Source organism: Nelusetta ayraudi, unplaced genomic scaffold, assembly GCF_046127955.1.
Source record: "Nelusetta ayraudi isolate G7.1 ecotype Tasmania unplaced genomic scaffold, CSIRO-AGI_Nayr_v1 ptg000135l, whole genome shotgun sequence".
Classification (NCBI taxonomy): Eukaryota; Metazoa; Chordata; class Actinopteri; order Tetraodontiformes; family Monacanthidae; genus Nelusetta; species Nelusetta ayraudi.
This window is the reverse complement of record NW_027466185.1, coordinates 11728781-12000592: the sequence shown is the minus strand read 5'-3', so window position 1 is coordinate 12000592 and position 271812 is coordinate 11728781. Positions and strand designations below refer to the sequence as shown.

General features: G+C 43.9%; 35 protein-coding genes, 1 long non-coding RNA gene and 3 other non-coding genes across 62 annotated transcripts in view; 21 read left to right on the top strand and 18 right to left on the bottom strand.

Annotated features, from left to right (window-relative positions):
- The window catches only part of osbpl10a (oxysterol binding protein-like 10a), a 51025-nt gene extending 45699 nt beyond the window's left edge, over window positions 1-5326 (bottom strand). Inside the window, exon 1 of one of the 3 annotated variants that reach the window (XM_076051495.1) lies at window positions 4537-5326. In XM_076051495.1, coding sequence (XP_075907610.1) covers window positions 4537-4826 — 290 coding nt within the window. In that variant the 5' untranslated portion in view covers window positions 4827-5326. The remainder of the gene's footprint in view (window positions 1-4536) is intronic. The other 2 variants (XM_076051496.1, XM_076051494.1) reach the window with 2 other exon arrangements.
- Window positions 5327-11711: 6385 nt separating this feature from the next.
- tmem42b (transmembrane protein 42b) lies at window positions 11712-15071 on the top strand. The gene is made up of 3 exons (XM_076051729.1): window positions 11712-12049; window positions 13173-13319; window positions 13423-15071. Exons 1-3 carry the CDS (start codon window positions 11873-11875, stop codon window positions 13564-13566), a joined length of 468 nt encoding a protein of 155 aa, XP_075907844.1. The 5' UTR covers window positions 11712-11872; the 3' UTR covers window positions 13567-15071.
- A 465-nt stretch (window positions 15072-15536) lies between these two features.
- zdhhc3b (zDHHC palmitoyltransferase 3b) lies at window positions 15537-22790 on the bottom strand. 2 transcript variants are annotated; one of them, XM_076051726.1, is made up of 7 exons: window positions 22393-22790; window positions 20041-20381; window positions 19833-19957; window positions 19178-19274; window positions 18847-18928; window positions 18561-18691; window positions 15537-17794 (listed from the first exon to the last, which is right to left on the bottom strand). In XM_076051726.1, the coding sequence occupies exons 2-7, from the start codon at window positions 20341-20343 to the stop codon at window positions 17636-17638; spliced, it is 897 nt and encodes a 298-aa protein (XP_075907841.1). In that variant the 5' UTR covers window positions 20344-20381; window positions 22393-22790; the 3' UTR covers window positions 15537-17635. The 2 variants fall into 2 exon arrangements, with proteins under 2 accessions (XP_075907841.1, XP_075907842.1); XM_076051727.1 differs by lacking the exon at window positions 22393-22790 and adding an exon at window positions 21301-21507.
- Window positions 22791-23539: 749 nt separating this feature from the next.
- Window positions 23540-25884, top strand: exosc7 (exosome component 7). The gene is made up of 8 exons (XM_076011711.1): window positions 23540-23657; window positions 23820-23921; window positions 24191-24285; window positions 24728-24893; window positions 25032-25102; window positions 25182-25305; window positions 25402-25557; window positions 25710-25884. The coding sequence occupies exons 1-8, from the start codon at window positions 23601-23603 to the stop codon at window positions 25812-25814; spliced, it is 876 nt and encodes a 291-aa protein (XP_075867826.1). The 5' UTR covers window positions 23540-23600; the 3' UTR covers window positions 25815-25884.
- Window positions 25885-26687: 803 nt separating this feature from the next.
- Window positions 26688-28144, top strand: clec3bb (C-type lectin domain family 3, member Bb). Its single transcript, XM_076051694.1, has 3 exons — window positions 26688-26948; window positions 27082-27186; window positions 27738-28144. Exons 1-3 carry the CDS (start codon window positions 26855-26857, stop codon window positions 28142-28144), a joined length of 606 nt encoding a protein of 201 aa, XP_075907809.1. The 5' UTR covers window positions 26688-26854.
- Window positions 27706-39525, bottom strand: cdcp1b (CUB domain containing protein 1b). Its single transcript, XM_076051693.1, has 13 exons — window positions 38785-39525; window positions 36415-36633; window positions 35967-36308; window positions 35387-35602; window positions 34704-35051; window positions 33851-34060; window positions 33377-33736; window positions 32867-33223; window positions 32337-32534; window positions 31860-32216; window positions 30984-31340; window positions 30813-30894; window positions 27706-30299 (listed from the first exon to the last, which is right to left on the bottom strand). The coding sequence occupies exons 1-13, from the start codon at window positions 38846-38848 to the stop codon at window positions 29804-29806; spliced, it is 3606 nt and encodes a 1201-aa protein (XP_075907808.1). The 5' UTR covers window positions 38849-39525; the 3' UTR covers window positions 27706-29803.
- Window positions 39526-41154: 1629 nt separating this feature from the next.
- nrm (nurim) lies at window positions 41155-44813 on the top strand. Its single transcript, XM_076051695.1, has 4 exons — window positions 41155-41424; window positions 43167-43360; window positions 43465-43641; window positions 43865-44813. The coding sequence occupies exons 1-4, from the start codon at window positions 41274-41276 to the stop codon at window positions 44165-44167; spliced, it is 825 nt and encodes a 274-aa protein (XP_075907810.1). The 5' UTR covers window positions 41155-41273; the 3' UTR covers window positions 44168-44813.
- Window positions 42718-42790, top strand: trnak-cuu (transfer RNA lysine (anticodon CUU)). The gene has a single exon. It is a non-coding gene; the product is annotated as a tRNA-Lys (tRNA).
- A 269-nt stretch (window positions 44814-45082) lies between the features above and the next one.
- Window positions 45083-55236, top strand: ppp1r18 (protein phosphatase 1, regulatory subunit 18). The gene is made up of 4 exons (XM_076011252.1): window positions 45083-45469; window positions 45762-49776; window positions 53065-53269; window positions 54330-55236. The coding sequence occupies exons 2-4, from the start codon at window positions 45829-45831 to the stop codon at window positions 54347-54349; spliced, it is 4173 nt and encodes a 1390-aa protein (XP_075867367.1). The 5' UTR covers window positions 45083-45469; window positions 45762-45828; the 3' UTR covers window positions 54350-55236.
- A 673-nt stretch (window positions 55237-55909) lies between these two features.
- On the top strand, window positions 55910-63856 carry cratb (carnitine O-acetyltransferase b). Of its 2 annotated transcripts, XM_076051499.1 has the most exons (16): window positions 55910-56032; window positions 56142-56402; window positions 56706-56936; window positions 57337-57455; window positions 57537-57590; window positions 58161-58326; window positions 59105-59279; window positions 59470-59560; window positions 59910-59997; window positions 60143-60243; window positions 60463-60582; window positions 61092-61214; window positions 61656-61791; window positions 61873-61935; window positions 62015-62152; window positions 63001-63856. In XM_076051499.1, the coding sequence occupies exons 2-16, from the start codon at window positions 56352-56354 to the stop codon at window positions 63202-63204; spliced, it is 1860 nt and encodes a 619-aa protein (XP_075907614.1). In that variant the 5' UTR covers window positions 55910-56032; window positions 56142-56351; the 3' UTR covers window positions 63205-63856. The 2 variants fall into 2 exon arrangements, with proteins under 2 accessions (XP_075907614.1, XP_075907612.1); XM_076051497.1 differs by having other exon boundaries at window positions 55990-56402.
- A 321-nt stretch (window positions 63857-64177) lies between these two features.
- On the top strand, window positions 64178-69295 carry ppt2b (palmitoyl-protein thioesterase 2b). The gene is made up of 8 exons (XM_076011258.1): window positions 64178-64671; window positions 65723-65876; window positions 66181-66276; window positions 66597-66704; window positions 66777-66860; window positions 67096-67180; window positions 67396-67450; window positions 67613-69295. The coding sequence occupies exons 1-8, from the start codon at window positions 64474-64476 to the stop codon at window positions 67754-67756; spliced, it is 924 nt and encodes a 307-aa protein (XP_075867373.1). The 5' UTR covers window positions 64178-64473; the 3' UTR covers window positions 67757-69295.
- An 850-nt stretch (window positions 69296-70145) lies between these two features.
- rps5 (ribosomal protein S5) lies at window positions 70146-72544 on the top strand. Its single transcript, XM_076051505.1, has 6 exons — window positions 70146-70290; window positions 70925-71028; window positions 71294-71503; window positions 71781-71909; window positions 72255-72353; window positions 72432-72544. Coding segments are annotated over exons 1-6 (612 nt in total). The 5' UTR covers window positions 70146-70289; the 3' UTR covers window positions 72501-72544.
- LOC142878609 (small nucleolar RNA SNORA3/SNORA45 family) lies at window positions 71085-71218 on the top strand. The gene has a single exon (XR_012924865.1). It is a non-coding gene; the product is annotated as a small nucleolar RNA SNORA3/SNORA45 family (small nucleolar RNA).
- LOC142878607 (small nucleolar RNA SNORA3/SNORA45 family) lies at window positions 72050-72182 on the top strand. The gene has a single exon (XR_012924864.1). It is a non-coding gene; the product is annotated as a small nucleolar RNA SNORA3/SNORA45 family (small nucleolar RNA).
- Window positions 72545-72594: 50 nt separating the features above from the next.
- Window positions 72595-82831, bottom strand: ddah2 (DDAH family member 2, ADMA-independent). Of its 4 annotated transcripts, none has more exons than XM_076051501.1 (6): window positions 82699-82831; window positions 76213-76656; window positions 75168-75356; window positions 74337-74456; window positions 73879-74028; window positions 72595-73221 (listed from the first exon to the last, which is right to left on the bottom strand). In XM_076051501.1, exons 2-6 carry the CDS (start codon window positions 76510-76512, stop codon window positions 73102-73104), a joined length of 879 nt encoding a protein of 292 aa, XP_075907616.1. In that variant the 5' UTR covers window positions 76513-76656; window positions 82699-82831; the 3' UTR covers window positions 72595-73101. The 4 variants fall into 4 exon arrangements, with proteins under 4 accessions (XP_075907616.1, XP_075907617.1, XP_075907615.1 ...); XM_076051502.1 differs by lacking the exon at window positions 82699-82831 and adding an exon at window positions 80028-80135; XM_076051500.1 differs by lacking the exon at window positions 82699-82831 and adding an exon at window positions 77509-77882.
- lypc (ly6 domain containing, pigment cell) lies at window positions 80859-82788 on the top strand. Its single transcript, XM_076051508.1, has 3 exons — window positions 80859-81083; window positions 81804-81923; window positions 82577-82788. Exons 1-3 carry the CDS (start codon window positions 81032-81034, stop codon window positions 82786-82788), a joined length of 384 nt encoding a protein of 127 aa, XP_075907623.1. The 5' UTR covers window positions 80859-81031.
- A 571-nt stretch (window positions 82832-83402) lies between the features above and the next one.
- Window positions 83403-89105, bottom strand: clic1 (chloride intracellular channel 1). Its single transcript, XM_076051504.1, has 7 exons — window positions 88943-89105; window positions 88674-88736; window positions 87037-87146; window positions 86751-86876; window positions 86508-86614; window positions 85941-86122; window positions 83403-85824 (listed from the first exon to the last, which is right to left on the bottom strand). The coding sequence occupies exons 2-7, from the start codon at window positions 88713-88715 to the stop codon at window positions 85663-85665; spliced, it is 729 nt and encodes a 242-aa protein (XP_075907619.1). The 5' UTR covers window positions 88716-88736; window positions 88943-89105; the 3' UTR covers window positions 83403-85662.
- Window positions 89106-98742: 9637 nt separating this feature from the next.
- LOC142905111 (uncharacterized) lies at window positions 98743-104969 on the bottom strand. The gene is made up of 6 exons (XM_076051616.1): window positions 104809-104969; window positions 103988-104098; window positions 103390-103618; window positions 101360-101535; window positions 100302-100412; window positions 98743-98980 (listed from the first exon to the last, which is right to left on the bottom strand). The coding sequence occupies exons 1-6, from the start codon at window positions 104858-104860 to the stop codon at window positions 98760-98762; spliced, it is 900 nt and encodes a 299-aa protein (XP_075907731.1). The 5' UTR covers window positions 104861-104969; the 3' UTR covers window positions 98743-98759.
- A 1559-nt stretch (window positions 104970-106528) lies between these two features.
- Window positions 106529-112661, bottom strand: LOC142905039 (prostate stem cell antigen-like). The gene is made up of 3 exons (XM_076051506.1): window positions 112529-112661; window positions 107343-107453; window positions 106529-107052 (listed from the first exon to the last, which is right to left on the bottom strand). The coding sequence occupies exons 1-3, from the start codon at window positions 112578-112580 to the stop codon at window positions 106829-106831; spliced, it is 387 nt and encodes a 128-aa protein (XP_075907621.1). The 5' UTR covers window positions 112581-112661; the 3' UTR covers window positions 106529-106828.
- A 6179-nt stretch (window positions 112662-118840) lies between these two features.
- csnk2b (casein kinase 2, beta polypeptide) lies at window positions 118841-123515 on the bottom strand. 2 transcript variants are annotated; one of them, XM_076012013.1, is made up of 7 exons: window positions 123392-123515; window positions 122708-122787; window positions 122394-122496; window positions 121981-122096; window positions 121690-121765; window positions 120540-120729; window positions 118841-120391 (listed from the first exon to the last, which is right to left on the bottom strand). In XM_076012013.1, exons 2-7 carry the CDS (start codon window positions 122777-122779, stop codon window positions 120301-120303), a joined length of 648 nt encoding a protein of 215 aa, XP_075868128.1. In that variant the 5' UTR covers window positions 122780-122787; window positions 123392-123515; the 3' UTR covers window positions 118841-120300. The 2 variants fall into 2 exon arrangements, with proteins under 2 accessions (XP_075868128.1, XP_075868127.1); XM_076012012.1 differs by having other exon boundaries at window positions 123334-123489.
- A 2427-nt stretch (window positions 123516-125942) lies between these two features.
- Window positions 125943-140405, bottom strand: prrc2a (proline-rich coiled-coil 2A). Of its 5 annotated transcripts, none has more exons than XM_076011964.1 (18): window positions 140321-140405; window positions 135775-135926; window positions 134630-134807; window positions 134442-134538; window positions 134250-134331; window positions 134022-134165; window positions 133642-133883; window positions 133355-133443; window positions 133117-133265; window positions 132849-132951; window positions 132563-132752; window positions 132307-132399; window positions 131540-132065; window positions 131062-131318; window positions 130632-130950; window positions 130230-130452; window positions 127156-129956; window positions 125943-127119 (listed from the first exon to the last, which is right to left on the bottom strand). In XM_076011964.1, the coding sequence occupies exons 2-18, from the start codon at window positions 135887-135889 to the stop codon at window positions 126800-126802; spliced, it is 5928 nt and encodes a 1975-aa protein (XP_075868079.1). In that variant the 5' UTR covers window positions 135890-135926; window positions 140321-140405; the 3' UTR covers window positions 125943-126799. The 5 variants fall into 5 exon arrangements, with proteins under 5 accessions (XP_075868079.1, XP_075868078.1, XP_075868077.1 ...); XM_076011963.1 differs by lacking the exon at window positions 140321-140405 and adding an exon at window positions 140039-140194; XM_076011962.1 differs by lacking the exon at window positions 140321-140405 and adding an exon at window positions 139829-139987.
- Window positions 140406-140439: 34 nt separating this feature from the next.
- neu1 (neuraminidase 1) lies at window positions 140440-144555 on the bottom strand. 2 transcript variants are annotated; one of them, XM_076011995.1, is made up of 7 exons: window positions 144323-144555; window positions 143980-144169; window positions 143291-143556; window positions 143025-143207; window positions 142352-142604; window positions 141346-141583; window positions 140440-141248 (listed from the first exon to the last, which is right to left on the bottom strand). In XM_076011995.1, exons 1-6 carry the CDS (start codon window positions 144404-144406, stop codon window positions 141363-141365), a joined length of 1197 nt encoding a protein of 398 aa, XP_075868110.1. In that variant the 5' UTR covers window positions 144407-144555; the 3' UTR covers window positions 140440-141248; window positions 141346-141362. The 2 variants fall into 2 exon arrangements, with proteins under 2 accessions (XP_075868110.1, XP_075868111.1); XM_076011996.1 differs by having other exon boundaries at window positions 142352-142571; window positions 144323-144552.
- An 823-nt stretch (window positions 144556-145378) lies between these two features.
- Window positions 145379-151926, top strand: tmem268 (transmembrane protein 268). Of its 3 annotated transcripts, XM_076011998.1 has the most exons (10): window positions 145379-145837; window positions 146247-146503; window positions 147263-147383; window positions 148562-148656; window positions 148735-148842; window positions 149462-149614; window positions 149717-149827; window positions 150248-150337; window positions 150446-150670; window positions 150943-151926. In XM_076011998.1, exons 2-10 carry the CDS (start codon window positions 146429-146431, stop codon window positions 151108-151110), a joined length of 1146 nt encoding a protein of 381 aa, XP_075868113.1. In that variant the 5' UTR covers window positions 145379-145837; window positions 146247-146428; the 3' UTR covers window positions 151111-151926. The 3 variants fall into 3 exon arrangements, with proteins under 3 accessions (XP_075868113.1, XP_075868115.1, XP_075868114.1); XM_076012000.1 differs by lacking the exon at window positions 146247-146503 and having other exon boundaries at window positions 145380-145671; XM_076011999.1 differs by lacking the exon at window positions 146247-146503 and having other exon boundaries at window positions 145385-145837.
- Window positions 151927-151971: 45 nt separating this feature from the next.
- prrt1 (proline-rich transmembrane protein 1) lies at window positions 151972-163486 on the bottom strand. The gene is made up of 4 exons (XM_076012007.1): window positions 163094-163486; window positions 159419-159756; window positions 157560-157751; window positions 151972-155672 (listed from the first exon to the last, which is right to left on the bottom strand). Exons 1-4 carry the CDS (start codon window positions 163110-163112, stop codon window positions 155496-155498), a joined length of 726 nt encoding a protein of 241 aa, XP_075868122.1. The 5' UTR covers window positions 163113-163486; the 3' UTR covers window positions 151972-155495.
- A 438-nt stretch (window positions 163487-163924) lies between these two features.
- Window positions 163925-175714, bottom strand: skic2 (SKI2 subunit of superkiller complex). Its single transcript, XM_076011975.1, has 29 exons — window positions 175566-175714; window positions 175131-175249; window positions 174786-174907; window positions 174543-174660; window positions 174308-174422; window positions 174140-174214; window positions 173993-174046; window positions 173751-173914; window positions 173442-173600; window positions 173108-173253; window positions 172762-172908; window positions 172249-172333; window positions 172055-172161; window positions 171814-171960; window positions 171636-171735; window positions 171325-171537; window positions 170840-170950; window positions 170643-170754; window positions 170419-170537; window positions 169864-169995; window positions 169597-169734; window positions 168911-169015; window positions 168606-168753; window positions 168399-168525; window positions 167203-167413; window positions 166240-166350; window positions 165250-165468; window positions 164720-164860; window positions 163925-164331 (listed from the first exon to the last, which is right to left on the bottom strand). The coding sequence occupies exons 1-29, from the start codon at window positions 175576-175578 to the stop codon at window positions 164131-164133; spliced, it is 3759 nt and encodes a 1252-aa protein (XP_075868090.1). The 5' UTR covers window positions 175579-175714; the 3' UTR covers window positions 163925-164130.
- nelfe (negative elongation factor complex member E) lies at window positions 175645-178429 on the top strand. Of its 2 annotated transcripts, none has more exons than XM_076012001.1 (11): window positions 175645-175748; window positions 176145-176230; window positions 176380-176449; window positions 176559-176704; window positions 176790-176864; window positions 176977-177014; window positions 177124-177431; window positions 177563-177707; window positions 177804-177858; window positions 177947-178049; window positions 178150-178429. In XM_076012001.1, the coding sequence occupies exons 2-11, from the start codon at window positions 176156-176158 to the stop codon at window positions 178221-178223; spliced, it is 1089 nt and encodes a 362-aa protein (XP_075868116.1). In that variant the 5' UTR covers window positions 175645-175748; window positions 176145-176155; the 3' UTR covers window positions 178224-178429. The 2 variants fall into 2 exon arrangements, with proteins under 2 accessions (XP_075868116.1, XP_075868117.1); XM_076012002.1 differs by lacking the exon at window positions 175645-175748 and adding an exon at window positions 175817-176015.
- A 187-nt stretch (window positions 178430-178616) lies between these two features.
- On the bottom strand, window positions 178617-184237 carry LOC142877382 (uncharacterized). Of its 2 annotated transcripts, none has more exons than XM_076011982.1 (5): window positions 183938-184237; window positions 181965-182245; window positions 181684-181878; window positions 181234-181449; window positions 178617-180593 (listed from the first exon to the last, which is right to left on the bottom strand). In XM_076011982.1, exons 1-5 carry the CDS (start codon window positions 184170-184172, stop codon window positions 179493-179495), a joined length of 2028 nt encoding a protein of 675 aa, XP_075868097.1. In that variant the 5' UTR covers window positions 184173-184237; the 3' UTR covers window positions 178617-179492. The 2 variants fall into 2 exon arrangements, with proteins under 2 accessions (XP_075868097.1, XP_075868098.1); XM_076011983.1 differs by having other exon boundaries at window positions 181965-182168; window positions 183938-184231.
- Window positions 184238-184669: 432 nt separating this feature from the next.
- ehmt2 (euchromatic histone-lysine N-methyltransferase 2) lies at window positions 184670-198165 on the top strand. 6 transcript variants are annotated; one of them, XM_076011969.1, is made up of 28 exons: window positions 184731-185039; window positions 185118-185424; window positions 185513-185607; window positions 187204-187276; window positions 187361-187513; window positions 187774-188021; window positions 189344-189407; window positions 189508-189590; window positions 189903-190023; window positions 190912-190995; window positions 191314-191450; window positions 191564-191707; window positions 191793-192139; window positions 192220-192465; window positions 192914-192996; window positions 193196-193302; window positions 193385-193507; window positions 193595-193696; window positions 193784-193888; window positions 194754-194908; window positions 195010-195177; window positions 195264-195408; window positions 195513-195590; window positions 195758-195873; window positions 196668-196754; window positions 196845-196923; window positions 197021-197196; window positions 197309-198165. In XM_076011969.1, the coding sequence occupies exons 1-28, from the start codon at window positions 184950-184952 to the stop codon at window positions 197487-197489; spliced, it is 3897 nt and encodes a 1298-aa protein (XP_075868084.1). In that variant the 5' UTR covers window positions 184731-184949; the 3' UTR covers window positions 197490-198165. The 6 variants fall into 6 exon arrangements, with proteins under 6 accessions (XP_075868085.1, XP_075868083.1, XP_075868084.1 ...); XM_076011970.1 differs by lacking the exon at window positions 184731-185039 and adding an exon at window positions 184670-184715 and having other exon boundaries at window positions 185296-185424; window positions 193595-193888; XM_076011968.1 differs by having other exon boundaries at window positions 184730-185039; window positions 193595-193888.
- Window positions 198166-198771: 606 nt separating this feature from the next.
- On the top strand, window positions 198772-210286 carry slc44a4 (solute carrier family 44 member 4). Its single transcript, XM_076011981.1, has 22 exons — window positions 198772-198999; window positions 202996-203044; window positions 203241-203314; window positions 204135-204213; window positions 204319-204418; window positions 204537-204650; window positions 204731-204791; window positions 204938-205049; window positions 205510-205593; window positions 205798-205910; window positions 206095-206217; window positions 206340-206439; window positions 206522-206614; window positions 206763-206862; window positions 207332-207591; window positions 208339-208433; window positions 208561-208664; window positions 208831-208904; window positions 209048-209118; window positions 209422-209516; window positions 209624-209708; window positions 209809-210286. Exons 1-22 carry the CDS (start codon window positions 198960-198962, stop codon window positions 209916-209918), a joined length of 2136 nt encoding a protein of 711 aa, XP_075868096.1. The 5' UTR covers window positions 198772-198959; the 3' UTR covers window positions 209919-210286.
- A 1638-nt stretch (window positions 210287-211924) lies between these two features.
- Window positions 211925-219275, bottom strand: rnf5 (ring finger protein 5). Its single transcript, XM_076012008.1, has 6 exons — window positions 218908-219275; window positions 216186-216204; window positions 214080-214192; window positions 213926-213983; window positions 213673-213784; window positions 211925-212326 (listed from the first exon to the last, which is right to left on the bottom strand). The coding sequence occupies exons 1-6, from the start codon at window positions 219126-219128 to the stop codon at window positions 212208-212210; spliced, it is 642 nt and encodes a 213-aa protein (XP_075868123.1). The 5' UTR covers window positions 219129-219275; the 3' UTR covers window positions 211925-212207.
- A 339-nt stretch (window positions 219276-219614) lies between these two features.
- utp23 (UTP23 small subunit processome component) lies at window positions 219615-221337 on the top strand. The gene is made up of 3 exons (XM_076012006.1): window positions 219615-220022; window positions 220106-220280; window positions 220627-221337. The coding sequence occupies exons 1-3, from the start codon at window positions 219835-219837 to the stop codon at window positions 221014-221016; spliced, it is 753 nt and encodes a 250-aa protein (XP_075868121.1). The 5' UTR covers window positions 219615-219834; the 3' UTR covers window positions 221017-221337.
- Window positions 221338-222372: 1035 nt separating this feature from the next.
- On the bottom strand, window positions 222373-227616 carry rad21b (RAD21 cohesin complex component b). Its single transcript, XM_076011984.1, has 14 exons — window positions 227456-227616; window positions 226084-226279; window positions 225782-225911; window positions 225596-225695; window positions 225409-225515; window positions 225108-225317; window positions 224898-225020; window positions 224254-224382; window positions 223946-224169; window positions 223696-223852; window positions 223287-223432; window positions 222977-223162; window positions 222819-222902; window positions 222373-222609 (listed from the first exon to the last, which is right to left on the bottom strand). The coding sequence occupies exons 2-14, from the start codon at window positions 226225-226227 to the stop codon at window positions 222418-222420; spliced, it is 1932 nt and encodes a 643-aa protein (XP_075868099.1). The 5' UTR covers window positions 226228-226279; window positions 227456-227616; the 3' UTR covers window positions 222373-222417.
- LOC142877404 (uncharacterized) lies at window positions 224499-225835 on the top strand. Its single transcript, XR_012923840.1, has 2 exons — window positions 224499-224969; window positions 225098-225835. It is a non-coding gene; the product is annotated as an uncharacterized LOC142877404 (long non-coding RNA).
- Window positions 227617-229356: 1740 nt separating the features above from the next.
- Window positions 229357-230234, top strand: aard (alanine and arginine rich domain containing protein). Its single transcript, XM_076012010.1, has 2 exons — window positions 229357-229857; window positions 229974-230234. Exons 1-2 carry the CDS (start codon window positions 229633-229635, stop codon window positions 230109-230111), a joined length of 363 nt encoding a protein of 120 aa, XP_075868125.1. The 5' UTR covers window positions 229357-229632; the 3' UTR covers window positions 230112-230234.
- Window positions 230235-230659: 425 nt separating this feature from the next.
- LOC142877400 (uncharacterized) lies at window positions 230660-233687 on the bottom strand. The gene is made up of 2 exons (XM_076012009.1): window positions 233338-233687; window positions 230660-231413 (listed from the first exon to the last, which is right to left on the bottom strand). Exons 1-2 carry the CDS (start codon window positions 233524-233526, stop codon window positions 231129-231131), a joined length of 474 nt encoding a protein of 157 aa, XP_075868124.1. The 5' UTR covers window positions 233527-233687; the 3' UTR covers window positions 230660-231128.
- A 1689-nt stretch (window positions 233688-235376) lies between these two features.
- On the top strand, window positions 235377-240684 carry slc30a8 (solute carrier family 30 member 8). 2 transcript variants are annotated; one of them, XM_076011993.1, is made up of 9 exons: window positions 235377-235771; window positions 236925-237094; window positions 237510-237656; window positions 237822-237975; window positions 238521-238684; window positions 238765-238877; window positions 238970-239075; window positions 239171-239305; window positions 239915-240684. In XM_076011993.1, exons 1-9 carry the CDS (start codon window positions 235701-235703, stop codon window positions 240058-240060), a joined length of 1206 nt encoding a protein of 401 aa, XP_075868108.1. In that variant the 5' UTR covers window positions 235377-235700; the 3' UTR covers window positions 240061-240684. The 2 variants fall into 2 exon arrangements, with proteins under 2 accessions (XP_075868108.1, XP_075868109.1); XM_076011994.1 differs by lacking the exon at window positions 235377-235771 and adding an exon at window positions 235859-236168.
- Window positions 240685-241020: 336 nt separating this feature from the next.
- LOC142877402 (transcription and mRNA export factor ENY2) lies at window positions 241021-242176 on the bottom strand. Its single transcript, XM_076012011.1, has 4 exons — window positions 241969-242176; window positions 241805-241875; window positions 241618-241692; window positions 241021-241300 (listed from the first exon to the last, which is right to left on the bottom strand). Exons 1-4 carry the CDS (start codon window positions 242034-242036, stop codon window positions 241224-241226), a joined length of 291 nt encoding a protein of 96 aa, XP_075868126.1. The 5' UTR covers window positions 242037-242176; the 3' UTR covers window positions 241021-241223.
- Window positions 242177-242740: 564 nt separating this feature from the next.
- Window positions 242741-259642, top strand: nudcd1 (NudC domain containing 1). Its single transcript, XM_076011985.1, has 10 exons — window positions 242741-242944; window positions 243587-243741; window positions 244938-245123; window positions 245499-245682; window positions 246124-246312; window positions 249509-249716; window positions 252195-252339; window positions 253303-253428; window positions 257173-257332; window positions 259209-259642. The coding sequence occupies exons 1-10, from the start codon at window positions 242830-242832 to the stop codon at window positions 259493-259495; spliced, it is 1755 nt and encodes a 584-aa protein (XP_075868100.1). The 5' UTR covers window positions 242741-242829; the 3' UTR covers window positions 259496-259642.
- Window positions 259643-265301: 5659 nt separating this feature from the next.
- On the bottom strand, window positions 265302-269036 carry LOC142877389 (thyrotropin-releasing hormone receptor-like). Its single transcript, XM_076011992.1, has 2 exons — window positions 268209-269036; window positions 265302-267422 (listed from the first exon to the last, which is right to left on the bottom strand). Exons 1-2 carry the CDS (start codon window positions 269001-269003, stop codon window positions 267006-267008), a joined length of 1212 nt encoding a protein of 403 aa, XP_075868107.1. The 5' UTR covers window positions 269004-269036; the 3' UTR covers window positions 265302-267005.
- Window positions 269037-271812: the final 2776 nt, after the last annotated feature.

The window sequence follows — 271812 nt, the reverse complement described above, 5'->3', positions numbered from 1 at the left end:
CAGCCGTGCATGGATCCCGTCTGACCCAACGGCGATATCATCCAATCACTGCATGCACATTAAACACAGTGCATGTGTGTGAGAGAGAGAGAAAGAGTGCGGATGCCACGACAACGTGATTGTTTGGTGTGTAGCCCCGAGGCTGTTAAAGCTGACCTATTAATCCTGAAATAGATTCTGCAGGAAACCATTTTTAGTGCAGCATTAAGCTGATGAATATTTATACAGTACATCACCGTCTGTGAGAGTGTGTGAGCGACTCCGAGAGCTGGTAGGACCGTTTGACTGGTCACATATTGTGAAAAATCACTTTTTTGACTCTGGTCTCTTCTAACAAACTCCCCAGAAATTAGGAAAAAATGTTTTTTGTTGCACCACTTTTCAGAAATTATATGAAATCCTTCCTTTATGATGTCACAAAGGGCACCGGTGCTGCCCGGAGATGGTAGCTACGTTTCCATTACCTCTAGAATTGCACAAAACCTACATTGCAAAAATGTCACTTTTTTCACATTTACACGTCAGCGGACATGACGTACGGGGTCACATTATCAGTTCACCTCAAGTGAAAATGGCGCATTATGTTTGGCCGGAGGAGACTGAATATTCTTTAAGAGTAATCAAAAGGAAAAATATAACAACGATTCTTGACAGCAAACAACAATGAAACGCAGATTAATTCCAAAATGTTATGTGACGAGATTTAACGAGAATTACAGCTTATTATACGCTTCACAACGTAAAATGGAAACACCTGCAAATGGCAATTATACTTTGGTCACAAGTTGAGACAGAAATATCACTTTTATTTTGGGAAAAACTGCCATGGAAACGCAGCAAATGAGAACACTCTCTGTCAAGTTTTGGATCCGCCCTCAAAAACGACCTGTGTTTGCTTAATTCTATACTGCAATAAATTTGAGCAAATTTCAAATGTGTTTTGTGTGTGCAAGTTGGAAAAAAGTGTTATCAAACAAACCAAGACGCATTTATTTAGAAATATTTAGGACATTGGCTGTAATTGAAATAAAGCTATTTGAGGTTGGGTTTGCTATGTATTGACTATCGCAACACACACACTGCTGTGAAAAACAACAATAAATTCATCCAACTCATCTTAGAACCCATGTTTATATTTCAGAAAAATTCTACCATCATCCGCCAGTCGTGGTGGGAGATTCAAGGAACGCTCGGTCTCTCTGTGTGTGCACGGCTCAGCGTGCGCTTGTGCACATATAGCAACAGATCAAAATGACACATTAGAGACAGACACACAAACACGGCACCTACACAACATAAGGGCACTTCACGCTGACACACGGCCACCCACGCAGTGGCAGAATTAGATCCACTCAGGTCTGTTTCCCACCACAGCGCCACCTGCCACACACACACACACACACACACACACACACACACACACACACACACACACACACACACACACACACACACACACACACACACACACACTGCGTTTAACTGGTATTACATGCTGGAATGCGACTCCCTCCAGGTGCACGGCATCACCCTCGACATGCGCCCACACACAGACACACACACACACACACACACACACACACACACACACACACACACACACACGCACACACACACACACACACGCACACACACACGCACACACGCACGCACACACGCACACACGCACGCACACGCTGCGGGCGCTTGAAGACATTAACTTTGAGTCACCGCTGGACACAATCGAAGAAAGAGTGTGTTGACCTGTAATTGGCTCGGGAGAGGCTCTTCGTCAGGAGCCGAGGAACCTTTTGATTGAAACCCTTTTCGTACTTGCAGAAAAACACGGAATGTCGAGGCTTTGCTCGACTCCACCAAAATTTCATGGAAAAACGACAAGAGTTCTTAAGAAAAACGACTCAAACATCTTGCGCTGACTCCCTTTCACATCTACGTACACGTTAGTCACACACAACAAAGCAGAACAGTCTGATCGGATTAGTCCTTTAATAAATCTGGGTCTATCGGATCTGAGCGGGTCGAAAAGAATACCTCCCGCCCACATGCCGGTGACATTTGCAGCATGTTTTAATTAGAGCTCACACATTGGCGCCTTCGCAGTCACCTCAAACTGGAACCTTTGAGGCTCACTCGAGGTCTGCGAGCCCAAAAAAAACACCGGGCTGTCGTCATTTAGGCACTTTGGAGCAAAAAGAGGAAGAAAACTGAACCAAAACGAGTGAAATCCTCCTCGCGTGTTCTGTAAATTCTTGTAAGTATCCAGTATAAAAAAGCATGTTTGGAACGCCATGATCTAAAGCAAAGCAGCTGCATCACTGAGCCTGAAATCTCCCCTCCAGCAAAAAAGCTCCAATCTCAGGCACTTTCAGTCGGTTTTAGCACTGAAACGACCGACTAGTTTCCATGCAGGTGGAAGAGACTGGTACAAGTTAAAGTCCCAGTGATTGTCACACCCCGAAAGATGCAAAAGGGAGCGGTGGGCAGCATTGGGAATCATTGGGTGATCTAACCCCCCAATTCCAACCCTGAATACTGAGTGCCAAGCAGGGAGGGAGGGAGGGAGGGAGGGTATGACCGGGCCGGGGATCAAACCCACAACCTACCGTTCTCAGAGCAGACACTCTTCCACTAGACCACTGAGCTGGCCCTTAGAAACCACAGAAGCAGACAAAAAGAACAGATGCCACTGTGACTTTACTTCTCCAGTTGAATCAGGGCCTGATGTCGGCTTTTCTCATAGTTTGTAGCTTTCTTTGTCAAGAGTTTGGTTAAATATCGCAACAGGGCAGCGATACTGTGCAACCCAACTCGACGGGCAGTTACAAAAAAAAATTTGAATTGACCCACTTTGAACAGTTTACCAAACGCCTCTCTCGCTCCTCTCTCTGGATGGGTCTCCCCTCTCCAAGCGTTTTCGAGGAGCTCCTCTGCACATGAATAAGAGCAATGAATCCTGACACAAATTCTCAGAATGTTCCATCAGGTTCCAGCACCACCTTTTCCTTGAAAAAACATGTATTTTTTTTTAAAGCAAGCAACACGGTCATTACAGCATGAGGATGAGCCTACACAACCAGCTACGCCTGCGGGCGCCACGTCAGATGCGGCGCATCATCCCTCGGGGGAGGGAGAGCAGCTAACCCCCCCCACCACCACCACAGCCCTCCTCCCCCCGCTGCCGTGCGCTGGCTTCCAGCCCAGATCTTCCCCCCCGCTCCCACCCCAGCCACCCCAGTCTCTACTCTGCAGCGCCACTGCAGCGACAATGGGACACTGTCGGTTTGTGTTCTCTGCATTTTGTTGCATTGTGCAATTGTGTTGTAAGAGAAAAAAAAAAAACAGCAGCGAGATTCCAAAAAAGAAAAAGTTTCACAAAGAATTTGCAGTAAGAGGTTGAGCAATAACCAGATGAGTGTGTTTTTTTGAGGGGGTCTGGACTTCAAAACGCCACGGCTTTTCACGGAAAACGCCTCTCTATCGGCACGAGGCCGAGCCTGAGTTGAGCAAATCAGACAGGGTGGCGGGCCGAGCCATGAATGCTGCATGAAGAACAGGCACACAATAACGCAGCGCTGTGATGTGCAGCTGAGATGCTCTTCGTCGTGAGAGGAACCACAGCGAATCAACATGTTCGTTGAAATCCTCCAAATAAGTCGGTGGCAAAGCCGCACCGACAATGTTACACACGTTTAGGTTCAGCCACGTGAGCTACAAGTCTTTATTTTTTTCAACTATAGCTTTATTTCATTAATATTAAAGCTTCAGATGGGCTTTGAATTTATCCACTGACTGAAAGAGGGAACTGTGGAGAAGTTCTCCGGTCCTACTTGACCCTTAACTCGTCTTCTTAAGGATTAACAGCGTTGGTTGGAAATAAAACAGAACACTGAAGGACTTCCAGAAGTTTGGAACGCTTTTATATGTCATAATAGCATACAGTATATCAAATAGTTCATGGCGCAATGACTGCAAGAGACTGAGGTCAGTTCTGAACTGACAGCACAGGAGTTTCTTAAAAGCGAGTTGACACAGTGACAAGCAAGTAAATAAATGATCTACAAAAGTGAATTCCCCTCTCTTGCTCTGACAACTTAAAAAAAATCTTGGTTGGCATCAATTAAAATAGAAATCTGAACTTTTCTCACTTGTCTAAAAAGAAGGACAGCCTGTGATAAATCACACTGTACAGATAAATCTTTGTTGCTTTTGCCTCTTTAGCTCGAGGGGATCACCGCCATGTGAGATATTTGTGTTGTGTCAGACGCGCAGACGTCTGTTAATTATTTCCCCTGTGTGGAGGCGCCCCTCCAGCTTTATCATGTGAGCCATTCAGTCAGCCAACAAATATGTGTGCAAGCTTTGGATTTACCCACCACCATCACTCCCCTCCTCCTCCTGCCCTCTAAACGGTGACGTGGTGCTAAAAGTGCAACGTGGACGGGGCCAAATAACAACAGCAAGCCAGCGGACACATGCATGTTCATCACAGGTCACGCACCCCATCCCACCCACCTGACCCTCCCCCTGACTCCTCACCTGTTCTGCCAGCCCTGGATCAGGTTGGTGTATTTGCTCAGCACTCCTTCCAGCTGCTTCTTGCGCGCCTGCTGCTGCTGCTGCTGCTGCTGCAAATTCACGCTGTTCCCAATATGCACAGCTCCCCGACCGACTCCAGCTCCGGCCGCGCCGCCCAGGGAGCCCGAGCCGGGGCTGTGCGAGCTGCTCCTGGCTGCGGGCTTCCTCGACGCGGAGCCTGGAGCGCGATCGGACAGGGACGAGTTGCTCCGGTGGGTCCCGGGATGCGGGCTGCACACTGACTTGTCCATCTTGGAACACGGGACGATGGAGCGGCGGCGGCAGCGGCGGCGGCGGCGAGGAGGGGAGCAGGAGGAGGAGGAGGAGGAAGAAGAAGAAGAGGAGGAAGAGCTGCGGAGGAGGAAGAGGAGGGGACGGAGATGGGAGCCAAAGCAGCGGCTTTAATTCAGCGGCTCGTGCGTGGCGTCGCGTGACCTCCGGGCTTCTTGGACGCGTCGCTCGGCGCGTGAGGACGCGGACATAATTCCCCGCGTGGCGTCCGCGCTACCCCGTAGCCTCGCGACCCTCTAAGGTGAGGGAGAGAGGGAGAGCGAGCGTGCGTGCGTGCGTGCGTGTCCCGGGCTGTGCGTGGCACTGTTGAAGGTGGTGGTGCTGCTGCTGCTGCTGGCGGTGGTGGTGGTGGGAGGAGGGGGGACTCCTATCAGTCCAGCGTCCCTTCCTGCTAAGGGGAGCCACTGCTCGCCCGGACAGACACGCCCACCACCACGAAGACCCGCCCCCCGGAAGTTACAGCCCCGCTTTATCAAAAAAAAAAAAAAAAAAAAAAAACATTCGCTGTGGGTTTTAAAGGCATCAGCATAAAAAAAAATGAAAAAACAAAGTGCGTGGATGACTCACACCGAGGAGGACCGACCGAGAGGTTCTCATTGAATGCGGGCCAGCGATGTTACGTAACACATTTCCTGTTATCCTCGAAGGAAAAACCGTCTTGTGACTCTGTGAGATTAATCATGCGACCCCTTTAAAAGAAGGGACTCTGGCCCTATTTGTTGGAGCCAGGTTTACTGTAAACGCGATGAGAGAGGACCGTGATAAGGCTGCAGCTCCACTGACTGTGGAATCTGCAACATTTGTTGGCAGCTTTTAGAAGAATCAAACAACATGTGGGTGTCAAACAGACTTGGACGTCAAGATTGTTGTTCAAGGGAAGGATAAGCAGGCATGGGGAGACGCTGAGAAACACACAGGTCAGATGGAGGGGATGCATTAATGAGAGTGATGCAGACTATTAGGACGAGGCAGTCTTGTTGTGCAGGGGGGGAATGGAGGCCCGCCTCAGTGAATCTCTGCACGCTGATCAGCTGAGGCAGCCATAGAGAGCAGATCAATACTGGCCAGTACAGAGAAAGAGAGAGAGCGAGAAAGGAAGAGTCTGACTGACTGTCGGTGGTTTGTTAAAAAGCCTCTGCTTGGAGTCACACTCAGGTCAGCTGCATTTCTATATTAGAGAGTGGGCCTGCCTAACTGGACAGCTGTGCTAATGACTTCCCATTTATAAATGCTATCAATTACTGAAACAACTATTATCATGACTTCATTAAAAAAAAAAAAAAAAAAAATCAAGCGTCAGCCCAATACACATTGCGGCAGCTACTGTCCAGCCACAATATGGACAACGGGCGATACGCTTTTTCCACAATACTTTAAAGGTTAAAAAAAAAATGCAAACCTGGCAACTCTTAATCTCCTTAGCAAAGAAAAATCACAGCAACAAGAATTCGTGCAAATGATTTGACAGAGGCAGTGTGGTGTGGGTAGGTTCGCTGGTACTTTCTTTCACATTAAAAATCAAACCTTGAACATATTGCCATGTCTGTCCTAGCTTCTCTCTCAATCTTTCATACTTCCCCTTCCGCCGTCATTCACACAGACGTCGGGCCCAGTGCCCATCACAACGGAGGAGAAGGACCTCTTTATTTCCACACCCCAGCGCTCAAATATTGAGAGAGAGAGAGAGAGAGCGAGAGAGAGAGAGAAAGAGAAAGAGAAAGACAGAGTTGTTTCTGGGTGCTGCGATCTGCTGCTTTTCTCTTCTCCAGCTACACACTGACATTGCACCAATCTGCTCTATTACGGCCCTGCATCGGTTCAGACAGATTTATGACGGCGGTGACTGGCAGAACTGAGGCCTCATCATCCCTGACTGCCCGCCGGCTCTCTCAAAAGAACTCCTTACGGCCAGGATAAAATACCTGCTTTTCGAAAACACGCGCTCTTGGTTCTTAAAACCATAAGTCAAGCTTCCTGCAAACCTGTTGAGGCCTTAAAGCCGACCCTTTTGAACGGGCAGATGGTGCTTCTGAACATCTGGCCAGTCCTTATTTTGAATATTTATCAATATCCAATGATGCGTTCATCACATATCCGAGATTTTGAAATCCCAAGAAACACAATTTAAGACCTGGTTGAAAAGTCCTTCACCATGTGGCTGGTTTATGCCTGTTAAAATCAACTAAACACAGCATCAACACTGTGATGCTTATTATTTAGTGACGGCGTCAAAAGGCATGGGATGTTGAGGTCGCCCATGACACACAGACTTGCCTCACATCTGTCTAGAATTGTCAGTCGTCCCTTAAAATACAGAATTGTCCCATATTTGACGATGAAATGTTGCGTCCCGTTTTGAATGGATATGGGACGGGGTTTGTCCCGTATTTCTGACTTGTCTTGAACGTAACTTTATTTTTTGACGCAAACTCACCTTCGTTTCCATAGAGCCCATAAAACCTGCAACCCATTCACAACAACTGCATACTGGCAGCGTAGCTTGCGTAGAGTAGGCTATGAATCGGGATCGCTTGTTCTTTTCGGCAGCAAAAGAAAATGGCTGAGGCTCCTCTCGTTTATGAGGAGTGAGCTCCAGATCACTCTCATCTTTGAGCAGTCCTGTTCAGAGTTTCACTGCAATGTTTTGAATGACAAACAGCTACTCAGTGCTACAAGAAGTGAGAAGCAATGCACCTGAAAGAGGAAGTACCGTAGTGAAAAGAGAGAGCTGTTATCCTAGGTATGCTGTTCATGGAGGAGAGATGATGTGGCGATGAGAAGGAGGAATGTTTTACTGTTAAATTTGAATTATTTGCAGACCCAGAATTTTAGAGTTTTTGCTTTTATGAATAAACAGGCAGACTTTTAAAAAAAAAAATGAAACAAAGTCATGTGTGCTTATTCGCACACATGTTACATATTATTACCTTATTTCTAATGTCTATTGGTAACAAAGCAGTTCAAACTATGTGAAAAATATACCTTTTTGAAACGTTATTTGAAGTTATGATTTACCACTACTGGTGCGCCACTGGCCTGTGATGGTCATGGCCCCGAGGGCTGCGGGACACCTCCTTTATTTTTCTGAATGAAAGTTGGCAACTCTATATCTGTTGAACAACTGATAAAACAGGAATGATGCGACATCAGTTGCCCTGACCGACGCAGAAAAGAATCCCTTCTGACGCAGAGTCCTGCGCCTGCGCTCACGCTTCCATCTCCACCATGACGATGTCGCCGCCGTGAGAGGTCCTTGATTCTGAAAAGCTGACTGACATGAGGCGAGAATGAAGGTATGTGTTTGTTGATACAATGCATCAGGGTATCAAGCTGCTGCTGAGTCACTCCGCAGCTTGAAAGGTTGTCAGGGGGGAACCACAAAGCAGCAGGGAACGCTTTGGTTTTTCTAGCATGTAGCTGCTCAGAATACTTGTTTAGGTTAAAAAAAAAAAAAAAAACTGTCCCACCCCCCCATATCTTCCATGCACGTCTCCTCTTCTCAAACACACATAAACACGCCTGCCTGACCTCGGCTTGTCCCAGTGTTCCTCCTTTGCCTTTACAGCTGGTTGAGATTAGCATTTCACCTGGTCTAACATTTCCTGGCAACCCACAGCGAGCGGGATTATCTGCAGTCAGTTTGTTTTGGGAACATTTTTCTGCCCACCCCACCACCACCACCCCCTCCCCCACCCTCTACGGCCCTCCAACCCGGCTCCACAGAATGCCTCTCACCCACAGCCCTGCTCCGCTTTAATGTAATCCAAGAAATCTAATGAAGCAAATGGAGAGTAACCGTGTTCCCCTTCCTTGTGTTATCTCCGAGAGAGTTCAGTCGATAACACTCGGTGCATGCATTACTTATGTTTCCCAAACAGCGGCAACCCAAACCCAAAAAGTACTTAATGGACTGGAAGAGAGCAGGCGAACCTTGTTGCTTTAAAAGGTTAGCCAAGTCTGTGTGTGTGTGTGTGTGTGTGTGTGTGTGTGTGTGTGTGTGTGTGTGTGTGTGTGTGTGTGTGTGTGTGTACTTTGACTATCTGCCAAGGTGAAGTCATGCATATTCAGAAGCCCAAGCAGAGGCTCGAACCAATGACAGACACACATCTGGGTTTTATAAAAAAAAATGTATATATTTTAGTGCAGTTGGATCAGTACAGAAGTTATAACTTAGCTGTATTTATAATGGCTCATATATGTTTATGTCCCAATAAACTGGAGCTTAGAGTTCAAGGCAATTTCGGTTTAACTGCTGCACTAGAAAACAGTCATTTTCAAATTGATCATTTTTCGTTCAGTCAATTAAAAAAGTAACATGAAAGTTAATAAATAAATAAATAAATAAATATTTGCAAATTGCAATTTTTTTCCGACCATTCATGCCATGAAAAGAGAAATTAGCGGCTAAAACACACCTTTCAAATCAAGAGATCTAATTTAGCTTAACTTTGTGACACAATTCCCCAGCAGGTATTTGACAGTTGAGTTAAAGGTCAGAGTTAATTTTTTTCTACTAATGAACCCTACATGTGGAAAAAGACATTTTTTTTCCATCTCATTAAATCACTTTGAAAGGGCCCGGCGAGTCGGTGCGTGGACGAGCACACAGGAAGGCGTTGACATTCAAAAAGTGGCTCTGAGGCTCTCTGCAGACTCAATTATCTCCAGGATGAACAGGAAGACAGGGACGCCAATTTGCACATTAACTTGACACTTTGTTTGTCACACTGGTTTGGAGAAAGCGGCTAATGGCCCCACTTTATTTCATACTTTGTCTCTCAAACGCGACACTCACCAATGATGAGGACGTGAGAATGCAGCAGACTGAGGGTCGCCTTTTTTCTAACACGTTTAAGTTTGATAAGACAAGGGGCCCACAGTGACGGAAACGAGTTTGTCATCCCTGTGCATATAATCCCTCCGAGACAGGAAAACATTCACGGCACCTTGAGGACAGTCTCAGCTCTCGCTCCAAAGGTTACATGCAGCTGCTTCTCCACACTGACAAATAAATAATTCAAAAAAGAATCATACCGGCATCTAATTTAAGTCACACAACAACAGACAGGAGATGTGAGAAGTGTGTTCCAAGGCAGTGGATGGGTGGCATCCTGCAGGTTCTTCTGGGTTAGTTTCTCAAAAGTGCTTTAGTGACCCCTACTGGCAGAACCTTGTTTTGGGCGAGCACGTGGCCTGGTTTAGAAGATGAGATCACCGCAATCGCATGATGTGATTTGTGGATGCGGCGCACAGAAATCAGGGCAGTGCTGCCTTGAAAAAGAAATCAGAGCAGTGCGACCTACGTCTGAATAAAAGATTTTTAAAAAAAATTATTCACTACCTTTCAAATTCAAACACCTAATTCAACCATTCTGTGGATATTCTTACACTATACAATTATTTTGTATACACTGGTATCAGAGCACAGTTGCAAAGTCTTATCTAATGATAAAATATTAATTTAATGCAATAATGATGATTAGCAAATGATAAAAATGTTGTACTGTTAGTATTATTTGGGTAACTGAAGATTATAATCCAATGTGACAGAGATGATTTTCTCCTGTCGGACAGGCAATTTCCTGCTTGTAAAGTGGATCACAATTCGGCTTTCAGGAGAAAATTCCTGCTCTGATGGACTGAATTGTCGTCCCTGAGGACAATCACAAATATTTTAGACTAATGAAGTCATTATCCCGGCACATACATCCATAACGATGACTCCACTTTCGACCCCTAATGAGGAGCATAACCATGTCTTGTTCAGGCCCTCGTGTCTGTGGCAGCCTCATCTCTGAAGAAAAGGGCATTAAGGAACAAGACAAGGAAGGTGGGTCATGTAATTGGGAGGTGTGTGTGTGTGTGTGTGTGTGTGTGTGTGTGTGTGTGTGTGTGTGTGTGTGTGTGTGTGCATGTGTGTGTGTGTGTGTGTGTGGAAACCACACATGCATGGCCTCTGCCCATCCATTCCACTTAGAGCCTCTGCTGCAGTATTTTCACGTAATGAGCCTTTATTATGCAGCTCATCAACATGCTGAAAAGACGGCGGTCCACCCAGAGCGGTCTGGATCAACCAGAAGGCCGTGCTCTGCTCTGTGCTCATACTCATTAGATTAGCATTGACAGTCCTCTACTCCACCCAGGACTAACAACACAGGTGAATACCAAACTGTCTATTAACGCTTACACTAATCACTCATCGCCTCATTAAATGAAATATCACACCCAAAATCCTGTCTGCGACTCCAGTTTGCTAACACTGACTTGCTACTTTATTAAAACTATAAATTAAGAATTTGCTTTGAATTTTGAATTAGAAAACAAATAAATAATAATAAAATTAAAAAAAAACCTTGGGGATGTCGCAGTACAAAATTTTGTATATGAATTCATTAACAAATAATTATGTGTATATTACACAATGTGTGTGTGTGTGTGTGTGTGTGTGTGTGTGTGTGTGTGTGTGTGTGTGTGTGTGTGTGTGTGTGTCATACTAAAATGAAACATGAAAACCAAAACAGTCATGTACAAGGATGTAATGGTGCCATATAACAGAAGCCATTTGACAACTTTATTGTCTACTCAAACACACAACTGCTTCGTGACTAAACACGTCATCATTGACGACTGATTGAAGCTGTGTTTTGTTGCTCTCTAACGCCTCCCACAGGGACGAGGACGCGTCCAAAATCGGGAGGTTTCCTTCGAGCAGGAAGGTGTAACTGCTGAAAACTACAAATACCAGACTGCTGCGCTTCTTTTTGTGCAACCGCTCACCCGCTCCGGGTGGACCATGCGGTTGTGTGTCTGCCACCAGGCGGCCGTCAGTGGGAAGTGCGTGTAGGGGGCGAGGGGGCAAATAAAAAAGAGAAGGCGAGACGGTCACACAGTGGAGCGGCTCATCCCGGAGTGGAGGCAGAAGCGGCGGGCTGAGGCAGGCGAGCCGGCAGGCAGACATGTAGAGGCGGACCCGGGGAGCTATGTCCCTCGGCTGGCGTCGCACAACATGTTCCCGGGAGTTTTCTATGCACTGCTGGCGGGTTTCCTCGGCGCCGTGGCGTCGTCGACGGCCAAGCTGTCGCTGGGCGCCGACTACCTGAAGGGAGTGTGCGAGACCGGACTCAGGACGTGGGGCGAGCAGCGCAAATTCAGACAGGCGGACGAAACGACCGCCTGCGACCGGGTGAGGCACCAAGTGAAGCGGCGTGAATTATTCAGTTGCGAGTGAATAATGCAGCGCGACTGTCACCGCTGCTGCTGCTGGTGGTGCTGTGGGAACTTGGGGCAGGATTCTCCCACCCCACCCCCCTCTCTCTCCTCAGCACCAGTACCGTCGGCGCGTGCGGCAGCTGTGCGCTCGTGCTGCGTCCGCGTGCTCAGTGACATTGCGGCTCGTTCATTTTCGCAGCATCTCTCGCGTTTTTTTTCTCTCGCGCTTGTCATTGCGTTTAAAAGTTCTTCTTCTTTAAGACGATAACAGCGTCATGGAGGTGAAACGTGAGAAGGAGAGTTGATGGGGGGGGAGGTCAGCTTTCATGCGTGACCTTCACATTCTCATGACGCGCGCACGTCAAGCGGTGATGTCAGACTCACCAGCAAGCATCTGTCTCGCGGTGAACACGTCACAAAGAGCTGTCCTGGGTGCCTTGGAGTATTGATTTTTGCGTATACATGCAAATCACTGGCTCTTAACCTTCATCACGACGCTCGACTGTGAAGCTATAGAAGCAACTTCGCCCTCTGTTTATTGCTCAGTGTGAGCTTCTTGCTGAAATTGATGCTGTGCAAAATAGCGAGGCAGTGCCCTTTGTGACATCAGGAAGGGTGGATGAATACTGCATGTTTGTTTTTTTGTTTTTGTTTTTGTTTTTGTTGGGTTTTTTAAAAAGAAAAAGTGGATTAAAGCAGAGCAAGCTAAGTAGCTAATAGATGGACTTTGAGTTCCGGGTGGGTAAACTTTTTGACTGATGGGGCCACAATGGCTTCTAAAATTTGACAGAGGAGCAGGAGCAGATGGTTGGCGTGCCACTTCATAGGAGGAAAATATATATTATGGGATATGTAGAAAACACGTGCTTTAATGTCAATTGAAAATGAACAAAAGAAAAGTGTGTCTTTGAAGCCCCACGGTATTTAGCTTTTTCTTGAAATGACTCCGAAAACACTGAAAAGACAATGAAATACAGCTATTTTATGTCTTACTTACTAATAATATAATTTCTTCAAGTTTGGCCAGCCAGCATATGGCCCCCGGACCATAGTTTGTCCACACCTGTGAGATATGTGTATTTCTGATGTCTTTTTAGCTCCATATTCCTCTGAGGCTGCTGTGTGGCGGGCTGCTCTTTACCTGCAATGCTGTGATGTGGACCTTCCTCGCCAAAGCGCTCAGGTACTCCTCTTCCTCCACCTGGACCACTGTGACCACCACCGCCTCCAACTTCATATCTTCCGTAAGTGACCGACCGGAAGGTCACCCCTCGTCCTTTTGCTCGAACCGACGGCAGTGCAATTGAACTGCAGCCTCTAAAATGTGTTTTTCTCTTCTCTCTGCAGGCTTTTCTCGGGCAGCTTATCTTCGGCGAGGCACAGATAACGCTGTGGTGGGTCGGGATCTCGCTGACCCTCTCCGGCCTTCTGGTGCTACAGCGGGTGTCGCCGCAGGATGGCCATCAGGACGCGGCCGTCAAGAATGAATGATACGCCCGGTCTCCACTAACTCGGCTCTGACCCAGCTTCGCAAAAAAAATTGAGAATTGGAAAAAAAAGATGTGTAAAATATTTCTTATTTTTAGAACTATTGAATCAAAACTGAGATAATGTGCAGAAAACTCAGCATGTATTCTGGGAAGGTCTTCTGTGGCGCAGCTTCCTGGTTTAAAATCCAGAGGAGATGCTGGCAATGGGCCAGTTTCACTGTGGCAGAGCTGCAGAGCCAGGCTGGTGGAGACAAGCTGACGGACGCCTGCACCCAGCTTCCAAGAAACTTCAATTACTTTCAGTCTGCGGGATGAAAATGAAGCAAAAATGACATTAGCTTTAGGCCGCGACAGCACAAGGAATCATGAGCGAACAGAACACAGGTGAAGGGAGGCAGAGACTCGAGGCTATAAGCAATAATTTGACATTTTGAGGGGAACTCTTAGGCGAGCTTTCTCGTTAAATGATTCCAGTTTTGGTATTCAGCAAGAGAGAAAACTGTGTGACTCTTTGTCTCTTAGCAACAAAAGTGCTTTCCCCAAACTGTTAAACTCTAGACAGACAGTGAATAGCATGCATATAGTTTTAAGAACAAGACTGATTTGCTTTTATCGGCGAGCAGTGGAAGACGTGCATGATGTCACCGTCAGCCCGCTCACATCGTGCATTAACGTGTGGCAGCCGTCAGACCGCCAAAGCTTTTTCCCCCCCCTTAAGTAACGACGACACTCACTGTAAACACCCGATGTTGCATTACACACGCATGTTCAAGGAGATGTTACAAAAAAAACAAGTACCAGTACCAGTAATGACTGCTAATGTAGCGCTGAAAGGCTATCATCCTCGTTTGCCTTGTTTTCCTCGCAGCTCAAGCGTGGCACGTTCCCAACATGCAGCTGCTCGTCGATCTTCAGAGCAAAACGCGTGCACGTTCCCACCGAGGTGAGGCCCGAGCTCGGTTCTATTTTCTCGCACCAAAGCGTCCCGTTCGGCTCCGTGGCGGCGTCCCCGTCAGCTGCTCAGCTTGGTTAAGCTCCTCATTTTTGTGGCCTGATCTGCTTCAACGTCTTTTCTTTGCCTGGTTGAGCTGAACGTGCCCCTGCGTTTCTCATCCTCACATTATTCAGTTGCACATGGTGAAGATCAAGTCCGTCACCCTACTTTGTATTAAAGGCTCCCTCTCACATCCCCCCCGGGGGCTGTTGGCGTGAGCGGGGTAACGTTGCAACTTCCTTTGAATGTCATAACACTGTGATGTGCGTTTCCAGTCAGTGTAAATCAGTCGAGCTGATGTGCAACTCGCCGATGTGACACCAGAAGTAGTAGAAGAACATCTGCATAGCAGGAAGAAGCCCAACGGTAGCCTGAACACCTGCCAGCACCGTCCACGCCCCCACCCCCACCCCCGACTGCGGCCCTGCAGGTTTCCCCATCATGTGACTTACACGCATCCCTGTTAATGTGACCACGTTGAGAATGTGTGATTACACTCTTTGCATCTTGAAGGATGACTGCGTCTTGTTTTTTGCACTTTGTTTTCTAATGGATGTCTTGAAAAAAAAATTAGAGTCCTTGTTGTTGTTCACGGTAGCCTATGGAAAATCTGCGAGTGCTGGTTTATTAGTTTTCCCAAAGTCGATGTGAAGCTGGAGGTAGAAGCTGAAAGACTTCACAAAGAGTGTTTCCTTGGGTAAATAGTTTTAAAAAGCCAACGTAAAATGAACCTATGAAACTATACAAAGTAATGGCAAGAGACATTTGTTACTGCTAAAATGACTCAAATTGAAAAAAAAGAATCCATCAATCCCGACAGGTTGTTAAGAAACACTCTGTGCTCAGATGTTTGAAGTTCATTAAAGATTCCCTGCACATTTGTAAAACTATGAAGTTAACAAAGACCATCTTAAAGGATGACAACTTTGTCTCACAACAAATCTTTTTGAATTATGAAATAAATCTCACATCATAAATATGAGCTCCATCTCTCTCATTTATTGCTCAGAATTCAACACGTGTTTGCTGGTGTGACGCCATCTGAGACCGTGCCAAGAGAACAGATGGTGGTGAACAACATAAAGCAGATGCAATAGTTATGTGAATATATTAAATATATACATTTAAAAAATTATGTTTTACGTTCCAAAATGTCTGCATACTGCAATGTATAGAATCAAAAAAAGAAACATGGAGTTACACACACATACATATTGTTTTATTTCATTTCCCTTTCACAAAATACTACAGTCAAAAAGTAACTATGGGCCCTTGGTTAGAACAAGTATTCATACATGCCCACAAAGAACAAAATTAATCAACGCAAGAAATAAAGAGAAGAAAGCTGGTGTACTGCACGTGGTTAAAGTGGACTGACGGCTCCCACCCACAACAAATTCAACCTCATCAGCTGCTGTCACTCCTGCTTTTGGCTCACTTTAAATTGGCAACATGCAAGAACCAATGTCCGTTTATCACCCCCATGACCATGATTTACACTTACAGTAAGGATTTACAACACATTTTCAGGCAAAGGCATCTCTTAGAGTTAAATGCTTTGGAGTTGACTAGATCCTGGCTGCCAAAAGTCTTCTAATCACCTAAAATGAAATGTGCACTTTTCAGCGAAAGCATCAGCTTTCGCCTCAGTAAACACGAGTCTGTATTTTAGTCGTCTCATCCTTTCTAAAGGAGTTACAATCTGGGACAAAGCGCATTTTCCCCAGGAGAAGTGGTGAGACTGTGAGAATTACACCAGAGTCCGCCAGCGCAGCTCAGCAGTTGATGTATTGCTCGGTTCCCTGACTGTCCATCTGAGCTGGTGACCGTGACTGGAATGGTTTTTCATGAACACAGTTGATTTCTTCAAAACAAAACAAAAAACAAACAGACGCAGGGCTGATTCGCAGCAGTTAGCAGCCTCTACATGTTGGGATCCAGCATTCATGGCCCTCCACAGGAGATGAGGTAAACACAAAAAGAAGATCAGCTTTTAAAAAAAAAGAAAAAGAAAAAGTGTCACCTGACATAATGTTCCCATATTATGACAGATTCAATTCAGCAACTTTTTATTTCCCTTCCTATATTCTGTGTCTCCAGCCTGGCAGAGATGTTGACACAACATGAGAAAAAAATCACCCATTTCTTCTCCTGTTACGGACCACCGTTGTGGGAGCTGGCCCTTTGTGATGTCACAGAGGGTGCTGACACCTGCAGGAGGCTGAAAACAAAGTGCTGATTACGGTGTGTTTTTTCGGATAGTTATTAATACGAGGCTGATAAAATATTGCCTCCTTAAATCAGCCTCCATAATGTCTCTGAAAAAAAGAGCTATAATTCACAATTTAAAAAAAACAAACAAATGGAAAACATCTTTCTAACATCTTTCTTTGAGGTTTGCTGATAAAATCTCCCAGTTTGACTTTTCATGTTTGTTCAGTAGCTGCTCCAGAGAGAAACTACTGCAGCGCTTCTGCCTGGCATCAGGGGAGGATAAGACCACTACTGTTTTATCTCTGCGCTCCCGCTTGACTGTCACATTAAGGCGAAGTAACAAAAAGAAGTGGAGGGAGACGCCACTCGAGCACTGGTCTAAGGCAGATCAGCTGTGGTGCTCAGTTGACGGAGGAAGCATCATGACTGCGACGACAGTTTACAGTGAAGACTAACCTGGAGCGACATTCCAGACTTGGGGATGAGAGTTCACATTGTTTAGTTTCAGGTGTGGAAATGATCGGACGTACAGCAGGAACGGAAGAAAAATAATCAGCGTGGAGGAAGCAGTGCTCAGTCTGTGGCCGTCGTCCATCAAGTGCTTCTTTTTCTTTTGAAGTTTTAGGTGCTTTAGTAGTGCAACAGTTTCATCAGCACCACAGAGGGAAACGGTAGGAGGAAAAGAAGATAGTTTGACAAGTAATCATAATCATAATAATAATCGCAGAGAAAATCAAGGCCTTAAACTGAAACACCCTGAAATAACACGAGGTGAAAGATTCAAAGAGAAATGAAAGTGGAAAGTCAAGAGAGAGTTCAGGTTCCGGCCAATGGGGGGGCAGATTCAGCGGCAACCAGTCGTCTACACAATGTACTGGTAGAGGTCTGCCTTGCCGTGGTCGGGGGTTGTGAAGGGGCTGAGCCAGGCTATGGAGAAGGGATGGCCGAACACCACTTTCAAGTTCATCCACTTGGACTTCTTGGCCCACCTCCTCTCCTCCTTCTTCAGCTGCTCGATGCCCTGAGAGGACCAGGGGGAAACAAACAGGGTGAGAGGAGGGTGGATCGCCGTTTGGTTTGGTTTTCAAGACCATCAACTCTCCTGCGAGGCTCAGCACAAAGATGACTGCGGTGAAACATCAGGAAATAATGGCTCATGTTGCGGCTTAAGTTGCAGATACCTTGTTTTAGATGCAACTTGATCAAATGACATTCTTTTTTTATGCAATGGCGCTAAAGAGTAAAGCTAAAAGACACACTGGATGGTGTAGGCCAGGGTGGGCAAATGTTTTGACTGGTGGGGCCACAGTGGGTTCTAAAATGTGACGGATGGGCCGGAGCAGGAGAACAGGAATGGTGTGTTTTGGTGACCCACCTCATAGGGAGAAAAAAAATGTATAATGGGATATATAGAAAACATGTGCTTTAATATCAATTGAAAAAGAACAAGAGCAAAGTTACAACAAAATATCTGTGTATGAAGCCCCGGTGTATATACTGTAGCTCTTTATTGAAATGACTCTTAAAACACTGAGAGAATTGATGAAATACAGCTATTTTATTACTTACTTACTAATAATATAATTTCTTCAAGTTCGGCGGGCCGGATTAAAAAGCTTAACGGGCTGCACATGGCCCCCGGGCCGTAGTTTGCCCATGCCTGGTGTAGGCAGAGGAAGTTCTACTTCTGCTTCTAGTTTCAGACATGTTCCACGTGTGTTTTCTCCTTGTGTCACTTTTTTAAGCACAGAACGGACACTTATTAAAGGGCTGTTCCCTCAACTCACCGTCTCGTCCGAGCAGATGGAATGGACCTGAGTCCCGAACATGACGGCCGTGAAGATAAGAAAGAGGAGACCCTCGAAGCAAAGGAGAATGAGGAGGATGACGGTCGCTGGCGGAGAGAAGTTACTGCACTCTGGAAGGACAAGGAGAGAATCGTTCAGCCCACAACAGGTGACTAAATAGCAATGGCAAGTTCTCAAGAGGCAGCAAGGATCAACTGTATCCTCCAAACATATTTTTAGGAACAAGTCTGACAGCAGAACTGTCCGTCGCCCGCACGCTACTCACTTGTCCAGTCTTCCTCGAAGCAGTAAATAAAATGGAAGGCCGCCATGGCTAGAGCATGGAAGGATATCAGTGCAATATACATCTGGAGGGGGAAATACATTTGAGAAAGATCATTGACAATGATCAAAACATCAACGGCGCTGTATTATGACAGGAGATTGTAAGTGAGACTATCTGAATAAATACAACTAAATACCATTATCATAGATATCACATATCAGAGAGATACTACGATTATCATAAATAACAGTTGAGACACTCAACAGGCTCAATTTCAATTTCAAACTTCTCTATTCAGTAAACCTGCACACAAAAAAAAATCAGCACTCACCGTGAAGAGCACAAAGTACTTCTGGTTGTTTTCTCCGACACAGTTGTTCACCCAGGGACAGTGATGATCCATCTTTTTGATGCAGCGTTTGCACACACTGCAGACACGCACGCATACACACAGACATAATGACAACAACACAGTTAGAGGCAAACAGGCCAGTGTACTCTCAGGTACGTTGAAGTCGACATTATTGATTGACGGAGCGGAGAGTCGGAATAACCGACGGCATTGTTTATGAGCTGATGCGCCGCGTGAAAAATAGCATAATTACAGGTCAGCGGGCAAAATAGGGTTGCACAGGGTGTCATCAGTGACGCCCACCGGGGTGACTCATAATACTCAGAAGAAACAGATCAGTTTATTCAAACCAGTACCATTTTTAGCCCCCTGAGAGAGAGAGACGAAGAATGATTCACTGGCTTGATAATTCAATTAGTCAGCAGTGTTTTTTGTGCTTCTCATGCCTGGAGATCCCAGCGAGCCTCAGCAGGTCGCCCCACAGGGAGTTCCCTGTGACGAGCGTGCCAGGAGAGGTTTGGCTACTCTAGTCTAAACAGACGCATGAGGAGTGCAGTGCAGGAACACACAGACGCACACACAAGTCCTCTCTGCGCTGCAAAGTCTCCCTATAGTGGAGAGTGGCACGCTCTACCTGCAGTGGTGAGCTCTGTCGGGTTTGATGCTGCAGCACTTGGGACACTTGTACACCACCTGTCCTGGTTTCAGCTGCAGGCTCTCGATGAATTCTTTGGTGGCATTCCCTTTGGGTACGGCTCCCTGTGGGAGACACAAGAGACGTGAGAAGATAAAGAGGAGGAAGGAGGAAGATTTAACAATGTCTTCACGGCCGCGACACCGACCGGGTCTGTGCACATGGCTTTGGCGTGCGAGGCGAGGGCGAGGAACGCCAGCCCGTTGAAGACGAGCCCGTTGAAAAGGCTGTACATGATGCTTTTGGCCGGCAGCAGCATGACGAACACCACCACGAACTCGGCGTAGAAGACCAGGAACCAGGTGATGGCGCCGCACACGATTCCGCAGCCGTCGCGGATGAACCACATGGTGTTGGCGCCGCCGTGGGGGGGCGGGGGGGCGCAGTGCTCGGGCTTCAGGTAGCCGGGCTGCCGCTCGATGTCCCTGGTGCGCTGCGCCGTGCTCTTCATCCTACAGGGCCCGTGGCTCCGACAGCATGCTGCAGGGACTGGCGGGAGGAAGTGAGAGCGGAAAGGAGTCAGGAAGCAAGTTATTAAGGCACTTCCAGAGAAGTTGCTCACGGCTTGATTTGGGATGGCTTCAATTTCCTGTTTGTTTCTGGACGGGATTTTATCAAACTTTGACAGCAATGAAAAAAGCAGAGAAACACACCAAACTCAGGTAGCAGGCAGGCCAAATTCATGTTGCCTTGGTGAAAATACAGTAAACAGTTTGTGGTGGAGTTGACCTGTTTACAAAGGCACTGCAGCAGATAGAGCAACCCTGCTGCGCAGCCTCCTGGACCTCTGCAGCGCCGCTGTCACAGCACAGCGGGAGTCGGGCGCTACGAGGAGTCTGACTGTTGTGCAGGATTTGCTGCACCAGTTAAGCCTCAATCTGAGTGTTGACCTTCAGTGGAGGTCAACCCCAGACCGAGAGCATCCCTGTTCTGGAAAAGCTGGTTTGGGTGATGGTGGGATGTGGGACACTGGTGCATCAGAGAGGAAGAAACTGGTCTGGACACGCAGAAATCTCTTTCTGCTTACACCTGATAACCTGCCGCTTTTATAAATGATAACGTGATTCACATGCAACAGCTGCAAGCCTATTGCACGATCATGATACAGTGAGAACACTTCCTCTGTCAAAATCCTGTGATCTCTGATTTCTTTTGTAATGAAAAAGGGAGACAACTTTAGTATGAACGATTGCATTACAATTGGTTCAGTACACAAGATAAGAAGACGTATTTAAGCAACCCTAACCCTTTTATTTTTCCAAACTACAACACCAAACACCACACACCAAAATGTTTTTGGGGCCTTTTAATGAACTACACCTGTTTCACTATTTAGAAACTGTGTGCTAAAACACACAGCTCTGAAAAGTAGCCCTTGGTGGTGTCACAAAGGGTAGTGAGGCCTTACCCAGGTAAGTGACAACACCTCCAGCCAGACGTTTTGTTTATTGTGTTAGTCCACCTCGAAAGTCTGACAAAGCATTTGTTTTGGAAAGAGGATGTAAACAGAGGGCTAAAATGTGCAGCTTTGTGAGGTTCCAATAGAGGTTTTTGGATGATTCATCACATGGAGCAGCTTCAATGGAGTCTGAATGGATTGAAATATAGATAAATATGGTTATACATGGGAAATTTGAAAGATACAATACAATCTGTACCCATAAATATAATAAGACAACCTGTGGAAATTATGCAATGCCAGGAACACGCAAAAAAATGCAATGCAATGCCAGGTACACACACACACACACACACACACACACACACACACACACACACACACACACACACACACACACACACACACACACACACAAAAACCTTTACCATGCCGTTTGATCCAAAAAGGGCACTGCATTAATATACCACCCTTCGGACCACACAGGCTTTGGAACACTGAGTGTACAAACAGGTTTTGGGTCAATATTTCCTCCCCTCCAGTTAATGGCTTTCTCTGGGACGTCCTTCCTGGTTTCAGCAGGACGATAATGACACATTCGGCTAATTTCAACGAGTCTCTTAGGTAACTCAGAGGCAGCCACTAGCCAGTATTGTCCTGTCGTTCAAGGAAAATATTATGTTGTTTTGTTTTGTTTTGTTTTTGGCTGAGTGCCCCACAGTCAACACACTTTATCACAAAGAAAAGAATTAATCACATATCTGAGTCCCTTTTGAATGCACCCTCACGTAAAAAGTGATACAATAAGTGGATGGCAGGTACTGAAGTCTCTCCCAGTCGATTGGAATGGATGGAGACATCTGTCCCTGTGCAGACATCCAGGAAATCTTAATTCTCACATAAATTACTAAACCGGCTTCTTGGGAAGAGTAAATATGAGTAAATATGGGAATGTATTGTCAGGGCTATTACTAACGTCCAGGCAGCTCCACCATAGTTTCGACCAGGAAGTAACTGGCAGTTGGGATTGACGAGTGTGTCTTTAAATTGCATTTTCTTTTTCCTACACATTTCACGCGCATCCGTTTCATATATTCCTACCCCGCAGCGTCCAGTCTGTCCAGTGAAATGTTCAGCGGTTCCTTTGATGGGCTTTCGTGCCCCTGGAGCTCCAAAACAAGCCAAAAGGCGAGTGTGTTCCCTCCGCCGCTCCGCCCGTTGGCGAGATCCGAGCTAACTGCTCTGCTGGGCGGACTGCCTCCCTCCTCTGGTCCGCGGCTCCGCTGCCGCCGCCGCCGCCGCCGCCCAGGATTCAATGAGGGGTTATAATTCGTCTCGTTCTATGCGAAGTAACGCTTATAAACAATGCCACTCAAAAAAGTCAGTTTTCTAATTGTGTTGGCCTTCTCTGTAAATAGGTACCCTAGCCTTTGCGGCCAGTTCAGGGAACATAACGTTAGCGCAATCAAGGAAGTCCGATACTCCCAATCCCGGGACATCTAAACCCTGAGTTCGGTCTGGCAGGAATCACTTTCTCACATTGCGTTCAGGCGCTCTGTTATTGACAACGCCGATGGAGGCTTTGTCAATAACATTTTTATTTATTTATTTATTTATTTATTTTTAATTAAGAATTTCCTGTTTAGACAGTTTTCGACATTAGATATCCAAGAGCACATTTTCTTAAGCATTCGGATAATCATTCATTCATTCATTCATTCATTCATTCATTCATTCCAGGTGTTCTTTTTTAAAAACGAGTCTAGGAAAGTCTTGCTGACTGTAAAATGCATTAGAGACAAAAGTGAATATAATCTGAATAGCGCAAAGCAGAGTGGCGATGTTAGTATTATACATGCGTTGCCTTTTCAATGAAAACGTTAATTCTATTTACTCAGTTTGAAGATGTAGTACCAAGTGCCTGGAAATCTAATCACAGGGGGGAAAAAATACACACATTGAATAGGATCGTCTGTGATTGCTGCAGTGAAATATTACAGAATATTACAGAATGTATAATTTATCATACACAGAGATGTACATCACGATGAAATGTAAACATTAATCACGCAAAAGTTAGGAAAAAACACGATAATGTTGTATTATTGTACTGATTTTAATTTTTAGAGCGATACTGCGAGTGTGGATTGAACGTTTCTTCGGTTTCGTTCTCTCGGCTTGTGTGTACCTTGTGGTCAAAATAGTCCAGTTTTATTTTTTTGTGTGTTTTAAAAATAAAATATTCCTTGTCTACCTTTGATGACGTCAAAAATGAGCGCCGCGCGCACGCCTTCAGTGGTCTTCCCAACATGGCAACGGTGCAAGTCAGTGAGGCAGAAAAAGTGTACATCTTACACGGTGTACGGGTAAGTTTTATCTGATGTGCTAATCTAAACACATCTCAGTGTAAATGTTTAGTAATACAATGACATGGTGGTGTTTGAAGACAGAAATTAGCTTCGTCCATTCGCGTATGTTAACCGTGAAACCGTGTTGGTGTTGTTGACATGTCGCTTCCTGCTTTTCAGGATGATTTGCGGGTGGATGGGAGAGGCTGTGAGGATTACAGGCACATGGAAATAGAGACAGATGTGGTGTCCAACACAGACGGATCGTCCAAAGTCACACTGGTAACGCCAGCTGGGTGCAACTGAAGTTTGCTTGTTGCTTGTTGATTCGGGTTCTTTTGAAATTAAGACATCAATCAAACATCCCTTTGGTGTTTCATTAGTTAAAATTGAGTTATGGTCCTTTTTGAACTATATACTCTGTCAAGAAGTGGGACAATAAGAATGTAAATCTGAACGTTGGTCAACCTAATCCTATGGTGAATAATTCATGTAATTTTTTTGCATTGATCTTTAATCTTTTCACATAATTTACCTTGTTTCTCTTACAGGGGCACACAGTGGTCCTAGTTGGGATTAAAACTGAAATAGGAAAGCCAAGGCCCACAGTGCCAGATGAAGGCTACTTGGAGTTCTTTGTAGACTGGTATGTAAAATAATTAACTGACCTGGGGGGGAGGAGATTTCACAAACCAAGATTAGCTTGAACAAAAAAGGGTACATCTACTGTTTGAGCTGCTAGTTTTAATGGTCCAGTTCCACATTCTGAATAGATGTATGGTGGAGTCGTACTCACAAGTGGACTTGCTCTTTATGTAAATACAACAGCTTAGAACAAGCAAATTAATCTTAAATTATCTCCAGTAAATTTGTCTAACTTGAAAATACATCTACATTTTGCCTCTGTTTTATGGTGGGAAAATCATAAATTCTACATCCACTACCTTTTCATGGATATGCTGCCACTAGGAGGTAGTGTTGTATCACGTAGTCTATTGACTGTGAAACATCCTCCAGGCCTGGTTGCAGGATGACCTCACACAGGTTTCATTGCTTTTTTAATCCCCCCCCCACACTCACACTCCTAGCTCAGCCAATGCAACCCCTGAGTTTGAGGGCAGAGGAGGTGAAGAGCTGGGAATGGAGCTGAGCAACACTCTCTACAAAGTCTTTAACAACAAACACAGTGTGGACCTGAAGGGCCTGTGCATCAGTGCAGGAGAGCACTGCTGGGTGCTCTATGTGGATGTGCTGGTGAGTTGAAACCTGCAGTTATGTCTGTCGCCTCTTAGAAATTCAGTTATTTCATTTACACCTCCTCCGGTGACTGGTCAGAACCCTAAAATCAACGTATTGCATTTAAAGTCAAACCTGTCTGATTCGTTTCCGCAGCTCCTGCAGTGTGACGGCAACTTGTATGATGCCATCTCAGTGGCCATCAAGGCCGCTCTTTTTAACACAAAGTAAGTAAACTGTTTTGTTGCATTTCGAAGATGTTACAGTCAGTGAAATTCATTCTGATGGGAGTGTCTTCGCGGTTAGGATTCCCAGAGTTCATATATCAGCCGACGAGGAAGGAGGGAAGGAAATCGAACTGTCAGACGACCCGTATGACTGTTTGAGACTCGACGTGGAGAATGTTCCCTGTATAGTGACGCTGTGCAAGGTGAGATCATGGTATCAGACTTTTCCGCAAGACAAGAGAGTGCCGTGCACACTCGGCTTTGGTTGACCTCCTCACTTCTGCCCTTATGTTCTGCAGGTGGGACACCGGCACATAGTGGACGCGACCCTGCAGGAGAAGGCGTGCTCTGTGGCGAGCCTCATCATGTCCGTCACACACAAGGGCACTATCACCTGCACACGGAAGGTCGGCGGAGGCAGTCTGGACCCAGAGAGCATCTTCGAGATGACCGAGGTGAGTATGGATCCCTGGCCTCCTCCTCAACCAACCCATTCTTTAATTTACCTGCTGGTAGATTTGCAGTGCAAACTCTCTGACGTTCCTCAGTATCATATCATAGTTTATGAACAAGGTCTGTAAGTACAATGCATTTCTGTCGTTTCCAGGCAGGTAAACGGGTCGGAAAGGCTCTTCACGCTCCACTCATGAAGCTGCTGCAGCAGGAGGAGAATTTGGGAAAGAAGAAACAGAAAGTCGGCTTCCTCAGTTAAAATCAGTGACTGTGTCTGCACTGTATTTGTATATGTATACAGCATTTTCTAATAAAACTGTTCACATGCAGTTGCATGTTGGTCTCGTTGTTACATAAGGTTTAGAGATTGTATGGATTAAAAAAAATGCATGCACACATAAATATATTCTTTGAAGTCCAGCAACATATTGGTTCAGAAAACAGAAGCAAACTGCTCATTGCATATGATATAATCCAGACATTTAAATGGACATCAGTTGAAAGCGGAAATAATAGAAAAATAGTATCTGCACAGTATGTAAATATGTATTAATTAAATAAGCCTCACATTATTGTCCCAGTGATTTAACATTGGTACGGAGTTGCTAAGGAACGTCCAGGCTGCTTTCTTGTTTTGCCACGTGGAAGATGAGAAACTGTGTAAACCACTAAGTCCAGATGTGACCCTGGACCGTATCCACACTTCCCTACTGTGGTGTGAGTGTGTGTACTGCCAGAGAGATGACAAGCCCCAAACAAGCTCCTTCACACAGAACTAACAGTCATTGCATGTTTAGAGAGTAGCTACAACACATTTAGAATAGATAAATATTGTAAACCATAAGGAAATGCTAAAGAAGTGTATAAAGATTTTTTTTTTCTGTGTCCCAATGCTACATAATACACACGGGAATATGATTATTGTTCCATCAACTAAAATCCTGGGCAACTGCTTCAGAACTAAGCTCATCTTTTTTGGGGGTGTTTTATACAAATGTGCAATAGGAGAATCCAATGGTTTATTTAGATGAAGAAAATTCTGCAGCTGCTCCTGCTGCCTGCCAGTCTAGACCTGCTTTTCCAAGCCATTCAGACTGCTCCTCCACATGTGGAACCACAGAGGAAACTCTTAAGGCCAGCCTCTTATTCCTGCCAGTGACTTTGGATCGGTGTTTGGGATTTTATTTGTCCCCTCCTCCAGTTTGCAAAGATGAGAGGGAGGGTGTGGACAGAGAGAGAGGGAGACAGATAAATTGGAAGCATCCAAGAGTGCAGCAGCCTTATGCAACAGATCAAAACATGGGGTTCAAAGGAGTGTGCGTGCTGCTGGGAGTTCTGCTTCTGGTCAACACCTCGTTTCAGCAGCAAGGGAGGAGGAAGCCACTGAAAAAAGGTACAGTACAACACGTCTGGATCACAATCTAGGGGAAAAGGGTGGGGGGAATACCCTCAAAGCAGAATTTACCATTTGTACCTAAAACTGTTTGTCATAGCAGAGTTGACGGTCTTCTTTCTGATGATTTTAGAAGCAGCTCCTGCGAAGGATGCCGCCGTTGAGCAGCTGCAGAAACAGATCGACAACATTGTGCAGGAGCTCAACCTGCTGAAGGAGCAACAAGCCCTGCAGACGGGTGAGTTTCCATCACAACTTCCATTCATAAAGGAGTCAATGCAATATTTTTTCCAATATTGCGGCCCAACATTTCAACTTCCGTTCCAACCTGAAAAGCAAAACCAGTCAAAGCAAAATAAATAGATGAAATGTAAATGTTTTAATCTGTGTTGTTTAATGTGTATGACTGCGAACTGGAATACTGATGTACTACATCAAATGATGTGAGCAGTGCATTTATTAAACTAACCTCAGGGTCGTTGTCTTGAGTTACAAATTAAGAAACATTTTTTTCAAGAGCAAGAACAGTCAAGTTTGTTTCAACAGTGATTAAAAAAAAAAAAAAAAAAAAAAAAAACACAGATGTGTTTCCCCAATTATATAATAGCAAATTATTAAGAAAAAAAGCTAATTACTGACAAACTGAAACTCAATGCCCTTTTAAAATTTAACTCAAGCTTATCCAGATTTGAACATGACAAACCTGTCAACATGAGCTGCGTCGTTTACAATTCAAGTCAGATTCAACACGCAAGAGTCCCAAAAGAATCCCATTATTCTCCTCCCCAGTCTGTCTGAAAGGCACCAAGATCAACGGCAAGTGCTACCTGGCCGATCCCGCCCGGAAGCGCTACCACGCGGCCAGCGAGGACTGCAACAACATGGGCGGCGCCCTCGGCACGCCCGCGTCCAGCGACGAGAACGAGCGGCTCGCCGACTACATCCGCCAGAGCATCGGGCCGGACGAGCAGGTCTGGCTGGGCGTCAACGACATGGCAACGGAGGGCTCCTGGGTGGACCAGAGCGGCCTGGCCATCGCGTACAAAAACTGGGACGCGTCCGGCAGAGCGCCTCCTCAGCCCGACGGAGGCGCCTCGCAGAACTGCGCCGTCCTGTCCGGAGCCTCCGGGGGGAAGTGGCTGGACGAGAACTGCCGAGAGGAGAAGCCCTCCGTCTGCCAGTTCAACATAGTTTGATCTCGGTTCACGCCGTGACTCAATTAGTAGCGCTTGGGTTAAGGTTAGCAGTTAGCCGCTTTCGCTCTCGCCGCTGACGTGCCACGTCGCCGGCAGTTCTTGGGAGGGGAGAGAGTTTTAAAGCCAGTGGTTCTCAGCTGGGTCAGAATCAGGACTGACGTTCTCGTCTTAGGGGTCAGCTCAGATTTAAAGCAGTTATTCCTGAATGAAGAGTGTGTCATTTGCGGCATTCCTCGTGGCCACATGAAACGCCTGGAGGAACACTAGAGAAGTTGGAGAGCATCTCAAACAATGTCCAAAGAGTCCAAAATGTCTTTTATACAACATCTTGGGGTTAAAAGAAAAAACAATTTACAACCACAAAAAGGAAGCAACTATTTCTTTTCCCCAAAGCTCTGACAAACAGCAAACTAATACACAGGTTGGGAATCACTGGTTTAAACTCAAAAATCCTGATACAACTATTGTATTTCAATCACTCAGTTCTTGTATTAGCATAAAAGCAATTATTCTGCCGCGTCATTTAGAGAGACGAGAGGTGATTTTTGCTGGTTTTGTAATCTTTACAACATCTGGCAGGATGCAACCTGATAGTGACCATTAATAAAAAGCAAAAAAAAAGAAAAAGAAAAAAGGCTGCACCATCATTTCTTCAACTAAAGCTTTCTAAAGGTTGAAAAATAAACACCACATAAATCCAGACTTTACATTTATCACACGTGTCCCCGACCCCATGACTCTGGCTTTCACAGCTTTCAGCAACAACAAAAAAAACTTTTCCGTGGTAAACGTTGGCTTCGGCTCTGAAGTCTTCCACACATTTTGCAATTTTTTTTCTTAAATAGTGGGAGATTCTGTGGTCTAAAGTGTCTTCCACACCCTTAATGAAACAAATGACCGATTGTAAGAGGCTGGAATTAAATGTGATGGCACCGTTTACCTCAAGGAACTTCTCCACCCGACGTTTTCCTGGAATTTATTGCAAAATACAGTTAAAAAGAAAAGACAACTTGAACAGCTTAAAAAGACACTAAGAAAACAAGTACTTGACGTACTTCCTCTGCCTCATACAAAGCAAAAATGAAAAAAAGAAAAGGTTGAACCTTTTCTTTGGAGTTCTTGATTGTTGAAAGAAATTACTGTAGCTTAACACACAGGCTTGAACCAGGGGGAACAGGTAGCCAAGCCACGTGAAGGAGTCTAGCAAACTGACCAATATAAATCAGCATAAATTAAAATGATTTTTTTTCCAATGTAGTGATTTTAAATCCTTCCAGTTAATTAACTGGTTTACTCGATGAGCCATGAGCCAACAAGTCTTAATAAATAAAACCGATGAATTGTGCGTCTTTTTCACGCAGCCAGGCTGCCACTTCCACTGGTTCACAGCCTTTATTCTGTCCTATGCCATCCAGTGACTTACTTTCCTTACTTCCCTGGACAACATGACTCTACCTCCCCATAAAAGCCCCCTTAAAGCTAAGAATCACTAAAACAAAAATCTCTCAAGGTTTTTTTTTTTTCTTAGAAGTAACCGAGCTCTGACAAACACCGTGAACATACAATCACAGCCGTATCAAAGTCGGGTTTTCCCTGAGTGAGACCAAAGCGCCGCGACGACGCCCTTGTAACAGCAGCTCCAATGCGGACGCGGCACCATCACTCCTCGACTATGGGCGGCTGCTCGTCCGTGTACATGGCAGAGAGGCGGATGTTGTTTATATCCCCCGTGCTCTTGAAGGTGTACAGCTCGTTGTCCACCATCCTGCTGTCCTCGAAGCCGATGCTGTCCTGCCGGTCGATGGGAGTGCGGGGGCGGGCCGGGTGGAAGGACTGGGACGGGTCCAGGAAGGCGTTGTAGTGGTCCGTCTCCGGCTTGCCGTCCGGCTCCACGATGACGGGCAGTTGGCCGTCGGTGCGGCCCGTAAACGTCTGGTAGGAGTCCACCTGCGTCCCGTTGAAACGGTCCTGAATGGAGTCGGAGTAGCTGGACTCTCTCAGCAGGTGGCCGTACACCATGGTCTCGTCAATGGAGTCGTAGACGTGGGACTCGTTGTCCGACCGCGTCTTCGTGAAATTAATGTCGGGACGGAAGACGTTGCCCTTGCCCATGTAGATGGAGACCTGCTTGTCCTTGCGGGATTTGTTCCTCCTCCTGTTGGACAGGGCAGGTGCAAACCATGATACACCCGGCTTCAATCAAGGCAAACAGAGAAATGTCAAAGTGCTTCACTCCACTGTGGAGGAGGCAGCGTATTGTAGCATTCAAATTTAACATTGGTAGAAGAACATTTACAAATATATACACTACCAGTCAAAGGTTTGGACACACCCTAGGAATTTAATGTATTTTCTTTCATTCTCATGACTATTGACATTGCAGTTTCTCACTGAGGGCATCAAAACTACGTCTGAACAGACATGGAATCATGTAGGAAACAACAGAAGTGTAAAATAACTTCAAAACAGCCGCCTTTCATTAAAAGCATATTTAAAGTTGTCTTCAGTATCTATCTGCAGTGTAGAAAGTTGGAAAGATAAAAAAAAAAAAAAAAACTGCATGAGAAGGTGTGCCCAAACTTTTGACTGATAGTGTTTATAAGAATAGAAAGACTATTAGGGTGCAACAGGAATGTTGTAAACACGGGCCTTCCACAGGTGCACTCACTTTGTGACGATGCATACAACAGCCAGTATTATGAGCAAAAGCAACACAGCTCCTGCTATTCCGAGGGCGATAGCCAAGAGATCTGCACAGACAAACAGAACTTTGATGTGAACCAATTTTTTTCTTTTTTTGTTCGGTGCAGCTGCAGCAAAGATCAGTCGCGGTGCTCACTTGATTTCTTCTGCAGGGAAATTTTGGCGACTGCGCCGAACTGTCCTTCCTCAGGGATGCAGTTGGACATGTTGAGGTAGAAGCTCTGAGGCACATCCAGCCTGTCTTCGGCCTTCTCGTCCTCCCGTCGGCTCAAGATCTCCTCCTCCTGGCCCAGCATCTTCACTTTGATGGAGGTGTGCCTGTCTTTGCACTTGGGCTGGCTGATGTTGACGAACTGCAGGGCCGCCTGGTACTGGCTCGGTAAAGTCACTATCCAGGAGACAGTGGAGAAGGACGCCATGCCCTCAGGCCAGTTGGGAGTGGCCATCAGAGCAGGGGAAGACGCTCTTGGAGTGACGCTGTAAATAAAGGTTTCTAAAAAAAGAAAAAAGAGGGATCAGGGTACTGATGAGCGTCAGTAATCTGTGAAAGAGCTAATGGTGCAATGGTGCCCTCTTGTGGGATTTAATTGTTATGCTGTTGTGTAGTTAGTTATTAATGCTTTTTGGATCCTTTTAAAACACCAATGATCTGACTAATTTATTACTTGATTAGTCTGAAATTTTGGAATACCTCAAAGGAATAAACTAATAATAATTGACTCAAATTCTTTTCTTTGAAACCAACAGGACCACACTAATACTGTAGTATACCATCATTCTAAAGTTAATAATGTGCCAGAATGTTGAAATGTGATTTTAAATCAGTAAAAACAGTTTAAAAACAGTAATTCACTAGTTTTCAGTTAATTTGCTGTTTGTTTGTGAATGTTGAATTTTAGACTGATTGTCAGATAAAACAATAAGAATTTCACCCTGTTCTAAGTAAATGATGTACTACGTTCGTCAATCTCCTGAAAATTCAAAAAAAAATAAAAAGAGAAAACTGTTTCACCTGGGATCTCCTCACTGAAGCTGACGTTGAGAAACGGCCCCCTGGACTTGCTGAAGTCGCTCACCGTGGCCGTCACAGAGAGGTTGGTGTGCGCCTGGATTTTCTGGATGGCTCCGTGAAAGCAGAACTGTCCGACAGGAGGGCCGCCTCTCTCGGCCACGTGCAGGGAAATGGACTGGTTGCACTCCTGGCCAGGCAGAGACTGTTGCAGGCTCCCGGTGGGGGACGTCAGGTCCAGGGTGCCGTCCTGAGGGATGCTGAGGTGCCAGGTGAAGTTGTGAAGGGGCATCGGGAGGCAGGCGTCGAGTTTGGGCACAGTGAGAAGGCTCGGTGTGCATGACGTCATGTTTTGACAACCTGTAATTAATGAGTAAGTGTAAAAATGCAACTTTGCAATAAAGAAGGGTTGGTCCGCAACCATATACTGATCATAACAGAGAAATGTGAGTTTTTTGTCATAAACAGCAAGCATCTTACTGATAACTTTACTGGCCGTCAGGCGCAGGTCTTCATTGGGACAGTCGAGGAAGGAGAGGCTGGCTTTGGTTCCTGCTGCCACTTCTATCGTCTTTTCCTCCACTGACTCAACGCTCATTTCACAGTAGGGGTCGGAACCCACCTTCTCGATCAGCAGAGACACCCCTTTGTGTTTGGTCAGATCAACTGTGCAAACGACTGCCAGGAGACAAAAAAATGATGTCGTTTAATAATAGTGGATTAATTCAAAGAAGAGATTAAATCTTTGTATTCATTTATTTAGAGTCTTGTTTGATTATATTTGGCCAAAACTAAACACAGAAATTAGCTCAGATGACCTATAATGAAACTGAGAATTTAAACATGAGGTTTGAACTCAGGCAGGAGCCTACAACTATAAAATATTTTCAAAACTTTAACAACCTTGTAAATGTCCTATTAGATGCATACAAACGACTGACTGAACAGAATCTACAACTTTATGGTATAGCCGACTCCCACTCTTGTTTCTTCGTCTTTCAGCTCTGTACCTGGATGGCCGCTCCTCATGACCGACACCTTGTATTTCAAGGTGAGGCCTGGAAGTGTTGTGTTGGTTTTGCAGTTCTTCAGCACCACGTTGAAGTTGCCCTGCTGATGCTGCAGCTGGCGACCCGTCAGAGACAATTTGGTGGCCTTCTTGCCTTCTTTGTGGTACACCTCCACCTCCTTACTGAGGCACTCTGGGGCCGTGTGATCGACAAAGTGCATCGAGTAGTTGTGCATGCCTGGCACTGTGAAGTCCCACTGCATCTGCTCATCATCAGGGAAATCACTGGGATAGTTGGCCGTGATGAACTCGGTCTCCGTTTGTCCCCGCGGCAGGGTGACCTTCACAATGGCCAACGCTGGGGGAACACAAGGAGAAGAAACCGTGGTTTAAAATGTGCAAACATAAATCATTAATGATAGGTCATATTCTTGCTTTTTTTTATTTGGGAGTGGCTTATCAATAGAAAAGACTGAATAAAAGAGAAAGTATGGTGTGACTTTTAGCTTACTGGAGGTCACCTCCGGCCCCACTTTGAATTTGAAGGCGACAGGGTCCATCGCTGTGTTCCCCGGAACTTTAAGAGACAGACGGCCCTTGTAGCGAGCCATGATGGAGGTCACGGTTCCTCCTTTACAGAAGGTGGCGACAGTTGCCGGACCAGTCCGCAGATAAACAATAACAGAGTATGTATGGCCATTCGGACAGGTCTCCTCGTTGGGAATCTGTTGCATTCCCATTTCTGGCAAGTCCAACTGGAAGGCCCGACTGGAGTCAACTTTCAGGTCCCACGTGAAGGTCCGATTGAAGTCTGAGAAGAGGGGGGACTCGGCCTGGACAATGTCAGTGGAGCATGAGGGATCTGAGCAGTCTGGAAATTATAGAAAGAGGATTTAGGCACTTGCTTCATCTAACTATATTTTGCATTTGTATGATATACATTTCTTTCTTAAATATACTGTATATATATTTTTAAGCTCTGTACCAAGTTCCCTGTTGATCTCCACACTGAAGACATCCTGAGGCTTGGGACAGCCGAACTCAACTGAGCTGGGGTCACTGAGCCTCAGCTGTCTGGTGCTGCATTGCCGTTTGGAGTCAACAGTCTTACACACACTACAGTCCGGCTCAGGAGTTGTGCTAGTGATGACGATATGGGTGTTTGGATCGGGAGTCACCTCCATCCTTTTGCTGCCTGGATTAAAAAAAAATGCAGTGCATCATTAGAATGCTTAGCAAAATCACTTTTGCACATTTTCTTGGAGGTAAAGCAAAAGGGTAAACGATTTAGAAAGATAAAATATTTTGTTCTCAGTTAAAAGTAATTTTTTGGTGCTTTTAAAATTAGCATGCTAAGCCAGATGGTCCTAAGATGGTCATAGAACATACTGTGCAATTTCTTCCCGAGTACAATAGCAGTCAGTTATTCATGTAACATTTAAAAACAAAAACAAATGAAAAGGCGGAAACCTGGCAAGCCACAACCAGATCGAGTGAACATGTGTGTGCAGCTGTTCTCTGCACAGCAACTGGTAATGTGTTTGTGCCTCCCCTCACAGCTTTTTGAAAAACTATCGGGGATGGAAAGTCTTCCAAGATCCAGACAGCAACCACCGACGCAGGATGTTTTAAAATGATCTTAAAATCTTTGAAAGTCATGCAAGTGACATTACGTGCACATTTCTTTATGAATTCAACAAGATTTTCTTCTTTTTTTTAGGGAGACAAAAGAAAGCTGGCTTCAAGACCTAGGTTTAGCTAATAACTTTGAGAGCATTCCTGATGTTTTTATTCTATGTTAATTATGTGTACAGTACAGACGAAGAAGAGAGGTTTACCTCTTGGTGCTGCCTTCACAGTGAAAGCCGTTGCCTCCGGTTCCCCGTCTTTTGGCACTTCTGTTGTCACAGTTGTCACACCGAGCAGATCCAATTGAGGAAGTGCTCCACTCTTGCAGTAGCTGTTGGTTTTAACTATCCCTTCACTTTTAGTTGTGGTAACTGTGTACTGCTGGTCATCTTGGCATTTTTCTACTCCAGACATTAACTTTAGTCCACTTGGGAAGACTAGACTTAACACGGTCCTCTCTGGTACAACAATATCCCAGGTTAGGGACCGTTGAAAGCCTTTGAAGAGTTCAGGATCAACTCCTGCTGCAGCAGGAGTGCACAAGCTGTCTGTGCACTCTGAGAGACAAAGAAGAAGAAAAATCATCAAATCATCGAAATCATAACGATAAGCACATATTTTGAACCGTGTCAATATGTCCTAAAAGAACTAATCTAAATGAAAAAAGTCCAAAAATCGACAATAAATATTTAATTTGGGTTTTTCCAAAAACCAACTTGAATAATGAATAATTTAACTATATCTATTGTGACAATTTTTATTACTGTTTCAATCATTTATACTAACTAAAAGAAACGTGTTTTTTTCCAAAATAGTTACCAATGCCAACATTTAATTTAATTGACAGTGTGATTGTTGACAGTAAACACCAAATCTCAATTGTGGTTCTTACCTATTGTCTTCTTTATCTTTACAGTGTACACATTCTCAGGTTTTGGGCAACCAAACTCCAGTGAGAGGTTTTCACTGCTGGTCAGCGTTTTCTCCGTTGGGCTGCAGTTGGGTGTTGATCCGTCAACAGAGCACACTTCACATTCTGGTTCCCCTGGAACACGACTAATGGCCACAGTTGTGCTGGAATCAACACTTACAACCATTGTCCGGCCCTCTAAATTGAATATATAAAGCAGAGGGAAACAGAGGGTGTGACAGGATGACACAAACTCTTGGTAACTACTTCTGCGAGTTCATTTGTCAAATAATACTTTAGCTAGATAAAGTCAGCACAGCCGTGTTAATGTTTACTGTATAGTTTATGGGGGGGGGCAACATATTGTGGTCAAATTTTGGTAAATGACCACTAACTACTTGAGTGAGAAGTATTAGCTTTGCATTGCAAACACATCTTTTTACTGGCATAAAGCCTAATTTGTGGGGATCTTTCTGAAATATACATTATCACTTCCAGAAGTGCATTTCCAAACTAATAAATTCTTCTCATTCAACACACACACGTGTTACTAAAAACTTACTTAACGGTCCAGCGGAGGTCTGGAACAACACTGATGAGACTTCAGCCTTTGGTTGGACTTGCAGAGTCACCACAGCTTGGTCGGCCAGGTCCAACCGAGTCAAAGAGCCCCCCTTACAATACCGAGTCCCGCCGCCGCCTTCTGCCTCAGAATAGGCCACTGAATAGTGCATTCCACCGGGACACTGTTGTGACGTCTCCACCAGTCCTTCCCCGAGGATGTCCAGAGCCACGACTATCTTCTTGGGTGCCTTCAGCTCCCAGGTGAAGGTTCTGGAGAAGTCAGTGAGGAAGGAGGTTTGAGCTTCCACGGTTGTCGGGCTGCAGGCATCGTTGGTGCATTCTGGTTGGAGTCCAAAAACACACAAAGATTATTATTAGTTCCTTAAGATTATTAGGTCCCCCGCTTGATTTGCTTCAATTAAAAGTCTCAAGGTTTGCAGTCTCACCGATGGTGCGAGAAATCAACACAGTGAACGCCTGATCAACAGGCTGTGAACAGTTAAAGAGCAGCTTGACCTCCTCGTCAGGTACCAGGGGCAAAGAGGAGTGGCAGGACTTCTTTGTGTCGTTCACACCACTGATTTTACACACAGCACAGAGGGGCAGCTCTGTGGAGACTGTGACTGTGGAACCTTTGTCAGGGCGGACCACCGTCTGCAGAGATTCTGAGGGAACAAATGTGGTTTATCAGACGATGAGTTAGGAAATTTCGCAGGTCTGGTAATTGGCATGGGTAGAAGAGAACTATGCAGAGGAGGCAATCACGTGGCATTAGTGGCAGTTTGAACATGTTGGAATTGCTTCTTGAGAAACATCTTTATGTTTAGAGTTATGTCTTGCTGACCAACTGGACGAACTCTTGAAACATTTATTCTCAACAGAACTGAAACAGAACTGCAACATTTGGAGCATTTGGAGCATTTATCAATATGGTCACACATTAAACCCATTTTCAGATCTTAACATTTCATCCTGTACCGCAGTTGACAGTCTCACACAATTATTGAAAGTTAATATAAAAAAACAATACTAAACCAAGTAAACAGTATATTTGGTCCTTCAAAAACCAGTTCCAGCTCCTGCAAAAAGTGATGCTTTTAGCAGAAGCTGAAAGTAGAAACTGAAGGCTTTAGTTGCTTTTTCCTCAGTTTTGTCAAAAGGAAGAAAAAATAAGGTAACAGCAAGGTGGTGTTATGAACCAGGGAGAGGTACTGGTTGCCTTTGTGACATCACAAAGGGGCACCACAAAGAAGTGCATGTTTCAGCACAGACTTTCTGGCAAGTAGAGCAAACATAAGAAGTTAAGTGACTTTTGTCTTTTCTAGGGAGATCCCTGACAGAATAGAGGCACATTATTCATTATAGACATTATACATTACATTATTCTTTGATAGACATTTCATTTAGATTAGCTTTATCAGCCCTACCTGGTGCCTAACCTTGATTTGTCTCAACAAAGTAAACATTTTCGTAAGCCTCCAATAATAAACCACTACACATTAAACTGAACTAACATCTGTAATTTGTCACTATCACTGGTCAAAAAGAGGTTAATCTTTAAATGGTCAGTTTGCTCTCCATATCTGAGCAAATGGCTCTTAAACACACCCATGTCTGAGCAACGAAGTGACAAACCCAAGCAAATTTATTGACTTTTGGTTACAGCAAGTCATGGCTTGGGCCCTGACTTCAAAGTGCACCTCAGGTGGAGTAGTTTTAACAATCCATAGAAACTGCTCTATAATAAATATGAAGGCAGGCTGCGCTGTTACTGTGTCAACATTAAGATGCGTTTCAGTATGTTTGTTTAAAAAAAACACAAGAATGGATTCGAGCACGCTAATTTGATATGATACATAATCTATGAAAACATAACATCAATTTACTTAAAACCTTCCGTTTTTTAGGGAAGCGGTTTCACATAAAATGACAACAAAAGGACAATGTTCCTGCAAAGTCCCGCAAAATCAATTGACATACATTTATACGAATAACTCACTGACCTTGTATGTGCTGTTGTCATGTCACTATCACGTATCAAGTATGCAAATATGTGAATTAAGGGCTTTTTTTTTTTTCGTTTTCTATTCGTGAGTTAGCTTTTGGAGCAGTGCAAGTTAAAACACAGACAGCATCCAGGAATTCTCAACCTGAACTTGTGAGGACATGAAAACATCACAGAAAAATATTACAGCTTTTTTTTTCTCGGTTCGTTTGTTTTCAATAGTGATGTCACATGTAAAACAGAAAAACAATTCTCAAGAAAATATAGAAGAATGAAACACGTTTACTCTGATTATATCTCGAGAAGCCCAGATCGAACCACCATGAAATGAAACTCTAGGCCTGCCAGATTCACCGCGTAACAGCAGATTGCTGGTCAATCATTAATGAAGTCATGATGAATTCAGGCTAACAGGAAGCTCCGCAAATGCCCCGCAAACATTTTTGAAAAATGCAGGTCAAGAAGTCTGAGCTGAACGTTTCTCATATACACTGATACTGAAGATTCTAGTCTAACAAGCTCCGCTCAATTCATCGTTCTTCAGCAGTAGCCGACATGACAACGACTTGCGCAACATTCTTTTTTTTAATGCGTGTGTTCGTTTAAATGAAGCACCTCCAAAGTTGGTCTTAACCCAATTGGCAAACACCTGAAACGACGCCGCAAATTACAGAAAAATATGCGTCATCGTCTGTCAGTCTACCCCTATTTTTCTTTAAACAAAACACACATTTTTATAGAGAAACGCATACCACAATCTGACAACATAAATGTGTCCTGATCGATACGAGAGAGAGATAACAAAACCCACCTGCTGAGTCCTGGAGCGTCAAAACCAACAGTCCCAAGAGTGCACAGGTGCCGCTGAGCCGCATGTTTAAGAAACCCCAAACCCGCTCTTAAAGCATAAAGAAAAAAAAACCTCCACGGACAGAAAGTTTTATCAGCGTTTGGCGTCCTCGTTTAACATAAACGGTGTAGCATTCTTTATCTCTCTCTCTCTCTCTTTTTTTTTTTTTTTTTAAAAAAAGATTCGATCCGCAGCGACCACGACAGCTGACGTTGGAGGCCACTTCCTGCTCCCTCGCGGCCGCTCTACCTGCGCGACGAAGGGAGGGAGAGAGGGAGGGCGTGGTCGGGTCGCGCACGAGAAGGTTGAAGGCTACCTGCCCGGACTTGACGGCCGGGGGGGGGGAGGGGCTTCCTTCCTGCGCTGCCCCCCTGCTGCTCTTTAGCCGGTCGATCGATAATATACTGACAGATAAGATGTCGGTGCTGGATCCGGATTCGGAGGGAGATGATGAAGAAGACTCGAGCCCTTGTGTGACTTCCTGCTTGGCACAGACAGCGGCAGCCCTATTTATAAAGAGCCAAACATACCGGGGATGGTTGGCATCGTGCTGCGGGAGGCTATCCCCAAAACGAGGCAGGGGAGAGGAGGGGAAGGGAGGGGAGAGAAGGGTGTGAAGAATACTGAGAGGAGTTCAGTATCTGGCCGACAAAATGCTTAAACCACCGCAAATGACAGTCCGCAAATCGTCCAGCGGGCTATTGGAGGCAATATTGAGCGGTGCCGTTTCCTTCGATTGGCTGTATTTGCTGCCAGTTTATTCGAAAGCACTTGGTCCATACAGTGTGGGTAGCACTCCTGCAAGAGAGGCTCCGCGACTCCTGCCTCCACATGCCTCCTCGTGACGCAGACATTCCTGCACAAAAACACACCTGAGGGCAGCAACTGCCCCGCAGCACGCACACACACACACACACACACACACACACACACACACACACACACACACACACACAGCAGTACCCCCAAACCCCCACCAAATTTTAGCGGGAAAAGTGAACCTAAAAACACACACTATCCTCATTTCATATCTAAATCTGTCCTGTATCCAGTTTTGCCTCAGTTTATGACAGCAGTGTGATCTTTTTAAGTCTTTCAAACATACAAAACACAAGTGTTCGTGGGGTTTCTCTCTCTCTCTCTCTCTCTCTCTCTCTCTCTCTCTCTCTCTCTCTCTCTCTCTCGCTCTATCTCTCCCTCTCTCTATCTCTCGCTCTCTGTAGAACCAGTCTGACAGCCTTATTCACACTCAACAAGGGACTTCAGTGACGAATCAGCAGCTGTCAACCCCCCCCCCCCCCCTTCCTCCTGTTGTAATCCAACATGTGTTGCTGCTCCCTGGAAGGTTCCCCCCTCACTGATGCCTTTCGCTGGGAGTCGACTGAGTTCTTTGGCAGTTAATCTCTGCATTGTTGTTGCGTTATTATACATGTTGTTACGCCATTAAAGATTTTCCAATTACACGTATTGCATAATAACAATAGATTTATGGACAGTTTTGAAAAGCTTTGGTATAAAAAAAAACATACAAGTAAAAAAAAATGGTAAATGAGATTATGAAAATATAGAAGTAAATGTTGATAAAAAACTATTTGTTGCCCCTGTTTAGTATTTTCATATTTTACTGTGGATGGGCCTAATGGTTTGTGGTCGGTCTAAAAGTATCGAGCTGCAGGCTCAACGACTGCAGTTTCAGGCCCCCAGCAGTTTCAGTCACCTTAATTTTAGTGGAATACAAAAGACAAGGTTTATTCACCACACTTATTATTTTGCCACTTGACAAATTGGATGAATGCAAATTTAAATTACAGGTTTATTCGTCACAATTGATACTTAGTACTTTTAGTTTATTCAAAGTTAAGTAAATACGCCAGTAGGTTTGTTTGACAAACAAGTGCTTTGGCTTAATTCATCCAAACATAAATGAATGTACTCGGCATTACAATTGAAACGGGTTAAGAATAGCTGGGTCAGGAATTTAAATTGTTTCCTCAAAGTGTCCACGCGAGGGCGATCTTGACATGTAATGTAGTTCTTCTAGGTCGTCCAGAGAGCAACCTATATTTGCATGTATTTTCTTCTTGTTGTTTGGTTGTTGTTGTTTTTTTTCATAAGGCTTTTGTTAGTTACAGGTATTCGAAAACAAATTTAATGGAAAAGTGCAGTGACGTCATGATTTAAATAATGTTGGATTAAACCATTGATTCGAATATACAAGTTTTTAAAAGTACACAAAGTAAACACAAACAGCAGAGAAAAAGGGCAAAATAAAAAATAACCCTGTTATAATCACTTGGTATAACTGGTAAAGTGGAGTAAGATCACGTGATCCAGTGGCAAACTTTACCCGTACAGGAGCGACACTGCGTCGGAATCCGGTACAACCACTAATTTCGCCCCCGGAAGAAGCAGCAGTGGAAGTTGTTAAATGAAGATTAATAGATTTTGAAATGGCGTCGGTAAAGATCCGTGGCTGCCTTCTCGTCGCCGCGTCTCTTCTTAACTTTGCGTTCGTTTTCATATCGGGCGTGGACTTCATCCGGTTCATTTCGTTCAGGGCCATTTACCACAACATCACCGGCGAGACGACGCTGTGTCAAGGTAAAACAACAACAACAACAACAACAAAAAACAACAATAACAAAATCATCTGTACGTTCACACTCAAGTGGACGCAAAGGGCGATATCGGGAGGAACCCGGTCGGTGCGCTGCGTATTTTGGCCTCGATGATGTCGGTGCATCACGAACACTTGTGATGAAAATCAATTAAAGTGTCAGATATGCCAACTCTTTCTGTGAAGGTGTAAGGAGCAAACTTAGAACCACGTCATTGCGTCACAGTGAAACGTTACTACGTCGACAGAACGCGCCACATACGAAGTCCAACAACAAAAATGTTGGGCTTCAAAAATAAAATGTCAGGCAACTACAGTGTTTCTGACATTTCTTAAAATATACTCAAGAGGCCATATTGTTTCCTTTTGCTACTGCTCGATTGGGCTTCTCTCTCTTTTTTAAAAAAATATCTTCTGAGTGTCTTTATTATACGTGGACACATACGTACCTAAGCACACTCCAATAACATAACCACATAAAAGTGGTTGTAACTTCGGATTCCGTTAAACGCATATGCCGCTGACATGTTTATAACGCAACATCTACCTTTAGATTACAGGTGAAGCATGCGTATTTCATCGCATATGTCTTTATTGACATAAAAGCAAAACTTACAAAAATTCACAAAAACAGAAATAAACTAGATGCATGTTGCACATATGTCGTTTTAATAGAGCGATTTATATTTTTGTGGTTCTTCTCAGTGAGCCAGCCAGCCATCGTCGATCGATCAGTGCGTCTCATCATCCCAACCACGGTGCCACCGCAGAGGTCGTTGCAACGTTTCTCATCGACTAAGGCCGAGAAATTAAAATAAAACGACGAAGTGTTATGTCGTTATTTACTAGTTAGCCAGCCTCTGGTCGCTGGTCCTGTGTGTGCCGCGTTACCAGGCGTGAACTCGTGTTACTGATGTGGGACTATCTCAGCTGGCGTAGGTAGTATGTGGACAGTATCAACACGGTGTCTCGAAATAAAACTTACTACTATCGATCAACTATCGCTGGTCTAATTCTCGTCATCTACAGCTGTTTGTTTTTCGCGTTTCGCGTTCGTCGAGTTTTAAATGTGGCGGATTTTTTTAGTCATAACCCTGCCCCCAACTCCTGACGTAACTGGTTCCTAATCGGGAGGGGAAAAAAAAAAAACACCGGCTCCGGTTTGAAAACCGGTTTCTGCTCGGTGAAAGGGGCAATGATCTGCAGTACTCAGTACTTCCTCATTTGGGAGTGTCGTCTCTCTGTACATAAACCGTAGTTTGGCGTCATGTAACAGCGCCCGGCTAGCTCAGTCGGTAGAGCATGAGACTCTTAATCTCAGGGTCGTGGGTTCGAGCCCCACGTTGGGCGATATCTATTTTTTTGCAAATGGGATTTTTTCCAGATTTTGTCGTGTCGTAGTCGTTTTGCAAATGGGATTTTCGCCAGATTTTGTTGTGTCGTAGTCGTACTGGCCCTTTCTTGCCCTGAATTAATTTCTGATCGTATCTCTATAGCACATTTAATGCTTGAGTACCTCCAAACAGTAGGTGTATGTTCTCAAGGTCTTTATAGCTGAGTTGATACATGATTTTATTTTTCAAATGCACTTAATTTATGTAAAATCATTTACTTATTCCTATCCTGTATCCGTTTCTCACCTATTCTTAATACTTTTGATTTTAAATGCCTCAGGGGAAAAAGTCAAGAGTACAGTCATTTTCATGAGCATCTTTTCCATCTCCAGACTCCATTCCATGGTCAGAGGCACTGCAGGACCACTCTGTTATCAGCTCTCTGGTCGTAGATCTGGCCCTGGTGGCTGTCTTTACCATCCAGCACAGCCTTCTTGCTTGGTCGCGTGTCAAACAGGCCCTTCAGTCAGTGCTGGGAGTGCTGACCAGGACGGCATACTGCTTCACCACAGCACTGGCCCTCCAGGTAAAAGGACCCCCCCGGACTCTCAGAGGATGCGTTTATCATCCCAATTTAACATGTTTCCTAACACCTTCCCGCCATTATTATTCTCTGTCTCACTTTATCAGATCTTGATGCACTTCTGGCAGCCGGTAACTGGCGCCCCCTGTCTGTGGTCAGTACGTCATGCACCCTGGAGTATTTGGTTGCCCCTGCTTTGCTTCTCGCTGCACTTTCTCTGCTGGGCCATCATCTGCAGCATCCTAATCCTTTTTGATTACCCAGAGCTGCTGGGCATCAAGCAGGTAAATTGGCTCAGATGTGTAAACACTTAAAAAAAAAACATCTTTACAAACTGTAAAACATATTAGAGATTAGATGTAATGTGTGTTATATAGACATTTACAGGCATTTCCTTATCTTAGTTTAATGTCATTTAATGACAACAACGACTCTGTTTATACAAAAACCTCTTAAATGTTGCTTTGTCAGGCCTGTTTATCCTGATTTGTCTCTTTGGTCCCTCAGGTTTATTACGAATGTCTCAGTTTAGGGGACCCGCTGTCTGACAAGTCGCCCCGTGCACAGCGTCTCTTGTCACACCTCCGCCACCCGGTGTGCCTGGAGCTGGCTGTGGTGCTGTGGTTCCTGCCGGCCTTGTCCCTGGACAGACTCCTGCTGGCAGCGACTCTGTCCACCTACCTGGCGCTGGCACACTCTCTGGACAAACAGGATTTAGAATACCTCTGTGTCCATCTTAAGAGCAAGATGCTGCTCTTCAGTGAGCCGCAACGCACCGCTGACTGTGACAACAACCACAAGGAAGAGTGACGCTGGTGCGTGTGGTTCTTCTCAGTGAGCCAGCTGGCACATTAACCATGTTCTATGCACTTTAATGCGTACACGCCTATCCAAAAAGGTGGAAAAATGTCTGTGTCCAAAACTTTTTTTGTACCCTGAACATACTATTTTCTGTTCAAAATAAGGTTTCTCTTTATGGACCGTGACATTCATAAAGAATCTACAGTATGTACTATACAAAAAAAAAAAAGTTTTGTGCCATACTTGGATTTCACATTGACAAGAAAGTTAAGAATAGTTTATTTTTTTAGATTAGCAGGATAAACACAACGTTTTTTTCTACTAATTTGAGATCTTTTTATTTGTTGCCTTTGTATAACTGCACAGATTCTAGCCATGTGAACAATTGAACAGTGATTGTGTGCCAATTGTAGTTTTCTCACGTCTACATCATGGCCTTACTGTAACTAATAATTATAATGTAATCATTTGTCTGGACTGTTTCAAATACATTTCAGGAGTAAATACACACAGGAGTAAATTTACCTGTCACATTTGTTTGCAAAACTGTTTGGTTGGTTGTTTAATAATCCCGTGTTGTAATATTCATGTTCACAATGTTTATTCATGTCTGTCCTGAAAACAAAGACCTGAGCAATTACAAAAATCCACCCTTGTGTTGGTCCACTTTTTCATTCAGTTCCGTAAAATCAAGTGTGGTGTCACAAAGGGCATATGTCATAACACCTAGCTGATTTAATCAATGTTGCTCCGTATCGGATTATTCTTTTATTGCTTTTGGTGAATTTCTAGCATTCTCACACCAAAGACAAGCGCAGAATCTTCTTGAAGCCACACCCCCTCCACCTCCACTTCTCTCCAATTAGCTTTGCAGGACGCAGGGATGAGACGATGGACGTAAGGGGGGGTTGTTTGCTGCCCGGGCAGACGGCCACGGTCTTTAAACGCCTTTACTTAGGTTCCACAATATGGTGTGTGCCACTAAACTCTCCTGACGGAGTTTAATATAATTATCGGATTACAGCGCTGCCGTCCCGGAGCCGGAAACATTTACTACTACACGGGCAGTTGAGTCGTGTTTTCATGCTCTGATGCACAGTCTGGCCCGCGGGGAGATCGGACCAGGTCGTAAAGCGATTTTAAGGCCCTTCGATTCGAGAGCGTAGATTAATGTGCCGGTGACTAACGGTGGAGATTTTTTCCGTCGAGGAGTGGAGCGCGTTACGCACAGCCGTGGCGCGCAAACGGAGATGACGATAACATAAATCACAGCGGTTGTTGTAAGGCTTTTGTAAAAAAACTGGGATTTTGGTAAGTATTTTCACGATCCTATATGTTATTGTATAATATATTATGTAATGTTGCAGTATAGTTTTTTTTTGTTTTTTTTTCTGGAGTTTATTGCAAAGTTCGATGACCAAAAAGCGTTGCCATCCCCCGAGTCTGCTTTGATTTTAATTTTGTAGAAAGCTCTCTAATCTCACTGATAAATTCACCGCTTATATATCATGTTCCGACAAAGTTAAAAAATCCTTTTGCAAGAAGTGTTTGACAATAACATTGTTAGATATAATAGGTTTTGTGTTGTGTTTTTTTCTTGCAGACCATTCCCAGAGGCACAAGAGACAAAGTCACACATATTTTCCCCAGATACTGGCACCTTTTCTGTTATGTCTGTCTCCTCTCTGCCGGAATGGAAGCAACTCTTGCTGGAGAGAAAGAGGAGAGAGGAGGAAGCGCGAGAGAGGAAAGAGAAGCAAGAGGAGGAGAAGTTTGCCAGCATGCCTGCCTGGAAGCGAGGGATCATCCAACGCAGGAAGGCCAAGCAGGACAATTATGGTGACAGAGAAAAAGAGAAAGATATCTGTCTGCTGCCTGTGGACATTAGGTCTCCTTCAGATGGTTTGAGTGACACAGACAGCTGTGTAACTCTCAATTTGGGAAGTGAAGTGTCGTTCAGTCCTGATCCTGGGATATGGCTGGATGCTGACATCAAACCAGGGAGCCAGGTGTCAGTAGAAACTATAGTTCCTGTCCATGAAAATCCTTTTATGCGCACGCAGAGCTCGTGGAGGAAAGGAAGGGAAGCTGATGGTGGGAGTGAGTTTGAAATTAAGGAGCGGGAAAAAGACAAATCGACCCCCAGGAGTCAGGATGGGGAGTCAGGGAAGGGAAGGGATATAGAATTTAAAATAGAAAGATTCAGAGATTTGAGTGCAGGCATGGACAGAAGTCACGGGCGAGAAAGAGACAACTGCAGAGGAAGATGGGAGAAAGAAAAAAGCCAATGGAAGGATTCGGGTAAAGATGCAGTCAGGGAGAGAGAATTTCTTCAAGTGAGAAAAGATGAAGAAGAAAAGGAAAAAAATCTACCCTCCAGTTCATCTTCTCCCCTTGGCCCTTGCCTTCGGACAATCCGTGCTGACAACATCATCATCATTGAACAAGACAGGAAGGGCAGCGATGAGAGAAAAGGTAGATGGAGAGATACAGAAAGGGAGAGACCTGAGGAGGACCATCAGGGGAAGCGAGGGATGAAGATGGACCTAAGGGACATCTTTGCTGTAGGAGGGAACGTCACAGAAATCCGAGCCTCTGAGGTTTTGATCATAAAGCCATCAGAAAGCTCTGAGGAGAGAAATACAACAGGTGGAGTGAAGGGTTTAAGTAGAGAGGATGGTGAGATGAAGACTCAATTGGATGGGAGGTTGGAAAGTACAGCACGTGAGCTTAAAACAGACATGTCCTGGATGAGAGAAAAAGAGAAAGACAGACCGTGGGGCCAGGCAACTGTTATTAAAGAGGACAGGAAGGACAGCATGGATGATAGCGTGTTTTTGGACAGAGGTGGAAGGGTGAGCCAGCTGCTGAGTAAATTTGGACAGCATCCAAAGCCACCATCGCGATCCAAAAGCTCTGACAATTTTCTTCGGCCTGGTAGGAGAAAATTTTCAGAAGATGAAGACGACTGTCAGTCAGAGGGAAATGGGAGGAGTGTGTTGTTTAAAGGGGCCCCCAAACGCTCATTTAGCTTCTCTGAGCGCGTCATCTGTGCTAATGAGAACGGTTCGGATGACAACGGGTATTATGAGAAGAAAACACGTGAAAGGGCTCTGTCAGAAAAGGGCATACCGCCATGGGTCGATGCTGCAAGGTTGACCAATGAAACCAAGTCAAACATCAAACTGGGGTGTGCCAGACTTTTAGATAAAGACAGGCTTGCAAGGTATAGGGAGAGACATTTGAAGACCGAGGATAATGAAATTGAAGGGGCCACAACTGACGGTTGGAAAATTGAGCCCCTTGACACAAAGACAAGCAATATAGTGGAAGAAGATGGCTTCACAGTGGCATCTATCAAAAACACAGAGGGAATCTCATTTGCTAGAAGAGTGCCAATCAGACAAGATGGGAGAGCAAAAGAAGCAAACCGATTAGCAGGAGAGACTCTGGAGAGGAAGCCGAGTGTGGAAAAGGAACCAGAGGTTGGCGGACAGCTCATTTTTGACCAAAAGGCGCCAGATTTTTGGAGAGAAAATGCAATAGATAGCACAGCCACACCTGATACAGCACAAAGGAGTTATGCTGTAGCTGCTTCATCTGAGCTCTCTTGTTCAGGCAACACCACTCACAGTTTGTGCAGGCATGGGTCAGCGTTCACAGAGTGTTTGAGTCTGCACTGTTCTGTCACAGACAGACCTCAAGACCATCTCAGGGGGTCAGAATGGAGCAGTGCAGGGCCACAGCGACCTTATTCTGTCTTATCCCAACACACAGAGGATCTGATTAGTAAAATAGAAAAAATAGGAGACACAACTGTATACAACAACGAGAAAGGAGAAAGGCTTTTAAAGACGGCTTATGAAGGGACAAAAGATAGGAAAGAGGAAGGGCAAATGCACAGTAAACCTGGATCAGAGAACCTTACACACGATGTAGCACCAAGATCACCAAAAAGAATTGCATCCATGGGAATTCCCACAGGTCCACTTGAGATACAGATTCCCAGAAGTGTGTTTTATGTTGCAGAAGATATGGAGAATAAAAAGGCTGAAGTACAAACAAGTGAGGGACAAGACTGGGAAGGAGGTACACGGGTTGAGAGGCGGGACAGCTGGAGGATTGGGAAACCCCTGAGCCGAATCGAGTCCTTGCGAGAGAAAATCAGACAGAGGGAGCTAGAGAAGCAGAGACAAAGAGAGGAACAAGATGGAGGCGGTGGTGGAAATGCAGAGACCATTGTCAGCCACACAGCTGAGGATTGGCAAGACGAGAAGGGAACTGAAAAAGAGAGAGAGGCAGAAAATGCAGCTGAAATACGGAACAGGCTGTTCGATGCAGAAAGCGGCCAGGAGAATGCAGCACTCTTGACATCCATGACTGCATTTGACGTCACACAGGAAGTCAGCATGTTGCAAACATACCCTCAGCTTCCTCCTTCCGTCGCACACTCACGAGCTGACCGAGTAGAGGAAGCGACCTGTGAATACGTTACAGCTACCTCTGAAATCGTCTCGGACAGGTTCCAGACAGAAGACAACCCAGAGGAGAATGTGGAGGAACAGTTAAGGGACCTTCAGGAGGACAAGGAACAGCCGAAGGAACTCGAGGCCCATCAGGAAGACAGCGAAGACGAGGAGGAGGGAGAGGAGGTAGAGGAGGAAGAGGAAGAGGAACAAAAGGGGCTCTCAGAGGAGGAATTACAGGAGTGTACGTCGTCAAATCAACCGGACTCCCTTGCAGACATGAGCCGGATCTACAACTTGGAAAAAATTGCCTCCAGGTCAGGTTTGTGTCTGAAGGAGAGACCTGTAGATAGGCCATCAGTCCACCTAGTAACTGTGAAGCCGCTCATTCCACACACACAGCAAAGGGAGGCCAAAGCATACTCTGGTGATGACATGTGTGGGGTTCAGGCCATACAACGGCAAATAGAGCAGTTCCAGCTAAGGGAGCAGGAAGTGCTAAAATCTAGCACTTCAGCAAGCATTCAGCTGAAAAGCAGAGAGACAAAAGGACAGCAGAGCCCCAAGGGATTGTTAAAACGCCAAGTGACAGAAGATACCTTGGTGCAGAAGAATGATCAGGACACCTCTATCCTTAAAGCAACGCCTCAGCGGGTTCTTTCTCCAACATCTCAGCTCAAACAACAACAAAACCAAACTATCGCCACTTCCCCCACGGTTCTGAGAAGTCTGTCCCCAGATAATAACCTCAAGCCCTCTGACTACACGCCAACCCCAGCCTCCTCTCCAATGTCTCCGTCTCCTGTTCAGTCACCATGTGTTTCCCCATCCCCGTCCCCATCACCGACACTCTTTACTATCAGGAGTGCCTCCGGAGGTGGAGGTAAAGCGAAGAGAGGCGCCACTATCACGATCACTCCAAGAAAGCATGCTGGGAGTGAAGGACCAGCAGCAGTGAGCGGGTCTACTACTGGGCCCACAGCAGTAGGATCTACACCTGGGAACACCGTGTCACAGCAAGCTCAAACAACCTCAACGGCGGCTGAACCAACAAAGAAGAAGTACCCCACGGCGCAGGAGATTGAGGTGATTGGTGGATATCAAAGTCTAGAAAGGTCCTGCCTGGTCAAGAACAGAGGGACCCCAAAAAGGGTGAGTAAAAAAAAAAAGAAAAAAAGATAACTATAATGACCTTTATGAGACTTTTATTTAATTTTACCTTTTATTAGTCTGAAGCCAAAGGCCACGTAACAAAAATGAGTAAAAATAATAACATGATTATATGCATTTACAAAATTCTTGTTCCTTAATACCTTCCCAAGTGTTCAACCCAAAAATTCTGGAGCTCTTTTGATTCTTGCTCTTGAAAATAAAGAAAACCTGCTTTTTATACTCATACAGAATGGTACAAACAATCAATTTGTATCATCAACTAATTTTCACATGGTAGGCTATGGTGGATAAAATAGCGACAGGCATGCCTGAAAGGTGGTCCAGAGGGCATCACCTTGCATCACCTGACGGTCACTCGTCGTCAGGCAGAATCCCCTTTCCCTGTGAGAACATCCCTTTTGATTGAGAAGTGGGATCGCAGAGACTGACCTAAGCCGGTTAAAGCCTTATCAAGCACGACATCTTGATTCTTAGTGCCATAAAATCCTGTAGTGATCTACTTTGCCCTTTGCTTCTGCTCATGTATTCTTTGAAGACTTACGACCGTGACACTTTAGATGAAAGTCTTAATTGACAATTCAATGCATGTTTTATACGGGACATCATAGTCTGATCTCGTATAAGAATGAGTTAATGTTATCGGCATCTGAGGCAGAGAACCTTGACTTGAAAACAAATACTATTTTTCTACGAAAGAGTTCAAAATCCAAACATTTCACTTTTTTTTTATCATCCTGAGCAGCATTCAAGTGGCATTTCATCCCACCTGGCTTCCTTTGAGATGCATCCTATTGTTTGTGACAATTTGGCCGAGTTGTAATTGCTAGCTGACCATTTAGCAGACTGCTTAGTTGTTCCATTGCACCAGTTTTGCCATTTCTGTTGAGTCAGCTCTGCCCTCAGACAAGTCTCTCTTTGTGTCTTCTTGGCTGTCTGTGAACCACTGTTTGGTTTGTTGGACTGGAATCCTGGCAAACTGTTGATGACCACACCAGGCTTCTGCTGTACAACAGGTTGCCAGCTCTTGGTGTACCAAGAGTGTAGCTGAGAGTGAAAGAACGGAGAGGGGTGGCTGACATGTGATTCAGTTATTCAAGTCTCCCAGAGAGTCTCAGTTTTGTAGTCATGCTGAGAGGATTACACTTGGCTATATGTTTGTTTGGTCTGACAGAAAGTGCCTGTCAAACATCACGTGTTTTCTTACTTCCTCTTCAAAACTTCCGCAGTTTTTCCTAACACAATACATCAACAAAAGGAAGTGAGGCCGTTTCCATTAACATTGCACTAAATAAGACTCAGACAATGTCCTGTTTTAGTACCAGACCATCTGTTTCTCAAGACTGAACTGTAGTAATCCCTACCTAAGTGATCTGACAGTGTTCTTGGAACATAAGGCCCTGTTTTTAGTTTGTAAACTTCGCCGATAGATCATGCATACATTAATTTATCTTTAAGATCAATCATCTTCCACCACTCTGTGGTGTTTAGTCCTTCACCTCTTGTTGCTCTGTCGTCAATGCCCTTCAGACTGTTGACGTCAGGCCTCCTACCGTTCTAAACCACGGCTTTATGCCACAGAGGGGGGTTAACCTGCCTGCCTGTTGTCTACCTCCGTTACTTATTTCTTCTCCTTAGAAATCCTTGCCTTGTGGTTGAAACATTTTTGAGAACCTATCTTACATAAAATCCTTAATTCTAACCTTAGCATTTCCTCTTTTTAAGAAAATGTATCTAACTCTAACACTTGCTCAGTCTATTATGTAAAATATTTTGCTGCTGAAACTTTCAAATCCCTGCACATTGGAGAGCTGAAGTTTAAACGCCATGCTATGCAACAGTTTTTAAACGCAAGTTCCTGCAAAACAAGTCTGTACATTTCCTTCTGTCACTCACTTATGTATGTGCTCTTTCAGTTTCTGTCTGTCACCCAGTGCCTGTGCTGTCCTGCTGCGTTAGCTTGGGTTAATCGGGCCGAGGAGGAGGGGTGGTGGGATTAGCCTCCTGTGCTTTAGCATTATTTTGCAAGCCTCTCTCTAATTCAGTGCTATTGCTCTGCCGTAGGCTGTGAGTGGCGCAGAGTGGTAACAAATCATACTTTTAGACTCCATCCCAGGACTTCGTCTTCACCACACGGTTAGTTTAGCATTGCACTCATGGAGGCCTCAGAGCCATCCAGCCATTCTGTCATTACAAGACACGGCTAGAATGTACTGCGCTGCCCCATTAGTCTGTTTCGTGTTAGGACTGTTTACAGCAAGCTGACCGTTGTGTAAACATGCTCCACTCAAATGTCCACTCATCCATGCAAAAGGACACTCATTCCCACAGCTATCCAGTAATTTCTGTTGCTGCACATAGACTGTCTTTTTCCCCTCTATGATGACAGTATTTTCATGGATAATCAATAAGTCCAAGCCAAGAAGTGCTCATCAGGGGGGCGGTTCGTACAGAGAGTGTTGCAGGCTGGGATAAGCCATGGTGACATGCTGTCAGTTAACATTACACTGACTGAGCCCAAACACCCCACAGCGACAGACTGAGACTTCAATCTGTGGCTATTTTTGACCGTGGCAGACTTTTACATGACCGGTATCTCAAGTACCATCAGGCTTATACTTCATATAGTCCACTTTTTGGTTTGAGTATTATTTTATAAGTTATTTAATGTTTTTGTATATATTGTACAAAATCTTATTCCATTTTACCTATAGGATCAGTACAGGTGAGAAAGGTTAATTTAAGGTATTTTGGAGTTGTTGTTTTTGTTGTTATTTTGTGTTTTTAGATAAGCCTCTACTAATCGTAACTTCTGATGTTTGTGAAAGCTAATCTCTTGAATTTTTTTTATTGGCAGTATTAAACTTTTTATTTAGATTAACCATAAGTTTGGTATTTGTTTTTCAATTTGAAAACCTTTTTCTGCTTTCCACAACTTTCCTTTATCCTTAAAATCTGTGTGGTGTTCTGGCTTTACCACAAATCACACAATAATCAAAGTAATAATCATATTCAGAAAATAGTTTCACAAGAAGTCATCTTCATTTTAATTGTGCATGTTTGTGTTAAAAGAAGTGTATCCACTTAAGTTAATACAATGTTGGTAATCAGGAAGGTAAGTTGGTAGGTGGCAGGTAATGGCAGGTCAGAGGCTGTCATTCCAAGACGCAATTTATATTAAAAGTGCATATTTGCCGTACAAAGAATGTTACGTCAAATAAAGACAGAAAAAAATAAATACAATTAAACAAAATGCATTTTTGTTTCCAGGGAAAGGTGTGTTTCGACGAGGTCCAGCTGGAGCAGGTGTGTGAGTACCCGTCAGAGACCTCCATGCTCGCCTGTAGCTCCTATTCTCATGACCAGTGGAAGCTGCAAGAAGATGGGGTGCAGCAAGACGAGGAGGCTGTGGTGGATGGAGTGTCCAACAGCACACTGAACGCAGGGATTTCCAGGGGGCGGGGTCTGAGAGTTGGTCAGTGTCATCCCCTTCTTAAAAAACATAATGTGTGATTGACATAATGGATTGAAATTATCTACTTAAGTTTGGAGTGTTTTTCCCTCTTTATAGACTATCAGGGCCATTTAGACATGCCCAAAACTTTGAAAATTCTTGTTTTTTTTCCCCGTTTGTTCCTGTCAAAAGGAAAGTTTATATTCATTGAAATAATGTGATTAATATTCCTTGTAAAGTCAATACAGCCTGCTAGATCTCATTCTTATGTGCCTTATGGGCTCCACAGTTATCAAAAAAAAAAAAAAACTGTTTCCAACTGCAACACTGGTCGTGCTATAATTTAAATGCTCACAGTGACAGTAAACAATATCTTTGCAAACCAAAGCGTTCGAGGCATCTCTGTTTAAATAATATTTCCTCATTCTTCAAATGGATTTAATTGTTTTAGAAATACATACAATATATTTTTTAGGTGGATGGGCTGCAAAAACTAAAGCTTTTAACGTTAATTTCAAATACAGATTTCATATTATCTATGTTTTTACATGCTCTGACAGTTCATACATCATGTATCTTGTTTTTTCTTCTCATTCTCAAAAAATATTTATTATTTGAGGAGTAGCGCAGGAAAAGTCAGAGTTGGTAATGTGACTGTTATCAAGATCTCAAAGTTAAGCAAGTTGTTTCTGCTGATAGTTTTACTGTAGCAAGTTTGCTTGGTTGATTCTATTTTGGTAACAGTTACACTCTGCACTCTTCTTTGTGCAGCTTTTCATTGCTCACTTTCCACTTTCAATTTCTGGTCACCCCCTCAAAATGATGTAGTTAAAGAATTAGTCAACTCATTAGCAGGGCAAAGCAGCACAGTTAACTAGTGTAAAAGGCAACCATGAAAACTAGAATTTAAGAGTTGAATGTCTTCAGAAAGAGAAACAATACATATTTTAACTCCTCTAAAAATGCAGATATTGCATTATTAAAGGCTGAAATGTGTTTTTAAAAACTGGGGTGAAATAAGCCTTATGATGACTAAAATTTATCTAATTTGACCTTCCGTCTCCATCTCTCTGTCTTCCAGATGGCTCTTGCTCTCAGTAGAAGCCAGTCACGTCACCAAATTTGCCCGTGTGATCAGATCACCGACATTTTGTCAAACATTGTTTTTGTAATTTTTATTTTTTGGTTTAACTTTAATTGTTTGACTGAGTGCTGAAGTGAGTTACAGAACCTCTTGTAATGTAGCAACAGACTGGAGAGCAAATATAGTGTGATTTATGCAAAAAGAGGGAACCAATGTGTTTCCTGTGGGACAAAAAAGCCTGTGTGTTAACAGGGAAAATGAGGGAAATATGAATGTACATGTAGCCCATGCTACATATTAAAGAAGGATCACTTGTCTATGCAATAAACTGAAACTATTTTATTTTAGTCCATACATGTGATAGTTTATTAAATGTGATTTTTTTTTTTTGAAGTTGAGTCAGCACAGAAGACTGATGTTTATATCATCTGCTTTCATGTGCCTGCTGGATTTGCTCATACAGATGATATAAACAAGTACATTGCAAATTTCTATACAATATTTTTAGGTTTGTGTTGTCTGTTAGATGGTGTTTTCTAAACACTGCAGAATGGCAGTGCAATGAATAACAATATTATCTTTAAAGGTTTTTTTTAAGGTCTCTTAAGTGAGCCTTACTGCTCGCATGCATAGGCATAACATTCTAAAATGTTGTTTAATTTTTCTTATGTGGAATGGTACAAGTGGAACTCCCTGGATGTAGGAGGAGTCGAATTAACAAACCAACAACCAAACTCTCTTTGGTTCTTCAAACAATTCCTTTTGTTTTAAGAATGGTGCATCTTCTTGCTAGCTTAATATGTGAAAATATCAAAGTCAGAGGCCAGTTCCCCAGAATGTTTGTTTTTGTGTTGAGAATTGAAGAAGCTGGCTTCAAGAAATTGAATAAATGCCTCTGAAAACGTTTTTGTCCCTTGTCATTCATGACATCGCAGTTGCAGTTTTTGTTTTTTTGGTGGTGTGTGTGTGTGTGTGTGTGTGTGTGTGTGTGTGTGTGTGTGTATATTATACCTTTTTTTCCTTTTTTTATACGTTTCATTATAAATGGCATGGCATGATATAATTGACAACTACCTGAGGAGTTCCTTCAGAAGCTGAGGTTGAGCTTAGTTGTTTTGTCAGACGCTTTAAAAAATCTACTGAGTTCAAAATGTTCAAAAATGTATTAAAAGAGCAGAGCAACTTAATTACATCATGTAATGGAGGGGGGGGGGTGGGGGGGGGGGGGTGACCCACAAGTCACTTCTCTCTCCCAAAAAAGAAAATCAGTGCAGGTGAGCAAGTGAACGGGTGACCCAATTCCACCTGACTGTGCAAATCATACTAAGTAATACAAAAGTCCACAATCAAAACAATCCAAATAAACCATCAGAACAAACACCTAACATAATTATTAATTTAAATAATTTATATCTATCAATCATATGCAAAACGCCATTCGTAGCTCCCACAAAAACATTAGCTTGTTTATGTGTTTAAATTTAGTACAATTACTCATAACTCTTTGTATAGCCGATAAACCGGCTGCATGCCCCCTCGCCCAATTTAGAAACGTCGTTTCCTACCAAGCGTCAAACAGCGACACCAAACGGATAAATGCAGGCGTGACACGTCAGCGTGTTTACGGAAACGTATTTTTACGTCAGCACGTGTGCGGACTTGTAGCGTCAAGTCTCGGCGTTGAGCAGCTCGCGGACGACGTGAGTGCGTGCATGTCCCCCGCGCTCCGACGCAACTTCTCGCGGGGTGGTTCTCTTCTCTTCTCTTTTTTTTTTTGTTCCTCACGTACGGATGCGTTTTGTCCCTCAGGATCTCTCCCGAGTGCTCGCGGACCATGAGTCCGCTGCTTCTGCGCGGACGTCTCGCAGGAGGGCCGGACCTCAATTTGGCGTTTTGACGCTGCGGGATTTCGTGCAAAATTTAAAAGAAGGGGTTTGGAAAAGTTGCGCGACGTGCGCGTTGGAGCAGCTCGTGGTGCCACCAGATGCGACACGCAGCCGACTGGTGATTTGAGGAAGAATGATTTTGAGGAAAATACGAGCAGGACCGAGCCGCGCATGGCTGACTCGGGTGAGTCTCGGTTGTGAGTATATATTATATGCACGGAGTCATGCTAGTGTGCGAGCTCGTATCCTCGCACGCACTGTTATTATTTAAAACAAAGATAAGACGCAGCGGATCTTGTTTGTACACACTTCCTGTGTCGAATTTCCGAGCTGGAGTTCGCGCAATTCTCAGCGGAACAACTTTTCTGCGTGTTATTTTGATGCGGCGTTGACCTTACGTGGCCTCCGCAGCGAAGTTCAAGCGTCGCGCAGTATTCTGCAAACTTGAGGCACGCGTTAATCCTCCTCCCCCTCCCCCTCCCTGTAGGTTTCGCTCAGGCTGGAGCCGTGTTGTTGCGCCTTCTCCTCCGTGCCCCCCCAGCCCGTGCCGCCCCTGGCCCAGACCCTGCAGAGCTACCTGAGGGCCCTGGAGCCCCTGCTGCCCCCCGACGAGCTGAGGCACACCCGCAGGATGGTGCAGGAGTTCGGCAGGCCAGGAGGCCTGGGCGCGCAGCTGCAGGAGGGCCTGGAGAGGAGAGCCAGGCACACCAGGAACTGGGTCTGCCTGTGTGTGTGCGTGTGCGTGTGCGCGGGAAATGTGGCAGGTGTCACAGATTGTTGGTGGTGTATTTTTAAAAGCGCTAATGGAGCGAGAGTGGAGTGCTGGTCATCATTAAGTAGGGCAACATAAATAAATAAAATAAAAACTTCTTGAATACTTTTTGAAAGTCTGATGTCATCCAAGATCCGTATTAATATTGCTATTTATTTTAAGTTTGCCAATATTGGCCATGTGCTCAGTTCAAGATCATTATTTGTCACCAAGGTGCAATTTGTTCTGATGCACTGGCAGCAATGGCAGTTTAGAACAGCAGTCACCTGAAATCTACAGGACTGTATAAAATAACACGCTGAAATAAAATGAGTATAACTAGCTTTTGGCGCTTGTCACCCTGCAGATCACACCGTGGTTGGTGCAGTGGACCTACCTGGAGAGCAGGCAGCCGTTGCCCGTGCACTCGAGCCCAGCCATCTCTCTGCCAAGGAGGGATTATAACGGCTGGAGGAACCAGTTGGTGTGAGTCCAAACAAACTGACCCGAGAGATGTTTTTTAAGCAAATATGAATCGCAGATGATTCATAAACTGTCTCCACGCAGGTTCGCTTCCAAACTGATTGCAGCAGTTTTGGATTTCAAGGCCAAAATCAGCCGGTGAGTTTGCTTACAACTATATTGGTGTGGGGGAAAAAAAATATTTTTTAAGACCAAAATAGTGTATAAAAAGAGAACTGTATGATCACTTCTTTACAAACTATTATAGTATGTTGTGATGAACCAGTGCTTCGACAGCCAACTGTTCAGTGTAAATAAATTGTCAACCTTTGGCCACATTGCTATAATAATCCGTCAGGTTAATCCGCCGCCAGGTCGCACTTGTTTTTCACCTCCGTCTGAATCGTTGGCCGTAACTTAAAACCTCCCTTGGCTTCGATTTGCATTGTCTCACTGTTCCAAGTTCCAATCTGTGTCTAAATTTATTTACATGTGTCGTCTGCAGCAGAATCCAAAGTCAACACACAGACAAATCTTCAAATCTGACAACCAGACATCAGTTCAGGGGCTCTTTTATTTTGTATTGTTGCAGCCACCTGACTTAACACAGGCCTGGCCTAATTGCTTACATGAACTGCAGTGCCGCAAACCATTTCAAAGCTGCTGCAATTTTGAGACCGTCATGCAAACTCAATAACTAAACACGCTTTGTGTCCCGTTGGTTGTCAGCTGCCAGCTGCCGGTGGAGCACATGCGGGGGAAGCCGCTGTGCATGGAGCTCTACCCGCTCCTCTTCTCCTCCTGCAGGATCCCCGGGCCCAAACACGACCTCATCGCCCACTACGGCCGACCCCGCCACTCGCCCACCCACATCACCGTGGTCAGGAACTACCAGGTGGGCCGCGGACGCCGTCGCCACGGTGAAGTCCCAACATTCTGCCTTTCATGGCAGCACGGTCAGGTTGAGTCTTGTGCAGTCACACCTTTGTTTCTGCTCTAGCACTCCCTGCCTCTGTCTCACTAAGTAGGCACTAGGTGCGCCACGCCTGGAGAGAGCTGTTGTGGCAGTGGTTCACCCCGTGAGATCAGTCGACTCAAATCTATAGATATTAGTTGATGGACTGTCTAATTAGCTGCGGGATGACTTGCATTGTCAGTAGCTGCGTTTCCATTACCCCAAGAATTGCGCAATAACAAACTGTAATGGAAACACCTTTGAAAAACCTCTTAAATATCGTTAAGTTTTTCAGACCCATCGATATAGAGGTATCTCGTAAAAGTGTCATGGAAACACTTTTTCCGCATTTATACGTCATCGGATGTGACGTACGGGATCACGTGCCCAGTTCACTACAATACAAAACTAATGTTTGAACGGAGGAGGAGACGGAATATATATATATATTTTTTTACAAATAATCAAAGAGAAAAATATGACAACCATTCTTGACAGTAAAACATCTAACACATTTATCGCAAAATGTTTTGTACCTCCATCCTCCTCAAAGTGGGGTCTCGCGGGACGAGATTTTACGAGAATTACAGCTTATTGCGCTTCACACCATTCAATGGAAACACCTGCAAATCGCAATAGTACTTAAATATCGCTTTTATTTTGCGGGAAAACTGTAATGGAAATGCAACTATTGTCTCTGTCCCTCCTCCTCCACCAGTTCTTCCAGCTGGAGGTGTACAACAGCGATGGCTCCCGGATGACAGAGAGTCAGATCCACAGTCAGCTGCTGAGGATCCGCTCTCAGTCATGGAAGACGGACAAGGAGCCGATGGGCATCCTGACCAGCGAGCACCGTCACACCTGGGGCGAGGCCTACAACCGCCTGCTGGAAGGTGTGTGTGTGTGTGTGTGTGTGTGTGTGTGTGTGTGTGTGTGTGTGTGTGTGTGTGTGTGTGTGTGTGTGTGTGTGTGTGTGTGTGTGTGTGTGTGTGTGTGTGTGTGTGTGTGTGTGTGTGTGTGTGTGTGTGTGTGTCTTTCCGTTCTACTTTTAACTCCCCTCCCCTGTGTGTGTATGTGACTCAGACAAACTGAACAGGGAATCAGTGCGGTTGATTGAGACGGGACTTTTTTCCGTGTGCCTGGATTCTCCAGTCATGAGGATATCAGATGAGAAGTATGCACACATATACACACACACTCAGGCATCGAGTTGAAACGGTTACCCTAAACTTTTCTGATAACGTTGCAAAGGCCAAAACATACTCACACTGACAAATCTTCAAGAACATGACAATCAGATATTGTTAGATTTTTGTAACTGGCAGGGTTTTTTTTCCCCTCCAAGGAATGATTCACTCTGATAAAAGACACAAATACCACAATTAGATTTACTGAGAATGATCTATTAATCCACTCATGTATCCATTTGGATACATGTGACAGGACAGAAGTAGCAGGAAATGAAAAACTTGCCTTTTTGTTCACTTTATGTGATTTCTGTTCGCGCTGCCTCTGATTGACAGATACGCCAGCCGTAAAGCAGCACAGATTCTGCACGGAGGAGGGACGTTCTCCAACAGTGGAAACCGCTGGTTTGATAAAACGCTGCAGGTAAAAAAAAAAATATATATATATATATATATATATATATATATATATATATATATATATACATACATTGGTTGAATAAGTTTATTGAGGGTCAGTTTCGCTTTGCTGAAGGATTTATTGATGTTTCCGTGTTGTGTTTGAGCAGTTTGTGGTGGGCGAGGATGGCTCCTGGGGTCTCCTGTATGAACAAGCAACCGCTGAGGGCCCCCCCATTGCAACCCTGCTGCATCACATCCTGGATTACTGGTGAGATTAGCATGTGTTGCCACTCTAAAATATCATATTCAGTGTTTTGGGCAGGTTTTTCAGTGTTTAACTTGACCTCAAGATGGAATAAGGGGCCTGGAGTTTCACAGTTTTGCAAAATGATATTGAAATGTGTAGCTAAAGCTTTACTTCAAAGGGAAGCCTCTCACAATTTATGCTAACAAATTCTTTTTTCTTTTCTTTTTTAAATGCATGCAGTGAGAAGCCAGACCCGAAGAGAGCGCCGCTGGTCCCACTCCCAATGCCCAAGAAGCTTTACTTCCACATTGACAGAGAAATCAAGAGGGACATTGAGCAGGCCAAGCAGAACCTGGACATGTGAGTTTCTCTTAACATATAGTGGCTGATGTGTTGTAAGGTAACAATAGTGTCGCTGCACGGAGGGAGCTGCTTTGTTTGCTCTCTCGCTCCAATGCCAACAAAGCTGGAATGAAGGTACAGAAAAGCCGAGGGGAGAGTCAACACATTTATCTTCCTTGTGAATGTGACCCTGCTGAGGAGACGCTTGTACTTAGTTCTGCAAGTGTGGGAACTCTTTTAATAGGCACCCACCTTTGATTGAATGTGAATAAGGTAATGTGTGGCAGCACTTTGATGTGTGGCAGCACTTTGAAGTGCTAATCCTTAGCATTTCTCGTGTGTGTGTGTGTGTGTGTGTGTGTGTGTGTGTGTGTGTGTGTGTGTGTGTGTGTGTGTGTGTGTGTGTGTGTGTGTGTGTGTGTGTGTGTGTGTGTGTGTGTGTACTTATCTATCTCTAGATAGATATAGAATATAATGCTTAGTTTGATTTTTCTTTTGTCTTTCTTTTTTTTTTTAATGTCATACAGATTAATCAATGACCTTGACGTAAACGTGTTCAACTTCAAGAAGTTTGGCAAGGAGCTTCCCAAGAGCCACAAACTGAGTTCTCACTCCTTCATTCAAGTGGCCCTGCAGCTCGCCTACTACAGGTCAGGAAAGCCACAATTCCACGTTATCATGGAAATGGGCAATAGTATTTCTTTTTTAAGCCTGCCAGTTCTGTGTATTTATTTTTTCTGTTTTTTGCCACCATTTCTTTAAGTAAATTTTGTTGAATTGTACACAAATGCAGGTTTGACAAAATCTAAATGTATTTGTTTCAAAATGAGAAGACAATTGGAACTATATTAGAAATACTGGATTCTCAGTCTCTCAGTAATTAATATTCATTTATATGATGTTACCCTAATTGTTTAATATCTACTCTTAAAGCGTGCTTGATATATTCGGTGCATTTGTAACACTCTCTTTAACCATTCAGGCTGTTAAAAAAAAAAAAAAGTCATGAAATTTTGTTTCTTTGATCATCTTTTGTTGGATGTAATTTTCAAAGTGCCTATTAGTTTTTCATCCAATTTCCTTTTGTGTAGAGTTCACAATGAGGTTGTTCCCGCCTGCGACATCGTCTCTCAGAGGATGTTTCGAGGAGGACGTACAGAATATATCCGCTCGCCTACCAATGAGACGGTGAAATTCATTGGAGCCTTTGATGATCCGTCGGTATCTGTGAGTTTTCAAAGCGCCACTAACGCAGGGCTAAATTTATTTATTTATTTTTAAAGAAACATGATATTTATTGCCTTGCAGCGGGAAGCGAAGCTGGAGCTGTTCAGAGAAGCTGTGGACAATCATGCATCTCTGACCACTCAGGCGAGTGAAATAAAACTTTCCTTTACGGGCCAATGATCTCGTTATTGTCATTCTTATTCTTATTTCCTGCTCTGTTTAGGCACTTAAAGGACATGGAATTGAGAGCCACCTGCTGGGACTGAAGCTGGAGGCCATTGACAGAGGAATGAGCATTCCCAAGATCTTCATGGACACAGCATATGGCCTGGCCACACACTGGAAACTCCGAACAGGACAGGTGTGTAAGATTGACTGTTTGCTAAAAGTTTAAGGAAGGTTTAGGCGGAAGTGGAAATTGAGAGGAAATGGTTGAGATAAGTGGCTGTAGTGGAACGATGACGTCATTCACGTCAGACTTGAAGCGGCGCGCACCTCTGCGGCCGCTTCCCGCCGTGCAGCGATTGCTTCGGCGTCTGGTCCATTTTGTGCGCGAGCAGCGGGCGAAACAGCGAGGACAATGAACAATTATCAAGCGCTGATGGAAAACTTATATGATATACGCCGCGACTGGCGAGATATTATGATTTAGCACACGTTACGCTCAACGTCACCCCGTGCTGCAGGTGAAAAAGGTGGTGTTGTCCCGGGTTTACAGATTCCACCGCAAGCCGACTAGTGCTTAGCCGATAGGAGCCGATTTTGACCCGGGTAGCTTGACCTGTTTTTGGCTCGGTGAGCAGATTCCACCGCCACCAAATGCCGATTATTTTTTTTTTAAAAAACATGTTTTTTGGGCAGTGGAATTGGGGCTTAACATACAATCTTGTCTGTACACTTTGTGATGTCACAAAGGACACTGATACCTCCCCCACCCTGGTTTCTGTTCCCCTGTAAAACTGATTTTGTTTTTATTTCTTTCTAAAGAAATGGATGGTCCAACAAAACATCAATTTGGGCTAGGGGATGAAAATTTTTGCAGAAAATTTTTGTTTTTAGATAATTAATTGTGCAAGGCTGTTCAGCCGGACTTGCAGGGATGAAAAATTAAGATCTTCAAATTTATATAACATAGGGCCCCTTAAACATTGTCACTATTATTTTGGTTTTTTGGTGACATTTCCTCCTTCCTCTGTCTCACCTGTTTAGGTTCCTGCAAACACAGACAGCGTGATGTGTTTCGGTCCGCTGGTTCCCGACGGCTACGCCATTTGCTACAACCCCCAGGCGGACCACGTCCACTTCTCCATCACGGCCTTCAACTGCTGTGAGGAGACCAATGCTGAGACGTTGGCCCGCACCGTGAAAGACACCTTGTGCCACCTCGAGGAGCTACTGCAGCCTACTGTGTAGAGCTTCTGCAGTCCAGCAGCGTAAAGCCCGCTCTGCTCTGCTCTGCACAGGACGAAAGCACTATATTTTCTTAGGGCAGCATTTTTGTAGGGAGGCTTGTTTTTCAGATGAAATATGTTTATTGTGTTTGTTCACACAGCACTTAACATCTGAGTTGAATGCAAAAATCACTTTAAAGACTTAAAAGCATCGTGGGGTGCTTGTGATTTTTTTTTCTTTTTTCTTTCAATCACTGAAGCAGCAAATCACTTTTTTCTTTTTCAAGCAAAAGAGCAGCGCAAGCAGGCCGCTTTTGACTTGCTACAGTGGGTGCACATGGAAGCAGCAGTACACTTTGGGTGAATGCAGAACGAAAGGTAGTCTGACACTCCCTCGTTGCCAAAGACGCATTCTAAGCATCAAAGCAATCGCACTCCCTTTTTTTTGTCGTAGGCCATGAGATGACCAGCAGCCTCTGCCGTGCATTAATATTAAATGAGGCACACGCGTGTCAGCATTCAGATGTTTGTGGAAAGCAATGATTTTTGTCGTCAAGTTTGTTGAAAGTGAACTGAAAGTCACGAAGCTGATGGATGTATATAGAAGGCTGGAGTATGTCATTTTGTCAACCTGCAGGGCTGGTTAATAAAGGCGACTGTCACATGATTACTCACCTGAATGTTTTGTGTGTTTAATTTGCAAACATATTTGGGGACTGAGCCTCAGCGAAGGCCTGCTCTCATCAAAGCAGGTCTTCGCAAGGCGAAGACTCGATTGTTATTCTTTAATTTGATATTTTAATTTTTATTTAATTATATATGATTTCCAGCTGAGTAATGGCTGAAAAGTATTTTAAACTTCCAGCCACATTCAGGAACGCAATCACGGCTCTCTACTCGACGTCCAATGCTGGGATCGTCCGAACTTTGAATTGGACGATCTGGACAGGAAATGACATCACCGGCGCTGCGTGACGTAGACGTGGAACCGGAACAAACAAAATACATAAAAGCACGGCGCCTCTGCTGCCCTGTGTCATTTTAAGAGAAACACATTTTGTCTTTGTCTTAAGCGGGATGACTTTTTAAAAACGCTAAACCAGCGTTTAAGCCTGACGAAGGAAAACTAAAATTGACATGTTCGCAGAACATTAGTCCAACGTCGAGAGCGCATGCTTTTATTTTTGATTGTATTGTTGTGTAGTTTTTCTTTTTCTTTATGTCTTAGGGTCGCACTTTTGTGTTTTGATCGTTGTTTTTTATTTGTACACGAAGGGCTTCAAATCCTGCCATGTCGAACCCGAGAAGGAGACTAAGAAGAAGCAGCACCGGCAGCAGCAGCAGCAGCTGCCGAGTAGCCGGACTGTTGTACCCGCTGCTCGGTGCGTGTCTCTGGGCTTCGGTAGTCGGCTTCAAGCCGGTGGTCATAATTCACGGTCTGTTCGACAGCTCGGGGGATTTTAAAAACTTACTGCGCTTTATCAACCAGGTGAGTGATTGCGGTGATGGTGTGTGGATTTGTTTCCCTGTGTTCATATTTTGTGTTTTTGCATTAATAATCGTTATTACTACCGATGCTGCTTTTATTGACCTCTCGCTGTAAACAGCCCAGGCCCAACAGCTTGTGCAACCACGTTATCAGCTGGACGCGTAACTTCACCTCTGCAAAATAGAGTGGAAAATCACAGGCAATTATTCATTACTGTTGGGGTACAAGTTGGGGTACAAGGATAATCGGAAGCATGTCTTATGATGGTTTTTTTGTTTTTTTTTAATGCAATGTCGGTAAGGGGTTAGTTGAACTTTTATCCGTTGGAGTCTAGTGTTGCAGATGTTATGTTATGAGGTTGTTATTTCAAATTATTGGAAAGCGATTTTTTTGCCCCCTCTCCTACACTTATCTTTAGCGCCCTGCATAACAGGCGAGTTGAGACTTTTTCCTTTTTTTTTTTATCTTTGTTTTGAAAATTTGGGGTACTTTCAGGTGCTGTACAGAAATCTTTAGCTCTTTAGAAGGCAGTTTGAAATGTGCCCTTTCCTGTTTTGTCTTTTGAATACATCCCTATCCTTACCCACTGCATAGAATGCACACACACACACACACACACACACACGCTTTGAATCATTGTGTCATGAGCGATACGGTTCAGTAGTTACACATGGGGGAAGTTTTTGCAGTGAATCCAAAAGTGAGTTCCTGTTTCTAACCTCTGCTTTCCTAGAGAGCTTCAGACCACCATGTCGCCGCACAAGTACACACAGCTGCTTACTGGCCCAACATCCAAGCCAATCATTAATATTTCAAGCACATCCTGACTAGATGATAGCGAGACATCGACATTTACCCTCGATGACACAGGATGTCGGTTTGCCTTGTTGCATTTCCACGCTGTGGTCAGCGTGCTGCACCTTGTAGGAGGGCTTTAACGCTTGATGAAACAGTGCAGCTCGTGTGAATTGTCGCAACACCATTCCGGTCTGCAACCCTAACACATCTTGTTTTGTTTTTTTTATAAACTAAGATTTTCTCTCCTCCGCAGTCGCATCCTGGTACAAATGTGACAGTCATCGACCTGTTCGACAGGTCGGCCAGCCTGCAGCCCATGTGGAAGCAAGTCGAGGGATTCAAGACTGCTGTTCGCCCAATAATGCAAAAAGCCACAGATGGGGTCCACTTCATCTGCTACTCTCAAGGTCTTTGAGTGCATTCAGGAAAATAGAGTCCAGACAAAAAATATTGGTATTTCCTGAAGATTACTCGTCAGCCTCACGTGTCTTTGGTTGGCTCTTCAATTGCTGTTTTAGTCAGCGAGTGGAATCTCCCTTAAACCACTCTGTACGTTAAGCGTTAAACTGCTAATTTAACACTACAGAGGACCCTGTTAGTCAACCCGGTACAGATATGTCTTTGACAACACTAAATGCCCAAATCATCTAAAATTCATAAGCCATTCTGTTTTATTGAAGATGGATTTTTTTTCAATTTGTCTCTGTCTAGGTGGGCTGATCTGCAGAGGAATCCTCTCCACTCTGGCTGACCACAATGTCCAGACTTTTATCTCACTGTCCTCACCACAGGCTGGTCAGTACGGAGGTGGGTGAAACACTTTTTTCTGGACTTCTATCATCTAACAGCGGCTGGATGAAGCTTAAAACTGTCCTTGTTCAGGCTTGCCGCTATTCAGCCATTCGGTGAAATCCTTCAAATTTCCCTGAAAATGTAAATGAGACATTTTATATATATAGGCACATTTTTTTTTCAGATCAACCTTCATTTAAACAATTTGCTTTGTCATACTTCCTGCGGCCAAAGCAGCCAGTTACCATGGAGATGTATGATTCTAGACTTCCTTATCCCCATCTCAGTTTTGTTCCTCATCCCTCCCTTTGCTTTTTTCTTTCTTTGGCCCTCAGATACAGACTACCTAAGGTACCTCTTCCCACAGTTTGTGAAGTCCAACCTCTACCACCTCTGCTACACCTCAATTGGCCAAAGAATATCCATCTGCAACTACTGGAATGGTAAGACTGACAATGTAAGAGTGTGTCTAAGACTGTGGCCAAGTGTTCTGACATCCCTCTCCTCCTCTTCAGACCCCCACCACAGAGACCTGTACGTGAACAGCAGCGATTACTTGGCTGTTCTCAACAGTGAGAGAGCTAATCCCAACTCAACAGGTCAGCAACATTTACATCTGGGACTGAATCTCACAGCCAGGGTTGATATGCCTGTCCAAGAAACATTAATAGAAGGAGAATCTGAAGTACTGGCGCTCTAACTGCAAATACTGTGTGTCGGTCAGCATCAGGTTGAATTATACGCATTTGTAGCCTTGTCCATAAAGCTAATTATTGTGAGTTGATTTTCCTCCTGCTTTTCTCTTTTCTGTTTCTTTTAATGTTCTGACCTCAGAGTGGAAGAAGAACTTCCTCAAGATCCAAAAGTTAGTGTTGGTCGGAGGACCTGATGATGGAGTCATCACTCCGTGGCAGTCGAGGTGAGTCTAACTAACTTCTGAATAATCATTGTCGTATAGTGTTTTTTCTTCACTTGACTGTGATACATTCAGACTTGCCTACAAAAAAAATTGAGGTCAACAAACTTGAACATTGACTCTACTTACGTTCTTGGCAGTTTTTTTTTTAGTCTGTGGCTGATCAGATGACTCATGATTTTCACACTCTACATTCCTTGTCTCTCTCATGATCTTAGTCAGTTTGGATTTTACGACGACAACGAGACCGTTGTTGAGATGCAGCATCAAGATGTGAGTAAAGTCACAGAAAATACTTGCTTATTGGATTTTGCTGACATCTTTTTTCAGTCAATGTGAATATTACTTTTATGGTGACTTACAATTCTAAGTTATATTTTCAGATAGATTGTTAAGAAATTGCTCTGAATGCAATGTTCCTGTTGCTACTTGCAGCTATTCCTAAGCGACGTGTTTGGCCTGAAGACGCTGGCGGCTCGTGGGGATCTGATCGTCTGCTCCGTTCCCGGCGTCGAACACGTGTACTGGCACTCGAACGAGACGGTGTTCCACTTGTGCATGGAGAAGTGGCTGGTGTAGAACGAACTCCTTTGCAGCACAGCAAACAAGCACACACATGCACCGTATAGTATGAAGCTCTGTTTCTCTCACTGCAAGCTTCTTCTTTTGAAAGCCCGACCAACTTGTGATTTTCAGGGTAACCATCCCTGACTTTACCTTTTGATCATGAAGTTGTCATCCAAACATTGGTTTACTTACTTTTAGGATGAATTGCTGATGGGTTTTATGAGGGGAAATATGTAAGTGAGCTAACATGGGAATAAGCAAAGGGACTGCCAGCTCCATCCAAAGAGAACAAAACCTTACCAGCACGTCCTCAAGCTCATCTACGTACAGTGGAAAAGGGAAATAGGCCAAAAAGAGAATTGTTTTTATTTGCACAACAAGCTGAAAGGCATAATTTATTACTGACCTATTGCCAACAATTGCTTTGGTTGGTCAAATTGTTTCAACGTTCTAAGAACGGTGTGCAAAAAATAATGTTACAGGGTAGAGTGCAATGGATTTGGCCCATGTGACTACTGCTCCAGGGAGGAACCATCAGCTGAACTGGCCCTTTCAGTTGTTTTAAAAAACATCTTTGTCGTGGTAGAATTCAGAGCGGCCATACATACTGTATTTATCCATGTGTGTGCGTGTTTGGTCATGTATACCTCAGTGAACGCAACACAACAGTGCCTGAGCGTCATTCTGTCATTGCGTCTACATGTACGGAATCACTGCCCTGCTTGCATCACAATGCAAATATCTGTAATAGTACTGATTCTTTTTTGCCATGTAGCCTTCCATCTTGCTGGCCCCCCACCCCATTGCTTTTTTTTCTTCTTGAAGTGGCACATCTAACGGTAAGCGTCATGTTCATTATCACTAGTGTGCCACACCCCTGAAGCCCTAGTAGATTACGCCTTAATCTTCCCATCATGCCTCAGTCTTTCATGCCCCATACCAAAGTGCTATAAAACGTCAGTGTTCGTGTCGGTGCAAAGGCGAATAGGGAACGGTGCAGACTGGCAGTGTATATACGACTATTGTGCGTCTTTATTTTCCATTGTATTTAGTTTTATCAAGTGTTTGGGGAAACCTGTCTGTCTCTCGGAAAAGGGACTGATTTTAATGTACTTTGCATTTCTGTTGTTTTGTTTGTATGCCTGCTCAACACTAATAATGGGAATATGTGTTGTGTGATAATGCAAGCATCAAACTAGTAATTTAAGTAGTCAAGTATGCATTGTACAGTATTTGCATAGAGAAACACTCTGGAAAATAATAAAGATGGGATAGTTTTAATTATTAAAGCAGTGTTATTTTAATATTGTGGCATCCTTTGTTGAATATGTCTACTTGTGCAAATGGAATGACATGACTGCATAGTGTAGGATCTAAAGAATATCCTCTGTTAGGTTTTAATACGTTACATAATGTAAACAAGGATGTTGATAGTTTTCTTTAACTAAAAAAAATCTTAATAAAACTATTTTCACATTGTACTGTAATTTCTACCCCTGAAAATGTCAAATGTTGTCAGTCCCTCAAATAAAGAGACAGCTTTGAACAACATCTAGTCTTTCTCTTGTCTTAAGTCTCACATCATGTCCAGTCAGCTGATTCCTGCACAGAAGCCTCGTTAAGTTAATGATAAGAAAAGGACAATAATAGATAATGCCAGAGCCACCACACTGCACTTTGCTGCCAATGTACTCATGCAGAGGTCCACATGTGACTCTGAATCCAAGCACATTCAAACTCGCAATGCAATAGGTATCTATCTCAAACAGTCAATCGACTTGCACAGAAAAATATATAGTCTAGATTATTGGGCTCCACAATCAGAGTATTATACCACCAATTTCACAGACTGCGTAAAAAATTTCTTATATTATTTTTTGTGTGTCATTTTTGTCTTGGAGCTAGCGATTTAATCATGGTGATTTACAAATGCATAATGATGACTGTGTATTTAAAATATGATCTCTTATTAAATAAAGCATTTGCTGTGTGTAAAGAGTATCCTTAGGGAGTGGTTGTGATAGAATTAATTACTGTGTGATACCAGCAAGGAGCAGGCTTTTACTTAAAAGAGAAAAAAAAAGTGTCACAAAATAATAATGCAATAGCAGATGCATTTCTCGGCAACTGTGATTTTGACCCAACTTGGACCCTGCACCTCTTACTGGACACAGCACGTTTGATTGGTCAGCTGAAACAGACAATAAGAGCACGCATTTCTCGACAGGATCAAAATCACTTTAATTTGACAAATAGACAAACGATATTTAATTATTTAATTATTTATTTATTAATTTATTTAAACCGATATTCAGCGACTACTCTCTGTTGCCGAAGCTGCTAGTGGTGCGCGCTCCCGCGAGTCCCATTCGACTCTCGGCAGACACGGGCATGCAGAATTCGCCATGACACCGCCTCGGTCACGAAACTCCATGCATGCCTTGCGCGCCGGAAGTAACGAGCCAGCTCACCGGATATGTAGACACGGCGCCCCACGAAGGCCCTTTTCCGTCTCTGAGAAGTCTGGTGTAGAACGGCCGACAGAAGTGAGTAATAAAAATAAGCTTAAATCGTCTTTAGACGTATTTGAAATAGTTGATTTCGGGATATTTCAGTCTTATATGTTTCCATCTACCAAATGATGGCAATATACCGTGTCACTTTCGCCGCAATGTTTGTTTAATTTGGATCGAACACATCCGTACGAGCACAACGGCGCTAGGTATTAGCGTATAGCTAGTAGCTCACTAGCACGTGTGGATGCGGCACGTTGATTAGCCGCCTCGCCATGGAACAAGTAGCGCTGAAATCGTCCCAACCGTCATACAAGAGGTTGTGGCTATGTTTCTGGGATGTAATGAGATATAAACATTTTGGTCAACTTAAATGAAGATACATTGTCAGTCTTGGAAAGCTCCTGCCGTCATTTGACTACGCTAATATCTGCTAGCATTGCTAAAGTAGAAAACCGAGATCTAACCCGGGAGCGTGGCGCATTGGCAAGGATGTGCTCTATTTTTATTAATTATTATGCAACGTGATGCTGCATGCGCCTATATTTGTCTTTAGACAATATGGGCGTTTTGATCGATGTACATGACGTCTCACAGTTGGAACGATTGAATCTTAGGGCTGATGCTTCCTCGCATCATGTCAAATGTGTGTTTTGACCATTTGCAGTGACTGAGTGGGAGACTCCCCCCGCTGTGGCTGAGACCCCGGAGATCAAACTCTTCGGCAAGTGGAGCACCGATGATGTCCAGATCAATGACATCTCTCTGCAGGTAACCGTCAACAGAGAAGGAAAAAAAAATGAACCGGAACTTTCAGTTCTTTGCAAAGCGAGGCTAGAGTCACACCTGGACATTGACCAGTTGGCCATGTGTGCTAGAGCTTTCGTAGAGAAATATGTCTCTGTTTATTCATTGGCTGTAGTCTGCTGTGACCCAGTCAATCACCGACTTAGACACACTCTTTCCTACGTGAAATACCTCAATGTGTTTCGCTCTCTTCAAGCTGCAACACTCACCATGGCTTGTTTCCCTACAGGATTACATTGCCGTGAAAGAGAAGTACGCCAAGTACCTGCCACACTCTGGAGGACGTTATGCCGCCAAGCGTTTCCGCAAGGCCCAGTGCCCCATTGTGGAGCGTCTGACCAACTCCATGATGATGCACGGCCGCAACAACGGCAAAAAGCTGATGACTGTCCGCATTGTCAAGCACGCTTTTGAGATCATCCACCTGCTGACGGGAGAGGTACGGAGTTGGGTTCAATGCATCCAGTGTCCCCACTAACTCCCGGGGTTACTTACCGTGTGTCAAAAAGGCTTAATCGTACTACACGCTTGTGGGTCCTTTCAGACGTAGGCTAGTGAAACAAAAATCCCAGAGCAACTCTGGGAATTAAAAAAAAAACCTGCCGTTTGATTTAAAGCAACTTGCATCTTTTTGACGGTTAATGCTGGAAAACATTGCACACTGTCGACCAATTTTAATTCTTAATGTGTGTGTGTGTTTCCTTTTTCTTTTCCAGAACCCCCTCCAGGTTTTGGTGAACGCCATCATCAACAGTGGACCCCGTGAGGACTCCACCCGTATTGGTCGTGCTGGTACCGTCAGGAGGCAGGCTGTGGATGTGTCACCCCTCCGTAGAGTCAACCAGGTGATCTTTCAAAACGGACTGCCAAAGTGTTTGACATCTTAACTAAATTGTAACCAATTATAAGAGTTTGTATATATTTTTTAATTTCTCTATTACACTGTGTTTTTTTCTATTTGTTTGAGTTTATATCGGATGTGTTGAGCGAGGCTAGAGTCACGTCTGGATACTGCCCATTGTCCCGATGTGCTAGAGTACTCGTAGAGGAAGTTCTCTTTGTTTATTCATTGGCTGTAGCCTCCTGTGGTCCAGTCAATCACCGACTCAGAGACATCACATCACAGCTCAGTGTGGCCCTCTCAGTGTGAATGTGTGCAGTGCCTCACCATCCTCCGTTTCCTCCTGTAGGCCATCTGGCTGCTGTGCACAGGAGCAAGAGAAGCTGCTTTCAGGAACATCAAGACCATCGCCGAGTGCCTGGCTGATGAGCTGATCAACGCAGCCAAGGTAGGGAGTTCTAAAGTTTGAACTGTGAACAAACTGCTAACAAATGCAGTCAAGATTAATATGATTATTCTCTTCCAGGGTTCATCTAACTCCTACGCCATCAAGAAGAAGGACGAGTTGGAGAGAGTTGCCAAGTCCAACCGTTAAACGTGTCTGCTTTCTAACAAAACAAATAAATTCAAACAAATTTCTCTTATTGTGATGGTGCGTTTTTCTTCCATTTCTCTCAAGAGACACGAGTAGTTTTTGAGTTTTATTGGTATCAGTACATTTGCTACAAAGTCAAACGTTACAATTGAAGACGCTAAAACTGCATTCTCAGGAGCTACATGTACGGCATTGGACAGTCAACTTGATGATATACAAACACTGGGCATTACAGTGAACGTGTCTAATCAGCACATTAACTTTAGTACCAAAGTTTCTATAATTAGTAGGCCTTAAATGTTCAAACCAACAGCAATCAACTCGACAATTTACCAAAACTGGGTTCTGTGGCAGCCTGATTGTCGTTTACCTGCTCAGTGGGAGGGGAGGAAGTTAAGTGACTGATTCAAGCGTCATTAAATTAAATAGGTGTGTAAAGACTAGATTGGTGCAAGGAGCGATGCCAAAAAGTGGTTATTAATTTCAGAAGTTCACTTTCCTTAGGAATAAAATAAATTACTAGAGTGGCTTAGAAGCCCTCCACCACTGTCAACGTGTACATCTGCCATTAAGTATGATGAGTGATTTTTATTTCTTTTTTTTACAAATAGGAGAATTTTCTGTTGATGAGGAGGCAGAGTGAGGAGAGTGACGCCCCCAGTTTGGAGGCCTCACTGCAGGCTGTAGGGAGCAGGGTGTAGTCCTGTAGCTTCTGGAAGGCCTGCAGAGGATGACAAGACAAGTTGTGAATTCAGACGAATCCTGCTGATGCAGATGGTCTCCTTGTGGGTTAACCAAGTCTGATTGGCATTTCAGTGTTTCTTCCACTCACAAGGAGTGTACAACTGCATCTCTGCAAGGATCTTTACGAACATTTCACCAAGGACCCTTTTTTACCAACATTAACTTACTACAACCTTGAGCTTGTTGGATTATCAAAACAATTTTTTTAAAGGACCAAAACAATTTCTCTATGAAATGAATGAGTTAAATATTCGAATCACTGGAACCAATTTGAGATTTTTAAATAATTTTTATAGTTCAATATTGGGTAGACCAGAAATGCTTGGTTGGTGTCTCCTCCTGCTGGTGAGTTGGAAGAATGCAGCTTTTCGAGAAACAAGTCTATGGCTCAAAAATACTAGTCAAGAGTTTATAGGAAATATGACAAACAGATTGGAGACAAGTTTAAAAGCAAGTGCACTGAAGAGCAGAACTTCACAACATTATTGGAAAATTCCCGTCAGTCCCTCAGTTGCAGGGTTTTAAAGTATTAAACACTGGAAGGCCATATTTATACAATCTAAGTTCCTTAACGTTTCCTCTGTTGTTGATTCAAACCCTCCACTGGAGAGGCCAAACCCCCAGCCGTCCTCACCGAGACACTGTCGGGACATTCCTCTGCAGGTCGGTGGAGCAGGAAGCCAGGAAGCCGTGGGGAGGTGCCTTTGATGTAGACACAGTTGGCTGCTGCCTCCTCTGGAACAGTGAGCACCTCGTAGTGATGATCAGTCAGCTGTTCCATCATCTGGAGATGAACATATTTTAGTGGGACCCTCCCAGTGACGCATTGGCTCAGAAGAAAAACTGGCAATGAAAATAATGCTGATTTGACATGAATTAGGCCCTTATTTTTTTAAGAGATATTTGAACTACAGAACAATAGGAAACAAGTTTTGTAACACAACTTTTGACTTCCTGTACACAGCTGTTAGTTTAAAAAACAAAAACAAAATTGTAACACTTCGATTAAAAATGTCAATACAAGGCTGAAGTACTTAAAAATACTTATTTCTTAACTAAAACTCTATGCTCGCTGTTAACACACAGACACACCTTCAGTGTCCTCTTGGCCCCATCACTGTTGCTGATGATGATTGTATGCGGACCTCCCATGGAGCAGATGTTTTTAAGTCGGGTTCCACCACAAACAGGGACAGTGGACACAGCAAAGTCCTGGACAGATGAAAATCCTAATTATCTACACAACCCAAAATAGCATTGCTCATAATCCGGACATTTCACACTGAGGTTTTAACATGCACGGAGACGCATGCAAAACACACTGAAAAAATATTTCAGACGGTAAACAAAGAAAAGGACGAAAATGCTTGCGCAATCATTCTGAAACACGATGAAGAGTATGACGCTGTTCTGACACACACACTCACAAGGCCTCCCCTGACTAATTCATAACACACACACACACACAATAACAAACAACACACACATGAACACAGAAGCAATGAGTGTTTTAAGGAGTCAAGGGAGCAGAGAAAGCACTTATGAGAAGTGGAAGAATCGATACTAATAGGTGTGTAATACTGGGGAAAAGGGAGGGAGGAGCTTTTTGTGTGGTCTGCATTCATTGGACAAGCCAGCGGCCTCATTCATCACTCTTTATGGACTGTTCCCCGGACACAATGAAGCAAACGGCCACCTGCTCACTATGGCAGCCGAGCGATTATCATTTATTTTTGGACGAGTGACTGGCACATGATATCTTATAATTTTCTGGGTTTTCAGAAGCCATATCAAACATTTATCCACACAGTCAAAGGCAATGGGAGCAGTGTTTCACGAAATACTTGCGCTCAGAAATTTCTGAATGCAATAAATAAATCTGAATTATGCATCAGAAATACAACTCCATCTCCAGACTCTTACTTTGAAAGTGTCTGCCAACACTTCCGCCCCTCTTTGGTTGGTGTGAGAGGAGATGCCGACAAAGAACTCCTTTCCTGTGAAGAGGACGTCGCTGCCCTCCAGTGTGGCCCCTGCCGTATTGCCTTCCTCCGAACCCATCTCCACCACGGTCAGGTTGAGCTCTGACATCACCCGCCTCACGGCTTCAGCCTGCAAAGGAGGGGGGTGGGGCGGGGGGGAAAGGCGTTGCTAACTATATTCCGCCACTCTTGCAAAAATACAGGTGGCAACCATATGCAAGTCTGTCTGTCTGGATGAACTTTAAAATTCCTCTGCCGAACTTCCTCTGCAACTGCTGGGTTCCTGGGAATATTTTATGTTTCAATGATTAAATCTGTTGTTCATCTTACAAAACAAGATGAAAGAATCTAAAAGGCTGCATTCAGACTGCAGGCAAACCTCACTCAAATCAGATTCCTTCTCAAATCTGATTTTTAGGGCTGACTGTCCACACTGTTTTTAGCCAGGGTCCAAATGGAATCCGGCTCTGTTCAGACTGGGCCACATTATTGACCCGTCTGACAGGTTGCTGTAGCAACGACGTCGGAGCGGAGGCGTCGTCCAGCGTAGCGTGCAGTGTGTGACGTCATATAATTAGGACAGCAGCAAAAACTAAATGGACTTGTTGCGATACATGGCCTGAAGCTCAGCTTGAATGAAGCAACAGTATCTCCCCACACACTGATGAGCCAATGAGTTTCCTCCTCTGTCCAGGCAGTGATGTTTTCTACTGCTTCCATCTGCCCCATTACGTTACAGCTCCGCACCTGGAATGACGCCCTCTGGTGGGGCGCATTGATGTCACAGACAGTCAAAACCCATTGGTGTGTTTGGAGCTGTTCACACTGAGACGCATCAGTCCAAATGCGGGCAATCCAAAAATTGGATTTCATGTGATTTGTGACTGTTCAGACTACAAAAGAGCCGTCCGGTTTCAATCTGGATGGGCTGAAAATCGGATTTTGACTGGCAGTGTGAACGCAGCTAAAATGCCCTGCGTCATTACCTCGCTGCGTCTCTGCTGTTTGAAGGGCCTGGTGATGAGCGCTGTGCTCCCCTGGATGATGGCCACGTCCTCTATCCTCCAGCTCTCCGGCAGCTCGGGGTCAGGCGGTATCTCAATGAGCTGCAGGCCCACCTTCTGCCTCAGAGCTCCGGTCAGGCACCCGAACTGGCGCTGAGCTTTGGCCAAGTCCACCGAGGCGTCGCCGTTCTCACGGCCCTCCCCCTCGTGTTTGCCAAAGGTCTCTGGAATGCCCCGTACCACAGCGTGGGTGAAGGTGCCGTATGGGGACACGTTGGCCATGATGTGTGTCTGTCAATTCTGTGTTTGTGTTTTCCAAGGTTTAAACATACAAAAGTGCAAAAACACTCGCAAAGATTAATGGGTGCGAAAGGCCAAGAAATGGAGTTTTGAGGATCTGTATCCCAAACTCAGCAGCTCCTACACCTGCGGACGACAAGCAAAACAACAAGGAAACATACATAAATACACGCATCTCCTGTGGGTTATATTTGTGACATTCTGGCTTTGAGAGGTTATTGTGAAGAAGCAAATAAAGTGTGTTACTCTGATGGATTGCACACATGTGATTTGCCAGGAAACATTTAGTCAGTGGTTTAAATAAATAAATAAATAAATAAATAAATAAATCGCCAAGGACAGCTGAAATAACAGACCACAGCTAGGCATTATTCAAAGTTTATGAAGGAAAAAGTATTGTATAGAGCCACGGAGCCTGTCCATGTGTTGGACAGGAGGTGGTTTCTGGGACAATTGGCCCCTTTTATCGCCTTCCCACAAACTCACAGCAGTGGCCTGGACCGAGTTTCCTTCCACACAGGATGTTGCCCAAATCTGCATCAGAACTCGTGCAACAAGTGCTGAGATTTCACATCCACGTCGTTATGAGAAATGCGCCTCAACGCGCAGAAAGTACTCAGTTTCAAACTTTGGTTGGGCTACTCATTCTCCAGCCAAACAGCGGTTGGAAATAAAAAGATAAACTTGCAACGCAGCACCGTTGTTTTTGCTTTAGTGATCTGTATGATTCGACCGCTGACGCAAGCGCATCGTACGATTCTCAAACCCATACGAATGGCTGAGAAAATGAATAGCATTTATAAGCTCCCACGGAACAAAACAAGCTGTTTGCATGAACCGTGAACCGCCCAGCAGTTTCGCCGCCCCCTTCCCAAAATACTTCAGCTGATGTTCTACAGCTTTTCCACAACAACAACAAAAAACAATTAAACAAGTTACACATGTACCTATATTCGCTACTGGCCAACAAGTGCTTACCTTAATATATTTTGAGGGTAAACAGCAGACGTCCTCCGTTTTTGGCTTTAATATCTCAGCCGACCCAGTTCCCTTCTCCCGCTCCCCCTTCCCTCCTGCCTTTTCAGCGCCCACTGAACTACAGATGAAGCACACTTCCCGTTACCTTTCAAATTAAACGTCTACGGAAACGCACGCGTTATTAGCTACCAACGAAATGTGGAAGTAAATAAGAAAGTCAAACCTTTTACGTGCCAACGACCTAAACGTGTTTTAAAAGAAAGAAGAAATACACATCTAGTCGTTATGGAAGCTCGCCGTGCGCTTTATTTTTCCGGGAAGAAGTACGGCACTTCCGTTTGTTCTTCGCTCACTCTTCGGGAGATTGACGCGGCACACCCCTCCACCCCCCCACAGCGTCCTGGCGGCTGTCCGCAATCTGGATCCAATGAACGTAAACATGAACAGTTTTGGCGAGTAATTTATCACTAAGTAATGTACCCTTGTAATTTAACTACCTTTTGAGTAACGGAGTAATGTAACGGGATTATTGTGGCAAAAGTGGTAATTTTGTAATAATTACTTAATGAACTGACGATTCCATTACTTTTCTAAAATCTTTTGCAAGCTAAAATGTCTTATTATCCAGAAAATGTCTGAAATTTAGAAAAACAAACAAAACAACAATGTCGCAAATTGATGATGCACTGAATATGAATCAGCTTCCAAAATGAACACGTGCAGAATTATTCACGTTGTCACGGGCTGGTGCGTGAAGGATGTTCACATGCAAGTAAAAATAGCAATTAACAGGTGTTAAAAGAACCAGAGTCAAGAATTATAAACAAACCAAAAATAACCAAACAAACAGTTGTCTTCCTTTCCTCTTAAATTGATCAAAATTCACAAATCAGAGCTCCTGTGTCAAAAATTATTTGGGGGTGGTTTCCATGCTGACAAATCCAGTTTTAGCCTATAAATTCGTCAAATGACATACTTGGTGTTTCCAATCAGCACAGGTGTTTCCAATGTCACAAATCAAATCTCAGATCATGCCACTCTAGATAGAACGAAGCACTGGCTATATTTTATTCATTCATATTTATTTATTGACCAAGGAGTTCACATTCAAGGGCATCTCCATACTTGGCCTTGTTAAAACCTAAACGTCCAATCCATACTGCGAGGCACTGAATTAAAGACAGACTGAAGCATTTCTATAGGATTAAGAGCTTATGTATTCTCCTTTTTAATCTTGGCAAACTGTTTATCAACTGTCAGCATCGCAGCATGACCTCTTGACAAATGTTCTCCTTGGCTGCAGTGGTCTAAATAAACGACGGCTTGTCAAGTTCACAATTGATTTTTGCGACTGCAGGTCTCTGGTGTCTTCCTGTTCAGAATCGCCATGGCTGTGATTCCAAGCCATCAGTGTTGCCTCTGTTTGTCCCTGTTATGTGATCAAAAAAATAAAAAAATAATAATCTGGCTTTACCCAAAATGTGGGTCAGATGATGCAGGACCCTGTGGATAAACAACACACGGTGGTTTATCAGAAAGTGAATTAAACTCTCTGCATTCCCTTAAGTCAAATGAACTCTATCTGACATTCAGCCACTGATGTTTGTGGGTTTTGCACAGCAGTGATACAAACACATGTAATGTCACAGATGTCTGGGTGTATATAAACCTGCATGACATGAAACCATGATACAGAGCCATGTTTTTCTTTAAGCTAATTTCTTGGAGTGCGTGCATCATTCAAGGCCTCTTTGAAGGCAATGACAGCATCAGAAAGAGTATTTTTCCACCAGGAGAAGAGGACGAGCACGTGAGAACATGTCGGGGCCGAGTGATAGGTGGAGCGATGGAGGGTGGGAGGTAGAAAGGCCACAGACGGGATTAAAACACCATCTGTCCGCTGAGATCCTTCAGCCAGAGCGCCAAACATCCTGTCAAATATAGCACCGGCCCTTTTACCACTCCCCATGAATATAAATGAGTTATTATTGTACATCTGGCGAGAATTAATTCACAGAAGTTCTGGATTAGGTCATAAATTATGCAACTGTGACAAATGGTTTAGTGAGTTATCCTGTTTATCTTATTCTCTATTCTGTGTAACCTGTTTTATTTATTTAAAGGGGAAAATAAAATAAAAGTCAGAAACAAATGTAAGAAAGTGCAAATGCGCAAAAAGTAAACAAAGCCTGAAACCAAGTGGAAAGAAAAAGATCCTCACGGAAGCAAGTTATGGTCTCAATTTTACATGCTGCTGTTTGCAGAAACGTACTGGGGAAAAAAAACTAAACAACATAAAAAACAAACGAACGCAGAGGGCTTGCAGATGCTGCTGTTCCAGGCATTCGGCTGTGTCTTGTGTGTAATTAATCAACTGGTAAACAGCTTATTCAGTCTGAGCCCACTTGGCTTGCACCATCACAAGACTGCTGTCAGCAGACCGTCGTGTGCGCTGCCCTCACGTCTCCCATTACGGCCTGCAGGGTAATTCAGTTAAACAGATTCGCTCTCCGACTCACTGACTATCGGCTTCCGACATGCTGACTGACTTTCTCACTCCGCCTCCAAGATGCTGACTGCCTCTGTGGAACTCCCCGCCGTCGGCCTATTCTCATGACTCGCCCTTGCTGCAATCCAAAACACACACACACACACACTACATAATAATTGCTAATATTAGACAACAGACAGTGCAGATTAGAGCAGTAGGTGAGGCCACTATTAGCATCACAGTCAAGGGTCATTTCACTTTAACCATCATGTCTGTCCCATTCGTTTGTAATCTTCACAGAAAAAATGTACGAAATGCTCGAACACAGAGTACTGCGTTATTTTAAAACATCTTAATAATAATATGTTTAACTTAAATCATTCAAAAAAAAATCAATTATTTACAAAAACACAAGAGGTGAACGTAAAAAATACCAGTAGGTTCACTAATCTGGTTGGCAACATTAACACGTTTTGGAGACATGAAAGAACTACATCAAAGAGTTTGAAAAGTATTATTGCCACTTGTCATGTGGCGATGAGTCAAACTTAAGCTAATTTGATTATGTTTAAGTTGAGAGAACACACTGGCCATATTTAATTTTTTGCCTTATGGAAATTATCTAGGAGCATTTTTTTGTAAACATTAAACAACTGCATACCAAGCACTGTGACTAAAGTCAGAACCTTCTGTTTCTTGGAGTACTTCTACAACTCAGTGTGAGATTGAGAGTGTCAGTCACCGCAGTCAATGGGTGTCAGCTGATATTTATTATCTCTCTGAGTTAAATCAGACAAACAGGGACAGGACGGGCATTTGAGTCGCAGGCCAAGGACAGCGAGAAGGAAAAAACTTTCTGCCGAAAGAAATGAATGGGAGGAGGGAAGCCTTGGTAGAAACGATAAAGGAATGAGTTGCCGGACATCAGATCAGCAGCAGGTAGTTTGAGGGCCGAGCTGAAACACCCCAAGGTTTTTGTTTTTTTCTTCCAGCAGGTCTTAAGGTGTAATTGAGGTTCTTTGTGGACACATCATGCTTCGTTCACAGCATCTGTTTTTTCTCCTGTGCTGTCTACCTTTGGCAGGTATGTTGGACAACACACGCAATTTTTAAAAGTGTTTTCAACTAAATATTTTGAGCAGAAGAAAAAGGAAAGTGTTGGAAGTATATGGACGCTTTAGGTTACAATTTATGTAACTTTCTTTTAACCAACTTTCAAATACAAGTGTTCTAAATAGAAACTCTAGATTCTGTATTTATTTATCTTCCTAAATGAACAAAACACTGGAACCACGAAGCAAACCCTATTGTGCAGTGGTGCAGCCTACATGATATGCAGGTATATGATGTATAACCACCAGAAAAGGTTCAGAATTACCATACTACCACTAAAAAATGTGTAAAGATACGTATCATTGTGTTTTTGTTTTGCCACAACGTTCACTTTCCTGTTTAAAAATGTGATTAAAATGATGTTTTATGTTCCGATCTGTTTTAGCCATTTTTTTGCTTCAGAGAATTTAATTGCGTTTGCACCACTTTTTGCACTTGATGGCTGAGAATTTTGTTGTTGTTGTTGTTTTGAAGTAGCTGCAACCGGTTAAGGACTCAGAGTATACCCACTACAATAAACGAGATTACACCACTGTTATTGCGACAGTTTGCAGGCAAAAAAAAACTCATTCGTGCCTCAGAGTTTCCTATTCAATTCTTACTCAACACCCTGAAGCATCTCCAGTTTTTCCTCAACAGCAGACTCACTACAAAATGTATCTACTGACATAATCTGGTGCTTTCCTGCCAGCCTGTTTGCACTGCTTCACCTGTGTGTTCCCGGCCATCTCCCCGCTGGACTGCCTGAAGTTCCCCCAGGAGTGTCCGGCTGGCCAGCGCTGCCTGTCGAGCGTCGCGATGGGGAGACGAGGTGAGAGACACACTGTGGTGTGCTTTGTTTGTTCGAGGGAGAGTTTACTTCCGTAAAAGGAGATTATTTTCCGATGACCTCGAGCATGATGTACACAAACTGACAGACGGAGCCTCGGAGTGCAGATCGTTTTCTGAGATCAGATTGGAGATGCAGTCGCAGCAGCGCCCTCTGGATTTGTATGCGTCGTTACTGTGCAGGCTAGGGGAAAATACCAGCGCAGACAACCGTTCTAAGCATTTTAGAGTATAAAAAACAAATACTAAATGGCAGCAGAAATCTTTGTTTGTGATTTGTCCAGCTTGTAACTAATTACGGGGGAAAAGTCCTTCTTACGTTCAACTTAATCAATTCATTTTTTGCCAAAACAATAAAAAATACTATTATTGGCATCTTGTTTATAAAACTGTACTGACTAAGATAAAAGTAAGAAACATTCCTTTCCTTCCTTTTTGACATTTGTGTCATAGAATGTATTCAAAGGTGTTAGTATAATGAATCAAAGTTTTTTTTAAGGGGGTGGATTTTTAAAGAACATTTTTTTTTACTACTAAATGGAGAAAGAAAAACATACATTTACAACACTTATGTTCAATCGTTGTATTCCGACTAACAGTGATTTGCATTGACAACGGTTCATTCCGCTCTCGCAGGTTCTCTACAAATAACGATGTACGAGAAGAGCTGCGCCATCCCCGCGCAGTGCGGTGTGAGCGGGCAGAAGTACGCCTCCGGCCTCTACTTCAACTACACCAACATCTGCTGCGACACCGACCTGTGCAACGGCGCCGCGCCCTTTGCTGCCCCCAGCTGGGGAAGACTGGCACTGATCCTGCTGCCGGCGCTCGCACTGCTGCTGGCTTGAGCGCGCTCCAGGTGGATGACGGGAGGTGGGGAGGAAACCTGACAGGGGCAGGATGTAAAAATCTTTCTGTTTGTATGACACAAGAGAAGAGAAAGTTTTCTGCCACCGTAACAACTTCTTTAAGAAGAATAGAAGAATAAAAGAAAAGAATAATGCGGCTACCAAACTGCGGCTTACCTTGTTGTTCGCTTTAAATCACTTCTGGAGCTTTCACTCTTTTCACACGAGCTCCATTAGGGGAAGACAATGGTCTGACCAATCTTGGTGGAATTATAGCCACATATGATTTTTTATTTTTATTTGGTTTATTCTGAAGAGAATGTATTTTACCCAACTCTAATGTTGGTCACGCAAAAAAAATGATGACTGTCTAATTCGAAATAATAATAAATAAAATAATAAATCACACTAAAGATTTAAGTGTTAAACTTGTTTTGTTTAACTCCATCTCAACCCAATGGTATGCTGACCTTCCTATTTTCTATATTTAACAGGAACTCTGTCAATTAATACCAATAGAGAGCTAATCATATGTTTTTAAAGCTGTAATTGTAATGCATCTTGCTAAAAAACAAAACAAAACAGAGCAAAACAAAATACACATCTGCCACTGATTTATTATCAAGTTTTTTTTATTGCCACATTAATACAAGCCTTTTTAAGAGCGCTGAAGTATAAAAGTTAGTATGATTGTCCTCACCATTGATATCAATCCACTGCTTTAGTGTCCACAGCTCTGTGTTGAGCCATGTGGACGTTTGCGTACGACCTGCTTCAACTAATCAGCAAACAGCATTGAATTTCAAAAAGAAGAGACGAAAAATAGTTAAATTCAGGGTGAGAAACGCAGAGTGATGCACACTAGCGGGTGAATTAACAAAAAAAAACTTGTGCAGAACAATCCAAAAAAAGTTTCAGACAAAAACAATGAGACAAACTAGCAGACGTATGTTTTTATGAAAACATGAGATCAAAAAGGTCCCTGAACAATTCTAAAGTAAAAAGTGAAAATAAAAACATTACAACAAATTAGCACTAAAATTATTTTTGAAATAATCCCTTTGGATGGTTGATCTTTTAGTAACAGACAAAACAATTAAGTCGTGCGAAAACATAGTTTTTTGTTGTTTGTTTTTTGGACGTCTGACTACAAAAACTGTCCTTTTTAATTGATTTAAAATTGCACTTAGGTTTCTTTTTTTCCCCACACGTGAAAAAAACTGATATGTTGACACATATGTTGAAAGTATAGGAAAGATGCTCACACCGCCAGCTGCTTTAGGAACTTCATTAAAAAACAAAAGAAACAACAACAACAAAAAAAAAACAGACCCAAAACTCTGAAAAATCGCTTTAGACAAACTGGTGCACAAATCCAAAAACACATCTTATCGTATGATAAAATAAAAATATTCTATCTGTTATCAACATATCAATTTAAAATACAAACAACTTTCAAACTAAAAAAACTACGGTAATTCCTCTGTGACCAAGTTGAACGTGTTGTGAATCTAACTACTGGCCTCCCAAACCAAGTGAGGAATTAGTATTCCACCAGCTGCTTCCTGTGCCAAAGCTCTGACAATTGTTTTCTTTTCAAAAATTGCATGCGCTTACGCCTAACTTCCTGCTTTGCACAGTGAGAGATGTGAGTGACAGGCGACCTCGCTCACTCTCGATGTGGCACTACAGCCATTCTCAACAGACAAACGTTTCGGTTCTCCTCAAAAACTCCAATCACAATCACAACAGTTCCCACCGTCAACAACAAAACGACAATCCGTCACGCACGACAGGCAGAGCATAGTATGACATTGGAACCGGGGGGCCTTGCCAGTTGTTGCAAACAACCTCAGCATATCGAAAATACTTCACATCTGCTGCCGGAGCCCTGAAAAGGGGAAGCCTTCGTCTATTGAAACAGTTTCCTGTCTCTGTAACCGTGGCTCTGAAATGTAAGTCGTGCTGCAGGCCCAGGAAAAGCCCCCACTTCCTCCCAGAGATGAACCATCCAAAAAAATCTTTAATAAAATACACAAAGAGAAAGCAGAAGTTGGCCAGTGCTGCTGAAATGCTCGAGGCTTTGAACAAACAGCAAACCAAAGGTGAAACGTGTTATTTTAGAACTTAAACAGACTTGGACCGACTGTATCCGGTGGGTCGTTAGTGGTCTGAGCATTTGATCCGAGGGGCTGAACATTGTGGCTGAAATTCATCATCGAGAGGAGGGCTGGACGGCTAATTTCTGTTCTTTACCAGGCGCTGGTGACTAACTCACTCTGACACTTAACTGAAGCAGATTGGACGGATGGGTTTGATTTGTTGTTGTTGCGTGTTCTTTTGTTTTAACAAAGCTCGTTGACTGAGGTTCACAGGTGAAGAGGCTAATCCCAGCTCAGTGGAGCGTCAGTTCAAGATTTATATGTACGTTATAAATCGTTGCATCTTTCTTTTTTTTTCTTTTTTTGCAGAAAAGAAACAGCATATTTCCCTGCCCTGCTTGAGATAAGACTCAGATTTCCTGTCCCTTCTGTTTACAGGCTGTATGTATATTTACTGTCTGGCTAAATCTGTGCAGAGGCAAGGCTGCAATTTTATGTGGGAGTGTAAAACCAGGGTGTCAACAAAACAATTTCTTAAGAGGAACATTTTTCATGCCGACCTCACCGAGGCGGCCTGACTACATTGGACGATGCACTGCGTGACGCATTACAAAAGGTGATGTTTGCTTTAACACTGCAAATTTACTTAAAGACACTTGAAATAATAACAATAATAATGATTAAAAAAAAGAAACAGACTCTCCACGTTGCCTGCAGAGTGTGTGTTGTGTACAGGCGGAGTACGTTTGAGCATGTGCAAGCCTCCGCCCTCCTACTTGAGCGCTTTGGCCACCGAGGAGTAGGCGATGTGGATCTCCTTGTCGTTGGGGCAGGTGGAGGCAAACTCCTCCCTGGCGTACGCCGCGTTCAGGTACCTCCAGAGGTTCGTCAGAGACTCGGGGATGGTGAATTTGCGGTACTTTAGACACACGACCTGGAGCGAGCGAGGGCAAGACGCAGAGTCTTTAGCTTCAAAACCGAGACGACCCAGTAATCCATTTATCCCTGGAGCCCCCGGGGGCGGCGCAGATTAACACAGCAGACGATTACCTTCATGATGTGCAGCTTAGGCAGCAAGTTGCAGTCGGCCAGGGTGAGCTCTTGTCCATCCAGGAAGGGGCGGGACGAGGAAGTGACGTCATCGGCGCTATTCTCGTCGATCTCCTCGGGAAGTGGACAGCCGAGGTAGTCGTCCAGCGTCTTCAGAGCCTTCAGCAGACCCTTCTCTAAATCTGAGAGAAATCACACACACAAGGACGTTCAACCTCCAGCCTGTGATCGAGGCTCAACTGACGCTCTGTGGACAATGTAGCCTCCCTTAAGAAGGAAAAACATCCTCCTCTAGCGTGCAAATTAAATCTTTTAAATGATTCCCAGAGTCAAACGGCAAGGTTTTCTTTCCTTTCTATCTTTACCCAACAACAGCCACAATCAGATCAGTGCACACGGGCAGCAGCAGGTGACCTTGCTGCACCGAGACGGAGAAGCTCAGACCATAATGTTATTAACAGGGACGCACCCTGCTGGTTCGCATCAACATCCGAGCAGCGACAGAAGTGGCTGTGGCACCGGCGTTAATATTGCAGGATTTCCACACAGACAACCAGGTCCACTCACTTTCGTTTGCCTGAGGGTTCGAGTTCTTGACGTAGGCAGAGAATTTAGAGAAAACGTCCATTCCCGCTGTGTTGGACTCGGGACTGCGAGCTGCCAGACGAGGACACCTGGACAGACGGAGAGTTTGAGGAATGTTCACATACGAAAATCTCTGGAGTAAAATGCGCGATACTTAAAAATCAAAAGCCCCAAAAACATTCAGCAGAACTGTAACTAGGTTGAAAAATAAAAAAGTGCCATTACTTGGGAGGGCAGAGGTTTTCCTCCAGGAACTCCTCAATCTTGTTGGTGTCAGTTTTCACCTCGTTGGTGTAGAGCAGGAAGGGAGGCTGGGCGCCCGGGGCCAGGTCCTTCAAAATGTCTGGCTTCCTAATGGTGGAAGGAAACACACAGAGTGCAAAATAAACACAGCGGTTTGGGAAGACGCGGCTGCTCCAACAACAGAAGAAGGACGGGGGAAGGAAGTGGGAAGAAGAAAATGGCAGGATGTGATTGAGCGTGGCTGCAAATAGTCTCAGTGGAGCCTCACCTCTTCATGTCCACGGTGGTGACATCGAACTGGACTCCTTTCAGCCACAGCACCATGAAGAGACGCTGGGAGAAGGGACAGTTCCCGATGCTCTGACCGTCGCTCCCCGCCTGGGACACACACACACACACACACACACACACACACACACACACACACACACACACACACACACACACACACACACACACACACACACACAGAATGAGAGTGCTAATGGGGGAGGTTTTAATTGAAATACATCTCTATAACAGGCATATGGAAGTTATTATGTGTGGAATATCAATACAATGGGCTCTGCAAAGTCTTAAATCAGGGGTGGGCAAACCTTTTAAATTATTTATTGAAATTAGGGATGTTAACAATTAATCGACAATCGATTAACTGAACATTTTTTACACAGGTAGCATATATCATTATAACAGTGTATTGGCAAGAAAGAGCAACTCACCTGTAGATACTATAATGGTCATAATATACCTAGAACAAAATACTTTTAAACAACTTAAAAAAAAAAAAAAAAAAAAAATTAAATTGTGAAATTTAGGTTCAATTTATGTGAAATTCAGGCCGCATATGGCCCCCGGGCCGTAGTTTGCCCATGCCTGCCTTAAATGAATTAAAACACTCCTCCTAGATTCTAAGTTTTACTCTGTTTCACACCATCATTAACAAAGCTTTCAATGATGAATTGGAAAGCTCATTTACTCACAAGCACACTCAACTCAGATTCACGGTAGCTTTGACCAAACTCTCTGAACGTCATCGAGAGCACAAACTATTCAGTAGTTCCGTCCATCTCTGGCGGAAACACGCACCAGCCACTGAGGTGACGGTGACCTTTCTCGCCAGCGAAACAAACGTCAAAGGTTCGCAAGCTTCAGGAAGTTGCTGCGTCTTCGTGATGAGCCATTTTCAGACACAAACACAAGCACACAAAAGCAAAAAAAAAAAAAAGAGAGAGAGGGTGGGGTTGGGTTTTGTTGCTTCTAAATTCTGTTCTGTGCTGTCAAAGGCAAAATCAACTGAAAGTTGAGATTATTTTTTATTGTTTCTGTTTTTCTAGAGAAGTTACAACATCTTTGACCCCATGAAGATGTAGAAGGGGGGTGGGGGGGGAGGGGTGGAGGCTGGTGCACGTGTTCATACAGAGGAATCATTATGGAAACTGAGCGCAGGAGGCACAGAGAGCCATATTTGTCATGCAGCAGCGAGGCTTCCCCCACTACCACTGCTTTAGGGGGAATGAGATTAGGCTGACCGGCCAGCTTACTAAATATAGATTAAAGTCGGTCGGTTCATTCTGTTGTATTAATTAGATTAGTGCCATGAATAAAAGCCCGCTGACTCAGCGGAGGGCAGCAGGGATGACACACGAGTTATTGCAAATGAACGGAAGCGTGGACAGATACGAGCGAGTGGTTGTCAAGCAGCGAGACGTGACGATGTACACGAGATGATAACAAGATAGCGCAGAACAGAGAGAGAGAGAGAGAGAGAGAGAGAGAGAGAGAGAGAGAGAGAGAGAGAGAGAGAGAGAGAGACATACAAACTGCAGGTACAAATTCACAAAGTGTGGCGTCACCGTCTGGGCGTGACGGCGCCGCCGCCTCAAGTTTCATCGTTCGCAGTCTCACCTTGACAAAAAGTTCGATTTTGGGCTGGTCTGGGTCGCTCATCTTTGCCTGCTGGACGATAGCCTTTTCAAGGAGAGGCACACACACGAACAAACGAGAATGAGTAGCGGGGCAAGTGGAGCACAATAAAAGTGATGTTGTAACTTCGGGGATCGCGGTTGGAAAGTCGGGCTCGCCGAGTCCCATCTTCCGCCGCGGCTCCGCGAGCAAACGACATGAGCGTCTTTCTTATTCTTTAGACAAGACCAACTTTTTGGACTTTCACTTACTTTCGGAGGACTTCCGTACCGAGCTCGGGGTGCTAGGGGCTGTCGCTGGTGCCTGTGGCTGGCTGCGAGTCGTCTTTCCTCCCGGTGCAGCTGGGTGTCGCTCCGCCGCAACCGCTACACACTGCTCAGCGCCGCTCCTCCATTTCCGGGTGCCGCGCGCACAGGGGCGGAGAGAGGAACAGCCCTTTTCTCAGGGTGGTCGGGGTGGGGGGCTCCTCATTATTCAAACAACACATTATTAAATGAATAAATATGTATAATAAAATAGGTAAAAAGTAATATCAGAGTCATGAATTAATTTACAACTATATAAATTAAGTTACACACACATATACCGTATGCATTTTTGTGCCAAATAATACTATACTAAAAAAATCACACTCTTGCCTTTTCAACCTTTGGGTCAGCGTGAGCACAGTGCATGATGGGATATGTGCCAGATTAGAGACACAGGCCCCCAGACTCCAATATGGTGGCCCACTGATTTGAACATAGTTTCTCACCCACTGCATATGTCGAAAATGTTTTCCGCAGGGTGCATAGAGCATGGCCACTTTACAGCATGGCGCTGTAACTCCCGTGATACACAAGAATGCAGCCAATCAGAACGAGCCAAGGCACAGCACATAGAACGGCGTGACATCAAGCTCGGAATAAACTCTTTCCTGCTGATTTTCTGGCCTTTATAATTTTCTTTTGAAGGACTAAAAGACCATGAAAAATCTACAATAGAAACATTTGCTGAGAGCTGCGTTTCAGGACACAGTTGTCTTGTCAGCCAATTTAGAGTTGTTTATTTTGTATTGCGGTCTATGGGAAAAATGCTATTTGGGCCCATTGGATTTTTGTGTCAAGTGGCCACTGGAATAGAAATTGGTGCGCCGCCATACTGCCAGTCCGGTATCCAGTTCTTATAAAACATCGATGTTTTCAACCTTAAGGTTACCATGAACGCAGTGCATGATGGGTTATGTTGCCCGGTTAGTTACCATCAGTTGTAAAAAAGTATTAATTCCTCCAGATAGAGATTGACATGGGTAAAAGCAGACCAACCTTGCATGGGTGCTGATGTTTGCCCTCACAGGAGCCTAAATATTCTGTGCACTCTTTGGCAACACATGCATTTCTCAGCAGAGTGATTGCCGAGGAATGCAATGTTTGCACCCCATCTATAGAACCCCATCATAGTGTCAGACTCACTATGTCCCATCAGAAGTGCACAAAATACCAACCAGAAACAGATTTTCACCACAGGTTTGTCATAAAATAACAAAAATGGGTGTGCTCACACTTCTCGGCAAGGTCAAAGTCACTGTGGCTGAAGTGATTCAGCCATTTCTCTGAAACTGCCGTGGATGTTATGTAATAAATCAACAATGCATGCATGATTGATTAAAAAAAAACTACTTAACAAAATTGATCTCTCACAATTTGTCACTAGATGTCATTTCAGTCCAGGTTAGTGGTGTGCACTAGAGGGCATTGTAGGTCCTAAAACGACTAAACGTATGTGTGGGGGAGGAACTGTGGGGGAAGGGTGACAGAATGGGAATCAGGTCATCAAGTGGTGGGGCACAATAGTGCATTGTAGGCGATAACTGGTATGAATTTGGTCTCTACTGAATAATGTACCTTTGGCATACTTGACAGCTGCTATCTGTTGGAGATGTCTATCAGGTGGTTTAGTTTGTTTAAGGCAGTTAAAGCCGTACGGGTTGTGCCGCAACTCGGAGGTTCTGACCAATCAACGGTGTAGAATGCACAGATGACATTTTACTGTTTTGCGTGTGGTCAGATGTTGGCAGATTTTGTTTTTAGGGGTCCTTCCGATTTCTGTTTGCAGCTTAATTGCAGATTTGGTTATTGTGAAGAAATCCAGAGCACTTAATCAGGTTGTAAAGATTATCTTTTTAATTATACTCAGTCCATTTAATCATGGTGATCTTACCATACAAATGTTTCAGAGAGGAGTAAAATATTTATATTGGTAAATTCAAATTAAAATCTGTGCGCGACAGAAGTACATAACAGAACAGCAGACACAGACATGGATTGTATAAATCTGGAACTCCTACATGGCCCACAGAGACGACAGGAGGGCAGCGAGCAGAGCTGCAGTGAGAGGCAGCTGGAGAGAGGAGGCAGCATTGCACAGATCTGTTGTACAACATGTGAAAGAGCTGGTGTATGCGGCACTCAGGAGGGTCCCAGTCAGGGTTTTGTTACAGAGATCTGAGTCGAGGCAGCCGCTGATCTGCAGCTTGAGCAACCCTGTGGCATTAAACTCTGCAAGGAGACACAAAAGGTACTTTTGTCAAAAAAGACAAATTCAAAGTGTGAAAACTTGAGATTCACAATTATCACACTGGGGTGTTTTTACTTCTGATTAGATTTTTCACTTCCTGCTTCCTTTACAAAAGTATCTTGCAAGACTAATATCAAGAGAAGCATTGGCTTTTGCTGCTCAGCTGCCTATCTGAGCAGAAAGGCAGGAAGTACAAATCTTACAACAAAATATCAAGTCCCCCTCAAGACATTTACAAAACTTCTGTTTGGTGAGGTTATCTTGAACACAATGTTATCTGAAAGTTGTTCATATTAGCTTTAAACAATCTGTATGCTATGATTACTAATAGTCACTTCATGACCATTGAAGTTTGTTGAGTGGATGGGTTAGCTTACGGGCTTCTCCATTGTAGCAGCTCTCGGTGGAGTTCTGACACGTGACGTCACCCGGAAACAGGCAGGCACCGAACAGACCGATGTTGCACTGATGGCATGTCAGACAGTGCGCTGTTCAGCCAAGAGAGAGATCAATCAAGATAGCAGCAGTGACCAGCTCAACCGCTTTAACAGCTTTACTTTCAAGATTTCTTATCAACAGTTTCGGGATTGCGAGAAGTTTGTCCTTCCTCCCTCAGAAAATTCCCTGATTTGCACTAGGGTTATTGGCATAAAACTCATATGGATATAAAAACACATCACATAAAAAGTTGTTAAAAATGTGTATGATAGGTTGTCAAATGCTTGATTATGAAAGTCTATAGTACATTTTATATCTGTGAGTCTTTTCGATGTGCCGAAAGATTTACTATTATGTCTGAGCTAAGCTAGGCAGTTCACATTTAAGCTTCATATTATATGGACATAAATCTTTTCATTTTTCAAAGCTACAAAATCAACTATTTCTCCATTCAGTTATTGTAAGACCTAGGCTTTGTTGATCGTTCTGGAACTATATATTTTTATCAACTGGTGGAAATTCTAAGGTCACTAAGCAACAACAACAACAATAATGATAATAATAATAATAATAATAATAATAATAATAATAATAATAATAATAATAATAATAATAATTATTATCATTCTTAACTTACCCGTCGCGATGCAAGTGCCCAGGACAAATAATGTTATGAAGTAGTTATTCATCTTTCAAGTCTAAAAGATTCCGTTCAAAAGACAGAGGGAAATCCTGAAGGCAAGTAAGCTGAATTGACAGCAGTAGCGAGAGTTTATAGGCAGGACTCATGCAAGACACACCATTCAGCAATGTGGTTTGTCAGGTTTTTAGTTTTGCTATTTCCTGCAACATGAGAAGGAAGCCCTGTGGAAAAAGACAGAGCGGCTCAAATGTCCAGAGCCTGAAGGAGTGTCACTCAATTATTTTTAACAAGAACAGCTTTTATTGTGAGATCACTTTTTCTACAGACAAGGCAGGCATGCTTTTTGTAAAAAAAAAATTTAAGAGTTGTACTTTTACTTCTATTAACGATCTGTTGTTAGGTTACCTGTCATATAATAAACCTGAATGCATGACAGTGACTTGGATTAAAAAGTAGAAAAGCATCAAGGACTCATCATCCCATTTTTTCCTTCTTTTTGGCTTAGATTTAAAGGCTCCAAGTAGTCCAAAAGGCCACTAGGTCGGCGCTGAGTGCAGCAGCGAGGGGCAGCCGGACAGATGGAGCTCCGTTACAGAAGTTGGCGTTGCAGCAGGTCTCGCTCATAGTCTCGCTGCTGACAGACACTCCGTCTGCCTGTGTGAGTCATGAGTGGCTTTGCTATTTGCTTTTGCAAAGTTGTGTGCTGAGTTGTGAGATAAGACAACACAGACGAGCCTAGACGTCCGCAACAATGGCACAAAAACTGAATAGTGCTTGAGTCCAAGGCAGATTGAGTCAGACTTTAAACACTCACCGGGCCCTCTTACAAGGCAAAGCAAACTGTTCCTCCACTAATGTGCCCTTAGCATTGCTCTAGGGCAGGGGTGTCAAACTCATTTTGGTTCACAGGTCACATAGAGGAAAATCTATTCCCAAGTGGGCCGGACCGGTAAAATCATGGTACGGTAATAATAACGTAAAAATAACAACAACTTCTAATTGTTTTCTTTGTTTTACTTTGTTTGTGTTCTTTGAGCACTCTGCACTCTGCATCAGGGTTGCCAACTCCTCAGTAAGGAAAGTCACTATTGGCTGTCCTAAAAGTCGCTAGAAGTCGCCAAAAGATGTTATTGTCTAATTTGCATAATTGACCATTTGCACTTAATCACAACGTAATAACACCAGGAAAAGTCACTAGATTTGTCGCTAGTCGCTTTTGACAAAAAAAAGTTGCTATTGGGAGAGTAGCAACTTTTTTGGGGGAGAAAGTCGCCAAGTTGGCAACACTGCTCTGCATCAACTTTGTCTGTTTCGACAGAGACATTTTGGGGCAATGACGGTAGCCAATAGGAGACGTTCTGGGGCAATGAGGGTAGCCAATCGGAGACGTGAGTGGCTGTACTTGTGCCGATTTGCTCAGCCCCAGTATTGAGTATGTTTGCGAAGCACAAACGATATTGCGACACCAAGTGGAAACATTTTGAACAGCACTTTCTTTCATTGATAAATTGCAGATTTTATATTTTGCAAAATCATCTCACGGGTCGGAAAAAAACAGTTCACGGGCCTGATCCAGCCCACTGGCCGTATGTTTGAAACCCCTGCTCTAGGGCTATCAGAGAAGAGTGGAATACTTGAAGGGTGACATTTTTGTGTGCTGTGATTGTTTTGTTTCTTTCCTTTTCTTTTGTGTAACCATGTTCACTTTAAAGCTGTTTTTGATTCACTTCCTGCTGAGTGTGAAAATAAAGAACATGAGGTCACTGCTATTTTTACAGTAAACATGACGGCAGAGGGAGGAGGCACGAGGAACAGCGTGTGGTGCGTCCACGTGATGAGAAGATATGAGCAGAAATATCAAATGAGCTCAGGAGATCTCAACAAATTTCACTCCACATCATTTCAGAATCATCTCTGAATAAAGTGCTGCATTTTAACAGTTGCAAATGTTTTGTGGCAATATTATGTTTGTTTTCTGCACAGAGCATGTATTAAACAGGGCACTGACTCTTAAAGGGCACCTATGATGCTTTTCCACTTTTCTGAGCTCTAAATACTGTCACAATGTTGAACCCTAGTATCAAACGATGCAAAATCGTCAAATAATGAGGTTCATGCGTTTGGAAGTGAGTCCTGCCAGTTGTTGGGCATGGTTCTAAACGTTCTGTTCACGGAGGGTTTTTTTTTTTAACACTGGGAACGCATTGAAGTGAATGCGTTCCGGATCTCCTTTCATGGCCAAGCTTAGGCACCCTCTCGGACTGGTTCCGCCCTCCCCCGGAAGTGATGTCGCAATGCGCTGCTCCAAGAAAATGTTTTTTCAGTGTCAGGAAAATTAAAAAATATAAAATAAAAAATACAGAGCGACTACCAAAGCACCAAGGACCACAACCGTCGGAGTGGAACGAACAGAGAAAATGTTGGAGGTTTGTTCAGCCTAATGCGGATGCGATGTAGCACCGGTCTGCAGCCAGACCCCTCTCGTCCGGTCAGCCATGGCAATATTTGAAAACAAGTATGAGGACTGTAAGTGTATTGTGACCTCAAGTAACATTAGTTTTAAGACTATTTGCAATGTAAAACCGCTGAATCGTGTTGATGAACTGTTAGCCACCACAGTGGACCGGCGGTCCCAGCTTCACATTACTTGTATACCTCGTTGTGTAGCGACGGAGGACTTCTTCCTTTTTCTTCTTCTCCTTCTTCTTCGTCGTCGTCTTGACAGACTGGACGTAGCTTTGGCGTCAGGCCGCCCCCCACAGTCTGAAGACGTAACTGCACTTAAGGGGTGTCCCATTTCTAAGCCCTTACACTTATTTTTGAGGGCCAAGATTGAGGGCCAAAGACTGAGGGTTAAGGGCGAGGGTTGAGATTGAGGAGTTAAGGGAGGAATTGGAATTGGCCCTTGGTCTTCCTTTACCACTGTCACAACCCGATCTGAGTACCTGCACGAAGTGACTCGCAAGTGAAAAGCGCATGCGCAGATTTATGAGACGGGTTCCGACGGGTTCCCGATGTGAGTCGCGCATGCAAACACTTTTTCGATATTTCCCAATTTATGACATTACATTAATATGCAACGTGCATGCACCATTTCAACTGGCGAACATTTAACATCCGTCACATATGGAATCTACTGCGATTTAAAGCATATTAGTAGGTGGAGCTGGAATGTGCCGTCTTTCTAAAAATAATATAATATAATTTGAATAAAAAATAAAAACAACACTTCATCACTCTTTGATTGAAATGTCATAGTAATAACTTATGTTCATATTAACATATATTTAAATATTAACAGTAGTTATTAATTAATAACTTAGACAGTTTGCGCCCCCACCTCCCCCGAGACACAAACACACAGCAACTATGTTTTATAATGTGCGTGAAAACTCCCAGCAGACCGCGCAATAAGCGTTTACACTTTGTTCAGGTATGCACTTATTTCAGCAGAGGTTTTCTGTTTTGCTACCTCTTTGAAATGCAAAGTACATTTTATTTTATTGTTTCAATTTATTGTTTGCCCCAGTGTTTTGTAAGTATGAGACATCTCTAAGGTCTGAAATAAAAGATGAGAACTTGATTATTCTCAGCACTTTCTGTGATTTAGTATTCTTTATAATCATACGAGGTCATTAGATAGGACTCGTTACATTAAGGTGGTAGTAGCTAGTAAGAATGGTGTTGGAGAGCCACTTTTTTAAATTGGTTTTCATCAAAACACACTTCTTTAAGTTCCCCGCAATTTTTGCAAATTTCCGCAATTTCATCGCATAAAATTGCAGAAATATCCTGTATATTTGATTGCATATTTTTTTTAGAAAACGTGGCGCATAATCAAGGATTTTTGCCCACAACAATCACAAAAGATCCCCGCATTTTTCTGGTAGGACTGGTAAGTGCTTAAATCGTGCCGGTTTCGTAAAGTTTGCCGTTTACTCTCAACTCCCTCACCGGCAAACTAAAGAAGTGAGGCTCAGCAGCGACGAAGAGTGCGACCAATCACAGCGGAGTGGGCTGGGCGGGAGGCGTACACGGAGGCGGCCGGGGGTTGAGTGAAGTAAAACAGAGCGTTTTTGCGGGATGCAGGAAATACGAGGAAGCGAGCAGCGAGATACACAGATCTACAAAGCTTTCAGTGCGGGGAATCGTGTGTTGCTGCTCTGGAGGGGCCAGAAATCAAATACAAAGGCCCGAAAATTTGTATAATAGGTGACCTTTAATGAAAGTTTCCCGGATGTCGTTCTCCTCAGTGTTAAAATGCCTGGAACATTTTTTCCAACACCTCACGTCAATTAGTACTGAATTACGACACACACGCACACAAACATCCACCTGCTTGGGTAGTTTTTTTTTTTGTTTTGTTTTTTTTTAAACAACCACTCTAAGATTAAAGCAAAGACAAGAGGACACTCACCTGTTCCACACAATTCGCAGTTTGGTTCAGACTGACAGCACACCTCAGAGCCACTTAACAGGCAACTAGCCATGATCCCAACTTGGCAGGTGCCACCGATCAAGGAATCCCCAGTGGTCCACGAGAGAAAGACAAACGTAAAGAAGGAAAATGTTTCAAACAACAGGAAATATCACCAGCTGACTTATTTAGCTCGTATATCTGGGACCCGGAGAAGTTGCACATCTTTCCAGGCTCTTTAGACTTGACGTCCATCCAAACTTATCCTGATGTCCTGTTTTGTTTTTTGTTTTTTTGTTTTTTTGTTTTTTTTTAAAGTTTGACGTTTTTGTGCCAGCACCCTCCAGTGGTTTGGAAACAATCGTCAGCATCCGCCTGTTCTGCTCCACCCTCATCCGGATTTTCAGCTTGATAATTGGAGGCATCTTTGAGGTTGAGGTGTGGTGAAACTATGAGACCTTCCAAATCTGAAGACCGGGCTTTTCTTTGTTATGAAATGATTATTGTTCCAATTAAAAACTAGTTGATGTTAAGATTTGAAAAGCATCGAAACAGTTTGGTACACAGATGAGCCTTGGATTTAGATAGAGGCTGATTCATGACATAATTATGTCCCACATGCTATGAATCTAAAAAAAAAAGATGTTCATGAAAAATAAATCTTTATTGAATAATAGTCATTAAACTATTAAACATATCTAATCTGTGTTAGTTTTTCGTAGACAAACCAGTAACCAAATCCAATAAACTGTTTCAATGATATTGATAAAGACGTTTGTGAAGGTTCTCAGTCATCCAGGTCAACTTATTCATCCAGTTTCTTCAGAAAGAACTGAAAAAGAAAAGAAGAAATTTGTTGAGGTTTTCTCAAGGTGGCAACGCACTCAAAAATGATAAAATGTTTATCCACATCTTTATCATTAAACAGTGGAACCAACAAAAACGCAGATTCCTGTCAAACTTGTCACAACAATCTGCAGACAGTGAAGAATGTTGCACTTCGAGTTTTTTCATTGTAATCTGTCCTTTGGTTTCTTCCTCCAACCCACCATTTCAAAGTCATTATTAAGCTCCTTCTCTCAAGGTCTTACCGGCGCATTTTTAGATCTAAGCCTTTCAACCAAAGCAATTCAGATGCACTTCCTTTTGATGGCGAAATTGACTTTGGAGGTAAAATTCCAACGGGTGTGAAAACGGACCACAGCTCAGATTTAAACTCAGGTTTCCATAATTGTTTGTAATGTCTATATGTCTACAATGTCTACATTGAAATGATCGGCAATTTCCACAAACTGCTCTTGCAAATTCCTCCTAAGTGTTAAACCTACTTGGCAATAAACGTGTTTCTGATTCTGATTTTGTGCAGCGGTTAAATAAGTCCAGTGTAGGATTATGGTTAAAGTTTAACATAACTACTAAGGATAAAATCCATTTTCAAGAAACACAATCCACTCAACCCCAGTACAGTAAACAGCACTCACAGATACAAAAGGCAGTAAGCAAACCAAGCCAAGCAAATAGAAACCTCCATAGCTTACAACAACTCAGGTTACTTATGTGTTTCAGAAAGATAATATCAATCTGTCGTACAACGTGTAGAAAAAAAATCAACAGGGAATCTAATAATTAACAGTAAGTGCAGATTGTATTAGAAGTGGACGAGCACCAAATATACAAGGCCTCATAGGATGAATTCCTTGTCCATGGTGAATGAGACCAAAACACATGAAGGATGCCACACAAGGGTTTTCTGGTGTTTATAATACATTTTATTTGTGTTTTAAAGTGGCTCAATAATAAATTCAAAACAAGGTGAAGGAAAAAAAAGGTTAACCAAAAAGTGATGAACCACAAAGAGATAGAGATCCTACATCCTAAACTAGGCAGAGTATCTGATCTGTTGCTAGGTCAAATGTCATATAATACATCTGAAAGCATGAAAGCGACTTGTATTCAAAGGTAGAAAAGCATCAAGGACTCATCATCCAATTCTTTCCTTCTTTTTGGCTTAGATCTAAAGGCTCCAAGTTGTCCAAATGGCCACCAGGGCGGCGCTGAGCGCAGCAGCGAGTGGCAGCCGGACAGATGTGGCTCCGTTACAGAAGTCTGTGCTGCAGCAGGTCTTGGTCATTGTGTAGCTGAGAGTGAGGACGCTTCCCGATTCAGTCTGGTTGCAGAGATGTGAGGCTATGCAGCCTCCGGACTCGATGACCATCGCCCTGGTGTGGTTTAAGGCTGTTGACGAGAGCACAATGAGTAGAGAATAAGACTGGTAGCTACTGAGCCAGTGTAATGCCAACAAAGGCAATGCTTTTTAACTGAGGATATTATAAATATATGTTGGGTATTACCTGTGTTACACAAATGTTTTGTTACAGAATATTATAAAGTTTGGATGTAAAATAATCATCATTTTAAACAAAACTTTTCTGACAATAAAAAAGAACCAAAAAACCTAAAAGTACGGTAGAAATATTGTTATTATGAGAAGTTGTTTAAGAATTAACACGTTTTAATGTATAATTATGTTTACAATTCTCTTTAATTGTTTTTTTGTACCCAATTTAGGACTGACTGTTGCCTGGCAGCCAGACAGGAAATTAATTTCTCATGTAAAAGAGTTTTGGCCAAAAAAACCCAAAAAAACAACATACCAAAAACATCTCCGTCTGTACCACCGGAAAACAAGAAGGCAGTTGTCTTCTTGTTTTTCCGCGGTTCAGACAAACTTTTAAAAAAACATTTGTTTCTGCCACTGTTTGGTCTAGGTAAGCATACAGGTGTCTTCCTGTGTGAGCCATGAGTGGCTTTGCTATTTGCTTTTGCAAAGTTGTGTGCTGAGTTGTGAGATAAGACAACACAGACGAGCCTAGACGTCCGCAACAATGGCACAAAAACTGAATAGTGCTTGAGTCCAAGGCAGATTGAGTCAGACTTTAAACACTCACCGGGCCCTCTTACAAGGCAAAGCAAACTGTTCCTCCACTAATGTGCCCTTAGCATTGCTTGAGGGCTATCAGAGAAGAGTGGGACACTTGAAGGGTGTCATTTTTGCGTGCTCTTTTCTTTTTTGTAACCATGTTCACTTTAAAGCTGTTTTTGATTCACTTCCTGGTGAAAATGTAAAAACAAAGAACATGATGTCACTGCTCTTTTTACAGTAAACATGACGACAGAGGGAGGAGGCACGAGGAACAGTGTCTGGTACGTCCACGTGATGAGAAGTCCACCACAGAATGATCAAAAGAGCTCAGGAGAGCTCAACAAATTTCACTGCACATCATTGTGATGATTACAAATGTATTTATTTTTTTGGGGAAATATTCTATTTATTTTTTTCACACAGTGCATGTATTAAACAGGGCACTGGCTCTTGAAGGAAGTGTCCTGGGTGAACCCGTGGTTTTGCTCAAGCGGGTTTCTCAACCTCATCAGTGTTAAAATGCCTAGAACATTTTTTCCTACTGCCTCATGTCAATTAGTGCTGTAAATTATGACTTTTTTTTTTTTTTTAACAACCACTCAAAGATTAAAGCAAAGAGAAGAGGACACTCACCCAATTCACTCGAGTGGCAGTTTGGCTCAGACTGACTGCACACCTTAGAGCCACTAAACAGGCATTTGCCCATGATCCCAACTCGGCAGGTGCGACAGATCAAGGAGTCCCCTGCGATCCAAGAGAGAAAGACAAACATAAAAAAGAAACTTCATCCTATTTTGAACATGGAGTTGTTACTTATGTTCTTATACAGATGTCTTTTCACTTTTGTTTTTGTTTTTTCTTGCCATTGCATGTTTACATATTTTATTGATTTGATGTTTTTCTTTAAACTTGTTTGAACAAATAAATGAATAAATGAATGAATGAATGAAAAATGAAAGAATGAAAATGTTTCAAACAACAGGAAACATCAACAGCTGACGTAGCCCGTATATCTGGGAGCAGGAGAAGTTGCACATCTTTCCAGGCTCTTTAGACTTAACGTCCATCCAAACTTATCCTTATGTCCTGTTTCTAAAAAGTGTTTTTCAAAGTTTTCCTTTTTTTTGTGACAGCACCCTCGAGTGGTCTAAAAACAAACAGCACCTGCTCGTTCTACTCCACCCTCATCCAGATTTTCAATTTTGTAATTTCAGACAACTCTGAGGTTGAGGTGTGGTAAAGCCATGTGACCTGTCATTCTTAAAGACCGGCTTTTCTTTGGGATGAAATGATTATTGTTCCAATTAAAAACCTGTTGACGTTAAGATTTGAAAAGCAGTTTAGTGGACAGGTGTGCCTTGGATTTAGATAGAGGCTGATTCATGACATAATTATGTCTTGTATGTGCTGTGGGCACAGGGATCGGAAAAAAATGAACTTAATCAAAAAAAGAAATCTTCATTGAATAATAGTCACAAAGCATTTAAACGCATCTAATCTCTGTGTTAGTTTTCTTACACAAACAAGTAACACAACTGTTTCAATGATATTGATAAATAAGTTTTATCAAGGGGAGTTTCCTTTTGTACATCAAAGTATTGAGCGATATACTGTTAGGTTTTAGTGACCCTGCCTGTTTTCACAGAGTATTTCGGGAACCAAAAAATACATCTGATGGGAATGCATCTTACCTGTAGCAAACACTGCCACCAGGGCTGCAGAGACCAGCATGAACCTCTTCATCCTCACCTTCAGATGTGAGTTTGATTTCGAGTGGGGCGCAAAAAATGAGATGAGGCAATGACCCAAACTCGTGTTCGTGTCTGCGTTCGGTGAATATCCACTCTGCTTCCTTGACCACTGAGGTATTTACTTTTATGTCTGAGGTGTGGCACCGATCGGACCTTTGCAACAATTTCAGAACACAGAAACCAGAGTCACATGAAGATTTTTTGGCCGTCAGCCAATGTTTAAGAAAATGTCTGAGAGAAAATAACGAAACAAAGAGGCTTGTTTGAAGAGCGAGTTCTCTTAAGAAGTCAAACAAAGAGGGTTAGAGCCCATTGATTACAAGCAATGCTCATGTGCGCACACGTGTCCGTGTGTGCGTTTGAAGCGTTGCAAAATACAGGTTCTTTTTAAAAGCGGCGTAACTGTTTTTTTCTAAAGCCTCACCATCAGCAGCAGTGACCTCTACTTTGGTCAACATCAGAGTCATTCTGCCACAAAGGGTTCGGGATTCTTTGTTGAAGCACACACTGACTCTCCCTTTATGAGATCCACATCAAAGTAAGTGCATTAAAGCCTTTTTCCCCTTCTTTTAGAAGAAGGCACTGACTTAAACCCTTTATATTCACTATGCAAACATCTCAAACAACAGTTGACAGCACAGGTATCGGTTTATTTTTAACTCCACTGCTTGGTATTTGTATTTATGATGTTTGGAAATTGTTCAATCTTTCAGCGAATGGCAGCACAGCAGTGACTTGGCCCACTTTGCTGACTGGTGATCCACAGCATTGTAAACTCTTACTATTGCACTGTTAGTTGAGTGTATGCCGTAAAGTGCGCTTGGTTCAAGCAGTATGCGAATAAAAGGAAATTCTAATTGGACATTTCACCTTCCATCATGTCCTATGCTACAAATCATAAGTAATAAAAAAAAGTTTCAAGAAACATATATTAATTGGTATTTTTGGTAAATAAATCATAATGACAGACATGCTACACAGACATGGTGCTGTGCAGGGTTATTAGAAGGTTAGTCCTTTTATAGCTCCTTGGTGAGATGGATGGACAAGGTTCACGATGAATTAATGTTTTTGTTGTGATGAGAGCATGTCCCAACCAATAGGAAGCACTGTAGCACTGCTAAAGCCCAACATTGGAGGAATATGATTGGCCAAATTTTGAAATCTACGGCCGAGTTCTTGTTTTGAAGTGACCAACCAACCAAAGTGTTTTAACGAGATCATTATTTTTTAAAATTATTATTCACATACCAAACATTGGGCCCAGACTGCTTCGCTACAAAATTGCAAAGTTTCCTAAAGTAAAAAAAATGATGCAATCTGTGAAGCTTGTTCTGAAGATGGTAGTGCATTACTATTTAAATCAAAGAATGTGATGATTTTTCTTTCGTAAACTTTATTACAGAGGTTTATCCAATTACACACAAAGTTGAAAAGATAAATACAGTTGTGTAGTATAAAAATAAAAAGTTGTAATCAACATTCACCAGGCATCAGTGTAACATTTTCAATCATCCAAAAATGTTTTGGCGTCAACGCATCTCGTCAGCTGTATTCTGCAGTGATCCCAGCGGCAACAAAGAGATAGAATTGATGTTAAAATCTTCTCCTAAGCTTAATATTCTAGATAACCACCCACCACTGTGAGGTACTAGGATCAAGTAGTGATGCTTCTTGGAACACACACAAACAACTGGACGAGGTGAGAGGATGGAAGACCTTTACAATCTCAATGTTTCCCTGAAACATCCCATTGATAAACTCCCACAGTGAGGACGCCAAACACACCAACTGAGCCTTGACATGAGACCTGGTTTAAGAAAAAAAATAAAGTGCCACAGCACGGTATCCTGCAAATGATCATACAGAGGAAAAGAAACTAAGCATGAACACCTGTTTTATTGTTTAATCATGTGTTTGGTTTGGGGAAAAAATAGAGAAGAGACAACCAATGGTGGCCGCAGCTTTACATGATGCTGCTCCACACCGTGGCCAGCACAGCCACTCCCAGAGCCGCTGTCAGGGTCATCCTGGTGGAGGGGGCGCCACTGAGCTGGACGGTGTTGCACTTGTCCGTCGAGCAGCATTCAACCTTATTTTGGTAGGCGAGCAGCAGGGTGCCGTTGGTGGTGGTGTTGCAGCCGGAGGGCTCACTGCAACCCAGCGTGCTGAATCCCACATTGGTGAGCGACGTGAAAGCTGTGGAGACACGCGGGTGATTAGAGCGGACGTCAAAAAGTGCACGCGGTGCTCTGAGTCACGGCTGAGTTTCGACTGTATCGGGCGCGAGGACATCAAATTGGGAACATCTGTTCAAATTGGGATTCCCCTGTGATGAATCAGGGTGAACAGGTTTGACAGCTGTGTGTGTGTGTGTGTGTGTGTGTGTGTGTGTGTGTGTGTGTGTGTGTGTGTGTGTGCGTGCGTGCGTGCGTGCGTGTGTGTGTGTGTGTGTGTGTGTGTGTGTGCGCGCGCGACTCTCGATCGTGCCACACCCGCTCTGTCGATCGTGCCACACCCGCTCTGTTTAGGAAAAAAGCCCCTCGGAGCTAAAGGGCGATCACTCACATATTTTCGTAGAAGCGCAGACGCTGGTGTTGGTGGTGCAGTTCTCCTCGGTGTTGCTCATGCAGAAGCCAGCCAGGCCATAGTTGCACTTGTTGCAAGTCAGGGACTCGGCTGAAACATGCAAAGACAAGAGAGCAGAGTTTAGGGGAAAACAATTATTACAATCCTGCAGGTTTCGTTCCCTCCTCCGCCACTCTAAACGATGCGGCTTCCGGTCTCATCTTTCCAGATCTGGAATCTGTTTTATCGTTTATCCGACCACATTCTGCGCTTTAGTGCTCGCTAGCATCCGTGAATGCATCCCCGTTTAAACATAAACAATCAAAACTGCCAACTGCTGGTGCGCTTTTACCCAGTGACGCAGCTGGCTTGGATGCATGCAGGATCCGTCTTTTCAAAGAATACATTAAGGAATTCATTAATAGTGAATGATGATAAACTTGTTCCTTTTAAAATTTAGGTTGACAAAGAAAGCACCATTTAGAATTTTTAGAATTCTATTTTGCACTGGTTTCAAAACAGCTTTAAATTCGATTTCTATTGACATTTTTTTTACACATTGTTCGGAAATGAAAAAAAAGTTCAAGCAATGTTTTAAAATTATAATTCTAATGGAATACATTTTTACTCTATCTCTGTTTTATTAGCTGACTTTGTCATGATTACTGAAATAAATTAAGCTTTTTGGGGAAGAACGTTTTTCCCCTTCGTTTTTATTGATACACAACAAAAACAAGCTTTTTTCTTCACTAACTACAATTTGTGCCCACGTGCAGCTAGGTGAACAGGATTTCAAAATTTAAAAAGAAAAAATGTCTTACCCAGCACAATTGAGGCTACCACTGCAATGATGCCAAAGAAGATCTTTCCCATCTTGTTTTGTAGGTTCTTGGCTCTGGACTCCAAACGATCGTGTGCAGGTGATGTAAAAACTGGTGAGCTTGTTTGGTGAGCCCTTAGATTTATAGCGAGCCAGCAGCAAATGGGAGGGGACACCAAGATGTCTGTTTCTTTTGTCTTTGAGACTTTGCCAGAGAGCAAGGTGTAAGAGTGATGGAATGTGACGGATGAGCTCACAGAAGAGGAACCTTTACATTTGCACGCGGAGAACATGCTGCCTGAGCCGGTTTGCACTGAAGATGATTGACATTTGATGGTTGATTGAATCAAATGGAACCCTGGCATTTTTTGTTTGGTTTCATTCACTCATATGTTCCATCCTTTTGCCCCTTGACCCCAAAAAAAACCCTGATAGTTGTCATGATAAATTTTATGACGCCCTAAAATCAATTTAGATTGTCCAAACAGGCTCTGTTCTGAAATTCAAATGACTGAGGTGTAAACTCACAAGATATTTTAATTGAGAAGGTACAATATGATATGAACAGAATACATAATTAGAGACTCAAAACTATGGTATACTTACATTGTAATGAACCCAACAAGTTTTGGTTTAACAAGACTCAGGATGCCAAGTTGCTGTGGCTTTTATGTGAAGCTTGCATGTCTAAGAGGAATTTTGTCTATGGAGGGAAACCAGCTAATGTCTGTTTAACACAGAAGAACAATGGAGACGTTTGAGCTGTCAGTATCGGTATCTGCACCTGCGCTCAGCTCTGAGTTTCTGGCAACAAGAAATATTAAAAAAGAAGGAGACACAAATTGTTTTTTCCCCAGTTTCCACATTTATTGTATTCTTCATGTTGAAATGAGCAAATATTGGGTAGAAAATACAATTCAGGCAGACAGATCAGTTTATTTATTTATTTATTTTTTTTTGTAAATAATGCCAAATGTGGCAGATTCTGGAATGTCTAACTCATCTATATTAATTGTTCGATAGAAAATGTGTTAAAAATTAAACCCTTTGACTAATTTTGATCCATCTTATTTCAAAATTAGAATCTAATAGAGCTAAGCTCCCCCCTAAATATATACAACAGGGAAAGAAAAGGTTTGGGGACCGTGGAAGATCTGAAGTAGAGGAAGAGGATAAATGTAGAAAAAACAAAACAAACAAAAAAGACTGAAGTGCTGTCAGTTGTGGCAAAAACAGCGAGGGGAAAAAAAAAACAAGGATCTTAGCCAAAAATCAATGACATATGCAACGGGAGAATTTACATAATTTCAGCAACACATTCGTAAAGCACAGCACAAAGCATGTTGGAATAAATGAAATACAGCTTTGAAACGACATGGTGACTAAAAACAAATTTACATACCGAGTTACAACTTTAGACACAACATATTAAAGGCACTATTTAAAAGTTTGAGAAACTATACTTAGTCCTAATATTTCTATGTACGACAACCAATGAGGGCAAACAGTTAGCCAAAGAAATTGGAGTAAACTAAGCAAAGAAAAAATATCTAAAAAAAAAAAGTTTTTTTTTTTTCAAGAAAACCCCCAAACACGTCAACAGAATCAATTGGAGTTGTACGTGTAGACTGTTTCATTCAAAGCTAGCTATTGCTCTGTCTTTAGCATCTATGTTAGCTTACTAGCTAGCTAGCTGGCTAGTAAGAAATGAAATGAAAATGAAATAGCCTTTTCAATAAACATAATTGTCACGCTGGACAACATCCAACACGTCATGAAACAAATGGCACAGACTTCACGCTGCTCATTCGAACGTAACCTCCTCCCACCTGTGTGCTACACATGTCAAATCATTGTTTTAGCGTCAGTAACAATGGGTGGTTGATTTACACGACTAGCAGACAAACTAATAAACCTGGGGAGGAAAAAAAAGATTTTCAGGGTGGATCTACGCGATGATGTAGGCTTGGGTATAATGTGCGTGTGTGTTCGCTCAAACGCGGTCCCTCGTCAGTGGCGACTCAATGGAGCACCACAAACAGAGCGACGACGGAGGCCAGAGCCAGGCTGAGGCCGCCGGCACGCTGCAGCGCCGGGGCGCCGTTGCACAGATCGGTGTTGCAGCACGTCTTGTTCATGTGGTAAGCGGTGGCATTGGAGTCGCTGGTGGGAAAGTTCACGGTTGTGGTCTTGTTGCAATCAACTTTCGCAAGGCATCCCTTCATCTTGATATCCACGAGGCTGACTGTGGAGGAGAAACGGCACACACACACACACACACACACACACACACACACACACACACACACATAAAGACCAGACAAATTACAAGCCCTGTCTTTTCTTAAGGGGTTTAGCAGGACATTAATAATGTTTCTTATGAAAAACAAAAAGTTGCTGTTTCTGTAACTGTCTCTTGCTGCTCGTAAATCTTGCTGCTATTTTTTCGTTGGCTGTGGGTGTGGATGTGTATTGACATCCTGTCCCTGTGCAGAATGTTGCACGGTGAGATTTTTGGAACCCAGGTCTTCTCACCTGCTTGCCCAACACCGCTGAAGCAGTGCTGTCCGGCGTCGCATTGGATTTTGCCGGTGATGCAAAAGTTCCAGAAGCCGACCTTGCAATCGTAGCACTGCAAAGCTTGGCCTGTCGTCAGGGCGAGGGAAAGAGAGGGAGAGAGAGAGAGAGGATTTTGATTAAATGTTGCCACCATTGGTCTGCAAGAGTTGGCAAGCAGAGCTCTGATGTGAACCGTCACTGAGTGGAATGATGTAGAAAGATAAAAAAATAACCATGTATCAAGCAGACAGATAAAAATAAATAGAAGTGATGATGCTGGTAATTACCAACACAGTTTATTCAACTTTATTCATGTTTGTTTTTGCTGTGCAACTTTTGAATGTATTTTATCGTCATCAATATAATTTTACATTTTTGGAAATTATTGGATTTGTACATTTCAGTCTACATGAAGAATCATTGAACACAATCTTACCAATGCTTGTTTCCAACCAATTCAACGACTTAAAAGGAGGCCACTGTTTAACATTGCACCTACTAGTTGGTTGCTATTGGCCTGCGGAAACGGAACAAATGAGAAGCCAGCAAAACCGGTAGGCTTAAAATTGTAGTTTGTTCAGGGACAAGCTCGTGATTGCTCAACGTAAGCGCATACACCACCCAGACAGGTTTGTTAGTTTAAAAATGAAATAGCAAAGCACAAGACAGGAAGAAGAATGAGATTCAGTCACAGCTATTGATGTTATGACGTAAATTTATTGTCAATATCATCTCCATTTGTATGGAGGAAAATGAAGAGTAGACGTACAGTTCTGAGCTTCTGGCCATACTCACACTACTCACACTCATACTGAACATCCAACACACAATTTGAAAATGTATTCTGTCATTGGCCGACCTAGACATTGATTTACTCAACCGCGAATTGGGTTTGATACTGTCTTTACAGCCTCATGCCGCCTCAACTTAGCGCTATATGTATCATGAATCGAAGCACATTTAATCCCTGACAGTGACAACATGGATTCCATTTCGCAAAGAGAGCTTAAATATGGTGACAGGAATAGTTTTTATGAGCCCTAGCGTGTCGACTGGGCAGACACGGCAGGAACACACATCCTCACACGTCACAGGTTGGAACTTTTCCACCGCCTGTGGCTTCACACAAAGGCAGCGGGGACGCAGTCTGACTCCGCTGAAACCATTGAAACCAGTCGCTCGAGTTTTCAACACCTGCAAACCGTGACTGGAAAGGCTTGGTACACACTACACCCGCTGGCAAACTTTTCTCCGTTTTCAGTCATAAAAAAAAACTTGTAAAAGTGATGAACAAAATACTACAACGAAGATGTAAAAACAATATTCAGCTGCTGTGTTGCATGTCAAATTTTGCTTCTTTTTTTTTTCTTATTTCTTTTTTTGTTTTGTTTTTGTACTCCACGGTATGATTTCAGAGTACATCATAAGGACACTAGCTCACAACTGGCTTAATTATTTTAATCAAGTCTGAGGGCTTCATTATCTCTCAGTCTAAAGCAAAATCTTGAGAACCACTTGGGCTGAAGCCAAAGAGTAACTGGTCCCAGCAACATTTATCTCTTAATCAAACTTCAGGTTTCGAGAGATTGATTGCGCCGTTTCATAATTCATGAGTCACCCGACAGCCGGGCTGGCATGAGTGCTTGAACAATCTGGTATTTTGACACGACAGACTCTTGATGATTTAGTATATAGCTCGTACTTTGAGTCTTTTTGTGACATCCCCAACTTTCTAGAATGCTTGAAGACCTTTTTGGATGAAAGGTGAAATGTCCTCTGGCACCCGAAAAGAAGTTGGGGATGCTTGCTGATGTGACTCATCAGCGCCATGATCTTTGAAGTTTCCAGTTACTTAAGAGTGGTAACTCTGAAACACACAATGTATACATTACATGGAAGTCACCTTAGCAAAGGATTAGGAAACAAACGTTACCGGGCCGAGGCTGCGTTTCTCACAATAAAAGCCGTGTGATTATATAAAACGGAGCCTGCACGGTGTCAGTCAGGGACAGAACACACCTACAGCTCAGCTCACTTAGCAGTCCCACACCCTGTCACCCCACTATTTGAATGACATCCATCTGACGGCATCTACAAGTCTGGACAATCATCTCTTGTTTTGGTCACCTGACAGACAAAAGTCTCGCATGGATAAAGCAGAACAGTGAAAGAAAACGCTTGGACTCTGCGGTTTTCATGGTAGTAAACCGAAAACGTTAGGAAGAGTTAAATCATTTTGGAAAGAGCAGGGGAAAAAATCCTCTGGTACTGCAGTAAATTGCTGGAAATCAAAGCCTGGTGTGATGCCACACCTTAGAACACAATGTTGCCTCACAATCCTGACTGAGACAGAAGAGTACGCCCTTCTTCCTGCCGCTGCCCACAGAACGAAATACAAGATCCTGTCTGACTTGATAATCCGGAACATCTAGGTCACTTTACCAACTAGGAAAAAAAAAGAAAAAGAAAACAGCCAAACACAGAGTGTGTGTACACAGGGTGTGTAAGGGAAAATGTCTTGGCAGCATTACAAAGCATGAAGTCAGTGTGTAGTGATGGGACCACGACTACCCGGACGTGAAGGTCAACATGTGATTATATTGGGACTCCACCTGATTAAAGCACCTTCTCACAATGAGGAAGTGTCAAGAAAAGTGAATTTGACAGATCTTAGATGTTGCACGTTTACAGCCAGAAATTTGTCATAACGCTGACAGATACCTCACATTGTTAATTCTTTTTTTTATTTTTTTATTTTTTTTTTTAAAGGGGCGGCTGTCAGATGTGTTTGCGTCAGGACTTGGAAAAAAAAAAAAATTAAAATCTGTGTCATGCTCAGCTCACTCTGAATTCCCCGGCGCTCCTTTTGATGCGAGTCTGCCTGCGTTTTTTATTTTATTTCCCCCGACAATTCATTCAATCATGCTAAGTGGAGTGGGATTCAAACTGAGTCTTCAGTACACGCAGGCCTAAATACACGGTGATACAGGAGTCAGAAAAAATAAAAAGAAGCTAAACTTTAGCTTCTGCTTTTAGTCCAATAACGACGTCGTGCTTCAGAAAATGGTTTTGGGAACGGCTTAAATGCTACTGCGACTTCTTTTTGCTGACAAAACATGTGGAACTTTCCCTGCATTTCCTGTGTTAAGGCGCTTTTCCTGCCATGACTGACTCCACAAATTTTTGCTCTTAAGGCGTGGCACTTCGCGCCACCTCGCAGAGCACAGACGGTCCCACAGTGCCCTCTAGCGCTCAACCACGTCAAGTACATCACGTCGAACGTCAGAGACTTTTTTTTTTTTTTTTTAATGTTGTTGTTTAAGAGAGCCAGCCTGTTTGCTGTGAAGCAGAGGCGCAAACAGAGAGCAAAACAGAAGCTCTGATGTGGGAAGAGCAATCTGCTTTGAAAACGCCCTTTTTCATTTCACCATTTCTGTAGTAAAAAAAAAAAGTTCTCAGTTGGATTTATTTATGTTTTCAACGTTAAACGTGATACTGCTGTCAACACGCCCATGTGTACCTGACAGAAACGCCCAATTTCCTTGGGGGGAAAAGCTGAAGGTTCTTTTACAATAGCAGTGTTTAACTACAAGCCTCCCCATGGAGGAAAGACTGGAAGGAAAAACAATCAATAACAGGAGCTGAGTCACTCGTTTAAGGAAAAAAAAGAATCTCTCCATGCATGAAAAGTAGAAGACAACAAGGTTGTAAACAGGCAAAGATATTCAAGAAAAGTATGAGAGTGCAAAGGGAGCCTTCAGCGTTTTGATAAGAATCCTCATCATCTTCATCACCATGGTCAAGCTAACGGCTCCGAGGTGATAAAGATGATTGACATTGAGCGGTTCTTGGATGTAAAAGGAGGACTGGCGCTGCTGGCCAGCAGGAAGATCTGCCTTGTTTAGATGTAAATAAAACGACTTTTATCAGAAGAGGAAGATTTTTGATGCCAGATTTGGATTTCAGAGGGTCCCTAGGGTGAGGGCAGGCCTTTAAGAATTCACCAGCTGAGTGTTTTTGTCTGTTTTTGCTGGGCAGCTGGTGCTCGAGGAAACTTCCCAGCAGCCTGTAACGTGTTGACATTTCAAACTGACTAGTCAGCCGCATGCACACGGACACCTATTCATCCGTCTCGGTCACTCGTAGGCCCCAAGGGGACACAAAACCAGTGTGTAATTGTCTGCTCTTGTGTCACAAACAACAAGCAAAGTGTTTGTCTGCTCTTGAGGCCACAATTACATAAAAAAGTGGGGGGAAAAAAAGAAAAGCATCCTGGACCAAACGTGGAAAAAAATAAAAGGCTCCCGTTAGGAAGGGTGTGGTTGGTAACAAGACAAGGGAACAACAGGGCAGAAAGGACGGACCCCACCTACAGCAAGAGACAAAAGATAATAGCAGCAAGAGGATGAGTGCTCGAAACCCTCTGTGCTCGAGTGGAACCAGAGACTTGACATTGGGATATGATTCAGCCTTTTAATCAAGTCTGGGGCAAAAAAAAAAAAAAAAAAGAAGGGAGAATATCTTTCTACCGCAAACAGGTGGCCTCGTCCTAACATATAAACACAGAATTAGGCTAAATCCTGGGGGGTGTGGTCACTGGGTATAAAGTGCGACCCCCTCTCCCCTCCTCACATCTCCCCTTACACCTTGTGAAATGTCTGTTTGAAAGAAGTCCTTAAAATTATGTTGAAAAACAGTCACTTTATAAAGTCAGTGATTGGAGAAAAAAAAACTTAGAGGACCAGCTGGTATTTCGGTGCAAAGGTGCAAGTAGTGGTTGTAATTTAACATTTTTGAAAGATTTGTTTAAATATTTTGGCTTGAGGAGAAAAAACATATTTGGGGATCTGGAGCAAAGACAGAACACGTCCAGTAGAGAAAAAGAAAAGAAAAGCTCTGCACCTTCCTTTCCAGCACTGAACGCACACACACACACAACACACACACACACACACACACACACACACACACACACACACACACACACACACACACACACACACACACACGGCATCCTCACAAAATTGAAACTTTTAAAAGTCGTATCATTTAACAGAACCTTTTTTTTTTCAGCTGCAAAGTTGATCCAAATCTGATCAATGTCAAAAATGCACGTAAAAATACCATCAAGCCGGGACCGAACCGAACCTCTTTCGTCTTACCGAGCGCGAAGCAGAATCCGACCGCCACCAGCTGCAGGATTATTCTGTTCATGGTGTCGCGGGTGGGAGAGTGGTGAGTGGCGTGGAGGTGGACGTCGAGAAACGCGGACCGTTAGAAAATGTAGCTCGCCTCTCCTCCATCTCCTCATTTATAACCTTCCACCTCCCCGAACGGACGTCACCGTCGTCCAATCAGAAGCGCCCTTCTATAACATCCACCCTTTTATCCCCCCACCCCACCCCCTGCTCCCAAAGTTTGGAACGCTCCCACCTGAGTGATTCACAGGTAAGAGGAGGAGGAGGTGCACATTCCAGCAGGGAGTCACTGTGGGAAGCGCGCAGGCAGCTGGGAATTGATATTTATAGTACTATATTTTTATATATTAGTAATTGTAGTTGTTTTTGTTTTTTTAGTAGTTTGGTTTAGTTTAGTGTTTTTGTAGCCACTAGCAGATGTATGGGTCTTAAGCCGGAACCAGTGAATGTTGTGTCGTTCCCTTTAAGACCCCCTCCCCCCACCACTGCCCTCGTTTATTTTTATATTCATATTAAATTTCAGAGGCAGATTCTTAATTCACTTAGTTCAATGCCAGCCAGGCATTGGCTACACAATCTAATTTAAGCACATTACAAATATCAATTTGGTCAAGTGACCAAGTGCTGTGGCCCATGTGACTGTGGCCTATTTTTTTTTAATATTTTTTTTTTGAACACACAGAATGACTCTGCTTGTTGTGAAGAAGAACACTGCGTTTCACCCACTAATGCATCTTGCTGACCTCCATAGGTGGCAAAATTATCTGTACTGAAGTAAAAGTACTTACTTGTGTTAAAGAAAAAAACAACACAAACAAGTAAAAGTACTGATTCAATTCCTTTACTCAAGTAAAAGTAAGAAAGTACAGGTTCAGGTTCAGGTACTTCAGTAAAAAAAAAAAAAAAAAAATTCTGCAAACAATGAAACAATTCATTGACGGTTATGTACATGAACACTTTTAATAACAATAACCAAAGTTGTTTTTTTTTTTTTTTTTTTACAAGTTATTCTTCTCTGTGGTGAGAACATACTGAACAGTGACCCCTAAACCGAGATACTCTAAAATCTAAAACATCTCAAATATAATCCACTCTTATATTGAACTGCATAACGGCAATAATATAATTTGTATCCTTTCAACACGTTTAAGTACAAGTAACAAGCGTAAGGAGTAGGGACATGCAAGAAATACAAACTACAAATATTTGTGTGCAAATGCAGTGAAAAGTGGTCAGAAAAAGAAATCAAAGTCCTCCACTGCCCTCCATCAGGCAGCGTTATCAGCCTTGATGTCTCAGCAGGTTCCACTGCCAGGATGGAAACAACACGAGTCATGACCCAAAGGATGACCCAGGATCAGGTCTTCCATCCAGTGTAAATACAGAAATTCTGCTGTCATTTCCTTTTAAAAGGTCTAGTGTGTAAGATTTTGCACAGTCAGACCAGACCTTGTCTGTTTATCTTCTCATTTTGGGACTCAAGTGACTTGACTCATCTTGACTTGACTGGACCTCAAAACAATTGAAAAAAAAAAGTCTCAATAGATCCTATCACATTCTTTTGATGCAATGACAACACAGGACGGCAGCAGCAGAAGTGGCTTGGCTGCTCTCATTAATATAATGACTGTTTGTGCTCCTGGGGTGGTCAGGCGGACCACACCTTTGACTAATTCAGGTAACAGGCCATTACTATAAACGTGCTGGATGGAGTTCAGCTGAGACCTTCACACTCCTTCCGTAGGTGCTGCTTTGTGTGTTCAATCCTCGTTATCCACTGCAGCAGGTGGCGGCCAGAAGCAAACATAAGGCTGATTGCTTCTGAGCAAAATATAACCATTAATAATTAATTGTAATGTAATAAGTTTGGATAATTTATCATTATTACTAACTGTCACTGATGACTCCTCCTCCCTCCATTGTATCTGCCAAGTCAATTTGATTGTCACTTCATTTTCATTGCGTATGTTATTTTTTTTATAACCAGATTGATGTGATGATTTTAATGCGACCTTCGGAAACCTTGAATTTAATACGCAACAGTGAAGCAACATTTGCGAGATATGTAATAACAATGCGAGCTCAGTTGCACAAAGTGTTGCACGCAGTTTGTCACAACACCTCTGTCCGACAAGTGCGTGCAAGTTTGCAATGCTTGCTGGCCTCCTTGTAGATGCCGCGCATTGAAAAGAAGGGCCGGTAGGCGGTGGGACGATGAATATTCACAGAACAAAGCAGAGAAATTAGTGTCAGGCTAACGGTAATGGTAATGACATGAATGACAATTCTCCTCTGACCAAGTTGGCTTGATGGCTGATTCAACTTTATTCCAAACGGTTATATGGCCATTGGCAAATCGTTTAACGTGACACACACACACACACACACACACACACACACACACACACACACACACACACACACTATATATGACTGGTTGTGTGACTGGTTGTGTGTATGTAAATACATATGTATATATATATATATATGTATATGTGTTTGTGTGTGTGTGTGTGTATATATGTATATATATATATATATATATATATATATTTATATATATATATATATATAAATATATATATATATATATAAATATATATATATATATACATATATATTTATATATATATATATATGTATATATACACACACACACACAAACACACTGGTTGTGTGTATGTAAATATATATGTATATATATATATGTATATGTATATGTGTTTGTGTGTGTGAGTATATATATATATATATATATATATATGTGTGTATATATACACACACATACAAACACATATACATATATGTATATATATATATATATATGTATTTACATATACACAACCAGTCACACAACCAGTCACATATATAGTGTGTGTGTGTGTGTGCGTGTGTGTGTATGTGTGTGTATATATATATGTATATATGTATATATATGTATATATATATATATATATGTATATATATATATATATATATATATATACATATATATATATATATATATACATATATATTTACATACACACAACCAGTCAAAAGTTTGGACACACCTTCTCATGCAATTTCTTTTTGAACTTTCCAACTTTCTACACTGCAGATAGATACTGAAGACATCAAATATATGAGCAAGATATATGTAATCATGCAGCAAAGAAAAACACGTTAAATAACTCTAAATATGCTTTTCATGAAAGGTGGCTATTTTGGAGAATTTAAATATATAAAACGTGTTATTTTACACTTTTATTGTTTCCTACATAATTCCATGTGTGTTCATATGTAGTTTTGATGCCTACAGTGAGAAACTGCAATGTCAATAGTCATGCGAATGAAATAAGTGTGTCCAAACTTTTGACTGGTGGTATTTATATAAATATATATTTTTTACAAATCCAATTGCATAAGCACATAAATAAACAGCAGACACAACTTCTGGTCAAATTTGCAGCGGTTATGTCAAACAGGAGACGTTGGCTTCCCGCCATCCTGATGTCATGAAACAAACGGCTGCCTCTGGGATCGTCAAGCAACTTTTTTTTTTTGTTTGGGGCTTAAAAAATAAAATCATGCGAGCGAGTCCAGTCTTGCCCCGCAGTGCGTCCCCAAGCTGTGATTTGTCTGTGTGCGTCTGCTTTTGCGAGTGTTTGGCGACAACTCTGGAGACATGCAACAAAGGAATTTAGTAAATGACTGACTGATTTGAAGGAGTCGAGATTGCAAGAAAAACAATCCCCCCAACATCTCCCTCTTAAAAAAAAGAAGAAAAACATCCACATCAGTCACAGAAGGACAGGTCTGGCTTTAAGAAGGAGGGAGCAGCGGCTTGGGAAGGTTGGAGGAGGGCTGCTTATGGAATGGCATCTTCAGAGTGATGCTTTTGGAAATGTTTTGACGAGAGGGCGGCGGCTTTCTGGGCCCCCGGTGAAATGCCTCTATTGTTTTGCCCACAGATGCAAGGAGACGCCAAGCAAGCTAATCCTTCTTCTGAGGGGGTGGAGGAGACGGGGGACAATGAGGAGAGCAAACAGGGATGAGGAGGAACACAAGAAAGGGGAGGTTAAATATTGACAGTGAAAATGGTTTTCTGCCTTGTTTTCTTTTTTATCTGACTTGGTCGCGCTGGAAACTTGAAAACATCACGGCTCAGGAGGGAAGTCGACTCTTTGTTTTGTGGCGGCTGCAGCTGCCACTGCCATGGAGAAAGTTAAACAGTCATTGACCCTGAGGAATTTCCGTTGATGAAGGAAAAAAAAAACTGATCCAGCAAGCTTGATAGCAGCCTTGGACGCAAAACATGAGCGAGTCAGGAAATAAACGTTTTCCTGCGTGATACACTGGGCTGATGGCACCGAGCTCCAACGAACAGAAGCAGAGTAGCTGGTGAGCAGCAGCAGTGGGAGGGAGCATCAACAGCAGCGGAGAGGAAGGATGTTCACGCTCCGTGATTGGCGGCCGATAAACATTCCTGCCTGGGATCCTGATGCCTTACATGCGGACGAGAACCACAAGTCAAAACAGTCTGGTGAGTCAGTTCTGCAGAGTCGGCTGGACTCCACCCTCGGCTGACTCGGTTTCACTACAGGCCCCAACAAGTGGCCTGGAGGAGGAGTTCAAATCCTCTAAACTCAGCGGATCAAAGTCTGATTGGATCAGTTCACACCTTGGAGACCCCACCTGTGAAGACTGCGATGAGTAAGGACCAGAAATTAGCTCCTGCCTGCAAGTGCCATGACAAAAAGATAATAAAACTAAGAGAAACTGTGGTTTAAAGCACTACATGTACAACACATTGCTGCAACACTCTCAATGTTTTTACTTGAAGTTCACAAAATTCCAAGGAATAAAACCTCTGTCCTACTTCTATGAAAGAGGACGCAAAAAAAAAACGTCTGTGATGTCACAAAGGGCCTACGATCCCTCTCACAGTTTCAAGTTGACCAACTGCTCCACTTGAGGACTTGGAGATTTGGGGATCTTCAACGAGGAAGGAATGAATACTGTTATAGACTGTTTTTCTTCTTTCTCTTTTTAAATCAGGCTCCTGTAAAACAGCCAAACAATAAAAAAAAAAATAAATAAAAAACACTAATAAAAGCAGCTTGTCCGCAGTATAAGATCCAAACTAGTTCTCCAAACTGCAACAAGCCTCCTTGAGGCAAAGCCTTAAAAAAAACTTCACCAGAATTTCAGACATTCTTGCAAACCCCATTAGGAACTGAGGGGAGCAAAAGAGTTTCAGTGGCTGGCAAATACTTCTGGTGCGGCCTTCGTCTGTGGCCGCCAAATTCCCTCGACAGCTCGCGTCTGTTCTGCAGTGCCATCGCGAAAGAAGAATCACGGCGGCAGAAGTGATGTAACGTGGTTTCTGGCTGCGGCAAAGCGGAGTGTCTGCGAATTTCACACGACTTTGAGCAGAGTGGCGGAGGAGAGAGCCACAGGGGTGACAGTTTCTCACGACCGGCGGCCCTTCACAGGAGCCAAGTCTGGGCATCGGGAAGCAACTGCACACTTTAGGGAAAGAAAAAGAAGTCAAAACAGGGGATTCCTTCTCTTCCAGCTGACATAAGCTGCTGAAAGCGAGGGGTGGAGACGAAGGGCAGGTCCCATACTGTGGTTTGAGGCTATCCTGAGTCATGGAGGAGCCTCCTCCTCTTTTCCCTCTGGAAAAACTGACAGGGTGCAGCCATATGGACAACTCAAGCCCAACAGTCCGTTTTGCACAAGACAGCCAACCAACATCCTGAGGGGGAAACACACTGCGTGAGTCACGCATTGGGACGCCCTAGCTAGGTATTTACTACTAATGTGCACCTCGAGGTGTTCGTCCTGTTTTGATGACTTTACTTGCGCAAACAAGTGACACAAGCCAAATATACATTTGTATTGACACTTAGGACCAAAAATTGTTGGATATTTTAAACTGACTGAACGGAAAATCTTCAGCTGTTTTCATTTATTGCGTTTTCTGTGTGTTGTTTTTTTCCTGACCAGCGCCATTACTCAGTCTTAGGAAATGCCACCGCAACCGCCCCTCATTCCTCATCACCAATTAGAGGTACAGATCTTACAAAACATGGACCTTTTTTTGACATTACGTGTACGACTTGCATCCATTTTGCTGTGTATTTGTAGAGTTACTTTACGTATTAAATTGGTTTAAAAAAAAAGAAGAAAGTTTAGACTTTTATCCAGCGTCCTACTGACCCCAAGTGGCCAAAGGGCAGATTTGCAGCAACATTAAAGAAAAAAAAAGAAAAAAGAACAACAAACGCGTATGAAAAGAAAATAGAAGTTTATTGAGAGTTCTGAATCCTGCTTACCCTTCCGCGGTTGCAGAAAGACAACAACGCAGATAAACATTAGTTTAAAATCTGGACACATAAATACCACTTTCTCCTGTATCATGAAAAACCATAAAACAAAACCTGTTCCAGTCACACAGAATTGAAGTGAGGAGCGTGTTTGTACCTCGCGCTTTAAAAACAGAGAAACCAAACAGAAAAAAAAGGGGGAGGAGGCTGGTGTTGTGACCGTCTCTGAACCTGAACATGAGTGTGTGTGTTTGTTGGAGGGAACCTGGTGGGATCAGTGCAGTGGTGAAGTGAGCTCGAGAAGGATTCAGATTGTCTAGATTCCTCTTTCTCCGCCTGGATCTAGGGTGGACCGGTTTGCATCTTGAGTTTTGCCGTCAGGTGACTGGAAACAAAGAGTGCTTTTTCCAAAACAAACTTTTTTTTGTTTTTTTTTTAGGGGGAGATAAAGCAAGTGAGGGATGCGAGCTGTCGAGATGCAGTCGTGGTGAAGCCTGCTACTGTTTTACGGGGCAGGACAAGCCTCTCACAGAGATGTAGCAAAGGTTACATTTTTACAACCAATACAGACAGACAGACAGACGTCAGACAGAGAAACAGCAGGAGCAATCACACGGGCTGATTACAATTGTCCTGACATATCAGAAAGCCTTGTGGATTCATTTTCTTGTCTTTTTTTTCTTTTTTACTGACCTCTAACTTAAAAAGAAAACTACTTGTGCATCTTCAGGGAGAAAAGATTGATCTTGGTGTCTGCTCTTAAAAGTTAAGGCAAAATTCAACTCATTGCTTTGGGCAACAACACCACAAAACAGCAAAACGTAAGAGAGATATAGTAATTTGACAGAGAAACACACCCGCCATCCACCTGCCTCTGCAAATGCCAGCCTGAGTGAACATGCATTGGGTTGGGAGTAAGGGAGAGAGGGGGTATTTTAGAGGAGGTTGCCAATGACGCACCACTTGGTACCAAACTGTGCCAAATGCAGAAGAGACAGAGAACCAGTGCACATTTTTCACACATCTTCATCACATTCTGCACCTTTCCTGCAGAAACAATATGGAACCGCTGCTTCACTGTACTTTCTCTTTGACTTTCTACAGCCTTTGGCACTGACCAGTTTGGTGAGGTACATACGTGGGACTCCCTGCAGTGTGGATGCATTCAATCATTTATTTCCTACAAGAGTGCATGTATGTGTTTTGTCTGTAGAGGAAAGCATGGCTGTGCCTTCTTTATGTTTCGCTCACACTCCAAATTTCTTTGCCCTAATCTAAACAAAAAATAATACAGTCTTCCAAAAAACGGAGGGAAGGGGGCAACTGACATGCTTTATGGCATGCAGGCGACCCCCTTCCCTGCTGATTTCCAACTCCTCCCGTCTTCCCGCTTACTCAGCAGATCTTCGCTCCAAGTCTCTTCTAGCGGATGGCCTTGACGGGGCTCTTGAAGCTGGAGGCGGCTTGCAGCTGCAGCTGGTAGGCCATGGGGTGGATCTTAAATCCATACAGCCTGGTGTGACATGAGACATGGGTGAGCTTTTCTAAACAACACTGTTGGGTGGGCTATATAAAACATACTCAAACTTTGCAACAAAGGGCCCACATGCAGATACATCAAAAATAAAAAAGATCCTTCAGCTGTGGCTGACTGCACTAACCTCGGGACAAACTGGTTTGCGGGCCTCTTGGGCCTGTATTCAGGGTGGACCATGAAGAGCATGTGGGGGAAGCCGGTGCCAAAATATGCTCCATCTGTGTGGTGATGCCTGGAGGACTTTGGTGTGTAGACGTCCATGCATTTAGGACAGTACAGCTTCACCATGGCTTCGCCTGGGATGTCTGACAGACCTGTGGATGGAGAGGACGGGGGAGAGTGAGGCTGATATAATGGTATCAGCAGATTTCATTGCTTGATACTAGGGCTCGGCAATTTTCGACAAAAGTAAAATCCTGTTTTCTTATTTTGATTTTTTGTTGGTGATTCCTTCGAAAAAAAATTGGGGTGAAACTACAAAAGTAATTTCAAATGTTTTATCTTTATTTTTAAAGAAAAATACTAAAGCAAACAAATTTCCCTATAGGGAATGAAGTGCAACTGAAAGATAGTGTAAATCCTCCTTGGGTTTAGTAAAGTGACAACGTTTACAGTGTTCTTGACCAAACAAAGATGAATCCCTTGGGATTAATGAAGCGAGAACCTCACTTTCACCAAACTTCACTTGAAGATGAACAGGTTCTTCCTAAACAAAGATGAAGTTCCCGTAGTTGGGAATAAAGTGAAAACTTAAGAAGCAAACACAAATGAATCCCCCTGTGGATAAAGTGACATGTAACCTTAACTGTCTTTCACCAAACATCACTTTAAAAATGAAAGGTTTTTCTATCATCTTGAACAACGATGAATGAATAAAGTGTAAAACTGTCACATTTTGCTAGAGGCGCACAGCCCACAAGCATGCGAGAGGGAAAATTGATCTAATAAATCCGATTTCGATTTAAAATTGATTAATCGCGCAGCTCCACTTGATACAGTATAAAGGTAAAGGAGTTTAGTGTGGAGTCTAACTGAAAACAAGTCTAACTTTACTGACAAAATTCTGACTGTTACATCCGTGCTGGTTTGCTGCTGAATTCAAATAAATATTTGCATAGAAGTAACATATAAAAGGTTCTTTCACAAATATATGCAAACTATAAGGCAAATAATAAGGACGCCTGTGGTGAGAAAGGGTTCATAGGTGACACACACGGTTGGAAAGTCAAATGTGTTTTAAATTTTGCATTCTGAAATTTTTTATCATCACTCACCGATTGGAAGCATTTGCTGATTTTCACAATACACACGAGGGCAATAGCCAAAATCTCCCTGTTGGTACTTCTCCAACTGCAATTCACAAATCAGAAAATACAAGTCAAAAACACTGCCGCCTTCTCATGTTACAACTCTTGTAAAGATGTAAAGCAAATGTGAGGCACGTGTATTTCCAGTACATCCAGTATCAATGTCACAGTAACAAATGGACAAGGGTTTCAAGTCTATCAAAGGGCACAAAGGCAGCAGCATAACAGGTTCCATAGTGTGTTTGGCTGGCGGCCTACCATCTGTGCAATGCCTCGGTTTGTCAGGATGTAGCGTGCATGGATGAGGCCGTACAGCATCTCAGCCGCCTGCTCGATAAGATCACTCTGGTTGGGATTGTCCTCCAGCTCCTCATCTGCATACACAAAAACACCGTGACTCAGAGGAAGAGCATGGAAAGGTGGTGAAGGTCTGAGATAACATGATGACCATGTGAAGAATGATTAACAATAGAATTTAATGCCTTGTAAAGTTTTGAAAATCCTGCAGGAGGGAAATGGAGAGCCACAATGTTGAGTTCACAGAGTGACTTTTCTTCTTTTTCCAGACTCAAATAATCTTTCCACTAAAAACTTGACAATAATCACTGAAAGCATGAGACCGTAAATGAAGATGTTAATAGCACAGTTTTTATTTAAATGTATAAACAGACCTGGTTCGAGGTCGAGGATCATGTCTAGGGCCTGGCGGTAGTGGGGAACCTGCTCATTGAGCCCCGTCAGGTTGAATTTGTCCTGGATGTAGTCCTCATCAACCTTAGAAAGAGAAATCAAAAAATTAGTACTTTGTAATATGAGTCATAACACAGTGTGTGTGTGTGTGTGTGTGTGTGGGGGGGGGGGGGTCCAATAACAAGTAGTAATCTATAGTACAATTTTTCATCATTAAAAGGGATTTAACTCATTTTATGGTTCGTTGTATGACCATTATATTTGTGCACATATGCAACAGAATTCAAGCACTCACCTCACAAAAAAATTCATTTCCCCTCAGTCCACAGAACCAGGAGATCCATGACACTTCCTCTGAACTGCTCATCGCTAGACCTTTACAACACAGGTGAAAATATTTAGACTAACGTCAACGTTGTATTCAACGTAAAACACTGAACACTATTACAATAATAAAAATGTTGTTACTTCACAAAAAATATGTGTATTTTAGCGTTAAGTCTTGCCTAAGAATACTCCGATTGTTATATATTATATAGTAATCCGAGCATAGGCAGGACGACAGGGACAGTCCGAAACTAATAAAAGCTAGCCTAGTTAGTTAGCTTTAGGTAACGTTATATTTTTATTGTATTTTACATTCACCAACGCTAAACTGGTTAATACAGTAACTGTGCAATGTGTTTTGTGTCGAAACCAGTCGCCCGAAACAAGAAAATAACGGCGTTGTACGAAAATATTGCGATTCCTTAGTGTAGCTTAGATTAGCTCGCTCAGCTAGCGGCTAGGAGGCAAAGAGGAGCCAATATGGCGCACCGTAGAACAAGGCCTCGAGTCAGAGTCGCGCTGTATTTACAGGAAGACTTCAGCGCTGTGTTTATTATGGGAACACCGCGCAGGTGATTTGACCTGCCAACTTACCCTACAGCCCACCTCCGTGGCACAGAAATCCGACAGATGTAAAATGTAGCAAGCTCACCGGTGTAAATAAAATGGACACCACCCCCCAGATCACCCTCCGTCCGACGTTACGTTTTTCCTTTTCCGCCCCGTGATGCGTCGCTCAATATGGCCACATTACTGCCTCCTCCGATATTTACGGGTATGACACTTCTCAATAGGTCCTGGTCTTCATATAACGTCAAAATATGTGATAAAGGTTGTTTTATTAAGCATTTCTGCATTAGAAAATTACAGAGCATAAACAACATCGCGTCCCTACCCTTCACCTCAAATACCAGAAATATATTTTTTATTTAAACAAAAAGATTGCTAAAGTTACCAACGTGGTTACATTTTAAATTTGAAAATAGTTTTAAGCTCGCTTTAAGATTAATCTAATGGTAAGTAAGCACACTGAAAACAATGGCATTGTTGTCAGTTTTCTTATTTCCCCACTGAGCAGACACATGTTCTGGACCCCTGCAGTGATGTGGTGGCCTATCATTAGTGAATGAAAACACATTTGGTTTCAAGATGCTTTTTGATGACTCATAATATAAATTTTGCAACTTTGGAAAAAAAGACACATGAAATTACATTTCCATTAAATCAAAAGTAGTTTATTTAACTTTGCCTTCTCTGTATAACTTTATTATAATAAGACACTTCTCTGCTTGTACATTGCTCCCTTAAAACTAAAAATGGCAACATTTGTTTGTGGGAATGTAAGGTGGGGTAGACAAAACTTAGATACATACCAATATACATACATGTGTGTATATCACGGTTCCATTAATAAAACCATATATGTTAAAAACAGCTTTGAACCACTCCAGGTACCTCAGTAATGCTGGATACATTGTACAATCTTTGCTTTTTTTTCCTGGAATACACTACTTTTGTTCTCTCTCAACATGGGTACATAAAATAACGCGCACATCAACATTGAGTAAAAGATGAAGCACTCTTTGAGCCAGTGTTAAGTGTACAGCCATTAATGAATAAACCAGTTACAGGCAAGGCGGAGACGCACCCATGGGTGTGTGTGTTCATGCTTGAGTCAGTGAATACACGCCCAACTTCACTTGCCTGTTGAAGCATATGTGCTTGAATTAATTACATGACAGGCTGAGTGGTTGCCACATTATGGTCTTGAACATACACACACAGCTGAATGTATATATGTGGATGTATTTAAGTAGAACGGTCTTCATAATATTTGTTAAATCAAAAAAGTGTGGGCAAAACAAGGCAGAAAGTTCTTGCCATTCACCTCAACCATCTGCCCCGTCCCCCCCCCCGTCCCCCGTTACACAGACACCAGGAATTACACACATGCCATACACGCAAACACACACGCATGTACACAAAGTCATCAAATGCCCAACTCACACTGTCCCAGAGACAATCTTCAAAACTTGTCAGTAAACAAACAAAACCCCAACTTACAGCAGTGACAAAAAAAAAAACTGATGCAAACATAGATTTCTGTTCACAATGGATGTCGTCTCCACTCATTTCCCGAGCTGCGCGCCATTTAATGTCTTTTGTGATGGATGCAAACTATGCTTACCAGTTTATTCCTACATCAACCCAATATTTCACCAACGCTCCAGGTTGCCGAAAAAAAAATGCTGTGAGCAAAACCTTGGAAATTATTAACCGTCGATTGTTTGCTGTTTTCTTTCATCGTTTCAACATTGTCCCGTAATTCAATTAGAGCGGATCGATGGACGCCACTGAGTGGCCCAGCGATCCCAAGAACCCACGCTCTGAAAAATACTTCCTCAGGGAAGGAGCTCTTGAAGGCAGGTCCTTCTTCAGGTGAGGGAGCTCCACAAGAGAAGGGGTGAGGTGAGAGGGGTATCATAGTACAATACTCAACTGAGCCCTGCATTCTGGGTCCAGACACAGTACCGGTTCTGTTGCATCACATGTAACTTTCCCCACCCCGCCAAAGAAAATAAACACAAAGAGGATTTAAAACAGCGAGCATGGACCTCTTTTTTTAATATATATATATATATATATATATATATATATATATATATATATATATATATATATACATATATATATATATATATACTACAAGGAGTGCTTAATAGAACAAATCCATTTACCTATTGAAGCATAAACAATTGTATGAAAGTCAAAACATTTTCTTTCCTAATCCCATCATGACTTTTTTTCTTCCATACAAATGGAAGTCGCTGAGAAAAAATGTTAAAATAAAGCCAACAAGCTATCAATACAGTCGTCATACTGTAAACAAAACTCATGAGGGGTTAAACTACGCGGATAAATTTGATTTTTGAAAGAAGAACTTGGGTGAGGAGTGATTTATGAAATACTACTGAACAAAATGAGACCAAAAATAAAAGCTAAATATGAAATGCCGGAGCAGGTCAAATGCATGTCAGGATAAATGACACTATCTTAATGACTGCCTATTTGGGCAAGCAGCAGAAACACTGATAATCAAAAAAGAAAAAAAAAAGTGTGGTGAGCACTGAGCAGCAGTACTTTGATTGATCACATTAAACAGACACAATCTGCAGGAGACCACAAAGTCAGAAAGAAATAGGTAATTTAGTAAAAAGGTATTTTAATGACCTGCTTTTAGAAGAGAAACAATACACACACACATACCAACATTCCCCAGACGATGAAACTGAACTGACATGAGGCAGGAAAGAAAGACAAAAAGGAAACAAACATCTTATGTTACATTGTTCTCGTTAAAAGATAAAGCTGCACTCTTTCCCTTTGTGAGGGGAGTAATGCAGTACTGCACTACTAAATACCACCCAAGGCCAAAGTGTGGTAGAAATATACACAGGTACATAAATATAAAAGTTAGCCCAATCCATACATTTTTTCGCCAATTAATTCCCATATTTTTTTTTGCATTCACACAACTGCATGTGATCCATGTGTTTGAAAAGATGTCAGATTTGTGCTTGTATATGCGAGTGTGTGTGTGGGTGTGTGTTGTGTTTGTGGAGCTTTTGTGTGAATGTCTTCTGTCACAGCCACATGCACCTTCGTTGCAAAAAACCACATGCTTGTCAAATCCAACTGCGGATGAGACTCTCGAGGAAAAACGGTCGGGGAGAGGGTGGGGGGTAAGGAGAGGGGAGGGGCAGTCAAAAGAGCAAGACGGGAGAAATTTACAGTAACGGACGGTAGATAGCAGATGCAAAGGGGGAAAGAGGTTACCATGGTGGTGGGGGGGATGGGCAGGGGGGCGCCTGAAGTGAATACCATCTCCATATACTGTACAATACACAAACATTCTGAGGGATGCCAACAGATAAACCATGAAATCAAAAGAGAGATTAAGATGTTAGGGGGCTTTCAATGAGTGTGTGTGTGTGTGTGTGTGTGTGTGTGTGTGTGTGTGGGGAGGGGTGGTGGTGGAGAGAGGGGGGTTCTTCTGAAATCACTTCCTATTTTTTGGCGAGGGCCAGTTGCTGCGCTTCTCTCCACGGTTGCCACCTCCGCTGCCGGGCCCACCGGCGCCACCGCCACCAGCCGGGCCCCTCGGGCCTCGTCCTCCTCCGCCTCCGGCGTTGACCCTGCGGTTCTGTCGATCCATGCCGGGCCGCTGGCTGGAGAAGCTCCTCTTGTTGGCCGAGGGCTCTTTGCCGCTCACATCGCGCTCTACCACGCCGCCGCCTCCCCGACCCAGGTGGTGAGGGTGGTGGGAGGAGTATGACTTGCCACCTCCACCTCCACCTCCACCTCCTCCTCCTCCACCTCCTCCTCCTCCACCCCCTCCCCCACCTCCTCCTCCACCACCTCCACTTCCGCCACCGCCACCCCCCTCCCTGTCTCTGAACTCAGTGAAGTCGCTGCTCTCCGAGGCCGTCTCCCACTCCTCGTTGGCCTGGTCAGAGTTCTGGTTGGTGAAGTCAGGCGACTTGGCACCGTGGCTGTGGTGGTGCTGCTGCTGCTGCTGCTGCTGCTGCTGGGGGGGGTGGTTCGACCCGGGGTTGCCCTGGTTGTAGTGGTGATGGTGGTGGCTGTTTGAGTTGCCGAGGTGCCCTCCGCTGTTGTTGTTGTTGTTGGCCGTCACCGCTGCGCTGTTGTGATTGGCGCCTGTGGCCGGTGGCGGCGGCGGCGGCGCTCCGTTAGTGTCCTGGACCGCATTGAGGGACGACGACGGCGACGACGGCCTCCCTCCCCCGATGACGCCCACCCCGCCGTTGATGCGCGCCGCGTTCTCTCGCTCCTTCAGCCGGCGGAAGCGCGGCGGCTTGTCCTGCTGGTGCTGCGAACGGCCGTGGCGTCGGCGCCGCGGCGGCCGGTCAAACCCGCCGGGTGGGAAGCCGCAGCCGGCGGGCGCGCCGAGCGCGTTGGGTCCTGCCGAGTTCAGCGCCAGGTTGGCTGAACTTTGCTGGGGCGCTACTCCGTTCTCGGTGGCGTTCTGGGCGGTGGCTGGGGCCGCGGCGGCCGGAGGCGGCTGAAGGGGGCCGAGGCCCGGACTGGGAGTCCGACCCGCGTCGGCCGCCTTGTCTTTCTTCTCGCCTCCGTTCCCTCCTCGGCCAAACTCCTTGTGGCCGGCGCCCGGCGGTGGACCTTGCTGCTTTCTGCCCGGCACCGACGATTTGGAGGAGCCGGTGTGAGGGGCAGAGTTGGACCCGACCCGGTTACCTCCTGGCGGGCCTCCGGTATTGCCGCTGCCCCTGAAGATGTTTCCTCCACCGCTGCCTCCGCCCCGCCCCCGTCGAGAGGGCACACCCCTGGGCGTGAACACTCGAGCTTGGGAGCCTCTGCCCGGCGTGAAGGAGATTTTCCCTCCGCCGCCAGGGTTGCCGTGTTCCGTGCCGTTCTTGGTGTTGGCTTTCTGGTTCTCTTCCTTGTCCGACTGGCCGAGGTCGCTTGCGCCACTCTCGCTGCCGGTCTCCGAGCCTCTCTCGCGTCGTCTCTTGGGGATTTCCTCGTACTCCGAACCCTCGCTGCGGGTCTCGCTCCTGTTCCTGGCCCTGGCCGGGTTATGCTGGGCCCGATCTTGGCCGTGCCTGCCGCCGCCGCCGCCGCCGCCCTTGGACTCGGACTCGTTGTGGTGGCCTCCTGCAACGGAGGAGCGGAAGTCTCGCCCGCTCCTGCCGCCCATTCGGCCTCGACCGCTGCCGCTGGGCCCGGCCGTGGCTGTGTAGGTGCCACGGTAGCCACGCCCACGCCCAAAGTACTCGCCGCCCCGTCCACGACTGGGTCTGCCGCCTTTGGCAGGGACTCCGTGTTGATGGGCAGAGTGGCCCCCTCTCTCAAAGGAGCGCTCCCTGTCCTTCCTGGGGGCGGAGCCTGAAAATCCCAAACCAGCGTCTCCGTCTTTGGGCCCTCGACCTGAGCCTCCTCCTGCCGCCCCTGCGGATCGTTCCTTTCCTACGTTCCGTTTGGCCGTGTGGGCTGACTCGTCTTTAGAAGGAGCCTGCGTGCTGTGTGGAGTGGAAGACGCTTCCTGTTTTGTCGAGGAAGGCTGGGCGCCATCGTGGTCTTTCTCTTTCCCGCCGCTCGTTTTTTCTCCTCCGTCAACTTCCCCTCCGTCCCTCTTCATCTCTTTCAGCACCGGCTTTTTGATGGGGCCGGCTCTTTTGTTGGTGTTGCTAGTCTGGTTGGAGGGTTTGTGGTCCGATGCTTGGTTGGAAGAGTCCTCCCCAGCGCGGGAGTGGTTCCCACCTCCTGCACTGTTGTTGCCCCGCCTTCCGTGAGAGGAGCCGCCGCCGGTGTTGCTGCTGCCGGGCCGAGGGCCCCACTGGGTCTCCGTCTTGTGTTCTCGCGGCCCTCTTTGGTTTGACTTGGGATGGGGATGGGGATGGGGATGCGACTGCTGCTGCTGCTGCTGCTGCGTATGACTGCCGTGCTGCGAGGAGGATTGGCCGGCGGCTAGAGAAGAATGGGGGGAGTACGCCGAGCTGCCTTTCTCATGTTTCATGTGGCTGCCGCCGCCGCCGCTGTTGCCTTTGTCGACGGCATTCTTCCCAGCAGCTGTGTCACTTTCTCTATGGGAATGGTGGTGATGCAGAGCAACTTTCACGTTCCCATCTTCCCTCGCAGAGGACGAGGAGGAGGAAGAACAAGAGGAGAGTGACGGTTGGTGCATTGGAGGAGACGAATCCGACTTCTTAGAAGCATCGGCAACCCTGTCGCGGCTGTTGTCTGCTTTGTGCGGATGGAGAGCAAAGTGAGGCTGCTGGGGGAGGTGGCCGTGATGGTGGTGGAGATGAGCGTTGCTCTCGACAGGGGGGTGATCGGCGCGACCATTGCGGTCGTAGTGCGGGTGTGGAGCTCCCCATATCTGGCCCTGCTGAGACCCCCTGGGCCCCTCATCCTGGTGGCCAAAGCTGTGAGGTTGATTGCCCCGTTCAGCCACCCTCTGCTGCTGCTGGTGAGGAAGCATTCTCCCACCCTGGTCAGGGAAGTTGCTGTAGTTGCCTCGTCCACCCATGTAGTGATGCGGGTGATGGCCGCTACCCTGGGGCCCAACTTGTGTGCCGACTGGCGGTGGAGTCTGATTGGATGTCCCTGTGTTGGGGATAGGCTGCTGAATAGGTCCTAATGCAGCCTCTCGCATGTGGTGAGGAGGGGTGTCACTCCTAAAATAAAAATGAAAAAAAGTTGAGAATAAAATTTAAAATATGTAATAAATAAAAATACAGACTCAGTATTAAGAAGTTAAAATCTTTACTCATGCATACTGTAAATGCATTTACATCAACGTTCAATGCAATGTTATTGGCTCCAGTGCACAAGAGCAATACAATTATGTTGTGTAACCAAAGATAATTTTATTAGTCAATTCAGAAGCTTTTGAGCGTTCAAACTGTGGAAAGGTTAACTCCAATTTCCTGTGACAAAGTTCTTCATACCTGGGTCCTTTGGTCCCATCATCATCCTCTAATCCCTGCTTCTGCCTGAGGGGTGATGCCAGCCCGCGGCCTTCCCCTCCACCCGGGAATACCTCTGACCCCCATGCCAGCTTGGGATCCATGGGTGGGGTGCCACGTTGGGGGTGACCTGGATGTGGTTGCTGCCTGTCAAAGGGGTCTGAGCCAGATCCCCCAGAGTCAGACCGCTCTCGACCAATGAGCCCTGTGCAAGAGAAGGAACGCGCACGTCAAAACAGGTTTCCCAAAAGTAACAGCATCACCTCTCTTGTCGATTTAGGTCAGTGACGTGGCTCTACTGGCGTCCACATGTAGCGACATCTCACCACCAGCTACTGTGTTAATGGATGACTGATGACCCAGAGGGCCCTTTTGTTGACAGACCTGATGGATGCATGCCAGCTGAATAGTAGTCCATTGGTGGAGGGCGTCCCTGCATCATGCGTGGGTCCATGTAAGGCATCATCATCCAGCGAGGGTCAAAGTTCATTGGCAGAGGTGGGGGTCGGACCATATTGCTTGGCTGATACATCGGACCACCCTGTTTAGGTCCGGGTCCAGACTGCGGAGCTGAACCAGAAGGACCCTGTGCAGCTTGGGGCTGTTGGGACATCTGACTTTGCGATGCCTGGCTATGCTGCTGCTGCTGCTGCTGCTGCTGCTGCTGCTGCTGCCACTGCTGCTGCTGCTTCAGAAGCTGCTCCTAAAAACAAGGACGATAAAAATGTTTGGCTTTTTTTAACAACAGGAGTCACCAGTTTCTATCTCTGTTGGGCGTTACACACATGAATTATCTATTTTACGACAATCTAACCTGCTGTTGCCTCTGAAATCGAGGTGGAAGAGACTTCTGGTACTTTGAGTAACCCTGTCCGGGAGGACCGCCGGCTTGACGACCTGCCCCGCCTCCGACACTTTCAATCTTTACTGGATCCATTCCTCTCTCATTGCCGCTTCCTGTACGAATGTGAGGAGTGCTCATCACCTCCTCCTTCACTTCTCCTTGTGTTGGTGCGTCCATGGTGGGCTGCTGTGGCTGGGACACAGCTGGCTGCGGACACTGCTGTGGCTCTGTACCAATCAAAGAGAGATCAGTGAGCTTGAAACTGATTATGACCAAGAAAGTTGTTTACTCACATTGCTGACATACATACATAAGCCTTGCTCTGATAGTTTAATGACAGCATAATTATATCATAAAATAAATATTGATAATGATAAACATTCAGTTTTCTCACTGAAGACAGATCAATCCCACTGTTGGAAACATTCAAATGACTTGAGGATCTTACCAGCAGTGGAGTCGTAGCTGCTATTACTGCTGGCTCGTTGCCGCTCGCCGAGGCCAGGACTGGACCCAGGCTGCACGGCCAGCAATGGAGGCTCCTCAGGATCCACACAAGGGGATGGCGGCTGGCTGATGTTGGGGGAGGAGGCTGACATTGTTGGACTGGGGCTGCCCGCTGTGGCGGCAGTCGAGTTTCCATCGATGCTGGGGGTTGTGCTGCTGCTGCCCTGCTGCTGTTGTTGCTTCTCGTCCAGCTTCTTCAGCTTCATCGCGCAGGCGGCGCGTCTCTCCTCCTCCATCCGACGCTCTTCCTCTTCGCGGCGGCGACGTGCTCTCTCTACTGCGGCCGAGATCTCGGTGGAGGACTGCTTCCTGCGCTGACGCCAAGTCTCGTCCTCGTCTTCTCCCTGGGCACCGTGTGGCAGCAGGCCAGGCTGAGGAGGAGGAGCTGAGCCTCCTGCTGTTTGCTGAGGCTGGTTGGACCCGGGTTTCCCGGGGACGAGAGAGGCACCTTGGTTGTGGGACCGTTCCTACACAGTCAGAAAAAAAATAATTATGTGCCGAGCTCTTTTCAAATGTCTCACGAACGTGACTGCAATCCTTGAAATTGAGGGAAAAAAAATTGTGATGGCGACGACAAGTACTGTGAATAAACTCAAGAGTCAAAATGCAAACTTAAAACTGACAGATGACTTTCCATAAGACTGGTGGGCGGTGGATGAGATAATGGCACAAATGATTTGTCTATGAGGCCCAAACCAGATGGTCTACCTGTCGGTAAAAGGAGTAAGGCCCTTGTCCAAGGAGCGGCCCTGGTGGGGGGGAGGGCTGCTCCCGGGGACCACCCAATCCAGGCCTGCGCCCCTGTATGCAGGCAGATGGTTAACCATTCTCCACCACAATAATCTATGCTAGCAAGAGCCACAGCACATTGACCCATGTGCAGATTTGCTTTCTCTACCCTACGACACCCGAGCATGGAGCGTCTGACCCAAGAAACCTTCCTGTTGTGGTCAAGCAAGTGTACCTGGTAATTTGCTGGTGCTCCCTGGCCCCCCCAGCCACTGCCTCCCTCTTCGGCCCGACCTGGCTTGCCGGAGGGGGGTTTGGGGCCATTGTCAGCAGCAGAGGAAGGAGGATGGCGAGATTCCGTGCCGCTGTCTGAGGCTCGGGGGCCGGAGGTTGCAGCCAGGGCATCCTTAGACCTCTGCTGCTCACTGAGGACAGGAGGAAAAGAAACAAATGACGCACTGACATACAACCAAATAGAGACCTCCAACAATCTGTGTTGATTGGAAATTATATTTACTTACCGCGCGTCATTGCTGCTTTCAGTTTCCTCTTCCTCCCCTTCCTCATCTCCTTCATCATCACTGAACTTCAGTTTGGCAGAGTAGTCAATCTCCTCTTGAGCCCCTATCAGAGCAAACACAATCAGAGCTGTTAAGCAGTGATAGAAAATGAACTGAATTTGATCTTCCATTAATCCAAACATGAACAAAACATTCTCAGGTATATAAACTTAACTATTCAAAAGTACCACGAAGCAACGTTTTAAGAGGAAACCAGTATCTATTTTACCTGCCCAGCCCTCATCTCCATCATGGTCCAACTCATCCAGCTCCTTCAGGTCGTCTTGTTTAAGGATTGAGGGCCGCTTTACCACCTCTCCAGTGTCCCGTGGTCCACCCTGAGTCCTATTATCAGGTCCACCCTGCCCACGAGAAAACCTGAAAAACAACAAAGTTTCTTCCTAAGCAAAATTCCAAAAAATTAATATAGAAACAAAATAGTTACTAATGCAAGCAAAAAAACAAACCTTGGAGCAGGCCCTTCCCCAGGTGCCGGGTACCTGTAAGGTCCCTGCGGGCCATAGGGGCCCGGAAATGGCAGGTAGGGAGGAAACATCTTTAAGACAAAAAAAATGAAATAAATACAATTAAAATTAAAACAGTATTCAGATAATTTACAATAGGAGACAATAGATGAGAGAAAGAAAACAAGATATTTTATATTATGTGCATAAATGTTGTCAAGGTCAAAACAAAAATACATAAATAATACACACCTGAAACAAAAACAGTGAGCACCATGAGAAATACTTACGAAAGGTGGCATGATCCCTCGGTACTGGGGGAAGCCGGGCCCAACTGGGGGCTGGCCCAGAGGCAAGGCGGGGCTGCCTGCGGGAGGGTTTCTAGGTGGCCCATGGGACTGAGGGTTTGGAGGGGGGGCCCCTGCTGCCCCATCCATCACCAAATTCCCACCAGGGCCACCCTCCACTGACCCCTCCCCTGGCAGGGTGGGCGCCAGTCCGCGGCCCCCACCATCCCGCCAACTTGTAGCGTCTGAGGACAGCCGCAAAAGAGGAAAACGCCGCGTTGATGAGCGTGGTGCAGGTTGAGGGCAAAGATTTGCACATGGCCATCAACCAGACTAACGAGACCTGTTGATGAATCATTGAATATTCAGGAGCCGTCACTCACTCTGGGGGCGGAGGTTTGGTCCGGGCCCATACCACTGATCTGCAGTGCCCTGTTCTCTGCCAGCTTTGTCCTGGTCGCCAGCCGCCTGCAGGGTGGGAAATTCCTCGCGAGAGAATGGCGACAGTTGGCTTGATCCCTTTCCACCTACAGGAAGTGAGGGAGAACACTTTTGAACTTTCTGAAGAAAAATCATTTCCAAGCCACACACACATAAAACGCAACACTTACCATCCCCTTGTACTCCATGTGTAACACTGGCCTGTGCCCAGGACCTTGCCCCTACGGCCTGGGTTGAAGCTGGGGTCAAAGCCTGGCAAACACACCAATATAAGAGGACTCATTAGCGACAGTCACTACAGTGTCTCTTGGGCATGGCTGAGGTAATGGCTTTACGTCGTCCGCTTCAGTGCCCGTCAGTACCTCTGGAGCTGGCGGTGTTTTCGGGCGGGTCGGTGCAGGTGTCGGTGAGGCCGCAGACTGCTGCGATTCCGGCTGCGGTGCCGACAATGCATCGGTACTGTGAAAGATAATAGACAGCGCATTATAGCATAAGACCCAGCGAGTCCACGACCGGTGTGACCGAATGGTTGCTAGGGAGCTTGCTTCACCTCTTTGGGTCTGCTTGTTCCTGTTTGCTTGCCCATCCTGTGCCGTCTTTGGGAACGAGCGAGACGTTGGGATCGTTGCCTTTGTTCTCCGCCTTCAGACTGGGCAGGTTGGCAGGGGGCGGCATACGCCGTGCGGAGGCAACTTTACCAAGAGACTGCAGGCCATGGCGGGGGGGAACTGACGAGGGAGAGAAAAAGAAGCCATTAGCACAGTTTGAGCACCAAAACACAATATTAATCAAATGGCATTTTAGAGAACTTGAGACAAAGTCACAGCCGAACAGCAGGAACTTCCTTAACTTTTAGCTGGCGTGCTACCCAGCGCTTGTTGAAAAGCACTTTGAAATTCCTGATGGTGCAAGTGTAAAAATGTTTTCCAACGTTAACAAGGCAAACTATGAATCCCACAGTTGTTTCCTTAAGGCTGAGGGAAAGGACAACACTGCATGGATCCACAATGCAAGAGGCGGTTATCCTGTTTAAAAATGAAGACAGCTGCTTTGATCTGGTGGGAGCGCCTCTGAATAAAACATAGACTTGGGACTCGGTACAGAAGTCAAACAGCATCCACAAGTAAGCCTCTGTCTTAGGTCAGGCTCGGTGGCCGCAAGACTCAGCTGACACATCGAGACTTGAGAGCTCTCTGGCCTCTGGGCTGGGGCACAACACACTACATCTTTTAACATCAGCATTGCATTGAGTGCAAGAGGGGTAATTCCATCACTGGATACAAGTACAAGTATAAGACACAAAGAGTAATTGAGTAGCACATGAAAGGGCAGCCGAGGTAAAAGCAACTGCCGGACAAGAACTGCTCTGATTGGCCATCAGACTTTTGTCAAAAGAACTATGGAATTGTAGCAATGAGGCAACACAACTGTTAATTGCTAACTGCTAACTTCAACACACAAAACAACGCAGCACTTAAGCGCTGGGTCGATAATGACCGAGGACAAGCCTCAACAATCTTGAGGTTGATTTCGAAAAACTATATCTCCTCATTTATGGAGTCGAGTCTGGACGGCCAAACAAAAAACATTTAACGATACGTCAGAATTAAAAGAGAAACACCCCACAAACAAAGACGAGGCACTGGAAGTGTTTTGTCACCATGACAACCCAGTCATGCGACTCATGATACTCACCAACAGGCTTTTGTGTTTCAAGGCTCTTTCCTTTGTATGTATCAAACAGGTTGAGAGACGCATACTTGGTTTTGCCTTCCTTCCCCTTTGCAGTTTGCCCAGAGCGCTCTGACATTGCGCTGTCCGCTCATTGAGTATGGTGAGCCCTGAGACTGGGGGAGACAAAGACAGAGAGAGAGATGACAACAGGCAAACGCAAAAAATGAAGTGGATTAGCCCTCATTTCTGAGAGTGGATTCAAAATAGCCGTTAAGATTAAGAAGGCAATTAGAACAGCTTACAGTAACAGAGTCTAGAATTCATGAGGAAAGAACAGTACACAGTAGTACCTCTGTGTAAGATGATACAACTGGAAAAAAAATTGTTGATATGTGGTATAAACTTACACAACTGGAAATTTGTTTTTCAAACACAGGGCATGCTGGACAATTTCTATTACTACACACAGCCACTGCAAGCAGTGACAAGTGATTTGCCACTTGACAGTTTATTCATGCACCTCTGAATGAAAGATCAGTGGAATTACACAGCCGAGTTCTTTTACTACAAAACAAGAACTTGAGGCCTCTGCAAAAGCTGCTGTCAGATTTTGTATTGTGGTAAAGGAAAGGATGCCTTGGCTAAAAAACACAACAAAACAACATGCAAATTTCTGATAAGAAGGCAAAAAAACAGGGGAACCTGCATCCATCAAAACCAAAGAAGAAGCAGAAATGAATCTCAAAATGCTCCAATATAATGCGAGGAGTGTGGCACTGTGACAAGCTGCTCAGTGCCCTCTCTGCACTCCCTAGTCGTGTTGACTTTGAGTGCCAGAGACATGGGACAGTGGCACAAAAGTAGTACAGCAGAGTACAAGTAAATAATAGATAGCTTAGACCTCAAACATGGCATTCACATGAGCCCTATTTTTAAATGGATAATCTCTCCTTTTTTCACAAACCAAATAAGCAACACAGGCACTCAGTACATATCAGAATATATGTGAAATTGCACTCCTACATTATTATTTTACTATCATGCATTATCATCACAATTAATTCATTGATCTAATACTGCTATTTGGTGGTTGCCCCGTGGCCAATATGTATTGTGGAGCGACAGAATGTTGTATTTTGGCTCCTCCTGTCACCACATTTGTGACACCGCAGGGATGAACGTGTTTAAACATAATATTTACACAAGAGAAAATGCATTGCATATCTTCCTTTTTGGGAGTTTTGCGCAGAGACCAAAGCTTACGACAAAGCCCACACTGCCAATTAAGTCTGCAAGCGAGCGAGGTCTATACAATACAACTTTCCATTGAACTACTTCAGACTGATCAGAAGTACTGAGAATATACACCTCAACATTCATTATCCAATGCAGTGCAAACACAGGCTGAAATATTGACACTGTTAAAAGAACTGTCCAATCAAATGAAAATATTCAACCTGTCCTCCGTTCAGAAAATACAAGTATTTAACAGCTTCTTCTAAGGTATTTGGCTGATCGACGCCTCTTTCATCAATCTTTAATGTGTGTGACCAAACCTCAAGACAACAAAAGAAAGAGATAAAAGTCAAACGTTCCTCCTCCTGTACTTTGTAAACAGAAAATGGAATTCCACACAGTGCTTTAAGGATCCTGCCTGGTGGATCATGGCGCCACGTTGAAATGCTTACAGGATTGTCGTGTTTTCACCGGGCCTCCAGGAACAGACGTTTGTGAGAATGAATAAAAACAGTGCAGTGCAACATTGCAAAGGTTCAAATCAGACAGAGGGAGGCTACCAAGCAACTGCACCACCACCACCACCACCACCACAGTATCCATCATGCATCAAATGATTTCACTGAACTGACAGAGTGACAAGAGAGCACTTATTTTAAAAGCCATCGACCACTAAATTGCAAGACATTTACATTCCTCTTGGAGTTACAAGAAACTATTTTTTCACCCCATGTTGTGAGTGTGGTTTACCTTCCATGATAATCATTACCGACTCCGGTGCCAAGCCTAGAGTAATTTCTGAGTAATTCTCTAAAGCTTTATCACCTCCGCAAGGTACCTGCAACGCTTGCCAAGCAAAGTGTAATTCTGTGTCACCTCAGTGTAGAGCCTGGTCAAACAACTCACGGCAGCATTAAAAAAAAAAAAAAAAAAAAAACCCAGCTGAAACGTGGTTTCTATGGCAGCGCATTATACATGATATTCCCTGTATGAGCTGGCTCGTGCTGGCCCGGTGCCATGGCAACTCTCGGGTGCCTGGCTTGAAGTGACTCCCTTTACTACACATCAATAAAACACACAGCGCTGACATCTGTCCAATTTAGCAAGATTGGGCTCCCACTGTCGCTGCCCACCCTCTGCCCAACTCCCATTAGGCTCAATTACAAAGAGAGACTCCGTTTTTATGTCACAATGACACTGGAATCAATAACAACTGCACTCAATCTTCCACTATCTAATCGAATTAAGTGCTGAAAGCAAACGTGCGCTCTGGTTTGCTGGGAAGAAAATTCAAAATGCAACGAGGTTTGTTCCTTATCGTTACTGACTGAGTCTCAAGTCGTTATAGGCTCAGGTGTTTAAATGCAGCGCAGCGAATGGCAGCAATGTAATAAACAACAGTGGCGTGCCGGTAGCCAGCAACACATTTAATGAGGAAGACATATGCAACATGAAGGTGTTTCTTTTTAAGTATTCTGCGCACTGTTTAATCGTCACACGCGTACAATTGCACAATTAAAGATGACATGTCTGTGTCGCTTTTTGAATAACAATCACAGGCAACAACAGGCGTATCGGTGAATACCACGTACAGTAGAACAGCAGTAGCGGAGCACAGTGCCCCAACAGCCCCATAAGATTAGAGAAATTAGGTCGTGGGATGGCCGGCCAGCTAACGCTACATGTTGTGTGGGGATTAACTGGGGCCAACAGCTACACACGAGCGAGACATTACTGCAGCGACGTATAACGTTACCCACAAAAAGGGGCCTAGGGAAGCTAAAGCTAACGATAACCACTGACCGCAAATAGCCACATTTATGATTATAAGATAGCATAGCACGCCGGTATCTCAGACAGTAGCAATAACAAGACCTTTAAAGAGGTACGAGGAACAGCTAAGGGCGCAGGCACATTACGAAAAAAAGATTTACAGTGAAATAAGTGTCAGCTTGCTAGCATTGGGCCTGAGCCGTGGCGCTGGGAGGGGGGCTGCGTTGCTGTTTCATAATGCACGTCCAGCACCTTGCAGTAACATTAGCCTATTGCTCTCGTTCGCTCTCTCTCTCTCTCTCAAGCCACACAAGCGTTTTCAATGTCTCTCACACACATGCCAGCGTTACCGGCGGGTGTTTTCTTTACATGGCGTCACCCATCCATCTTCCAAAACACGTACAGGACAGCAGAAAATGATTTTTTTTTTTTTTTTTCTAATAAGCAGGACAAAACAAAATGGCGGTATGGATAAGGGCCCGGTGCACATTAACGGTGTGTAGGATGGCTGATAATGTTAAAATGTTGCCATAGGCATTCGCTAAAATTAATGCAAACCATGTGGTGAAGTGTTTGAATTAAATAAATATTCAAACGTTTTAACGTATATGTGTAGCACACTGACACTGCAGCAGCAGCTAGCCGGGGCTACGTTCGTATTCACATCCTGCGGCTAGCCGTCACTGAGCTACGCGCAGCTGCCAGGCGTTTAAAAAAAATAAATAAATCGGTGATATTATCCCACGATTTTGAAATACAGAGAAAACGTGGTGATTAATAAAAACAACAATTGTGAGACACAAGCCCATCCTGTTACAAACGGTGACTAACCACTAAGCCCAGCTAGGCTAACGAGCTGGACATCCTCCGTACGTTAGCTGGCAACAACAACCAAGCCTGTCTTTCAAAAAAATAATAATAATGAGACTACTCTATTCACATTAAAAACATAATCTCGTGTTCAACTATCGCACCATCAAACGTTGCTGAACGCTTTTTCTTATTATTAGGTAATACATTTCCCCCCCACTTTCGCTTTAACACGGGATATTTCCCGGACACTGACCTGCTCTTGTCCCGACTTGTCTCGAGGTTGTATCGCAGAATGAGGTAGGTTATGCTATCACGTAGCTTTCTAGCAGCGAGCGACCCAGCGAGCTAAAGCAACGTTATCCCCCCTGCAGTCAACACACGCACGCCGTCTTTTTCGGTGACCAAAGGCGCCTTGAATTATTACAGAGTAGTACTGCGCGGATAGAAAAGGCGTTCGGCTTACTTGCACTCTGTTTCTTTGTTTCCAAAAATAAACGAAAAGGGGTGAAAGAAAAATGGTGATCCCCGGACTCGATCTATCACCTAAAGAGCCGTCAACGGCTACTGGCTAATTTTGTGAGATGGAAGCCGTTTGGGAATTCTCCGGAGGGGCCAGAAAATGCGAGTCTTTGAATAAAAAAAAAACAAAAACCCGTAGCTCGAACCCTAGCAGAATATCAGACCACATTAAACTGAACAAAGGGTAGAGAAAGTACTCATTTTTTGATATGTATTTTTGTCTGACCTGTTCGTCCGAGGCGTCGTAATGCCAGCTTTTCTGATGAAACGATAGTGAGCCACGCTTACAGCGTGAGTATTCAGACTGTAGCAAAATACGATAGAAGGGGGAAAAAAAGAAGAAAATATAGTCTCACCAATTATGGCATTTATTGTCCTATAATGTGCAACACAGTGATAGGTCTGTTATGTAGGAACAGAAATACTGCTTTAGCTTAGGAAAATGGCATTTTATACAAATAATATTTGTTGTCACCTTTGGAAAGAAAAAAAAAAAATCCAACATATTTTAAACATCCTACAAATGAATGTATCTGAAAACATGAAGACATAGTTGTATCAGACATTCAGTGGTAAGAGTGTCATTTTAAAGAGTCCTCTGCTGGGCAATGTTTAGCAATCTTCTTTTATGCAGCAAAAGAGCACTTAGCATGAGATGTATTCTCCCCAGCATCTGGCAAGGAATATCAGTCCGCCAGTTAAACTGAATCATTGTGTTAAACTCATACATACACAAAGTAGGAGAGAAAAAAATAAATAAATAAAAATCCGATGAGGAAAACAAACAGCTGAGTTCAAGATACAATCTGGGAACGCCAAAATCCGAGTTGATCCTGAAATAATCAGAAAAAAAACAAAAAACGATTCTCTCCAGTCACACTCACAAATTACACATCAACACAACTGAAAAAATAAAGTTCAAGTTGACTCTCGGAACTGAACGCACTTGATTTCTGTATTTCCATTTCCACAAATGTTTCTCAAGGCCAGCTTCAAGTCTTGAAGTGTTCACATTACATCAGCATCCCAACAAATGTGTAAAGACTTCATGAGACAGGAAGTCAAGAGTTCCTGTTGCTTGTTTTGAAAAAGTGAAAAGTCTATTGTCATCTTGGAAAATTCCTGGTTTTCCCTTTTTACTCCAGCAGTTTAATCTGGGAGACAAGAGATAAAATATTCATTTTAACCAACAAAAAAAAAGAGAATGAAAAACAAGGTCACTTTTAGTCAAATCTTTGCAATCCTGCTCACCTCACTGTTGTTGAGCTTTAACTGCCACCATACAGGTGAATTTTGACGAACGAGATGGTCTCATAGCAGTTCTTGTGACCCTTCTCGTAGATAACAAAGAGGTACTTCTTGTCTTCCGCCGAGTCCCCGCTCAGCGACGTCATAGTAGAGTAGCCGCTTGGCCCTGCCCATATCTGGAGGGATTTATCCTCCCAAGTTTTGCCATCCGTCAGCGACCAGCGCATCGTCAAGTTAATTCCTGTGGAGGGAGGGCAAAATGCAAAGAAACAACAACTTAGTAGTGTGTAACCTTTGTTGGGAATGTGTTGAAAGCAAGTGAGGCACTGAATGCATGTATTGAGTGCATGGAGATGTTGTTTTCTTTCATATTTTAAAATAGAAGGCACTGCTGGGGCTCACTGACTCCTCATGAAATTGGTCAAATGAAGTGAGACTAATTTCAACTGCTGAGGCATGTCACAGTTGGGACAATGAGCTTGACTTTGATACGGGGAAATTAGGCACGATTGACAATCTGGGACACAGCTTCCTGCTCAAGCATTAGATATGCAGCGTGCTTTTAAGCTCAAAAATAGACAGATGTCTGTCACACTCCAGCTCTTGGCAGACAAACATACACAGCGCTGTCTCACTCTTGGGCGTACAGAGCTTTTAAAATTATAGTATACTATTAGTCACACGTTTCATTCAAAGCGAAAGCAAACAACAGTAACTAGTTTTGCAAATACAAGAGGAAGGAGTTAAAAAAAACACTCCGAAAAGCATGATGATGTCTCTGAGCAAAGAGGACAGTGTTGTGTGTGCAGTTACTTTCGCCGCCTGATGGGGGAGGCAACAGATGCAGCTTCAAGGAGACGTGTTCCTACCAGAGTACTCCGAAAAGGTCCAACTTTACATTTGGTAATTTGTGTGATAATTTGATGATTGTTTTGCACTCTAACTTTGAGAGAAATGTGCACGGCGCCCACTTAGAGAGATGCTACGCTTTAAAGCCGGCATTACGTACGTTCATTCTCATTGGCAGGGTTGGTGAAGTAAAGCACTCCGTCCTTCTGCATGGCTCCGGCCGCGACCACAGGATCCACCAGTGCGTAGTCAAAGTACAGAGTGTCGATGGGCAGAGACATGCCGCCGTCCAGGCTGCGAACCACCACACGGCAGCGGCAGTGGTAGTTGTTCTGGTTTCGCACATTGATGACAATGCTGCCATCCTTCATTTCAAAAGGCTGTGGGGGGTGCACAGAAGGAGGGCAGTTGGTCTGGAAACATGAGTGTGAAAAACGTGCCGCATGCTTTGACTAACTCTCTTCACCATAGAATTGATTCAACACATTTTTTTAATGTTTGTTTCATATTTATAAAATGTTTGCTAGCTTCTGAGAGGGAAGTCTCAGGAAATGTCAGAGAGTTACTCTACAGTTGATGTAAGGATTTGTCTCTTTTGATTACCATTTTGACTGGAGTTCCTAAGGTTTTACTGTTGGAAAAAAATCATGGATTTTTATTTATTTCCTCCAAGAAGTAACAGAAAGACTTAAAATGAAGTATTTTCTTCAATTAGAAGAAGCCTTTTGGACGGTAGGTGAAACAACATAACTTAACTTTCAAGATTACAATGACTTGGTCAACTGGGAACCTGCACAGACATAATCAACGACTCTTGACACTTAAATTCATACTTGGCACTCGTCAGGGTTGAAGTCCTGCGGTCTCTTCTTCTGGTTGAAGGGGATGCTTTTCAGAGAGGCGCCGTTGTACCAATTTTCTCCGTGGTCGTCGCTCAGTATGCAGAAGACGCCGTCTCCTTCCACCGTGCCGTGACCGCACACCACCAGCCTCCCTTTGGCCGGTTCGTAGCGCTTCTGGGGTGCAGAGACAACAAAAAGGAAGTGGCAGCGCTGTACTGGGCAAAACTGAGCGGTGCAGTGGGACGTCCACCCCTCACCTGGATGCCAAATCCTGGACCTGGAGCAAAACTCTGGACGCCAATCTGATCAGAGAGGTTCCTTGGTGAGCTCCAGCTGAGGCCGTCGTCTCTGCTCTCTATCATCATGGTGCTGGAGGGCTTGCAGTGGTAACGGTGGAAGCAGAGGGAGTAGATGAGAATCACTGAGCCCACCGTCTCGTCCACCACCGCCGAGCCCAGATTGATGCCATCCTGGAGGGAGCGGACATCGTCCGTGATAAAGGCGGTCGGAGACCAGGTGGCACCTGGAGACATGGGAGATTATATTAAACTATGGACTTTGAGGAGTTCCTCTAGTCTGGATGTTAAACCTACTTATATTTATTTGTTATATTATTTGTTTACAGTTTTAGGTGCACAGTTTAGTCTGTATCACAGCATGTTAAAGCGACAAGAAAGACACTCGGTCCAACTTTAAGCTCACATGATGGTGAGCAGCAACTCTGAACCATGTGATAGGAGTTTTATGGAAGAGACATGCCTCCAACTCCTAAACTAATAACTAAAAGCAATCAGAGTCAGAGCAAAAAAAAAAAAAAAGAAAAAAGAAAAGTCTAAACTCTCTTTAGAAATTCTTGCTTCCTCTACAGTGCTTCCCCTTCTTCCACTGCTGCTGTTTTGAGTGCATGATGTGTGATGTGATTGCTTTATGTTTTTCGTTTCCCTACCTCTGTCCGTGGATCTCCGCAGCGCGATAAACTTCGCTCCCACGTCAGAGGAGGACAGCTTTCTGGCCTCGGCGAAGGCCAGCAGGCTTCCTTTAGGGGTGAAAGTTAGAAGCGGGATCCTGAAGGTGTTCACCTGCCCCTCGACACCGCTCACCCACAGCAGCTGCTCCGCGTACATCAGGGGGTCGATCTGCACAGGAAGGAAGATGCATGCAGTGACCAGCGGAAAATACGAAATAAATCTCGACACCAGGGGACTGAGGGAGGAATCAATGACCAGTGTTTCACACGCACAGCAGCTCCAGGAGTGACATACATTCAATTTTGAGATTCATAACAGTACCTGGTCAGGAGTGGAGTCACTTATAGCGAGAAAGTAGAACATGCAGCACACAGCAGCAGCAAACCGCCGACTTCCTGTTTCCATGTTGAGAAAGCTTCCTTTTGTCTCGGACAGACGAGGCCCATCAAACTTCAGATTTATGCTCCATGAAACCGGAGGGGAGGCAGGCGCAGCGACGATACAGTCTGAACCCCGGCATCCGGCGGATGCTAATTTGTTCGCTCGCACAGGTCATATGACCAATGTTGACTGGTCACATGGTGGCGACGGTCGCCAAAATAAAAGATAAAATGACGACGTCGCAATAACTTTAAAATGTTTTTTTTTTTCTTTTTTCTTTTTTCTTCACTGGTTTTATACAAAGCAACGTATCTTTTTTCAAATTTTTTATAAAGTTTAATTTGACATACAATTTAAATAGTAACGAGATAGACGTCTCTCGAAAGCAATTTTAAAGACAAAAATGAATAAATGTGTAAAATCCGTATTGCATATCTCTAGATAAAACGTTTGCTTATGGGCCAGTTTTCTTATATGCAGCGAGATCTGGAGTAAGAAAATAAATGGGAAATAATAATATAAAGTCCGTCGTTTTCAAACACTTCTAACATTTCTTTCTGATCCTCCTACTACCACGAGAATTAGGAATAGCTGGAAATACTGACAATAAATGCTTCAAATTAAGCGTTGCTATTTTCTTCGTCAATCGCTTTTCCTTGTTCCTCTTTGATCACTAGGAGGCGACATTTACCATTAAAGGAGAAAGATTATCTGTTCATCAGGGTGGTGTTTACGCAATAATATCCTTAGGACATGAGATCACAGGCGAAGTCGTTTTCTCTTTCTTCTACTGAGTGATTTTCATTGTAAATTGGCTGATGAGACAGTTATTGATGTCTGATTTAATGGACGAAGGAATCGATGATGACTTCTGAGTTTATTTGGCTTGTGCAAATTTGCTTTACCTGAAAACTAAAAAACTAAAATATTTTGTCAATTTTTGAATGATTGAAAGCACTCACTAACTTCAAATACAGGATTATAACAGGATTAAACTGATTTGATGAATTCCCCTCCTGGTTGGTGTTGATCCCCAAATAGTCTCATTGTTGCCTTCTTTGTTTTGAATGAATTTTGAATTTTGACTGGATCCATTTTCAGGGTGGACAAGTGTCTTCTGTGCATTTTCTGACGCACCGTGGTAGTTAACGCCACACAGACTTTCTAAGGTTGCCTGAGCTGAGAACCGCAAACTGCATTCCTGTAGTCATGAGTCTGGGCTGATCTGAGTCACGCTCACACAGACTGAAGGAGAGAAGGAGAGAGGACGGAGGGGGTAGAGAGAGATGGTAAGAAACTGCTGAGACACATTTGAGCTAGAGTTATGCGCCACAGCCTCTTTGTGCTGTGGGTCAGACCAAGTAGTTTCCCAAGGATCTGACACACAAAGACTCAGGGAATATGTGAGGAGAAAGGGAGCAGCGTGGGCACGATGGACTCGGATCCAAAATGCAGGTGAGCTGCGCTGAAGTCTGTCGGGTGCCTGATGTGGTTCATGCTATGGTCGAGGTCTGCTTTTGAAAGCGAGTAGGAACACATATAAATAAATGAAGCGTGACCTCTGCTCCTTCCTGATAGAGAATGAAAGTATCTGACAGGAAACTTGAAAAGCAAAAATATTTGAGAGAGAAGTGCAAACATGACAGTGTAAAGTGATTTTCAAGGGGAGAAACTGCAGGTATAAATATACATACAAATATGTAAGCTTTGCATCTATATACCTGTGAAACCAACACAGCTGGACAACAAACAGATGAAATGTTTGAATATTTTTTGTGCAGCAAAAAATAATTCTGGAGTCACTTGACCTTTCCCCTCCTAAAGTCAAGTGTATGAACAGTGCTGTTGACATTTCACTCTTCAGCAGGTGCAGGAAGCGAAAGAGAATCGTCTGGGGGATTTTACTTAGCCTACGGGGCACGGAAGTGAGAAACAGAAAAAACAAAACAAAAAGCAACCCACACAGACAGAGGGGAGGTCTGTGCAAAGAGCTGAATGCTAAGAAACCGACTGGCAGGGGGTTAAACTGACTTCACACCTGCTGCGATGAGCTTTCACACTAGAGCTCGAGAATGTGGCCTCATGACAAGGGGGAGGACAAGAGTGGAAAAGGAAACAAATGTAAGACGTGTTTGTTCTTTTTTCTTTGCGATAAAGTTTTTGTTTTAATATCGCCTTCTTCTTTGTTGCAATGAGCGTCACCACCCGTACACTACTTATCCCCTGTTAACAGGCCTGTGCTGTGCGGATGTGATAACAAAAAGCACATCAACCACAGTTTTTTTTTCTTCTGTGAATTGCTTCACAGATCCAACTGGAATTGGTTTGGAGTGCGTGACCCTCCCATGAAAGAGACGACGCTCAGGCCCATTTTGTTCAGTTTTAAACAGTTAAACAGTTTATCTATGGATGCTGATTTTTTTTTCTGTGGGTGTCTCCTGGATGACACTTTACTTGAACATAAACCCGTGCCTCCCCAAAAAGCACCTGATTTGTCAGATGCGCAGTTTAAATGATGAGTGATTCACGTTTTTCTTTCATTTCCTCCTCCCCCAGGCTGGAGGTCACTACATGATGCAGTGCCTTCACCTCTGCCTGTTTTGTTTTGTAATGCAGCTACCAGTAGATGAGCCACCGATCATGTGGATCCTCTTTTGCTCTAAAACTGACACTTTCAGGGTTGAAAGCACTGTTTATTTACCGCCGTGAGGAACTTCGGACTCAGTTTAGGAAACAAAACAAAAAAAAAATCCCTATTGAGCAAGACCGAAAAGTCCACATTGAACTCAGTTTCTGCAGTGATTCTACCTGGACTGTGGCTTCCGAGCACTTAGAAATATTGGAATTGCTGTTTATTCTTAGTTTCTCACTCTATTTTAGGGCACAGTCATCTCTGAGATGATGGAAAACGGGTTGGGCGACGTGATGGAGGAGAATGAGGCAGATGTCCAGACTAAAGCACAAGAGCGGGCCGGAGACACCAGGCATCGCTGGCAGAACGGTAACAACTGACTTAATATATCTGATTGTGCCAGAAAAATGTTTCAATGATTGACCTGTACTAATACAAAATGTCTGTACGGGGAGTTCCATTGGTGTCAAAAGGTGCTGCCATGATGAGCCAGAAACTCAGAAACTTTAAAAGATCCATTTTTTTTTGTTTGTTTTTTAGCATTCTTGCGCATTACTTGCCTTTGCTTTGACCTCACAGGCAAATCTAATGTTTACTAAGCTTGGGATTATCACCACAGCCATGATAACATTGAACTCACATGGCAGTGCAGTCTTGGAATGACTGTTTTATTCACACATATCTAAATATATCCTAACATACTTGATACATAGGGTCACTGAGAGTGGAGGGCGGCGGTTCAGGGTGAACTTTGGATCATTGTTTATATTCCAGCAAGCAACTTTAAGGTCATTTTGGACAAACTGATGCTAATTTTATGCTTGTCCTAATGACATTCAGTTCAGGTCAAGTTAGGTTAGATCTGTTCTGGTCACATGACCCTCAGCTGGAAACATAGATGTGAAATTTAGGCCAGATGAATGTATTTTATGCCTCCATATGCTAACAAGCCCATAGGCAGCAGACTGCTGAGAGCTGTTGTCAGTTACAAGGTAGCAACAGACTGGTGGTTTGATGGTGGTGCTAAGGTGTGAAGTTAGGGACCCTGTTAGGAGCGGTGATGTTTAACTGAGGACTTGCCAAGGTCAGACCAGATTAAGTCACATTTTACACTCAGAAAAGTCTTCAGGTTTTTTTTTTATGAGCAAATCGCATTTAGTTATGATAAAAAGTTACTTCTGTTTTAAAAGTTTTAGTTCTGAAAAAAAGTGCAAAGACCGCACTGGCTTCCTCATCTCCCTCTGCTTTTGTGTTTTTATGGGCAGCTTGCAGCAGTAAATAGAATGGTTAGCAGCTAGGAAAGCTGCTGATCGCAAACTGGCAAGACAGATGTGAAAGATTGTAACATTTTATACAAAGCATTAGCATGGCAATGGGTTTGTGAGCCAGTGTCCTCCTCTACTGTCACGCCTCAGTCTAAATGTCATCTTTTGGCCTGTAAAACTGACAGGCGACCCGTGGAATGCAAGCACCAGTGTTGAAAGTGTCACTGATGTGCTGTGTGCTCTGCTGGCCTGTGGTCTCACTCCCCTCTCTGCTGATCTCAGGTCAGTGCATCCTGGCAATGCCGAGCAGCTCGCCTCTGAACCCCACCTTCGACCTGTCTCTGTGCCGCAACAAGCTGGAGAACAGCGGATTCCAGGTCAGTGCAGGCACACGTCGCATGCAGGCAGCTTCACCCCATCCACACTCATCCTCTACCTCCTCTCTACCCTGTCAGGTACCTGTCAGGGACCTGGAGGAGCCGCTGACCGCAGCTCTGGACGTTCCGTCTGTCAGGAGATTCATGGTTTTCAACTCGGCCCTGTTCCATTTCATCTTGGCGCCGGTAGTATTATTATTACCCACCCTGACCGTCTTAGTTTAACCCTACAGAGGCTTTATGGGATTAGAATTTCACAGTTTGGAAACTTAGAAGAGATGGATTGTCTCATTGCAGTGACTTAACCTGATATTGGTAATCTGAATATTATATAATACACAATATCTATGGGCGACACGGAGGCGCAGTAGTTAGCGCTGCCAACTTAGAGTAAGAAGATCATGGGTTCGTTTCCGGGCCTGGGGCCTTTCTGTGAGGAGTTTGCATGTTCTCCTTGTGCCTGCGTGGGTTCTCTCCGGGTTCTCCAGCTTCCTCCCACAGTCCAAAATTATGCATGTTTTGTCTAAATTGTCTGTAGGTGTGCATGTGAGTGTGAATGGTTGTTTGTCTCTATGTGGCCCTGCGATGAACTGGCGACTTGTCCAGGGTGTCACCTTTGCCCTATGACAGCTGGGTAAGGATCTAGCAGCAGCGGCTATTGAAAATGGATGGTTAATATCTATATGAAATACTTTCATTTTAGCAAAATTCATTTAACTTTGCATAATACAAGACATCTAATTCCCTTCAGCAAGTTACAGTTGCTGAATAACTGATGTTCTAGTCAAACAATTTTTTGTTTTAGGTGCTCTACGTGGTGGTGTGGTGCGCCATCTTCTCCACCCTCCACCTCTACATCTCCATCGCTAACTACTGGGTCCTCTGTCTGTGCGTCAGCCTCGTGGCCATCTTCCTCACCGCTGCCATCATCTTCATCCTCCACCACAGTAACAAAGAGGTACAGCGCGAGGAGTCGACCGGGCAGACTTTGTCATCTTCAGACTGGGGAATGAAAACACTTGCGTCTCCTTTTCTTCTTATTCCTCTCTTTCTTCTCCAGCTCAACGTGAACATTGACGTCCGTCTGATCCAGGTGAATGAGATGCTGGTGAAGCACAAGCTGCTGGTGGCCGTGGCCAACTGGGTGCAGAACTGCTCAGGAAACATACAGGTAGATTTTGAGTGGTTGACTTTCACACCTTTGGATCTTGTTTTCTTGACATTGCTGCACAGGTGGCGTCTGAGTGAGCCAACGCAGATCAAATACTAGAAATAATTTGTGGCTGGTATGTTTGAAGGTTCACTCTGTCATGGTTGCCGAGCTATGTGCTCTTCTTTCCTTTCACCTGTGCCCTCTGTAGTACTGCAGTACATTACTACTCTCATTAGTACTCTAATGTAAGGGTCCAGCGATGAGACTTAATGTCATCACTGTGATCTTAAAACAACAGCAGAAAACTGAACCACTAAATAAATAAATAAATAAATAGTGGAATTCTGTATGACATTGTAGTTCTGTGTGTGTGTGTGTTTGTGTGTGTGTGTGTGTGTGTGTGTGTGTGTGTGTGTGTGTGTGTGTGTGTGTCCACAGCTGTACTTTGTGTACTGGGACATGTCTCGATGTCTCAAGACACTGACTGAGACCCTGGAGGAGGGCAGCTTCGTGAGCGGTGACATCCAGGTGAGACGGTCTTGCTGTCGGACAAGCATCAGGATAACGTAACGTTTCACAGCTGACTATTCTCTCAATGCGCAGAGTGCAATTCAACTGAAATCAAACTTTGTGCAGAAAAAGCTGAAAAAGAAACTGTCCCACCTCGTGCTGGTGAGCGACGCCCCGCCAGCCATCAACCCCGAAGTCGGCGAACCAAACACGGGACACGGCTCAGATGAGGAGAGGCCGCTGCTAAGAAACGAGGAGCCCCCGGGGTGCAGTACCTCATCCAGCCAGCAGGACGACTCCAAAGTCACAAGCAACCACAGCCTCCTCCCAGACTCATCACTGACTGCTCAGGTACGGAGATGCACGCTGGACGACTTCAGGCTCGCACAGAGTGAGCATTTTGAGCATTGGCAGGGAAAACACAGAGCTGCACACACAGCATCCCCTGCTGGCCGTGGAAAGACCTGTATAATTCTGGTTGCATGCCTGGCACCTCCCTGTGGGAACCCGACTGTTGAGCGTCTCAAGGCCCTATCCTACACCAAATGACGCGTTATAACGAAAAAGATTTTTCCAATTTTTCTCAGCATGAAATTTAGATTGTTTTTATCATTGTTTCCCAGGACAAAGCCCATCAGCTGCTGATGACTTACAGCGCGCTCTACGTGAAGCTGCTGGTGTCTCAGCGCCTGACGGCCGCGTCACATCACCGCCTACGTCCTATGAGGAATCACTGCACCACGGCCCCGTTCTGCCTCTGCCAGTACATCAGAAAGAAGATCTTTCAGTGAGAGAGCCGTCAAAAAAAAAAACCTGGACTTCATTCCAGGATGGAAAAACATGACATGTGGAGGCAAACATGGTTGAAGTTCCATGGTGCTGTTTGAATTGAAGGCTCCATCTTTTTTTGGACTGTTGGTGCCATTTCGTCCGACAGCTTTCTGCTGCTGTCTGTCTGCCCATGCGTCCGCTCCAGTTCTGTGTTTGCACCAAACTGGTCCTGGTCTGTTTGCTCAGCAGCCTTGCCAAAGGCTGGTCTGCATGAGTGCCCACTGCAAAACAATGCAACAACATTTGTGTTCCTGTACTCGCAGCAGTTTTTTCTCTGCTAATGTCTCAAACAAAAATATTGATTATGTAGTTTTTACATATTGCTGGAATCACAGGGTTTGCACTGTATGGGACACACTACAGGAGCTGTGTTTGGGGTCCAGTGTTTCAGAGGATTTCACATGGCACTCTTGCTAAACAACACTCCTTTTTATTTACTGTTTCAAAAAGTAGAGCACAATAGAACAGATTAGAACACAATAGAATGGCCTCGTTCCTGCACGGCAAAATGGGGAGCGCTGCGACTGACGGTGTTTCAGAAAGCTGAAACGTGTTGACGTACTGTAAGTTCAGTCGATTGACACGCTTTATTTCTAGCTCTAGGAGCAAATTTACCATTCAGCTGTCAGTCTTTTAGAAAATATTATGTGTATTATGTGTACATTACGTTATTGTACATAGAGAGAGATTTGTTTCAAAATAACCATGTAAGCTTCACACCCCTGCTTATTATCCCCTTACTGTCAGCAGCATTAAAGGATTCACATCTCTTTTCACACCTTAGTTTATATCGGTGTAGGCGGTTTAACAATCAGGGCAGGTTTTTTCTTTCATTTTTGTCTTTTTTAATTTTTTGCTTGAGGCTGCGTTTACCTCCCGGCGTTGTATCACATTACTGGCTATTAACCAATCAGTCCTGACGCTGGGACCGAGATGACAGTCCCAGCAAGGACGCCGCAGGATGACACAAACGCACGCAGCGAGACGGCCGGCGAGGCAAACCCGGGGGCGACGGGCCTGTGTGATGGAGGGGGGCAGCGGGAAGCGTGGGGCCCCGTTAAATGATCTCAGACACATCGCTTCTCCTCAGGAGGCTAAACGGCCATCTGTGATCCTGCGCACACCCGCTGGCTCGGCTCCAGCGTTCGGCTCTTTCCTTGTACCTCCTTTTTGTTTTTCCGCTGCGTGTCGTCCGCGGATAAATCGGCTGTAGGTGGCAATCTCCAAATCATTAGCAATAGTAACAAAAGAGTTAAACTGATGGGATGAGTTAAAGTTACAAGATAGAGTTTAGTAACTATGCTAGTAGCTTGGTGAGATTGTACATGCATCAAGAGGTTTATTGCATTAGCAGCATTTATGCTGAGATGGTTGTTTTTAATCTCTGAATACATTAAAGGTTCAGCAATTTAATGGCCAGAAAAGTGTACTGCCCGTTCACTGACACAAGAAAACAGGTAATACAGGAGTGTATATCTGGTTGTTTGTTCAGATTGATGCGGAACTGCTGACTGATACTGAACATGAGGCAGATTCAGAATAAAAAACAATGGCTGTAATCAACAACGAACAAAAGCCTCTTAATTCAACACAACGTAGTGAAACTAAACGGCAGTTGTAGTTTGTGTTCCGACAGGAAAAAGTGAGACGGGTGGGAGAAAACCGGGGCAACTATAAATAGCAGCTAAGTGATGAGGGGAGGAAAGGCCAAGGCAAGACTGTTGAGAGGAGGATGGAGGGGGAAGCCGAGTGGTGAGAACACACACCCGGAAAGAGAGACGCTGCCTTGACCAGCAAGTCGTTCACAACCAAAACTGTCTTTTTATTCAATGACTCAAACTGAGGTCAGCAAACAACCAACGCGTGTGCAACAAAGCCAAGAACATACCAATAGTAATAAGAAACCCCCGAGAGAATCACATGTACACATGGGGGGTTTTCGTCTCTTTGAACAGGCAAACTTTTTGCATTTACAAGCTAAAAAAAATCCAAAACAAAACAATGAAAATAAAGTTAGGAACATATCTGGCAGCTTTGTTGCGCAACAAATCTACCTGAAAGCAAACAGGGAGATGCAGCCTATAAACTAAATAAACTAGATATGCTAGAAGTGACTCTATTCAGTACATACACACTTGCTGCCAGAGCATTCTGTACAGTAATACTAAACAGCACTTCGCATTATTTGTTCTTTTCACACTGCAACACTGCGGGTTTCAACCTCAAGAGGACAGGGCTTGCATTTATTAAACAGCTAAAAGTAAAATAAAACTTAGCTTTAGCTGTAGCTCAAAGCAGCCACAGGTACGCTAGCTTAGTCAAATTTTCAGGCCAGAAAACATTGGATAGAAGATTAATTTGCTTTCGCAATGAAACTACGGCTCATTAGCCTTAAATTTGCTTTTTACTTTGCGCTAAAATACACAAACATACCACAGAAGCATAAAGATTAACATTGCTCTATTTCACTTGATGATTGTAAGGCAGTTTTTGGGCATTTCCTTGACTATTTGATATTACTGAACTAAGACTATGACATGCAATCACAAAGGGCACCAAAAGGTTTTTTTTTCCTTCTTCCTTTTTTCATATCAGTCTCAGGTGCCCAATTTAGGTGTTTGATAAATACAGGCCCAGATGTGTTGATGCATTTATATTTAACTCAATCGTGATAATTACATGTAGAATACCACTAATACTAATAATATGTAAAGCACAGATTAAAACAAATTTATACTGTCATCTGTGAACAAACATATTTTTTTAAATATCTCTTTATATATTTACTTTAAACTTATTATTGTGGCTAACAAAGCAAAAGTGGGGTTACGAGAATACCAATGTCTTTTTAGGTCCATAAGTCACGTTGACAGGAGACATAAAACAAAGAAAAGGGATGAGGGAAAACACTGTCAATCAGAAAAGTGCTGCAATAAACGACAGGCATGAACCTTTCCTCTCCTACTGAACACATTCATTTTCAGTTCTGCAATGCCACGGCTTCCTACAAACTACAGCTCATCACAGAGCTCGGCCACATTAGCAAAAGCAAGTGAGGTGAACTTGGACATGTTCCAGAACCTCAAAGCTTCACATCTAGCAGCAAAGGCAAATGGAAATAAACTCAGAATGGCATGCACTTTCATTCTTTAATTCTGCACTGAAACTTTGATAGCTGTGAGATTTGCAAATTAAAGCCGAAATATCGCTGAGACGCTCCCTAAAATATTCATTTTTTTTCTCTGTTTGACATGGTTTTCTTACAACTTGACAAAATAAGATTTTTAAGAGGATTTCTTTCCCAGGAACAGCAGGGAGGAAAGCTATTATTGCACAAGAAGCCCATTAGCATGAACTTATACTGAGCATGCACTATAAGAACTATGAACGTACACAGCTGCATTGTCTCGTCAGTCCACTAAAAAGTGCAGAGTCACCATCCTCAGATATCAAATTTAAGTCAAATTCAAAGCTGCATTAAAGCGGCGGTGGGCTGTGATTCATCGCTCACAGCCAGCTGCACATGGGCAGACACAGAATGACTAGGAAAAAAAAATACAAATGAAACAGATTTCAAATAAATCAAAGACCTGTTCAATCCACAAATAATGTAGGATGTTGTGGAGGAACGTGTCGGCGTAAAGTACAAATAATCAATGTAAAATAAATACTCTGTGTTTGGTTACATCGGACGCAGTCGGTCCCGTTTCCGTTCCATGTGATAAATGTGTAATAGCCACCTTAAAATCAGTGTGTCGTCCAAGTGTATTAGCAATGGTTGACACTGTTAACACTGTTCCAACACTGCACAAGAAGAAAACGTGTGTCGACTTGTACTTGATGGACTTATAATGTGCATTTAACTACGATCAAAGCACTTTTGTACCCACCCCCATCCCCTCGAAACACACTGATCATCACGTTACTAAATCACTCATACTGTCCAATCAGTGTCAGATGAGAGGTTAATAAAAAGGAGCTTTCGTTTCCGTCTCACTGCTCGTGTCTAATTACAAATGATCAAGCAGATGCCAAGCCAACAGCGATACTGGAACTCATTTTGTATTTGGCATTTTCGACAACCGCTGTGATTGGCTGCTTTTCGGCCCTTTGTTGTGTTGCGGCAGGTTAGGCCATAGCTGTGTGTGTGTATGTGTGTGTGTGTTTGTGTGTGAGGCTATGTATGCTGAGGGCCCCCGAGATGCATTAGCAGGTTTGTGAGCGTGTCCAGTGGGCCCTTCGTGTTCTCCGAACCACCCAGAGTAGTGAGCTAGCTAAAAAGACTGCCGCGGCTAATCCGATCCCACCCACCCGCCCGCCTCCTTTCCCCCCGGCGCGGCCCCCGTTACGGTTCCCAGTCGTCGTCGTGGTGCTGCGAGGCGATGATGACCACCACGGTGAGGATGGTGCACAGCACGATGGACGCGATGCCCACCGCCAGGCTGATGAAGGAGAAGTTGCGCGCCTCGCGCGAGGCTATCTCCGCCGTCACCATGTCCCCGCGGGCGATCGCCGTGCGCACCTGGGAGAAAGGAGAGCGGGGTGGCAGGGGAGGGTTCGAGGAAGGGCGAGGTGGGTGTGTGTGGGAGAGAGCAGAAATTAGACCCAGTGTTATGCAATCAGGAAGAGGCACGAGTGGGAGCGAGTCTGATAACAGCACCGAAAAACAGATCGATGTCGCTGCGGCGCAGGGCGCAGGGCCCCAGCCCCGGCGTGTGGAAAAAGAGGGCTGGACCCCTCAACAGCACCGGCACGCCATGGCAACATGCGCAGGCCGGACCAGTGGCTCCACGGCCTGTCAGCTCCACTCAGCTCAACGGCGAGTGAGCGGGCCCAGAGGAAAAAATCCATTCTACCCGTTGCGCCGACAATGGCGCGGTTACATAACGCGGTCTGTTTGTGTGCACGTCAGCCGGCGTGACACGCGGCCGAAACAACGGGCATCGTGAGGTCTCAGAGCCGCCGCCGCCGCCGCCGCCACCGCAGCCGCATCTTTACGTTTTGAACGTCACGGCCAATTTAAGCTAAAGGGCAAAAGTGCAGCGGTTTGCTTTCTTCTATAACGAGGCCGTCTGCTTGACATGACATGACTGCTGTGCATTATTCAGCGATCACTAAAACACACAGGCGACACGTACTAATAGGCTTCACATTAGGCATGGGCCGGAGAGTTTCACTGAACCAGAATATGGAGCTTGTTTTTAGGGTTAGTGGCACCACTTTGGGGAAACTTGTGTGGTGGATTGTCAAGCAGCGGCAATAGCTGCGTTTCCATTACCTCTAGAATTGCGCAAAAGCTAAATATCGCAATGAAAAAAAATGGCAATGGAAACGCCTGAACTTCGAAAAACCTTTCAATTATTGCAAAAAGTTTTTTTAAGTTCTCATGAGGTGGTTTTTCCAGACGTATCGATCTGGATGTGACGTACGGGGTCACATGACCAGTTCACTTCAAGTGAAAATAGCGCGTTGTGTTTGGACGGAGGAGGAGACAGAATATTTTTTAGTAATCAAAGGGAAAAATATAACAACAATTCTTGACAGCAAACAAACGTAAACAAACAAAAGCAAACATTATTCTTATTCTTATGCGTTTCATACCATTCAATGGAAATACCTGCAAATCACAATTGTACTTTGTTGAAATTTTAGAAATACCGCTTTTATTTTGCAAAAAACCTGTAATGGAAACACATCTGGTGATGTGTAGATAGATGATGAAGGAATCTTCGTTGACACAGACTTGATTTTATGTGAGTATGTTTATTCCAAAAAGAAGTCTTGCATCGATCAGGCACTTAAGGGAGGTCTCGTAGCCAATGTGGACAACTCTAACCTCACAAATGCAGCTTCTGGTTTAAATAGGTCAGTTGTTTACCATCTTCTGACTGGCTCATCCATCACACTAAAACTCACGTTTGTTTTGACCTTTAGGGTCATTCTAGGATACCCCTTATCACCAATACCAGATGTTCCTGCCTGGGAAATCTGGGAACTTTGCAAAGCCATTTTGCTTTTTCCTTTGCTGGGGGTTCTCAAAAGGAAAATACAGATTTTAAAGAAAAATGGGATCTCTGGGACTAAGGTCCCTCATCTGTTCAGACAAATTAGTTGATTAGTTGAGAAATGATTCCGTCCAATTAGTTAAGTCTAGTTCTTCCCCGAGTGCCATTCCTATCAAACATAGCGATGGCACATCACTTATCAGTGTTATCAGCATATTTGACTCCTACACTGACCCTATTAACACAGAATAAATGTCAATTTAGAGAATCTCACCTCCTCATCGGTGTACTTTGAAGCGCATTCATAAACGCAAATTGTGAGGAAGTCGACCTGAAAGATAAATTCAGCTGCTGCGAAACGACCGTACCCGTTCAACCTGCTGATCAAAGGATGGACCACTGACCTGCACGGCTTTGATGATGGCGATGATGCCCGTCGGCCAGAAGCAGCAGACGGTGGTGAGCACGGCGATGGGCAGGTAGTCATGCGGCGGTCGGCGGTCCATCAGGGTGATGCTCGGCGGCATTTGCATGGGATGGATTTGTCCTGGGGGGATGGCCGGGTGGGTCCCGCCGGCCGGCATGTAGGGTTGACCCTGAGTCGACACGGAGGACAGAGAGGAGTAGTGCGGAGCTCACAAAGCAGTTTCCGCTGCACAGATACAAGGGGACCGCACGGACAGGGAGAACGTCTGTCTCCCATTCTCCCATCACTTGTGCGGCAGAACAAATGCCAGGCGGCATTTCAATTGGGTGATTCTGTGAGCAGTGAAAGCTCAAACAGCACCGGAACACAATTTTTTTTTGTGATGAGTCACAGTACCATTTTGGGTTCTCGATACTTCCACTTTAACTCAAGGCACTGTGTGAACAATCTAATCATCTATTGCGCACACAATACACAGTCATCCTCAGCGCAGGTTCAGATGAAAAAAAAGTACAGCTGCTGACAACCATTCCTCACTGGAAGGAACTATGTTCGAATCAAGCGCGAGTGGTTCCATCCCAGCGCTGCATTCTATTTTAAACATTTGCAGACAGTCAACGGCAGAGGGAAATGAGTGGAGCGCGGTGACAGTCTCTAGCCCGACGTCGGCTGGGGGATTATCCATCACTGGAAGTGCCGCAGAGACACCGAGAATCGTTATTAGCCAATAAATGCCAAGTTGGGCAAATTAAATCATGTCCTACTTCCTGTGCCAGGTTTGAAAAGTGCAGACTCACTGACACAAAATGGGCCCATTACTCTGATCAAAACCCACCCAGGCTTCTGTAATTCATGCAACATTGGAGGGTCCAGGTTCGACCTGACAACATTGGCCCATGTTCAGTAGATCAAAAAAATAAAAATACATTTCATTCACGAAATTCAATAAACACTAGGGCTGAACAATTATGTAAAATAATCTAATTGCAATTTTTCCCCCTCAATATTGCGATTGCGATTAATTTGCGATTGATTTTTTATCTTTCTCTCTATTTTTCCACAAGCAAACAAAAAATTATATGTATTATAATAAACATATCAAATTTATCATACACAAATTGTTCTTTTTTTATAGGCTCGGCTAATTTTAAGATAAAAGCAAAATGAAGCATGAATTAATATGAAATACCCTTTATTTATCTACTAGGGTTTTGGTTTGTTTTTTGCAAGACATTTTAATTGGGCGTAGAATTATTTTGTTTAAGTCCACACAAAGCACAAAACAGCGACAGCTTCATTCAACCAATGTTAACACGCTAGCAGCGTTAAAATCACTATAAGGTGCGAACTTAGGAGGCAGTGGTTCACTGCCAGCGAACACAACTCCGACTGTTGTGGCCCTTGGTGCTTCAGTAGTCATTCGGCATTTTTAAAAAAAAATGTATTATTTTTTTTAATCTCTCCCGACACTGTTTTGCTAAACTACGGCCACCAGTTGGTGGCAACCAGGAAGACCTTTTTCTTGCGTGTCGCTTCGTCCGTCCAGCTTGTCACAGCATCAACTCCTCTCGCTACCTGATTTGCTTTGCTTCATGCCACTCGCAAGTCACGTGACCAGAACTCACGTCAATCAAATCGCAATCTTTGCGGTTAGAAAATCTTCTTTTGTCCTATCGCGATATTATCGCAAATGCGATTTATCGTTCAGCCCTAATAAACACAGATGACAAACCAGGTCCAGCAGCAGAAGATTATTTAAATGTTTAAATTGTGCAGTTAGTGAACGGCCATGATATCAGTGTCTAGTGTCATCTGTGATAGCTGATGACGACTCACCGACGCCATTGGATAGACGGGCACGTAAGCCGTGCAGGGCTGCAGCTGAAGGGGGTATCCGGGGTGAATGTATCCCACCGGGGGGTGAGGCATGGTTCCTCCAGGGCCCTGCGTCTGGACCGTGTAGCCCTGCGGGGCCCCCTGGGGCCCCATGGGGCCGCAGTGGAACTGGGTTTCCTGAAGGTAGCCTTCGGAGCCGGGGGGAGGAGGCGGGGGAGGGTAGTTGGGCTGGGTTCCCGGCGCGGGCTGCATGTTGGGGTGCTGGCCCAGGTTGGGGTCCTGAGGGCCGGGGAGGTACGGAGGAGGCTGCATGGTCTGACGCCCAGAGTCATCCAGACCTTAGGGGGGAGCCCAAACAGAAAGAAAGAAGCAGACCAAAGAGCGAGATCTTGTTAATAAAAGCTTTTGAGCCACTATTATCTGTTTTGCACTGCGAATACTGCATTTTGTTAAACACAGGCTAAATGTGAAGATTTTAAAACACGCTATATCTCTTTAAATGTTTGCTTAAAGGTCACTTAACTATGCAATATATTTACTTTGCCATTGTTTTTCATCATAATTGCTAATTAACTCTATGTAATGTCACAAATGGTACCAATATTCACCAATGTCTGTCCTTAGGCGATTGACAACCCACCCCACCCAGCCAGGTGTTAGTTTTGTCCACTAAGACAATATCATGCTTGCCTCCATCAAACAAAAGCATCTGTTTTAGCAGGAAGTTAAAATCTTTGCAGGAGACAGTAGAGGGCTAAAATAACTATTTTCAATGCAAGACCTGAAAACTGTCAGTTGTGGGGGGCTGGGGGCAATGAAAGATTTAAAAATTAGCAGAATATAAGACATCTAAAATTGTTTTATACTTTTAAAACTTTCTGGCTCATTGCAGCAAGTTTTTTTTATTTTTATTTTTTTACTTTTTTGACTTGTTAGATTAAAGGCTAACCTCAATCCAAAGGGAAGCAAAGACACAGTTTACACGTTAAATGCATTTGTTTGGTTTCTGGCATGTTGTTTATTGGCACTGGGCAATCCGGGCCACTTTCTACAGTGGCGCTGTGTGGATGGAGACGTCCCCTCAGTGGCCCGAACACAACAACGTTGCAGCCTTTTGTTTCCCCACTGAATGGCACATTCCACTACAGGCAGGCGCAGAAACAATTGAAAGAAATCCGACGCATTCATGAAAAACGCATCCTGTGCAGTCTCACTCAGGAGGATGACAGTGATTGGCATTTTGACCGCGGCAGACGAAAAAGGCCATTATTTCCCACTGTTTCTTTCAAAGAGCTGATTCTCCACCGCTCACGCTCGCGTTGCCTCATCATCTTCTTAATGCGTTGTCAAAGGCAACTTTGACGGACGACGTGACACGTCCTCACAGCGGGCCGAGCATCTGAAGGTGCGTCCCTCCGGACGGACACATGAGAGGGGGGAGATGGATGGAGGTGAGGACGGAGGAGGAAGGGGAGGTTTGACGGAGCAGAGCGGCGAGAGCAGGAGGCAGTCGGAGAGCAGGAGCCGCGTGAGCGATGAGGGATGACGACTTGCGCTGGGGGACCGGCTTTACGTAACAGGCTCCAAACTCTGTCACGGGCAGGAAGTGGACCAGAAAGAGACAGACAGAGAGGGGGAAGGAGGAAGTAGCAAAGCATGGGACACCTTTTTAAAAGAGGGTCACGACTCATGATGGCATGTGACAGTAAGAAAGGCAAAGAGGAGCGGAACCGGAAACACACACTGGTTAACAAAAGCTTTTGAAGCTGTAAAAAGACGACAAATTTGCTGGACGCTACTTAAAGTTGCTGCATCACGGATTTTTCTTGACTGAATATATATTTTCCCATCCATCCATCTTCTATACCCGCTTATTCCAATTCAGGGTCACGGGGGTCTGCTGGATCCTATCCCAGCTGTCTTAGGGCGAAGGCAGGGTGACACCCTGGACAAGTCGCCAGTTCATCACAGGGCCACAATATATTTATATATGTATATATATATATATATATATATATATATATATATATATATATATATATATATATATATATATATACACATACATATAGGAAAACATATACATATATATATATAAATATATATACACATATATATTTTCCCCTTTTGTTTTATTGTAAAACACCAACATTCTCCCCTAAACCCATCAACAACAATGACTTCATATGATGTTATGTGTCTAAAATTACAGTTTGTAATTAGAGACAAATCCTACTTGGTCATCTTTAGACAGAGCACATGGAAAAAACATACTTCCAGCTATGGTTTGTGGATATTTCACTCAAATGAAGGAAACCACACTCACACTGCCATAAAATCCAAGAGCTGTGTTATTTGCTTTTAATTAGCTCCTGAAACCTTTTTCTGCTCACAACGCAGCAAAGAGCAAACATGTGATGGTCTTCTGAAACATATCACGTCTCTTGTTATTTAAGATAATGCTAGAGTCCGTACCCACATTTAACATCAACCTCAAGTTGTTTATTCTACAAATCCTGAAAAACTAGTCCATTTTGTTGAAAATGTATCCTTGAGATTGGTCTCTGAGGCCACAACCTGCATTAGGAGAGTCAAATATTACAGTAAGGTCTAAGGGCAGCTGGTTTCTGTACAACTGGTAGATATGTGGAAGGTCCAACCAAGCATCACTTGCAGCAGAAAGGAAAAACCCAGCAATTTAGCAGAAGGCTGCAAACAGAGGGCTAAACATGATGCTATTTTATTTGCAATTTACTATGTGACACTGCTACACTGGTAGATGGTTGAAAAACAAAAAGATCTGAAGATGGCTGTGACGTGGGGTGTTTATAGCCAGATATAGTGGATTTCTAGATATCACCTGTCACTACTACTTACAATGCTACATGGACATGTGACAAAACCAGTCAATGTGTACGGGTTTACTGTGAAATTCCCCACTGAGGGATTAATTAAGGAATATCTTATCTTACATTTCTATCTCTGACACAGCCTGTCCTCCGGAACGTCTTTCTTGGTGGTTTAAATTGTATCATAAAGCCATTCTTTGATACATATTTTCTTTTGTCATGGCAGCTGAAGCTCCGTCTGCACCCCCGGCCGCCCTGCCTGATGTGCTGAGATACAACACTGAAGGAGATACAACACGTTTTTAAATCGCCCTGCACCGCAGCGGATGCAGAGCGATTAATTAGGAATATTGGAGGCCGTGCGCGCGGGCGGGCGGGCGCGCGCGCGCTCAGGACACCCACACACTGATGTCTGGTCAGCGGTGGGATCGTACGTAATTGTCATCATATGATAGGTTGAGATGCATTCTTAAAAAAAGATTCCGACAGGAAATCGGCTAATAAAGACCGCGGTAATAAAAAAAAAACAAAAACAAAAAACAAACAAACAAACAAAAAAAAACAACAACCGGCGATTGATTTCACGGTAGCACAGTGCGATGAAGCCATTTCATGCTGTGGCAACGTAAAGGCTCCGCTCTGTTTAATTTACTGTCTTTATTTCCCAGGCTGCACTCACACAACGGCGCAGCATCCTATGGAGGACGCACATTAAACACCCGCATACATTATAAAAACAACAACACGGTTTCCCACCGCTTATCGATACAACTGGCAATCAGACGCCAAAACACCGCGTATTGAGCACAAAGTGAAAGCAGCTCACCGTGTTTTTCCGACGCCATGCCTCCCGATCTTCTGTCCTCTTTATTTTTGATCGGATGGATTTTTTTTCCCCCAGCTACAGCTGGTTGTTAAAAAATAAAAAAAATAACCTTTAGTGTTTCTCCAAAGGCATGCAGCCCATCCTCAAGATGTCTTCATTTTACTGCGATATCAGCAGCAGGAGGGACCTGAATTGGTTGTGTGAAATGAGAAAGAGTAGATCCAGTCTCCTCGGATCGGTCCAGCGATCCTCCTCCTCCTCCTTCTCCTCCCTCCTCTGTCTGTCTGTCTGTCTCTCTGGGTGGCTGGAGTCTAATGAGGGTTTTCCACTAACGCGTCGCCGTACATTGAATTAATCAGACACAAAGCTATCGCCGTCTTAAAGCGACAGTCCGGACCAGAGAGAAAATCGCAGTTGCATTGCGGCCGAACCAGAACTTTTCATGACTGTGGAGATTGAGCCATTTCCACACATTTTATAACTGCGCAAAAGTAGGTCCCAGTTCTTGGACCTCGCTCATCCATTTTTTTCCCAACCTCCAATAGCATTTTTAGCATTCTGACAAAACATTAGTATGGCTCAGCACTGCGATAATATAATGACATCCACTGGGGCCCACAGAGTCATCAGCCTGTTTTCGTGCCAAATGTCACTCCATCACCTTCAAATGACTTGCCTTTAACAAACACCTGTAATGGGCTCGTCATCAGATGGACGAGTGACACCCGTTGTGCCAGGCAATCAGTTTGTGAAACGAGCCGGTGTGTGTGTGTGTGTTTTCATTATATATTTGTATATTTGTTCACATGAGGGAAAACAACACATGACATGTTTCTGGAATACAGATTTTATCACTGTACAATAAATTACAATCGACATCCATCCTCCATCCTGGCCTCTCCTTTAAAATTCATTCCCTCCTTTTCAGCCAGAGTTTTCCATGTAAACGTCAAAGCATCTTTTTGTAGGCACATACAGCATCTCTCACGCCTTCCTCTCAGGCGATCAGCCTTTGTCCCTCCCTCTCAGCCTCAACCTCAGTGGGTGTAGAGGGAGGCGGTGAAGACGATGTCCCTGCGGATGGCCAGCGAGGCCTTCTCCATCTTGCTCCCCAGGACGGAGTCGCCCACGATACGTGCCGCCTGCCGCACCTCCTTCAGCACCTCGTCCAGCCGCTGGATGCAACGCACCACCGTCCCCTCCTGGACGTCAGTCAGCCTGGCGATCTCAGCAAACGGCTGTGAGGTGAGAGTGGGAGGATTGAGGGGACATGGAGGTTCAGTCCTGACACTTCAGTTGGGATGTTTAAAGGTCCAGTGTGTAAAATGTTTAAGGAAGCCTGCCTGACAGTGTGTTTTTTTATGTGTGTGTGTGTGTGTGTGTATGTGTGTGTGTGTGTGTGTTTGTGTGTATCTGTATCTGTATATATTTATATACAGATATAAACATATACACACATATATGTGTGTATTTATATATATTTTATGGGCAGTATGTTAAGCTTTTACCGATTGAAAATAAATTATAAATCAAGCCAAATTTTACACACTGGACTTGTTGAAGTCCGTCATCTTAATTATTTTTTTTTTTACATTACTGTATGAGGAACAGTGAACGTCTACCCACCATGCCTCTGGCCCAGCAGTACACCACTTCCGTCAGGCCAAACTTGAACTGGCCCACAAACTCCTCCGCCGTCTGTCCTATTCCACAATCCCTCTGCAGCTCCCCAATTCGCTTGGCCACGGACAGCACTCGATCGATTCCCTGAGGGGAGAGAAGGAGACACAGAAGACAAAGAAGAGGGGAGGGGGAAAGAGATTTAGGAACTCATAAGACGGACGTTTTAACTTTATTTTACGGTTCTCTGTGCCACCTTGTTTTAAAACGCTTGGAACTCTGTTTCACAAAGCGTTCCGAGGTGTCTCGACTCAACTGGCGCTGGTCTACAGTTCTCTCTCATCCTTAATTCAAACGCTCATAAAGCAGTTTCATGTATCACGGCAGCTCCCACCGAAGCAGAGACAGGGGGAGACCACGTGCAGGAGGTAGCGCTTGATCTTTTTTTTTGGCAAAGCTTCACAAGAATAACATGCCGTACACCGTGCGCAGGCAAATGCGCTACGTCAGCAAGGACAAACCACCTGTCTCATTACCTCTTGCAGCGTGTTGGTGATGTGTGGCTCCACCTGCGTGTTCTGCGTAAAGACCAAACAGGACAGCAGGGCGGCGCTCTCCTCGGGCGCCAGGGGGCTCAGAGCGTTCTCGAACAGCAGCTCGGTGAGCAGGAGTTCGTGGCTGCTGATCTGGCAGGCCACGCGGCCCTTCAGCTGCACGGCGCCGCTGCTGTCAATGTACTGGAGGGACTGCAGCACCTGAGGGTGACCAACAGGGGGGTTAAAAAATGGCTGCGCAGGAGGTTTTGGGGAGAATCGAAGCAGAACCTGGGTCCACTAATTAAAAAGGACCACGGTCAATTGAAAATCTTCTTCTCACTGTGTACTAGAGCTGAGCGATTAATCCATTTTACATCAAAATCGGATTTATTAGTCAAGACAATGTTAAAAAAGGAAAATCTTAAAATCAATTTTCCTCTTGCATGCTTCTGGGCTGTGCGCCTCGTTTGTGTTTGGTTCTTCAGTTTTCACTTTATTCCCAAATAAGGGAACATCATCTTAATTTAGGAAGAACCTGTTCATCTTCAAGTGAAGTTTGGTGAAAGTGAGGTTCTCACTTCATTCATCCCAAGGGATTCATCTTTGTTTGGTCAAAAATACAGTAAATGTTGTCACTTTACTAAACCCCAAGGAGATGTGCCTACTTTTTCTTTAAAAATAAAGATAAAATATTTAATCATTTTATTTCCATTTCTTTTGTAGTGAAAATCGAGTTTTCAGAGAAAAAAAAAAATATCGGGATTTTATTTTTGAAATCGCCCAGCCCTACTATGTACTGAAAATTGCAAAGTTTATAGCAGGTGCTGCTTCAGTTACATCCTTCAGCATTCACAACATCACAGAAGAGGAAACAAAATCTTGCCCTGCAAGAACCAGAATTCCTGTAGCTCAAAATATTTTATGCTGAAGTGAATAAATTCACACAGATTCCCAAAGTTCAATCAAAAGAGTTGAGCGTCCCCACTCCACCTTGATCCGTTGATGGTATTCAGGCAGCAGAGACAGAGACTGGTCCGACACGAGGAACAGCAGCCGGTCCAGCTCCTCCTGCATGCTCATCCTCTCCTTGACTCGGGCAAACTGAAATACACACACACACAAACAAACAAACAGTCATTAAAAAACAAAGGCACAATCCTGCCGCACATGACCTGGTTCCGGTAGATTTAAAAAGGAAAGAAAAGACACAAGTCGGCTACACTTCCTCTGAGGCTGATTGCTGCTAGTTGTATTTAAGCTTGCACTGTGAGGCACACGTTAAGAGACAATGCCCATAGATGCTACAGCGAGGATGCTACAGCGAGGATGCTGCAAGTGCGTGCTTGTTTGTCATGCAAAGTAAAGAAGAGCACCTGCGCGCGTGTGCGCGATTGTGCACGTAAAGGCGGATCAAATGACGCGCTGTGCCTGTGAAGTGCCGACGAGCCTATACGAGTAATTATAGACACAGGCGGGCGGCCCTCCTCGCTCTCGTCTCCCAGGCAGATCTGCCAGAGAGACGAGATGGGTGCACGATCATAAATCTCACAGTGGAGTTTGATGCTGTTGAATGCAGAAGAGAAATGATAAGAGGGTATGAAAGGGAACTGACGCTGCAGCAAAGAGGGAAGGAGGAGAGGAGGCCTGATAAAGGGGGCCGATTGCAAAATGAGGGGGCTTATGTAAGTGCACAATGCTAATTAGCGCATAAATATGCAATTGCTGCACGGGAGAAGGAGATGTTTAACAGGAAACGAGGCAGGTTATCATACAACTGCACCGTCTCAGAACGAATAAAAACTTGAGTGTTTTATGTGCACGATCACTCAGTGGTTCCACACACACACACACACACACACACACACACACACACACACACACACACACACACACACACACACACACACACACACACACACACACACACACACACACACACACACACACACACACCTGCATGTCAAAAGTGGGCGAGTGGATGCAGTTAAACTCTCGGAGGCTGTCCTGCAGCACGCGGAGCCTCATGGAGGCCTCCACCACATCCAAGCCCTTCAGGTGGAGGTCGTTGACGGGGTCGAGGCTGGCGATGCCTCCGGGGCTGGCCACGGCCAATCGCAGGAGCTCCTGCGTTGCTGTGGCGATAGCTTGGCCGGGAGGGTCATTCCTGAGGGGACAGGGTGGGTGGGTAGATCGGGGGAGTTGAGTTCACTGATGCGCCAGATGCAACAGTAATGAAACTAATGGGTTTATTCCACATATTCATCTGTCTTTATGAAGCAGTAGAAAAGGGTAGGTAGGCAGGTAGGTCCTGGACCTGGATGGACCTTCTGTCCGTCACATCTAAGTGGACCAACTGGATGATTCACTGCAGTGGTCCCCGACTCACGGGCTGTGGACCGGTACCGGTCCATGGGTCATTCAGTACCGGGCCGCAGAAAAAGAATAGTTGAGTTTATTTAAATTACTTCCGTTATATTTATTATCCTAGTCTGACCAATTTTGTTTTGAAAAATTACCGGATTCTCTCCGTTATATCCATCTATGGCTCAACTCTTGACACATGTCAAGGCGTTTGTCTCGGTCACATACATTACCACTAGATTAAACCCACGGGCCAGCAAGCTAGCGAGCAACAGGAGTGGAAACGTCTTTGGAAGGAGGAAAAGGTCGAGTGAGGAGACAGAAGAGCTCAAGACTTCCAAGAAGAAGAAAGCAACGTTAAACAGAGTAACCAGGAGTCCTACCACTAAAGTTCCAAACGTGTACACAGTGGATTCACGTTTATCATTATATTTAGAAAATACCACAGTTTTCATGCCAGTCTGTGAAAATACTGTCTCACATTACACCAGGCCGCAGAGAAAAAAAAGGTTGGTGGCCGCTGATTTAATGGACATGTCCCACAACAGCCAAATTCCTTCTATTGGTGTGAGGGACAACATGAGCTCACGTCTGCTCTTATTTCTTCTTCTAATGTTAAAGCTCCATCTAGATCTGATTCAACAGCCGCAACATTAGGATCTGCGCTAACCTCTTTGGGATTGACTGGACTTGCAGACGTTTTCTGCTGGTTACGCCATTCTGATTGAAGGCATGTAAAGAGGGTTTACAGTAAACAAACTAAAGGCCATTTTGAGAACATCACGCACTTGAATCGCAGCTGTTGCCTTTTGTTGTAGTTGTCGATGATCCTGTCAGGGATCACCTTCAGAGTTTTCACTGTGATGGCCGAGATGTCCTCCAGCTTCAACTTCTGCACGGTGTGGCTGCAGGGACCTAAAGCAAAAAAAGAAGCGAGCATGAATAAAACATTTTTGAACAAAAAAAACAATCAGCGTCTGAGCCGGTTCACCAACCGTCAGGGATGAAGAGAGCCGTGTTGTGGAGATGAGGAAGAGCCCCCCTGTTGTTGCCTTCCCCTCCTCCTCCTCCTGCTTCCTCCTCATTGCCTTTCTCGCAGATGATGAGGGCGGTGAAGGTTCGATTCACTGAGTCACTGGACACCTGGCAGATGATTCAATGAGTTATTTGTTAGATGCTGTTGTTTGTTTTTTTCAAAGAGTTACTTCAGGCAATGCAGAGCCCTTTTAAGAACAACTTCAGAGACAGTTCCTGTCTTGGTTTGCAGCTACCATAGTTAAACACCCACCCACACACCTACCTGCAGGATCACTCCGAGCGCGTTGAGATGCTGCCGGTTGTTCACCACCACGACTCGACCCACAGAAAGAGCTTTCAGCCCGTTCACTGACTCCAGTATGGCATTCTGAAGACGGTGAGAGCACAGGGTATATTCAGCAGGAATAAGGGGATACGAGAATAACCTTTGGTGCCTCAGTGTGTGCTAGTGTTGTAGTCAAGACTGCACCAAACGAGACCAAGACTAGAGAGTAACGAGATCGAGACAAGACCAAGACATTTGGAGTTTGAGACCGAGACAAGACCAGAAAAATAACAACGAAACAGAAAGAAATGCCAGTATCTTTTTCAATTTGAGTTTGCTTCTAAATGGAACAGCAACATCTCTTTTCAGCGAGGTACCTTTTGAGAATTTTCTTTAACATTTTGCTGCTTTGCCAACTATTTTGAACCATTTTCAAAAAAACAACTTTGCTTCATAAAATGAAAAAATAAATTAACTAGGAATAAGGGGGTCTGCCACTCTGGGTGTCACAAACAGCGTAAAACGGCAGCAGTTGGAATCTGTTCCGTTGATCTGTCACTGTAGTGCTGGCTGAGTCTTGACTGGTCTTGATCAAAAATGCCAAGTCCACCTGGTCCGACACCGAGACAAGACCGAGTAAAAATGGCTCAGAGTCCGAGACGAGACAGAGAGCCTTTTTCTACCTGCACGGCCTTGGTAGTCGTCTGCAGCTCGGTCACCGTGTGGTAGTACGGCAATATGTCGGACAGCTGGCCCTCAGTAATCAGAGGAGCGAGAGAGGACAAAGTCTCCTTCAGCTGGCTGATCCTCTTCTCATGAGCCTTCGGCAGGCGACACAGAGATGATCATTTTCAACACAATTGTCAGAAGGAGAAGGAGGAGAGGTTAATGAGGAATGGTATGTCAAGTAGCTGTGCAGGAAATAATGAGAACTGCCACGCGAGCTGTACCTGAGTGTCCCTGTGGCTCTCAGAGAAGCTCCGTCTCATCATGTCCGTCACGCGCAGGGCTTCCACCCGCAGCAGGTTGAGGATCATAGTGTAGGTGAGTCTGAACTGGGAGTGCAGGACGGTCGGCTTCCCCTGAAGAACAACAAGAAAAAAAGAAAATGAAAAAAAAATATATATATATATAAAAAAAAAAAGAAAACTGATTTGGTGCAATGTGACAAAAGATGCTTTAAGTGTTTAAAAGACTTCCTGCCTATAAAAGAGGCACGTTATTAAATATTACTCAATAACATGTTTAGCTGACGTTGAGATTTTTTTTTTTAATTGGTCCGCAATTAAAGTGGCATTTGCCAAGGTAAACACGTGGATCTGATGACAGCAAACTCATGATTATACTCAATTACACATCGAGCAAAGGAAAGCATGGCTTCCGTGGGAAATAAAGGAGAAAACCAAACGCTGCTGCTTCACACTGAATGAAGTGGGAACAAAAGCATTCTCAGGTGTCAAAAACCAACACGGCCAGCAGGCTGAATTTTGGTGCTGGAGCCTCACCAACATCATGACGTGCAGATCTGCCATCTCATGAACCCCGGCTTTGCACAGGATGATGACCGTGCCTGTGGCGTCCAGGCCCCTCCTCCCTGCTCGGCCCGCCATCTGAATGTACTCGCCTGTCCGACACAGAAAAAGAGACGTTGGCGTTTCTGTCTGCTTCGCGATCAAAGGGAATATAGTCAACGAGAGGGCGAACAGGGCAAAGAAGAAGAGGATCAAACCTGGCAGTAGATTCCTGAAGCCGGTGCCGTCGTGTTTTCTGATGCTGTCGAACACGACGGTCCTGGCAGGCATGTTCACCCCCATGGCGAAAGTCTCGGTGGCAAACAGCACCTGACGGACGGGAGACAGTTTTCATAACTGCAAACGTGCAGTGGGTCGCTCCACGTTAACTTGGATGTCGTGCCCTCTGCCTCACCTTGACCAGACCGCGTGAAAAAAGCATCTCTGTGACCTCCTTCAGGATGGGCAGGATCCCGCTGTGGTGCACGGCTAATCCTCTCTTCAGCAGGTCCCTCATTAGCAAGATCTACGCAGGACACTTAATGTTTAGCCAAGCAGAAGCAGTCAGAAAGAAAACAATCCTTTGGATGGACGTGAGGCAATAAATAATAAATACATAGAAATCAGAGAAGCAATTAAAAGCAAGCAAAATGGATGTCTGAACACAACATAAGAAAAAGAGAAATGTGATTGTTGGCTGTGTGCAGTCAAGTGATGTGAAAGAATTTGAAGACTTTTAACTGAAACTGTATCTGTGTTTACTCCAATTTGAGTGCTTTTATCGATGCCAATTTTTCTTTGTGGTTCCGCTGTGGGATGGGATTGCAAAGCAGGTAAAAAAAAAAAACATTATTTTTTTTCATTTCTTTGAATGAGACAAAACTGAAATAGTAAACCAGCCTGAGGCAGCTGCCGGTCCCCTCCTCTGAGGCGACCCAGGCTCTTCTGAAAGAAGGAGTGAATCTCGGCCTTCTCCACGGAGGTGGTCAGGTCCAGGGAATCCAGCGAGCGGGCGTTCTCATCACAACGCGCCCTGGAGAAGGTGAACGCCACCACCGGCGTCTGCTGCCGCTGGGACAGGAAGTGCAGCAGTGTGAGCCACACGTTTCGGTCCTGGGAGGTGGAAGCGGCAAAGAGGAGGCGTGAAAGGAAACTCGGGAGAAAACACACAGAACTCGGAGGCAACAGAGAGGGAATGTGGAGCGGGCTACCTGGCTAGCGGATGTGACCTGGGAGGAAGTGTTCCTGGTGCCGAATGACTGGTTGTGTTTGCTGGTGCGCTCTTTCTTGGCATCGACAGCGGTATAGTACCTGAGACACAAACTTCCCTCGTGAAAACGAGCTTTAAATGTCCCCCTAAAAATGCTGTCAACTCAAGACAACTCGTACCCTTTTGTCTGGAAGTTGCCCACTGAATCCAACAACAGGAACATCTCTTTCTGAGTCTTGGTGCTGTTGCCGGTGTACAGGTAGTGCTCCAGTGGGACCGGCCTTTTCATCGTGCTGATCACGTAGATGTGCTTCTTCTTTATGCGACTGCGGACGGCGGGGCGGCCGGAAAGAGACAGAATATTTCATTTTGCCACAAGAGGAGCCCCACCTGCCTGCGAGCCAAAAACCTGACACCTACCCGATCCACTCGCTGAACTCGAGAGCGTTTGGCACAGTGGCGCTGAGGAGAATGATGCTGACGTGATCCGGCAGCATAATTAGAACTTCCTCCCACACGACCCCTCTCTGCGGAGGGAAAAACAAGCATGGTAAGAGAAGAAGGAATATAAGATGCTCAAGGGGTGGGGGGGGGGGATTGACCCGGTCTCTCACCTCGGCGTCGTTAATGTAGTGAACCTCGTCAAAGATCACCCACTCCAAATCACGGATGACCTCGGAGCCGTTGTACAGCATGGACCTGAGAAAGAGGGAGAATGAGGGCAGGTCCTTAGAAGCCTTGTCGAAAAACATTTTGGCTGCGTCTCGACTGCAGGCAAAACTGATTTAAATCAGATTCCTTCTCAAATCCTAACTGTTTTTAGGAAGTGTCCAAATGGGATCTGGCTCTGTTCAGACTGGCCACATTATTGACCCATCTGACAGGTTGCTGTAGCGATGACGTCAGAGCGGAGGCGTCGTCCAGTGTAGCGTGCAGTGTGTGACGTCATATAATTAGGACAGGAGCAAAAACTAAATGGACTTGTTGCAATACATGCCCTGGAGCTCGGCTTGAATGGAGCTATCTCCCCACACACTGATGAGCCAATGAGTTTCCTCTGTTTCGGATTTTTGGCTGGCAGTATGAACGCAGCCTTTGATGAGAGCAAGGACCCAGCTATGCTGTACCTGAGGATCTCTGTGGTCATGATGAGGCACGATGACTCGGGGCTGATCTGGACGTCCCCAGTCAGGAGGCCCACGTCTCCGAAGGTGTTCTTAAAGTCTCTGAACTTCTGGTTGGACAGCGCTTTAATGGGAGAGGTATAGATGGTCCTGTCGCGGTAGGACATTAGAGTCAGAATACTGGTAGTGTGACGGCATCTTAGTTCCAACAAGATATGTATTTTCCACTTTTCGTTCAGCCGGGGGGCAGATTACTTAAAACAGAAGGCCTGCAGAAGCCCTTACACTCTAAACTGTGTTTAGCTCTGAAGGGCAAATCAAATTACAGTTAATGGCAAACAGAGCACACCTGGTCATGTGTTTCTGGGAGAGCGCGATGGCATACTCGGCCACCACCGTTTTCCCGGCTGACGTGTGCGCGGCTACAAACACAGAGTCGTGAGCCTCCAGCCTCAGAATGGCCTGCTTCTGGAACACGTCCAGCTCGAAGGGCCACTGGAGCAGGAGCAGCAGAGGGCAGAGAGATGAGAGCGGCTGCCGCAGGCCGGCTTTTCTCGCGATGACTCATGAATTATATTGAGAAAGGCATAAATAGATAGAGACGTGGGAAACGTTCCGGGCTGCCGAAAAGGTGAGAAAAGGTGAACACAGACACTGGTTGGATGTTTAACCAGTATTTCTACCTTAAAAGCCGGGTTGGGGATGCGCTTGTAGAAATCATTGCAGGCTGAAGTTATGTTTACAGGGACGGCCCATTTTTTCTCTTCTTGTACATTCTCCTTTGGTTGTTCTTCTTTTCCTTTCATTTCTTCCTTTTTGGGTGACGAGAGTGGCGCAGCATCCTGAGCATAGATGAGAAATGATTAATAGTTTTTTCAGATCTCATTGTGGATGTGCTTCAAAAAAATGTAGAGTCTCTTTAGTGCATTATGTTGAGAATGACTTCTATGTGGTACTCAGACAAGTAGTCAAGTGCAGTCAAACGGTAGAACCTTGATGCCAAGGTCTTCCAGGCTGTTTGTTCTTGGCAGTTTGGGAACTTCCTCCCGGTCCTTGTCCGTGTCTGTCTCCTCTTCCTCAGGCTGCAACAAGCTGACGTCATCAAATGAGGACAGGAGCGACATGAGGTTAACCTCTGGCCTTGCGATCTTAGCATCTTGAGGAAAAAAAAGAAGTTATAATTAAATTGTTCATCATTTTGACCGTTGATTTTAGATAAGAAAGCATGACGTACCTTTGCTACTGAAGTCCATTCCAACTCTAAATCCAGGGGGTATTTTGAGTAAATCTATAAAGGAAACAAATAGGACATGTGTAAGCATCAATACCTGACAAATCACAAGTGTAACCATTATTTCATGACACTCCAAATCAAAATCACCTTTCTCAAAGTCTATGTCCTCCTCCAGTTCGGATTTCTTCTTGATTTGCTCCAAACTGAGCTCCTCCATTCCTCCTGTAAATAAATTTGAGCAATTAGACACAGAGCAAAAATCAAATCACTCTACATTAATAATTGTAAGATTATAAAAAAATATATTTCCCCCACCTGGAAGGAAGGGGTAGTTAGTGTTACTTCCTCGAAGGCTCTCCGCTGGAGGTCCTGGTTGCCGTTGTAATGAAAGTGAATTTTTTGCAGACAGGCTGGTGTTTTCCAGTAACACCTGCAGGTTAATCAAGGCGGAAACAACCCAGAAAATGCCTAAATTGATCTGTGTCAACTCTACATTATTGGTTGAAACACACAAAAAAGGTGCAGCGGAAAAGGTGTGTTTGTGACCCACCTCAGTGAAGTCCATCAGCATGCCAGTAGTTGGGTCTCTAACCACAGAGAGGCCAGAGTGCAGCGCAGATGGAGCACAGTGCAGTAAAGAGTCCACATTTACTTTCCTCTGAGTCACCCTGAGAAAAATCCCAACACAATACAAGTAAAAACAAAAAAACATCTGGTATCTGATGCAATTTAACTCACAAAACCTAACAAAGATTTTAACTGATTCTGGCATTGTTTATAAAAAAATATATACTTTGGAAATTTCTGGAAGGCAAAGTCTGTGTCGTGTATTGGAAGCCACGAGGGATCTTGTAAGAACAATTTCTCCACTTCTGTCTCCAGACTCAGGCTGGTGGGAGGAAGGCCATGTGGGAGCTGTGGAGGCAAGACAACATCATTTATCTCAAACACTCCAAGATGTAGTTTAGACTTTGATATATTTTGACTCAGAAAGGAGTCAAGCTGTCAGGAAAAAACACGTTTCCCCACTGATGTGCAGCTGAGGTGGAATTGTACAAAAGGTACATACAACTCGATTTAGATATAGGTTGTGGGTTCTGTAAATGGGAAAATATGGTATGGCCTGTGCCATACTGACCGTGCTCTGCGGGAGTAAAGGCTGGCCAGCCACAGGGTGTGTGATGAGCTCGAACCGGCCGGAGCATCCCATCTCCAGCAGGGATAGCGGCAGGTCCATGGGGCCCGCAGGGGGCACATCTGTACAGAGCAGAGGACGAAAACACAAACGGCTTATAGACAAACTAGCCGGTTGGTCCACAGATTAAGATCATATTAGATCTACAGCTTTTTGCTGCCAGGAAGGGCCTTGAAACGTCCATTTTTACTTGGACATTTAACAGAAGTGATCCTGAGAGCTGGCACACAACAACTGATTGGCAGCAAGTTGGCTCCCACATTAGCCACATCATCACACAGACCACAGCAGCGATGGACAGTAGCAACAAACAATGTGTTTCAAAGGGGTAAAATTAAATCCTTTGCATTCTCTTCGGTTAAACAGGACACAACTCACTTATTCTCTCCATGGTCCAGCCCGAAAATGAAAGCTTAAAGTTGAAATTCGTATCTGCAGTCGCATCGGAAGTTACCCAAGCGGAAGTAGCTCACGCCCGAACAAGCCAGTTGACACAGTAAATATATATAAGTAGAAAAACACCGACGACTCAGACCTCTTCGAGCCTGGAATTATTGTGTTGTGGGTGATTTATTTTTCTTTGCGACTCGGTTAAATGTATTCACTGCCGGTTTCCTGGCAATTTCTTTTCTACACGTTCTTACGTCATATATCAGCGCCGGTGTTTTCTTTACATGTCGCCAAGACCGTGCGAATATGCTAAATAAATGCCGTTATCAAAAGTAGGTTAAGCAGTGATGTTAGACCACGCGCGTTGAGCCGTGTAATAGAGTGACAATACAACATTTAGTGTGGACTGAAACGACCACGTTTACACTATTTTCGAAGGTATTCATGCTTTTGTTTATTGCTAGCGAACTGAGGCTAACAGCGCTCTGCGGTGACTGAAAATATGCGAGTTTATTGTGAATGGCCCGCCTCTTTTGACTACTGTTGATAGACTTGTCTATATCTTAGCTTTTGCAGCCATGGTGGTTTTTCCAAGTTCCCTGACGGAGGAAGAGGAGGCTCTGCAGAAGAAATATGCCAAACTTAGAAAAAAGGTGCGTGGATCCTAAATATGCTGCCCTGTCTTGCATGAAAACTTTTGAATTGCAATATTACCATAACGTTCTGTTGCAAGTGTGTTAGCTCATGGATTATTTCTTTTAATTAGAATACTTTTTTTTTTCTTCTTTTAATCTCTTCACAGAAAAAGGCACTCCTGGCTTTGAAAAAACAGAGTTCAACTAACCAGACCAACCAGAGTGGCTTGAAAAGAAGTAGGCACCCTTGACCTTAAAATTCACTGGCTGGATTCATGTGCATTCATTTGACTAAACAGGCAAGTTAAAATTTGTTTTGTACATCTGACACTTGTCTGTTCAACAGCTCTTTCAGACCAGCCTGTAGTTGACACTGCGACAGCAACAGAGCAAGCCAAGATGCTGATCAAGTCAGGTGCCATCAGTGCCATAAAGTCAGAGAATAAGAACTCGGGCTTTAAACGCTCTCGAATGCTGGAAATCAAACTCAAAGTAAGTTGCTGTTCCTCATCTGCTAGTTTGGCCTGACTCTTGAGGATTCCCCCCCAGTTTAATTATTATTATATATTTACCACAGGACCCTGAGAAAGGCCCAGTTCCCGCTTTCTTGCCATTCCAAAGGAGTGTCTCCACAGATGAGGAACAACCGGAGGTATACAACATAAATCATGGAGTGTGATCTGCACCTTATTATTATGTTGTGTTTTGTACTTAAAAATTCAATGATTCACCCAATTCTGATATGACTATTGTCTCTTTTGAAGGCTGGGAAGAGAGCACACAGGAAATCTTTGTATGAAAGGTAAGGCAAAAAAAAATAAAATAAATAAAGCTCAACAATAAACTTGAATGCATGCGTGAAGTATTTATTTGTGACTGTGAAACATCATTTTCTCTTTGTGCCTTTGCAGCTTTGTCAGCTCAAGTGACAGATACAGAGACGAGGACGATGGAGGAGGCGGCGGCATGTCATCTAGCCGGGATGCGGACAGGGAGCGAGACCGAGACCGCGATCGAGAGCTGGACAGAGACAGAGACAGAGACAGAGAGCGCGATCGGGAGAGGGAAAGAGACAGAGACAGGGGTAGGGACAGGGACAGGGACCGCGAACGGGATCGAGAGAGGGACAGAGACCGAAGTAGAGAGAGGGATCGAGACCGGGACCGGGACAGGGAGCGAGACCGAGACAGGGAACGAGACCGAGATGGACCGTTCAGAAGTGAGTAATCATTTACTTTACTTCCAGAAAGACAGTGCTTATAGCAACAGTTCTTTTTCTCAAATATAAGAAACACCGTCATAATCTGCTGCAGTGAAAGTTGCAATGTTGGACATTTTTTATGTTGCCAGGATCAGACTCGTACCCAGAGCGGAGAGGCGTGCGGAAGGGTAACACAGTGTACGTTTACGGCTCCGGGCTTGTGGAGGACAGCTTGCGCTCTGCATTCTGTCAACACGGGACCATTATTGATCTCTCCATGGACCACCCACGCAAGTATGCTGCCATTAAATATGCCCATATCTCTAAAGACTCTTGGTGGATTTCCCGTCTTCTTCCACTCTGACTGGGATTCCATGTTTCTCTTTCCAGCTGTGCATTCATCACATTTGAGAAGATGGAGTCTGCAGACCAGGCTGTAGCTGAGGTGAATAGAAAGCCATATCAGAGAAGTTACATCAGTTTGAATTGTCCTCTATCAGTCTTGATAGTTTTTTTTTCTTTTGGCCTCGCAGTTGAATGGAACCACAGTTGGAGAGGTTCACATCAAAGTGAGCATTGCGAGGAAGCAGCCCATGCTGGATGCTGCAACAGGCAAATCTGTCTGGGCTTCACTGGGTAAACTCACCGTTCAGTTTTCTGTTTTCCTTGTTTCTTCCCTTGTTCTTTCCTTTCGCACACAGCTTGTGATAACCTTTACCCTGTCCTTCTTTCACAGCTGTGCAGAACAGCTCAAAAGGCTCCTACAGGGACAAGAGGAACCAGGTTGTGTACAGTGAAGATTTCTTGTGATTTTGAAGGTCTTTTTTTCATTCATTTTCATGTTTTGTTTTTGCAATACTCAACCGCTTCAAGTGCTGCAAGACAGCAGAATGTGCTAAAGTTATTTTTTTTTAGAGAGCATTGTGCCCCTGTAGATTGTCTCCTGCTGTGTTGCTATTTATTTTTGATGTCAACTTTAGTCTTATAATATACATTTTTTGTATATTGAAAGGTCAGACACATTGGGCCTTTAACAAAATGGACAAATGGCAACATCAGCAATTCAGTTTGGTTGTGTAACCTAGAACCGCCGTGCTGCAATTTTGTACCTAAGAGCAAAATAAAAAAATCTTGTATAGTTGGCTTAACATGTTTGGTTCAGTTTCTTATGTCTGGAGTACAATGCATTTAAAATGTCATGGAAAAAATTACTGAAAATGTTTTATTTACACAATTTATTTCAACACTTTTTAATCTAAATTCAAGTCAACATTCTGTGTCAAACTGAACTATTCTATGACATAAAAACCAACAAGCCTGTATCACTGAGGACACATTTGAGTTGAAGCTTTTGCAGATCTCATCTCTCTTCAAGAGGATTTTCAGTTTCATATTTTCCTCCTCACTCGCTTTGGCTGAACTACATGAAACTGCTTAAATAGATCAAGGCCACCACTGATGTTTTGTTTTTTCAATGAGTGAAACTCGCACTTCATACTACAACCAACCAGTAAAATAATGGCCGAAAGAACATTTAATGATTTCACATTTCCTTCCTCTTGGTTTTACATAATCCAACTCCATTTTTTTTTACTCCATGTTACATAGTCTGCATTGCATGTAACTTATATAGAACGTTCTAATATGTAACGTGTAAGAAAAACAAAGGTCAGTTTCCAATATGTACATTAACATCCGTCATCTAAATGGAAAAATGCATTTAGATGAAGGATATTCCTGTGGCTTCATGACAAACCCTTTTTTAGTTTTATTTTTTTTTTCAAATCATGGACTTCAGGGAAAAGTCTTGGATGGGGAATACTTTTTAAAAAAAATATTGAGAGATAGCATTTCAAGATATTTAGATCTCTTAAAATGCATATTTAGCCCTCTGTTGATAGCCACGAACAAAAACATTGGAAGGAACACTTGACTGAGGGTGCTGTCAGAAACCCAAGAGAAAGTATCAGATACAGATCCATCACAATGTCTGTCTACTCAGTGTGTTTACTTTCACACCAATCTAAGATTTTTTTCCATAACTTTTTGGTTAAAAAAAAAAGCTCATCTGCCGATCATTCAGTCTCTAACGGTGCCCATGACGTGATCCGTAACCACACAGTCCTGTTCCTCCTCCTGTATCCTCGCCCTCTCCCTCTCCTGCTGCTCGTGCAGCGAGTTCTGCCCCGTGGTTTTCCCGTGCTGCTCCTTCAGGTGGCGCCGCAGGGCGGGCTTGTGGGCGAAGCGGGCGTGGCAGTAGGCACAGTGGTGCGGCCGCTCGCCGCTGTGGAGGTTCATGTGGTCGATCAGCGTGGACTTCTGCGTGAACGTCTTGTAGCACAGCGGGCATTGGTGCGTCTTGCCGATGCCCCGGTGCACGGCCATGTGGCGGCTGAGGTTGGACGAGTGGTGGAAGTGCTTGCCGCAGCACGGGCAAGCGTACAGCAGGTGCGTGGAGCGCGAGTGGAGGGCCAGCGAGTGCGCCGAGGGGAAGGTCATGCCGCAGTGCTCGCAGATGACGGGTCCCGACAGGCTGGAGGTGGAGCCCACCACGGCGACGGACTCGTCCGCCCCCTCGTTGGTCTCCACGGCCGCCAGCCCCGAGCTGCCCTCCCCGGCGCCGCAGCTCGACTCATCCAGGACGTACTGCGACAGGGTTCTGGCGACGTCCAGCGACGCCTTTTCCCCCTGCGCGTCGCCGCCGTCCAGCCTCGGAAGTTCTGCGGCCTTCAGTCCGCTCTGGCTGTAGTCCAGGCCGCAACTGCCTCCCAGCCCCACGGCGGCCAAGTACCACAGGTCCTGGGGGGGAAATGCGCCGGGGAGTTTTTTCTCCTGTGAGGTCACCAGCCTTCTCTTTTTAAAGCCCCGCCCCCTGCCCCTCCCCCTGCTGCCTCTCGTCTTCAGCTCGGGCAGCCTGAGCCTCAACGTTTGCAGTCCGTCCAAGGAAAGCGCGGCGGAGCCGAGATCGTCCTCTGCCGCGATCAAGTCGTACTCGCCGCCTTCCTCTCTGAGCACGGCGGCGCCCTCCTCCACTTGGTAGCACAGCTGCTGGGGTTCATCTGAAGGGGCTTCTCTGTCCTCGGCCTCTTCACCGTGAACCTTCTCGTCTTCGGAGAGATAATCTTTGCACACTTTGTAGTCCTCTTGTTGGACCTCCTCCTCTTCATCGGACACATTAACCTGGAACGCAGGCAATCACTTAAGAAATGTATTGGATAGGAAATGATGCTGCTTACTTTGAGAATTTCTGTTGAGGTGCTTAAAAGTGGTGTGGATACTGCAATCAAAATGTAATTCTACTCTTTTCACTGCATCTGCAATTAAAAAATTATATTGTGCCATGAAAGTTTCATTCAGCCATCTATGTCCAGCACTTAATAGACCAATTTAAAAAGGTGTACAAAAAAAATGTTTTTTTTCAAGGTATATAAGAGAAGGTGAATGTGGCAATTGCTGAGCGTTTGACTTGATTATTTTCACAGAATGTAATCTGACATGTTTTCTTTTTCTTTTCTATTATTTATAGTTGCAACATATGTTAATATTGGGATAGGACTAGATAAGATCGGATTTTTTTTTGTCTGTATCCAAAATAAAGTCTTAAAAAATGTCTAGCATTTGTTATATTCTTATTTTAAACATGCAAGTATCCCCAATAGTTGTAGTAGTGACCCTTAATATCACCAATGGCTACAGAAGAACTGGAATTTCTGTTTCCCCCATCATTATTAACCTGTTTTCAATGTTGCGTTTGGTCACTTTCAATGTTAAAGACTTATAATTCCTATGCGGGTCTCAGATATTTATTATACACACAAACCTTTATGCATGCGGCATCCAGCATGAGGCCGTTATCCTGCTGCTGCTGCCTGCTGTCCTGTGCGGACCCGTCTGTGTTGCACTCCTCCTGCGAGTGGAATACAGGGTCCTGCTGCTGCACAGTGGATTGTCGGTCCATGGGCGGAGAAGCAGGCACAGCAGGATAAATGCTTCCAGTGACAACCACCTTTCGAGACTGGCTGTCATCTGAAGACGTCTGAGAGACAAAATAGGGAAAACGTTAACTGTGTTGCAAATAATGTGGCACTTTTCAGACTCTTCTCCTTCCTGCTGTTCCCTTTTTGAGTTGCCACAATGACCCTGTCTTCTGTATCCTCGTGTTTTACAACAACCAAATCATGTGAATTGACCATCTTCAGGTACTGTCTTTACATTATGGCAATTTTTATTCATTGTAACATTGAACATAAAAATTAACCCATTTACAGACCTTTGGTGGACTTGGGTTCTTTAGCTGCATGTACTTCTTCAGAGCTCCACGGCAGCGTTCCACAATATGGTCCATTTGCAGGTAGCTGGCGGCAGTGAGGTAGTTAACAATCTCCTCCGGGCTAAACTGCAAAACGCCAGTGTAGCAAGACTGCAGCAGGTCACACACCACAGTGGAACTGTACATCACCGACACCTGGGAAAAATGCCAAAGAATGCAAAAGACATGAAGCAGTTGTGACGACAGCGGTTGCAGTTTAGACGCAATCAGTGTAGAAATACCTGAAGCTTGGGGGACGGGTTAAGGAGAAACTGGTCTCGCAGATATGGGGAGCAGGCAGCCAGTACCACCTTATGTCCTTTAAATGACTGGTTGTTGCTAGCAACAATAGTGATGTCGCAAAACTGCTGGCGGGACCTCAGTGAGTCCATGTGCTTCAGGGTTGTGTCGCCGTGGCCCGGCAACCGAAAACACAGCGTGTCCATCTGGAATGAGGAGGAATGCGAAGGTGGAATGAAGTTGAGCAGTAAATGTAAGCCCGAGAGCAAGCGCAGAATTTTTCCTAAATAACAACAAAAAACCTTGTGTTAAATCTAGGATGTGTGATTGTATTTCTTTTTGCAATCTTCCTCACTTTCTCTATTACCTTCCTTATATGCAAAGCTATGATACATATCAATATTCCTGTGTTCTTTATTTTCAGTTTTCAACTAGATATCATGATAGTTACACGATTGTTTATGTGTGCAGCAAGATGTCGTGGCCAGCGCTCTCTTCACCTCCGTGCTCTGCTGGGGAGCAGCATCTCAGGCAGTGACACCAGCAGACTGAACAAACTGATTAGGAAGGCTGGCTCTGCCATCGGCTACAGACAGGACACCTTTGAGGCGGTGGTGGAGAGGAGGACGTTGAACAAACTGTTATCCTTCAACTAGGACCACTCTCTTCACCACACACTGGACAGACAGCGGAGCGTCTTCTCCAAGAGAGCCCCAACTCAACCCTTCAACTTAAGATGACCTGGATGACTGAAAACCCTCACAGACACTTCTCCAAGAGACTGAGACAACTGTGTTGTCTAAAGGACAACACATCTGTCATCATCCTCTATAACTGTTCCCCACTGTGTAGACAGATATTCTGGATATTTTCCCTGGACTCAATGGCAAATAATGCACTAATGGTCTCGAAAACGGGCGACACGTGGCGCAGTGGTTAGCGCTGCCGCCTCACAGCAAGAAGGTCGTGGGTTCGACTCCGGGGCCCGGGCCCTTTCTGTGTGGAGTTTTCCCTGTGGGTTCTCTCCGAGTTCTCCGGCTTCCTCCCACAGTGCAAAAACATGCAAGTGAGGTCAATTGAACATTCTAAATTGTCCCTAGGTGTGCATGGTAGTGTGAATGGTTGTTTGTTTCTATGTGGCCCTGCGATGAATTGGCGACTTGTCCAGGGTGTCACCCTGCCTTCAACCTAAGACAGCTGGGATAGACTCCAGCAGACCCCGTGACCTTGAATAGGAATAAGCGGGTATAGAAGATGAATGAATGAATGGTCTTGAAAACCTTGCTTGTTCCTGCCTCTGCACAATTTGATTGTCTTTTGCACATCTGCTTTGGTTGTTTGTTATACATAGATTGATTTGAGTGTTTTTGTAACTATGTATTGTTTATTTTTGTCGTGTTATTTTTTTTTTTTTTTAGTGCTGCAACAGTGTAGTTACCCAATTTGGGATCAATAAAGTACATCTATCTATGTATCTATCTGTCTATCTATCTATCTATCTATCTATCTATCAATCTATGTGAAACTCCAATTGCCTATCACATCCCAAATGACTGGAAAATTCGCTACAAAGTCAGTCAATCATAAAACATAAACATTTACAGACACAAAAGTAAGTGATAGATCTTTCAAAAATGATCACCGATGTTGACAATAACAGCAAACAAAAATAAACATTTGTTGACATTTAGAATCGAGTGCTCTAAGCAAGAGTCGACTAATGAGATTTTACAGCGACGTAAATCCAAACAGTAGCAACTTGGTGTAGTTAACCCGATGAGCCTGGCAATCGAGAGGGAGACTGATTGGCGACACCACCAAAATGTGCGGCTGGCCTTCGGCTCTAATGCCGACCTTCTGGACGGCAGCTAGCACTCACTCACTCAGCTAGCATTAGCTTCTCATTAGCTCGATGGCCTTCGCTTAACGAGCAGCCGCGGACACAAAGCCGAAGTAACTTGGCAAGACAACTTACCTTTGCCATTCCCCTCGGTGAACGCCCCGCTGGCACTGGAGAACAACAAGCCGCGGCTCGAAAAGACAACCGTTAAACTCGGAAACGATGTTAGTGAAGCAGCAGGCGGTGTCCGCTCATCCTTCCTGCCTCGGGCCACCGTCTCGCATTTCTGTTTACTTTTTGCCGTCCGCTGGACAGGAAGCGCATCTCTCACAATAAGCACGGACATCACATGTGTTTCCCGTGTAAACATGTGTGAACGTTCGAACTGTGAAATGCGGACATTTCGCGAGAGTGTTACGCGGAAAATACTCGTGGACTTTTTTTTTTCTCTCTAACGTGCGAAATGCATGTATTTCGCGCGTATTAAACATGTGAAATACACGTGATGTATGTAGATGTGTTTTATCAGAATATCTACTATTAATAAACAGCGGTTTTCTGATTTTTAAAACAAAAATTTTGTTTCGAAGGAGATTTGTGTTGATACTTCCCCCAAAATGTTGGACACATTAATTTGATTTTATAAAATAGTATGATTTATTTTTATTTGTTTTTATTTATATATTTGTTTTGATGTTTACCGGTAGGAGGCACACTAACAAGGCTAATGCTTTACTTCTCTCTCCGTCCTTTTGGGATCGAAGGACAACTTTACAAATTGCAAAAATTTCCACAAATCCTGAAACTAAATTTTAAATACACAGAGGCATCTTCAAAGACTACAAAAGCTGACGACAAGCTAAGTACCCATTACCGGAAGTGATGCAGAGGAGGACCCGGATGTTGATAAAGCGTGAGTTTGGGGCTGAAAGCCACCCGTGTGTGGGACTTTTTTTGGAGCTAAATTGTCTTTTGTCCATTTTGTGGAAAAACTGACGAATACAAAGAACAGTGTCTTGGGATAGATCCCCTGGATGCTTGTTAAACGTGGAATAGACGGAGGGAAAAGCAACTTGGATTGCTGAATATTTTGTTGCGCCATTCATTGTCGCACAATAGCCATCCATGCCTCCCATATAAAGAGCTGATGGAGCACAGAAAACCAAAGTCAAAAGAACGCCAGGCTTTTAATATTAAGCCAAAAGTAAAACACAAAAAGGAAAGACGACATGTCCAGGTACTGTATTTTTCAATATAGTTAGGTGCCTATGTCTGTATACTAAAGTTAATCATGCTCCACTGTTATTTATGCCAGGTAAACATCGGGTTGATGGTACCACATGGGACCAGCCTAAAACCTTTCAGAGGCAAAACATTGCCACTGTCCTTACATGCTGATGTGGAAGCACCTGATCTGCTGAAGCAAGCAGTCCAAAAAATGAGAACATTCCACAAGGAGATGGTTGATGGGCCATACATTCTCTTATATCCAGACGGTTCAGAGGTAGTGGATGTGCCTGGGCCAGACAGGCCGTTCAAAATGTCAGAATACAAGAGGAGAGTCGGAAAGCCCTATAGCAGGATCACTTTTTTCATTTGCCTAGAAGCACACTTTAGAGGAGGTTTGTGGATCTTTTATTCCAGTGCTTAACTGTATTTGTATCACTATAATGGAGCTTACGTAATTTTTGGTTTTTAATTTTGTTACAGTGGGTGACACATCAATGGGTGATCCATCAGACTCTGATTCTAAGCTTGCCATCACATCTAGGAGCACCGCTGAATTCAGTCGGTGTGATTCTGTGGTATGTTCGAATCTCATACTCTGTTTTCTTGTTCATAAGCTAAACATTTGGTTTCAAGTATTACACCATTCCAAGCAAATCTTATTTGGCATTTATTGTTCATTTTATTTCTTCTGCTGAAACCACATGTCACCGTGGATCTGAAAGTTATAGATATGTAGAGAGCTACTTTATGTGTTTATTGAATTGTGTTTCTGCTGCAATAGTATGAAACACGTGAAGCTCAAGTAAAATACAAAAATCAGTTTTGCCTTGAAATTGAGGTGACAGTCCAATTTACAGATTAACTCTAAGATTAACATGTCAAGTCAATGAACTCAAAGTAACACTTTGATTTTGAAGAGCAAATTTTTGCAGAGTTGGCGGTGATGTAGTTGTACAACAGATGTGTTCTTGTGTTCAAATCTCAAATATTGATTTATGTCGGACAATTAAAGTTAATTTAACAGGCAACATTTTAACTACTAAAGCCGGCAAATGCAACAAAATAAGACGGTTTTGTATTAATGATCACACGTCACAGGGTTTTTTGTTTTTTTTGTTTGTTTGTTTTTAATGCATGGATGGAAGTCAGCCGGACGGGAATTTTTGGGTGCGAATAGTTTGATGCTGGGGGCGGGGCTTGGCTGATGACGCGGCACGCACAGTACGTGCCGTGGGTGGTCATCGGCAAACATGTCGGCTTCTGAGTCAACGACAAAGGTAGCGACTGGCACAGGAGAAAATGCGAATTCAAGAAATGTACCTCCGTCTTGCTGACTGTGAACGGTCTAACGCAGGGTAGCCGACTAACGTAACAGTCTGCCACAGTGCAGAAGCTTATCTCTGCGTATTTGAAAAGCTCTTTGCTGAGAGTTGCGCTTCTCTGTTAGCAACGCTAGCCTGCAACTACGTAAAAAATAGAAATTAGTTGATAAATTGTGTTTTTTTTTTGTCAGTTTGCATTACTTTTCCCGAGAGACTTAACTTACCGTCATGCGTTGTTCACATCACGCCCTTACCTCGTGTTGTGACCCTGAGCTAGGCCAGTTCGTTTTGCAGCCGAATGAAGAAACTGCATTTTGCAATGGTGACAGCAATCATCAGAAGTTAATGCCAGTGGAAGGACATCATGTAATGTTGTCAGTGTGTGTAATGCATTTCTAAAACATAGGGCTTCAAAAGTTTCACGTGTTGCTGACTCAGACTCTTGTCATTCAAGCCACCAAACAAGAGTCAGTTGCAGAATTAATTGTTTGACTTTGGCAGGCGAGAATTGGCAATTTTTCATGGATGCAACCCACATACTCTACTGCTCACCCCAGAAATGAATGTTTCTTTCAAACGTGGCGCTGCTTCGAAAGCTTTAATTCAAGAAGGGAAATCACTTTGCTGCACCAAACCTGGCTGTTAGCAGCTCCGACCAGTTATTACTCCAGTTATTACACTTTGTGCATGAGATTCTGTCACGTTCCTCAGATTCATTGCACCCACACCACGTATTTTAATGTAGCAGCAGTTACAGAAACAGCTTTGTCATACTCTACACCTCAATCACTTTTAAGTGTTTACGTTTTTTTACACGCCGTTTTATTCAATATACTCTTTATATTTCAGGGGACGTCTGGAGGGGACGACTCTGAAACATCTTCTGAGTCGCTACCTGGGAAAAGTCAAAGAAAGGATGGTGGTGTGTGCCTCAAACATTGTCTGGAGGTTAAAGTATTTCAAGTGCCCAATCACAGTTCCTGACTGTCCCTTTCAACACTTCCAGATGCAGAATTCACCTCAGCTGTGGGTACGAAGAAGACAGAACCCATGAGTGTGGTGCCATCGACATCTGGGCAGCCTGCCATGGACGCGTCCAGGGGTGGACAGGAAGGGGACAAATTGTCCCCCGTGTCCTCCCCTAAAAAACCTGCAGCAGGTGAGACCAGCTTAATCCTTTTTTCAAATGTTGTCTTGAATTATACATGTGCTAAAACAGTAATTGTTATTAAAAAAAATATCAGTCGATGCATGGAGGACATAACATAGTAGTAATTATCAGGTAATTGCAACATTCAGTATTACGACTGTATGTACACTTAAATTGCAACACATGTTCATGTCACCGACTGCAGGGCATTTTTGGTGAAAAATTATTTTTCACCTCTTTCACCAAATGTATTTTCTCCCTTCTTGCAGGACACGCCATGAAGACCCTTCCTCCCATGTCACCCTCTTCGTTGTCTCCCTCGCCCTCGACGTCTTCCACTTTGTCACCCGGCCGTGCAAAGATGAGTGTTTCTGGGCCGGCAAGCAGCAAATCTGTCCCCACCTCCGCTTCCTCGTCCTCCACATCTGCCACGGCCTCCTCGTCTCCCTCCATCTCCCCTGCACTGCACAAGATTCACAGAGCCCGCAAGACCATGAACAGACCCCCACCAGGGCAGGTCAGTTTATGTCTTTTTTTTTTAATTATTATTATTGTGATTAGGCCACTGTTCATGTGAAATCTCAGCTATGGTTTGTATCACTGAACCTCCTCGATGAAGCATGTCGTGCCATCCAGCTTGCATAACTACAGTACTGACAGACTGAACCTGACATTTTATTTATAAATCACGAAAAGTAATATTGCGCCTTTAATTCACTGTACCATTACTTAACCCTTTAAGCGGCAGAATCTTTTTCAAGAAAATACTCAATTTTAATATCAAGATTTCAAATGGCTGTGACTTGAAATTGGTTAGAGATAAAGCCATACTGTAATTGAGGAAAGATCTTCAGTATGACCCAAACTTTGTGAAAGGAGTACATTTTTTTTGTTTGTTTGTTTTTGTATTATGTCAGATGTCCGGGGTCTGTATGTCAGATCCCTGTCTCCACAATACCCCACAGGCTCGACAAAATGTTTCATCCGCTTTTGATAATTTTCCACATATCTCAAACAGACCCAGCCATTATCACTGTAATTTACAGGGTGACCGTGAACATCGCTGCTGCCTCCACCGGCACTGGCTGGGCGTTTCCTCCCACAGCTTTTACCACGTTGATCACTAACTCACTGCGCCCTCCGTCACCATTAGCGGTGTTTGAGCACCCCTGCTCCCCCACCACGTCCCCTCATCCTCATTCGCCGATTACTCCCACTACGCCCCGGCCACGCTGAGGTAAAGCATGCGCTGCTTGGTGACTGTCGTGGCGCATCGACATAACTAAAGACGCACCGGCAGACTCGCTCTCATGGGACGATTGAACATCATCGTCAGAGTGCGAATAATCCTCTTCGTTATCTGAGTCAGACATAACTTGACGAAGTACTTTGTCAACGAACAAACCTCTCGGCGATGTATTCTCGGTAAAATTTGCTGTCTTTCTCTCTCTGCTCCCACTACAACCACTTCCTCGTCTCCTCGACTGAGGCTTTCTCTCTCTTTATACTCCGAAATCTGAATATGAACACCCCCACAAATGCTGCTCAGATTGAAGCCACAGGTATCTGCCATCTCCTGGTGTAAAGTGGAAACTACGTTTAGCACCATATTTGCTGCTGTGGCCTGTTTAATTCAGCAATGACGCTTGTCGCAATTTTGCGACCATGGCGCCTAAAGGGTTAAGTCACAACACATTTCAAAACCAGTGTTACTATACAACCTAACCTGACACATGTACAGACCCACACTGAAACACAGTATACAGTTCTGTATATGCCACAGAACACACAAAGTGAAACTTTTTTGTGCTTGACCCTGTTCTGCTTTTTGTTTTGTAGATGAGCCACGTAGAGGCGCCACTAAAACCTGTTACACCATCAGGATCTTTGGATGTTGACTCAGGTGAGAGGGAGGAGCCCTCAAATAAAAAACAACAGTTTCACATGAGTAGTGTTACTTGGCTGATGCAAAACTCACTGCTCTGCGGTTTTTGTTCCTGCAGCTGCCAAAAGAAGAAAATTGGAACATCCATCTGGAAGCACAAGTGCTGAGTCGGAGAAAGTTACGGATAATTCCCAAACTGTGGTAAAAAAAAAAATAAATCTCGAAATTATGCTGTTTAAAGTTTAATATAGTGCCTTGCAAACGTGTTGTGTGATTTTATGTCAAAGCTAAGGAGGCAACATGTTCTAAAATACTTAGCAGGACAACTGATTCCTAGATAATGTATTAAGATTGATTTACTTTTTGTCCGTTTGAAGTGACAATTCTTGTGTTGTCATGTGTCCTTCACTAAACACACATTACTCTATTATACTTTGAGTTTTCTTGACAACTCACCCAGTGTGCAGGTGTCAGACAACACAAATTTCACCTTTTTTTGCTGCTGTTCTGCAGAGTTCAGATGCCAAAAGCCAGCGAGCCTCTCAGAGTCGAAGCGAGAGCGAGGAGTCCTCCTGGGTGCAGGCGGAGCAGAGTAAAGAGGGAAGCACAAGTGCACAGGTGGAGGCAGGTGGAGGTGAGTGCTGCATTTTCCTCCAACCAATCAAATGCATAGACGTACGTGGCCAACTGTGATCTCTTAGAGCACAGAGCAGGTAAGTGACTTCAGCGTCATGCAAAAATGAGATGGGTTACCTTCAGCTCTTGCTATGAGCAACTTTGCTGATTTCCGACCATCTGCAGTCACATTGTGTGAAGCCCCTTGTTAGGATCAATGCGTGCCACCTGTGTCCAATCAAGGTGTTCCAAATCAGTGGAGCCCTCTAAGGCTTTACCAGTTTTCTGCGAAACTCCCGAATCATGAAGAGGAAGAAGCTCTCAGAACAACATTGCGGTAGAATCATACGGAGGTACCAATCAGGAACAGGATATGGCAGGATTTCCAGATTACTGAAAATACCTAAGAGCACTGTAAGAACTGTAATTAAGAAGTGGAAACAGTCTGGTGGATATGCACATCTGCAGGCGGCAGATCACACAATACAAAACTATGCAAAAACGCCCTCTGCAAAGGAGACGTCCAAACAGACTAAGGAACAGGTGAATGGCGACCAGAAATCGGGATTGGTAAAGAAAGATCAAAGAACTGTTCCGTCTCAGTCTCAGTGCAGCGCGAGCAGACTTGAGCACTTAAACAAAGCAGGACAGGCACAAAGTGCAGTGTCGAGGCCTTCAAAGAGGATACAGAGCTGTGACATAGCTGGGGCTGTAATTGCTGCCAGAGGTAAGTAAGGCTGGTTTAGAATGGGCCAAAACTCTTATTTAAATGTGTCTATTTTTCTTCAATGGGGCTGTAATTGGGTATTAACAGCTTACTTATCAGCCTTTTCCCCCCCATTCAACTTTCAAAACCGACAATTATTGGGGTTTATTTTTGTTTGTTTGTTTTTTTTGTGCTTGACAGGATCACACACTGAATACACAGAGGTTCCCTTGGGTGCTTTGGACATCGCAGCTGCCGACAGCCTGACTCTTTCTCCTCACAACGGTAGTTTAACAGTGGATTTACTGCCTCTTACCCTGTTCTCAATGTCCCAGAGTGGCAACACACTGAATGTAGTTTTAACATTCAGGCAGTAGAAGTTGTTGCGCTGGACTCTGTGGACGATCAAGCTTTGATATTGAAACATGCATGGATTATAACTTTGCTTGCTTGCATGGTCACTTTACAGATGGTGTTGGTTGTAATGTGCCAGTTCTGACATTTGAATGCAATAACTGCAGGAAATTGGAGGCTTTGGACAGGGGCTTGTAAATTGAACTGAAAACGCATGAGTGACTCTGACTCTGGCCCTCTGCTTTCCAGACGGGAGCGATGCAGGAGACACCGAGCGGCTGGAGGAGCTTCCCCTGTGCAGCTGCAGGATGGAGGCTCCGCGGGTCGAGAGCACAAGCCACCGCGTCACCCAGCAGTGCATGGCCACCGAGAGCATCAACGGAGAGGTCTGTCTCGCGCACTCTCACCTGAAATATTAATGAATTTACATGAAAAAGTCTCTTAGTTCACTGAAGAGCCAGTCGGGCTGCTACTCTAACCCCTTGTCTGCCGTCGTTAGCTGCGGGCTTGTACCAACCGGACCATTAAAGGGGAGACAATGAGGCCGTCGAGCCGGGTCCCCCTCATGGTGCTCTGCGACGCCCACCGTTCACACATGGTGCAGCATCACTGCTGTCCCGGCTGTGGATTCTTCTGCTTGTCGGTGAGCATCGATTTCTCGTTCCGCAACCGCGTCGACTCAGAAGCTCACCTTCCGATTCACTCCGCCGCTTCCCGTGTCCTCGCAGGGCACGTTCCTCGAGTGCTGCCCCGACCAGCGCATCGCTCACCGCTTCCACCGGGGCTGCGTGACGGTCCTGAGCGGCGGGCGCAGCAGAGCCAACGACGGCGGCGGCGGCAGCAGCGGCGGTGGCGGCATGCTTTTCTGTCCACACTGCGGCGAAGACGCCTCGGAGGCCCAGGAGGTCACCATCCCCTCCTTCAGCTCGGCCACGGCCTCGGCCACCACCGTGGTCACCATGTCGGCCTCCTCCACCACCACCCCGTCCCTACCGCCCTCCGCCTCCACCGGACTCTCCCTCACGGCCTCCACCGGTGGGATGAAAGATGGGAAGATGCCAGAACGACCAATCAGGCAAGCTCACCAAACAGTTTTTGCCTAAAACAAAAAACAACAACTTCATTTACTCATTGTCTTTGTTTTTTGTTTTTTAGCGCACGCATGCGCAGTCACGGCTTGGTGAGCGTCACTGTGGAGCAGCAGCAGCAGCAGCAGCCGTCGCCGCAGGCCGTAGCCTCGGCAGCGACCGCGGACGCCGTCCCCCCAGCGGAGGAGGGCGTGGACAGCGTGGGACCCTCCCTCTGCATGCCAAACGGGAAACCGGTCAGTCCGAGCGCACTACCGCCGGGGCCCAGCAGAGCGGCGCTGCAGAAGGCCATCCTGACACAGGACAGCGAGAGGTTCGAGTTTTCCCTCTGTCGTTATTTCAGTCCCACTTGGGTCGAGTTGTTCAGTGTTTGTAACTATGAAGAGAAAATCCAAACAGTTTTTATATTGCTTATTTTTTAAATGATTTAACTGTTGATGCTTCTCACTCTTCACATGGTTGCTATGATAAACATGCACATTGAAATACATTTCAAAAAGACAGTCGAAGAGATGCCTTTATTAGATCATGGCTTTATAATTAATGCCAACATCTTTCAGCCATGTAGGCCTTCCTCAAGGCAGATAGATAACAGAGACACATTGATGCACATTGAAGTGTCATGGTTAAACATATTTAGAGTAGCTTAGACAAGCAAACTGAAGTTGTTTGCGGTTTCATTTTCTTGCTTTCTCACACAGAGACAGTAAACTCATCCCACATGAGCAGGGCAAACTGAATTTTAATTTTTTAATATTTAGGAAGAAGAAACTGAGGTTCCATCCACGCCAGCTTTACCCTGCAGCAAAACAAGGAGAAGTGCAGAGAGTCCTGCTCATGCTGAGTGAGTGATGTGAAGCGCACTTTATTTTTTTTATTCCTGTCTGAAAATCCCTTAATCTTTTAATAAAGGTGTTATTAATGGTGTGTGTGTGTGTGTGTGTGTGTGTGTGTGTGTGTGTGTGTGTGTGTGTGTGTGTGTGTGTGTGTGTGTGTGTGTGTGTGTGTGTGTGTGTGTGTGTGTGTGTGTGTGTGTGTGTCAGTGGAAGGCTTAGACCCGACGTACCAGCCTGACTCTCAGAACAGGCGCTGTGCTCTCCACGCTGCAGCTCAGAGAGGTCTGCTGGAAATCTGCTACATGCTCATACAGGTGACTGTATATTATTATTCTGTTGCACTTTGTCCCTGAGAATAAAGACTAACGCTTGTTGGTGCCGTCGTTGCACGTACAGGCGGGCGCTAAAGTGGACGCTCAGGACAAGGAGCTGAGGACGCCGCTGCTGGAGGCCATCATCAACAATCACATCGAGGTGGCGCGCTACCTCATCCAGAACGGCGCCAGTGTCTATCACGTCGTGAGTCTCGGCAGGTCTTGTCAAATACAGCAGCGCGGAGACACGCGGCAGGTCGGTTTGATCTCGGTTCGTCTCTGTTTTGCTCAGGAGGAGGACGGCTACACCGGCCTCCACCACGCCGCCAAGCTGGGAAGCCTGGAGATTGTGACCATGCTGCTGGAGACGGGGCAGGTGGATGTAAACGCACAGGTGAAAGGAAGATGTCAGAGCGCAGGGCAACGGCGACGGACCACCAAGGTCTCCCGAAACTCACTCCTCCGTGCTGGTTGGTTTCAGGACAGCGGCGGCTGGACGCCCATCATCTGGGCCGCCGAGCACAAACACGTGCAGGTGATCCGAGTGCTGCTGAACAGAGGAGCCGACGTCACCATCGTGGATAAAGTAAGATTTTCAAAAGTGTATAGACATCCATCCATTTTCAATACCCGCTTCTTAATAATACTGGGGGTCTGCTAGAGCCTCTCCCAGCTGTCATAGGGCAAAGGCTGGGTGACACCCTGGACAAGTCGCCGGTTCATCGCAGGGCCACGTAAACTTTGTTTCCATTAGCCCTAGGATTGTGCAAAACCTAAATATCGCAATAAAAAACTGGACTTGGAAAACCCCCTCAAATATGGCTAAAAGGTTTTGGTGCTCTCATGAGGTGGTATTTCAGAAGTATCGATATAGAGGTATATCGCGAATGTGTCATGGAAACACTTTTTTGCATTTGTACGTCACCGGATGTGACGTGCGGGGTCACGTGACCAGTTGACTTGACTTCAAGTAAAACAAACGCAAACATAATTCGTAAATCTCACAAGACGAGATTTTACGAGAATTACAGTAATGCGCTTCACACCATTCAATGGAAACACCTGCAAATCGCAATTGTACTTTTGCTTTTATTTTGCAAAAAACTGTTATGGAAATGCAGCTGTAGAGACAAACAGACATATAACCATTCGGACTCATACACACTCCAACGGAAAATATAGAATTTCCAATTCACCTGACATGCACATTTTTGGACTGTGGGAGGAAGCTGGAAAACTTGCAGAGAACCCACGCAGACACAGACTTGCAAACTCCACACGCAAAGGCCCCTGGCCGGGAATCGAACCCACGACCTTCTTGCTGTGAGGCGGCACTGCTAACCACTGCACCACCAGGTGGAGGGAAAATTAAATATCCAGAACGGCACTCGTCTGCGTCAGTTCTCAACCAGTTCTCCCGTTTGTAACGTCCATCCTCTCGCTCCCTCCAGGAGCTGAACGTGTGTCTCCACTGGGCGGCGTACGCCGGCAGCGTGGACATCGCCGAGCTGGTGCTGAACGCCGGCTGCTCCCTGGCGTCGGTGAACATGCACGGAGACACGCCCCTCCACATCGCTGCCAGGGAGGGCTACTTGGAGTGTGTCACGTGAGTGGACGAGAAACTGTTAACGAACGTAGCTGCTACGAATCTGCCATCGCTTTTGAGGAGTGAGCGCATATTTCTTTCTTCTTCTTCTTTTTTGGTAGGTTGTTCCTGTCCAGAGGTGCGGACATTGAAATCATGAACCGGGAAGGAGACACGCCTGTGACCCTAGCGCGGCCCGACACGCCCGTGTGGGTGGCGCTCCAGATCAACAGGAAGCTGAAAAGAGGCATAACCAATCGCATCATTCGCACGGAAAGGATCATCTGCAGGTAGGACTCGTCGTCGTCGTCCTGCAAGCGTTGCTCTTTCCTCTGCAGGACTTCACTTGCTCACGTCCTTGCCGCCCCCGTTACAGCGACATCGCGCAGGGCTACGAGAACGTGCCGATCCCCTGCGTCAACGCCGTGGACGACGAAGGCTGTCCCTCGGATTACAAATACGTCTCGGAAAACTGCGAGACTTCGGCGATGAACATCGACCGCAACATTACACATTTGCAGGTGAGATGCGCCGCGGGCGGCTGCCTTTAATAACGAGACTATGAATCCCTTACTGTCGTGCGGAAGCGCACAAGCACAACTCTCACTCTCACGATGTGTTCCAGCACTGCGGCTGCACCGACGACTGTTCTTCCAGTAACTGCCTCTGCGGACAGCTCAGTATCCGCTGCTGGTATGACAAGGTGTGACAAGAGTTTTCTGTTTACTGCTTTTCACCCTTTGGTTAAGTGCACATCTATTTAATGTGCAAATTTGAGCAATTGTCCCTCTGATTAGATCTGAAAACCATCGAGATCTACAAAGAAAGACAGGAGGTGCTAAACTTTCAGGCAACCTTTTTCCTTTCCAGGACCAGCGGCTACTGCAGGAATTCAACAAAATCGAACCTCCGCTGATATTTGAATGCAACATGGCCTGCTCCTGTTTCAGAACCTGCAAGAACAGAGTGGTGCAAGCAGGCATCAAGTAAGCACAGACAGAGTGGATCACAAATAGCCTTTATTGTCTTTGTGTTGTCAACGGGGTCTGTCAATGATGGGATACGTTGCACATATAGGAGCACCCCATTAGAATACGAACAAGCTTTCTGATAAGTTTTAAAAAGGCACATATCAATCAATCAATCCATCAATCATTTTTATTCACATATCTGATGAAGAAGAAGACGCAAATATATAAACATTTCATTTTACATGTGAAATGGGAAAGCCAACGAAGCTAAAAAGCTTTTGTGCAGGGCCCGGGCATTGAGAGCAGGTATCGCATGTGACAAACGCATCGCATCTCACGCACCCACACACTCTCACTTTGAGGTTCACCACACTAACACATTAATCCACAGTCTCACTGACACACACTCTCATACAACCCCCTCCCAAAAAAGAGGAAGAGACATGAAGATGACACTAACAATAACAAGGTCCAAGTGGTCCAGTCAAACTAGACAACAGTCACATAATCAAGTAATAAAAAGGCAAACAAATGTTTACAGCATTAGTTCATATTTGAATATATTCCAACAACAGTTGCTTCCTAAATCTTTTTAAAAGCATGTACAGTTGGAGACATTTGCAAGTCTTTATCAAGATCATTCCATACCAGCGGACTTTTACAAACTATACTGAGAGTAAAGTACACTTGAGTTTCCATTTTCTTCACCATAATATGGTCCCTTTAAAAAGTGACAAACACATTATTTTAACATTAGTATTATTAAGCTGACAGAAGACTCATAATTTCCTCTCTTTCCCGCTTTTCAGAGTTCGTCTTCAGCTGTACAGGACAGAGAAGATGGGCTGGGGAGTTCGGGCTCTGCAGGATATTCCACAAGGCAGCTTCATCTGCGAGTAGGAGAAGTTACCAGGACAACAAGGAAGATGCTCTCATAGAAATAAAACAAGGGGTTAGGAAATAACTCCTATGCTCTGCCCACGCAGATACGTTGGGGAGCTGATCTCAGATGCAGAGGCGGATGTCAGGGAAGACGACTCCTACCTGTTCGACCTGGACAACAAGGTCAGCAAACATGAGCAGTGCAGTGAAGACGATGCTTGCGTGAAGAGGGATGGCTTTTTAACTCATATTCTATTTCCCATATTGTATTTATTTAAAGGACGGGGAAGTGTACTGCATCGACGCCCGTTACTATGGCAACATCAGTCGCTTCATCAACCACCTTTGTGACCCAAACCTCATCCCGGTGCGCGTGTTCATGCTGCACCAGGACCTGAGGTTCCCACGCATCGCCTTTTTCAGCTCCAGGGACATCCTCAGCGGTCAAGAACTGGGGTGAGACGCCAACATCTCCCGCAATTCATTTTCATCACTGTTCAATGTGAGAACTTTTGTCTTGAGTGCCTCCCAAGAGTTAACTCGCCTTGCCCTCATCCGTTTTCCTCAGGTTCGACTACGGAGATCGCTTTTGGGACATTAAGAGCAAGTATTTCACCTGCCAGTGCGGATCTGAAAAATGCAAGCACTCTGCCGAGGCCATCGCCTTGGAGCAAAGCAGGCTGGCGCGGCTGGAAGCTTGTCCAGAATCAGGAGCAGACTGCGGGATGAGCATGCTGGGAAGCTCCTGAAGCATTCGCCAAGAGAGGCCTTGAGATGAACCGCATCCATTTCCATTTTTAACCTTGTTCATAGTTCCTTATTTAATGGAGATGTCCTTTTTTTTGTCCCACTTTGAAAATATCTTTATCTTTTTTAGCCGCAACACCTTAAAAGTATGATTTTCCTTTATGGTAAAAAAACGAAAGCCTTAATAAAATTTCAAGTGTTGCTCAAGTTTCAAGTCAAGATTGTTTGAATAAAACAGGAACTCAAGTGATCCTGGACAATGACTACTTGTACATTGAGTCGCTATCACGTGTGTCATAAATACATTTTAATCTTTAGTGCCAATAAACATGATGCTGTTTTTACCTGGCATTAGTTGGGTCAGGTCTTAGCTGATGTCAGCCCCCTAATTGGGTTTTTTGTTTGTTTTGTTTTTTTATTTTAGCTTTCGTTTTCCTTCTAGTACATATTGATTGTTTTTCACATTTGTTCTAAATTAGATAATGGTTACTAGTTTGTTTTTTATGGTTTTTGTATTACATGTCAGCCTTGCTTTTTTATATTGATGCTCACTTGGTTAAACTTATGTGTACACGCAAGTGTTGCCAGATGTTGGGATTTGAAACTTTTTAACTCGTTTTGCTGACCTATGTACTTTCTGAGATACACATTAGACGATTAAAGTAATTAAAATCAAAAGTAGTCTTAAGTCTATAATTCAGTCTGTTACCTGCAGTGTCTTGCCACCAGAGGGTATCCAAGTATCCAACACAACAGTGCGTCACGAGTGGATACAGGGTGATGCTGCTGTTGGAGCGAGAGGAGATATTACGACATCTCACTCTTGACACAATTCAAACTGGAAGAGACAGCTTTCGTATAGGAAGGAATTTTAAAAAATTAAATTGAGACGAAGGTGACAAAAAACGAATTGAGTAAAAAAAGAGTTTAATGTTAAAGAAATGTATGCGATTTGAGCAAATATAATTGCTACATCTCTGCATCATAATTAATGATTTGTAAATACGAAATACTGAAAATAGCGCCGAACACCTGATTTATTATTATTTTAAATTATATATATATATATTTTTATCTTTGTTGAGATTCGGACGATTCTATTCAGACGAGTAAGAAAAGCACATTGTGAATCAGAAACAAGCGAAATTAAAGTGTTTTAAAATTCCCTGCAGAACGCAAATAATCAGGTTCCAAGTGGCGCCTCGTGTCAATACACAATCTTCGATGGCCCGCGCAGGTGCGCGTTCGCCCGCAGGTGCGCTTACGGAGTCACTGCTTAGCTACGACTGGCAGAAAGAGGAGGAGGAAAAGATTTGACAACTTAGTTACAGTGTCCGCCTTAGACACGGCACAGCCCGTGTGGACGTGTGTGTTTTTAACTGTAGTCTGCTTGCAGTCTGTTTTAAATCACACACGCCTTCGTTGTTGTGTTTTCGCAATTGAGGAGTGAAAAGTGGAGGTCACGGTTCGAAATGGGTCGAAAGCAGGAAAGCAACCCGGACTCCGAGTACGGTGAGTGAGCATCGCCCGTCACCTCGGAGGGCTCGACTGGACAACCAGCTCAAATTATTTAATTGCTAGCAAGATATAGCATAAGCAAGTTGTTAAAGGTGGGTAGCATTTGAACGAGAAAAGAGTTGTTTTCTGTGAACAACTTTATTTTAACACGTATAGCTAAATATGGGCTATTAAGCTATCGTTAATGTCACTTAGGAATCCCTCAGCCACTAATGTCACTAGGATTTATTTTTTTTAATACATATGTTTTTGTCATTTTTATAGGATTAGCTATTGTTATGATTAAATGATCTAGATTAGTTTTACTTTCAGGTCAGTAGCCCCCGGCCTACAGGGTGCCATATCTAATGTAATGGCTTACAAACAGATTATCAATTGATGCCATCATTCACTGATAGCGCAGCTGAACCACCACTGACCTAGTAAGGTAACAAATCTTTGCAGTAATAAACCGGCTGGTAAGTATCTATTTGATAAGGTTTGTTTTTGGTAGGATTTATTTTGGCATTGCAAGGGATCCCTTTACTTAAAAAAAAAAAAAAAAAAAAGGTAGAATGTGACGGATGCTCCTTCTGGATTGTTTTGAGAAATTAAATTCGAAATGAAGGGATTCTCTTGCTTTTCCCCGCATTTTCTTTAGCTTATCTTTACGTGACAGCTGTTCTCCATCATTAGTTACAAGTTAATCAGTATATCATATTTAGTAATATATGCAATAGTATTCACTAATTAATTAACTTTATTCCTAATCTATTTATAACCCAAAAGACGAAGGGAGTCAGCCATGAAACATGTAAATCCAACAGTAAATCATTCATTGTTTTTACTTCAGTATTTTTCTTTAATTATTCAATGATTATCATAGTGGCAAGTTCATATTGATTAGCATCTCAGTGCTTGTAGTGCCTTTGAGTTGAACATTGCAGTGAATTACAGACAGGTTCATGCACTCAAAAAGTGGGACAAGGAATCTTTTCACAAATAAGCAGGTGCTGGTAAAGCAAACGTTCTTCTTTGAAACGACTCCTCAAGCACTCGAGAAACATTTGCGATCAGTTCCGTGACCCAGCACATAAAGTTGAAGTGGAAGAAAAATATAAATGATTATTTCGTGAGAGAGACAAATCATCATTGCTGGGTCATGTGTCAACGGATCTTTGTCCCGCTGCCGTGTTTGCTCTTTGGGATTATGGAACATCAATAAGGTCACAAGCTTGCTGGATGTTATGGGATGTTTGCGCGTCCATGGTAAACAAACCCTCCCAACAGGCAAATGTCAAAATTGCATTTCATGTCTCCTCAAACAGTTTATAAAAATACCAGAGAGTTGGGCAGCAGCTACAGGTGGCTAAAAGCTGACACAGTAGCATTACTGTGACAATAAAGGCTCTGTTCCCAGAGGCCTTTGTGTGCTTCTCCTCAACTCACCACGTTACTCTCGACTCCCTCTTTATTCAGCCTACATGAGGAAGTACACATTGTTGTTTTTTGTTTTTTAGCAAAACATAACTGCCTGATTGACAGTGCCAACTGGTGCCCACTTAGGCTTGGTCATTTAGTTCTAAAGTGGGATTGACTTTGTCCGTCAGGGCCTGATCAGGCTTTAAGGAACAAAAATGAAAGGCCTGGAGGGAAGTGTTGAGAGCGAGTGTTTGGAAATAAATGACTCAATGGGGGTAGCTGTTGCAAATCATTGACCACGGAATTTGTCAAAGGTTCTTCAGGCACCATGGAAGTTGGTTGGGTTAAATCTTAAATCCAAAGCTTTTTAGTATAGCTACAGTAGTGACCATAAACTCAGTCGTGAATCGTAAACTCACTGAGGCAATATTATTCATGCATTCCTTTCACTATTTGTGATGCGTTTTTTCACGTAAGGAAGCATTTGTAGAAAGTAAAAATTTAAAGAGTCAACTGTCCTCATGCACGTGTTAAAATTAGCAGCAAATGTGCTGATTTTTTGCATTATCAGACAGAGGCAGGGCAATAGGAAGTCAGTCCTCTTTCAACACCTCAGCCAACGTCGTCAACCTTCAGACCTGATGTCTGTTTGAAATGAGCAAATAAAAAAAGCCTCATATTTTATTGCCATGGCAGAGTCAGGTTCAGGGTTCAATAGGTTATCGTGTTCCTGCAGAAGGCTTTTTCTTTTTTTTCTTCTTTTTTTTATGAGGACATAAACAGAGAAGCCCCTTCATATGGCAATGTGTATTGTTCTCTGAGCTCAAAGCAGAATCCCAGCACAGCTGAAATGTGACACTCTCAGCAGAACAGGATGCTGATGAACAGGTTCTTCTGTCGACAACTCACTGTTTTAGTGTCCAACAATTAAGGCAGCGGCTTGGTGGGGGCAGGAGGACTACTACTACCACTACTATGCGGACTGTCCGGGTGTCCTTTTTAAATGGTCAACCAAACACTTTTTTTCCCCCTGGAAAAAAAACTAATTTACATAAGATCCACATCATGTCACTGAACTGCTGCGGACTGTGCAAATAAGAATGAGCAGCTCAGAAGACCTGGTCCATCTCGTTTGCATGGGCAGCGCAGGCACGCGTTCACACACTCTCCATATGCTCCCATTCAAATGACTGCACATTAGTCTCCTGTGGCTGCTGTGGCGAGAGCCCTCAGTGGGCCTAAACGCTCACCAGCCAAATGATCATGGCATCAGAGCATTTGCACAGATGACCAGAAGGACACCTGCACACTTGGAGAGCCTCTCACCAAAGATCCATTAAGCTGCTAATGACATGGATTCAGCTCTGTTATTATCATCATTATTATTAGTGCGATTCCTCCGAGCGTTGCGATCTGGTTCTCTGAGCAGTCTGGTGTGTTTTTCCTGCCCGACCAGGTGATGCAGCGGAGGTTCCTTGAGATTCAAAATGTTTGACTTTTAAGACAGGAATTTGTCCTGGTTGGATCTCTCGGAATATTGCCTTTCTGAACATAAAATATGTCCTTGACACCCTTTGTTATTGTCGAGTTGTATTCCAATCACCCGGAACAGAGCTGTGAGCAACTCTGAACTCTGCCCAGTTGGTTTCCCCACCCGGGTTTTTACTGTTGGTTGCTGGCAGTGGTTCTGTGTTCCAGGAAGCAGTTATCCATTTTTCTTTCTCTGAGTCACTTCTCTTGTGTTAATGGGAGGGCAGTCAAAACCTAACAAATAGACTTCCTCATTTCCTCATCCGAGCACTCGTTTAATAAGTTAAGGAAACCAATTGAATAGTTGGTTTGTGGAAACGTTCCACTGCTTATTGAGACATGAGTCGGTATATTAGAGCAGGCTGACTTTAGGCAGGTCTCCAGTCTCCTGCTGTAAACCATAAGGGTCTATAAAGTCATCTGTTATAACGATTTCAGAAACATCTGTTTGCTAAACTAATACATTTTTCGGATTTCAAACTATGAAAAATCAGCATGACAAGACTTAGTGTGTCAGAGTTTGGTCTCGGACTTATTTTGTCTCAGAAGACCATCATTAGTTTACTAAATTTAGTTCTAATTCTAAGTAAGTTAGTTCTAGTTCTAAGTTCTAAGTTTAACTTTTCCCCGCTGTGTGACAGATAACATTCTGGACACTTTTTCTGGACTCACTGGCAAATATTGCACTCATAATTGACCTGAATGCGTCTTGTAATTACTGTAATTACTGTAATTACTGTATAGTTAATTTTTTGTATTGTTTTTAGTGCCGCATCAGTGTAGTTTCCCATTTTGGGATCACTAAAGTACATCTATTTTATTCTGTTCAAGTTACACTTGCGTTACTTCCAAGTCAACCAATCTTTCACGCTCTGTCTCTAAACTATGTGCTTTGCATTCACCTCGTCTTGAGAGGTGCCATTCAAATAAACTCACCTTGCCTGAACTTCATGCAACACTAGACGCTGCCACTGTTCCCCTCATCTCATGTGTAGTGCAGATTTAGTGGAGGCTGCTGTCGCCTGTAAAATAACTGCTGCTTTGTCACTGTTTCCACAGGAGAACCTGCCGAGTTTGATCCGGGATTCAAAGGACCTGTTCCTAAAAGGTGAACAGCGATGTGGGATTTGCTGCTGTGGGCTGTGTGTGTTCTTGGTAAAGCTGTATGCTTGTGTTTGCTAATCTTCTGTTGACTGTTTCAATCACATTCGCCACCCAGAGGGCGCGTCGAATAAATTGTCGAGCCTTCCGTCTCGATCTTGTGGCCGTGTGGCTGAAATGACCGTCTGTCTTCTCTCCTGCAGGGGCTGCACGGATATAATCTGCTGCGTTCTGTTTATGCTAGTGCTCCTCGGCTATATGGTAGTCGGGATTTTAGGTGAGAATCACCCACCGACCGTGCAGGCCTTCACATGTGCACCACACCTACTAATACTGTGACCCAAATCTTTTAACGTAACATTTAACAGAGGACCGTGCCTCCTGTCATTACAATGACTCTGGGAACTTTTCTATATGTAAAAGAATGAGAGTCAATATCAAGACTGTTAATATAAACAGTGTACAGGCCTGAGTGTGAGTTTCCTTCTGTGGAACCTCCCGGCCGTAGCCCTTTTAATGGCGCGTCGTTCAACTCATTCCAACACTGTTGGTCGACCCTCTTATCTTGTGTCAACATTGTGCAGATAGCAGTGTTGTCACTCTTTGTGTGTCCGTGTCACAGGGGGCTTCAAACGATCAGCTGTTGGCCTCATCACGGGCAGTTTGGCCAGATTACTACCTCTGACCTGTGTTGACATTGCTTTATACACCAAAAGACATTGTGGTTCATATTTATATTTATGTGGTTCATATTTATATGCGCGGTTTGCATAATATTGTTTATAATATTCTAATATATCACATTTACAGTAAATGGGAATCATTATACAATCTTGAAGAACAAACTTGTTCCGATCAAACCAGTAACTAAAATAACAATAAAACAGACAGCGCCCTCTTGTGGTTTGTGAACCACATTTATGCACGACATTCTTTGCTCTACTCCTGAATAGAATAATTGAATGGACTTTAATGACGTGTTCTTTCATATTGCTGTTCTCGACTGATTAAAATGATGTATTGCTCCCTTGTGGTGCTGCCAGTTACATATATAATTTTTTTGTTTAATTTTATTTATTTGTTTATATTTTCACCAGCCTGGCTCTATGGAGATCCCAGACAAGTTCTTTATCCCAGAAACTCCAATGGATCGCTCTGTGGCATTGGACCAAATGAGTAAGTGAAACTCTGTCAATTTCTCTCTGCCCATTACACCACCAGGTTGTTATACACATGTAACTGAGCAAACAAACGCCTTGTTTCTGTCTTTTTCTTTCTCAGAGGCCGACCCTACTTGCTTTACTTTGACATTATTCAATGTGCCGCATCGGTCAACGTCTTATCAGCTGGTCTGAATGGCCTGCAGTGTCCCACCCCTCAGGTAGACCTCGACCGGTGTAGTGTGAAGTCTCCAAACTGTGTCCAATATCGAATGCTGTTTACAAAATGATTAAGACAACATTTGTCTAGAAGTAAGCACTTTTTTCTGTTTCCTTTAGGTGTGTGTGGCACAATGTCCCACTAATTTGTCCATTGTGAACTTAGCAAAACTACCGGCAAAAACTTTCAATCCAGACTTCTGCGTGCCGTACACTGACCTGGCCTCTTTCAATGTAAGTCCTTCTTCAAGCTGCATGAATAGATAATACTTTAGGATTGTAACCAAGAAGTGTTTCTCCTCACTTTTTTTCAGTCAGTTCAAGATGTTCTTGATGAAGAACTTTGCCCCTTTTTCACAATTCCCTCAACTCCTAGTGAGTAGATGTTGGTTCCCTATTTGGATCTGATATGTATCAGGACTGATGTTCATCAATTTGCGGTTGTTTAACTGCTGCTCCAGTTTCATTTTAATGGATGATGATTTTGCGAGTTGAACAGAGACGCATTTTCCCCCTCTTAGTTCTTGGGAGGTGTTTTCCAAATCTAACAGCAGTACGAGAGGCTCCAGAAGATTTTACCATCGTCGGAAACACTGTGAACGACACGATCGATGCGATTCAAAATGGCACCAGGTAAAATGCACTGGATTACTGTGTTTCATTTGTCTGAAACTGATGTCGGTTAAAATCACCGCTGACAATTTAACAACCATGTTTTTGTCTCTTCCTGGTCTCCAGCGAAGGGTTGGTGGTTTTGTGAGTTTTAGTGCCTGCCTCCAGTTTGCAGCAGCACCTCGTGTTGTGTTTAGAGTTGTTGTATTAACGTGCACACTCTCTCTGTTGTGACGACTTGACGTGTCTGTCTGTTCAGCCTGTTTTCTTTATTTATAGTCTAGAGGAATAAATACCGGTACTTTCTGTTTCTTTAGCCCTTTACTTTATGGCCTCATTGCCACTTATAGTTGTGTGTGCTTCTTTACTATATGTATTTTTTTTTGTCTGACACTTTGTATTATTAAATTATCATCATCATTATTGTTATTTTTTAGTGAAAGAGAGCTAAACTGCAGTTCATTTGCTCTGTGCTCACTAGCGGGCTCGTGGACAGCTTCAGTCACAAAGACGTCGTCATCCGGATCTTTGAGGACTTTGCATCGGCGTGGCCCTGGATTCTCCTGTGAGTTGTATCTTAGAATTACACACGCATGCACACACCTGTATATTGACAGTTTTAACCGATACATACTCTATTTTACGGTTCAAATGACTCGACAGCATTCAAATATTCAATCTTCGTAGGTGTAAATAACGTATGAAATGGATCTTTGGCTTTAACAAAAGTGCTTCCTCCTCTCCCGCCCACCTCTTTGCCACCTCTAAGTGGTCTTGTCATAGCCATGGTGGTTAGCCTGCTGTTCCTGCTGCTGCTGAGATTCACTGCACCCGTCATGGTCTGGCTGCTCATCATCGGAGTGCTGGCTGCTGGAGCATACGGTACAGACTTTGTCTAAAGTCTTTCATTTTGAAACCTTTTTTTCTCACATAGAAATCGTGTTGCACACCTAAAACAGAAGTTTTTGGATGCAGTTTAGTGTACGTGCACCCTTTCAAGCGTTGTGTTTGATTATATGTGTAAATCCGATCGAGGTTCCTGACTGGTCCTGGTGGTTTCTCACAGGGATCTGGCACAGCTACTGGGAATATGACAACTACAAGAGAAAATCGGCCAGCATTACGGACATAGGCTTGACCACCAACTTCAATGCTTACCTGCAGACCCAAGAAACCTGGCTGGCTGTCTGTGAGTCGGACAGAGACACTTCTATTTTTTTTAATATGACTTATTATGTAGAAGCACAAATTGTGTATTTGACAGTACATTGGTTTGTTTGAATTTCTATTTGCTTTTCTGTGTGTCCTCAGTGATCATTCTATCTGTGGTGGAAGCCATCCTCCTCCTCACCCTCATCTTCCTGCGGACCAGAATCCGCATCGCCATCGCCCTCATCCAGGAGTCCAGCAAGTCAGTCATCACCCAGTCACACAGTGGTGCTCCTACCAATCAAGACTGCGTTCTAAATGAGAGTTTGCATTTTGTTCCGCAGAGCCATCAGCCACATGATGTCCTCGCTGCTCTACCCACTGGTCACCTTTGTCCTCCTGTTGGTGTGCGTGGCTTACTGGGGGACCACCGCCATGTATCCTCTCATCTTGTGCTTGTGTGCGTGTTAGTGCATGCATGTGTGTGTGTGTGTGTGTGTGTGTGTGTGTGTGCACGCTGACTGCTTCTGCTCCCACCTCCACTGTGTAGAGTGTTCGGGTTCTTCTTTAATCAGATGTGTGTAGATATTTGGCCACCGCAGGAAACCCCCTCTACCGCGTGGTGGCCAACGAGTCAAAAGCTGGCTGCCAGGGTATCAATGGCACTGAGATTTGCCATCCGCAGGTAAACACTGAAATCCCCTAGAAAGGAATTTGACTACAATGTGTGTGTGTGTGTGTGTGTGTGTGTATGTACACACATATATATATATATGTATATATATATATATATATATATGTATATATATATATATATATATATATGTATATGTATATATATATATATATATATATATATGTATATATATATATATATATATATATATATATATATATGTGTGTGTGTGTATATACATATGTTGTGTATAGGTATGTATGCATATGTATGTGTGTATGTATATATATATATGTATGTGTGTATGTATATATACACACACTGTATATAGAGATATATGGCGATAGATAGAGAGAGAGAGAGACAGGTGTATATATATTTGTATATATGTGTTTTTTTAAGGGTTGAAACAGGAACATTACATAGACGAAGGACGACATCTGCGAGGTCTTCCTCACTCTTTGCTTCATTCCTTCAGACCTTCAACTCCTCGAATTACCCTGATTGCTCCTCGGCCAGCTGCATCTTCTTCAAGTACAACGACGAGGGCCTCTTCCTGAGGAACCTCTTCAACCTGCAGATCTACAACGCCGTGGCTTTTCTCTGGTGCGTCAACTTTGTCATCGCCCTGGGACAGTGCACGCTGGCGGGGGCCTTTTCCTCCTACTACTGGGCCCTCACCAAACCGGACGACATCCCCACCTTCCCCGTGACTGCCGGCTTCATTCGCTCCCTCAGGTTGGTCAAAGAGCGGCTGTTGGGCAATTGATTGTAAAAACTTAAGGGAAGAAACGATGCCAGATATGCAAGTAGACTGCAATACTCACTCATAGCCTCTAGGAGGTGCGGACGTTTTTCACAATTCTTTATAAAGCGGGCAAGAGCTGCTAAATGGGTAACAAAAGTTAATCAAATTTCCTCGGTAAGGTTGTACGGAAGCGTATTGCATTCACTTGGCAAATAAAAAAATCTCTGTTTTTCAGTGTAATTATTTCTGTTTTTCATGCTATTTTTTCCATCCCTGTTTTTCGTGCTAATATTTTTTGTTTTCCTGAGTAATTTCCCCCCCCTCTTTTCTGTGTTTTCGTGCACATTTTTTTCAGCCCTGTTTTTCGTGCACATTTTTTTCCGCCCTGTTTTTTTTTGTTTCGATATCCCGCGACATGGATGGATGGTGGTGACACATGTGACTGTCCCTTACATGCCTCATCTTCTTCTCTCTACGGTACCGGGTCAGCGCAGGGTGCGGTGGATCGTGTTGTTCTTTTAGACATTAGAAGTGTAGGGCAGTTGCCTAACTAGACCAGTAGATGACGCTAGGGCGGAAAAAGAATTAGCACGAAAAACAGAAATAATTACTCTGAAAAACAGAGATTTTTTTTAATTGCCAAGTGAATGCAATACGCTTCCGTAAGTGTATGTTTTGTTTTTTTTTACTGTTACTTCATTGAAAAGCATAAATAAATAGTCACCTTATTATTTCAGGTATCATGTGGGCTCACTGGCTTTTGGTGCCTTGATTCTGACCTTGATTCAGATCATTCGCATTATTCTGGAGTACATTGACCACAAAACAAGAGGTGAGGTTGGACATTCACGTGTGCAATTACCTTCTGAGTTCCTATTTTATTGTGTGACAGAAAATCGAAAGATTAAAATCACAGTGCCATGGAGTTACTCAGACACGTTTCGCCTTCTTTTCAACAGAGGCACAGAATCCAGTGGCACGTTTCATTATGTGCTGCCTCAAGTGCTGCTTCTGGTGTTTGGAGAAGTTCATCAAGTTCCTCAACAGAAACGCCTACATCATGGTGAGTTCAGCAGGATGCAGAGGACATGTGGGCCTCTTCCTTCTGTTGGTTTACTTCATCAGTGTAGCAACAGTTGAACTTGAATGTAGTTTGAGCCCCGAATGATGCAACGTAATCTCAAAAGTGACAACAAGCTTTCTTTTTGTTTTGTTTTTTTCTTTTCCAGATCGCCATTTACGGGAAAAACTTTTGCGTCTCGGCCAAAAATGCTTTCAAGCTGCTCATGAGAAACGTTTTGAGGTTAGTGGGTCTTGTTTTCTGTTGTTTATTAACTTTCTTTCCATAATACAGGAATTGAAATGACACCCTGTCTGTCTCTCCTGACTGTGAATACAACTGTTTGAATTTGGGAGTTAAGTTTAGCCGTTGCTCCGACCTTGCAGGGTTGTGGTGCTGGACAAGGTGACAGACCTGCTGTTGTTGTTTGGGAAGCTGCTGGTGGTCGGTGGAGTGGGTAAGTGTGACGGCGTAGTCAAGAGTAAAGCAACATGACTGGCTGCCAGTGAGTTTATATTTACCGGCTCAGTTTGGTTTAACTTGATGGCAGTTCCACATTTTAGCAGGACAAATGGGAAGCATGCACCTTTTCTTCAACATCAACTTTCTTTTTCTGCAAAATTCCAACTTTTATTACCTCTTGTGTTCATTAGCATCAGTGAGTCATCTATCTATCTATCTATCTATCTATCTGTGTATCTGTCTGTAGGGATGCAAGAAATTTGATGATTTGGATGATTGATTGCACCTTTGTTTGCAGGTGTTCTGTCCTTCTTCTTCTTCTCTGGTCGGATAACGGTACCCGGCACCACTTTCCAGTCAGAGACACTCAACTACTACTGGATGCCCATTATTGTAAGTTACAGTTTATTTTGTACTCCAGTGTGTCTTTCACCTGCTGTACTTTGAGCAATGTGGAGTTTAACTCACTTGCAATAACTGGGTCGGTGTTCCTTCTGTAGACGGTCGTGTTTGGCAGCTACCTCATAGCTCACGGATTCTTCAGCGTGTACAACATGTGTGTTGACACGCTCTTCCTCTGCTTCTGTGAGTGCACGGTGACAGTGTTTTGTGTATTCAGTCTATTTTGATGTCTAAATGATCTTTTTATTCATGGTGTGGTGTTATTGTCTCCTTCTGCTCACAGTGGAGGACCTGGAGAGACATGACGGATCTCTGCAGAAACCATATTTTATGTCCAAAAACCTCATGAAGATCCTCAACAAATCCAACAAAGCCCCAAAAAGGGAAAAGTGAAGGGCTGAAGACAGCACGCGATGCTGCTTAGTAGCAGAATTTCAGGTTACTGTTTCTAATTTGTCCTCTTTCTAAAATGAGTTTACCAATATTAATTTGCTAATTTTGCACTTTGTATTAATTTTGTATTTTATAACTTGTCTGTGCGTATCTGATAACAATGAATATACATGTGATAGGACTGTGCATATTAATGTATTTATGTCAATTTTGAAACTTAGTGCGTTTTGCATTTTTTTTCTGTTAATATTGAAGACCTGCAATATTCATTTTTATAAAAAAAAACAAAAAAACATGCTTTTCTTAACAGTGTTCAATAATAAGATTTATTTCCTCTTCATGTTTGACCTTGATCCATGTTTGTATGTATGTAGTTAAATGGACATGGCTGGTTAAAATCATTTACTATTTTTTGCAAAAAAAAAAACCAAAACAAAAATCAAACAACTCAATTTCCTTAGATTAAAAATATATATATTTTTAGAATTTAGCTGCTTTAAAAAAAAAAGTTAAATTTTTATGAACACGTTATGTAAAAAAAAAAAAAATAAATAAAATGAAAGTTTTATGTATTAAATGTTGCCCACGTGTTTGACGGTCACCAGAATTTATATATTGAATGTCTTGGTGAAGCAATTGTTTTATTTTTTAACTTTGTACTTCCAAATCCGCCCCCCCCCCCCCTCATTTTTTGCAATGCAAACAACTTTTAACAATTCTCAAATAATGATGAGGATGAATTTGCAAATTCAACAGCTCTAGGCTTACTAGTCTGTTCACTACAAGATTAAGAAAACAGTTTGAATGATCCACCAAACAGTCAAGGTGCATCATGGGTAGAGTGGGGATAGCAGGAACGGAGGTGAAATCATCTTACTTTAGTTGTGCGGTAAAAAGATCTTTAATTGACACTGTAAATATTGTTTCACATAAGCAGGGAAGGACAGTTTGTTTGCACTCATAACATTTATTTAAATTAATGGGACAGGTTGGCAGATGTGTTAAGTGTCGGGCTGCAAGCGTTAGTTTTCTCCTCAAGTAACAGAAAAGAACTTCAGGAAAACCAGGAACCCAGATCTCCCTTTACAAAAGTACCCGGAGGCCGTCTGGGCTCTTCAACCGCTGTTGCCGTCTGCTCAGAAAACATGTAAAAACTGCATTTTACAATATTAATATGTACAAATATATAACGTATACACGCTCATTTGGACACGTGGACAATCGGGGGAAGCACAAAAATAAAAATAAACGTGAACCCACAAAGGTCATGAAACGACGCGCGAAACTGTTCTCACGTTGCCGAGGACGACCGAGAAAATCTCCCAAACCGTCCTTCTGGGACTCGTTGACGTCTGTACGGCCAAGTGTTGGGGGTCGGAGGAGGGGGAAAGACTCGAGTGGTGATTCAGCAGCAGCAGCACTCGCACCGATCATTAGGACAGCGTCGTCTACAAGTGACTTCACAGTGCAATGGCAGTTTGTTTCTGTTAAGACAAATGTTTGTTTGTTTTTGTTTTTTTTAAAAATGATGCATCCATCTGTGCTCGTTAATCCCTCGACCCAAATTTTTCCACAGCACTCGTCAATGTTGCGCACGCGCGCACACACTGTAAACAGGAATATTCTGGAGTGGCGCTCTGCTCTTTGGCTCCTTTCTGGGTGAGAAAGATCAGCTAGTGGTGACGACATTACCTGCCACGACGCGCCTCCAGCCCCTCCGGCTCCTGTTATTAAGAGGAATGTTACTGAAATAAACAAAACAAAAAAAATAAATAAAATCAGCTCAACGCAACAACAATTAATTGCAATGATAATTAAAAAAAAAGAAAGAATCCTTGACAAATACGGTCTCTGAACTGGGAGCCCTCTTCAAACTTGACGGTGTCCGTCCTGATTTCTCTGTGCGCCTTCCAAACGAGGCGTCTTGCATAAATGAAAAATCGCTAAAGCCGGTGATCAAGTGAGCGAGCGAGTGGGCGGAAGGTAAAGCAAATTCTTTTTTTTGGGGCCCGAAAGGAGATTAAAACATTTCCCGTACTTTGCCTCGAACTCAAATCACAACCGTTGGGCCTCGTCTCTGCTGCGCCCCGTCAAACCAGTGTGTGTGTGTCTGTGGCTCCAGTTGAGTGTGTGACAGCTCTAGTGGAGAAAGGGATGGGAGGGGCGGGGAGGGGGTGAGGTGTTGTTTTCTATTTTCGTTTGCCATGCCGCTCCCCCCCCATTCCTCCCGCCCCTTCCTTTTCTCCCCGGCCGTCCAGCCATCCGTCCGTCCGTCTGTCCGTCCGTCCGTCACACGCTCAGCAGCCAGAAGAAGAAGAAGATGGCCACAAACAGGAAGAGGGAGTCCTGCCAGGAGTTATTGCCGTTGTTGAGGTTGCCGTTGCCTTGCTGCTCGCCGGCGTACTGGTCTGCCGGGGGAGAGGGTGTGGAGGGAGAAGTGGGGTGGGGGGGCGGAGGGGAGGGGGGAGCGTTACAGCAGCTTTAGATAGCCAGTTACTGCCATCCAACAGGAGATCTAGAGTTCCCAAAGTTAGATTAGACAGACTGAGAAACTCTTTGAAACCTCAGTCTATTAAATGTTAAATAAGTGTTAGTAGTAGGGATGCAAATGATTGATTAATTTGTTAATCGTTACTGGATTGATTGACCTTATCGAACGATTAATTGACAAGTGGTGATTTTTCCTGAGAACTTAAATTTCTCAAAGTTGACTTCTAATGGGTCACATTTCAACTTTAAGAAAAAAACAACAAAAAAACAAAACAAAAGCTGTTGTAAGTAACTTGTTCTAGGTTTATTATGACCATCACTGTATCTACAGGTTAATTGCTCTTGAAACTCCTGCCACTACACTGTTATAATGATGAACTTCCCGTGTAAAAAATGTTCAGTTAACTGCAACTAATTTAATTTAATCGATTTATTTTAATTGCTAATAAATTAATTAACATATCTCGTTAGTATAGGGACTTCGAGGCGCCACAGCCACTTTGATGTTTTGCTTTGCATAACACATTACATGTCTGATGTTATACTTTGTCTGATGTTTGAGTTATATTTTTGCTGTATATGTTGTATTTTTGTGGGGATTTTTTGGAAGTATAAGAAACAGGTGTCTCAGATGCAAGACAAATTTCAGGAGGAATTCTGACTGAACAAAAGTAATCAATCAATCAATCCATCTGGCATTGCCCGAGTAAGACCACTTCTTTTTAAAGAATAGAAAGTGAGCAAGAGGTCTGCGTAAAATATCTTTCACATGTTTGGATGCAACTGGCAGCAAGATGAAGTCAGGAAACTGACTTTACAGATCAGGTTTTGACTGGAAATGAAGGTGTTTGGGTTTTTGTTTTTTTGAATGTTGAAGGAGTTTGACCTAAATCGCACCTCATTTCAAATCACACGTTAAAAAAAAAAAGAAAAAAAAAGAGCTACTTGTGATGTTTTTATCAGCTGGCCAAAATCAAAAAAAGCTCCCGCACACTGTTCGACTCTCTTCCTTTTGTTTTTATTGCTGCCACGTTTTGGTCAGTTTCTATGTGAAAAATGACACAAAAAAACCTTATAAGTTCATACTGAGCGGCCGACTTAATTTATGTCACGGTGACAAAGACTTCTGGAATCTTATTAGCCGCGTTGACATTTTGTAGCCCATGACGCAGCAGTTTTCTGCGTTTCGAGGTTGGGCAGGCGGTGGCTCTCCGCAGGCCCGAAGTCGTATATACAGACGACACTTGCGTCCCCGGTGGTTTACCTGCTCTGTGAAAAGGGTCGTTGGCGTTAAAGACTGTGGTGAAGAAGCCAAAGGGGAAGGTGCCGATACCGAAGGACATGTGAAAGCCGGTGTCGCCGAAGCCCTGGAACATCTGCACACACACAAAAGGGCCGGATTAAGGGGAAGGAAAAAAACACACACACACACACACACACACACACACACACACACACACACACACACACACACACACACACACACACACACACACACACACACACGGAGAACTCACGCCGCCTCTGCTCTCCGGCTCCGTCCTCTGTCCCTGAGGCCGCGGTGGAGTTTTCAACCTGAGACATGGAAGAAGGGAAGCACGGCAGACCGTGAGATCTTGGGACGGCCACATGAAGGGGCAGGACGACAGGCAGGCTGCGGCTGTCACTCACCTGGGGTCCTCCTGGCTGGAGCTGCCCCTGCCGTACAGAGGGATGACTTTGTCTCTGCTGATTCCCGCTTTGCAGACGGGACACTGCTGCCTGCTGGGCCCCGTCTCCAACCACTGGAGGAGGAGGGGAAGAAGGGGGACACAAGGTTGGGATAAGATACGTATTTTCATATCTATATTATCATCATTTCATTTTATTTATTTTTTACATATTGATATTTTGAGAGACAAAAAGATTGGCTTTTAATGGTGGGCTGTGGTACTGGCTGGAAATGTCTCCCACTATAGTCCATCATATGGGTCATATATGTTTTTATATCTATGTTAAATTTCATCATTCAGCTTTACATACCAATAGTTCAAGAAAGAAAAAGTCAGATTGCCCTCTAATGGTGGGCTGCAGTACTGGCTGCAAACTCCCCCAACTAAGGTCTATCATGTGGGTCACAAACCAAAATTACGAAAGAGGATTAGGGCCGGAAGAAGAAAAAAACATTACAGGAAGGAGATTTGTTTTTGAAGTTTCCATTTTGAGTTTAAAGCTGAAATTTCTTGGATAAAGTCGAAGTAAAGGGGAAACTGGTACGCCACTAAGCTTGTGCGCAGAGCCTTTCGACTTTATTCTTGACATTCCAAACTTCATTCTCGAAATGTTCACTTATATCACATAATTTCAACTTTCATCTCGAAATTTTGACTTTATTGTCAAAACTCACTTTAATCTCGAAATTTCCACTTTAATCTCGACATTTCCACTTTATTCCCGATATGGAAACTTGAAAAAAAAAAAAAGCTCTTCAAGTTTTTTTTCCTCTTCTTGTGGCCCTAATTCTCTTCCCCTTTGTTTGTTCACCTGTATCTTTAATGTTTGTTCACTTGATCCACATTAAACTATTTTTTTTTTGTTGAAAAAAAGCTAAATTAATACTGTGAAGCATCATCCTCAAGTCATTGTGCGTCACGCTGGTTGTGTGTGAAACGCGCAGGTTGCGTGTTGCGTTTAGGCAGGGCTAATAGCGGGGAGAACGCCGCGCTAAACGGAGGCATTAAGTGCATTAGCATGTTAAAGTTGCATTAAGTGAACTGGCTGGCTGCTCGTTACCACACTGGGGTTACATCACAGTGACTGACTGACGGGTCGAGTGCCGGGGCCACGTGAAACACACACACGCACGCACACAGTTGTTTTCACTTGTCACTGATTACGGGGCGCTCGCGTGCGTGCGTGTGTGTGTGTGTGTGTGTGAGTGTGTGTATTTAGTGTTGGCATGCAGAAAGCACTGGACTGATTCCTTCCTTACAGCAACGCTCCCACTGGAAGGTTTTAAAGAGTTTGCAGGGAGGCGTGGCACCGTGCACAGCAGATTTGAAGGAGGCTGCTCAACAGGTGGGTTTCAAACTAAGCCAAACAACACTACACTGGAATAAATCGTGCGGTCCCGAAACAGACACTCCACTGCTTTTTTGAAAATCAAAGAAAAGTGCCTTTCTTTCATCTATTTTTAAAATATTATAAACACGGATTTGTCAAGCTCTGCTCAAACTTCCCATCATTGTTTACAATCTCGCAGCACGAGCAGCTTCCTGTTGGTGCTACAACTGAACCCAGACTTGTTCCTCTCCAGATTAGAATGGACTCTGGGTGAGGAAGCTGATTGGGTGTGTGAAAACTGACCCTTGACTTTCTTCAGTTTTCCCAGGTGCCTTGTGGGGTCGAAGGTTTAGTGCTTTGCAAACAGCATGACGGCAAGAAATGCAAAAGTACACACACACACACACACACACACACACACACACACACACACACACACACACACACACACACACACACACACACACACACACACACACACCTGTGCGATAATACTGATTAGGTTCTGGCTAATTCAGGATCAGGATGCAGTGGTCTTGAAGAGAACTGTATATTCTCAGCCAGCACTTTTTGAAAAGCTTTGAAATTAAACGTATCTGTTGAGATTTTACATGAATGTGGCTGCCGTGAAAAAGCTCAGTGAGAATCAAGAAAAAAACACAAAACAAAACAAAACAGACAATTTAAAACAGGTGCAGGTTTCAAAAGGGGTGGCACAACAGAGGAAATACTTACTTGATGAAGACAGGGCCAGCTGTGGGGAGAAAGAAAAACAAGAGATGAATGTTTGATTTTACTTTGTGTGTATAATGAACTACTAGATCAACAATAACACAGCTGATTTATTACAAGAACATGGCATCAACAGTGAGCGGCAGAATCTATTAAACAGTCAGACAGAGTCGTCATTGAAAACCTGCAATGCTGATGTGTTTTCTGTGCCAAGTGTGAGATTCAAAGGACAGATTATCAAGTCATGCGAGTGTAACAAAACGCTTTCACGCGACACCTGACGTGTCTCTCCCGCTGCACAGAACGTATCCAGTGTGAATCGGTCGCCAGATGAACCGTGAAAGCAGCGCCGCTGGGGGGTCACGCAGAGAAACGGGGAGAACCTGTTTTCTACCCGTTCAGTTCCGTCAAAATTGCAAAACTTTTATTTTGACAGGTGAGTCAGAGCAAACAGCGAGATGTAAACTGGTCTATATCTGCAAGATCGTGCACGTGTGCACGGCACACACTCAATCTGTGTTACTGTGGTTAAAGGTCCCACATTGTGTTTTCAGGTGCTGGTTGTTGGTCCCAGACTCCAGCGAGGCAGATATCCAGAAAAACAACATATTTAGCCCTCTGTTTAATGCCGCCAGTAAATAGAAAACTTTTTTTTCAGAAAAACATGAGTTGGTTCGGTTCAAAGTTTAACGACCACATGTTTAATGTGTGACTCGAACTGTGCGGGGAAAGTGCAATTAGGAATCAAAGTTGCAGCATTTGGTTTCGGCGACCACGTCCCTTCATCCTTGCTGAGGGTTTCATCATCGCTAGTTTCATCATGTTAACCAGATGCTGAGTGGGGAGGGGGGTGTTGGGTTGGTGAGTGGGGGGCAGGTAACACGGCAACCGAAATTACATCAGCCCAGGAGATGGGAGCATCAGAGCGCGGTTGGCTGGCAACAGCACGTGTCACTGTTTTGGTTCAATGTCAGAGAGCGACACCGTTTTCTCTCTACAAGACGTAAAACTCACAACTTTGCATCCTTTCATAGGCAATCTCTCCATGATAGTCCCTTGGCTTAAATAATCTTTCACTGAAAAAAAAACGCTCCTTCTCTTCACTAGTGCTCTTAAGACCCTTATATCTGACCTCAATCCTGTTTTGTTAGTTCTAATCTCTCATTAGCTCGGACTTGTGGGTGAGAGCGTGGTAGTAAGGCAACGCAACGCTCACACAAGGCCTCACTCATGAATGGGGCCGCCAAGACACACACAGACACACGTCAGGGTGTTTGCATTTTCAACACACCGGTTTGAACGTTAAACTTTGTAAAAGCCCCCAAGACCAAAACAGGAGAAGCGATCAGAGTTGCATCTTAAGTGCAAACCAAGACAACTGCTGTGGTTGTGTTAGCTCATAAATGATTAAAAATATAGCTTCTCAGATAAACCTGTGATCCGGTTACAAGTACCAGCAATAAGCAGCCAGCTACTATATCAACACATATGTCGCTAATGAGGACAAACTACAGAAAATAAATCCTCTCAACAACAGGGGACCGGAACCTGATGCTGATTTTTATTTGTATTTTTTCTGTTTTAGAACAATTGCTCCTCCAGGCCAGTAGGTGTCACACTCTTCTCTTCTTCTCTTCTCCTAGTTTGCCAGTGGGACGCAACTTTCACACGACTGACCACATTTACCAGAGTGGAATAGTGTAAATAAGACAGCGTGTAAAGCAAGGAATTTTGAGGTAAAGTATTAACAATGAGATGTGATTGTCCGTAATGCTAACTTAGGTAGCTTCGTAAGGGAGGAATTAGATATTCCTTCACTTTTGACAGTCAAGACAACACTGTGGTTCAGACTGTGGCAGCTGGCCGTTGTGTTGCTCTTTCCAAAGTGCTAAATCAAAAAATGATGTTTTAGAGATGTTACACAATAATAGAAAACTTATCCAGCAGACTTTGCTTTTCAGCCCCATTTCACGTGCCATCTAAACACACAGAGATCACATGTTGCCAATGCTGTAATACTATTGGTTCAGAGGTTCTGATTGGTCAGTCGGCCAGCTCGATGAAATGTAAATATTGTGAAAATTTTAAAACCGATAATTTTTTTTAGACAAAATTATTTTTACCCACACCGAAAATGTATGTATATTTTTGAATTTTGAATATTTGTCTTCTTAAATTGTACACACTGCAAACAAATGCATGGCATTTCAGGCCGCTCCGAGGCTGCAGAAAGTTGAAACTTCAAACAGCGCAGTTAATGTGTCTGGCTTTCAGCCTGCACCGCCGACCTCCATCCCAACACCGTGTGATACGAAGCCACATCAGGTTTAGGCTCTGCGAGATCAGAACGACATGCAAACGAGGCTCACGGCCTTGACTTGTGTCATCAGCGTCGTTCGTACATGGGGAAAACAAACGAGATCATGATGATCGGGGCTGAAGTTCAGTCACATTCCATTTATAGCCGCGGGACAGAGAGGCAGAAAGAAATCCAACAGACTATCTGGTGGGAGGCTATCGTGGACGCCGTCCTTCCCGACTCATCCCCACCGGTACGTGCCGGACCTTGGGGCGTGATTCCGCCAACAAACAACTCAAAGTGACGGTCAGGGAGGCCGCACGGACCGCGAACTACACCGCGGGTCTGTGGGTCTGTACCAAAAATAGAATCGATCATCCCCATATCCAAACACCATCTCACCTCTCCCGGCCCCCTTTTTCTTACCAGAACAAGTGGCCGCACATACTGATGACAGCGTCCCGGGCAGTGTCCAAGCAAATGTTGCACTCAAACGTCGCCCGGTCACGCTCCCGTTCGCCCTGCGCGCTTCCGCCGTTGCTGCTGCCGCCCGGACCGTCGCGATCGTTGCTGTTCTCCCCGGCCGTGGATCCCCCTCTGCTGGCCGGCCCCATGTCACTCGAAGACCGGGGACCCGCGGCCGCCATTGTATTTACCTTACGAGTGAGGAACACTGAGGCAACCCCAGCCAGCCACTTGCCTAGACCCGAGTCAAGCTAATGTTAGCCGAGAATCACAGGCAAGTGTCACAGGACCGAAGCTGCTGCTGCTGCTGCTGCTGCTGCTGCTTCTCTCGCTCCACCTGAGCCACGACTTCCGTTTCCGGGAAAACAGAGAGACGCTGAGACGAGAGGCGGAGATGATATAAACGCCACATAATAATAATAATAATAATAATAATAATAATAATAATAATAATAATAATAATAATAATAATAATAATGTATTATCCCTCTTAAATATTTCAAGAAGTTGAACTCAAATAACAATGTAATGATAATGGCAATAATTATAATTATGTCAAAAATAATTGTGTTATAAGCTATATATACACACAGTATCTTTTTTTTTTTTTTTTTTAATTAAAAATCTTTTATAATTTTGTTTTGTAGAGTGACGCCTCAACAGGCGGAACCTTTGTTGTAGTATTTGTACTCAACGGAAGCAATAGCCGTGGGAACAACAAGCATGTTCCGTACATGACCACACCAGCGACCAATTATCCACCTGAGATGATGTGAAGATTTGGGTTAAATAATATTCGTGAAACGACGTTTTTTTTTTTTAAAGGAGCGCAAACCAGATGAGTCGTCTGTTAGGGACAAGTACTAGTGTTTAACCTTAGCTGCCAAAATGAAGATCAAACGACAGAAACAGGCCAAGAAGACGTTGAGTTTCTACAAATACAACTTCAACTTCAGGGAACCCTTTCAGATCCTCATCGACGGCACGTTTTGTCAGGCGGCTCTGAAGAACAAGATTCAGATTAAAGAGCAACTGCCCAAATACTTAATGGGAGAAATTCAGCTGTGTACTACAAAGTGAGTAACACCGAATTTTGCGTCTATGCAATCTCAGAACTCTGCAAACTTCCGGGCAAACCGTTGACGCTGTTCTTTTGCAGCTGTGCTCTGAAGGAGTTGGAGACTCTGGGTAAAGATCTGTATGGAGCCAAACTCATCCTGCAGAGGTTCCAAGTGCGAAAGTGTGCCCACTTTAAGAGCCCCGTCCCTGCGTCTGAGTGTCTGTTGTCCATGCTGGAGAAAACAAACCCTCACCACTACTTTGTTGCTACACAGGTATGCCGCATGTGTGCATCTAGTGTGTGGTGTCCAGTACACAGCGTGCAGTGTTTATGGTCTCCAGCCTTACAAAATTTGATTTAGATAAAATGGATATCAAGTTTGATTTGACAACATTGACGTCAGGAGATTTCCCTGGACATTTCCACATTCCTTGTTCTCCGATAAAGCAAATTGTACTAATTCCTGCACAACCAGCTTGCATAGAAATTCGTAAATGCATCCTAGTTTTGGCCTTGCAAAATAATGTCATCCCTCACAAAAGCTGTTTTGTGATCATTTATTCATATAAATTGAATTCAAGTTGTAATGATTCATGAATTGGTGTATTCGTGCTCTCCAGGATTCAAAGGTGACCGCAGGCCTGAAGAAGATGCCGGGCGTCCCTCTGCTCTACATTATCGTCAACACCATTGTGTTAGACAAGCCCCATCAGACATCCCTTGACCACGTCCAGGCCGTCCAGCTGGGAGAGCTGGTGAGCTCGGCTCAGAAGGAGAGCATCCGTAGCCTAAAGGAGGAGCAGGGCATCGGCCAGAAGGACGGCGAGAGGCGGGGTCGGAAGAGGAAGAGAAAGCAGAGCAATCCCAATCCTCTGAGCTGCCTGAAGAAAAAAAAGAAAGGCGTGCCAACGCCACCAAAGAAGACAGAGGAGGGGGAGAAGAAGAAAAGAAGTCGACACAGGAGGCAAAAAGGCGAGCTGCTGGCTCCCGTTGTTACAAGTGCATCATGAGAAGGACTGCAACCATTAGGTTTTTTTTCATGTTGTTTAAAAATGTCTAAGATTTTTACGATTGATTTGTTCATACATCTAAAACAAATACCCATAATCTATTTTCTTCTTGTCTTTTTTATGTAAATCATTACCACTGTGTGTGCACAACGATTTTTAAACATCATTGTCATAATTTTCTGTTTTATTTCGAAAACCTTGCAAGTTTACAGAACTCAAGACAAAAGGCGTGGATTTGAACATTGCAATGTTTTCTTTAAGATCTGGATGATTCATCCTCAATATAAAATAATAAATAAAATACAAATAAGCAAACAAACTGTTTTACAGGCACCATTGAAAATGTAAGACACACTCAGACAGATAGTTTGGTTCTTTTCTGTGCAGTAAATTTAGAGTCCAAACAACCACAATGTTTCTAACCATTAAGTGTGTTCAGACTTTTGAATGATTGACAAGTGGTGAAATATGAATTCAGTCTATTACTCATGTATTATATCAGAAACTAATATTGAACAGACTTAAATAGAGAACACTGTTGGTAATTGGTCTTGAGCTATCGCTGCATTTAGGAATTGCACTAGGGACAAACTGAATCTTTGTTACATGTTTTCTCAAGAATTGACAGGCAACATGGAAACTAAAAGGCTCTAGAACAAGCTCACCCAAGTACATGTTTCATGCAAGTATGTCTGACGCATCGTTAACGTCAACAGTTAAAATTCTCAAGATTGTACTTTTTTTTTTCCTTTTTTTTTTTTTTTTTTTTAAATATATCAGAGTTCCACCCTAAGGCTATAATACGATATTACAAAGATATTGTCAACAACATATAAACCAGTGCAGTTGTCTTTTACAAGAAATCACAAAAATTACAAACAGCAGTAATATTTCCACATTGAGCAAACTGCAGTTTTTAAATGCTACCGTTGAATGAACAGATGTAAATAAGTGTGTGTTGGTGAGACACACACACCCATACACACTAAACATACTTTCCAGTGTGTTTACCAATTCCAGTCTTGCTGAGGAATTAAGATGTGGGGATTTATGACAGCTGAAGCATTGAGATAAAAAGCTTAAAGTGCTCCTCCAGAGTAACATTATGATAGTTGAAGGTTACATATGCAGCTCAAAAGCAAAGCAACCATTCTAATGCACTCTCGTTTAAATGAACATAGTACTAATTAATAAGAAGAGGCAAATAGAAAAATGTCTTATATTTGGATTTGGATCATTTTTTCAAGGAAGAAATATGTGACATTCAGTCGAGATACTCTCTCACACTCCCCACTTCACATTAAGCACTGAACAAATCAATAAAAAAATATTTGTTCATTAACTGGCAGCCCCACATTGTTTTGTTTTTCCCTGCCTTCCCCAGCCTGTGGGAGATGTTTTCTAGATGACGTGGAAGCGAGGCCCAGGCGTAGCTGTGATGTCGCTGTACGGCTCCTCCTGGACGAGCTCCACCGCCTGCTGCTTCTTCAGAACCAGGAAGCTGTAGAATTTGGCAGCCGCCTGCTTCTTGTTGTTGTTCCTGCAGAGGTCCAGGAGGCTGACAGATTGGGCGCCCGTTTTGGTCATCACCCTCTGTGGGAGCGATTGAAGGGAAGAAATATACTCAAAATGTTCAGTTTTAATTCAGGGTAACAACAAACATTCTCCAAACTGGTAATTAAGAGTCTAGAGTAGTTCGTGTTCAAATTTATGCATATGATTTAAGGAAATAATGTATTGTGTGTCCTCTAGTGCCCCGATTTTGTGTTTTCAGGTTCAATAAAGAATCAAGAATAACAAACCTGGAGCCCATGAAGCATCTGTTGGGTCCTTTTGTTCCACCTCCTCTCCTCCTGGTCCTGGTCTCCTCCCTGCGCCTCCTCCTCCTGGCACACAATTCAAAAGGCAGTTACACCCATCGCGGCTAAGACACTTCTTCTCCGGTAAATCTTTGGCAAACCTCTTCATCTGAATCATCGTCTGTCTTTTTCTTATCCTTGTCGCCGAGCAGATCCAGCTCGATCAGCTGGCTGATGTTGGCAGCCTCCTCTGGAGGAAGCTCCACGGCGGAGGGCTCCAGCTGCTGCAGCGTACTGGAAGCTCCCTGGAGCTGCTGGGGCTCCTGCTGCTGGTCCAAAGCTCCCATCTTGACACAAGAAAAGCAGAATATAATGTTCATAGAACTCAAGTATAGTCTGATAGGACGAAGGCACAGCGTAATGGTTGTGCATGTGCTTCAGTGTTTTGCTGAGGCTTCCATGTGTGCTGACCGGAAGGGCTGGTTCTGTGTCCTGGCCTTTCCGTTTGAGGCCGCGCTGGGCGGACGGCGGAGGCATGGCTGACTCATCCAACGTCGTCCTGCTGCCTTCCACAGCAGAGTTCTGCAGCACGCTCGCCTCCTCCATGATGGTCTGGTCTGAAGGGGAGACGGGGACAAACTGTAAGCATGAGGAAAACCTGACATGGGCAAAATATAGTGATGGAAGTACAGCACTGACAGAGTGCTAGTGGAAACAAAAATCATTTCTTTGTTTATGGAAATTCAAAAATTCAAAAAAAGTGGAAAAATGTGAAGACGATTTTAAAGTCACCAATAACCAAATCAGGGCAGAGTGGGGATTTGACAGTCGGCACCCCATTGATTGAAAAAAAAAAAATGCTTCTCTAATGATAATCTACCCATGATGTCTCTCTGCGGGTGCCCCGTTGTTTCCTCTCTGGGCACCTCAGAGTTCTCCAGGTCCTTGAGGAATTCATCCAGACTGTCAGCTTCGCCACCTTTCCTCCTCTTCCTGAGCTCGTCAGGTACCAGCGGCGTCAGACACCTTGTGAACATCTACGGGAAGATGAATGGGAAGACATGAAAGTACGATCGTCGTCACAGCGCCGGTCACTCAGAAATGAATCTTCATCTGTGCGCTACGCTCACCTTCAGGAGCCGGGCGTTCCACAGGGGCTGAGCGGGCAGAGAGAAAAGCTTCTCCACGCCGCCGGTCTCCTTCCACATCATCAGCTTCTTGGTAGGCGGCGCCAGGTCCAGCGTGGTTACGATGTCGGAGTAATCAGACAGCTGTGCGCGGATTGTTTTGCTGTCCAGCTCCTTCACGCTGTCCACGATCAGCTTCCTCTTGCGCTTGGCCTTGGTCTCCTTCACTGCAACACAGCACAAGGAGACACATCAGCTCAGGTAATTGGAGAAGGTCTGATAGAGATTGAGAAATACCACTACTGTGTTACCTGTGATGTCAATGGGCTCCAGGGCAAAGGTCTCTTCTTCATTGTGCACCAGGTTGGTCTGCTCTGTCTGGTCTGTCATAGCTGGTAGGGGCTCGGTTGGGCCTGAGTCAGGACTGTCTGGAGCCCCCGCTAACAACGCACAACAACAAGTATCAGAATCAGAATCAGAAAAATTTTATCATCTGTCGTGACAGAAAATCGTCTTTGACGTGGCCCACATAAAACCAGAGATTTCTGTGAAAAAACACAAGTATTAGATGTAAACACTGTACTTTTAAGACCCTAAAATAATAAATAGATGATAAATAGATAATATTAAACTTGTGTTTAAAATTTGAATGGCAATTTGTATGAATTAATTCTTGTGGATGTTTTTCCAGGACAGGGGGCTTTGTATCAGCAGCCTGATGGCAGGAGTTGGAAGGACTTGTGCAAGAGGTGTGTGGGGTCGTGGGGGCTGAACTTCAATGAGGTTGGCTTTCCTTGTAACTGCCTGGGTGTGAAGCACTGATAATGACCTTTGAGTTTTTTTCCGGTTATTTTAATTGCTTGCTTAATGATTTGATTTGTCTTTGACTTTGTCTTATATGAGCCGTTTTACACAGTGGGAATTATTTCTGGCTGATGTTCTCTGTGAAACTGACCTGAGAGAGCATCAAAGTCATCATCGTCATCTCCGTGGTCCTGAGGCATCATCACGCCATCGGTGATAGCTGGTGGGTCGTCAAAGATCCCGCCCCCGTCCTCGTTACTCAGCAGCTTGTCCACTGCAAAACACAGATCTTTCTCAGTAAAGCTCCGATATCTTTAATGCGGCACGCACACGCATCTCACACACAAACAGGGCCTCGTACCCAGCATGCCTCCCTCATTGCTTTCCATGGGGTTGTCGCCGAAGTCATCCTTGTACTGGTCATCGTACTCCAGGTGGTTGGACTTGTCGGCCATTTGGTTGGTCCCGCCTTCAGCCTCCAGCAGAAGGTTGGAAGCCGACGCGCCCATGATGTCCACCTCGAAGGCACTCTCTTCCCGCATCATCTCCCGATCGTCCATTCCGAAGTCGGCTGTGCACCGTAAATCATTCTCAGTATGATGTAGGTGTCTTACACAGAAAGCACATTGACGTGCCCTTGGTGAAAGCTCGGAAGTGCTCACCAAAGTCATTGTCCTGCAGCAGGTTGAGGTTGCCCACTTCTTCCCTCATGGTGATCTCCTCCACCCTGCTTTGGTTCAAGTTGAACTGCTGTGCAATATCAATGTCACTGCAACACAGCAGAACCAGCGCTCAGTCAGAAACCTTACCTGCTGTGATATCAGGTTGATATGTGGTCGCTCAACTCACTCTAGGTCGGGTAGCGGCTGGTCGAAATCATGGAACTCCTCAGGCAGCGTGATGGCATTGTAGGCTGCTTCTCTGTTCTCCTCTGGAAGGTCCACCACACCTGGAACAACAAATGATTGGAGAAGAGAATGTGAAGTGTCAATCATGTACACGGTGCGGTTATATGATGGACATGTTGTCTCCCACCTGGTCTGAACGCCATCTTGATCTTAATAAAGGCCTCGTTACAGTCTGCCAGCAGGTATTTGGCCTTCCTGTGGTAGATCCTCACCACGCCCAGCAGCAGATGCCCAGATGTCCGTAGAGCCATTTTTACCTTAAAACAGGCAGTGTTGTCAATATGAAGCAAAATATAAAAATTGGGTGAATGTTATCTTCCACAAAAAAAAATCAATCACAGAATGTGAACGTTGGGGATAAGAAAGCATAAAATAATTTTAAAAGTCTTTAAAGCTGTATTCATGAAGGTTGTGAATGGAAAAACTGACCTTGGGTGAGATTATGCTCTCCACGCTGCTCTCTAGGTTGCACTCAAACACATGTGCTTTGGTCAGCTTCTTGTCCCAGTGGGCTGCCAGCCAGATTTTGGCCAGCGGCCCACGTTTGCTTAGGACAAAGTGGGCGTAGAACATTGTCTTAGCGCCTCTTCACTGCAAGGGGAAAAGGGAGGGGGAGGCCACTGGCCTGTGGAGAGAACATGGGACAACAGGTGAAGCGTGAAATAAATATAGGTAACAAAAACTAGTTAATCTACACAACACATGCTGTGTTGTTACGTGAATGCTCTAAACAATTGCTAATATGTAAGATTCCGCATTAGCATGGAAACACAGGACTGCATTTCATGAAGGATGTTAAAAATGTATAAATTTACACCGAAATATTAAATTAAAATAAAACGAATTTGTCCATGGTGGAATAGAAAACTGGAATTGTTTCCGACTCAGTGAGTCACCTGGCTTTAAAATTTTAAGCCAATGAATAATTATGAATGATACGAATATTAAAAATGATTAAAGTCGCACAACGTACACAAACGTGTATATATATTTATTTTTTTTCCTCGAACATATAAAGTAGGAAAGAGAATAAAAGGAAACAAAACCAAAACAGCAAGGTAAGAATAAATAAGCAAACACCAGTGAAATACACAAGAGAATAATATTGCTCATGTTCGAAAAGGGGTAGGAAGAAGTATAAACTTACATATACCTACCCCTGTATGTGTGTATATATATATGTATATATATATATGTATATATATATATATATATATATATATATATATATATATATATATATATATATATATATATATAAATGTATACATATATCGATATACATATATGTGTGTGTATGCCTGTGTGTATACTCAAAAATTCCCAAATCAATACTCCTATTGACACAAAAAAGTATTCTGTCACCTTAACAATGATGTCAGAATACTGAGTAGTGTCTCACAGGTAACAGAGATCAATCCCCCTTGTAATACATTGCACCCGCGACACCTGGTACACATACAGTTGCCATATTACTATTAGAATCAATTAAAAAAAAAATATATATATATATATATATATATATATATATTTATATAAAAAGAATGGTCATATTTGATTAATTACAGAACACTAGATGCTGTCACTCACAGGAGGCAATTACGACCATAACCTGACCGACCGCCACAATAACACCGCACCGGCCGCTGATACCGCCCGCCGCATCCCAACAGGTGATGCTGCAGTACGGCTAGCGTTAGCAGCCGTCACCCGTCCGACAGCGACACGGGCGATTCAGCCTGACACGACTCACAGACACAATTCAAAGTGGAAGTCGTGTCATACATGGGTGACACCTTACCGGGTAGCCTCTGGGCGCTGTCCCCGTTTGACCGGCCGCAGACGGTGGCCGCTTTCCGCCCCTCCTCCTCCGGGTACAACACTCAAGATGGCGCCCTCCCCTCGGCGGGGCGCTGATGAAGGAGAGACGGAGGGAGGCTGAGCCCCGCACCGGTGTGGCGCAGAGTGGCTCAGCAATTGGGGGGATTAAAAAAAAGAAGAAGAAAAAAAGAGAGAAATAATTACAGGTTGAACGAATTTGGAGTTGTCATTTGGTATGCGTTATGCTCTGCGCATATATACTTCACTACACATGCTCCACTTTGCTCCCCATTCTTAGACAATTTATTCAGATTCAGTTTTCAGAATTAGGATTATTTTCATATATCACTTCATGTATCAGTACATATCACAAAATGTGTTGAATTTGACTGCTTTCTACTCTCAGTCCACAGTCTTGTGAAGGAGAGACACCAAATTATTGTGATGAACTGTAAATTCCTGCACAATTCTTTCTTGTTTCTGTTGCCCACCGGTTTTGCATCATACGTGCTATTCAATTAAATTAAATGAACTGTTACATATTAAAGTCAACATCACACATCCTCATATCAGACACTGCAACTGGTATGGGGAGAACCTGGGACTATTCACCCATTTTCACCAGACTATAAAACAAACCACCAGGAGGCAGCAAATTTCAGTTCATAGACATTTGGTTCTGATGTCAACAGTCCTCAACAATAAGAGAAGTGATGAAGTTAAGCGAATCGTAAGACATGCCATAGACTTTTATATAAAACAAAAATACAAATCACTTCCCTGTGTGATTTTAAAATCTCAAGATGCTAATGAGTTCAACTGATGAATTAATTAATGAATTCAATTCAATGTTTTTATTCTTCCTTACATGACAAAAACATGGGATTTCATTGGCATGTCAATACAGGCCTTAAATTATCATAATCCCTCATAAAAATAAAAAAAAACTACAATGGACACGATTGCTTTCACCTCATCTGACCTTTGACACATGCTCTTTATTCTCTCCCTGACAGGATTGTCCATGCGTCTTTCACACACGCGCACAGAGAGTAAAAGGTTTCTTTAGAATGCGAAAGAAACAACCCCAAGAGAAAGGCTCAACAGCACCTAGCGAGTGAGACGAAGCCAGAGCCAACATGTCAGGTAGGGAGATACACTAAGGCCTCAATCTCATCGTGGTGCAGGAGTCAAGGGGGCAAAAATTCTCACAGCTGCCAAAAGAACAGAGCAGAAAACCCCCGCAGGGAAAAGCAACTTAACTTGTTCACAAAGGACCCGGTTATATTTCACCGTGGCTCGGCTTTTGTGCTGGTGAATCGGCCAACACTGGGGCCGTGTCTCACTCCTTGCACAACCTGTCCGTCTCCAAAGCTGACAAGCAGATCTTATTTAGGGAGAAGTAATGAAAGAGAACACTGGGGTGACGGGAGGTGGAGGGAGAAGGAGTGTGGTGGTAGGGGAGGTAGGGGGGAGGAGTGGTGACAGATTTTGTGTGCCTTCCGCACGCACGCACGCACGCACGCACGCACGCACACATACATTTACACTTTAGCCAAATGAGAGTTCACGGAACACACATTTCTCACACTGGAACTGGGCGGGAGGAGACTGGCCGGGGGGTGTGGGGGTGCGCGGAGGGGTGGAGGGGCAGCTCTTTGCTGGATGGAAGATAAAGAAAGAGAGAAAGGAGTTGGAAGAAAAAAGGAGGGGGAGTGGGCAGTGGTGGTTGGAGCGAGGAGTGAGCAGGGGTGGGTGGGTGTGGGGGTGCTTTTCACTCCTTTTAGGAAGCAACAATAGTCTTTGTCCAAGATGTTCCACCATTCTTATTAACGAAATCAAAAGGGGGAGGAGGAGGAGAAGGAGGAGATGGGGCAGACAGACAGGCAGGCAGGCAGGCAGGCAGGCAGGCGGAGGGAAGCCTCTCCATAGTAACAATGACGAAACAAGCCAGTTCAGCTGCACACGGACAGAAAGGGATGACTGCAGCTGCTGGACAGACTTGTGCTCTGGGCTCCTGCTCTCACAGGGCAGCCAAAGGGAGCTCTCGATCTCCCAGTTTGTGAAGACTTTGAGTGCGCCAGGCTGCCAGGGACAACGGAGGGCGAGGCAAAAACCAACGGGAACACTTTGGATGCTCACTTGTACCTTCTCAGCATGGACCGGGACAGCCACAGCGAGGATACGTTGTCCACAATGGTCCTGGAGAACATCAAGAGCAAACTGATTCATGCCTTCAGGGCGGCCGGAGAATCAAGGGCTGATCATCGAGAGTCAGGCGCCTCTGTCAGGCCGCTCAGCATCGGCAGGAACCTGCAGGCCAACGAGGAGCTGCGCAGAGCGCAGATAGACGGGGCACTGACCTGGCTGAGGACGGAGCTGGTAAGTTAGAATTCCAACTACCCTCTACAAAAGTTTTTTTGCCTGGTTATCTTGTTCTCTGTGCTTATTTATGGCCTACAAAGTGCTGATTGGGATCTTTTTTTGTTGACTCGCAGCTGGAGATGCGCTCTCAGGACCTTCAGCTGGCTCAGACGCTGCTGGGGCTAAACACGGAGATCCAAAGACTGAGGAGGGAGAGTTTCGGAGGTGTAGAAGTTGATAATGACCATCAAGAGGGGGCAGTCCCGAGATGAGAGTCTGCTGCGCCGGAATGGCTTTGGCAGACGCACAGAGAGGGAAATGCTGTTCATGGGTGCCAGGAAGGAGGCAGGAATGGCCAAAATGAGCCATTGAAATCTTACTGAAAAGGCTGAGAAGTATAGTGGTAAAAAAAAAGACATGCATAGAGGGAAAAAAAAAAATCAAAAAATCTATTATCATGCTTAATGCCTTGCTGCATTACTGTTGTATTTTCTAGACATCTTTGCACTTATGCAGATTCTTAAAACAACCTGTTGTACTTTGTAAGGTTTGGAAACCAGACTTGTGAATGTAAAATCAATAAGAAATCATTCTTGCCACAATTTAATAAAAACAACAAAACAAAGTGCACTGACTCATCGATTCTTTATTTCGCCAGTTGTGAAATTGCTCGATTGGACCAAATATTTACAACTTGCAAATAGTTTTTCCACTTCATTAATTAAGAAAATTTTTATTCCAAGCGTCAAAAAGTAACCAAAAGCCTATTTTTGCACACTTCATAAGGTAAAAAAAGTGTCTTATCTTGATGTGAGTGTGATGACATTAATTATCATATTTTTTAACCCTCAACATCTCTATAGATATATTTACAGCTAACAGTTAAAGCAACTACATACTATGCATGACCTAGCATTAGCTTATTTTAATTTTTTTTTTCTTAGCCTTAAATGTGATAAAACAGCTTTGACAGGTTTAGTCTTTTAGACTTCCCATCTTTGTTTTCAACCTTCAAATCTAGGCTAAGTCATAAGTAGGTTATGATTTATACATGCATATATTTGTACATTGACAAGATTGACATGAAAATATGTTTGAATTGCTGTTTCGATTCTGATGTTATATTCAAATCATTCTTTATTTGACCTTTTTATTATTTGTTCACTTGCCAAAGGAAATAGCAGGGTCGGGGGAACTTTGTTTGGTGGGAAACTGCCAAATATCTGGCTCCACCTCGTCTGTTTCTTTAAGTATACGGGAGCTGAGAAGTGTTATAATAATAGACGTTTTCAAGGCACGGAGCTCCTCCTGCTAAACACTTTCTTCGATGAAACGCTCGTGTAGCGCCTCGGCCTCATGTTCAGGAAGGAAGTGCCTGTTTCCCCTGAGCTGCAGTAGATGCTGCCGCTTCCCCCGTCATTCTCAGAGTCCCAGTAACAGGCTCCCTCTTCATCTTCCTCTTCATCCTCGTCAGTTTCTTCCTCCTCGGACAATTCCTGCTTGAGCTCCTGGATGCCGGAGTGAAGCTCCATCAGCTGCCGGATCAGAGCCTGGTCCTGAGAACGCAACTCCATCTGAAGCACAATAGGACACATTTTAATTAGAAATATAAATATATACGCAATTTAAAGTTACAAAGAATTGCTGACATTAAACTCCAAATGACACATTCAAAAGATGCCAATAATAGCTCCACTCTCCCAGAAGAAACTTGAAAGTCCTTTAAGTTGAAGCTCAGCAACAGGATCATGCTCAGTGTGAAACCATGCCGCTTCATTCGAGCGCCTTTCAAATGCAAATTTATCTTTCTGTCGATTCTTTTTCTTGTTTTTTTATGAAATGCTGTCTAATTGCCTGCATTGTAAAATAATATATTCTGAATTCCTCCAACTTCAGAGTCCAAGTTTGTCTTTAGATTTGAGGAATGTCCCAAACAAAGAAAACCTTGTGGGCCCAATCTGCATTTCTTTTCTCTGATAATTACAGTGATGCTCTGAGTCTGGGCTCTAGCTCAGCTGTGCTGCCTTTTTCATTGTTGAAAATTAGAGGAATTAAATTCATTGTTATTTTTAATGGGAGTAATACGGTGCCCTAAAGGTCAAATACTGCTATGGACCAGCAGAGAGCAACTTTTATTCTGAAAACTTTAGTTTGTTTCACTTTTAAACGACACAACTTTGATCAGTGAACCGTCTGCAAGAAGCTGATGGAACTCTGGGAGCTGTGGCACTGCGTACCAAAGCTCCCTGTAGTTATTTGTCATTTATTTGGTGTTCCACAGTCAGTTCTCGTTAAACTGGCCCAGTCCTGTTTTTTAACTGGCTGCCGTTATAGGGTCGGCACACATCGTTACCATGAGCAGCCGTCTGGGCGACTGTGCTAAACGCCAAGTGATATATTGGGCTTTAACAATGAGCCCACAGTTGCACACAGAGGTGACAACAGATTCAGACGCCCACACACACAGGGGAGAGGATGGCTTGAAAGGAGCCTGACGTTGTAACAACATGACCTACATGGATCTCGGGAACAAAAAGACAAGAAGTTCGAACTTCTGTCTGACACACACACACGCACAAACCATTGTGATGACCTGGGAGGTCACTCCGTTGTGGTGACAAATGGCTCGGCCATCAGGGGTGGAAGAAAAAGTGTAAATAACTCCCTCAGCATTTATAACATTCAACAGACACGCACACTAGTATTTGTTGCACAGAGAGAGGCAAGTAATGTTTTCAGGTATGTTCAAATGGGTGTGTAATTTTACTTTTTTTTTTTTCTTTTTTGAGAAGAGATAAAAAAAAAACTGCCTGAAGCCTAATGATTATCTGGTTAATATGGACAGGCATGGGCAAACTACGGCCCGGGGGCCATGTAGCCCGTTAAGCTTCTGAAGCCGGTCTGCCAAACTTGAAGAAATGACATTAATAGTCAGTAAGTCATAAAATAGCTGTATTTCCTCCATGTTTTCAGTGTTTTCAGAGTCATAAGAGCAAAATACTGTGGGTCTCAAAGACATTGATTTTGTTGCAACTTTGCTTTGGTTCATTTTCAATTGAAATTAAAACAACATGATGTCTACATATCTCATGATAGATTTTTTCCTCCTATGAGGTGGCTCACCAAAACACTCCATTCATCTGCTGCTGCTCCAGGCCCTCTGTCAAAAAGTTTGCCCACCCCTGCTCTTGAACCATGTTTCACAGCAGTAACTCTAAATTTTTTACATGTAACTCTGACATCTTTCAAAAAGCAACAGTGTGTTCCATTTGAAAGCTGAGGTACTTTCTGTGCATGTAAAATCAAAGTAAGAGTCTTCATAGTTCTATTAGTGAAAGGAAAGAGCATCATTCAGATGAGTTTGACCATAAAGAAGCATTAATACCACCTCAATTCATTCTACAGCAGCTCCTCAGCATAAATCTTTGCAAGCGTTGCTGAGAATTTGTTTAAGAACAATTAAATTGATTGAAAAAACAACTTTTGCATGGGTCCTACCAGTTCCTTCCTCAGCCAGGCCAGTGCACTCTCTATGTCCAGCTTTCTGCCTCCCTCAGCAGCCTCGCTGAGGCACTCGGCCCTACGGGGAGGACCTCTGCACACGCTCTGTCCCACTGGCTCACGGTCGTCAAAGGTGGGGATCTTGCAGGAGAAGTCCCGCAGTTGGGTGAGAACCACTTCCATCATGTCAGGCCGCAGGTGCTGTGGGTTAGTGATCTGTCGGAATGCTCTCCTGTGTCTCGCTGTGTCTCGGCTGTTTGGGAGTTCAGCCTCGTCTGCGTGTCATGGGATGAGTCCCGGGGACTTCTAGAGACTTATAAGGGTCCCCCTCTCTATTTCTCTCCACTCGTTCCACCCCTCCCCAAACCTCTGCTGTCCCCCCTTTTTTTATTTGCCTTCTGTTTCCCCAACATTACATGCCAGCTCCTTGGTGAACAGACATCACTAGGGCCTGAATGTGATGGGGCATTTCTGACGTCAGTGCATTGTCCAGATGCCTGACCTGGTGGTGTTTACTACTTGGCGGCCTTTTTATTGGGTATGCACACACACACACACACACACACACACACACAAATAACTCGCACACACTTGGATGGAGAGTTAAGGAGAAGGCGGGTGGTTTGTCCGAGTTGTGTATTTATTTATTTTTTAAAACTTGGTCTTGGCTCCATTGGGTTCATTTGCATCGACACAAAAATGCACACACAGCCCCACATTGTCAGCGGAGCTCTCATGATCCGCCGAGTGACTCGCCACGGGCTCGGGATCTTAAGAACAGCTTGAACAGCCATGTGTAACTAACTGTTCTCGTACCATTTTGCTCCCCCCCTGTAGCCCCTGGCAACGTCTCGGCATCGTCCGCCTCACAAACACGACACCTTGGTGAACCCGCCACCACCACAGGGCCCTCGCTCCCTTTGGCGCCCATTGAACCCTCTCCCACCGAAATAGCCAAAAACGCACATTGGAAGCTATTTTTAGAGTCGTACAGACCCCAGTTTGAGACCTCATCCAGAGCAACTCACAATGGAGGCTGCCTCCGTGTTTCATCGTGTGACTGCCGTCTGTGTCCTCCCCTCACAGAGAAGGGTGACGTCAGAGCAGTGACATGATTTAGTGATTGGTGAAATAACCATTCATTGCTGGGATGGACACAGTTCAATTTATTTTTGTTTTTTTAATGAAGAAAAACTGGAAAATTTCTTTGTCATGCCTGTCTGAGTTTACAGTTTTATTCTTCACAATATTTTTTACTTATAAGTGAGAGGAACATCAGTGGGGCAGTTTATGTAAAGATGATATCTGGTTTACTATAAATAGTGTGTGTGCGCGTTTGGGTTTATGTGAGAGAGAGCGAGAGAGTCAGCATGCCATTGCACACGTCATTGAATAATGTCGCCATCTTGTGGTAAAAAGTTGTCACTACAGGTCCATTATCCTCTCGCTGCAGAACGGGAGAAACTCAATTGCGGTCCATTAGGTTTATCAAACAATTCCAACCATCTGCATCACGCATGACGTTTTCACGGTGTACTAAGCCACAAGCAATTATTTCCGTTCAAAGAATAAAAATGTAATTAAAAAAATAAATAAATCCAAAATTCCCCTGCAAATTAAACCTTTAGGTTGAACCCAAATTTAGGTTTTAAGCAAAAATCTACTTACATATTTTTTTTCAGATTAAAAAAAATAAAAAAATAAAAAAATAAAAAAATAGAAAACAAGAGGAATTGGGTATAAAAGAGATTTCAAATTAACTGTGCTTTTACTGTTAATCATCATCATCATCATCATCATCATCATCATCAACAACAACGATTTAAAACAGGAGAGGACGTGTCGAAAAAAAAAGAAGCAAAAGTAAAGATAGAGATCAAAATTGTGGCGCAATTTCAACTGAACTCAAAGTCATGTCACGACAAGTGTGGTAACTTTACTAAACACGTACTCCCACAGACCCTGGCAGGATCCTCCCTGTTTCCCAACACATTATTTAATATCAGACGCTTTTCGGACCGCTGCGGCCTGTTCCTCCGGTCCCACCCGACTCAGCACTGCAAGCGGCCGCGCAGTTTGCACACGGTTCGAGCGCACACGGTGCCGGTCACAAGGCTGTGCTGGATATTAGGCACCTTCACTGGGCTGCTCAGAAGTCCTGCCGCTGTCTCAGTCATTACAACCAGGAGAAGAACAGATTCCAAAAACTTTTTTCTTCTTCTTTTCAATTTGTTGGTGGCGGTCAAGGCAAAACTTTGACATCTTACCTGTCTCTTTGGGCAGTGTTTTAAACTTTTTTTTTTTTTTTTTTAGAAAGTACTTATTTAAGAAAGTACTCATCATCCGAGACACCACCGGTCATGTTCAGAAAGAAGGATTCAGAGAAGCTCCCCCTGCTTTCTGAGGAGAGGAACACTTCCAGTGTGACAAGGTAAGACTCTTCACTCTCAGCTGCCCAACTGAATTAATATTAATAGAAACACACAGCATTTATAACTGGTTTTGTGCCCAGATGAATGCGAGCTGCTCCGCACGCCACTTCTTGTAATTGACGTAAATCAGATGGGAATCCACACAGTCTCCCTTTGTCGAGCGCCCACTGTGCCGGGAGCAGCTGCCTCCTCTTTTTGCTCACGTTCCGTCGCCCCTCTGCTCCGCACGGGCCTGGCGGCCTGCAGCGATTAGCACAGTGTGCAAAACCAACACAGGGGGATTAAAAAGAAGAGACACAATGGCTATTATATTATTTCTCCGTCCACTGTTTACTTTGTGATCTTCTCAATCAACACACCTGGGTCCCGAGCGTGTCGTGGGCGTGGCTTACGCAGGTAATGGTGAATAGTCGATGTGGAGGCAGGGCCTTGCTTCATTCTGTCCAGAATTATGAAAAGAAATGAGAAAAAAAGAAAGGAAAAGGGGTATGCAAGTTCATAGTTTATGATGAGGCATTTACTGTATCCCCCTGTGAAAGACACAGTAACCAGGTCATCTGGTAAATCGCTAAATAGAGATTTCCGTTTCTCTTTAAAAGAATTTTGACTACCCTTGGCTCTAGCACAACGTCTCTCAATTGGCAATCCTCTAAATATTTCTTGGTACCACTGAGAAACTATTGGAGGGTGATCCATGAGCCAATTTAAAAGTATATATTTTCTTGCCAAAAAAAAAAAAAAAAAAAAAAAAAAATCGTTTTTTTGAAGAACAAAAGATGGGAAGTATTAACAGCTAGAGACTTGTCAGGCGGGTTAAGGAGAAACTGACCTGGTGTTTTTTTCAATCCTGGTTTCAAAAATTAAGTTTAATTAATTCTTTGGTCACTAATGACTAATGAAAGCATTCACTAGATATTCATGTTTGTTTCTGTTTATGTCATGCTATTCAGTGACTATTAATAGCTGACTAATTGTGTTAAAGTGTAGTTCACAACTCCACTAATGGAGTTATTTTTTCAACGTTTTTTTTTTTTTAACTTGTGATTTCAGTTCCTCAATGATTTCATCATAGAGGACAATATGGTGTGGCTTAGTGGCGTCTTTGTCAGATATGACAGAGGAGTCTAATCAATCTTTGTATGTGCGCTGCAGGGTTCCCCACCACATGGAGACACATCTGGACGGCACTACTGTTGCCATCAAGCACTGCCACGACAACAGTCATGCACGGGAGGATCGAGAGCGTGAGAAGAATGTTGCCAGGAAGAGGTTGTGCTTGGCCTCCGTCATCTGCCTGATTTTCATGATCGGTGAAATTTTTGGTGAGTCCCGTCCTTCTTTCCTCCCCTGAAACCAGTGATTATGCCTGATGCCTTCTCTGCGTTGGGTTGGGCCTTTTTTGCATATGAATCATGATTTCACAATGCTGTGATTACACAATTTGAAAAGTAGCAGGTTCATTTTTGTGAAATGTCCCACTGAAAAGTCTTTGGCTGGTCAGATCCAGAGCTAGACCAACCCGCACCTGTCAGGTCCAGTTTACTCTTTGAAGACTATGCAGTGGCAAACATCACTAAATTAAAATATCATTCTGCTTTTTATTTAACAATAATAATAAAAAGAAAATCCCACAAGCACCTACTTTGATTGTTTTCTTTTGAACTGATTGACTTCTGGTGGCAACAAATGAACGGCCATAATGCAGTATTAAAAAAACAACCGATCATTTTCCTGCAGGTGGCTATTTTGCAGGCAGTCTTGCAGTGATGACGGATGCCGCCCACCTGCTAGTGGACTTTTTCAGCTTCATCATCAGCCTGCTGTCCCTCTGGCTCTCCTCCAGACCCGCAACACACCGGCTTAACTATGGCTGGCACCGAGCAGGTACAGTCAAAACAACGCAAACAAAGTATATATTTTCAATAGCTGCTACCGAATGGTTGTTTTTCCCCCTGCAATGTCTGTGTTTCTCTTTTTGACTTCATTCAACAAGTTCCCCTCAGTGCTTTAACCCAGCTGCGGTGTTGTTCTCTGCTCACTGATGCGCAGAGATCCTGGGCGCTCTACTCTCAGTTTTCACTATCTGGCTGGTGACAGGAGTGCTAGTTTACTTGGCTGTGGAGCGTCTCATCAGCAACGACTACACCATCGAGGGTACCGTCATGCTCATCACCTCTGGTTGTGCAGTGTTGGCCAATATTATGTAAGTACAATTTACCCTTTTTTTTTAAGGCAGCAATTTTGACTTTCAGTCAAAGGCTCCATGTTAAGCAAAAATTGCCTTTAACTATGTTCTCTGTCGATCTCTGGCCTGCCAGTGAAGTCCACAGAAATTATCTGCTTTGCAGATTGTGTCTGCTGTATTACACAGTTCTGGAAATCAGTCTCTTGTGATGTCAGAATGGGCTCCAATGCCCAGGTAATCATCAGCATTAAGTGTCCGAGGCCGACTTGTTTTTGTTTCTTTCCAAACTTTTCATAACGTCCAACAAAGTGCCAAGTTAACAGGACGATGAAACCTTTTGCTCTGGGAGGCTGTAATCACAGGGCTAAATGTACTGATTTCTGAAACTGTGCAGAGTTTTGAATTAATTATGTGAATCTACGCCATAGGGCTTCATGATTCCAACAAAAATAAAGACCTAGAAATGCATATGATATGAAGTACTGATGCAGGGAATAATTGTCTTTTAAGCTGAACAATATCAGGGGTTATCAAGAGTTTTGTCTCTTCTCTCCCATGTTAAGCATGGCCCTCACCCTTCACCAGTCCGGCCATGGCCACAGTCACGGGGGTCTCAGCTCACATGGACACGGACACAGTCATGAGAAAAAAGGACAAAACCACAACGCCAATCACAGCCACAACAATCATGAGCATGTGGACGTCGAGCCAAACGCAGCCAATCACAGTATGTTAATGCTTTTAGGGGTTTTGAATGGGCAAGAATTCTAACCCAATAATGATTAATAATAATGAACATTTTTGAAGGAAAAAGGTCCCGGCAGGTCAATGCCAGTGTGCGAGCGGCCTTTGTCCACGTGGTGGGAGATCTGCTGCAGAGCATCAGCGTGCTCGTCAGTGCCCTCATCATCTTTTTCAAGGTTAGTCCCGAAGAAGCCTGCAAAAGAAAAAAAAACAACCCACAGTGCCGTTTGGAGGTTGAACTTCTTTGCTTTCTTTTTCTGCTGTTCAGCCAGAATACAAGATGGCCGACCCCATCTGCACCTTCCTCTTCTCCTTATTTGTCCTGTGCACCACATTCGCCATCATGAGGGACATTATTATTGTCCTGATGGAAGGTGAGGTCACCACTCTCCGGCTGCAGGCCACATCTCACATGTAGCCTTTATAATGGTCTTTAAATTTACGCCTCTTCTTCATCCTCTTGACTCAGGCGCACCGCCAGGGCTGAAATACAGCGAGGTGCGTGAAAGTTTGCTGGCAGTAAAGGGGGTGACGGCCGTCCACAACCTTCACATCTGGGCACTCACCATGAACCAGGCCGTGCTGTCTGCACATGTAGCCTTAGGTGAGATGCACATTTGACTAAACAGTGAATTGATCTACAGTCCTACAATTCTACAGAATTTTTGAGCTGACTGAAAATTTTCAAAATCATCTTTATTCTCTTGTTCTGCTGCTTTTTAGTAATGGTTGATGTAGCTCACTCATAATTCATAATTGTTCAGAGTTTGATTTATAATTCCACAATTGACCTCTGTGGCTGCCATAAAAAGTAATTTTAAAAAGGAGGCAATCCTGTGAAAGAACAATGACAAGTATTAGACTCTAGACACTGCATTGTATGTGCCAATTGGTTCCTGGTTTCAACTAAAAAAAAGCTGATTTTTATCATAAGGAAGAGTGAAAAGTGTTTTCATCTTGAGGTTGCCAGCGTGTTTGAGCAAGATTGTTGGCATAGCTACTGATCAAACAAATTGTAGCAGTTTAAAAAAACATTGTCAACACTTTACCATCAACTCATAATGTACTTTTATCTATGTTTAGCAATGTTGAAAGATGTGTTTATCAAGTTAATCTTCACAGTAAAGAAAAAAATACTTTTTTTCTTCAATGAATTGCCAGTTCTGACCATTCATAACCATGTGGTGTCTCCATTGACGTCCGTCCTCTGCAGATGACTCAGTGGACGCTCAGTCAGTCCTGAGAGAAGTGACACAGGCTTGTTTCTCCTCCTACAACTTCCACTCGGTCACAATTCAGATGGAGAGGCAGGAAGACCTGAAGCCTGGCTGCAACCTGTGTGAGGACCCCAAGATTTAGGAACCTGCCAACATTCTGTGGAACTCTCACATTTCTTCTGTATGTGTGCATTTGCCATGTGCCGTTCCATTCTGTGCTTGTGTTGTTGCTGTTGTTGTATTTTGCTGCTTTGGTGTCAGAACTGAGCCGTGCTTCTGCTGCTGTAGCTTCCATTGGAAAGAAAATGTAGTGAATCTCTATTGCTTGCTGGGTCACTGTTACATTTGTGCCATAGTTGCACAACTTGTTCTTTGCAATCACTGTGACAAAGCAATAGACCATGTTATTGAGGTGTCTGCCTGAGACATCTCTGTGTGCAGTGATGATCAGTTTACATGAAAGCCTTGCATCACTGTTTTTTTCCCTTGGCACTGAGGATTCATTTTAACTTGTATTTTTGTGCTGTGTGGTCTCATGTGAGGCATTCAAGACCTGTTTCATTAATAACTTTAGATTTTATGTTCATACACAGGCCTAATGTCTGTGTGCAATGTAAACGTGTCACATTAAAATATATTTATATCTGGACTGACTTTGCAACATCAGATGTCCTGTACTTATATTTGAGCACATAAACTATTTTCCCCAACTGGCTGTGTATAAATTGTAAGGTCTTCACAGAAATGTCTAAAATAAAATACAAATTTTTCAGTTAACCTGTTGCTTCTTGTTTGGTGTCTGGCTATTATTATTATTATTATTATTATTATTATTATAATAATAATAATTATAATAATTATAATAAGGTATGGCACCCAGTAGTGGAAGAATTCTTTTGAGTATGAAATCATCACATTTATTTATGTGCCTGTTTTTGTTTTTGCTTAACTCAAAACAACTCACACAAAAGTGCCCCCCCCCTCACACACCAGCTTTAGTGTGCACGTACTAAAGCAAAATCCAATGAGTAAAATTGTGATATTTGTGAAGTTACATAGCCACAGCACTAAATAAGCATTATAGAAAAACTCTAGACCACACTGACCAAAATAGGCATGACTTTATTAGTTTCTTTTTTTTTTTTTTTTTTTAAAAATGCTGCAAAACAAACTGAAAATGACTATGAAAACACAAGATAAAAAACAAACAACCCCTCTCCCCCAAAACAACACTAGCCACAAAAAATTAAAACATACAATGGTCTAACATGAGTAGAAAAATGTCTAGAGGGGCAGCGATCTTATTCACAGCGTTGCGTGCTGAGCTAGAAAAGCTCTTATTCTCTGCAGGAGCTCCTTCTTCACACTGTCCGGGACGAGAGCTGCACAGGGGACAAACATATGGTGAGTGGTTTTGGTGTTACAACTGGGCACAAACACAATGATGAAAAGGGGACATTTGGCAACATTTACGCAAAACCTGTGACATTACTCATATTATTCTCAATTGGATGTGGATTGGACCCCTTTGGTTTGATGCAATATTTCAAGCAAAACACCTAAAAGGCTTTCTTCTTCTTCGCCTAGCCTGATTAAATCCTCTCATGTTAATCAATTTCGGTTCTAACTGTCATAACTATACAAAATCGTCTGATCATAATCTGTACCGCCATCATCATCTGCATCTAAAGATCAGTACCTCTGCCTTTTGGCGTGATGACTGTGACCAGGTCTTCTACTGTGACATGCTCCAGGCCCTTCTCTTTAATCACATCTGGGGAAACAACAAGAACACCGAACAAAAATCGGAGGTGCAGAGTGAGTAGCAGATCACAACACAACACAACACAACACAACACAACAGTCGGCGCAAATAGTACACGTACCTTTGCAGTGCGCTTTGAGCTGATCCTTCCAGCCACACTCAACCAGCTTCGCTCTGAGCAACTCTTTTAGTCTGTCAACACATATTTCAATGAAAAATCAACAAAACCGGGGCGATCGTCAAAACATTTTTGCAATAGCTGTGCAGAAATAGCTAAGAGCTTACCGCTCCCGCTCCCCCATCTCTATCAGTTTCTGGTTGATGGCAGCCCTCATCTGAGATTCTTTGCTCATGGCCCGTCTTTGCAAATTCCCTGCGAATGTCGAATAAAACGTTTAGTTTCGCGTCCTTCCAGTTAGACGCCACCTTCTCCAGAGATTGATCAGACCGGAGAGCACTTAGTCCGTCTCCGGAACTGTACCGTGTAAAACGTGGGAGCCGGAAGGTTCTGCGTTGACGGGTGAGTTGACTCAATATAAAAGCGTTTCATTGAGGCAAGAAAATTAGACCAAGCGGGACATGTTGATGCAAAATTCGAAGTGTCATTCATATTCGCAGTAGTTTTCGACGAAAGGGGCGATGGGTTGGGGGGTATAACAGGATGTTTGACTTGTTACTTTTTAATTATCAACATTTCAAAATTGGCATCCCCCCCCCCCTCTTTTTTTTGTCACGGAACTAGATCAAACATAGATTTTGCTTACGTAGAAACAAAGCATGCTCAGTCCAAATTTTCTTCAAGATGAAATATCCACAGGGGAACATTTAGTTTCTTTCAAAAAGTTATTCAATACCAACCATTTAAAAAAAAAAAAAAAAAAAAAAAGCATTGACGTATACAAACAAATAAATAAACGCAATAGCGTTGGTGACGATTATTATAAGACTAAATTTGCGAAATCACAATTTGTAATTTTCATAAAGTCGGTGCTATTTTCCCCCCTGTTCCGTTTGTGCGCATTTATGCTGTGGCTGGATGTGTCCGTCAAGAAAATAGCTCCGGGTGTCATGACAGGAAACGTGACTGTAACTGACTCCATCACCATCGTCTGAATTCGGCGCAAACTTGTGGATAAATATTAAGAAATGTCCGCCGCTCAGTACTCACTGAAGGTCAACAGGGACCTGCTCAACCCACAGTTTGAGAGTTACCGGCTGTCTCTGGATGCCATACCGACATACAACGTAGAGCTGGATGCTGGTGAGACACTTTAGCCATGGACTGTACGAGTCAATGTTAGCCGAGTTCTGGTTGCACTGAAGAATCACCTCAGACAGCGGAGTCAAGCAGAAATATTGTTATTTGCACGTCACTTTAAGAAGGAATAAATAATCGTTTCATGGACTTGCAAAACGTTAGCTGTAGCTTAGTGGACAGTACACAACTACAGCAACTTTTTAAAGGTGCGAAACAGATAAAAATAACATTGACGCCATCAATACAACATTTTTATTTATTTATTTATTTATTTTTATATCAGATTATTAAAAGCAGTCGCAGAATTACCTGTTTGGATCAGAGAAAAAGCTGAAAATATAATCAATCAATGAATCAATCAAATTTTATTTGTATAGCACCTTACAGCAGCCAAACGGTGCACAAGTTGCTTACTCTGTCCTGAGAATCTTTCTTTATTTCTTTCTCTTTGTACAAAATATTTAGCCTATAATTGCCTATGAAAGTAGCCAATCACAAGCAGGATGATGACAATAACCATTGCAAATACTAACTTGATTTATTAATAAACTTTCCAGTGAGTAAGCACTAAATGTCTAAATATAAATATGGTCAGATGCTTCCTCATTCCTATACTTCAGTTTTTCCTTTCATTGCCTCCTGCAGCCGTGGAGGAGGTGAAGTTGAAGCACACTCGCTACACCCTGGAACATGTCCGGGCTTTCGGCATGTATAACTACCTCCACTTGGACCCCTGGTACGAAGAGAGCGTTCTGTTTGTGGACAGCAAAGGGAGAGTGCTGTGTCTCACCGTCACCCTGGTGAGCTGCTAATGTATTGCGTCTTCCTTTAAAATCTTTAGAGAGGCATGAGAGACTCCTATGCACCTCTAAAAAGAAAAAAAAATCTTCTATTTTTCTTTGCCGTAAGGTTTTTGCCCAGTGTCTCTCTTTTTTACTTTATGCTTCAAGGAAGAGATACAATTGGTTGTTGATGTTCTTGAAACCATCTGGTACACCAGTAGGTGGTGACCAAATACTGGTGTACTTCTACTCATCTCTTGATCTGTTTGCAGGTGATTTCAAAACAGTGACCTTTAGACAAGATCCTATGTCACATGTATTAGGATAGTGTCACCCTGTACATTCCGCACTGGCCTGGGTTCTTAATGACACCAGCGGTGGTGGAAGCACGTTTTAAAGGTGCATCGTTCTGATGCGATGAGCGGAGCTCCATGGCAACCATGGCACAGCTGCTGCACCGTCCTTTCTGAACATGCTGACGCCGCCGAGGACAATGAGTAATGGATGGATGTTCATCTGGTGGCAGATCTGTCTCTTACAAATAATGCTGTGAATTACATGTGCAGCAAGGCCACATGACAATTGGTGACTTGGTTGCTCTGTTGCCTCTGCTATGCCTATCAGATAGAACAAGCTTTATGGAAATCCTCCTTCACTGAGTTTTCTTCAATTTATCCAACGTTAATGATGCACTTTTCTTAAAGGGATTAGGGTGCCGTGCTTTGTATAAAGACCTTTTATTTTGTAGCTCAAAGCCGCCGATTGTCTATATATCTCCAGAAATGTTCCTATTTGAGTATCTGGGAGGCATGGCTGGACTGCTTAAAGTAAATGGTTCGGCATCAATACAGACCACGGCATCAACAACATTAGACTTTTCATGAATCCTCTTTCATTGATTTTAATGTATAAAACATAATACAAATATATTAAAGTAATAGTAATAGTAATAGTATAGTAAATTCAAATATATTTTGTCCTCTGTGATTTTTTCTTTAAGAATACAGAAACATTACAACAATGGTTTGGTCATCTTAAAAAAAAGAAAAGAAATAATAACATTTTACCAATTTTTAATCCTTAAAAAAACATCTTATAAATAATGGTGTAATTGGCTAGTTTGATAACAATAATAATCAATGTCATTAAATATGAATAAAGTTTGTACAGTCGGGTTCAGTGCTGACTGTTGGCTCTGCTGCCTCGTCGACCAGGACACGGCCCTTGGGAAGCCCAGAGAGGTTTTTCGCCTGCCCGAAGACCTCAGCATGGTGGAGGACCGTGTGTGTCCCTCCCTAAGCCTCACCTCAGCCACATGGGTGGCGCTCTCCAATGGGTGTGGCCGACTGTACCTCCTCCGTACCGGCAAGAGGGGAGACAGCACCTACATGAAATGGGAAGTAAGTTACTGCTCAAAAAAATAAATAAAGAAACAAGTAAACTAGAATAGTAATTACAAAAAATAAATAAATCAATGTTTAGATATGTCAATACAAATCTTGTGATATAATCCTTGAGTCATAAGAAAACAAACCAAACAACACAGGTGCTCATAATGAAAAGAGGTGATTCACCGTGACAGTGACACACAGGTTTGTGTAATGCACCACATTCTTGCTGCTACTTTTTCTCCTCGGCCAAACTTCAAGAATTGATTATAAAGCTGTCAGTAACTCACTCTGAGCTGCAGCAGAGTTTTCTATGGAATTTTTTATTTATTTTTTTTTTAAAGTGCTTCCTGTCTGCTCTTGTTGCTGCCCTCCGTGTGCTGACAGCCACTGTTCATTGAAGACATCGGAGGACCTTTCACCGTCCTGCACAGTGTCTCGCACGTCCAAGATGGGGTCCACACAATGGAGGTCCTGTTGCTGCACATCAAGGAGGATCTGGAGGAAACTAAAGGAAGTGGATATGTCCAAGTTCTTGAGTGGATCACAGTCGGCAGCACTGCAGGACAAGGTGGGTGGTGTCGCCAACCCTGGACATGACTGGAATTTATTTTAAGTATGAAAAGTTTTTTTTAAAACTTTGTTTTTTAATTAATAGTTTTAATAAAAGGATTTTTTTCTAATTGTTTTGTTCCACATGAGAGTGATGTGAACTGGAGATAAAAAAAAGACAACAAGGATTTTCATTAAATCGCTTGGCATCTGATGAGAAGGACATTTGCAATAAATCGCAGATTAAACAGAGATGAAGACCTTGTTTTTATGTCTGTGAGCTTGATGATGATCATTAGTTTATTATTCAGACAGGGTCTGGGGTCATTTTGGAATTTGTTTTCAAGATAAATTTCTTCATGTAAAAGTCTCTCAACAGACTGATCCATATAAGATCAAAAGTGTTTTGCAGACACTTGCAGAGTGAAAATGACCCGCCATCATCATCAATAATCCGCAGGTCAGGAGAAGACGTACGAGGTGAAGAAGAGGCACTTCCTCCGGGGGAGGTCTCTGCCAGAGTACGCGGCGCTGGAGCCTCAGGGGAAGGGGCTGATGTTGGCCTCCAACAAGTCGTTTGTCTTCACCGACCGAGACGGCCGGCCCGTGGAGCAGCCCGAACCCGAGCCGATGGAGGAGGTGAAGCCAGGTGGGAAACTTTGCCTGAATGCTACCAGAAGAAGGTCTTTGGAGAGTGCTCTTCGCGATAATGTGATAATGTTGCTTTGTGTATTTTACCAGAGCACAAAACCCACATGAAACAACCAGGAAATAGCATTCTATTACCGTCACATGCCGCTCTGTTTGCACTCTCTTTCCATTCTGTCTGTATCCACACGTCATCGCTGACTCCATACTTTTGTCCAACCTTTTATGTATTATACATTTCATAAAATTGACAGAAAGAAACCGAATGAAAACATTGTGTGTAGTGAGCAATTGATTGTTGCTGCACACAGTCTAGCCTTGTTCACAACAAATACCTTGGGTGACCCTCGGAGGGCAAGGTGTGCGTTTTCTGTTCTCGTGTCTTGATAATGGCAGCTCCTCAGTCAATCCTTTTATCAGCGCTCGCTGCGTCTCCTTCCTGAGACGAGCAAGTGGATTATATGTCAGAAGAGCGGCTAGGTGTCCCCGGGGCAAGGACGGAAGAAATGCAGACTGAGGAGTATGAAGGTCACTCCATGATGCAATCACGGCAGAGAAGTCTGAAATTCGATTTTAACCACGCACTAACACCTTGAACGCTCATCGGGTTGAAAGAACAGCGGTGATAAATTGCGACATAGGGTGTTTTATGTCGGGGGGGGGGGGGGTTCCGAGATCCGATTTCTAATTTCGTCATTTTGAACTGAGAAGTTGGGAGACAATAAACTGGGCAGCAAAAAGAGAGATCTGGCAGCTCGTCCTCACACTGGTTTCTTTGTGGATTCGGTCGACAACAAGAGGTGATGATGAACGTGTTGCCGTCCGTCACGTCTCGGGCCAAATGTGGAACAAATGTGTTGGCTCAGAGCTCCGTAACTGGCCCAATTTCATCACAAAAGCTGTGCCAGGAATCAGTCAGCATCACATCCTTGAGCCAGACACACAAAGCTCTCTGCAGAAGTGTTGACAGTGTTGTTTATGCGTTATCTTAGTAACGCTTCTGTCTTTTTCCATCTCATTTCATCACACTAAACTGTCTTTTTAAAACATAACATTAAATACAATTTAAAAGATGGTTGCCGTCCCCCGTGTCCTTATCACAAATACACTACCAGTCGAAAGTTTGGACACACCCTATGATTTTAATGTCTTTCCTTTCATTCTCATGACTATTGACATTGTAGTTTCTCACTGAAGGCATCAAAACTACGTATGAACACACATGGAATTATGGGGAAAACAATCAAAGTGTAAAATAACTCAAACACGTTTTCTATTTAAATGATTAAAAATAGCCACCGTTCATAAATAATGGGATATTTAGAGTTATTGAACATGTTTTTCTTTGCTGCACAATTACATATGTCTTGCTCATATATTTGATGTCTTCATTATCTATCTGCAGTGTAGAAAGTTGTAAAGATTAAAAAAAAAAAAATGCATGAGACGGTGTGTCCAAACTTTTGACTGGTAGTGTAAGTAAAAGGTTGAAAATTCATTTTGTTAAATGAACAAAATTACAAAGATTTCCCTCTAAAATGTTTCTTTAATGTAGATTAAACACAGCAAACCATCACCTGGCTGTTTGGAACTCTTAAAAAAATACTAAACAAAATACTAAACAGTGTGTCTTGAACAGACTGTTTGGTTTACTGTTTTTCAGCCAGTGACTTATCATAACATACTATCACATGGGGGAGGTTGGGAGCAATGCTCGGGGCCTTCAACGTAGGAAAGATGTTCTGCAAATCCTTGTTTGTTTCTGCAACGGATGACGAGTTCCGTTGATGGGGAAAACAGAGATTCCTGGGACTTTTTTTCTCTCTCAAATATTTAAATAGTTCTACATTAGAGGACAGTAAAAACACCTTAAACATTTATCCTCTGACTTTAAGTTGACTTCTAATGACCCACATCTCAACCTTTTTATTAAAAAAAGAAAAAAGAAAAAAAGAGTTGTTTGAAAGTAACTTGTTCAAGGTATATTATGACCGTCACAGTATCTACAGGTGAATTGCTCTTGTCTGCCACTACACTGCCGTGTAAAAAATGTTCAGTTAAATGCGACTAATTTAATTTAATTTATTAAATTCTTAATCAACAATTAATTGATTAATTGTTAACATCCCTAATTTGAACATAATATATTTATAGAAATGGGAATGATAGCAGCCTTAATAGCTGGGTTTCAGTCATGTGGCCATGATGACGCACAAATATGGCGCAAATTCAGATGGGGGGCTGAAAGTAGAAATGGAGTTAGATCAGTCAGAGTGAGTGGAGCAATCGTAAGCTATGCGATACAGCAACATTTTTGTATGGGACAGATTCTATATGCCAATTCTTCAAGCTAGAGATTTGTCATATCCATCCATCCATCCATCCACTTGTTACTAAACATTGTTTAAACTAAGGCCAATCAGATAGAATTTTAAATACAGCTTCTATTTTTTTTCTAGACTACTTCTTCTTCCTCTTCCTCCGCTCTCCTTTCCCGCCTAATCTCGGCAGATCTCACCTGAGGCGTCTCACATAGGCCGACGGGCGATTGGAGTGTTTTGCTCTTTAGATTTGAAGGGGTATGACGTGAATTTGTGAATATTTTCGCTGGGAGATTTGAGGGACAAGAGTATGAAAACAAACTGATTTGTGCAGAGAGGGATTCCAACAGAGAGCAAGTGATGGCGCCAAGGTGCTCTAATGTTTTAGCCCGTTTCAATTCAACATGTGCGTGATTTAAAACCACCTGAACACAAAGTTCTGCACGTAGAAATTGTCTTTATTTAATGAAACGTATGTTTTTTTTTCCATTTTCCGTGCCACTACAGTGGAACAAAGTGCTGCAAGTGCAATAAATTCCACTAAATTACCTATTTAATGGAGAATTTACAATAAGAAAATAAATGATTTGGCTAAACCTCTGTGTCAGCTAAAACGTCAGACGGTGCTGAAAGATTGGCTTAATGGCTCCCTGTGAGCGAGGTCCTTATATTTTTCCCTTGCGGTCTTCTCATTCACTCACTGTTTTTTTTTCCTGTCCAACCCTGATGCTGAATATTCAACAGTGGACTCCTCTTCGTCTTCTCCTTCTCCCTGCACGCTGTCAGATGTTTTATGCATACCTCTGTAACAGATGCCCGGCTGCACCGTCATTAACTTGGCCACCCGTACGTGCCCCAACTTCTTTACGAATTCAGATCCCATCTACTTCTGGCAGCAGACATCGGAGGACATCACCGTCACTGTGCGCATGCCCCAGGGCGCCACCAAGAAGGAGGTGTGCTTCGCGTTAACGCCGGACAACATCAGCGTCGGGATTCAGGGTTTTGCCCCGTTGCTGGAGGGCCAGCTGCACGAGCCGGTCGATCCCGAGGCCAGCACCTGGATCATCAAGGACGACAAAAGGTTCGCATCACTGAAAACTTCCCCAAATGGTGTTCCTTAAATGACGGTGTCTGTTTTAACTGGAAGCTAAAACTGTGCATTTTTAGAAAGAGGCGGTAAACAGTGGTTTAAATCTGTGCTTTTTCAATCACGCGAGGCTCCTTCACTGTTCTCAGAGGTGAAAAATAAACATAATATGCTCAAATGTGGTAATGCACATTCCCTGGAAGATGAGTAAACACCGTCCTGTTTTGCAGCGATTCAGACAGAGATTACATATTTCCCGGATGAGCCACGTTATGCGGGACCATTATCACCATCATCTGCCAGTGAGTTTAATGGAAATACATTCACCAGGAGACCTCGGAACAGACAAACTCTGCTGAACAGACATCCTGCAATTAGGTGTTGCAAAACCATAGACCCTGAAAAAAGGCCGAGGATCCGTTGATCACACTGACAGCAGTTTGTTGAATCACATCCAGCACTTTTAGACCTTTCATCTGGCTCTTCTTTACTATGAGCCCACTAGTGTTCCATTCATCTTAAAAATAAAATATATGTTATGTGGCCTGTTTCCTGCTAATCCTTGCAGTCGGCGTATTTGTGTGCAAGACAGAAACAGGAAGAAAAATTTTCTAAAAAGCATTTTAATTTTTAAAACACTGGACGTAAGAAACGAAAATTTAAAAACACGAGATGTTTCGGTGTTCATCCAAACACCTTCATCAGTTGCTGGTCCACAGGAAGTAGCTCTGGCAGCTCTATAGACACATGCAGTAAGGGTCACATGACTGAGGTCACATGACTGCCCAATGTGTGAGCCAGAGAATATGATGTCCCAGCGCCTTGTGTTTTTCAATTTGTTTTTTTTATGTTTTTAGAAGAACTTTCTCCCCGGATTAATGAATCACAACAGACAGGAAGAAAACAATTCCCTCAAAATAACTTGCGTTTGCAGAGAAAGATAAAAGTTTGACTTGTGTTTTTTTCTTTTCCACTTTGTCTGTCTGTTTTTATTTTGCATTTTTGCGATAATCCCCACCCTACACTGTTTCCTTTAAGGCATCTGGCATCGCAAGACAGTCGCACCTTCAACCTGGATATTGAGGCTTTTCTGATAGATAAGATCACAAGACCGTGTGATACCTAAACAAACAACAGCAACGTTTCTAAAAATAGGGAACAAAAGAGAGGAAAGAAGAAATCTATCTGCCCAGGGTCAGAGAACAGTTGCATGCACCCGGAATGCTCGATCCCCTCTGCCTTTTATGATGTTAAAGAGCAGCTTTTGTTTTGAGTGAGTGTGTTTTTCTGTTCCAGTGGCTGCGCTTTGTAGCCACGTACAGCCGAGTGGCCATCCGGCTCCTTGTTGTCCGCAGCTGAATGCAGAAGCTGCCCCTTTGTGTCTGCTTCTTTTCTCATTACTGCTGAAGTATCGACCGCTTTTCTTGCGTCTCCGTCTGAATGCTGAACGCTGCCGACTTTCAACAGAACCTTTCACACGCACTTTAACTGATTTATGACATGTAATAAATTGTCGTTGAAGCCCCAAAATGATATTTCTCGACTGAAATCTGCCCCTAAAAGGAGGGATTTATGTTTTTAAATACTCCATTTACGTTCAGCAATGTAGCACACTAGAAAGAAAAAGTGACGCTTCCTGGACTGATTCAATTTCTCGGGGTCAACAGACTTCTAAGCATGCAGTTTGCAGCCGTCTAGTGAAACGCTGCGACTTGATGAGGAGCCTCTCGTGTCCTCGTAATGAATTAGCGCCGGAGCGCCCCTGGTGCAGCGGGATGGAGTGCATGTGTTTAAAGACAGAATAACATTATGCAGAATCCACAGCTGCAGCCTGTTAGTGCCGCATAATTGGAAATGGTTCTTCTGCCCATATTCATTATGATGAATGGCCCGCATTCAGGTACAAAAAAAAAAAAAAAGGTTGCATTTATTTTTCTTGTGACTGACGAGAAGGAACTTTGTCAATTTTTATGTGACTCTGAATAGTTTAACGTTGATTATGATGTTAAGACTTGAGCTGCAGTTAAAAATGAATTGTCTTTTTTTGAGCACAGATTTCGACTTTACATCCCAGACGGGGAAAAGACTCCTCTCACTTTCTCTGAAGAAACGTCACTATTCACCAAATCAGCCTCTTCTTTTCCTTCACTCTGACCATTTCTCATCAAACCTGTGCAGCGTTCACCAAATCACCCCAGATTGGCTGTTTACTGGTTGATTGCATCATTCGGATTCTCATTTTCTCCCACAAGTCTTTTACAAATTAGGCTGTCTGGCACTTGACAAAATTGTAACCAGGAGCCTTGTGAAAAAACTGAGACAGCGTTCAGTGAGCTTGGCGGCTCAGCGTGCGGCACACTGTCAGAATTAATAATTATTAATGATGAATTTCTTCTTTTTCCATGCAGGATCAGAGGTCAGCTTGTGTGTGTTTTTTCTTAATTATGTATAAAAAAATTTTCCCGTGCTCAGCCTGGAGGTGACGCTGCAGAAGCGCACCGAGGGGCCGATGTGGCCTGAGCTGGTGGTTGGCGACCGTAGCGGCGAGCAGGTGATCAGCGACGAGCAGGCCGCCCTCATCCACCAGCGACTGGCCCACCTGACATCAGATGAGTTGGTAGGCGCTCCACTCCCCCTTCTGTCTGACCGCGTCACCACTGATGCCTCTGTCTGGACGAGAATTTATAAATGAAATGCCGTTCATAAATTATTTCTGTACAGCAAAGTCACCTCTGGCATGATTGTTTCCTTATTTCTTCACATGAAGTTGAATTTAAACACCTGTTATGATGCCAAATGTGATTTCATTTCTTCACTTTTCTACTGATAGCTCGTCTTTAGACCATCTTCACTAACCCTGGAGATGAGCTTCTTGTACCTCTTTGACTTGGGTCACTTTCTCTCCTGACCTGGAACACGTTCCCTTTTTGCTCCCGCCTGTTTTCTCTCTACTGAGGCCTCTCGTTCCCGTTCTTGCTGCTCTTCATGCCATTCACAGCACACACGCTCACACTCCGGTCCCACGCTGGTCCCCCACTATCCTCGTACTGCCGGACTCACACTTCGTCATCGGTATTTGTACCATCCGAACCCACTCGAGGCTTTAAATGCAAATGCAGCCTTTCGTTGTTTAACTAGTACAAAAGCATCATAGTTCAGTTCAGTTTATTGTATATTTAGACAGGCAATTGTACATTCATGGACATGTTCACAATACAGAGTACTCTAAACATGTGAATATACCGGAGTTACCTTGCTGCTAAATTCCATCCGTCGCCTCCAATAAATAACAATAAATTTAAACATTCAGACATATTTAGCCATCACAAAAAAAGGACTTGCAATATTGTCATCACAGGGATACCATATTACCGTTGACATAATACAAACAGAGATACACATTTAAGGTGTCACCTCAGAGATAACAAAAGTTACAAACTTTGCATTTAAGTGCACAGACAAGAAGCATTCATTCATGAAACAGCTACTCTATCCTAGATTGCTAGAAATACATGGTCAAGTGCGTAGTGCTAAAAACTGAGTTTATGCACTCAACTCCCCTTTACTGTCTTAATTCCAGGATCCAAACCCAAGTGCAAACAAGCTCCTGTGCAACACCCAGGAGCTGGAGGACTGTGATATGCCCTCGGAGCAGAGCTTCAGCCTCACGTACTTCGATGGAGACTCTCTGAAGCCCACTCATGTGGTGAGTGCCGCCGTCGCCCCTGCTGCTGCTGCTGCTAAACACTTGGACCTTTAAAGCCTCCATGCTGAACATATTCAATCAGTGCAGACTGCTGCTCTTTAACAAGCCACTTGATCACAGAACTTTGCTGTGCAGGAACAACAGTGTCACACGCGCACACACGCACACACGCACACACACAAGCTTTGTTTTTCGAACTAGTCCCTGTGAGTGGAAGAGCAGCAGACCAAACCCCTGAAGACTGCAGTGACTTGATGCTCAGTCTGGGATGAACACAGCCACTCCGCTCTCGTCCAACCATCCTTTCATTCCAAGTGGGTTGGATTCTAATTATACCGTTGGGCTTCCGAAGGCCGGCCGTGCATCTTTAGCCCACGCGGCATGCACCAACATGTGAACCTCTGCGTGTTTATCTGCGCGTCACCCTGGATGCCCTGCCTTTCCATCCCGCCCCCCCCCCCCTTTTTCCCCTCCTCCCCCTGCCGTCTGCGCCGCGTGCTCCGCTTGCTCGCCTGCCCACCAGGACACTGTCTGACCTTTTTTTTCTTTTAAAACCTTTCAGCTTTTTTTTTTTTTTTTTTTTTTTTAAGAAGCATTAGTCCTCTATTCATTTTGCACATTTATGGATGCGTTTCACTCAGATTCCGGTCCCATTTGAAAAGGCCGTTTTTGTGCTGGTTTTTCAGACGGATGCTTTGAGTCCCATCCACTTGAAGATATCGGTAATACCTTTTAGAATGGAGCGTATACCTGCATATTGGTCGGCAGCATGCCCTGAAGGCTATTGGGCTATTGAGGGCCCCCTTTAAAGTAAGGCAGGTTGGATATGAGCAGATACCCAGAATGTGCTGTTTTTGCTTGTATGACCAGGGAAGATTCACAAAATAATTGCACCATAAAGAGTTCTGGATGATTAGCCAGTGCCTTCGTAGGTGAGATTCATCAGTGTGATACGAAAAAAGCCAAACAAGCTCTAAAAGCCTCTAAAACCTCTAACTTGATCAAGTATCCAGTAAATAACCACAGCCTTTAAAAACCCTTTCTCTTTTGTGTTTTGGATTTTTCTTTACTTGGAATTCTTTAAGTTTAACAAAAGAATGCTGCAAACGAGCATAAATATATTCCAGACTGGAGAGGTTAATCCTGTGCTCTGTACTGTTAGGGGCCGTTCAAACATCTGCATTGAGAAATGGCCTTTGAATGGAAACAAAGCAGAATGGGAAGGCGTTGTGTTCTTTTAGCTTTTGCTCTGATCGACCTCAGAGGCTTTCATTACTCTTCTTGCCTCTTTTCTTTAAGTGAGACCCATGACAGAGTTTTGGCAGCAGAAATAATAAAGCCCAGCTGGTCAGAGACATAGAACACAATACCTTAAGATAACAAGATCAAAAGCCTCCTAATTGGATTTGGCCTGTTCTAGAATGGAGCCGTGTACAAGTCAAATGAAAGAGGAGGAAATGGTTTGACTTTGAAAAGCCCCGTGGCCAGAGCGCAACGTCGCATTAAATGGACTGTTTCTTCCAGTCGTGTAAACATGCGCTAGAAGAGGTTGCATCCAGATGGGGGTGGGTGCATGTGAGCTTCAATTCTATAGCAGGAAACACCGGCGGTATTATTTCCGTAGCTGCCGACATTTGCTCCATATTGGTGTCTTTAAGAAAACCTTCAAACATTCAAGAAAAGCTGTGAGGTCCGTTTTGTCACTTTCCAACCTAATAACCAGTGTGGCTGTCGGCCCACTCTCGCTCTTACAGCATCAGTCAATTGTGTTATTGCCTCGGGCATCAGATCCATCATTGGATTGTCCAAACCAAAAAAAAATCAAATTGTTTTTTTTGTTTTTTTTTAATTCACGGTCGAGGCACTCGTCAAACTTCACATTTCATGTTATTTTTCTACTTTTGCACTACATCAAAAGCAAGATGACTTCCTGCATATTTTTGGGGCATTATTTATCATCAAGATATTATGGAGAGGTGGAAAAGAATAATTTTAACCTTTTTAAAGTTGTTGATATTCCATGTAGAACAAAGGAAGGAAGTTTAACTATTGATAACCTGCATCTGCGGCATTTTTTTATCTGCAGATTTGGAAACTATGCACACAAACGATTTTCAGTCAGTTTCCTTTAATGCAGGGGTGGACCAACTTTTTGACATGTGGGCCACAATGGGTTGTAAAATGTGATGGGGGGGCAGGAGCAGATGGATGAAGTGTTTTGGTGACCCACCTCATAGGAGAAAAAATATATCATGAGATATCAATCAATCAATCAATCAATCAACTTTTATTTGTACAGCGCTAAATCACATCCAGAGGATATTTAGAAAACATGCTTTAATGTCCATTGAAAATGAACTAAAGCAAAGTTACAAAAAAATATCTGTCTCTGAAGCCCCACATTATTTAGCTCATTATTGAAATGACTGTTAAAACACTGAAAAAAATTTGATAAAATACAGCTATTTTATGACTTACTGACTATTAATATAATTTCTTCAACTTCTGCGGGCTGGATTAGAAACCATTACAGCCCCCGGGCCAAAGTTTGTCCACGCCTGCTTTAATGTAAAGCTTTGCTTCGATTAAACAGAGCTTGGAAAAATGGAACACGTGACCATGAATATATTTATCCGAGATTCTGCGCAGCAAAAGAAAAGACTGCTGCACGCTCACATCCCAACGCGAGTGGCAGGAAGCGAAGTTTAAGAGTGGAGGAGGAGGTGGTGGGGGAGGAGGAGGAGGAGGAGGAGGCGGAGGAATGATGGCTGGCGAGATGCCCGTCAAGCCGCCAACGTGAGCGCTTGCCTTTGCAGAATTTTCAATGCCTGACAGGCGAGGCACCGAGACTGGGTGGAACAGTGCTGCCTGACAGCCGCGCAGACGTTTGTTTGGACGGCTGTTTGCTCCGCGCTGCCGCCGGTGTCAGCAGTCAGATGAGGAGGAGTGATTGTGTCACGACAACGGCCATTTTGGTGCCAAAACAAATGGGCACACATGCAGTTACAGTACGTCATGCGCATTTATTAAGAGCGCAGCGGCCGTGAAGCAGATACAGTGGCTTTTATATGACCATCTTTTCAGATCATCATGACTAATCTGTTATCTGCACTTATATAGCGCTTTCCAGCACCTTCAGGTTCAGTGTCTTGGCCAAGGACATTTGGGACAGCCGGGATTTGAACCGCCAACCCTTCAAACATCAATTTGCGGCCCACTCTACCAACTGAGCCCCAGCTGCCTCATTAATAATCAATGAGGAGGAAACTGCTGGTGTATCTGAGCAACATTTTTCCGAAAACCAAAATAACAAATGCAGACAGGAGTTGGTGGTTAAAAAAAAGATAAAAGAAGATGCTCCGGAGGACAGAAGATTAGTACTGAGAAGTTTTACTGATGAATTTATGTGAGTGATGGGAAAATTAGAAAGATAAATACACTATGAAAAAAACTATGGCAAAGGAAATGAGTAAAAGCAGTCTGAAGATGGTTTGAGTGATACAGTTAAAATGAAATGAAGACAGAAAAATGTTGCCTGATCCTTTTGGGATTCCTTCACTTTCATTTCCTTGGTCTTGTGAGATAATGATGATGTTCTTAACAAACGCAAGCAGGTGGATTCATTGGTGTCCGCTGAGGCCACAAAGCCAATACAAACCCACTCCATCTCTGGGAAAGGCCACGTTATAACTGCACTGTCTGACATGGGCCTGTAACTCACACGTCTGGCTCGTCTCTCTGCAGGTGAATCTGGCCACCAACCAGTACCTCTTCACCGTCTTGGTGAACCCATCAGAGATGCCGTGCATCTGCCTTAGACACGACGTGGACGGTCTTGTGTGGCAGCCTCGTCCCAAGCAGCCGGACAACATGCTGGAGCACATTGCCACGTTCAACGCCTTGGGTAAGACGTTGGACGAGAAGCACGTTGAATGAAAACTTTAATTCGGAGAAAGAAAAGAATTACAACCGGCCTTTAATGCCAATTAACTATAAATTATTTTTTTTTAGATATTTTTATGAAGACTGAAGAATTTAAACACTTCATGTTGTCAACATGAAGCTCAATGTTAGAGTCCATGTTTGCTCTGGGAGTAAATGCAAACGTGTTTTCCTTAGCGTGTAGTGTGGAAATAAAAAGTGATTGGTCTGCGCACTGATCCACTAAGTGCACCTAAAGCATTGTAGTACACATGCCGGGCCAGTAGTAGGCGGTGGAACTGTGTTTTAGCTCTTCCTTCCAGTGCACCCGGTGAAGCAAACAAGCCTTTTCTCAGCAAAGGCAAAAAGAAACGCAATTGCCGCTGTCGCTCATTTTCCTCCTTAATTCGTTTTGATTAGGAGGTAGAACTGACACTTTTAGGGGGTTGAGCGATGCAAGGGTTTTATGGAGGTTTCCTGTCGATAAACACAGACTTCACTCGACAGCAGTGATAGGACTTGGAACCCTCAGCGCTGTTGCGGTGATGGCGATGGATGGATAAGTCACAGTATTTCGGAGGGATTTAGTCAATGTCATTTGATTTATTAATCTTAAAGAATGAGATAACTCAGGTGAATGAAACATCAGTTTCACTCAAAAATGAAATCATGCAGGGTCCAAGGCCAGTTTGTCTTCATCTGACTTCATTTATCCCTTTTCAACAGTGACATCTGGAACAAAATGTATTTCATATCTGCTCCTTTGGCTGGTGTGACTGATTAGAAGTGATTCACACCATTCGTGTTTATGTACTGCAGAGGAGAAACTGTATGAGATTTGTCAGCGCTTAGCTCACTGTTTCTGTCGCTTGTGGCTTTACAAATAACCTTTTTATTGTCAAATGACTCCTGCTGTCACATTTCAGTGAGGCGGAAGCAGCTAATTAGATTCTAACTGTTAAAGGTTAATGTTTTTCTTCAGCAGCAACAGAGACAAAACAAGAACTCGGCTCGCTGACCCTAACGAAGTAGCCTTTTTTGTACTAGAAAGCCATCTGGCATTTTGAATTTACTGTATTATCTTCTCACATATCAATTCCGTTTGAGATAATGGGGTGAAATTAAAGCAGAGACAACCGCCAACATGCAACAAGTAATGGTGTCTTTGCTTTAAAAAAAAAAAAAAAATGTTCCTCTTGTCAAAAAGTGTGTTAGAGCTAAAATCTTGTAGCATTCGTCGACGGTGAATATTTTTGAACATCTGGTCTCGATGTTTTTGATACTAAAGTCAGCAGATTTATTGGAGGTCTGTTTTATATTTAATCCGCTCATAAAAAGTTGCCAAAGAAGACATGTAAATATTTGGCTTCTATCTGAACAGACAATGAATGACAGTCTCCCACTTGAAAAATAAAGATGAAGCGCGTCCTCGGCTGAGAAGTAGCCTCAGCAGACCTGCTCAACCATTAGCATTTGTCTTTTTATTTTTACCGGCATTCAACCACTCAAAACATTTTGTATTACCTTGCGATACCTGGATAAAGACTCGCTGCTGAGCTTTTCAATGCCAAGCGGCCTCAAGTGTCACTTTATGAAACGAGAAGCAGGTGCGTTTACGGCTGACGATCTGAGAAACTCTCAGCGTCTTGCACCAAAAACAGACTGGATGGATGGAAAAGCTGCAAGATTTGTTGGGTAAGTTCAGAGTTCAAAACTCTGTTCGTGGGTTTGTTGGTAGCAATCAGGCAATATAAAGGAGGAGTTAGGAAGCAGAGATTGAGGCAGTTTTCTAGGTGGTCGTGCTCTTTTTTTTTTTTAACAAAGGGTGACACAGGCTGCTAAGTGTTTTTTCTTTGCAGGTTTTGTCAAGGCGTCCAAGCGGGAGAAGTTTGCCAGCTGCGCTCCCGACTTCTCTTACGCGTCTCTGTGTGACTGTGTCAGCCTGGCGTTCATCTACAGGCAGCCAGCGCCGCTGGAAACCGTTCTCTTCAACAGGAAGCAGGGACGACAGGTGTCCGAGGTTGCCAAACAGCAAGTGGCCCGGCTGGACTCGGACAAACAAATTCTGGGCTTCAGAGCGACCAATGAGAGACTGTTCGCCCTGACCTCCACTAAACTCTTTGTCCTCAAAGTGAATAATAATTAGCTTTGGGACTTTTGTCTCCAGTCGGATCAGCGTCATTCCGAGAAGAAAGGACTCAATGTCCTGCTCCACATGTGTGTTTGTGAGTCTCTCAAAATGTCCTTTACGATCGAATGTGGTGCACACAATAAATGTTCTCTTGAAGACTTATTGTTCGTTTGTGTTTCTTTTGTAAAGTACTACTTGTATATCACCTTGTTACCTTGCTCAGCAGCTCAGGGTTGCTAAGGTTTGATATCTAGTTCGAGTTTGAAATTTTAATCAATTCCATAGTTTATGTAATCCTTTTATGGGTAAGTAGGCAGAAGGTACAAATGCAAGTAGCAGCTGCTTTAACTGCTTTGTCGCACAAACGGCTGCAACAGTTTTATTTCAACAGGGCAACTTTTCTCAATACATTAATAATGTTTTCTTGCAGGTGCAGTGGTGTGTAGTCACAAGTGTGCTCCACTCTAACGTTATTAGATAGTAGTCAGTCACCTTCTGACTTTTTGACAAATGCTCTCAACGGGCTCCTTGCCAGACGGATGCCTCCCCAAAATATCCAGGAGGATCTTTGCTATTTCTGCTTTTTGCGTTTGTTTGATCGTGATCGTGAACAGAAGGCGTGGACCCAGTCAGTATTAAAAGGCTGGTGGAGGTTATCGCAGGTTCCCAAAATGACATGATGTGTTTGTTTGCTGTGTGGTGGAAATCCAGAGAAAGCTACAGAGGATGTGCTCTCACCAATTGGGCGGCGGAGGCGACAGTCCATCTCTGCAAGATACCAGTCAAAGGCTGAGGCACTTTACATTTCAATAGTCTCCATCAGAACAGGCAATTTTGTGAAAACTATCCCCAATTTGTGTCTTCAGCTTCCCTGAGCGCGAGGGTGATTTGGTTTTCCTCATTGAACCTGAGTCGGCCGTCCGCAGTCGGCCTTTTCTCTTTTGCCTGGATTTGTCTTGGACAATCAAGTTTGACACAGCCTTTTTATTTCATTATTAGTCTGAAATTGAATTAGACGGCACAGCTTGTTTTTCATTAGCAACTTCACAATCCCTGGATTACTTAGAGCGCTGCCTGTCAGAGCCGCTAATGTCCCCTGAGACAAGTTGCACATTCACTCAGACACCACGAGGACGGACGGCGAAAAAACCAACCAAAAAAACCAACAGCTTGATGACCGCGTAGAAGCTGATAATGAAAAACGGTGACTGGTCTGCGTCTGCGTTTCCGATGCTTTCAGGTAAACAAGTCGTTAAAAGGATCCTTTCTGAGAACCTCGTCCATGGAGCCTCTTCAGGATTGACTGGTGTGCAGGTGTCCTTGTTCGAAATCCAATCAACTCCTCCCTGAAAGCGTTTGCCGCAGGGTCAGGAAACTTGATCTGAGACTAAATTAAAATCAAGTTTCCTGAGTTGGTAGAAGCAGGCGGTTCTGTAGTGGAGGAAAACTGCAAAATGTTGCAACCTCAAACTCAAAACTGTTAGTAAATGTTTCCTGGTGAGACGTTCAGTCCGTCATTTTTCCTAATGAGTATTAAGTCTCGCAGCCCCTCAGGCTCGAGTTTCGTTCCTCCTTCGACAAACATCAATATCATAATAATAACCGGTGTGCATTTAAATGACAACCAGTTTGTGATTAGATTGCAGCTATACTTCCCCCCCCCCCCCTCCACACACACACACACACACACTCGCCTGCACCACCTGGTGTGTTTTCTGTTTAACGTTTAAATGATTAACACTCCCACGTGCCTTCAGGAGGAGCGTGGCGTTAAGTAAACCATTAGAATTGATTAGTCTTTGATGAATGAAAATAGGAGAGATGTTGAGGGAAACGTTCACACAAGGCGGCGAAGCAAACGTTTTTTTCACCTGTAATTGAAACCCAGATTTTTGGAACTTGTAACTGCAGCATGAAAGTGAAAGGAAAGTGGTGATCCTGAACAGGTGAATGGTTTGAAGGACTTCTTGAAGTCGGCGCCTTGTGCTGAGTGACCTGAATATAAAGCTTTGTCACCAAAGCAGTGAGGAATTCATGTGTATATGACCATATAACAGCAAAGCAAAACAAGAGTTCAGATGCATCAGTTGGTGGAAGTGTCTTTAATGTGATTGGCTGATAATTTGCCACATTGCTATAAAACCCACTACCTCCTTAATGGCCATAAATCCGTGTGCATCACAGCAGGCCTGCAAAACTGTAATTTTGTAGCAGCTGCTGGACAAAAAGGTTTTTTTCTTTGTTTGATTTTTCTTTGTTTTTTTGTTGCTTTGAGCAGCTCCTCTGCACTGGCTTTCTTTTCTTCCCCTTGTAATTATTCATAAAAGCTGCAGTCTCTCTGTCCCTCGTTGAGGCAGAGCTGCAATTACACAGACCCTTGTCTCTATGGCCGTCGCTGTCTGACGTGTCATAACGACCATTACGGTGCCATTATGTCCGAGAAGAACCTCTTTTTGTTGTGCCGAAACACAGTTATTGTAAAAGTTAATAGGGAGGACAGTTGATTATTTCTCCCCCGACATGAATACTGTTCATCTCTGATGGCTGCCCCTCATTTGCCTCTTCTCTCCTCTTTTATCCAACATCCTTCTCAGTGTCTGTTCCCTCTTTTGCTCCATGTCCCATTATTACACTTAATTAAGCTAAATCAAGAGTGTGTTGTGACGTGATGTATCTCCCGTAGTCACCGCAGTCATTCCTCCAGACCGAGGTGTGCAGCTCGCACACTTTCCCTCTAATTACATCCTGTGGTGCGGTCATGTGTGTTAACTTAATGTGTGCGGGTTTCTTTCATTAATGGAGAATTGCTGCTCTGTAATTTGCCAGACATCATCTGTCACTCAAACTGTGCTGCTGCTGCTGCTGGTTTCTTTTGAGTTGATTAAGGCCCTGTTTGCACTTGGTCATTTCATGCGTTTTTTGCTGATCAGATTACGAAAAACGCATGAAATGACCAAGTGCAAACAGTCCAAATCCGTTTTGACATCCGATCACCAAAACCACCTCGGGAGGTGGTTTTGGTGATCGCATCGCATAAAAACGCATTCGTCACGGACGTGCGAACAGAATGCGACTTCAGTCCACATTAACGACCGCCTACTCCACTCACCTCTCCCGAGTACGTCCTTGGTCGGCGCCCCAACTTCCGGCGTCGTCATTATAAAGTTACAAACAAGAAGCGAAAACAAATCATTTTTGTTAGACTCGTTTATTAGCATGCTAATAAATTTCATTCCGGATTAGCGTATTTTGTTAGCGGAGCAGCAGTCGCAGTTTCCCACATATGAGATTAAATGTGCGACGTTGCATCCGAAAATTTGCCAGCCACTGTTGATCCGAAAATATTTGTTCTTTACTTTAATCACGAAATTTCCACTTTAATCTTGAAATTTCAACTTTATTTTATTCATTAATTTCAACTTTATGCTCGAAATTTCAACTATATTCTTGAAATTTCGACTTTAATCACAAAATTTCGACTTTAATCTTGAAATTTCAACTTTGTTCTCGAAATGGAAACTTGGAAAAAAAATTATCTTCATGTGGCTGTAATTCTCTTCCGTATCTTTCAGACAAGTTAACGCTAGGGTATTAAGGTCTACCTTTAACTTGTTTAATATACTTTAACGTCCTGTAACTTTATGATTAAGAACCAGCGGCTGTCCGTCTGCCACTATTGGTCCTTCTGTCTAACGCTGGGCTGACAGATCGTGTCAATCAAGGTGTCAGCCGGTTGTTGGAGGAGGGACTGGGGTGGAGGCGGAACCTCAGTAAAGGAAGGTTGTGAAATGTTTTGGGTATGTGGTGCGGTTGAGATGTCTTTGAGCCTGTTCCAATCTCTCATGCTGTGGTGTCCCAAATAAAGAAGCTTGTGAACAGTAGTGTTACACTATATAAAGCATTGAGTAAACTCTGAGAAATGATTATTTTGCTTTTCAAGCCACTGTGGACTCATCTCATTCGGTGCATGATGGCATGTGCCATCTTATAGTCACACGGGCGACCTTATAGCGAACGTAATTCTCTGACCAGGTGTCACAGAGCTGAAAGTAAATGCCTCTGCACATCAAAAGATTATTTACACTTGTGAGGTAATTATGTGGCTCCTTTTAAAATTCTCCTCACGCCGTTTAGCCTTCCTGATGGCGGTAAATTAGCGGCGAGCAAAGGCCACTCACGGGGCTCCATGCTGCGCTGTGGTCTGTGTACACTGCACTGCACCATTTACATAATTGGTAAAAAAAATGCATTGTTAAGAGCCTTCACATACTTTTTTGCAGGCCGTCCTTTGGGGAAAGGGGCATACAGCATAGAAATGCATAAAACAACAAATTCTGTCAGTCATTTTTCCCTGCAAGGAATAAAGATGAATAAAACAAATGCCTTAATATTATACCTATATTAGAAACTGTTAAATAGATTAATTTAATCTAAAGCCTGTATGTACGTTCCTTTTACCTTTTTTTTTTTTAGTCCACATACTCTGAGTTGTTTCACATTCATTCAGTCATCCAACTCCATCCTTGGCACCAACATTTTGATACCAGAAATTGTTTGTCAGTGATGGTAAGACTTGGAAGGTATGAGATACAGCACAGTGATTTTTTTCCCGTTTCTGCCTCCTAACTCAGAGGAAAAAGGCAGTATTAGTTCCCTGTTTCCATGGTTTCCCTTTGATTCGGTCATTGTAGGGTCAATATGTGGAAAAGATTGTGGTGACTTTAGGTCAGCTGAGTCTTTACTTGTCTGGCTTGTCTTGTCTTACTTGCTGCCAAAATGTACACCACAGCAACGACAACAATTGCGCAATTTGCACCGAAGTCCCGAGGACCGGTGGAAGTATCTTCGTGACTCTGTCTCTCCATGTGATCGAGGCAAAGTACCTTCACAATCGACCGGTAGATCGCATAATTTATGACTGCCTCACACTGACAGGGACACACAGCGGACCAGATGGGCCCGCGAGCCGTACTTTGCCCAGGTCTGCTGAAGGGGCTAACACAGCTAACTAAGGTAACAATTAAGCAATGATGAATCCTATGAAGGCAGGCAGACTTCACAGTCAAAGAATAATGAAAATAATAGCCTAATGATAATAATACTAGTAAATTGCTCGTATGAAAAGCTATAAATGTTTTATTTCATCTGACAATATTTATTTCCACTATTTTATTTCCACTATTTAATTGTTTTATGTTATATAATGTGGCAATTTTATTTTTCTTTTGATTTGGCCTTAATTGTTATTCTATTTACTCAGGTTTGTATTTTTTATATTTAAAGTTCAGATCATTTGCATTGCACTTTTGTAATAAAGAAAAGTTCATATTTTATATTTCTTTGTTGGTGTCAGATTATTTACAGCAACAATTATTAATAGGCATAGGCTTTTGGGCTTTCTGTGACCTCTGGTGGTCCTTAAACCTCACTTTGAGAACCACTAATGTATTTGTTTAGTATTTATCTCAAATTTCCCGGAAATTATACCTTTATGTCTGCAAAAATCTATTTTTTTCGGCATGCACTGGTAAGGTGGGGCCTCCAGGTAACTTTTTGCTTGGAGCCCTAAGAGACCCTGGCACCGCCTCTGCCTGCAAGTCTAGGAGCTTTTGTGCATTTTGGGCTCTTGTTCTCTCTTTGACAGCTTATTTGGCTATTAAAAGTGATTTCTGAGCTGATATTTTCACAACCCATGAAAAAAAAAAATTGCTCCAAAAAAAACAACAACATCAACAACAACCCCAAAACAAACTAAAACACTCTTGTTGCAGACAGAGCTTTATTGGTAACAAAGATAATATGCCACCTTGTATGTGCAGATAAACAGCAAGCGCTCAATGACATTATTCCACCAACGCAGACTATTTACACCACAAAAAAATCATATTCATTTATAAACTGAATATAGCTGCAATAAGAATCACATTTTACAGTTCAAACAAACATGCATGGCCCTACCAGTGCCCAAGGCGTGTCCAGTATTTGTACAATCAAAAAAAGGTAGCGAAGCTCTGTTTGTTGCGTTCGAGCTCAGAAATGTATGACTGGTCACTTATCTGGCAAGAACACGGAAGCCAAAAAAAACATCACTGCACAAAACTGAGCACCCATTTCAGGTTGGAATGAGAAGCAGCACACCCAGAGTAGATCACCACATTCTGTACCACACGTCACACTGAGTCATTGCATCGCTATGTACAGTCCTTCACGCTAAATTGTAGGGAAACATTGTTGGTGTCTACCAGGGCAGAATTTAAAACTAGGATGAGAAGTCGTGAAGAAAATTTTTTGAGGGTGTCAGAATGCCAGTGAAGGTTTGTTGTGTGGCAGTCCTTAGCGTTTCTGTGTTGTCGACCCAGTCACAGTGTGTCCTGCTCAGGTATACTGACATCATGTTCAAGTCTCAGCCTGTCTTTCTACAAAAGTCACTTTAGATGCACAGTTCTCAATAGCCATGTGTGTGATGAAACCTCATCTATCACGACACCTGCAGTGATGCTTTGGTCTGGGACAGAGTTCGCCGCTAGTTCTAATTCTCAGCCCACATCTCTGTCAGTTGAATTGTAAATGTCATAAGGAACACAAATGCACATTCACAACTTTAAAGATTCTTACTTAAATACGCTACAGCTATGTCAATTCCACTTCTAACAGTGCAAATAAATACAATACGCGAAAAAACTACAATTAGCAAAAGGTAATAAACAAAATGCAGAGGCATAATTAATCAGTGGTGTAAACAAAAACGGTGGCCTATGAGTAAGGTTCAGAACAGGTTCTATTTTTTTTTTTTAACTGAAAAGTAAAAAGGCACACATCAGCAGCGGATAGAGGATCAAAACATCGAGAATCTTGTTTGTTCGCATCCTGCTTGAAGCTGTAAAAACCGGCCTTCACAGTTTAAAGAACGAAAAATAAGGGGGAAAGTAATCTGGTTTATCCATGACGGTTCAGGTGTGACTCAACCTTATTTTTCTTTTACTTTTTTCTTTTTTAAAAAGGGCATTCATGGACAGACAGTGTGGAACTATTGGAAAAAAGCGGCACAGACTTTTTTTGAGGGACGAGGGTTGAGGTGACCTCCCTCTTTTCTCGATGTGTATCCCAAAGTCTGCCAGAAGCTTGCTTTTAAAAGTTTGTCCTTTTCCTCCTGGTGAATTAAAAACACCAATCAAAATACCAGAAACTGGGGAAGAATTTATGGACACGCTTGTCCATGTTGGGGTTGTTGTACCTATCGTAACCTTCAGGAATAACAAAGTGAGTTGAATCCAAAAAAATCAACATGCAGATCACGATCGAGAGTGCAGAGATGCCTCGTCTATCTCGATTCGCCAGTTTAACCATCAACTTCTATCACCTACTCGACTTGTTTGGCTTTGGGCTTCTAAACGGTTGTCAATATGCACTCCCACCAAAAGACACCTGGCTTTTGAAAGGTCAGCACCCACTTAGGAACCTCTATTTTCATCTACCATAACAGAATAACAAGGATTCCTTAACCCCTTCTTATCCTCTTGGCCCCTCAGTCGTCGCTGGCTGCCTCCTTTCCGTTGAGGTACGTCACTCTTTGCTCGGACAGCAGGCTGTCCGTGGCGGTGAGCTCCTCCAGCTCCGTTGGGAAGTGATCCGTGCTCTCTGCCAGCGACGTGTCCTTGATGCCGCTGTACGCGAGGGCTGTATGCGAGAGATTGCCGGGCTTGTTGGCGGCCTTTCTGCCGCAGCGGCAGAGCTTGCGGAAGGCGGCACGGAACTTTTGGGACATGGCGTTGTAAATGATCGGGTTGATGGCGCTGTTGAGGTAGATGCAGATGCGGCAGAAAAGCAGGAAGTGCCTGCTCACGTAGGGTTTGGTGAAGAAGGAGTTGACCACCACCAGGGTGCGGTAAGGCATCCAGAGCATGGCGAACAGGATCACCACCACGGCCAGCATCTTGGTCACCTGTATAGAGGTAGAGATGCAAAGGCAAGAAGTGCTTCTTAATTGTGAATAAATACTAGTTGAAGTCACATTGAGAGATTACCCCTGTATATTTATGGGGTATAGACCCAGTCTTGCAAGACACCAATATTTAAATCCAGTTGATGTTGTGGAGTTCTTGCACCACAACAAGTTCATGGGCACAAGCCAACAGTTTCTTCAAAAGCCAAACCTTGGCCGTTTCTTTTGGCAGGACTTTTTCATACTACTAGACTCTTAACGTTTTTTGGGGTTCGGGATGTAAATCTTAATCTGTACTAAAAAGATCAAGCCATTCAAGTGAGTCACTTTGAACCACTGCAACTTTTAAGTGAATGTGCTTCAAATCACCAGGAAACTTGGGTAGGAGACGCAAACCTGAGATGACAGATGGAATGTTTCACTTGTCCAACCATCCTGTCAAGCCATCACATTAAAAACAGACCAGACTGCCAACAGCCGTGTCAGGTTCTTGCTTTTGAATGGTCTTCTTTTGGAAGTAATATTATGCTTCCCCATTTTATTTTATTTCAATTGTACTAATTTGTGTAAAATGCTACACATTTTCAGCAGCAATAAAAATGACCACTGTTGATGATCCACCCCAGCTGATAAACGCATATTCCAAGGGTACAATAAGCACACTTTCAAAGGACCTTGGCATGACAAAGCTCCCAATACTTTCACTTTGTTCCTTTCCCGGACAGTGCACTTCCTCCTATTAATAGTGCAACATTTTGACGGGAGGACCGAACCCGCCCCACTCACCTGTCTGCGCGAGGCCGCGGTGGAGCTGGAGTGACGGGAGTTCTTGCAGCTGACCCGGTTTCCGGCGTCGCTGTTTTCGACCTCTTCGTCCTCAGTCTTCTTGTTCTTGTCCCTGGGGTTGGGGGGCAGCGGGTTGAGGTAGAGAACCCTTGAGATTAGTCCGTACAAGACGGTGGAGAGCAGCAACGGCAGCACGAAGAACACCCCGAAGTCCATGAAGTAAATGGGTAAATACAACGTCCGTTCCACCCTGTAGCCGCATATGACGAGGGTGACGTTGGAGTAGACCACCTCCTGGATGTGCGCCAGATAGAGCCACATCGTGCAGTACAGAGAGGTCAGAGTCCAGACGAGGGCGATGATCTTTTTGGCTCGGGAAATGGTGCACAGGGACTGGGCTTTAATCGGATGGCAGATGGCGATGTATCTCTCTATGGTGAACGCCGTGATGGAGGCGGACGAGGCGTTGATGCCCAGATACTGGAAGTAGGTGATGCCTCCGCACCCGTAGCGGCCGTACACCCAGTAGCCGAAGATGCCACTGGTGGCGGCGGGCAGTCCGGCAGCCGTCAGCACCATCAGGTCGGCCACAGCCAGGCTCACCAGGTAGCAGTTGGTTGGAGTCTTCATGTGTTTGGTGGTGAGCACCACCAAGATCACCATGATGTTGCCAATGATTCCCAACACGCAGATGATGATGATTAAGACGCTGCTGACAACTTTGTACCCAGTGCCGTTGCCCGTCCACGTTGGCAAAGTGGCGTTGAGCGCCGGTGCTTCTGTAAAGTTCTCCATCTTCAATGCTTGTTTCCGAAGAAAGGGGGAAAAGCCGGACTGCACGGCGTGGCTTTCGTCGCTCCGTTACGCGCCAAAATCACGGTTTTACGCCCTGGCTGAATAAGAGACTCAATCTTCATGAGACGACGCCGTGAGCGATGATAAAGAGCCTCTCGGATTCGGCCGACTCTTTGCGCTTTTGCTGTGCGTAAAAAAGGAGAGTGACGCGCGTCCGCTGTTCCTCAGGACCGACTGTCAGACAGATGGAGGGGCTGGTTTTGAGCCTCACTCTTGGCACCAGCGCTCATTACGCATGCAAAGGGATTAGCCCATTATTGCATCTTCGACGACAGAACTCCCCTTGCTTCACCACCAGAAGTTTGTTTTTTGTTTTTTTGCCTCCCTCCCCTGTTGTTCTGCTGCGTGTTTTAATCCATATGATTTACTTAAAATTGATTTTTAACGATTCGAGGACCAAGGTGGTCCTTCTGAGAGACAACTAACTCAGCCTTGCCAGCAATCACTGTCCTCGGTTCCTTGATGGCTTCAAACGTAGATGCGAGCAGTTTCTCATTAGGTGGCTCATTTTCATTGAGTCACCCTGAGAGAGAGAGAGAGAGAGAGAGAGAGAGAGAGAGAGAGAGAGAGATGCACTGCATTGCTTCTCACTTGAATTACAAGATACATAATTAAATGGAATGAGTTTATTTTATATTTGAAGTTAACATTATTCCAATCAAACAATCATTTTAGTTTTTGATATTGTCAACTTTAACTTGATCATATTGTGTTTTATTTTGTATTTTCTTCATTGTCCTAGTCAGTTCTCTTTGAGCCCTAAAGTTATGTGTACTGTCACAACACAGAACTTTGTCCATGTTGGCAGCTGCAGCCTTTATATTTATGAAAAACATGCTGTAAAACATAGGATGACACAGTTGCACAACAGGAGCAATTTCAGGAAAATGTTCATTTTTTGTTTTGCATTTTGTCTCCTCACACTTTCAGCCCTCTGTGCCTTAACACCTTCTGTCCATTTTTGCCATGATCCGATTTTGTTATATCTCTCAGCAGCTTTTACATTTTCATTTTGTGGTGCTTGGGAAGCTTTGAAAGCCCTTAATGCAACATTAATGCAAAATGACATGGGTGCTAAAACCACCATTGTAATAATGTGTTATCACCGCCCGCTTCACTCTGCATGCATTCGCCTCATCTCATGGTGTGTCGCCCTGAATTTGAAATTTTATTGTGCGCTCCCGTGGCTGAAAAATCCACCGAAACAACAAAGGCGGCATGAAAAGCCCAGATAAAGACAGATCTGCCGTGACCTGCATGGAGTGCAGCGCAGTGCAACAATAGCGGGAATGTTTCTCTGCGCAGCAGTGTGGAGGTGGGCAGCTCTCCTCCACACCAACTGTGCACGTTCTGTAAGAACCAAGCTGAGAATGGCAGCCTTCACGCCAACACGCGCCCTTATTGGGCTCAGAGCTCTGAAGTTTCCTGCCAGTCCATCTTCAGCAGGTGACGAGGAATTACATAACAGTGGCGCCCGCCTCCCTGAGACAATATTTCCATTGTCTCTCAGCACTATGTGTAGTGTTTGTGGCGTTTGTTAGAATGTTTTTATTATGAATTTATCATTAGTCACATCATCAGATGCATCACATGGTGTAGGTGGGATGTCAGCAGTAGTAAATATCAGCTGTTCTTCACCTGGCGGGTTTTTTGAGTAAAGTGAGAGGGTGAGGGGAGACCGTCCTACTTTGCTGACTGCTTTTGCTGTGATTCGCTTTAAACTACCTTTTAATACTCAAACAAGATGCCTGGAAATATTCAAGGTGATGAAATCGCCCCACTGTTGTTTTTCAGCTGCAATAAATATACAAAGCAATTTGTTTGTTTGAAGCTGTGACTCAACAGCCAGCGCATCCGGCAGGTAAAGGTTTTTTTCCCCTTACTTAGCCCCTCTGCGACTATATTTTTTGTCCTTTGGGTAGTCGCTCAACAAGTACGTATTTATCCAAGAACCTCTCTTGGTCTGCATTCAAAGCAAAAAAAAAAAGTGTGCAAAAGTTTCCTGATGCCATTTTCTTTGGTCTCAGGTCACAGAGGAACGCCATTAACTTTCAATAAACCAACACTCAACAGAGCTCTTAAAACCACAGCTTAATTAGAACTCCGTTTACAGCATCCTGCAAAACATACCTGATTTTAGTTTTCTGCTATTTCTGATCTTCTGCTTGCCTGGACCATCGATGTGTTCGAAAGGGGACAAAAACAGGCAGCAGTAATTAGCATTCTGTGGTAGTTGGCACCGACTTGGGAAATGTGTCTGTCCGCTTTGTGATGTCAAAGGCCATCCTTTCCTGTTCTGCCTGTAGGATGCACTTTCTAGAAAGTTGAGCAAGCAAAGTAAGTGGAGGATTTTTTTTTAATATTAGATGATGGCAGTATTGTTAATCGTCTGCAATGCAAGACTTCCCACTAAATATAAAATCTTTGTCATTTTTTAGAAAGCAGAAAAATGGCACTCACTAAACTGCCACCACATCACAGATTTGCCAGCAAGTTCCAGATGAGAATCAGACACCAGTTTCATTCTTTTGAACTGTAATCACTGGAGGATTGTGAACATTGTGTAGTGCAACTACATTATGTCTCTATTTAATCTACAGTGGCAGGAATTAAAGAAAAAAGATCACTGAGGCAAAGTGGAAGTGTGCTACTGCCACCTAGAGGAAATACAGATCACCTAAATCACTAAACAATCCCACGTAAGACCGTCAATTTGATTGAAAATATTTGAGTTATGAAACTAAACTGT

Bases quoted from the DNA above. Each gene is read 5' to 3' on its own strand.
- tmem42b (XM_076051729.1), top strand. From the start codon at position 11,873: ATGTTCCCGGGAGTTTTCTATGCACTGCTGGCGGGTTTCCTCGGCGCC. The intron at 12,050-13,172 runs GTGAGGCACCAA...ATGTCTTTTTAG, and splicing joins AAACGACCGCCTGCGACCGG to CTCCATATTCCTCTGAGGCT. The intron at 13,320-13,422 runs GTAAGTGACCGA...TTCTCTCTGCAG, and splicing joins CCTCCAACTTCATATCTTCC to GCTTTTCTCGGGCAGCTTAT.
- zdhhc3b (XM_076051726.1), bottom strand. From the start codon at position 20,343: ATGAAGAGCACGGCGCAGCGCACCAGGGACATCGAGCGGCAGCCCGGC. The intron at 19,275-19,832 runs GTAGAGCGTGCC...GCGTGTCTGCAG, and splicing joins GACAGAGCTCACCACTGCAG to TGTGTGCAAACGCTGCATCA. The intron at 18,692-18,846 runs GTGAGTAGCGTG...TTGTCCTTCCAG, and splicing joins CTTCGAGGAAGACTGGACAA to AGTGCAGTAACTTCTCTCCG.
- exosc7 (XM_076011711.1), top strand. From the start codon at position 23,601: ATGGCAACGGTGCAAGTCAGTGAGGCAGAAAAAGTGTACATCTTACAC. The intron at 23,922-24,190 runs GTAACGCCAGCT...TTTCTCTTACAG, and splicing joins GATCGTCCAAAGTCACACTG to GGGCACACAGTGGTCCTAGT. The intron at 24,286-24,727 runs GTATGTAAAATA...TCACACTCCTAG, and splicing joins TTGGAGTTCTTTGTAGACTG to CTCAGCCAATGCAACCCCTG.
- clec3bb (XM_076051694.1), top strand. From the start codon at position 26,855: ATGGGGTTCAAAGGAGTGTGCGTGCTGCTGGGAGTTCTGCTTCTGGTC. The intron at 26,949-27,081 runs GTACAGTACAAC...TGATGATTTTAG, and splicing joins GAGGAAGCCACTGAAAAAAG to AAGCAGCTCCTGCGAAGGAT. The intron at 27,187-27,737 runs GTGAGTTTCCAT...TCTCCTCCCCAG, and splicing joins GCAACAAGCCCTGCAGACGG to TCTGTCTGAAAGGCACCAAG.
- cdcp1b (XM_076051693.1), bottom strand. From the start codon at position 38,848: ATGCGGCTCAGCGGCACCTGTGCACTCTTGGGACTGTTGGTTTTGACG. The intron at 36,634-38,784 runs GTGGGTTTTGTT...TTGTTCCCTCAG, and splicing joins GACGCTCCAGGACTCAGCAG to AATCTCTGCAGACGGTGGTC. The intron at 30,300-30,812 runs GTGAGTGCACCT...CCTGTCCAACAG, and splicing joins GTTGTATGCATCGTCACAAA to GAGGAGGAACAAATCCCGCA.
- nrm (XM_076051695.1), top strand. From the start codon at position 41,274: ATGGCGTCGGTAAAGATCCGTGGCTGCCTTCTCGTCGCCGCGTCTCTT. The intron at 43,361-43,464 runs GTAAAAGGACCC...TCACTTTATCAG, and splicing joins CCACAGCACTGGCCCTCCAG to ATCTTGATGCACTTCTGGCA. The intron at 43,642-43,864 runs GTAAATTGGCTC...TTGGTCCCTCAG, and splicing joins AGCTGCTGGGCATCAAGCAG to GTTTATTACGAATGTCTCAG.
- ppp1r18 (XM_076011252.1), top strand. From the start codon at position 45,829: ATGTCTGTCTCCTCTCTGCCGGAATGGAAGCAACTCTTGCTGGAGAGA. The intron at 49,777-53,064 runs GTGAGTAAAAAA...TTTTGTTTCCAG, and splicing joins ACAGAGGGACCCCAAAAAGG to GGAAAGGTGTGTTTCGACGA. The intron at 53,270-54,329 runs GTCAGTGTCATC...TCTGTCTTCCAG, and splicing joins GGGGCGGGGTCTGAGAGTTG to ATGGCTCTTGCTCTCAGTAG.
- cratb (XM_076051499.1), top strand. From the start codon at position 56,352: ATGATTTTGAGGAAAATACGAGCAGGACCGAGCCGCGCATGGCTGACT. The intron at 59,998-60,142 runs GTAAAAAAAAAA...GTGTTTGAGCAG, and splicing joins GGTTTGATAAAACGCTGCAG to TTTGTGGTGGGCGAGGATGG. The intron at 61,936-62,014 runs GCGAGTGAAATA...TGCTCTGTTTAG, and splicing joins ATGCATCTCTGACCACTCAG to GCACTTAAAGGACATGGAAT.
- ppt2b (XM_076011258.1), top strand. From the start codon at position 64,474: ATGTCGAACCCGAGAAGGAGACTAAGAAGAAGCAGCACCGGCAGCAGC. The intron at 65,877-66,180 runs GTCTTTGAGTGC...GTCTCTGTCTAG, and splicing joins CTTCATCTGCTACTCTCAAG to GTGGGCTGATCTGCAGAGGA. The intron at 67,451-67,612 runs GTGAGTAAAGTC...TGCTACTTGCAG, and splicing joins TTGAGATGCAGCATCAAGAT to CTATTCCTAAGCGACGTGTT.
- rps5 (XM_076051505.1), top strand. The intron at 71,029-71,293 runs GTAACCGTCAAC...GTTTCCCTACAG, and splicing joins TCAATGACATCTCTCTGCAG to GATTACATTGCCGTGAAAGA. The intron at 71,910-72,254 runs GTGATCTTTCAA...TTCCTCCTGTAG, and splicing joins CCCTCCGTAGAGTCAACCAG to GCCATCTGGCTGCTGTGCAC.
- ddah2 (XM_076051501.1), bottom strand. From the start codon at position 76,512: ATGGCCAACGTGTCCCCATACGGCACCTTCACCCACGCTGTGGTACGG. The intron at 75,357-76,212 runs GTAATGACGCAG...CCTCCTTTGCAG, and splicing joins AACAGCAGAGACGCAGCGAG to GCTGAAGCCGTGAGGCGGGT. The intron at 74,457-75,167 runs GTAAGAGTCTGG...TCATCTGTCCAG, and splicing joins TGTTGGCAGACACTTTCAAA to GACTTTGCTGTGTCCACTGT.
- lypc (XM_076051508.1), top strand. From the start codon at position 81,032: ATGCTTCGTTCACAGCATCTGTTTTTTCTCCTGTGCTGTCTACCTTTG. The intron at 81,084-81,803 runs GTATGTTGGACA...CTTTCCTGCCAG, and splicing joins GTGCTGTCTACCTTTGGCAG to CCTGTTTGCACTGCTTCACC. The intron at 81,924-82,576 runs GTGAGAGACACA...CCGCTCTCGCAG, and splicing joins CGTCGCGATGGGGAGACGAG to GTTCTCTACAAATAACGATG.
- clic1 (XM_076051504.1), bottom strand. From the start codon at position 88,715: ATGAGCGACCCAGACCAGCCCAAAATCGAACTTTTTGTCAAG. The intron at 87,147-88,673 runs GTGAGACTGCGA...TGTGTGTCCCAG, and splicing joins AAATCGAACTTTTTGTCAAG to GCGGGGAGCGACGGTCAGAG. The intron at 86,615-86,750 runs GTAATGGCACTT...CCGTCTGTCCAG, and splicing joins GAAAACCTCTGCCCTCCCAA to GTGTCCTCGTCTGGCAGCTC.
- LOC142905111 (XM_076051616.1), bottom strand. From the start codon at position 104,860: ATGGGAAAGATCTTCTTTGGCATCATTGCAGTGGTAGCCTCAATTGTG. The intron at 104,099-104,808 runs GTAAGACATTTT...TGCATGTTTCAG, and splicing joins GGTAGCCTCAATTGTGCTGG to CCGAGTCCCTGACTTGCAAC. The intron at 101,536-103,389 runs GTAAAGCTGCGG...ATAAAAGTAAAT, and splicing joins ACGGTGTGGAGCAGCATCAT to ACCTCAGTGGTCAAGGAAGC.
- LOC142905039 (XM_076051506.1), bottom strand. From the start codon at position 112,580: ATGAACAGAATAATCCTGCAGCTGGTGGCGGTCGGATTCTGCTTCGCG. The intron at 107,454-112,528 runs GTAAGACGAAAG...CCCTGACGACAG, and splicing joins CGGATTCTGCTTCGCGCTCG to GCCAAGCTTTGCAGTGCTAC. The intron at 107,053-107,342 runs GTGAGAAGACCT...TCTCCTCCACAG, and splicing joins CAGCGGTGTTGGGCAAGCAG to TCAGCCTCGTGGATATCAAG.
- csnk2b (XM_076012013.1), bottom strand. From the start codon at position 122,779: ATGAGCAGTTCAGAGGAAGTGTCATGGATCTCCTGGTTCTGTGGACTG. The intron at 122,497-122,707 runs GTGAGTGCTTGA...TCTCTTTCTAAG, and splicing joins GAAATGAATTTTTTTGTGAG to GTTGATGAGGACTACATCCA. The intron at 122,097-122,393 runs GTCTGTTTATAC...TTGTGTATGCAG, and splicing joins GATCCTCGACCTCGAACCAG to ATGAGGAGCTGGAGGACAAT.
- prrc2a (XM_076011964.1), bottom strand. From the start codon at position 135,889: ATGTCAGAGCGCTCTGGGCAAACTGCAAAGGGGAAGGAAGGCAAAACC. The intron at 134,166-134,249 runs GTAAGTGTTGCG...CACTTCCTGTAG, and splicing joins ACATGGAGTACAAGGGGATG to GTGGAAAGGGATCAAGCCAA. The intron at 133,266-133,354 runs GTTTGTTTTTTT...GTTGTTTTTCAG, and splicing joins GGGGAAGGGCCTGCTCCAAG to GTTTTCTCGTGGGCAGGGTG.
- neu1 (XM_076011995.1), bottom strand. From the start codon at position 144,406: ATGGAAACAGGAAGTCGGCGGTTTGCTGCTGCTGTGTGCTGCATGTTC. The intron at 144,170-144,322 runs GTACTGTTATGA...CTTCCTGTGCAG, and splicing joins GTGACTCCACTCCTGACCAG to ATCGACCCCCTGATGTACGC. The intron at 142,605-143,024 runs GTATGAATTTAA...TCATGTTTCCAG, and splicing joins TCAACCCTGACGAGTGCCAA to ACCAACTGCCCTCCTTCTGT.
- tmem268 (XM_076011998.1), top strand. From the start codon at position 146,429: ATGAGCTTTCACACTAGAGCTCGAGAATGTGGCCTCATGACAAGGGGG. The intron at 149,828-150,247 runs GTAGATTTTGAG...GTGTGTCCACAG, and splicing joins ACTGCTCAGGAAACATACAG to CTGTACTTTGTGTACTGGGA. The intron at 150,671-150,942 runs GTACGGAGATGC...ATTGTTTCCCAG, and splicing joins ACTCATCACTGACTGCTCAG to GACAAAGCCCATCAGCTGCT.
- prrt1 (XM_076012007.1), bottom strand. The intron at 157,752-159,418 runs GTGAGTCGTCAT...GTGTCGACTCAG, and splicing joins CCGTCTATCCAATGGCGTCG to GGTCAACCCTACATGCCGGC. The intron at 155,673-157,559 runs GTCAGTGGTCCA...CCTTTCTCCCAG, and splicing joins CCATCATCAAAGCCGTGCAG to GTGCGCACGGCGATCGCCCG.
- skic2 (XM_076011975.1), bottom strand. The intron at 172,909-173,107 runs GTGTGCTCTGTT...CTACCGCGACAG, and splicing joins TCCCAGAAACACATGACCAG to GACCATCTATACCTCTCCCA. The intron at 170,538-170,642 runs GTTTGATCCTCT...TGTGTCGGACAG, and splicing joins CTTCAGGAATCTACTGCCAG to GCGAGTACATTCAGATGGCG.
- nelfe (XM_076012001.1), top strand. From the start codon at position 176,156: ATGGTGGTTTTTCCAAGTTCCCTGACGGAGGAAGAGGAGGCTCTGCAG. The intron at 177,015-177,123 runs GTAAGGCAAAAA...GTGCCTTTGCAG, and splicing joins AGGAAATCTTTGTATGAAAG to CTTTGTCAGCTCAAGTGACA. The intron at 177,859-177,946 runs GTGAATAGAAAG...TTGGCCTCGCAG, and splicing joins CAGACCAGGCTGTAGCTGAG to TTGAATGGAACCACAGTTGG.
- LOC142877382 (XM_076011982.1), bottom strand. From the start codon at position 184,172: ATGTTTACACGGGAAACACATGTGATGTCCGTGCTTATTGTGAGAGAT. The intron at 182,246-183,937 runs GTAAGTTGTCTT...GTTGTTATTTAG, and splicing joins CACCGAGGGGAATGGCAAAG to GAAAAATTCTGCGCTTGCTC. The intron at 180,594-181,233 runs GTTTGTGTGTAT...CCTGCGTTCCAG, and splicing joins TGGATGCCGCATGCATAAAG to GTTAATGTGTCCGATGAAGA.
- ehmt2 (XM_076011968.1), top strand. From the start codon at position 184,950: ATGGAGCACAGAAAACCAAAGTCAAAAGAACGCCAGGCTTTTAATATT. The intron at 193,508-193,594 runs GTGAGTCTCGGC...TGTTTTGCTCAG, and splicing joins GCGCCAGTGTCTATCACGTC to GAGGAGGACGGCTACACCGG. The intron at 196,755-196,844 runs GTAGGAGAAGTT...CTGCCCACGCAG, and splicing joins CAAGGCAGCTTCATCTGCGA to ATACGTTGGGGAGCTGATCT.
- slc44a4 (XM_076011981.1), top strand. From the start codon at position 198,960: ATGGGTCGAAAGCAGGAAAGCAACCCGGACTCCGAGTACG. The intron at 204,419-204,536 runs GTAGACCTCGAC...TGTTTCCTTTAG, and splicing joins TGCAGTGTCCCACCCCTCAG to GTGTGTGTGGCACAATGTCC. The intron at 205,911-206,094 runs GTACAGACTTTG...GGTTTCTCACAG, and splicing joins GCTGGCTGCTGGAGCATACG to GGATCTGGCACAGCTACTGG.
- rnf5 (XM_076012008.1), bottom strand. From the start codon at position 219,128: ATGGCGGCCGCGGGTCCCCGGTCTTCGAGTGACATGGGGCCGGCCAGC. The intron at 213,785-213,925 runs GTGAGTTCTCCG...GTGTGTGTGCAG, and splicing joins AGCCGGAGAGCAGAGGCGGC to ATGTTCCAGGGCTTCGGCGA. The intron at 212,327-213,672 runs GTAAACCACCGG...CTCCCCCGGCAG, and splicing joins CGACCCTTTTCACAGAGCAG to ACCAGTACGCCGGCGAGCAG.
- utp23 (XM_076012006.1), top strand. From the start codon at position 219,835: ATGAAGATCAAACGACAGAAACAGGCCAAGAAGACGTTGAGTTTCTAC. The intron at 220,023-220,105 runs GTGAGTAACACC...GTTCTTTTGCAG, and splicing joins ATTCAGCTGTGTACTACAAA to CTGTGCTCTGAAGGAGTTGG. The intron at 220,281-220,626 runs GTATGCCGCATG...CGTGCTCTCCAG, and splicing joins ACTACTTTGTTGCTACACAG to GATTCAAAGGTGACCGCAGG.
- rad21b (XM_076011984.1), bottom strand. From the start codon at position 226,227: ATGTTCTACGCCCACTTTGTCCTAAGCAAACGTGGGCCGCTGGCCAAA. The intron at 225,516-225,595 runs GTGAGTTGAGCG...GCTGTGTTGCAG, and splicing joins CAGCCGCTACCCGACCTAGA to TGACATTGATATTGCACAGC. The intron at 224,383-224,897 runs GTCAGTTTCACA...GTGCGTTGTTAG, and splicing joins TGACTTTGATGCTCTCTCAG to CGGGGGCTCCAGACAGTCCT.
- aard (XM_076012010.1), top strand. From the start codon at position 229,633: ATGGACCGGGACAGCCACAGCGAGGATACGTTGTCCACAATGGTCCTG. The intron at 229,858-229,973 runs GTAAGTTAGAAT...GTTGACTCGCAG, and splicing joins CCTGGCTGAGGACGGAGCTG to CTGGAGATGCGCTCTCAGGA.
- LOC142877400 (XM_076012009.1), bottom strand. From the start codon at position 233,526: ATGATGGAAGTGGTTCTCACCCAACTGCGGGACTTCTCCTGCAAGATC. The intron at 231,414-233,337 runs GTAGGACCCATG...ATTGTGCTTCAG, and splicing joins CCTGGCTGAGGAAGGAACTG to ATGGAGTTGCGTTCTCAGGA.
- slc30a8 (XM_076011993.1), top strand. From the start codon at position 235,701: ATGTTCAGAAAGAAGGATTCAGAGAAGCTCCCCCTGCTTTCTGAGGAG. The intron at 238,685-238,764 runs GTATGTTAATGC...ACATTTTTGAAG, and splicing joins GCCAAACGCAGCCAATCACA to GAAAAAGGTCCCGGCAGGTC. The intron at 238,878-238,969 runs GTTAGTCCCGAA...TCTGCTGTTCAG, and splicing joins CCCTCATCATCTTTTTCAAG to CCAGAATACAAGATGGCCGA.
- LOC142877402 (XM_076012011.1), bottom strand. From the start codon at position 242,036: ATGAGCAAAGAATCTCAGATGAGGGCTGCCATCAACCAGAAACTGATA. The intron at 241,693-241,804 runs GTACGTGTACTA...TTGTTTCCCCAG, and splicing joins GCTCAAAGCGCACTGCAAAG to ATGTGATTAAAGAGAAGGGC. The intron at 241,301-241,617 runs GTACTGATCTTT...TCCCCTGTGCAG, and splicing joins CATCACGCCAAAAGGCAGAG to CTCTCGTCCCGGACAGTGTG.
- nudcd1 (XM_076011985.1), top strand. From the start codon at position 242,830: ATGTCCGCCGCTCAGTACTCACTGAAGGTCAACAGGGACCTGCTCAAC. The intron at 243,742-244,937 runs GTGAGCTGCTAA...CTCGTCGACCAG, and splicing joins TGTGTCTCACCGTCACCCTG to GACACGGCCCTTGGGAAGCC. The intron at 252,340-253,302 runs GTAGGCGCTCCA...TCTTAATTCCAG, and splicing joins ACCTGACATCAGATGAGTTG to GATCCAAACCCAAGTGCAAA.
- LOC142877389 (XM_076011992.1), bottom strand. From the start codon at position 269,003: ATGGAGAACTTTACAGAAGCACCGGCGCTCAACGCCACTTTGCCAACG. The intron at 267,423-268,208 runs GTGAGTGGGGCG...ACCTCTATACAG, and splicing joins CCGCGGCCTCGCGCAGACAG to GTGACCAAGATGCTGGCCGT.